This window comes from Peromyscus maniculatus, chromosome 8 (assembly GCF_049852395.1).
Source record: "Peromyscus maniculatus bairdii isolate BWxNUB_F1_BW_parent chromosome 8, HU_Pman_BW_mat_3.1, whole genome shotgun sequence".
Taxonomy (NCBI): Eukaryota; Metazoa; Chordata; class Mammalia; order Rodentia; family Cricetidae; genus Peromyscus; species Peromyscus maniculatus.
In genome coordinates this window covers 70,104,601-70,390,183 of record NC_134859.1, presented here as the reverse complement: position 1 = coordinate 70,390,183, position 285,583 = coordinate 70,104,601, and the positions used below count along the sequence as shown (strand labels likewise).

Here is a 285,583-nt window from a genome sequence, read left to right as displayed (position 1 = left end):
TTTTCTTAATAACAAGTGTTGGGGGTGTTCCAAGGCCTGGTGGGTAGCTCTAAATGTCCTTTATTAAATTGCTCCTCTACCGGATATATAGCAGCTTCATTTTTCTCAGCACTCAAGGGTCACTGTTCAACCCAGATAGGAGCATCAGATTTCCATGGAATGGGGTCAGCAGTGATTTGAACAGTGGCCCCTAGGGTAAATTTTGACACCCTAGGCCATGTCTGTCATTTTTAATTTCTGGAATAATGGGCTCAATTCTGCCCCAGGCTTGCTTACCCAAGCCCTTTTCAGGGTTTTATAAAACCCATCTACAACATTTGAGCTCAAGCGAGTTCCTTAGCAGAGACCAATAATATATCCATCTGTTGTAGCACATCTCTTCCCCACAAGGTGATAGGTATGGAGGGGCCTACATAAGGACAGAATGTGCCATGATTTTTTCCATTAAACTACCTTAATATTCCTGAGCTTCTGGCTACATTATTAGCTTGACCTAGTCCCACTAGAGAGGAAGGAGTAATAGCTGTCTCCCAAGTACTCGGCCAATCTTTTCCTGGAATGCAAGAAATGTCCATGCCAGTGTGCAACAAACCATTTATTCTCTTTCCCTGTACTTTAAGAGTTTTAGTTGGTCTGTGTGAGATGACTCAGCCCTAACAGGCCTGAGGGCCAGCCAGCCCAAACCAGTAATAAGATACATTCTGAGTGCCAACCTGGGTCTGCCCAAGGGCCTTAGCAACAGCAGCTGAGACATGATCTGGAGATGATCTGGACCAATGAGAGGCATCCATGTCACACCAGCAGATGCATATTCATCATTCCTTCCTCCAGGGTGGGATGTAAGGTATATAAGGCCAGCCTCTTCCTGAATATACTGAGCTTGTTGTTTCCACATCCTCCCAGAGTCTGTGTCATTGACTCTGTGCCTACTTGGCCCTTTCCCCCAAAGGGAACAACAAACAGCACAGGACCCTCCCACAGGTCTGGAATTCTTAATTTTCTGAATCCAAAAAGCCATATCACTAGATCCTAAACCAGTGGTTCCCCTTGCAGCTGCTGAGACTGCATTTCCTATAACCTGATATGGGAGCAGGAACCACATGCTGCCCTGTATGAATCTGAATTGTTTTTGTAGAAGGTTGTACAATAATCTTAATCTCTCCAGTAAAGTCAGGATCAATCATTGCTGGGAAAACCTTAATATCTTGTATAGCAGAGTTGCTATGTCCTATGATTAGCCCCAGTGTCCCTTCTTGGGGAGGTCCATAGACTCTGGTTAAGACATACTGTTGGGGGGGGGGTCAGTTGTTAGTATTGTGAAGGAGGTGGAACATAAATACATTCCTAAAGCTTATGTATCTCAGACCTCAATAAAAACTTATCCGTATTCAAACCTTTATGAGTTATTCTGTAACTTTACCCAACTTAGGCATGCATTCTCAGTGTATCTAGGTTATTTACTGAGAATCATGCTATCATTCAAAACATATCTAGACGTTTATATGTTATATTTTCCTATCCCAATAACTTGCATTTCATATATCATAAGTTACTTTTCAACTTTTCTAAACATTTCATATATCTACGTCTTCATATACTTATAAAAACTTTGCATCTTAAAACACCTATGTAATTAAATCATCAGGAGACATAGGTCATTGATTATTGAGAGCAGCCAACATAGAATAAATTCCTTCTGAAAAAGGAACAGTAAAAGGTTATTTTGAAATCTGTTTGGTGAGCTATCTTTCATTTGAAATTGGATAGTAAGGCAAATAATCTTTAGACCTGGTAAATGGAAATACAATCCAAATGATCCCAAAGTGTACTTTGGACAAAATTCTGGCAATAAGTAAGAGGCATGGTATAATTTTGTCTATAGTGAGAGGCTTAAACATTTTAAATACCATGGGGCTAAGTAAGGAATTGATAATATTAATATTTAGCATACTTAGCATGTATATAAATAAAGTTTTGTATACATTAGAGAATTTGGTCGTTTATAAGATGATCAAGCTTTAACTTGTATTCTAATAATTCTTTTTAATATCTTATAATTTAAGTAAAACTTATCCTTAATAGTTTGTAGTGCAAGTTGCCTAATAAATCAATATGTTGTATTTTTTAGCTATCTTTAATAGTTTATAATTAAAGCAAACTCATTCTTAATAATTTATCAGTTAGTTGTCATAACTTAGAACTTTAAGTTTTATCCTTGTTATGTTTAACTTTAGAAATAATGTTTGAATTGAAGTTATTTTAATATAGAAACAAAAGCTCTTAATCAGAAATATAGTACATAAGGAGAGTGACAGTTTAATAAATCCTTTATGGTGTATCACGATAAGAGAAGCACAGTAAAAGGCCTAAAATAATCATTTCATAAGTTAAAAGTGAGAAGGATTTATATTTAAGCTATATCAGCCTGTCTGTGGAAGGCCAGCCAGCTGTCAGGAATGGCAAGGTGAGAGGGAGGGGTGAAGACTCAGGCTGAACTAAAAGCTGAGCCACAGACAGCAGAGAAGTAACGAGATGGATTACAGGCAGGCAGTTAGGCTCAGAGTGAAAAAAAGAAAATGTTCAGAAAAAGAGGTAAGCATTTATTTTGGCAGGATTTTTGTCAAACAACAAAAACAAAAACAAAACAAAACAACCATATAGAATTCCAGGTCATGGGAAGAGCAGCCTCCTCCTAGGAGGAGGCTCTGAATGAGTTAACTGGAAGTTCTTGGACTTGGCCAAGAGTTTTGTAAATAACTAAGAACTTCGTAGTAACAGTCAACCCACAAAGAGAAGGGGAGAGAAAAAAGACAGTTTTTTAATGCAGCTATAGGAGGAGAGCTGAAGGAATAATTTATGAACGTTGGGGAATTGCCTTAAATTTTAAAAACTGGCTCTGGTTGGGCTGTGAAGGTTACATTGTTATTTAAATGAGGTTTGCTGGAGCAGCTTGGAGCTCTAGTTGAAGTTTTAAGGTGAAAGTTAACTCTTTAGTTTCCAGTGATAATGTTGTTTTACCTCTATGTCAGACCCTGAATGAAATAGCAGCAAGTTTCTTCTCCCTAGGAGGGAGAAAGTGGAGTCTCTGCCACCTATCCTTGTCTGCTTGTGAAACTGTCCCATAAGGTTGGTGTCTCTCAGGGGTCCCTTTAATCTTTCTTTATGTTTCTCTGGGAGCCATTTGGTATAAAGATAGTCTGTTGCTCCCTCATCTAAGACTGTAAACTGACTGGAGCTGACTGAAACGCCTCTCATCTCAAGCCTGTGTCTTGTAATTTCTACCAAAACCTGTTTCTCTTTAGACTCCTTCTGACTCATGGTGCTAGATATATTCTTATGGAAAGGGATACCAAGGAGAAAAGGGTATTCACTACTCCCTGCTCCACAGGAAGGTACTGAATTCCTGAGGTCTGCAGCATCCTCCAGTGAGGTCCAACTTGCAGCTGAAGGCTTCAGAGGTCACCTTTCCGACCTCTCAGGAAGCAAGTTTCTCTGTGGACAGCTTCCACCAAGTGACATCTCTTTCCCTGGCTGTACTTGGATGGTTTCTATTCTGATTCCATGGTTACCTAAGGGTGCCAGGTACCGAATTCTCCCCAGTTGCCTGCCCGGAGGAGATTTCTACCAGGGTCCAGAATGGAAGCTCCAAGGGGCTAAGGATTCTAATCTGAGGGAAATCAAACGAATCTAAGCACACTGAGTTCTTTAGTCCATTCATTTTATTCTTCTAAGTAAAATTCTATCTACACAGTTCCCTTTCTGTTCTCATACTTAGCTCCTCTCAGTTCCTCCTGCTCTTCTCTCATCTCTATCTAGTTCCTTCCGTCTTTGTCCTTATCTTTGTTCTTCTAAATGAATTCTCCGAGTGCTGTGGGGGAACCAATATATATACACAGGCAGTAATTCTTAGGCAAAGCAATGCAAGGTTTGAAGTTTGCAGGGTCTCAGAGAGAGGTGATAAGGATCCACACATAAAGCAATAATTGTCAGCTTCCAATTACAACCCAAACAGGGGAGTGGCCAAAGGGGAGTTCTCTGGTAGGGTCAACTACAGGCTAAGATCACTTAGGGAATTCCAAATAGCGATTTATGTGCTCAAACTACACTCTGGAAGTGGCTAGGGAGAATGTGAGGTGTCAAGAAGTCACTAGAAAAGCAAAACTGTCTTTAGTGCCACTTTCCCCCACTGGTCAAGGCTGCAGCTGCTTTCTGGTAGGCAGGGGGACCTATGCTCGGTTGCTAGGCAACCTGCATCTTAGCATGTAGGCTTTGGTTAGTGAAAGCACTTTTGATCTGTGTAATTGTCAAGGAAATCTTGGAATAGTACCTGGCTGAGATAAAAAGGGGGGGAGATTGTGGTGGTAATCTAATTGTATTGAAATATTATTTTGATTTGTACTGAAATATTAATTTGATTGTATGTTAATAAATAAAGTTGTCTGGGGGTCAGAGCTATTAGAGCCATAGCAAGAGTGTGGCGGTGGTGGCACACGCCTTTAATCCCATAGATATCTGTGTGTTCAGGGTCAGAGCTATTAGAGCCATAGCAAGAGTGTGGCGGTGGTGGCACACGCCTTTAATCCCATAAGATCTCTGTGTGTTCAGGGATACAGCCAGCATTGGAGACATATGCCTTTAAGACCTAGGGGGCTGTACATTCAGACAGTGACGAGGCAGTCATGTGTTTGGGTTTACAACCAATGAGAAGGCAGAACAACATACTTTAAAAATACGAACCGACAGGAAGTAGGTCTCTTTTCGCGAAGCTGGGACAGCAGGAGGAAGGGTGAGATTTTAGCTCTGAGCTCTGACCTCTCGGCTTTCTCTTTTACATTGTTTCTGTGTTTCTTATTTAATAAGACGGTTGGTTACATCTACATCTGGCGCCCAACGTGACAAGAATCCATTAAAAACTGCTTGGCTTGGCGGCAGGTCCGCTTTCCCGCAAGGGCGGCAGGCGGCAGGCGGCCCGCGGCGGCGGCGGAGGCGGCGGCGGCGGCGGCACACGGCGGCCGGCGGCGATCGGCTTCTTAGTCCGAGCTGCTGGCGTCCTAGTCCGGGTAGCAACTTCTAGCCCGGGCCTAGGTCTGTGAGCAGCTTGCCTAAAGCCGGTGCTACAAACAACTCAGACCTGCCCTGCCGAACAGGGCCCTGCCTGTAAAGCCAACGCACGTGGTCGGAGCTTAAGGAAGCCAGACCCAAGCCTTGACTCGGCACAAGAGGGAACACGTGGCTGCATTTAAGCTTTAGCCGGCTACGCTTTCTTGTGCGTTCTCTCTTTCCTCTCTCTCTCTCTCTCTCTCTCTCTCTCTCTCTCTCTCTCTCTCTCTGGATTTACACCTGGGACACTAGGTGGCTGCTTTGAAAATCCCCTCGGATTTCTACTGTTCTACGCAGATTTGGTAAGTCATAATATATCAGATATTTTAAAGGAAACTATCTAAAAGAGAATTTTTTTCCACATTAAAAAACAAATGGGTTTTATGTGTACATTGGAAGAAAATTGGTTTTTGTTCGAAATTTTAGGCAGTCTGGCAATGGAACAACTATATAATATTAGTATTGGTGGAATTATGCACCTCATCACTATAATAATCCACATTTTAATATTTAAAAAGATAGTCAATTTAAGTGCCAGGATAACAACGTTAGAAGAACTTGTTAAACCTGTAAAAATTCAGACAGAAGAAATTAACAGTGAAGTTGTTTCAAGTCGGGATCATAAGGTTGCAGAAAGAAAGCCTGTTTTCACACAGTCACCCTTAATTTATCCTGTAACAGTACAGCAGATGCCTGATCAAATGGCTACACAAAATACTTGGGCTCCAATTGAAATGTTGGATTTAAAAAGGTTTAAGGAGGCAATAGTATCTTATGGCATGCATTCCCCATATGTAAAGCAAATGTTAAACACTTGGTCAACATATAATAGGATAGTACCACAGGACTGGCGGGACCTCGCACAAGGTGTTCTGGAACCCAGCCAGAGACTTCAATTTCTGACTTGGTTTAAGGAGGAGGCTAAAAACATAGAAAAACAATGGAGGGATAAAGGAGTACAAGTTTGCCAGGATCAGCTTATGGGCGAAGGCCAATATGCTTCAGCACAAGCACAATGTTTATATGATGTCCAAACCCTAATTTTATGTCGAACGGCAGCCTTGAATGCATGGGACAAAGTTGAGGAACCAGGAAAAAAATCTGAGTCATTTACAAAGGTGAAGCAAGGCCCAAAAGAGTCTTTTACAGATTTTTTACAAAGACTGGCTTCAGCAGTAAAGAGAACGGTCTCGGATTCAGAAGCTGGTAAGGCAATAATTGAATCTTTGGCCTTTGAGAATGCGAATGCAGCATGCAAAAGAATAATCAGGCCATTAAGGGCAAGATCTGCACCTATGGAAGATTGGATTAGAGAAACAATTAATGTTGAAGCTGATGAGCATGATGATACATGGGTAGGAGAAGTAATTTCAAAAGGTTTGAGGAGTGTTAGATGTTTTGGATGTGGAAAGCAAGGACATTTGAAAAGGGACTGTAGACAGGTCATTTCCAGAAACAATGTTTCTTCAAGGAACAATGGCAACAGAATGCCCCTTCCTTCTGGAGTATGCAGAAGGTGTGGTAAGGGAAAACACTGGACCAACGAATGTAGATCAACAAAGGACAGACAGGGTAATCCTTTGCCTCAGTCTTCGGGAAACTCCCAGAGGGGCCTCAGGCAGGCCCCCAGTGCAAATCCAGTTCAAACCTTTCCGGCAGCCATAGAGGAAATGCCTGCTCTGGAGAGCGATTAAATAACCAAATGCCTATTGGAATAAATCATGCTGGTCAGAATGATGAAACAGAGAGAATAGAAAATTCAGGAGAAAACATAAAGAAAATTTTTTGGCAAACTTCTATTAATGAACAAAGACCAAAATTAACGATAAAAATAAATGGTGTTTTGTTGTCTGGTCTGGTAGACACAGGTGCGGACGTTACCATAATTGCACCAGAATTTTGGCATCCAACTTGGCCTCTTCAGGAGGTAAACGTTCAACTGTTAGGAATTGGGACATTATCTCAGGTGAAACAGAGTGCAAGATGGCTCGAATGTATAGGTCCAGAAGGACAGAGAGGAAAATTAAAACCATATGTGGCTAACATAACTATGAACCTGTGGGGTCGAGACTTGTTGCAACAATGGAATACTCAGATTAACATCCCTCCAATCTCAGAAACAAATCATAAACTAGCACATGTTACTGAGAGAAATATTAGAAGATATTGTTCTAATGAGTGGTCACCAGCCATCCATATTATACAAGAACAGGGCACAATAACTGATGATCTTCCAAAGACACCAACAGCTCTACCTTTAAAATGGTTAACAGACAAGCCTGTATGGGTCCAGCAATGGCCTTTAACAACAGAGAAACTCCAGGCTTTAGAAGAGCTGGTAGAAGAACAGTTAAATGCTCAGCATATTGAAGAATCAACCAGCCCTTGGAATTCTCCTGTATTTGTTATTAAAAAGAAATCTGGTAAATGGAGAATGGTAACAGACCTTAGGGCAATTAACAAAGTAATTCAGCCAATGGGTTCTCTACAATCTGGGATGCCTTTGCCTACTCTGTTACCAAAAGGATGGCCTCTCATAGTTATTGATTTAAAAGACTGTTTCTTTTCAATACCCTTACAAGAAAAAGACAGAGAAAGATTTGCTTTTACAGTGCCTACTTATAATAATTCTCAACCGGTTAAAAGATTTCAATGGAGGGTCCTCCCACAGGGAATGTTGAATAGCCCAACTCTGTGCCAATATTTTGTACAACAGCCATTGGAAGTGATACGTAAAAAATTTCCTAAATCTATAATTTATCATTATATGGACGATATTTTACTAGCTGACTCAAATGCAGATACTTTAGAAATAATGTTTGAAGAAGTAAAGAAAATTTTGCCTCGCTGGGGATTACAAATTGCTCCTGAAAAGATACAAAGAGGAGATTCTATTAATTATTTAGGATATAAAATAGAGCTACAAAAAATTAGACCCCAAAAGGTGCAAATTCGGAGAGATAGACTACAGACTCTTAATGACTTTCAAAGATTATTTGGAGATATTTCTCATCTACGAACTATTGTTGGAGTAAAAAATGATGAACTGACTAATTTGTTCAAAACCTTAGAAGGTGACAAGGACTTAAATAGTCCAAGAGAATTATCACCTGAAGCTGAGAAAGAATTAGCATTGGTAGAAAAGAAAGTGCATGAAGGACACGTGAATCGTATTGATCCAAAGCTGGATTGCATTTTGGTTATCTTACCTTCTAGGCGTTCTCCTACTGGAATATTAATGCAGAGGGAAGATATTATATTGGAATGGATATTTTTACCAAATAAACCAAATAAAAAATTAAAAACTTATGTGGAAAAAATCTCTGACTTGATTTACAAAGGAAAAATGAGACTTCGTCAATTAGCAGGCATAGACCCAGCAGAAATTGTCGTACCATTAACTAAGGAGGACATTGAAAAATTATGGACAGAAAGTGAACCTTGGCAAAGAGCTTGCAGTAATTTTTTGGGAGAAATTAACAGCAAATATCCCAAAAGCAATAGAATTGATCTTATAAAGAGAGCTGAATGGATCTTGCCTCGAATTGTACGGCAAAAACCCATATCTGGAGTTCGTACATTTTATACAGATGCCAACAAAGAAGGAAAGGCAGGTTACAAATCAGAAAATTTAAGTAAAGTGGTTCAAAGTCCGTATAATTCAGTGCAAAAATCAGAATTGTATGCTATTCTGTTGGTATTAATGGATTTTTCAGAACCTCTCAACATAGTAACTGACTCTCAGTATGCTGAAAGAGTGGTGTTACATATTGAGACTGCAGAATTTATCCCTGATGCTTCAGAATTAACTTCACTATTTATTCAATTACAAGATACAATCAGGAAAAGGAATCATCCTTTATATATAACTCACATTCGATCCCATACTGGTCTGCCCGGCCCTCTAGCACAAGGCAATGATGAAATTGATAAATTATTGATAGGAAATGTGCTGGAGGCCTCAGAATTTCATAAAAAACATCACGTTAATAGTAAAGGTTTAAAAAAGGATTTTTCCATAACCTGGCAACAAGCCAAAGAAATAGTAAAGAAATGTCCTACTTGTTCCTTCTACAATCAGACGCCATTACCAGCAGGATGTAACCCAAAGGGTACTCAGAGAAATGAAATCTGGCAGATGGACGTGTTTCACTTTGCAGAATTTGGAAAATTGAAATATGTACACCACACTATCGATACTTATTCAGGATTTCAATGGGCAACTGCTTTGAGTTCTGAAAAAGCTGATTCTGTAATCACTCATTTGCTAGAAGTTATGGCCATCATGGGTATACCTGCACAAATCAAAACTGACAATGCTCCATCATATGTCTCTGTTAAAATGAAACAGTTTTTTGCTTATTACAATATAAAGCATATTACAGGCATACCACATAATCCTACAGGTCAAGCAGTTATAGAAAGATCAAACAGAACTCTAAAGGATATGCTAAATAAACAGAAATGGGTAACAAAAACCCCCAGAAATAGACTGCATAATGCTCTTCTAACTTTGAATTTTCTGAATGCCAATGAGAAAGGAACAACAGCTGCAGAGAGACATTGGATAATAGAAAAAACTACAGAATTAAATCAGCCTATATACTTTAAGGATGTGCTGACCTCAGAATGGAAACCAGGGTATGTATTACATTGGGGACGTGGTTTTGCTTTTGTTTCTACAGGAGAAGATAAGCTGTGGGTACCATCAAAATTGATAAAGGTTCGATTTGAACAAGAGAGACCTCTTAATTAGAGGAGGTGATAGTTCATCAACCAGCATGAACATCCAATTTAAACTAACTTGTATCAATAAAACATGCCTTTTCATTTCATCAGATAATAACTTGCCAAAAAGGAACATCCCCAAAATTAGTCTTGGGGAAAGGTTTTTGTTTTTGTCTTTTAGGAGAATGAAGGTTAAGGAATCTGAAGAACACTGGACAAATGAGACAACTGAAGAAAAGGGACAAATCATCTATCCCAAGAAACAGAGTGAAACGGTGTATGGGTATATATTATCTAAAAAAATTTTATGTCTTCCTAAATGTTTGTTTCTGCTTTTCTCTAAAGATTTAACACTCTTGGTTTTCTAATAGTCCCAGTTCAATTAAAATTTAAAGCTGACTTTGGAGTTGGAGAATGGCTCTCTCCTTCTTTAAAATCAAGCATGTTGTTAAAAGGAAAATGCAAACTCCCTGTATCATGCCAGAATAAGAGCCATCTTCTGCTATGGTACAGGACAAAAGCAAAATTAATTAAGGGACTATTCTATTACTAATCTCAACTCTTTGATTCTATTCTGATTCTTTAAACTTTTCTCAAAGTATAAATTTTATATCAAAATTTACAAGATTAATATATATATATACATTTTAAACTTTGTTAAGATATGAATGGTCACATAGAGTACTAATTAATTCTAGAAAAAAGGCTAGCTGCATATATATGTTTTTGTGTTCGAGTCTCTTATCAGTTTTCTGCAGGAAATCACGGCCAGGCCTAATATCAACTGAAGTCTCCAGAAAGAAGATGGGGCCCCACAACAACAACAATTCCACGTGGACAATAATAATATCATTAAGCTGACAAACATCATCCACAGATCAGCTTTGAACTACAAGGTGCTCAGAGCAAATTTGAGATGACTAGCTGAGATGATCCAGTCTCAAAGACTACTTGAATAAGGACTTGAGATAAACCCTCAACTTTGGCATTATACACAGACTGGATAATGAAGGATATAGTTACCTCTCCTAGAATTTGACAATTAACCTAAAATTTTTCTTTCAGGATAAAGAAAACTTCGCCCATACCCAGCAGGAAGCAATTTTAAGAATACGACGCCCACATTCCCAAAGAGGTGGTGTGGGGCGGGTGGTTTTTTGGTCTTTTTAATGGGTTTTGGGTCTGGGATAATTTTCAGTATTTAGGGGGGTTGGTTACAAGTTATTGTCAAGGGTTAGGAAAAAGGCTAAGCAAAGGAGATTAGATTTAAGGTTCTTGTTTAAAAAAAAAAAAGAAAGAAAGAAAGAAAGAAAAGAAAAAGACAATTACTAGTTTTAAATACTTTACATTGGATTGAATTGTTTTATATTGTACACAAATTTGAAACTGATATTGTTAGAAAATGCTATATGTATATTTCTAATTGTATTTATTCCATCCATTTAACAATGTAATGCAAATTTCTGATCCTTGAATGTTATTATTATCAACTATTAGGATATAAAGAAATGAAAGCTAGTAGTTAGACATTATCATAGAACTTGTAGTCATATTGGATATGTTTTAAAAATTGAGCAGAGATGTTTTAGACAGGTCATCTTCAAACCCTTCAGAGATCTACAGAATATGGCATTTAAAATGTTTTAATAACTTAGAAAATTTTTCTTTTTTGAGACATGTCGGCTCCTGGCAGTACCAATCTACTTTAGAGAAAATATGGGCATTGAAGAAACTGCATATGGAGTCAACTTTCATTCTGGCAAAAGTTAGCCACTGGACAACAAAGTATCCTCGAATCAACAGGACAAAATGGACAGACAGATCACGAAACAAGGGACTACTGATTCTTGCCAAAACAAGTGTGGTTATGGCTTTATCAAAAGGCATCTTCTGAGGCCAGGACAATATGGCCCCATCCCTGAAGTGGCCTTCGCATCCGGAAAAGGTACGGTGCCCTTTTCTTCGAAGGCAGCTTAACAGGCAGAGGGCCGATGGATTCTGTTGTACAATGGAACAGCAGCTGAAAGCTCATGCCTCTCAAAAGTAGACTGGCATTTAATAGAGGGATGTGGAGAAGAAGGGGATGCTGAGATGAAGCCATATATACACAGCCAAGAAGAATGGACAGCTGAATTAAAAAACTGTCAACAATTTCCAGAATTTAAAATCCTGAATCATGACAGGACACTAGTAGAATTCAGGTGTTTCTGGTACGTGGACTGCTCTCACCCAATGTGAGGTTGAACTGTTGACCTTGTGTACATCCTACTTCACAAATGAGTCTGTCAGATACACTAAGCCTATAGGCTGAAGATGATGCCCCAACACTGCGGAGAAACCTCAGGTGACTGCCCAGGCAGCTGGCTGTTTCTGTCAACTCACAAAATTTTTTTGGAAGTTGCTTGCATGCACTTCCTGTTTTTATTTTTGTTAGCTACTATTATTCCCTTCTTGGGTCTCTGAGGGAGTTGAAGATTAGTTAGTTATGGTTGAAGATTAGTTAGTTATAGTTGAAAATTAATTAGGATAGAAAGTACATTAGATACATCTTGGAATTATCAAAATAGGATAGATAATGGAATTATTTTCTCTGATTCGTCAAATACCTGTTTAGGTATTTATTACTTGTATATATTGTATATAGTTATTGTACTTTTGTATATAGTTTTTCTTTTGTTAGTCATAACCTTTTGCTTTTTTTCTTTTTATTAAAATAGAAAAGGGGAAATGTGGTGGTAATCTAATTGTATTGAAATATTATTTTGATTTGTACTGAAATATTAATTTGATTGTATGTTAATAAATAAAGTTGTCTGGGGGTCAGAGCTATTAGAGCCATAGCAAGAGTGTGGCGGTGGTGGCACACGCCTTTAATCCCATAGATATCTGTGTGTTCAGGGTCAGAGCTATTAGAGCCATAGCAAGAGTGTGGCGGTGGTGGCACACGCCTTTAATCCCATAAGATCTCTGTGTGTTCAGGGATACAGCCAGCATTGGAGACATATGCCTTTAAGACCTAGGGGGCTGTACATTCAGACAGTGACGAGGCAGTCATGTGTTTGGGTTTACAACCAATGAGAAGGCAGAACAACATACTTTAAAAATACGAACCGACAGGAAGTAGGTCTCTTTTCGCGAAGCTGGGACAGCAGGAGGAAGGGTGAGATTTTAGCTCTGAGCTCTGACCTCTCGGCTTTCTCTTTTACATTGTTTCTGTGTTTCTTATTTAATAAGACGGTTGGTTACATCTACAGGAGATAAAAATCTTAATTTGCATAAGAATCTAAGCTTGGTACCTATCACCTGCCTGGCCTTGTAGAAAATCTTAAGCCTGTGGAAAATAACTACCTTAACTCAGTAACTAGCAAGTGGCTAAAACATCATCCCAGGAATGTGAGCAGTAAATCTCTTAAGCTAGGGTCTTGTGTAAATAACTCAGGGTGAAGGTAAGGAGTTGAGGATTTAATTGCTAGTGGTGGTTTTCTCTATCTGTGAGTGAGATGAGCTAATGTTTATTTCTCTGCATTTGTCTTTACCAAAAAAACAAACCAACCAAACCAAACCAACCAACCAACCAAACAAACAAACAAAAACCCATACCTTAGCTGAAATACTTTTGTCCTGAGAATGACTCTGGCCAAATTTATGTTAATGAAAAAATAAACACAGCTGGGGACAGTTGTCCAATTACCCCAAATGTATAGGTAAGGTTGTGCCCAAGATTGAGATGCAATCATGAGATTACATGTACACATAAAATGGAAATGCAAGGTAAATGCAGAGAATTATAGCTGTTATTGCCCAAGAAGTTTACAACAGGAAACAGCCAATTAATTCAAAAGGCAGTAATTCCATAGTGCCTTGAGTGATAGTATCCTCTAACAGAACCCTTAGTTCTGATAGGTTAAACTTCTGAACTCTAGTTGTCGTCACTGGCTGTGTACTTCCATGGTCTTTTGGTACCAGCAGCTCTAAATAGGGTGGTCTAGGAAAGATAACAGAGACTAAATGTTTCCAGATTAGATTCTACTCCCAAAAGGACCGGTTTTCCTTTTCATCACTGATCCTTTATAAACTGCAACAATGCTGAGGGAACCAGATAATTACACCTGGACATGGCTTGTAGGCCATCCAGCTCAGGCCAGGGGAGGAGCAGAAGCACTTCCCAGACACCTGTGTTGAGCCTGATGTATAAGGATAGCCCCAGATTCTTAGAGGTATTTCAATTGAGTTATAACTCCTAATGCAGACAGAAACTGGCGCTTCTCATCCATGCTTCTTAATGATTTAAAAATTATTTACAATTATGTATATTATAGTTGGTGTGGGTGTGGGATATAGGTGACCTGAGGTCAGGTGTCTGATGGGATCAGAGGTGTCAGATGCCCCTTCACCTGGAGTTTTAGGAAGTTGTGAGACACCTGTTACAGATGCTGAGAAATGACCTTTGATCTTCTGAAAGAGCAGAATGTGCTGTTAACCTCTGAACTAAGTCCCCAGTCACTCTTAACTCATGCTGAGCAGAAGCCACACCCCAGTGTAGCTGAAGTTTTCCTGTGCTTGCCAGGCACCAAGGTCACACAACCACTTATAAAATTCCTGTGTCCTGACTGGTCCTGTAACTCTCAGACCCAAGTGAACACACAGAGGCTTCTATTAATTAAAATTGCTTGGCCATTAGCTCAGGCCTACCATTGACTAACTCCTACACTTAAACTCAGCCCATTTCTGTTAATCTATAAATCACCACGTTTTTCATGGCTTTACCTATACGCCATTACGTGATGCTCCCTGGACGGTGGGCTGGCATCTCTATACTTCCTGTCTGGCTACTGACCAATCAGCCTTTTATTAAGCCAGTGTACAAAAGCATTATCCCACAGCACCCCAGAGGTCCTGATTGTGCTCCTGGAGGTGGAGATCCAGTCCTGCAGGATGTTGTGTTGTCTTAAATGGGGAGTTCCAGAGCCCTTCCTGCTCTTCCTGAAATCTGTTCCAGTAAATGCAGCTCCAGCAGGCCTGCTCTGTGGGACATGCTCAGGTGTTTTTGTTTTCTTGGACAGACTGATGGTCACAAAATGCACCCAGAAAATATTCTTATGTCCTCTGCCTTGTTTGGAGGTACAGTGATGGCATGGGAAGAGGGCTTATTGAGGAGCAACTTTTCCCCCAACCTGTCGGGATCCTGGTGGTTTGGTGTCCATGGGACGTTCTAGAGGCTGCAGGGATGGCTCTGCTAGTCAGAATAGTCAATAGGATGCACAAATGGGAAGAATTCTTCAGCAAGAGAATGCTAAGAATCGTTTATTTTGGACACAGACACTAGGAAGCAGTCACCACAACATGGATCTTCATTTTCGAAGGATGTAGTTCTAGGGCTGGGGAGTCAGCAAGCATGGGCTGGATTCGGAAGAAATCCTCTGGGACAGGTCATCAGTCACGCTTACAAGTACTGAATCCATTTTTCACAGGACTGTCAGCCGTCTACAATACAAATTTGATCATGATTTTCATCTGCTTAGAAACCTCCAGCTTTTCAGCCCTCACTGGGTGTCTGGCAGTTCATTGCTGTTTGATTGTGGCCTTGTTGTAGTGTTCTATCTCCCCCTGACCCCTGCCGCAACTGATACCACAGCTATCCAGGGCAATCATTTCCCCATTTCCTAAGGAGGGCAGTCATATCTCCCACCATCTGAACTGGCCTTCCTGTCTGGTGGGCTTTGTGTATCCTACCTTAAGCTTTCTCCTCATTGGTCTCCACTCTGACATGTCTCCGCCTCCCCCCAGGCAATGCGAATCACCATTGTTAGAACTTAGTAGAAGCTGGTGCAGAGCTCATGCTGACACAGGCCTGCTTCTCTGGTCCAGCTATGTTTTCCTTTAATCTCCATTCTACCACCTGCCTGCCCAATGTATGAAGTATTCAAATGAATGAATGCTCCCACTCACTTCTTTATCTCTCTCCCTCCCCGGAACACCTGCTCTCCTGAGAGAGTCAGACCTCTGAGGCTGGGGAGGGGAAGAAGAGTGAGATATCCCAGTTTATGACCATGTGGACCTCAGTCATGGTGACTTGTGTCACTTTAGTCTCAGTGGGACTGCTTTGCAGAGGAGAGGGCCACAGATCCTGTAACCCAGTGTCCTGCTGCCCTGTACTTCCAGTTCTTTCTCCTGGATACATCCAGACTCTTGTGTGCAGTCAGTGGACAAAGCCACATGGGACTGTCCCAGCAAAGTCTCCTGGAAACTCACTCACTCCCTTGGACATACCTTGAAAGGATGTGGTGGTTTGAATGATAATGGCCCCCACAGTCTTATATATTTGAATTTGGTCCCTAGCTGTTGGAGCATTTGGGGAAGGATCAGGAAGTGTGGCATTGTAAGAGGAGATCTATCACTGGGGACAGGCTAACTAGTTTCAAAGGCCCACACTATTCCCAAATAGGCTGTTCTCTGCTTCATGATCATGTGTCAAGATGGGGGCCTTCAGCTACTGCTCCAGTGTCTTGTCAGTCAGCCTGCTGCCAAGCTCCCTACTATGAATGTCATGGACTGACTGTCTGCAACTGCAAGCCCCCAATAAACTCTTTCTTCTATAAGTTGCCTTGATGAAGCTGTCACGACAATAGGAAAGTAAGACAGTGGACTATACTCACTTTAAAGACAGGCCTCGTGCAGACATGACCACACCCTTTCCTGCAGCACTTCATTTTATCAGGGCATGAGTCATCTCCTGAGCATCTCTCATTGCAAGTTCCAACATCATGTAGGGGTGCCTTGGGACAAGCTCCAGGTTTTTGTAATTCTGAAAAAAAAAATGTTGTTTATCGAGCCTGAAGCAGTCAGAAAGACTAGGTTGAGAATTGATGCTAGAGGTCTGGAAGCCTGGTCACCTGCAGGAAACTAGCTTATTCTGTATCCCCCTTTGCATCCGGGGCTCTTCCCTCAGCTTCACCAGCTCCAGTCTCTCTCTTAGGCCTGAATGTTCCCAGGCCATTGGGGGAGTGTGCTCCCTCCCAAAGCCTGTAAGTCTCATTAGAAAGAACCATCCACTGTCACAGTCTCTTCTTTAAATCAGATAAGACGTTATAAACCTCTAATAACAGCCAGACCTCTCTCATCCCACCATACCCCAGGTTCATCTCTAAGCAGCAGCTCCACTGAACCCCACATTCTAGGCACATCTCCAAACCAGATGAGCAGTCCTGATCTTTCCAGGCTTCTGTGAAAAGCAACACACACACTCTCTCTTAGGTAAGATAAGAAATGCAGGGATCACTGTTACAGACCAAAGGAAGTGATTTCAATCTAAGCAGTGGACACAGGGCTTTCCTGTGTTGTTTATGAGCCTCAGGTCCTAGTGTGCTATGATCCCTCTCTGTTTTCTGCTTGGATCCCCTTAATACACTTACCTCCGTGAGAAGACAGAGCACAGGCCTTGTCCATCTCCATGGCAATCAAAGTCACCAGAACCAAGACTGTGGCTGTCTTCATGTTGGCTCTGGCTGGGCTGAATGCACAAATCAATTTATATCCTCCATAATGCTAAACTCATGGGTGTCAGTGGAGATAGTTAATGGGAAGTCTATAATAACAAGCACATTCCAGAAGCTGCCTGCCAATAGCCTGGCTTCGTTTACTATGACATAGCTGGTTTCTCTCCAACTTTTCTTTGGCAGATGCAAATGATAACCAGAAAAAGTCAAAAACACATTTACTACTGTGTTCCTCCATACCGCACAGCTTAACCCTTTATGATTGGTGAGAAAAGGATGTAATTATTTCTGTGTAGCTCAGCAGCTCAGAGTGAGAGCTGATGCTGAGACAGTCACTGTGGAGTGTCTGGGCCATCTGGGGCTTCCTGGACATTCAGTTATGTAAGGATGTGGCCTGCTTCTGGGACAAATAGTGGCTCTGTCCTTTGTAGCTCTAAGGATGAGATTCCCTAAACAAGTGTGGAATCTGGACCCCTCTTCTCTGCAGAAGTAGACAATGAAATCTCTCCTGGAGGAGATGGATACTCAAAGATTTCAAAGTGGTCAGGTCTAGATGAAGGTAAAGAGACAAGCTCCACTATGATGGTCATTTTTGACCAAAACTTTCTGTAAGAAGATTGTATAGAGGAGCAGAGAAGGGGTAAGAGTCATAGGAGAAAGTGCAGTATTCTAGTCTTTGAGTAGAGGGCCTGCCTCTTTTGCTGTCCCAATTAGAGACTCTCAGAGAAAGAGCTGTAGTGGTAAAACACCAGCAGCTGTGGGAATGTCATCCTGTGACTGGCTTTAAAGTCATCTCATGTTTATAGAACTACCTCTGGGGGATTGAGGAGGGTTTGTTTAGTCACATACTTTGCTCCATGTGTTTCCAGTCCTTCCTTCAGATTGAGGAGACACGCCTTTGACCTGTAACTCTCCCCGCTCTGTTGTACGCATGCTGTGTCAGAAACATAGGCAAATTTATTTGTGTTTGTTTATAATGTCATCATTCATGGAATAATCACAAATTAACATGATACAGCAATGGATTTTTTTTTGTTGTTGTATTTTGCTTGTTTCTTTAGTTTGGTTTCTTGTTTTTGATTTTTCTTTATGTGACAGGATTTATCTCTCTAACACTGGCTGTCATGGAACTTGCTCTGCAGATCAGACTGGCCACATAGTCAGTGATACACCATTCTCAGTGCTGGGATTAAAGGCATGTGCCACCAGCACTTCGCTTAAGACACACCAGTTTTAATGGAAGCAAGTGGCCAGGCAGTTTTGCTTCACATGCTAACCCTGGCCAAGGCAAAGACAAGTTTTTTCCCAACCTTAAATAATGATATTAATTCTAATATCACTTATCAAACAATACACAGTAAACCTATCTCTTTATCTCTATACACATACATACTTACTTACCCGTGTTACAGAAATGGCTGTAAGAGTTAATAGGCCATAGCAGAGTTCAAGAGGTTTCAGAAGTCCTGAGGAGCAGAGAAACAGAGGACTGTAAGGAGAATCTAGATTGATAAGACAATGAACCAGGGTAGATGGGAGAAGTTGCAGAAACTATGGGGATTGTACATCAGGCCACTTCCGGTCACCTGCTTGAAAGCAAAGCGGTGGAGTTTAGTTTGGCTGCAGAAGCCATAGCAGGACCAGGCTTAGATGCAGGAACTGAAGGACAGATGGACGGCAGGTCCAGTTAGGTGAACATGAGGATAGACAGAGGAGGGACTACATAGAAGGAGACAGAGGCCATCAAGTTATTAGGCAAACCGTGTGAGGTGCAGAAGCAGAGATTTGATAGAGACATACAGGAGACTCCAAACTTGGGAGACAAAGTTGGATGGTCTAGGAAAGAAAACAGAGACTAAATATTTACCTAATAGCTTCTACTCCTCAAAGGAAGGGTTTTCCTTTTCAACACTGATCCTTTATAAACCGCAACAATGCTGAGGGAACCAAACAATCACACCTGGACATGGCTTGTAGGCCGTCCAGCTCAGGCCAGGGGAGGAGCAGAAGCACTTCCCAGCCACCCGTGCTGAGCCTGAAGGATGTGGATAGCTCCAGATTCCTGGAGGCATTTCAATTCAGTTCTAACTCCTCATGCAGACAGGAACTGGCACTTCTCATCCATGCTTCTTAATGATTTAAAAATTATTTTCAATTATGTGTATTGTATTGGTGTGAGGGTGGGATATAGGTGACCTGAGGTCAGATGTCTGAGGCTGTCAGAGGTGTCAAATACCCCTTGAGTAGGAGTTTTAGGAAGTTGTAAGCCACCTGTTACAGATGCTGAGAACTTCCTCAGGTTCCCTGGAAGAGCAGCATGTGCTGTTAATCACTGAACCAGGTCCCCAGCCTTTTAACTCATGTTAAACAGAACCCACACCCCAGAGGTCATGGTTGTGCTCCTGAAGGTAGAGATCCAGTCCTGAAGGATGTTGTATTGTCTTAAATGGGGAGTTCCTGAGCCTTTCCTGCTCTTCCTAAAATCTGTCCCAGTAAATGTAGCTCCAGCAGGCCTGCTCTGTGGGACATGCTCAGGTCATTTTGTTTGCTTGGCCAGATTTATGGTCACAGAGTGCACCCCAAAAAATTTTTATGTCCTCTGCCTTGTTTGGAGGCACAGTGATGGCATGTGAAGAGGAACAATTCAGAAACAAGTTGTCCTTCATCTGTGGGGATCCTGAGGTTTTGGTGTCCATGGAACTTTCTGGAGGCTACAGGGATGGCTCTGCTAATCTGAATAGTCAATAGGATGCACAAAGGAGAAGAACTCTTCAACAACAGAATTCTAAGGATCATTTATTTTGGTCACCGAGACAATAGGAAGCAATCACTACATTATAGATTTTCATCTTCTAAGGATGTAATTCCAGGCAAGCATGGGTTCTGGGGATTCAGAAGAAATCTTCTGGGGCTGGTCATCTGCCATACTTAAAAGTATCGAATCCATCTTCCTCTTGGCTCTCAACCATCTATTGTACAAATTTGATCATGATTTTCATCTCTTTAGAAAAGTCTAGCTGTTCAAGCCCTCACTGTACGTCTGGCAGCTCTTTGCTGTTTGGATCTTTGGCCTTGTTGTAATATTTCCTGACCCGCATCCCAGATACCACAGCTACCCAGGGCCATCATTTTACCCACTTCTAAGGGGTGCCATGGATATCTCCCACCATTTGAATATGCTTTCCTTGTCTGGTGGGCTTTGTGTTTTCCAGCTAAAGCTTTCTCCTCATTGACCTCCACTCTGACATCTCTCTGCCTTTCCCCATGCAAAACTAGTCACTATTATTAGAACTTAGTAGAAGCTGGTGCAGAGCTTATGGTGACACAGAGACTTGCTTCTCTGGTCTAGCTACATTTACCTTTTACTCTCCATTCTAACACTTGCCTGCCTGATGCATAAGGTGTTCAAATGAATGAATGCTCCCGCTCACTTCATTATTCAGGGAGAGTCAGACCTCTCAGGCTAGGGAGGGGAAGAAGAGTGAGATATCCCAGTTTATGACCATGTGGACCTCAGTCCTGGTGACTTGTGTCACTTTAGTCTCAGTGGGACTGCTTTGCAGAGGAGAGGGCCACAGACCATGTAACCCAGGGTTCTGCTGCCCTGTGCTTCCAGTTCTTTCTCTTGGACACATCCAGACTCTTGTGTGCAGTCAGTGGACAAAGCCACATGGGACTGTCCCAGCAAAGTCTCCTGGAAACTCACTCACTCCCTTGCACATACCTTGAAAGGATGTGGTGGTTTGAATGATAATGGCTTCCATGGTCTTATATATTTGAATATTTGGTCCCTGCTTTTGGAGTTTTGGGGGAAGGATTAGGAGGTATGGTTTGTTGGTGAGATGTATCATTGGGACAGGCTTGGAGATTTCACAGGTCCACACTGTTACCTGTTATTCTCTTTTGTGCTTCAAGATCATGTGTCAAGATGTAAGCCTTAGGCTACTGCTCCAGCCCCATGCCTGTCTGCCTGCTGCTATGATCCCTACCATGATGGTCATGGGCTTAGGGAAACTGTAAGTCCCTAATAAACTCTTTCTTCTGTAAGTTGCCTTGATGAAGCTGTCACAACAAAGGCAAGAAAGACACAGAACTATCGTCACTTTGAAGATGGCAGGTTGGCAGACATGACCACACGCATTGCTGCAGCACTTCATTTTACCAGGGCATAATTCATCTCCTGAGCATCTCTCATGACAAGTTCCACCAGTATTTGGGGGCACCTTGGGACAAGATCCAGGTTTTTGTAATCCTGAAATACACAATGTTGTTTATGGAGCCTGAAGCAGTCAGAAAGACAGGGCTGAAAATTGATGCTAGAGGTCTGAAAGCCTGGTCACCTGCAAGAAACTAGCTTATTCTATTACCAGCTTTGCACCAGGGTCTCCTCCCTCAGCCTCACCAGCTCCAGTCTGTCTCTTAGGCCTGAGAGTTACTTGGCTTTTGCGGGAGTGTGCTCCCTTCTCAAGCTTATACAGGCTCAGTATAAAGAAACTTCCACCGTCAAGGCCTCTTCTTTACATCTGAGAAGATACTATAAACCCTCCAATGACAGACCTCTCTAATCCCACAGTACCCCAGGTTCATCTCTGAGCATTAGCTCCATGATGGCCGTATGCAAGGCACATCTACAAACCAGATAACCTGCTCTGATCTATACCATAGCTTCTGTCAATGCAACTCTCTCTCTCTTAGGAAAGATAAGAAATGCAGGTGATCACTCTTATAGACTAAAGGAAGTGAATTCGATCCAAGCAGCGGGCACATGGCTTTCCCCTGTTGCAAGCCAGCCCCAGTCCCTCGTGTGCTATGATCCCTCTCTGCTTTCAGCTTGGATCCCCATAACACACTTACTTCCATGAGAAGACAGAGCACAGGCCTTGTCCATCTCCATGGCGATCAAAGCCGCCAGAACCAAGAGTATGCCTGCCTTCATGTTGGCTTGACCGGGTTGAATGCACAAATCAATTTATCAGCCTCTTTAATGGTGGAAACACGAGTGTGACAGGTGCCAGTCAATGGGGAAGTCTATAATAACAAGAGCTTTCCAAAAACTGCCTGCCAAAAGCCTGGCTCCCTTTTCTATTACATAACTGGTTTCTCTCCATTTTTTTTTTCTTGTAGATGCAAGTGATTACCAGAAAAAGTCAAGAATACATTATGGCACCGAGTTCCTCCTTACGGCACAGCTTAACCCTTTATGAATGGTGACCAAAGGATGTTATTATTTCTGTGTAGCTCAGCAGTTCAAAGTGAGAGCTGATGCTGAGACAGCCACTGTGGAGTGTCTGGGCCATCTGGGGCTTCCTGGACATCCAGTTGTGTAAGGATGTGGCCTGCTTCTGGGACAGTTGGTGGCTGTGTCGTTTGTAGTAAACAAGTGTGGCATCTAGACCCCTCTTCCCTGCAGAAGGAGGCAATGAAATCTCTCCTGGAAGGGAAGGAAACTCAAAGATTTCAAAGCAGCTAGGGCCATTTTAAAGTAAAGAGACAAGTTCCACTATGAAGGTTGATTGTCTTTGACCAGTGCTTTTCTGTAAGTCAGGTCTATAAAGAAAGCTGCACAGGTCAGCAGAGAAGGGATGGGAGCCCTAGGAGAACAAGCAGTGTGTCTAGTTCCTGACTAGATCAAGCCCTATTTGATGTCCCAATTGTAGACTCTCAGAGAAGGAACTGTAGTAGTAAAACACTAACAGCTGTGGGATGCCCCAGTGATCCTGTGGGTGACTTTGGAGTTATTTCACTTTGTACGGTTACTACTCAGGGACTGAAAGTGGTTTTTTTGGTCACATGCTCTGCTCCATGTGTTTCCAGTGCTTCCTTCAGATTGAGGAAGTCATGCCTGCGTGCCTGTAACTCTCTCCCCTCTGTTGTATGCATGCTGTGTCAGAAACATAGACAAATTCATTTGTGTTTGTGTATAATGTCATCATTTATGGATTAACCATAATTCACAAGACACAGCATTATTTTGGGTTTGTTTCCCCCTCTCTCCCCGCCTGCCCGACATGGTTTATTTTGTAGCCCTGGTTTTCCTAGAACTTGCTGTGTAGAACAGGCTGGCCTCAAACTCCGAGATCCTCCAGCTTCTGAATCTCAAACAATGGGATTGAAAGCATGTACCACCAGCACTTGGCTCGAAACACACCAGCATTGATGGAAACAACTGCCAAGCAGTTCTGCTCTCCTTGGTAATCCTGGCCAAGGCAAAATCATTTTTTTTTATTCCAAACTCAATCACTCATTTTAGCTATCAAATCACAAAATATACAAAACACAGTAAATCCATCTCTATCTATATACATGTGTTACCAAAAGATACAGGTAGTGGGCTGCATGAAAAGCCAAGACCATGTGGTCTTCAAAAAACACATTTATAAAAAAGAAGTAGATACAAAAACTTATTATCAAAGGATGGAAAACAAACTGCCAAGCAAATGGAAAACATAAAAAGCAGGCAACAGCTAGCCTTATATAAAATAAACTTCAAAACTAATTGGAAGAGATAAAAATATGAACTTCTGATCAGTACACATTAATTAAAAGGATAATTCATGAAGAAGATATAACATTTGTCACTTCTATGCACCAAACATTGGGGTCATAAAACCCACAGAAACAGACACAAGAGGCACCTAAGTCCCGCCAGAATAATGGCGGGGGCTTCAGTATTCCAATCTTATACTTACATAGGTCTTCTAGACTAAAAACAAAGAAAGTACATAGCTAAAATATACTATGAGTGAACTGGAGTTAACATTTATCTTCTACATATTTGCTGCCAACAGAGAGAGAATAACATTTTTCTTAATAGCACATGAAACTTTTTTCTCACATTGACTACATCCCAAGACAGAAATTAAGTCTCACAAATACAAAAAAATTTAAGATAAATCTTGTCTCTGATCAGACCGTAATGCAATATAACTAGAAATCAACAATAAGAGGAACTACAAGAGCCATAAAAATACTTGGAGACTAAACAATATATTTTGACCAAATAGTAAATAGTGGGCTATCCAAGACATCAGAGAAGAAATGAAAAAAATGCCTGGAGACAAATGGAGACAAAAACATATTCCATTAGAACCTCTGGCATGCAGCCAAGGTTGTCCTAAGAGAAAAGGTCAGAGTAGGAAGTGCCTATACTTAAAAATCTGGGAAACATCAAATAAAAACCCTAACAATACATCCCAAGACACTTGAAATCAATAAATATTCAGTCCAAACCACACTATACATCAAGAGATAATAAGGATTAATAGAGAAATAAATGAAGCAGAGATTAAAAGAACAATACACAGCACCAATTGAATAGAGTTGATTCTTTGAAGAGGTAAATAAAATTGATAAGACCTTAGCTAATCTGACAAAAAGAAAAAGGGAGAATGTTTTTTTTTTTTTTTTTTACTCTTTACTCTTTAATCTTTGGGGCCCCACCACCCAGGTCCCAAATAAATCACACACGGATATAAAGTACCCCTTAGGGATGTTTGGCTTAATCCTAGAATGTTCCATTCTCTTCTGCACCTGTGCGGTCACCACTGTCAGTGAGTGAATCTACATCTGTCAATTGTACCCATTTCCTACTACTGCTATGACAAGTCATGGTAATCTTGGTGCCTTGAAACTAAACACATTTAATTCTTTGAACTACTGGGGAATCAGAAATCCAAAATTAGTTTCACCAGCCTGGGGGAGAAAATATTGCCTTACCCTTTTCATCTTCTAGATCTACATTTTTTTAAGATTAAAAATATTCTTTGTTTGCCTGCATGTATGTATATGCACCCTATATAACTGCCTGCTCCCTGTGGAGGCCTGAAAAGAAGGAGGCACTCGATTCCCCCAAAAACAGGAGTCAGAGATGACTGTGAGCTGTCATGTGGGTGTTGGGAATGAAATCCAGGGCTTCTGCAAGAGCAGGAAACCCTCTTCACCTCGGGGCCATCTCGCCAACCTTTGTCCCATGGCCTCCATTGCCCTCTGCAGAGGCAGCAGCATGGCATCTGCTTCGGTTGTCACATGGCTGTCTAGTCCCCTTCTTCCACTTTCATTCTGCCTCCCTTAGCAGGGGGCATGGGTACATTGGGGACCTGACTGGGTATGTGCCCCTAGAATTCTTACTTAATCCTATCTGCAGAATCCCCTCTTCTGTGTGTTAATGATGATAGGTTCTAAGGTTTAGAATGTGACTATAGTAGGAAGGCATTGTTCAGTCCTGTACAGTGATATGTGCCTTTTCTCAGTTCTGAGGACCATCCATTCTCTCTCCTGTCTCATCTACTCAGAATGGAACTGTGTATCTCTCAACCTATACTATAACATTCTAGGCTGCCATGACTCTCCTGACCATCACTCCTTTAGGCCAGGATGGTTAGGAAGGTGGGATGAAGCAGAGGTCTCTGTGGGTGCTGAGGATGCTGTGAATGTGTTGCTCTGATTGATTGATAAATAAAATGCTTATTAGCCAGTAATCAGGCAGGAAGTATAGTGTAGGCGGGATAAGGAGAGAGGAGAATTCTGGGAGGTGGAAGGTTGAGTCCGGAGTCGCTGTCAGCCACTGCCATGATGAGAAGCAAGATGTAAGGTACCAATAAGCCACAAGCCATGTGGCAACTTATAGATGAATAGAAAATGGGTTAATTTTAGATATAAGAGCTAGATATCAAGAATCCTGAGCCATTAGCCCAAACAGTGTAAATTATGTAAGTGTCTGTGTGTTTACTTGGGTCTGAGTGGCTGCGGATCTGAGTGGGATTGGAGAAAACTCCAGCTACAAGTGGGCTGTGGGCAGGTTCTACACCTGTCCTTTCTAACAGGGTAGCCATCAGCACTTGTGGATGGTGTGACTGAGAGGCTGAATTCAATTTTATTTTAGTTGCATTTTATTGAAATTTAAGTAGGCACTCTGGCCAGTGCTAACATATTGGACACCTCAGCTCAAATCTAGAGAAAGGAAACCAGAATCCAACAGTTCTTAGTCCCCACCCTCTCAGTCCTGCTCTAGGTCCCTTTCTATAGAATAGTCTGGATGCTTGGAGTCTCTGAGAGTGGGACAAGGAAGGAATTGTAATTGCTGGCTCAAGGAGAGGGTCCAATTACACTTTTATGCAGAAGGCAATGCAGAAAAGACTTTCAAGGCTGTCTTCTTGTCTATGTTATTCAGAGGGTCATCTATATGGGGACCACAGAAGTGTGTCACTAGGAAAGATACCTGGTACAGGGTATTGACCTGGGTGTTGACATCAGTTACAGTGCCATTCTGCCACACACTAAGTGGCCTTTCGCAAGTTATTTCTCAGTCTTTAACCTCAGTTTCCACAAAATGAGAGTTAGACTGGATGGCCTAAGGGGTCCTTTTCCAGCTCCAACACACTACCAGTCTGTGAACCATTGATCAGAACTACTTTCATTCAATTCTACATTTCTCTCTGTCCTAGGTGAAGTAAGTGTGGCTGAGAATTATTAAGTAGTCATGGCTTGGGTCCACGATGTTTTACAGCCAAACCAGACACTTAGGCTCTATCATCCCCTTTGTTGTATGGTTTAGGTTGCTGACTCAGGAGCTAATGTGTACTTCAGAAATCCTTGTTTCCCACAAGGACACAAGCTGGGGTTCAGAGAGGGAGATAAACCTTCTGGGGTGCTGTATAAATTCCAATACAGTGGGCACTATTACCCCACTTTACAGTTCAGAACGATGAGCAATAGTAAGGTAAAGTGATCTTCTAATGTCACAGTGATAATAAGACAATGAAGTCCCCTTATGACTGAACCACATCCTCTTCCCTCTCTCTTGTGTTGTCCCACTCACAGTTTCCCTCTGGAATGTCAATCTAATGACCCTTGGGATCAACATTGTCCGTTTGGATCATGCTTTCACTAGGCTTCTATGTAAATCTACAAGCCTCAGAGAAGCCCTTCTCATTGTATCTCTGTTCCTTAATTTTTAAAAGTGTAGGCATTGGTCCCCACCTTTATATAGGTGTTAGCATTCTCATTACAGGCATTGAGAGGATGTGTTGAGTCCATACAGCTAAGAGGACAGGTTAAGGTCTTTGTATTTACTCATGCTCACTACTTTTACAAACTGTAGTTTATCCATAATAGCATCAGGCAGTTTCAACTCAAATGAAAATCAATTTAATATCACAAACTATATTTTACAGCAAGATTATTATGAAAATGCATGAAATCCATTTCATGATCATATCCACAATAACTGAGGAACTGTAATGGTGGACCATCCCCATAGGAGACACATATTCTTTAACTAAATATTAATAGTAGAAATAGTATCCAAAAAAATAACAAAGTCTATATAAAGACTTGATTGAGAAGGGAGAGAGGAATTCTGAATGGAAGCAGCAAAGCACTTCTCAATGAGGAGTGTCAGGGCTGAGGAGGCCTTCCCTGAAGTGGTTCCTCCTGTAGCTCAGTTCAACTCCAGGTCATTCACATACTCATTGAGCCAGGGCAGGCTTGCGTCAGCACAGACTTGCTTGCCTTTTCTGGTGAGGAATCTGTAGAAGAAGGAGAGGACAGATGAGAATCCCATGGTACCTTAGAGGACATTTAGCACTGTCCTTGGCCTGTGGTAGGCATCTCACTCTGTTGAGCATTGCTTCTATGGGCAACCATGGTAGATGGGATCCTTCCTACATAACCCTGACACTAGACTTCCTAGAACTCTGTTCCCTGGGTGTGTAGCTGTGATCCAGGGGTTCCCTACATTAGGAACCTTTGGGTTTTTTGATCAATATGATGATATCTCCCAATTTTTTCATTGCTCCTTGAAATGGCCTTTCTATGTAGAGTATACATCATTTTGACTGTTTCTGATTTCATGGCCTCTAGACATCTTTGTCTCCAAGAGCCACCACCCATTATAGTGACCATCCAGTCACTATCAGAACTCAAATGGTGACCTGATGGCCTCACTGTTCTTTGAAACAATTTCGAACCTTAAAAATGAATTGCTTCTCTGAGCCTTTTCACCTGAACCTGTGTGTGTTTGTGAAACTGAGAGGAAGGATGAAGTGTTCATCCCGCTAGCAAGGTCTGTGGATAGGAGGAAATCAGTATACCTTGTCGTGGACAGCTACAGACAGAGGATCCTTCACACCAGTCTTTCTAGGTTGTCTGGAATCTCTGGAACAATCATGGGATGTGACCACAGACAGAAGACACTGGCCACTGCAGACTCTTCCACACACTAAATACCATCCAGTCAGCAGCATTCAGGAGAGTTGGTTTAGCCTATCTAGAACAAAGAAATGAGAGAGAGAGAGAGAGAGAGAGAGAGAGAGAGAGAGAGAGAGAGAGAGAGAGAGAGAGACTGAAGGATTGATTTCAGGATTTTTATTGGAATAATAAGGGAGGCAGATAAAGAAACCAAGTTTGGGAGACTCAGAATAGAATGTTCTAGTACACAAATAAGGATTGATACCTAGTGATGATTATGTGCTCCAGACAGAGTGTGTAGCCCACCTAAGTATATGGGTGTTTTATAGCAAGTCCCTAGGAAATGTCTCATGTTCCTAGCCTCTGGGGACCTATGTAGGAGATTAATCCTGCCAAGGCCGTGGGTACAGTTAGACTCAAAGTAGGGCAAATTAGGGAAACTGGATGATGGACCCAGTCTTGCTCACCTTTAGCTCAATTACCCTGACTCACAAGGTCGGCTTGTCCCAGACCTCCCACTGCAGCATGCTCTTCTCAGTGACAGAAAACAAAGGAGTGAAGAGGGAGCCAGGCCTCTTCAGTGCTTCCTAGTGAAAAGCTGGGAGGGGCAGGGCAGCATCCTGTGGTCCTCCATGCTCATTTCACAAAGTACAAATTTGTCCCACCCTATTCTTCCTCTTCTCCCAAAGCCCAGACCACACTCCCTCATCTCTGCTGCTCTTTCTGCCCTCAGCCTGGTCAGCTAGCTTCCTGGGACTTGTTTTCTGTGTCCACTGACAGCACACAAGCTAGTCTGTCTCATGACCTCTCAGGGTTGATACAGCTTCATGGTCACACATCAAGGGCCCGTGTCTTGTCTCTTGGTCCACATGGATTCATTTTCCATGGCATTTCAATTCAGCCAGCTTGCTACTCATCTGCTGTTTGTCAGGGAAGAGATGGTGGAATAAAGCCTCCTCCTTCCCTCAAGGAGGTCTTAGCCTCTTGATGCAGGGACAGTGATGGAAACAACTGTCCCTTGGGTGGAATAAGGTGACACATGAGAGATAGTAACGGGGCATCTGGGAGTCTGAGGATGAAGGCTGTCCCTCATGTGTAGGTAGAAAAATCCAAGGAAGGTTTAAACTCACTGTGCCAAAGAGCAGCTTCTGCTACATCAGCCAGTGTGATCATCTCCATTTGACTGAGGAATACAGAACCATCTGCTCCTGAGCATGTGAGGATGGCAGATGTGGAGGAATGGTTGGTCTGTGAGGTCGAGTTTTACTGTAAGCATTGCATCCTCAGAGAAGGTGAAGATTATCTAGAAGGATAGAATTGGAGCAAGTCTCAGACTACATCACATTGACTTCATGTTATAGATAGAAATATTGGGGCATGCAGAGGACTCTCTTAAACCAGTAGTGTGGGGCAGAGCCTGTCAGCAGTCTGACTTCATGCTCGTTCTTCCTCCCAGTGGCTGTCAACAGTGGAAGCCATAGGAGAAAGTGCAGTGTCCTAGTCCCCAAGTGGAGGGCCTGACTCTTCTGCTGTCCCAATTATAGACTCTCAGAGAAAGAGCTGTAGTGGTAAAACACCAGCAGCTGTGGGAATGTCCCGTCATCCTGTGGCTGGCTTTGGAGTTATCTTTGTAGGGTTACATGTGGGGGATTGAGGGGGGTTTGTTTGGTCACACACTTTGCTCCATGTGTTTCCAGTCCTTCCTTCAGATTGAGGAGACATGTCTGTGAGCCTGAAACTCTCCCTCCCCCTCTGCTGTATACTAATTCATTTGTGTTTGTTTATAATGTCATCATATATGGAATAACCATAAATGGACAAGAAACAGCAGTGGTTTTTGTTGTGTTTTGCTTGTTTCTTTAGTTTGGTTTCTTGTTTTTGTTTTTCCTTATGTGACAGGATTTATCTCTCTAACACTGGCTGTCCTGGAACTTGCTCAGCAGATCAGGCTGGTCACATAATCAGTGATACACCTGCCTTTGCATTATCAGTGCTGGGATTAAGGACAGGTGCCACCACCACTTGGCTTAAGACACACCAGTTATAATGGAAGCAATAGGCAGGCAGTTCTGCTTTACATGGTAACCCTGGCCAAGGCAAAGACAAGGTTTTTTTCCACCCTTAAATAATGATATTAATTCTAATATCACTTGTCACACAACACACAGTAAACCCATCTATCTCTATACACATACATACTTATATACATGTGTTACAGAAATGACTGTCAGAGTTAATAGGCCACAGCAGAGTTCAAGAGGTTTCAGAAGTCTTGAGGAGCAGAGAAACAGAGGAATGTAAGGAGAATCTAGATTGATAAGATAATGAACCAGGGTAGATGGGAGAAGTTGCAGAAACTATGGGGACTGTAAGTCAGGCCACTTCCAGTCACCTGCTTGAAAGCAAAGCGGTGGAGTTTAGTTTGGCTGCAGAAGCCATAGCAGGACCAGGCTTAGATGCAGGAACTGAAGGACAGATGGACGGCAGGTCCAGTTAGGTGAACATGAGGATAGACAGAGGAGGGACTACATAGAAGGAGACAGAGGCCGTCAAGTTATTAGGCAAACCGTGTGAGGTGCAGAAGCAGAGATTTGATAGAGACATACAGGAGACTCCAAACTTGGGAGACAAAGTTGGATGGTCTAGGAAAGATAACAGAGACGAAATATTTACTGAATAGCTTCCACTCCCAAAAGGAAGGGTTTACTTTTCATCACTGATCCTTTATAAACCCCAACAATGCTCTGGGAACCAGACAATCATACCTGGCCGTGAATTAGAGGCTATCCAGCTCAGGCCAGGGGAGGAGCAGAAGCACCTCCCAGAAACCAGTGCTGAGCCTGAAGTATAAGGATAGCCCCAGATTCCTAGAGGTATTTCAATTGAGTTCTGACTCCTCATGCAGACAGGAACTGGTGCTTCTCATCCATGCTTCTCAATGATTTAAAAATTATTTTCAATTATGTGTATTGTATTGGTATGAAGGTGGGATATAGGTGACCCGAGGTCAGATGTCTGAGAGGGTCAGAGCTGTCAGATACCCCTTTAGCTGGAGTTTTAGGAAGCTGTGAGGCACCTGTTATAGATGCTGAGAACTGACCTGAGGTTCCCTGGAAGAACAGCATGTGCTATTAACCACTGAACCAGGTCCCCAGCCTCTTAACACATGCTCAGCAGAACCCACACCCCTGAGGTAAAGGTTGTGCTCCTGGAGGTAGACATCAAGTCCTGCAGGATGTTGTATTGCCTTAAATGAGGAGTTCCTGAGCCTTTCAGGCTCTTCCTGAAATCTGATCCAGTAAATGCAGCTCCAGCAGGCCTGCTCTGTGGGACATGCTCAGGTCATTTTGTTTCCTTGACCACACTTATGGTCACAGAATGCACCCAGAAAGTAGACTTTTGTTCTCTTGTTTGGAGGCACAGTGATGGCATGGGAAGAGGACCTATTCAGAAACAACTTGTCCTTGATCTGAGGGGATCCTGGGGGTTTGGTGTCCATGGGACTTTCTAGAGGCTACAGGGATATGTCTGCTAGTCAGAATAGTCAATAGGATGCTGTGGGAGCCCATTCTGGGGTTCCTCGTGGCTTTACCCAGCAGGTCCGAATAGAGGATGATCAGGACCACGGGCCTGAGTGCAGGTGTCTGAGATGGTCTGCACTTGGCTGTGCTGGGGGAGGAGGTCTTTTGCTCCACCCCTTGGCGTCTCTATAAAAACCTTGGACCAGAGACAGTCCGGGGCCGTTGGAATAGGTTCCAGGCCCTCTCGAGGCTATCCTTTATTTTCTATCTGTTTATCTCCACAAGATTCTCCGCTATAAATCCTTCTATCTAATATTTCCTGCTGCTCGCACTCAAGAAAACTCTGGGAAGCTGTGGGGGTGGTGGGTAAACGCCCCACAGAATGGCATCGTGAACAGGGACTAAAGAAAAAAAGGGACTAAAGAAAAAAAGGGACTAAAGAAAAAAAGGGACTAAAGAAAAAAAGGGACTAAAGAAAAAAGGGACTAAAGAAAAAGGGGAAAAAAAGGGACTAAAGAAAAAAAGGGACAAAAAAAAGGGGGAACTAAAGACAAATCAACAGGGACTTAAGACAAAGTAATAGGGACTAAAGATAAAGGAAAGTAATAGTTTTATTACAGAGTTTTTGGTGAAAGTGCTGAGTCAGCCCTGCCAGTGGAAAGGCATGCCGGTGTTATGGAATATATATATTTTTATATATATTTTTTGGTGAGGCAGGGGTTTTATCCTCAAGAGAAAAGGAAAGCAGACTGGAAGGATGTCCGATGCTGCAGCAAAATTCTCTTCTGTCAAAATTTTCTATCTTCTATCCCTTTCTCAATTTCTATCTGTGAAAAATAAGTATAAGGTATAGGGTAGTAATATAGTTTAGGAAAAACTTAGAAAAGTAAGATTGTGTAGGAAAAAATAAGTAAGGCAACTAGACAGAAAAACTCTTCAATTTTCTCACTTTGGGGGCTTTGAAAGCAAACTGGGGGAAAAATCTTTCTTTGGGCTTTACGGGAAGTAAAAAAGCTCTTCTTTGAGCTTATGGGGAAGAAAAAGTTTCCTATGGAAGCTTTTGACCTGGGGACAGCTGAAATGCTATGTCCAAGCGGCAGGAGAAAGTAATTTCTCCCTGAGGCAAAAATGGGGGTGTAAGAAGTCAAAGTTTAAAGTTGGGAAGTTTTGGGAAAAGTTGGTCTTTCTCCTGGGGGGGGGGATCTTTCTCTTAAACTCTAAAGCTTTTCTTGGAAAATTTGGGGGGAAATCTCTCTAAAAAGCCTTAATCTTTCTCTCAAGAAACTTAAAAACTAAAGCCTCTAACCTTCTCTCTCAGAAAGAGAGTAGAATCACCTGAAGATATTAGTATGGGGACCACCTGTGATTAGCTCTAAGGGAAAACAACAAACTTAAGACAACAAAACCTCTAAGTTCTCTTTCAAGCTTTAAAAATCCTCCCTGCAATGCAGGAGGCTGGAACAAGTTTCTAAAAAACGTCTTCTAAGCTCTGTCTCTTCAAGCTAGTAAAAGACAGTGGGTCAGAGTACCCTGAGGGAAACTTGGGAGAGAGCGGGTGAAAAGCTACAGAGAGCCTAAAGGGCAGGAAACTTTACCTGAGAAAAGCAAAAAGCCAAACTTCACAGTTACAGCCGAGCTGAGGCATCAAGGTTTTTGTCTGAATGAACATTTCAGAATGAAAAGGTGCTCCTAATCGCCCTAATGCAAAGATCCCCTAAAGCAATACAAACTGTTAACATTGTATCCTCGCTTCTGACCAAAAACCCAGGGGCGACTGGCCATCGTCTCTGAGTTGGAGTACATTTCGGGGATACTAGGGTTCCTGCGTTGTAAACTTCCTGGAGCACAGAGCTGAGGCAGGAAGGTGCAGGACCCAGGGGAAGATTGCTAATGAACAAAGCTAAAGCTGGTGGGAACGGCACAGTTATCTGCTTTCCTACAAGTCCTGGGTTGAAAGGTCCACAACTACAAAAAAGAAATCTGAGAAAAAGGTTTCCTATCAGAGAAAGGACCGTTCTGGGAAAACAAAGCTGAACTGGGTCTGAAGCAGTCGTGCTGCCAAGTCAGAACGCTGTCTGGGGAAAGAGCCCAGCCAGGGCAGAACAGAACTAACCAGGAGTAAAGCTTTCTTTTCTGTCAGAGAAAGTATCTCTTTGAGAAAAGCTTTGTTTCAGCTGACTCCGTAAGATGAGGGAGTGTAGCCCTGAGGGGTGATTGTCTCTGGCATAAGCTCTGTCCTTGAGCACCCAGACAAGCAAACACAACCCACTGGGGGACTGGGCCAGGTGAAGGCCTAATGAGGCAAAGCACCTGTCCTAATGGGAGTTTAGAGATGGCGAAAACCTCCCTTGTTAGATTTTCAGTCTGTACGCAAACCACACAGACCCCGAAAACAAACGGACAAAAAGCCCCTACCTTCAGTAGCAGGGAAAGCCGCTGCTGTAGTGTCGGAAACTGTTTCTGGGGTGGAGGGGATAAATTGAGACCAAACTGGGAACTGTCTGGGAGAAAGACTCTGAAGAAACAGACCAGGCAGATTCCTCCCCAGAAAATGCATGACCTGACAAAGCTGCTAGAGTTTGAGGCAGATTCGGGGGGAGAAAAAAAAGCCCCTTCTTCCAAAGGCAGCTAGCAGAGGTACAGAGCCGCAGACAGGTAGCTGAAGCTCTGCATCTGGGGGGGGCGAAGAACAAGCAAAATGAGAATAAGATCAGTGGGAGAAAATCTCTGAAGGAGCTATGGAAAAGCTCTGTTGCAAATGATCTTGTTTTTCACTGACTGGCTAAGGCAAGCACAAGCCCCGAGCAAAGTTGTTATCCGAAATGCCAGTCTTAATGGCGGCTAGCAAGGCAGGTGTGGTTCTGATTCGGGGGCCAGTGTCTGATGAAGTTGAAACACCTGTTAAAGCCAGCTGAGGAGAATAGAAACCTCCCAATGTGCCATAGCTGAAAATGTAAAATGCTTGTTCAAATCTCCCATTGCAAAAGCAAAAAACTTTGTTCAAACCTCCCGGGCAAGAATTTGTAAGCAAGTCTGGTAAAAGAGAACCAGTTGACTCTCAAACACGATAAGAAATATGGGAAATGATATAAGGGACTGATATGGAACTGATATTATGGACTGATATAAGAGAAATGCATTCTGGGAAAGGTAGTTTTTCCACTAAAGATGGTGACATTGCCCTGAAACACTTTTGTCAGCTCTAAAATTAAAATACAGCTTTTAAAAATAAGGAGGAAAATCGTCTAAGGGTTTAAGTGTCAGTTCCAATGAAAAATTGAAAGGATACGGAACTAGGTGCTTCACGGTTTGGGGCTCCGTTGGTAAAATGCCTTATTTACCCTAATAGCTGTGCAAAAAGTTTACGGTAGTTGGATGACAAAAAGCCACCTATAAGAGCAAACAAGTCACTTTAAAATCCTTAAAATACCACCTAATAGCTGTGCAGTTTTTGGCGAAGAGCTTTACAGCAGCTAAATATGGTAATTTCACCCTCAGTGTGAAGTGAAGTTTTTTGGTAGAGCAAACCAAAAGTGCTGCTGTAATAGAAATGTTTGTTTGAATTGAAGTTCTTAGGGGACTATTATGAATTTGGGTGAAGGGACAGCCTCTAGTTAAAAACTATCTACCGCTGACAGTGCATCTCTGCCGGTCCGGAAAGGCTGAGAGAACTGGCAACTTTGGGATGTGGCTTCGTCCTGAGAATGTTACAGTCCCCTAGCAACAAGTATCACAACTCTATAATGACAACACTCACTAAATCCCAGTGCTTTATAACAAAGCTAACTATAAACTGTAAACTTTAGAAATGATGTACGTACTTCCTGTCTAGTTAAGAGAATCTAATAGAGATGGTGATAATAATTAAGAGTAAGAAGTAGAAAGATGAAAATAAGATATGTGAGTTTGTAAAAATTCTGTCTTGTTAGATCTGTGTTAAGAAATCTTTAGGTGTTTGCTAAGTTAGATATATGCTAATGGTAGCCTATATAAGTTTGTAAAATAGATCTATAGAGTTCCTTTAAGAATATAAACTTGTAAGAAGGATCTAAGGTAGTCTTAAGACATGTAGTAATAAGCTTGTAAGATGCTAGTTGTAAATGTAAGTTTAAATAAGAAATAAGATGGAATGAATATAAGTATATAAGAATTAATAAGAAATATATTTGCTAAAGTAGTTCTATAGTTTCCTTAAAGTATAAATAAGTAGATGTTAATATGTGAGTTTGTAAAAATGTGTAATGTTGAGTGAGTTTATGCTTAAGCACATGTTATGTTAGTTTGTGAAAAAGTGTAAATGTTAATGTGAGTCTATTAATGTATATGGTGAAAACACCTGAGACACAGGAGATAGTGTCCTAGTAGACTGCAAAGTAGGCAGTCTGAATGGTTTCAAAAGCTCTAGAAGCCGCTAAGAAGCTAAGAATGGCGGACGCCAGAACCAGCACAAGGCATCCGCAGCTGAGATCCGTGGAATATCAACGCAGCACAGAAAAACCTGAGCTAACAGCAAAAACGGTGCGGTTTAAAATATTACTATAACTAAAAAGGTCTGTCTGTGAGAACAAAAGTTGCAGAGACGCTTGTTTGAACAAAAATTATTAACTGCAAAAAGTTTCGTTGAAAAACGTCTCTTCATATTTGGAAGTGAAAACCTGATACCAGAATTTTTCTTGTTTGAACTTTTTGAACTTAAAATGAGATAAAATTACAAAAAGATTTTGGTTATGGATTTCTCATATTTGGAAGGCTAGTACCAGAATTTATCATTTGAATTTTAAGACTTAAATGAAACAAACCATAGAGATTTCATTGCAATGGGACAGTTTTGAGTAATGACCTAGGAACGGTTTTCTGGAATTGGGTTAAAAATGGAACTGTTTAAACGAAGAAATGTATTTCTACTTAAAATCAAGATGCAATTTTGTGTATGCGTATATGCTTTATTTACTGGTGATTCATGAATTGTTTTGTGGAACTGTTTATGTAAGAATGAAATTACTTATGGAACTGGTTTTGTGTTACAAATGGAACTGTTTAAACAGAAAAGTTTGGGTTTTCTAACTAGGCTTGAGATTTTGCTTAAAATTATAAAGAAAAGGGAGAGTTAATATTCCTTAGTCTATTTAATTTAAATTGTTTGAATGGATTAATGTCATGTTTTGTTAGTAAGAAATGCAAATGGGGTATACTAAGAGACTACTTCTAAAGTGTGTAAAGAGTTTTATTAAGAAACTGCTTTTGGATGTTTTGCTAAGTTTTCAAAGTATTAATGGTTAGATCGAAAGTATTGCTTTTCAATATGGGTTTGTAGGAATTGTATAAGTTTGGGTTCCTCTAACTAGGTTTGAGTTTTTGTTTAAAAATTATAAAGAAAAGGAGGAGCTATGAGATTGAATTATGTTTGCAGAAACCTATTGATGTTAATGCACCCTGGCTTTGTGGAATTGAGGAAATGTTTAAGTTTGATGTGAATACATCGAAGTTTTTTCCTATGTTCTGTTAACAAGAAAATTCAAATGACTGAGTTAAAGTTGTAAGACGGAGAAAATTGTTAACTATATATAGCACCATATATGCTAATTCTAATGGTTCTGTTAAGAGTTTGCTTTGAGTTGGAAGATTGAGAGAATTGTGACTATGTATAGCAATATTTATGTTAACCTGTTAATGGTAATGATGAAGCTAAGGGATTCTTTAAGTTTGTAGTCGCCTTAAGAGTTTTGGTTTAGAAAGGGCTTGAGGCAGCTAAGACTGCTGTGGTCACCTTGGACCTAATTCAAAAGAGAAATGCCATTTTATATCATCCTCTACTCCCATACTGGGAGGTGTAACAGCTATGGAGATTGCTTTAAGCCATTAAGTTATTTTTTTATATATTAAGAAGGGGGGACCTGTGGGAGCCCATTCTGGGGTTCCTCGTGGCTTTACCCAGCAGGTCCGAATAGAGGATGATCAGGACCATGGGCCTTTGTGCAGGTGTCTGAGATGGCCTGCACTTGGTTGTGCTGGGGGAGGAGGTCTTTTGCTCCACCCCTTGGCGTCTCTATAAAAACCCTGGACCAGAGACAGTCCGGGCCCGTTGGAATAGGTTCCAGGCCCTCTCGAGGCTATCCTTTATTTTCTATCTGTTTATCTCAAGATTCTCCGCTATAAATCCTTCTATCTAATATTTCCTGCTGCTCGCACTCAAGAAAACTCTGGGAAGCTGTGGGGGTGGTGGGTAAACGCCCCACAGGATGCACAAATGGGAAGAACTCTTCAACAAGAGAATGCTAAGGATTGTTTATTTTGGACAGACACTAGGAAGCAGTCACCACATCATAGATTTTCATCTTCTAAGGATGCAGTTCTAGGGTTAGGGAGTAGGCAAGCATGGGCTTCGTGGGTTCAGAAGAAATCTTCTGGGGCTGGTCATCTGCCATACTTATAAGTATCGAATCCATCTTCCACTCGGCTGTCAACCATCTACAATACAAATTTGATCATGATTTTCATCTTTTTAGAAAAGTCTAGCCATTCAGCCCTCACTGTATGTCTGGCAGCTCTTTGCCATTTGGATATTTGGCCTTATTTTTGTATTTCCCGACCCACATCCCAGATACCACAGCTATCCAGGGAAATCATTTCCCCATCTCCTAAGGAGGGCGAGCATATCTCCCACCATCTGAATTTGCTTTCCTTGTCTGGTGGGCTTTGTGTTTTCCAGCTAAAGCTTTCTCCTCATTGACCTCCACTCTGACATCTCTCTGCCTTTCCCCATGCAAAACTAGTCACTATTATTAGAACTTAGCAGAAGCTGGTGCAGAGCTCATGCTGACACAGGCCTGCTTCTCTGGTCTAGTAATGTTTACCTTTTACTCTCCATTCTAACACTTGCCTGCCTGATGCATAAGGTGTTCAAATGAATGAATGCTCCCACTCACTTCATTATCTCTCTCCCTCCCCAGAACACCTGCTCTCCTGAGAGAGTCAGGCCTCTGAGGCTGGGGAGGGGAAGAAGAGTGAGATATCCCAGTTAATGACCATGTGGACCTCAGTCATGGTGACTTGTGTCACTTTAGTCTCAGTGGGACTGCTTTCCAGAGGAGAGGGCCACAGACCATGTAAACCAGTGTCCTGCTGCCCTATATTCCAGTTTTTTTCTCTTGGACACATCCAGACTCTTGTGTGCAGTCAGTGGACAAAGCCACATGAGACTGTCACAGAAAATTCCACTGGAAACTCACTCACTCCCTTGGACATACCTTGAAAGGATGTGGTGGTCTGAATGATAATGGCCTCCACAGTCTTATATATTTGAGTCTTTGGTCCCTAGTTTGGAGATTTTGGAGAAGGATCAGGAGGTATGTCTTGTTGGGTGAGATGTATCACTGGAACAGGCTTGGAGATGTCAAAGATTCACACTATTCCCTGTTAGTTCTCCTCTGATGCATGCTCATGTGTCAAGATGTAAACCTTAGGCTACTGCATCAGCTCCATGCCTGTCAGCTTGCTGCCATGCTCCTACCATGAAGGATCATGGACTCACTGTCTGAAACTGTAAGCTCCTAATAAACTCCTTCTATAAGTTGCCTTAATGAAGCTGTCACAACAATAGGAAAATACACTGGACTATACTCACTTTAAAGACAGGTGTCAAGCAGGCATGACCACATCCAAGGCTGCAGCACTTCATTTTACCAGGGCATGATTCATCTCCTGAGCATCTCTCATGACAACTTCCACCAGTATTTGGCTGCACCTTGGGACAAGCTCCCGGTTTTTGTAATTCTGGAAAAAAAAAATGGTGTTTGTGGTACCTGAAGCAGTCAGAAAGACATGGCTGAGAATTGATGCTAGAGAGCAGAAAGCCTGATCACCTGCAGGAAACTAGCCTATTCTATATCCACCTTTGCACCTGGGTCTCTTCCCTCAGCCTCACCAGCTCCAGTCTCTCGCTTAGGCCTGAGAGTTACTTGGCTATTGCGGGAGTGTGCTCCCTTCTCAAGCTTATACAGACTCAGTATAAAGAACCTTCCACCATCAAAGCCTCTTCTTTACATCTGAGAAGATACTATAAACCCTCTAATGACAGCCAGACCTACCTCATCCCACAGTACCCCAGGTTCACCTATGAGCAATAGCTCCAATGATGGCCACATTCAAGGCACATCTACAAACCAGATAACCTGCTCTGATCTATACCATAGCTTCTGTCAATGCATCTCTCTCTCTCTCTCTCTCTCTCTCTCTCTCTCTCTCTCTCTCTCTCTCTCTCGAAAAGAAATGCAGTGATCTCTCCTATAGACCAAAGGAAGTGAATTCAATCAAAGCAGTGGGCACATGGCTTTCCCCTGTTGCAACTGAGTCTCAGTCCCTAGTGTGCTATGATCCCTGTCTGCTTTCAGCTTGGATCCCCATAACATACTTACTTCCATGAGAAGACAGAGCACAGGCCTTGTCCATCTCCATGGCGATCAAAGCCACCAGAACCAAGAGTATGCCTGCCTTCATGTTGGCTCTGGCTGGGCTGAATGCACAAATCAATTTATAGCCTCTGTAATGCTGGAAACCTGGGCGTGACAGGTGTCATGCAATGGGGAAGTCTATAGTAACAGGAGCTTTCCAGAAACTGCCTGCCAATAGCCTGGCTCCTTTTTCTATTACATAACTGGTTTCTCTCCATTTTTTTCCTGGTAGATGCAAATGATTACCAGAAAAATTCAAGAATACATTATAGCACCATGTTCCTCCTTACTGCACAGCTTAATCCTTTGCGAATGGTGAGCAAAGTATGTAATTATTTCCATGTAGCTTAGCAGCTCAGAGTGAGAGCTGATGCTGAGACAGCCACTGTGGAGTGTCAGGGCCATCGGGTACTTCCTGGACATCCAGTTGTGTAAGGATGTGGCCTGCTTCTGGGACAAATGGTGGCTGTGTCCTTTGTAGCTCTAAGGATGAGATTCCCTATACAGGTGTGGAATCTGGACCCCTCTTCCCTGCAGAAGTAGGCAATGAAATCTCTCCTGGATGAGATGGATATTCAAAGATTTCAAAACGGCTAAGGCCATTTTAAAGTAAAGAGAGAATTTCCACTATGAAGGTTGATTTTTTTTTTTTTTGATCAATGCTTTTCTGTAAGTCAGGTCTATAAAGAAAGCCGCACAGGTCAGCAGAGAAGGGATGGGAGCCCTAGGAGAACATGCAGTGTCTCTAGTTCCTGACTAGATCAAGCCCTATTTGATGCCCCAATTGTAGACTCTCAGAGAAGGAGCTGTAGTGGTAAAACTCCAACAGCTGCAGAATGCCCCAGTCATCCCGTGTCTGACTTTGAAGTTATCTCACTTTGTACGGTTACTACTCAGGGATTGAAAGTGGTTTCTTTGGTCACATACTCTGCTCCATGTGTTTCCAGTGCTTCCTTGAGGTTGAGGAGACATGCCTGTGTGCCTGTAACTCTCTCCCCTCTGTTGTATGCATGCTGTGTCAGAAACATAGGCAACTTAATTTTTTTTTGTTTATAATGTCATAATTTTAGGAATAACCATAATTCACAAGATAGAGCATTATCTATCTATCTATCTATCTATCTATCTATCTATCTATCTATCTATCTATCTATCTATGTATTTTGCCTAGATATACTTTATCCTTGTATCCCTGGCTGTCCTACAACTTGTTCTGTAGTCCAGGTTAGCAACAAACTCAGATCCTCAGCCTCTGAATTCCAAACATTGGGATTGAAAGCTTGTGCCACCAGCACTTGACTTAGGACGCACCAGTGTTAATGGAAGCATCTGCTCAGGCAGTTCTGCTCTTTTTTTGGTAACCCTGACCAGGAAAACACAGGTTTTTTTTTTTTTTTTATTCCAACCTAATTACAATTATTAACTCCCAAATCACATAATATAAAACACACAGTAAATCCATCTCTCTATCTATACACACATACATACATATATGCATGTGTTACAGAAATGGTTGGAAACAGTAAATAGGCCACAGAAGAATTCAAGATGTTTCTTAAGTCCTGAGGAGCAGAGAAACAGGAATGTAAGTAGAGTCTACATTGATAAGATAATGAACCAGGGTGTGGGGAGAAGCTGGAGAAGCTGAGGTTACTGTAAGTCAGGCCACTTCAGGTCACCTGCTTGAAATCAAAGCTGCAGAGTTGAGTTTCGCTGCAGAAACACAGAGCAGGACCAGGCTGGGATGAAGGATGGAGGACAGATGATGGATGGCAGGTCCAGGTGGGGGAACAAGAAGATAAACCAATGACAGTAGAGTCAGCTATATCAACAGCAGAGAAGGAGCCATCCTGAAACCCGGGGACAGTCCTGAGTTCTCTGCCTCTTGATCCTTGACACACAAACCAAGAGCTCAGATAACAGGTTGGTGGGGATTTCACAGTGCTATATGCCCCCCCCCCTTTACGATTTGCAATGAGGAATTACACTCTTTCATTGGTCTAATGTGTCCTGTAAGTTCTTGGGCTTGGCTTTTCTGATATGGTGTACTTCTATGTGCCCCATAGTCTCAGTTAAATTGATAAATTTAGAGTGTCACCATTTCTACTCTTAAAAATAAATTATTTTTCCTCCTGTGTGGTGGGGGTGGTGACAGACAGGTGGCAACATTCATGTGCCCAACCAGGTGCACAGTCATTATTCATTTTCAAAATAGTCAAGAGCCACTTTTCCTAATAACGGAGTCTTTCAGGGCAGTGCAAAGTATTAAAAAACAATTGTTTTACACAGTATGGAAAATTTAGGATAGATTACAGTTTGACCTCAACCTCTTCTGTGGAGTGAGTTTCCAGGTAGCCCTCCAGAGTCCTCGATATTATTATTGTAGCCCTTGCTTATTACTTCTCATGACTGATGGTGGCTTGTTTAGCCTGTTCCTTGTCCCTAGTTGTCATAGCTGGGACCATGCTTGTTCAGAGGGGCTTGAGTGGGACAAGAGGGACAGAGCAGCACCATGACCTCAGAGGACATGTAAAGTAACCGACAGATCAGCAGGGCTAAGATCCAGTGTCCCACAGTGCTGAGAGGCTTCTCATCAGATGCTGGCAGAGTCCAGGCTTGTGTGGGAGGAGTTGGAGAAGAAAAGAAAGACAGGCAAGGGATCGTTCTCAATAGGGAAAAGAACCAGGAAGCAACCATGTTTATCTTGTTAGCCAAATGAAATTGTCTGCCACCCGAAGAAATGGAAATGGGGAGCTGAATTCAACTGAGGAAAGAATAAATTTAGATTTTTATGTATCAAAGTTGGTGAGTACAAAATGCATGAGCTTATCATGAAGTAAGTCAGTCTTGTGAAATTTACCAAGGATGTTTCTAGTAACTCTTATTTAGTGAATTGAATAAAGGAAAGAAAAGGTATCATTTTCAAAGCTTATGACTTAATTAAATTTTATCACAGATGGCTGTGAGAAGGCTGATCCACTTCAGGACAGATTCAAGAGAGCAATGCTAAGGTCTGAGTGAATGATTAGTTCTTGTTGCTTACATTGTCCTTGTTCCTGACATTTTGTGAGGGTTTGCAAATGTCTGAATGCACTCCTAACAGTGACAGCTGTCAATCTACAGAAGTGTATTGGACACATGGGGGTTGGAGCTGAGGGAACACTTACTTTTGGTTGGATATGTTTTAATTCCTTTTAAATTTTATATAATGTCCATTATTATTGGTTTTTTCTCAATCTATCTTTCAAGTTTTATGAAGAAGTAAAGACATTTTGAGACAAATACAAATTAAGGCAATCCATAACAACTACTCCAGCAGTGTAGAACTTTCCTAGTGGGATGCTTTCCAGGGAGGAAGAGAGATAGCCCTTCTTCATGGAAACACATCAAAATGTCCACTCCATCAGAACTACAAACAGATTAGACCTTGAAAAGAAACCAAACCAAGGTGTAGCAGGAATTTTAAAAAGTTCTTATTAATAAAATCAAAACTAAAGCCACCTAATAAGGGTGAATGTTGGAAGATCAGAGAAACAGAACAAGCCACAGCTACCTCACCTTGCCAATACCTCAGCTGATCCTGTTTCCTCAGACTGGAAGCCTCTGCGTCCTCATCCGAATGGGTCTCAGCTGAACTGCTACTCAAAAGCCTGAAAGCTTAACCAGCCAAATGCTTCTAGTTTCTGGTCCTCATGCTTTATATACCTTTCTGCTTCCTGCCATCACTCCCTGGGATTAAAGGCTCCCTTTCTGGGATTAAAGGCGTGAGTCACCATGTATGGCTGTATCCTTGAACACACAGAGATCCAGGTAGATCTCTGCCTCTGGAACGCTAGGATTAAAGGCGAGTGCTACCACTGCCTATCCTCTATGTTTAATATTGTGGCTGTTCTGTTCTCTGACCCCAGATAAGTTTAATAGGGTGCACAATATTTTGGGGAACACAATACCACCACAAGGACTTGGCAAGCCCTCAAAATTAACACATGAGGAATAGAAATTGCAATAAGCCAAGAAACACAGCAATATCACCTACCACATTTCCAGTAAACAGGGAACCCCTTTCTGTAAATAACAGTAAATGACTCCAACTTACCACAAAAGGTACAGAATAATGGGTTGCCTGAAAAACCTAGAACCGACTATATGTAGGCTCCAAGAAGCACATTCACAAAAATAAAGAAGATACCAAAAACTTATTATTAAAGGATGGAAAACAAACTGCCAGGCCAAGGAAAAACATAATAAGCATGCATAACTATCCTTATATCAAAGTAAACTTCAAACAAAACTATGATTAGAAGAGATAAAAAAGGGACAATAAATATTAATAAAAAAGAAATTCATCAAGAAGTTATAACATTTGTAACTTCTATGCACCAAATATTGGGGTCTTGGATTTCATAAAACACACAGTAAAAGACACAAAGAGGCACATAAGTCCTGACAGAATAACAGCGGGTGCTTCAGTATTTCAGTTTTATACTTACATAGGTCTTCTAAACTAAAAACAAAGAAACTTCAGAATTAAAATATACTATGAGTGAACTAGACTAATCATTTATCTTATATATTTGCCCCCAGTAGAGAGGGAATAGTATTTTTCTTAGCAGCACATGAAACCTTTTCTAATATTGACTACATCACAAGACAGAAATTACGTCTCACAAATACAAAAGAGTTGAGGTAAATCTTTTTTCTGGTCAGATCATATTGCAATACAACTAGAAATCAATAAAAAGAGGAACTCCAAAAGCCATAAAAATACTTAGAGACTAAATAATACATTTTGAACTAACAGTGGGTGATCTAAGACATCAGAAGAAATAAAAAAAACTTCCTAGAGACAACTGGAGATGAAAACATATTCTATAAGAACCTCTGGGATGGAGCCAACCTTGTCCTAAGAGGAAAGGTTATACACGCTAGTGGTGGGAGATTTCAATAGCGCATTCTCACCAATGGACAAGTCTGCCACACAAACTTAACAGAGAAACAGGGGAACTAACAAATGTTATGACTCAAATGGACTTAATATATATCTACAGAACATTCCACCCTCACACAAAAGAATATACCTTCTTCTCAGGACTGCATGGAACCTTCTCTAAAATCGACCACATACTCTGTCACACAGTAAATCTCAACAGATACAAAGAAATTGGAATAACCTCCTGTGTTTTATCAGACCACCATGGCTTAAAGTTAATTTTCAACAACAACAACAACAACAAAATATAGAAAGCCTACAGTCTCATGGAAACTGAATAATATTCAACTGAATCACCATTGGGTCAAGGAAGAAATAAAGGAAGACATTAAAGACTTCCTAGAATTCAATGAAAAGGAATGTACAATATACCCAAACTTTCAGGACACTATGAAAGCAATGCTAAGAGAAAAATTCATGTACTAATGCCCACATGAAGAAATTGGAGAAATCCCACACTATCGACTTAACAGCACACCTGAAAGCTCTAGAACCAAGAGAAGCAAACTCTCTCAGGAGGAATAGATGCCAGGAAATAACCAAATTGAGGGCTGAAATCAATAAAATAGAAACAAAGAGAACAATACAAAGAGTCAATAAAAAATGTTGGTTCTTGAGAAAACTTACAAAACAGACAAGCCCTTATTCAAACTAACCAAAAGGCAGAGAAACACACACACACACACACACACACACACACACACACACACACACACACAGAGAGAGAGAGAGAGAGAGAGAGAGAGAGAGAGAGAGAGAGAGAGAGAGAGAGCATCCAAATTAACAAAATCAGAAACAAAAAGGGAGAAATAACAACAGACAATGAAGGAATTTAGAGAATAATCACTACTTCACAAAATTGGAAAATCTAAAAGAAATGGACAATTTTCTGGATAGGTACCACATAACAAAGTTAAGTCAAGACCAGATAAACAATTTAAATAGATCAATAGCCCTGGAGGAAATAAAAACAGTCATTAAAATCTCCCAATCAAAAAAAAAAAAAATTCCAGGACCAAATAAATGGCTTCAGCATGGAATTCTCCCAGAATTTCAAAGAAGAGCTCATACTAATACTCTTTATGTTGTTCCACACAATAGAAATAGAAGGAACATAACGAAACTCTTTTCATGGGGCTTCAGTTACCATGATACCCGAACCACACAAAGATGCAACAAAGAAAGAGAATTACAGACCAGTCTCCCTCATGAACATCAATGCAAAAACACTCAATAAAATACTGGCAAATTGAATCCAAGAACAATTAAAAAACATATCCACCATGACCAAGTAGGGTTCATTCCAATGATGCAAAGATGGTTCAACATATGAAAATCTGTCACTGTAATACACCTTGTAAACAAACTGAAAGAAGAAAAATATACGATTATCTCATTTGATGCTGAAAAAGCCTTTGACAAAAATCCAACACCCATTCATAATAAAGATTTAGAAGAGATCCGAAATACAAGGAACATACCTAAATAAAATAAAGGCAATTTACAGCAAACCGACAGCCAACATCAAATTAAATGGAGAGAAATTCAAAGCGATTCCACTAAAATGAGTAACAAGACAAGGCTGTCCACTCTTCCATTATCTATTCAACATAGTACTTGAAGTTCTAGCTAGAGCAATAAAACAACAAAAAGAGATCAAGGGGATACAAATCATAAAGGAAGAAGTCAAACTTTCCCTATTTGCAGATGATATGATAGTATATGTAAGTGACCCCAAAATAATACCAGGGAACTCCTACCACTGATAAACACCTTCAGTAATGTGTTCGGGTTAATAAACAATTAACCCAAATAAATCAATGGCCCTCATATATACAAATGATAAATGGGATGAGAAAGAGAACACAGAAACACCGCCCTTTACTATAGCCACAAATAATATATAATACCTTGGGGTAACTCTAAGCAGGTGAACGACCAGTATGACAAGAACTTTATGTCTCTGAGAAAGAAATTGAGGAAGATATCACAAAAAGGAAAGATATCCCATGCTCCTGGATAGGTAGGATTAACATAGTAAAAATGGCAATTATACCAAAAGCAATCTACAGACTCAGTGTAATCCCCATCAAAATGTAAACACAGTTCTTCACAGATCTGGAAAAAACCGTACTTAACTTTATATGGAAAAAGCAAAAAACCCAGAATAACTAAAACAATCTTGTACAATAAAGCCACCTCTCTAGGCGTCACCACCTCTGACCTTAAGCTCTACTATAAAGTTATAGTAATAAAAAAACAGATTGGTATATTGGCATAAAAACCGACAAGTGGACCAATAGAATCAAGACACCTACGAACACCTGATTTTTGACAAAGAAGCCAAAACTGTACAATGGAAAAGGAAAGCATCTTTAACAAATAATAACTGGATGTCAACATGTAGAAGACTGCAAATAGATCCATATCTATCATCATGCATAAAACTCAAGTCTAAGTGGATCAAAGACCTCAACATAAATCCAGTTACACTGAACCTATAGAACAGAAAGTAGGAAGTATTCTTGAATACATTGGCACAGGAGACCACTTCCTAAATATAACACTAGTAGCACAGACACTGAGAGCAACATTTGCTAAATGGGACCTCCTGAAGCTGAGAAGCTTTTGCAAGGCAAAGGACACAGTCAATAAGGCAAAAGGACAGCCTACAGAATGGGAAAAGATCTTCATCAACCCCACATCTGACAGAGGGCTGATCTCCAAAATATATGAAGAATTCAAGAAACTAGACATCCAAATACTGAACAATCCAATCAAAAAAGGGGTTACAGAGCTAAAGAGAATTCTCAGAAGAAGAATCTCATATGGCTGGAAGACATTTAAGGAATTGCTCAACATCCTTAGTCATCTGGGAAAAGCTACTGAGATAACATCTTACACCTGTCAGAATGGCTATGATCAAAAACACTGATAACAATTGTTTTTGGAGAGGATGTGGAGCAATGTGAACACTCCTCCACTCTTGGTGGGAGTGCAAACTTGTACAGCCACTTTTGATATCAATATGGTGGTTTCTCAGAAAATTGGTAATCAATCTACTTCAAGACCCAGCAATACCACTCTTGGGCATATACAAAAGGAACGCTCAATTATACCACGAGGACACATGCTCAACTATGTTCATAGCAGCATTTTTTTGTAATAGCTAGAGCCTGGAAACAAACTAGATGCCCCTCAACCAAAGTATGAATAAATAAAATGTGGCACATATACACAATGGAATACTGTTCAGGAGAAAAAAAACAAAATGACATTATTAAATCTTCAGACAAACTGATGGAACTAGAAAATTTCATCCTGAGTGTGGTAAACCAGATATGTACTCACTCATAAGTGGATACTAGATGTAAAGCAAAGGATACTCAGATGACAATCCACAGCTCAAGAGAAGCTGGCTAACAAGGAGAACCCTAAGAGGGACACATGGATTGCAGTGGGAAGGGGAAATAAATGAGATCTCCATGAGTAAATTGGGGGTGAGGAGAGACAATGGAGGGTAGGGGATGGGAGATGAAATCATAAGGGAACCCGATGGTCAAGCCGGACCAGGGACTGAGTGGGAGAGCAATGAAAAAGAAACCATAATAGAGGGAGACATCAATGGGGACAGGGAGAAATTGGGAGCTAGAGAAGTTCCCAGGAATACACAAGAATTACCCCCCACCTTAGATACTAGCAATAGTGGAGAGGGTGTTTGAACTAGCCTACCCTGGTAATCAGATTAGTGAATACCCTGTTATCACACAGCCTCCATCCAGTAACTGATGGAAGCAGATGCAGAGATCTACAGCCTAGCACCACACTGAGCTCCAGGAGTCCAGTCAAAGAGAGTGAAGAGGGATTCTATGAGCAAGGGATATCAAGATTATGATGGAGAAACTTACAGAAACAACCAAACCAAACTAGTGGGAACTCATGAATTGTGGACCATTAGCTGTGGAGCTTCCGTGGGACTGGACTGGACTAGACACTCTGCATAGGCAAAATAGTGTGTAGCTTGATCTGCTTAAGGGGCCCCCTGACAGTGGGATCAGGATCCATCCCTGGTGCATGAGAGGGCTTTTTGGAGACCAGTGCCTGAGGTGGGACACTTTACACAGTTTTGGTGTAGGGGGAGGGGCTTGGGTCTGCCTCAGCTGAGTGTATCAGGCTCTGCTGACTCCATATGGGACAACTTGCCTTAGAGGAAGTGAAAATGGGTAGGGGATTGGGGGCAGAAGGCTGGGGGATGGGAGGAAGAAGGGGAGGGTGATCTGTGGTTGGTATATAAAATGAACAGAAAATTCTTAATATTAAAAAATATAAATTTCTTGCATCTTTAGTTTTCCAGATAATCTGGAAGTTAGCAATTGATAAATGATTTTTAAGCAAATATAAAGATTTTGTTAATTTATAATTTATTAATGTGTTGTTACTGTAATTGAAAATGTTGTGGATACTTTTAAATTCAGTCTTTGTAGAAAGAACTGTATTAAGCAAAATTATGTGAATAAATATTCCCCCAAAATACAAATATATATATATATATATATATATATATATATATTTGAAAAAAAAACTTTAAAGAAACAACAATAGGAGCAGAAGAAATCAAGTGCCCCTATTTGTAGATGTATTGAGTCTAGAAAACTCATGGAGCTGAAAAACACAGTAAAGTTGGAATATATGAATGTGTATGTATATATATGTATATATGTATGTATGTGTGTATACACACATACATACACATGAGAGAGAGAGAGAGAGAGAGAGAGAGAGAGAGAGAGAGAGAGAGAGAGAGAGAATGTATAGAGAGGATATGGAGAGAAAGGAACCATAATACATTGATAGTAGGATTGTAAATTAATACAGATTTGTAAAATCAATTTGAAATTTCTCAAAAATAAAAAGCAAACTAGATCTACTATGTGACTAAGCTATTTTGCCCCAAGCATATACCCAGAGAATTCCATACCATATCATGGGGAAACCTGCACACCCCGTGCTTATTGGAAAGAGAGTGTGGGAGGAAGGCCCTAAGGGAGGAGAGCTGTACACACTAGCAAGTGGACATTGTGTAGAAGCCACAGGTCCCTTCCCTTACTCTGCCTCCTCTCTTCAGGCTCTACTGCAGACCCAGAGACCTGGAGAAAGTCCATATATAAAACCAAGCAAGCACGTAAGATAGCTCATAGTAGACTGAAAAAGGAGGTCACTGGCCAAGAGGAGAAGGTGGAGACCAAAGTTTTACATGTTACAGCAGGTGGAGTCCCACGTTGCCCCATCTTTTGTTGTTCCTGGGCGAAGCGTTTCTTCATAGATCTGCCCCAGAAATTCTGGGATCCTACTCTGTGGAGCTGACTTCCTCTTTCCCTGTTTGCCCAGGGTGGGGCCATATGGGAACAAGAACTAATTATGAAGGAGGAGATCCTGATCCTGGTCCTAACCCTGCTCTCTCAGCAGTAATGCCAACACGAATAGGCCATGACTCTACTCTAGGCTTCATCTGCAAGTGAGAGGCTGGATTCATGTTCAGCTAAGAATTCAAGATTCCCATCATGCCACGGGAACCTTAAGAGATATTCCCTCTGAGGGTCAGGAACCTTCGGGGAAGAATCAGCCCTCATTGACACCTGTTGAATCAGGGCCTTGTCTCACTGCAGTCCAGCTCTTTGGAGTATGTCTACCTCACCTTGCAGTACTCTTTAGGGATGTTTGGCTTATTTTCTAGAATGCTCCATTCTCTTCTGCACCTGTGGGGTCACCACTGTGAGTGAGTGACTCTTCAGCTGTCAATTGTACCAGTTTCCTATTACTGCTATAACATGCCATGGTAATCTTGATGTCTTAAAACAAAACACATTTAATCCCTTAAACTTCAGGAATTAGAAGTCCAAAATTAGTTTCATTAGCCTGGGGGAAGAAACCATTTCATTACCCTTTCCAGCTTCTAGATCTACTTTTTTTTAATATTAAAAAATATTCTGTGTTTGCCTGCATATATGTCTAGGCACCATATAATCACCTGCTACCCGTGGAGGTCTAAAGAGAAGAAGGCATTGGATTGCCCAAAAAAAGAAGTCAGAGATGACTGTGAGCTGTCATGTGAGTGCTAGGAATAAAATCAGGTCTTCTGCAAGAGCAGCAAGCCCTCTTCACCTCGGGGCCATCTCTCCAACCTTTGTCCCATGGCCTCCATTGCCCTCTGCAGAGGCAGCAGCATGGCATCTGCTTCGGTTGTCACATGGCTGTCTAGTCCCCTTCTTCCACTTTCCTTCTGCCTCCCTTAGCAGGGGGCATGGGTACATTGGGGACCTGACTCGGTATGTGACCCAGGATTCTTACTTAATCCTATCTGCAGGATCCTATCTTCTGTGTGTGGTGATGACAGGTTCTAAGGCTTAGGATGTGATCACATTGGGAAGTCATTGTTCAGTCTTCTATGGTGATCTGTACCTTGTCTCAGTTCTGAGGACCACCCATTCTCTCTGCTGTCCTGTCCACTCAGAATGGAAGTTGTCTACCTCTGAATCTATTTATATAACCTTCTAGGCTGCCCGGATATTCCTGACAACCACTCAACTTTAAGCCAGGATTGGTGGAAAGGTACTGTGGAACAAGGCTTTCTGTAATGACTGGCAGTTCTGGGCAGGTTCTACACTAGTCCTTTCTAACATGGAATGGTGTGACTGAGAAGCTGAATTCAATTTTATTCTAGTTGTGTTTCATGGCAATGTAAGTAGGCACTATGGCCAGTGCCAACGATTTGGACAGCTCAAATCTAGACAAAGGAATCCAGAAGCTAACGATTCTAAGTCCCCATCCTCTCAGACCTGCTCTAGGTCCCTTGCTGTGGAGCAGCCTGGATGCTAAGAGTGGCTGAGGGTGGGACAAGGAAGAAAATGTGCTTGTTGGCTCAGAGAAGAGGATCCCGTTACACTTTTATGCAGTAGGCAATGATGAAATGTCTTTCAAGGCCATCTTCAACTTGTCTATGTTACTCAGAGGATAATCCCTAAGGGCACTACAGAAGTGTGTCACTAGAAAAGACACCCAGTACAGGGTACAGACCTGGGGGTTGACATCAGCTGCAATACCACTCTGCCACACACTGAGTGGCCTTTCTTAAGTTATTTCTCAGTCTTTAACCTCAGTTTCCACAAAATGGGAGTTAGACTGGATGGTCTAAGGGGTCTTTTCCCAGTTCCAACACACTGCCAGTCTATGAACTATTCATCAGAACTAATGTTCATTCAATTCTCTCTGTCCTAGGTGGAGTAAATGTGACTGAGAATTGTTAAGTAGTCATTGCTTGGGTCCACGATGTTTTATAGCCAAACCAGAAACTTAAACTTTGTCATCCCATTAGCTATGTGGTTTAGGTTCCTAACTCATGAGCTAATAGCAATTTCAAAAATCCTTGTTTCCCACAAGGACACAAGCTGGAGTTCAGAGAGGGAAATAAACCATCTGGGGTGCTTTATACATTCCAAAACAGTGGGCACTATTACCCCATTTACAGGTCAGAAAACTTGAGCTCTAGTAAGGTAAAGTGACTCTTCTAATGTCACAGTGATAGTAAAACAATGAAGTCCCCTTATCACTGAACCACATCCCTTCCCTCTGACTTGTGTTGTTGTCCCAGTCATGGTTTCCCTCTGGAATGTCAGTCTAATGACCCCTATGATCAACATTGGTCCTCTGGATCATGCTTTCCTGATGCTTCCCAAGCAAATCGACAAGCCTCAGAGAATCCTTCTCCCTGTGTCTGTTTCTTAATCTGTATAACTGTAGGCACTGGTCCCCACCCTCATACAGCTGTTCCCATTCTCATTAGAAGCAATGAGGAGATGTTTTGTGTCCATGTAGACAAGAGGACACATTAAGATCTCAGTATTTACTCATTCTCACTGCTTTTACAAACTGTATTTTATCCATAATAGCACCATGAAGTTTCAACCCAAATGAAGATCAATTTAAAATCACAAACTATATTTTAAAGTAAGATTTATTATGAAAGTATATGAAATCAACTACATTTATATATGTGGTCATATCCACAATAGCAGACAAACAGTAATGGTGGACCATCCCCATGGGAGACACATGTCCTTTAACTAAATATAAATAGTAGAAATAACACCAAATAAAATAACAAAGTCTATATAAATACTTGATTAAGAAGGGGGAGAGAAATTCTGAATGGAATGAGCAAGGCACTTCTCAATGAGGAGTGTCAGGGCTGAGGAGGCCTTCCCTGAAGTGGTTCCTCCTGCAGTTCAGTTCAGCTCCAAGTCATTCACATACTCATTGACCCAGGGCAGGCTGGGGTCAGCACAGACTTGCTTCCCTTTTCTGGTGAGGAATCTATAGAAGAAGAAGAGAACAGATGAGAATCCCATGGGACCTCAGAGGACATTTAACACTGTTATTGGCCTGTGGTAGGCATCTCATTCTACTTGAGCATTGCTTCTATGGGCAACCATGGTAGATAAGATCCTTCCTGGATAACCCTGACACTAGACTTCCTGGAACTCTGTCCCTGAGTGGGTAGCGGTGGGCCCAGTGGTTTCCCATATTAGGAAATGGTGGGTTTTATGATCAATATATATGATGATGTCTCTTAATTTTTCATGGCTCTGTGAAATGGTCTTTCTACGTAAGTATGGATCATTTTGCCATTTTCTGATTTCATGGCCTCTGGATATCTTCCTCTCCAAGAGCTACCACCCATTTCAGTGACCATCCAGTCACTATCAGAACTCAGAAGGTTACCTCATGACCTCACTGTTCTTTGACACAGTTTCAACACTTATAACTGGATCCCTTCTGTTAGCCTTTTCATCTGAACCTGGCCCTTTCTGAGTCTTGCCCTCCCCCCAGTGTGTACTTACACCACTGCTGGCTTGGAGCAAAGGCTGCTGGTCTCATAGTAATCCGTCACAAAGTTTCGAGGAAGCTTCCAAGCAGTGTAAGAAAAGCAGCAGGAAGTGGGAGGGTCAGAACCCACTGGAAGAAAAAGCCAGGATAAGGTCAAAGCTGCTATTCATTCTAGATCTTCCCTATGGACTGCTAGAACCCAAAACATGGTCCCTTGAATGCATGGTCCTCCACCCAGAATGAGACTTTTACTCTAGAAAGACAGTCTTCGAAGAAGGAAAAAAATCCTAGAAGACTGAAAGTGGATGGAGTCTCAGAACACCTCTCACTTCCTTCATGTTTCAGGTGGGGAAATCAAGGCAGAGAGACAGATAAGCTTAAACCACAGAGAAAGCCAGTTCAATATCTGTCTTCCAGCCCACCATTTCCTTCTATTGGTTGTTAATTCTTAAGGAAACAGGAGCTTCAGTATTAGTGACTGTCTGGTAGTCTCGACTGTTAACAGCAGAGTGGGGAATCTTCCAGCTCCCTTTTGTCCCCTGACCAAACCCCACTGTTGGTCTGGCCCCAGCTGGAAAACTGAACCCACTGGGTCTCCAAGGGAGCAGCCATGGCAGAGCCCACTTACTTGGTGCTGAGAGTGCTGGAGCCCAGAAGGCAGCCATGACCAGCAGGAGAGAGAGAGCAGACACACACAGCTTCATGGTGTTGCTGGGGGAGAGGATGGAACAGAGCTGAGACTGCAGAGACCAGAAGCTGCAGGAGCTGGCTGAGTGTTGTGCTGATCTGAGCTGGGAACTTCTCTTTATAGGGCCTCTGGGCCTGGGACAGAGGTGGGGTGCTGGGAGGAAAATGGAATATCCTGAGTAAAGTAAAGATGATGTCATGGTATCAGGAAGGAAACTGAAATTGGCCAAAAGTGAGGAGTTCCTCACAGACTGTCTTCCCCCAGCAGTGACATCACGGAAGAGAAAGGAGGGAGTTGGAGGGGAGAAGTGGGGTGCATGCTGGAGGGGGAAGTGGTACACCAAACATAATGACTGAGATGGGGTGTGTGTTTGTGAACCCCAGAGGAAGGATGCAGTGTACACACCTGCGAGCGCGGGCTGTGGATAGGAACTCATGGCACTTGGTGGTGGGCACCTCAGACAGTGGAGCCTTCATGTCAGTCTTTCCAGATTGTCTGGAGTCTCTGGAACAAACATGGGGTGAGAGCACAGACAGAAGACACTGACCACTCTTGATTCTTCCACACACAAAATACCAGGTAATCAGCAGCATTCAGAAGGGTTGGTTTAGGCTATGTGAAACAAGGAACAGATAGGAAGATAAGGAGACAGAGACAGAGAAAGACTGAAGAGAGAGAGAGAGAGAGAGAGAGAGAGAGAGAGAGAGAGAGAGAGAGAGAGAGAAAGAGAAAGAGAAAGAGAAAGGGGTCAGGATATTTTTTTGGAATGTTAAAAGAGGCAGAACAAGAAACCAAACAAGGGAGACCCAGACAAAGAATGTTCTAGTACACAAATAAGGTTTGATACCTAGTGATTAGTATGTGCTGCAGACAATGTGTAGCCCTCCTAAGGAGATGCATGTTTTCTAAGCAGTCCCTAGGAAATGCCTCATGTTTCTAGCCTGTGACCTGTGTAGGAGATGCAGCCTACCAAGGCCGTGGGTGCAGTCAGACTAAAGCAGGGCAAGTGAGGGAAACTGGATGATGGACCCAGTCTCGCTCACCTTTAGTTTAATTACTCTGATTTACCTGCTTGCCCCAGACCTCCCACTGCAGCATGCTCTTGTCAGAGAAAGAAAACAAAGGAGTGAAGAGGGAGCCAGGCCTCTTCAGCACTTCCAAGTTAAAAGTTGGGAGGGTTAGGGCAGCATCCTGCAATACTTTATGATCATTTCACAAAGTACAAGTTTATTTTTCCTCATTCTTCCTCTTCTCCCAAATCCCAGGCTGCACTCCCCGGTCTCTGCTGCTCTTTCTGCCCTCGGCCTGGTCACCCACGTCCCCAGGTCTTGTGTTCTGGGTTCACTGACAGCACCCAAGCTAGTCTTTCTCATGACCTCTCAGGGTGATGTAGCTTCATGGTCACACATCAAGGGCTTGTGTCTTGGTCTCTTGGTCCACATCCAGGGTATTTCAATTCAGCCAACTTTCTACTCATCTGCTGTTTCTCATGGCAGAGATGGTGGAATAAAGCCTCCTCCTTCCCTCAAGGAGATCTTAGCCTCTTGATGCAGGGACAGTGATGGAAACAACTGTCCCATGAAGTGGAATGAGGTGGCACATGAAAGATAGTAACATGGCATTAGGGAGTCTGAGGATGAAGGCTGTCCCTCATGTGTAGGTAGAAAAATCTGAGGAAGGTTGAAACCCACTGTGCTAAGAAGGAGCCTCTGCTACATCAGCCAGTGTGATCATCTCCATTTGACTGAGGAATGCAGAGCCACCTGCTCTGGGGCTAAGTGGGCAGGGATAGCAGATATGAATGAGTGATTGGTCTGTGAGGTAGAGTCTTAATGTGAGCAGAGTATGCTCAGAGAAGGTGAAGACTATTCTAGAAGGTTAGAATTAGAGAAGTCTCAGAATACATCACATTGCCTTCATGTTGCAGATAGAAAAATTAGGGCATGCAGAGGATTCTCTTAAACCAGTAGTTGGGGCAGAGCCTGTCAGCAGTCTGACTTCATGCTGGGCTTTTCTTCCAGCAGTTGTCAACTCTTGGAAAGTGGGATCTTGAGTATTATGACTGTCTATAGGGTTCCTGAGGACAGTAGACTCTTGTGAAAGATTAAAGATCCATGGAGGAAACAGAAGATATGTCCATGTGGATAGCCTGGCCTCTCCTGCAGACAGTGGGAGGGTTATAACTGTAAGGGTGACCACTGCGTGTTGGGGGTCAAGAGTGGGAGCCTGTTTGAAACTAGGGTGTTAGTAGAGGGCAAATGCCGAGATGGGAGAGGTGAGCTGGGACACAGAGCCATTTTCCAAAGACAATACACCTAGAAGAAACATTGCCAGTGTGGCATGTAAGTCACTTTGGGAAAATGGGAGCAGACATTGATTTGAGGTTGGAAGAGACAACTGGATGGATATGCAGAGTGCAGTTTCAGAATGGTGTCTGTAGCAGAGGGCACCAGCTGATAGAGCTCATCAGCAACCTCCAGACCCTGGCCACCAGTCCTTAGTCACCAGCACAGGCTGCTCCTCTGCTGTCAGGCTGTCTGGGGTGGAGGGCAGTGACTTCAGAAGGTGTTACATTCCTGAGGGAAGCTCCAGTGTCACCAGTATTTGGTGGATCCAGGAAACTTTCTGCATTTCTTAGGAACTCTCTCCCTTTGGTGCTTGTACATGTGAGTCTGCCCTCTTCCCATTCCCCTGAGACAAGACAACAATCCAGTAAAGCTTTACTGAGCACCTACTATGTGACAGGCACTGTATCAGTGTTGGAGATCCTGTGAATCTTTACTGAGCACCTACTGTGTGACAGGCGCTGTGTCATTGTTGGTGGTTCCTTTTCTAAATGGTTCTTGACAAGTGTTGAGAGGGACTTTCAAAAACGTGAGTCCTGAGGAGAGGGACAGCAAGAGTGCACAAGCCAGAGGGTGGGAGGAATGTGGTGCACGACGTCTTGGCTCTTGTACTCGTGAACTCACTGCAATTATAGCTGCCTCCACCAGATCGGCTTAAGGTTATGCCACCAAAGCAGTTAAAATGTCAGCAGGTAGGCACTCATGGACTTAGGGGTCTACCAGTGGGAAGGAGAGGAGTTGGTGGGAAGGAGGAGGAAGGACTTGGTAGGGGAGGGTTGAGGGGAAGATAAAGGAGGGGAGAGGGGAGGCAATAGATATGTCAGTTTGGGGAGGGGGACATTTTGAGGAATTGTTGCAGGGGTAGGGGGATTATGTATGGTTAGGAGCCATGTGTCCAATATGACATGTGTCAAATTGTCAAAGAATAAATAAAAGATAACAATGTGAAGTGTCAAATTTCTTTTTAAGGTTTATTTATTATGTATACAATGTTCTGCTTGCATGTATGCCTGCAAGCCAGAAGAGGGCACCAGATCTCATTACACATAGTTTTGAACCAACCTGTGGTTGGTGGAATTGAACTCAGGACCTCTGGAGGAGCAGGCAGGGCTCTTAACCTCTGGGCCTTCTCTCCAGCCCGAAGATGTACTTCTTAATAGAAAATTACATTAGGTTGGTTTTCTTTTACCAAAAGTATGAATGGTTGCTATAAAAATTTTAAAACTAATAGGATGACATGAATCTTAAAATTCTTAAGATTTAAGACTTAAGACTTAAAATTCCTAGGAGGAGGAGGGATGAGAGGGGGATCAGTGGTTGGTATGTAAAATGAATTTAAAAATTCTTAATAAAAATAAATAGATAAAATACTTAAAGTTCTCTATCATTATGTACCTAGTTGTTAGTACTTAATTATCTTTCTCACATCAGCATGTCTGCATATTGTAGTTAGTATTTACCAGAGTTTTTTTTTTTTGGTTTTTTTTTTCTTTTTTCTTTTTTTTCGAGACAGGGTTTCTCTGTGTAGCTTTGTGCCTTTCCTGGAACTCGCTTTGGAGACCAGGCTGGCCTCGAACTCACAGAGATCTGCCTGTCTCTGCCTCCCGAGTGCTGGGATTAAAGACATGAGCCACCACCGCCTGGCCAGTATTTACCAGAGTTATTAAAGACTTAGTTATTATTGAAATACATCATTGATGAATACATAGCATTCCATCGCCTGGAAATACCAACACTTGTATTTAATGTGTCTAGTACTTAGGTAGGTTCATCCATTCTATTTTTTTGAAGTGTTCTCTATATTGAGCTGAGAACTGAAGGGTGATTATCTAGTCAAAGAGTAGATGTTGGTTATCCAGGAAAAATGTGCTCTTCTAAGTGAGATGTATTTACTATTTCCTGTTTCACAGTAGGGCAAGTAAAGACAATGGTAATGTATATTTCAACAGAGTAAGAAGTATGAATTGTGAATGTTTTCACCACCAAGAAATTGCCTGATAGAGATGCAGATCCTGGTTTGAATATCATACTGTTATACACATTAAAATATTACATGGTGCCTGTCAACATATAAAGTCTATGTTTCAATATAAAATTATTTTTAATTTAAAAACTGGGGATTTACAAAAACATGTAAATGATAGGAATTGTGGTTAGCACTTAACACAGCACTTACCACGAGCCAGTACTATCCTAAGTACTAATCTGTTTAATTCTCCTAGTTGTCCTTTGAAGTGGGTGTCCTTTTTTGTTCCTGTTACACATGTAGGCACTGAGCACAGACAGGTAAGTAATCTACAGAAAAACACACAGCTGATACACCACAGATTTGGAAATGAAACCAAGGAAGTCTGGCTCTAAGAGAAGTAAGTCTGAAAAAGGAAACTCGCTTCATTACACATTTCTGTTAAATGCTTAAAGGCCACGTCCTGTCAGTATGCCACAGTCTCTCAGGTCACACGATTATGAGCTTTAGAATCCACCAACATCTCTGTCTCTGTCTCTGTAATCTCAGGAGTTTGGTATTTTAATAGCAGTCTTCAAGGAGATGGGGGGGCAGCACATGGACACTTGTGATGGGAAAGCAGAGGGGCTCCAGGGAAGGATGGGGGCAGCAGGAATGGGAGAGGAGCAAACTGATTTACATTTAAGGAATGAAGGTATTGGGGGCTGAACAGATGGCTCAGTGGTTAAGAGCACTGACTGCTCTACCAGAGGACCCAGGTTCAATTCTCAGCACCCACATGGCAGCTCACAACTGTCTGTAACTGTATGGGGTCTAGTTCCCTCTTCTGGTGTTCAGACAGACATGCAGACAAAACACCCACATATATAAAATAAATAAATCTTTTTAAGTAGTGAAATTATATGTGAACTAAAAAATAGAAATTTTCTTTATTGGCTTAAATATGGATGCCCATGACTGCCGTGGAATAGACTTGTGCCCTAGGTAGTTCACTCTGCCCTGGGCTTTGAAGAAAAAGGATACTCTGCTTTGCCAATTTGTCTTATCACAGACAGCCCTGGGCAGTTCCCAGGGGCATGGTCTTGGCAACAATTGAATGGACTTGAGGAATATCACAAGAAGAGCAAACAGTCTGGGGTTTAGCAAGAGCACTTTGGCAAAGCTGGGAGGAAATCCTGCTTCTAGTTTGCTGCTTGTGACCCTGCTGACTCAGTAACAGTAACTCAGAGGGCTGACCTCAGCAGTTCTCCTCCTCCTCCTCCTCCTCCTCCTCCTCCTCCTCCTCCTCCTCCTCCTCCTCCTCCTTCTCCTTCTTCCTCTTCCTCCTCCTCTACTTCCTCTCCCCTCCTCCTGCCTCTCCTCCTTGTGCTTCTTCCTTTTAAAGATAAATAATAACAAGGAGGGCTCAAGGGTATGTGTGTGCATGAATCTGCAGGGGAAGAGGAGATTCTTCTCTGCATCTGCCTCTATCAGTCACTGGACAAAGGCTCTGTGATAGTGGTTAGGGTATTCACTAGAACGGTCACCAGAGTAGACCAATCCAGGCACCCTCTAGACCACTGCCAGCAGTCAAAGGTGGGGTCATCCTTGTGGATTCCTGAGAGCCTTCCCTGCACCCTGCCTCTTCCTATTCCTATGCTGTCCTCATCTATCATGGTATCTTCCTCCCTGCCTTCCCACACTGTCGCTGTTCCAGCTTGACCCTCCCATTTCCCTATGTTCTGATCCCCCACTCCTCACCCTCTGCCACCCACCCACCCCACTCACAGTTTGGTCATGTAGATCTCATCCACTTTTCCTTCCGTGGGCCATTTATGACACTGAGAGCAACAATTAATAAATGGCACCTCCTGAAATTGAGAAGCTTTTGTAGAGGAAAAAGAACACAGTCAACAAGACAAAACAACACTCTACAGAATGGGAAAAGATCTTCACCAACCCCACATCTGACAGAGGGCTGATCTCCAAAATATATAAAGAGTTCAAGAAACTAGACATCAAAATACTGAATATTCCATTAAAAAATGGGCTGCAGGGCCAAACAGAATTCTCAAAAGAAGACTCTCAGAGGGCCGGAAGACATTTAAGGAATTGCTCAACATCCTTAGTCATCAGGGAAATGCAAATCAAAATGCCACTGAGATACCATCTTACACCTGTCAGAATGGCTAAGATCAACATTTTTTTTTTAAGCTTAAAAAACATTCCCTGTTTTCCTGCATGTGTGTCTGTGCACCATATAAGTACCTGCTACCTGTGGAGGCCTGAAGAGAAGAACGCATTGGATTCCCCAAAAACAGGAGTCAGAGATGACTGTGAGCTGTCATGTGGGTGCTGGGAATGAAATCCAGGGCTTCTGCAAGAGCAGCAAGCCCTCTTCACCTCGGGGCCATCTCTCCAACCTTTGTCCCATGGCCTCCATTGCCCTCTGCAGAGGCAGCAGCATGGCATCTGCTTCGGTTGTCACATGGCTCTCTAGTCCCCTTCTTCCACTTTCCTTCTGCATCCCTTAGTGGGGTGCGTGGGTACATTGGGGACCTGACTGGGTCTGTGCCCCAGGGTTCTTACTTAATCCTATCTGTAGAATCCCATCTTCCGTGGTTGGTAACAAAGACAGGTTCTAGGGCTTAGGATGTGGTCATATTGGGAAGTCATTGTTCAGTCTTCTATGGTGATCTGTACCTTGTCCCATTTCTGAGGACCACCCATTCTCTCTGCTGTCTCATCTACTCAGAATGGAAGTTGTGTATCTCTGAATCTATCTATAACCTTCTAGGCTGCCCTAACTTTCCTGACAACCACTCTTCTTTAGGTCAGTTTGCTGGGAATGTGCCATGCAATGGAGCTTTCTGTAATGACTGGTGGATTCTGGACAGGTTCTACACTAGTCCTTTCTAACATGGTAGCCACCAATGCTTGTGAATAGTGTGACTGAGAGGCAGAATTCAATTTTATTCTAGTTGAATGTCATTGAAATTCACGTAGGCACTCTGGCAAGTGCTAGCATTTTGGACAGCTCAAATCTAGAGATAGAAAACTAGAAGCCAACAGTTCTTAGTCCCCATATCTCAGACCTACTCTAGGTCCCTTGCTATGGAGTAGACTGGATGCCAGGAGTGGCTGACAGTGGCACAAGGGAGGAATTGTGCTTGTTGGCCCAGAGAAGAGGATCCGGTTACACTTTCATGCAGTAGGCAATGATGAAATGTCTTTCAAGGCCGTCTTCTCCTTGTCTATGATACTCAGGAAATATCTGTATGGGGACTACAGAAGTGTGTCACTAGGACTGGGGTGACATCAGCTGCAGTGTCGCTCTGCCTCACACTAAGTGGCCTTTGGCAAGTTATTTCTGTCTTTAACCTCAGTTTCCACAAAATGAGAGTTAGACTGGATGGCCTAAGGGGTCTTTCCCAGCTCAAACAAACTGCCAGTCTATGAACCATTGAGAAGAACTACTGTTCATTCAATTCTACATTTTTCTCTGTCCTAGGTGGAGTAAGTGTGACTGAGAATTTTTAAGTAGTCATGGCTTGGGTCCACTCTGTTTTACAGCCAAACCAGACTCTTAGGCTCTATAATCCCATTTGCTTTATGGTTTAGGTCGCTGACACATGAGCTAATATGAACTCCAGAAATCCTTGTTTCCCTGGGACACAAGCTGGTGTTCAAGAGGGAGATAAACCTTCTGGGGTTCTTTATACATTCCAATACAGTGGGCACTATTACCCCATTTACAGGTCAGATAACTTGAGCTCTAATAAGGTAAAGTGATCTTCTAAAGTCACAGTGATAATAAGACAATGAAGTCCCTTTATCACTGAACCACATCCCTTCCCTCTGTCTTGTGTTGTTGTCCTAGTCACGGTTTCCCTCTGGAATGTCAATCTAATGACCCTTAGGATCAACATTGTCCCTCTGGATCATGCTCTCCTGATGCTTCCCAAGCAAATCTACAAGCCTCAGAGAATCCTTCTCCCTGTGTCTGTTTCTTAATCTGAAAAACTGTAGGCCCTGATCCCCATCCTCATACAGTTGTTAGCATTCTCATTAGAAGCATTGCGAGGATGTCCTGAGTCCATGTAGACAAGAGGACATGTTAAGATCTCCATATTTACTCATGACCATTGCTTTTGCAAACTGTAGCTTATCCATAATAGCACAAGGCATTTTTAAACCAAATGAAGATCAATTTTAAATCACCAACTACATTTTAAAAAAGAGTTTATTATGAAAATGCATGAGATCAACTACATGATCAGATCCAGAATAGCTGACGAACCCTAATGGTGGACCATCCCCATGGGAGACACATGTCCTTTAATTAAATATAAATAGTAGAAATAACACCAAATAAAATAACAAAGTCTATATAAAGACTTGATTAAGAAGGGAGAGAGGAATTCTGAATGGAAGAAGCAAGGCACTTCTCAATGAGGAGTGTCAGACCCCAGGAGGCACTCCCTGAAGTGGTTCCTCCTGCAGCTCAGTTCAGCTCCAAGTCATTCACATACTCCTTGACCCAGGGCAGGCTGGGGTCAGCACAGACTTGCTTCCCTTTTCTGGTCAGTAACCTATAGAAGAAGGAGAGGTCAGGTGAGATCCCATGGTACCTTAGAGGACATTTAGCACTGTCCTTTGCCTGTGGTAGGCATCTCTCTCTGCTTGAGCATTGCTTTTATGGGCAACCATGGTCGTGGGGATCCTCCCTGCATTACCCTGACACTAGACTTCCTGGAACTCTGTTCCCTTGGTAAGTAGCTGTGATCCAGGGGTTCCCTATATTAGGAAATGGAGTTTCATGATCAATATGATGATGTCTCCCAAGTTTTCATTGCTCCTTGAAATGGTCTTTCTATGTAAGTAGAACATTTTGACTGTTTTTTATTTCATGCACTTTGTATACCTTTATCTCCAAGAGCCACCACCCATTTTAATGACCATTCAGTCACTATCAGAACTCAAAAAGTGACCTCATGACCTCAGAACTGGATCCCTTCCGTTAGCCTTTTCACCTGAACCTGACGCTTTCTGAGTCTTGCCCTCCCCCCAGTGTGTACTTACACCACTGCTGGCTTGGAGCAAAGGCTGCTGGTCTCATAGTAATCAGTCACAAAGTTTCGAGGAAGCTTCCAAGCAGTGTAAGAAAAGCAGCAGGAAGTGGGAGGGTCAGAGCCCACTGGAAGAAAAAGCCAGGATAAGGTCAAAGCTGCTATTCATTCTAGATCTTCCCTATGGACTACTAGAACCCTAAACAATGCCCTTGGATGCATGGTCCTCCAACTAGAATGAGACTTTTACTCTAGAAAGATAGTCCTTGAAGAAGGAAAAAATCTGCAAGATTGAAACTGGATTGAGTCAGAACACCTCTTCATTCCTTCATGTTTCAGGTAGGGAAATCAAGTCATAGAGACAGACAAGCTTTAACCACAGAGAAAGCCTCAGAATATCTGTCTTCCAGCCCACCATTTCCCTCTATTGGTTGTTAATTCTTTTTTTTTTTTTTTTTTTTTTTGGTTTTTCGAGACAGGGTTTCTCTGTGTAGCTTTGCGCCTTTCCTGGAGCTCACTTGGTAGCCCAGGCTGGCCTCGAACTCACAGAGATCCGCCTGGCTCTGCCTCCCGAGTGCTGGGATTAAAGGCGTGCGCCACCAACGCCCGGCTGGTTGTTAATTCTTAAGGAAACAGGAGCTTCACTATTAGTGACTGTCTGGTAGTCTCTACTGTTCACAGCAGAGTTGGGGTTCTTCCAGCTCCCTTTTGTCCCCTGATCAAACCCCACTGTTAGTCTGGCCCCTGCTAGAAAACTGAACCCACTGGGTCTCCAAGGGAACAGCCATGGCAGAGTCCACTTACTTGGTGCTGAGAGCCCTGGAGCCCAGAAGGCAGCCATGACCAGCAGGAGAGAGAGAGCAGACACACACAGCTTCATGGTGTTGCTGGGGGAGAGGATGGAACAGAGCTGAGACTGCAGAGACCTGAAGCTGCAGAAGCAGGCTGAGTGTTGTGCTGATCGATCTGAGCTGGGAACTTCTCTTTATAGGGCCTCTGGGACCTGGGACAGAGGTGGGGTGCTGGGAGGAAAACAGAATATCCTAAGTAAGATGATGTCATGGTATCAAGAAGGAAACTGAAGTTGGCAAAAGTGAGGAGTTCCTCACAGACTGTCTTCCCCCAGCAGTGACATCACGGAAGAGAAAGGAGGGAGTTGGAGGGGAGAAGTGGGGTGCATGCTGGAGGGGGAAGTGGTACACCAAACAAAATGACTGAGATGGGGTGTGTGTGTTTGTGAACCCCAGAGGACGGATGCAGTGTTCACACCTGCGAGCAAGGTCTGTGGATAGGAACTCACTGCACTTGGTGGTGGGCACCTCAGACAGTGGAGCCTCCATGTCAGTCTTTCCAGATTGTCTGGAGTCTCTGGAACAAACATGGGGTGTGAGCACAGACAGAAGACACTGGCTACTCCAGACTCTTCCACACACAAAAATAGCATCTGTTCAGTAGAATTCAGAAGGTTTGGTTTAGGCTATGTAGAACAAGGAAGGGATAGGGAGAGAGAGAGGGAGAGAGGGAGGAAGAGAGAGAGAGAGAGAGAGAGAGAGAGAGAGAGAGAGAGAGAGAGAGAGAGAGAAAGAGAGAGAGAGAGATTTTTATTGGAATGATAAGAGAGGCAGAAAATGAAACCAAGTTTGGGAGACCCAAAGAATGTTCTAGTACACAAATAAGGATTGATACCTAATGATGAGTATGTGCTGCAGACACAATGTGTAGCCCTCCTAAGCAGATGCATGTTTTCTAATCAGTCCCTAGGAAATGCCTCATGTTTCTAGCCTCTGGGGAGCTGTGTAGGAGATGCAGCCTACCAAGGCCGTGGGTGCAGTCAGACTCAAGGTAGTGCAAGGGAGGGAAACTGGATGATGGACCCAGTCTTGCTCACCTTTAGCTCAATTACCCTGACTCACAAGGTTGGCTTGTCCCAGACCTCCCAATGCAGCATGCTCTTCTCAGTGACAGAAAACAAAGGAGTGAAGAGGGAGCCAGGCCTCTTCAGTGCTTCCAAGTGAAAAGCTGGGAGGGGCAGGGCAGCATCCTGTGGTCCTCCATGTTCATTTATCAAAGTATAAATTTTTCCCACCCTATTCTTTCTCTTCTCCCAAAGCCCAGACCACACTCCCTCATCTCTGCTGCTCTTTCTGCCCTCAGCCTCGTCGCTCACCTCCCCAGGTCTTGTGTTTTGGGTTCACTGACAGCCCACAAGCTAGTCTGTCTCATGCCCTTTCAGGGTGATGTAGCTTCATGGTCACACATCAAGGGCTTATGTCTTGTCTCTTGGTCCACATGGACCTCATTTTCCATGGCATTTCAATTTGGCCGACTTCCTATTCATTTCCTCTTTGTCAGGGCAGAGACGGTGGAATAAAGCCTCCTCCTTCCCTGAAGAAGAAGCCCTCTTGATGCAGGGACAGTGATGGAAACAACTGTCCCATGAGGTGGAACAAGGTGGCACATGAGAGAGAGTAACGGGGCTTCAGAGTCTGAGGATGAAGGCTAGCCCTCAGGTGCAGGTAGAGAGTTCTGAGGAAGGTTGAAACTCACTGGGCTAAGGAGGAGCCTCTGCCTACATCAGCCAGAGTGATCATCTCCATTTGACTGAGGTAATCAGAGCCGCCTGCTCTGGGGCACAAGCACATGGCAGATGTGAATGAATGATTGGTCTGTGAGGTAGAGACTTAATGTGAGCAGAGCATCCTCAGAGAAGGTGAAGACTATTCTAGAAGATTAGAATTGGAGCGAGTCTCACACTACATCACATTGCCTTCATGTTACAGACAGAAAAACTGGGGTATGCAGAGGACTCTCTTAAACCAGTGGTGTGGGGCAGAGACTTCATACTGGTCCTTTCTTCCAGAAGTTGTCAACTCTTGGAAAGTGGGAACTTGAGTCTTATGACTGTCTACAGGGTGCCAGAGGGCAGTAGACTCTTGGGAGTGATTAAAGATTCCTGGAGGAAGCAGAAGATATGTCCATGTGGGTAGGCTGGCCTCTCCTGCAGGCAGTGTGAGCATTAAGACTGTAAGGGAGACTGATGAGGATTTCTGGTCCAGAGTGGGAGCCTGCTTGGAACTAGGGTGTTACTGAAACAGGAGAGCCAAGGTGAGCTGGGACACAGAGCCATTTTGCAACGACAATACACCAAGAAGCGATATTGTCAGTGTGGTATCTAAGTCACTTTGGGGAAATGGGAGCAGACGTTGGATTGTGAATGGAAGAGACAAGTGGACAGATATGCAGATTGCAGGTTCAGAATGGCGTCTGTAGCAGAGGGCACCAGCTGATGGAGCTCATCAGCAGTCTCCAGACCCTGGCTGCTAGGACTTAGTCACCAGCACAGGCTGCTCCTCTGCTGTCAGGCTGTCTGGGGTGGAGGGCAGTGACTTCAGAAGGTGTTACATTCCTGAGGGAAGCTCCAGTCTCACCAGTATTTGGTGGATCCAGGAAACTTTCTGCATTTCTTAGGAACTCTCTCCCTTTGGTGCTTGTACATGTGAGTCTGCCCTCTTCCCATTCCCCTGAGACAAGACAACAATCCAGTAAAGCTTTACTGAGCTCCTTCTGTGTGAGAGGTGCTGTGTCAGTGTTGGAGATCCTGTGGATCTTTACTGAGCACCTACTGTGTGACAGGAGCTGTGTCATTGTTGGAGGTTCCTATTTTAAATGGTGGCTGCAGAGTGTTGAGAGGGGCTCCCAGAAACGTGAGTCCTGAGGAGAGGGACAGCAAGAGTGCACCAGCCAGAGGGTGGGAGGAATGTGGTGCATAATGTCTTGGCTCTTGTGCTCGTGAACTCACTGCAATTATGGCTGCCTCCACCAGATCTGCTTAGGGTCAAACCACCAAAGCAGTCAGAACGTTGTCAGGTAGGCACTCATGGACTCAGTGGGTTACCAGAGGTAGGGAGAAGAGGTGTGGGAAGAGAGTAGAAAGGTTTGGGGAGGGTTGGGGAAGGGGGTGAAGGTAGGGGAGCGGGGTGGAGAGACATGACAGGGTTGGGGAAGGTGCATGTGAGGGATTATCACTGGGGTAGGGGGAATTAGTGGTGGATAGGATCCATGTATACATATGTCAAATTGTCAAAGAATATATAAAAGATAAAAATGTGAAGTATGATTTTTTTCAAAAAATTACATTAGGTTGTTTTTCTTTTACCAACAATATGTGTGTTTGCTGTAAAAGTTTTACAAACTATAGAAAGACTTGAATCTTAAAATTCTCAAGATTTAAAACTTAAGCCTGAAAAGTCTCTATCATTAGGTACCTAGCTGTTAGTACTTAATAGTACTTTCTCACATCAACATGTCTTCACATTGTTAGTTAATATTCACCAGAGTTGCTAAAGACTTAGTCTTTACTGAAATACAGCACTGATGAATACTTGGCATTCCACGGCCTGGAAGTACTAACATTTGTATTTAATGAGTCTAGTACTTAGGTAGGTTCATCCATTTGATTGCTTGAACTTTTCTCTAATATGAGCTGAGAACTGAAGGGTGATTATCTAGTCAGAGAGAAGGTGTTGGTTATCTAGGAAAAATGTGCTCTTCTAAGTGAGATGTATTTATTATGCCTGTTTCACAGCAGGACAGGTAAAGACAATGGTAATGAACTGTATGTTTCAACAGAGTAAGAAGAAAGGATTGTGAATGTTTTCACCACCATGAAATTGCCTGATAGAGATGCAGACCCTGATTTGGACATCATACAGTTATACAGATTAAAATATTACATGTGCCTGTCAACATGTAAAGTCTGCATTTCAATATAAAATTATTTTTGATTAAAAAACGGGAGATTAAAAAGAATTGAGGATTTACAAAAACATGTAAATGATAGGAACTGTGGTTAACACTTAACATAGCACTTACTATGAGTCAGTACTAGCCTAAGTACAAATCTGTTTAATTCTCCTAGTGGTCCTTTGAAGTGGGTGTCATTTTATGTTTCTGTTACACAAATAGGCACTGAGCACAGAGAGGTAAGTAATCTACAGAAAACACACAGCTGATACACCACAGATTTGGAAATGAAACCAAGGAAGTCTGGCTCTAAGATAAGTAAGTCTGAAAAGGAAACTTGCTTCATTACAAATTTCTGTTAAAAATTTAATGCCACGTCCTGTTAGTATGCCACAGTATCTAGGGTCACATGATTTTGACTAATATAATCCATCAACACTCTCTCTCTCTCTCTCTCTCTCTCTCTCTCTCTCTCTCTCTCTCTCTCTCTCTCTCTCTCTGTAATCTTAGAAGTTTGGTAATTTTAATAGTCTTCAAGGAGATGGGGGTGGTGCAGCACACAGACACATGTGATGTCAGAGCAGAGAGGCACCAGGGAAGGATGGGGGCAGCAGGAACGGGAGAGGAGCAAATTGATTTACATTTAAGAAATGAAGGTATTGGGGGCTGAACAGATGGCTCCGTGGTTAAGAGCACTGACTGCTCTACCAGAGGACCCAGGTTCAATTCTCAGCACCTACATGGCAGCTCACAACTGTCTGTAACTGTATGGGGTCTAGTTCCCTCTTCTGGTGTTCAGACAGACATGCAGACAAAACACCCATATATACATAAAATAAATAAATCTTTTTTAAGTGTGAAATTATATGTAGTTGTCTTTATTGACTTAAATAAGGATCCCCATGGCTACCATGGGATGGACTTGTGCCCTAGGTGTTTCACTCTGCCCTGGGCTTTGCAGAAAAAGGATACTCTGCCTTGTCAAGTTGGCCCTCATCACAGACAACCCTGGGCAGTTCCCAGGGGCATGGTCTTGGCGTTCAGGAATTCTGAAAACAGTTTGAAAGCCAGGTAGGCAGTCTTGGACCAAGTTACAGGGAAGTTCCCATATCACGGGAAACAACAACAAATGGATTTGAGGAATGTCACAAGAAGAGCAAACAGTCTGGGGTTTAGCAAGAGCACTTTGGCAAAGCTGGGAGGAAATCCTGCTTCTAGTTTGTTGATTGTGGCCCTGCTGTGTAACTCAGAGGGCTGACCTCAGCAGTGGGCATGTGAGCAATATGGAGCCTCAGCTTCTTTTTCTCCTCCTCCTCCTCTTCCTCTTCCTCCTCTTCTTCCTCCTCCTCCACTTCCTCTTCCTGCTCCTCGTTCTCCTCCTCTTCCTCCTCCTCTTCTTCCTCCTCCCCCTTCTGCCCCTCCTCTTTGTGTTTCTTCCTTTTAAAGAATAATAACAAGTAGGGCTCAAGGGTGTGTGTGTGTGTGTGTGTGTGTGTGTGTGAATCACCCGGGAGGAAGGAAACAGAATAAATAATGGGAATAAGAGAGAGATACAGGAACAGGTTGGGGAGAATGGAGGGAGACAGTACTGGGAGAGGACAACTAGAATTGGGGAAGGGCTTCTCAGAGAGGAGCTAGAAAACTAGTGCAATGGAAACTCCCAGGAATGTTCAAGGGTGACCCTAGCTAGGACTACAAGCAATAGAGGATATGGGGACTGAACTAGACATCTCCTGTAACAAGGCAAGTCTTCCAGTGGAGGGACTGGGACACCAATCCAGCTACAAAACCTTTGACTTACAATATGTCCTGCCTACAAGATGTGCTAGGTGGTTTTAAACATGTAAACGTGGCATTCAAATAGTGGGAGTGGCCAACCCCTGACTGGTCTAGCTTAAGAACCAGGTCATGAGATGGAGCCTATGCCTGACACTGCCTGGAGGGCCAAACCCAGAGGCTGGATAGGCCAGAGACCTAGGATAGAACCAAACATGACTGGGAAAAAGTCAATGAATTGATTGCTATACTCATAGACTGGTGCTAAGCCCAATAGCAATCAGAGAGGCTTCACACTTCAAATGATGGAGCTTCACCCTTCAACAAATGCAGATTCAGGGACTCACAGCCAAACATTAGGTGGAGCTCAGGGAATCCTACAAAGGAAGAGGAGGAAGGAGTATAGGAGTCAGATGAGATAGCACAAGCAAACACACAGAATCCACTAGCCTGGGCTAATAGGGATGCACAGAGACAGAACCAATATCCAAGGAGCCTGCATAGGACTGATCTATATTATTGTTGTGTAGGTTGGGCAGCTGATTGTTGTTTGGATGTGGGCTTCTAATAGTGTCCCCAACCCCCAGATCATGTAACCCAGTTTCCTAATGCCATTTACTTCCAGTTCTTTCTTTTGGACCCATCCAGTCTCTTGTGTGTAGTCAGCAGACAAAGCAACATGAGACTGTCCCCGCAAAGTTCCCTGGAAACTCCCTCCCTCCCTTGGACATACCTTGAAGGATGTGGGGGTTTGGATGATAAGGGACCTAATGGGCGTATACATTTGAATACTTGGTTCCTAGTTGTTGGGGCTTTTGTAGAATGATTAGGAGGTGTGGCCTTGTTGGAGGAGATGTAGAACTGGGCACAGGCTTGGAGTTTTCAAAGGACCACACTATTCCCAGTTAGCCTGTTCTCCCCTTCATGATTGTGTGTCAAGATGTAAGCCTTCAGCTGCTGCTCCAGCGTCATGCCTGCCTGCCTGCTGCCATGCTCCCCACCATGATGGTCATGGACTCACTGTCTGAAACTCTTTCTTCAATAGGTTGCCTTGGTCATTTTTAATCAATGCTTTTCTGTAAGTCAAGTCTTTAAAGAAGGCTGCATGAGAGAGCAGAGAAGGGATGGGAGCCACAGGAGAAAATGCAGTGTCCCTAGTCCCCAAGTAGAGTGCCTGACTGTTGCTGTCCCAGTTAGAGACTCTCAGAGAAGGAGCTGTAGTGGTAAAACACCAACAGCTGCAGGAATGCCCCAGTCATCCTGTGGCTGGCTTGGAAGTCATTTCCTTCTGTATGGTTACTTCTCAGGGATTGAGGGGGGAGGGTTGTTTGGTCACATGCTTTGCTCCATGTGTTTCCAGTCCTTCCTTCAGATTGAAGAGACACTCCTGTGAGCCTGTAACTCTCTCTCCCCCTCTGTTGTATGCACACAAATTTATAGTGTCACTATTTCTACTCTTAAAAGTAAATCAGTTTTCTCCTGTGTGGTATATGCCAGACAGGTGGCACCATTCATGTGCCTACTCAGGTTCACAGTCATTCTTCATTCTCAAAATAGAGTCATAACCCACTTTTATAAAAATGCAGTCTCCCAGGGCAGTACACAATCTGACAAACAATTGTTTTACACAGTATGGAGAATTTAGGATTGGTTACAGCCTGCTCCCAACACCTTCTAAAGAGTGAGTTTCCCGGGAGCCCTCCACAGTCCTTGATCTTATGATTATTATAGCCCTTGCTTATTACTTCTTATGACTGATGATGGCTTGTTTAGCCCTTTCCTTGTCCCTAGTTGTCATAGCTGGGACCATGCTTTTTCAGAGGGAATTGAGTGGGACAAGAGGGACAGAGCAGCACCATGACCTCAGAGGACATGTAAAGTAACCGACAGATCAGCAGGGCTGATCCAGTGTCCCAAAGTGCTGAGAGGCTTCTCATCAGATGCCGGCAGAGTCCAGGCTTGTGTGGGAGGAGTAGGAGAAGGAAAGAAAGACAGGCAAGAGATTGTTCTCAATAGGGAAAGGCACCAGGAAGCAGCCATGTTTATCTTGTCAGCCAGATGAAATTTTCTACCACCTGACAAAATGGAGATGGGGAGTTGGATTCAATTATGAAAAAAATAAAGTGAGATTTTTGTATATTAAAGTTGTTGAGTATAAAATGCAAGAGAATCTCCTGAAGTAAGACAGTCTTGTGAAATTTACCAAGAATGTTTCTAGTAACTCTTATTTAATGAGCTGAATAAAAGGAAGAAATAGTAAAATTTTAAAGCTTAGGTCTAAATTAAATTTTATCACAGAGGGCCCTAGGGAGAAGGCTGAACCACTTTTGAACAAATTTGAGAAAGCAAAACTAAGGCCCAGGTGAGTGGTCCCTTATTGTTTCTTACATTGTCCTGGTTCCTGACATTTTGTGAAGGTTTGCAAATGTCTGAATGCACTCCTAAGAGTGACAGCTGTCATTCTCTGGAAGGGATTCAGATGCATAGGAGATGGAGCTGGGGGAACACATTCTTTTGTTTGGATATACTTTAATTAATAAAAACTGACATATGGACCAATGGAATCAAACTGAAGATCCTCCCATTAACCCATATACCTATGAACACCTGATTTTTGACAAAGAATCCAAAACTGTACAATGGAAAAAAGAAAGCATCTTTAACAAATGGTGCTGGTATAACTGGATGTCAACATGTGGAACATCTATCTCCATGCACAAAACTCAAGTCCAAGTGAATCAAAGACCTCAACATACATCCAGTTACACTGACTCTGACAAAGAGAAAGTAGAAAGTAGTCTTGAATGCATTGGCACAGGAGACCACTTCCTAAATATAACACCAGTAGCATAGACACTGAGAGCAACAGTTAATAAATGGGACCTCCTGAAACTAAGAAGCTTTTGTAAGGTAAAAGACATGGTAAATAAGACAAAACAGCTTACAGAACAGGAAAAGATCTTCATCAACCCCACATCTGATAGAGGGTTGATTTCTAAAATAAATAAAAACCCAAGAAACTAGACATCCAGATACTGAACAATCCAATTAAAAAATGGGCTACAGAGCTAAACAGAGAATTCTCAACAGAAGAATCTCAAATGGCCGAAAGACATTTAAGGAATTGCTCAACATCCTTAGTCATCAGGGAAATGCAAATCAAAACAACACTAAGATATTATCTTTCACCTGTCAGAATGGCTATGATCAAAAACACTGATAACAGCTTTTTGTTGGAGAGGATGTCCAGCAAGGGGAACACTCCTCCACTGTTGGTGGGAGTGCAAACTTGTACATCCACTTTCAAAATTGGTATGGTGGTTTCTTAGAAAATTGGGAATCGATCTACCTCAAGACCCAGCAATACCACTCTTGAGCATATACACAAGGACTGCTTGATCATACCACAAGGACACATGCTCAAGTATGTTCATAGAGGCATTTTTCATAGTAGTCAGATCCTGGAAACACCTAGATGCCCCTCAACCAAAGAACGGATAAAGAAAATGTGGCATATATACACAATGGAATACTACTCAACAGTAAAATACAATGGCATCATGAAATTTGCAGGCAAACAGATGGAACTAGAAAATTTCATCCTGAGTGAGGTCACCCAGGCTCATGAGGACAAACATGGTATGTACTCACTCATAAGTGGATACTAGATGTAAAGTAAAGGATAACCAGATGGCAACCCAAAGCTCCAGAGAAGCTAGCTAACAAGGAGAGCCCTAAGAGGGATGCATGCATTGCAGTGGGAAGGGGAAATAGATGACATTTCCATGAGTAAATTGGGGGTGAGGAGAGGCAATGAAGGGTAGGGGATAGGGGATGAGAACATAAGCAAATGGGAGAGTCGAGCTGGAACAGGGACTGAGTGGGAGAGCAATGAAAAAGAAACCATGATAGAGGGAGACATCATGGGGATAGAGAGAAACTGGGAGCTAGGGAAGTTTACAGGAATTCACAAGGATGACTCTGTTGACAAATTTTTAAATGGTCTTAATAAATAAAAACCACAGAGACAGAAATTTGTGTTAAAGCCCCAGAGAAAGATTAGAGGAATAGGACAAACTATGAACTAAGCTCACCTCACCAACTCCACACCTTCCAAAGAGAGCTTCTTTCTGTATACTCATGTTTATATGCCATTTCTGTTCTGTTCTCTCATTGGCTCTCTTAGTCTAGCTACATCACTTCCTCTTCCTACACATCTCTGTCACTTTCTCTGTCTGTACAGACCTCCAGACCTCTGTGGTTGGTGCTGGGATTATAGGCATGTGTCACCATGCTTGGCTCTGTTCCCTGGTGTGGCCTTGAACACACAGAGATCCTGCCTGCTAAGTGATAGGATTAAGGGTGTATGCTACCACTGCCTGACTTCTTTGTTTATTTATAATGGCTGGCTTTTTCCCTCTGATATTCAGGAAAGCTTTATTCATTAAAACACAAATAAAATATCACCACATTTTAGCACAAATAAAATATCACCACATGACCCCACCTTCTACTACTAGCAAGGGTGGAGAGGGTACCTGAACTAGCCTTCCCTGGTAATCAGATTGGTGAATACCCTAAATATCATCATAGAGCCTTCATCCAGTAACTGATAGAAGCAGATGCAGAGATCCACAGCCAAGTACAAGGCCAAACTCCAGGAGTCTAGTCAAAGAGAGAGAGAGAAGAAGGATTCCATGATTAAGGGCATGAAGATCATGATGGGGAAATGTACAAAGACAACCAAACCAAACTAGTGGGAACTCATGAACTATGGACCAATAGCTGTGAAGCCTCCATGGTACTGGACTAGACACTCTGCATAGGCAAGACAGTTGTATAGCTTGATCTGTTGAAGAGGCCCCTGACAGTGGGATCAGGATCCATCCCTGGTGCCTAAGAGGGCTTTTTGGAGCACATTGCCCATGGTGGGACACCTTGCACAGCCTTGGTTCAGGGCGAGGGGCTTGGACCTGCTTCAACTGAATGTACCAGGCTCTGCTGACTCCATATGGGAGGCCTTGCCTTGGAGGAGGTAGGAATGGGGGGTGGGTTGGGAGCAGATGGCTGGGAGGGAGGGGAGAGGGATCTGTGGTTGGTATGTATAATGAACAGGAAGTTTCTTAATAATAAAAAAATAAATTAGAAAAAGAAAAATACTTCCAAGAGACAACAATAGGAAGGCTAAACATCAACTGTCCCTAGTTGCAGATGTACTGACTCTAGAAAACTCCAGGATCTGAAAAACACAGTAAAAGTCGGTGTGTGTGTGTGTGTGTGTGTGTGTGTGTGTGTGTGTGTGTGTGTGTGTGTGTATAGAAAGGATGTGAAGAAAAAGGAACCTTTATACATTGTTGGTAGGGTGTGGGAGCCCACAGTGACTCAGTTTCCCACAGTGACTCAGCTTGAGGCTAAAGTCTATTCTGACCCAAAAGACTTCAAATATTGCTTAATCTAGTCTCTTCAGAAGCTGAGAGAAAGCTCTGATAAGGCTCCTAGAAAAAGTACAGGGGCTGTGAGAAAGTATGGTTCGCTTGTGGGAAAGAACTAATTATTTAGCAAATGTCCCGTTCCAGGCAGGCTGCTAATGGTAGCCGGTGGCACGTGTTTGAGATGACGAAACTGCCTGCTCCTTGAATCAAGGACAGGCTAGACCTCCTGTGCTGTGCTTTGTTCCACTTTAGCCTTTCAGTTTTTACATAAGCTGGCTGTGAAATAAACCCAGGGCTTGCTTGGTATTGACCAGAAGCCCTCCCAGCACTGGTCTTCTGTTTCCATCTATTCTTCCGTCTCTGTTTTTCCTCAGCCTCACACCGACGAGGGTGCCCTAGTCGACTCCTTGGCTGGCTCCTACAGTAGGCTTGTAAATTCATGTAGATATTGTAAAAATCAATTTGAAATTTCTCAAAAATAAAAAGCAAACTGGAACAACTCTGTGACCAAGCTATTTTGCCCCAAGCATATACCCAGAGAATTCCATGCCATATCATAGGGATACCTGCACACTCCATGCTTATTGGAAAGAGAGTGTGGGAGGAAGGCCCTAAGGGAGGAGAGCTGTACCCACTAGCAAGTGGACATTGTGTAGAAGCCACAGGTCCCTTCCCTTGCTCTGCCTCCTCTCTTCAGGCTCCACTGCAGACCCAGAGACCTGGAGAAAGTCCATATGTAAAACCACACCAGCATTTTAAGAATCAGCTGCTGCCGCTGCCAAGCCCGCGCCCCCTCTTTTTTGCTGTCCCCAGCCCGGCCCGGCTGTGCCCCCTCTTCTTGCCCTCTCCCTCCTCCGCTGTCCCTGCGTGTTTTGTGTGGTCGCCAGGCACCAGGGCTGTGGTGACAAGCCTGCGGGCGGCCGGGCGGGCGTGGCAGGCGGCTGACAGCGTCCTGTGTGAGCTGTAGTTGTGGGTTTGTGTGCTTTGTAGCCTGTTATATGGAAAGCAGCAGACAATCGAAGATTCCAGGAGTGCTAACAGCTGTGAGTCACAGAACGGGAGCATAAAGTGGAAAGTTGCCTGAGGGTTTCTGTTTCTGTTTTACTTTTCATTAAGACTGGAATCAATCCTAATGTAAACTATCGGTAATTTAAGTTTCCTTTTGTCATTCAGTGTAAAACTGTCTAATTTGAAAAAAAAAATGTAGGTTATGAAAAATAAAAGGTTTAGGCACTGTTAAAAAAACAAACCACAAAACCAAACCAGCACGTAAGATATCTCATAGTAGACTGGAAAAGGAGGTCACTGGCCAAGAGGAGCAGGGAGAGACCAAACTTTTACACGATCCAGCAGGTGGAGTCCCACATTGCCCCATCCTTTATTGTTCCTGGGTGAAGCCTTTCCTCATAGATCTGCCCCAGAAATTCTGGGATCCCGCCTCTGTGGAACTGACTTCCTCCCTCCCCGTTTGCCCAGGGTGGGGCCATATGGGAACAAGAACTAATTATGAAGGAGGAGATCCTGATTCTGGTCCTAACCCTGCTCTCTCAGCAATAATGCCAACACAAATAGGCCATGACTCTACTCTAGGCCTCATCTGCAAGTGAGAGGATGGATTCATCTCCAGCTAAGAGTTCAAGATGCCCAACATGCCACGGAAACCTTAAGAGATATTCCCTCTGCGGGTCAGGAACCTTTGGGGAAGAATCACCCCTCATCGACACCTGTTGAAACAGAGCCTTGTCTCATTGCAGTCCAACTCTTTGGAGTATGTCTACCTCACCTTGTAATACTCTTTATGGATATTTGGCTTATTTTCTAGAATGTTCCATTCTCTTCTGCACCTGTGGGGTTGCCACTGTCAGTGAATGACTCTTCAGCTATCAATTGTACCAGTTTCCAATTACTGCTATCACACATCATGGTAATCTTGGTGTCATAAAACAAAACACATTTAATCCCTTAAACTTCAGGGGGCAGGGATCAGAAGTCCAAAATTAGTTTCATCAGCCTGGGGGAAGAAACCATTTTGTTACCCTTTCCAGCTTCTATATCTACATTGTTTTTAAGATTAAGAAACATGACTCAGGGGTCATCCCTTCTGTGGACCTCAGAAGTGTGTCACTAGGAAAGATACCAGTACAGGGTCCTGACCTGGGGGTTGACATCAGCTGCAATGCCGCTCTGTCACACACTGAGTGGCCTTTGGCAGGTTATTTCTCAGTCTTTAACCTCAGTTTCCACACAATGAGTTAGACTGGATGGCCTACCAACACGCTACCAGTCTATGAACAATTGATCAGAACTGCTGTTCATTCAATTCTACATTTCTCTCTGTCCTAGGTGAAGTAATTTGTGGCTGAGAATTATTTTGTTATATTTTCTATTTTCTATTTAATATTATATTTTACAGCCAAACCAGACACTTAAGCTTTGTCATACCATTTATTATGTGGTTTAGGTTGCTGACCCATGACCTAATATGAACTTCAGAAATCCTTGTTTCCCAGGGACACAAGCTGGGGTTCAGAGAAGGAGATAAACCATCTGGGGTGCTGTATACATTCCAATACAGTGGGCACTATTACCCTACTTTACAGGTCAGAAAACATGAGCTCTAGTAAGGTACGGTGATTTTCTAATGTCACAATGATAAGACAATGAAGTCCCCTTATCACTGAACCAAATCCCTTCCCTCTGTCTTGTGTTGTTGTCCCAGTCACAGTTTCCCTCTGGAATGTCAATCTAATGACCCCTATGATCAACATTGTTCCTCTGGATCCTTCTTTCCTGATGCTTCCCAAGCAAATCTACAAGCACCGGTCCCCACCCTCATACAGGTGTTCCCATTCTCATTAGAAGCATTGAGGAAATGTCTTGAGTTCATGTAGCCAAGAAGACACATGAAGGTCTCACTCAGTATTTACTCATTCTCACTGTTTCTGAAAACTGTAGTTTATCCATAATAGCATCAGGCAGATTCAACCCAAATGAAGATCAATTTAAAACATGAACTATATTTTTAAGTAAGATTTATTATGAAAGTATATGAAATCAACTGCATGGTCATATCCACAATAGCAGAGAAACAGTAATGGTGGACCATCCCCATAGGAGACACATGTCCTTTAACTAAATAGAAATAGAAATAACACCAAATAAAATAACACAGTGTATATAAAGACTTGATTAAGAAGGGGGAGAGGAATTCTGAATGGAAGCAGCAAGGCACTTCTCAATGAGGAGTGGCAGGACTCAGGAGGCTTTCCCTGAAGTGGTTCCTCCTGTAGCTCAGTTCAGCTCCAAGTCATTCACATACTCATTGACCCAGGGCAGGCTGGGGTCAGCACAGACTTGCTTGCCTTTTCTAGTGAGGAATCTGTAGAAAAAGGAGAGGACAGATGAGAATCCCATGGGACCTTAGAGGACATCTAGCACTGTCCTTTGCGGGTGGTAGGCACCTCACTCTGTTGAGCATTGCTTCTATGGGCACCCATGGTAGATGGGATCCTTCCTGCATTACCCTGACACTAGACTTCCTGGAACTCTGACCCCTGGGTGGGTAGCTGTGGCCCCTGGGGTTCCCTATGTTAGGAAACGGTGGGCTTTGTGATCAATATGATGATGTCTCCCAATTTTTCATAGCTCTTTTAAATGGTTTTTCTACGTAAGTATGCATCGTTTTGACTGTTTCTGATTTCATAGCCTGTAGCTACCTTCTTCTCCATTTTAATGACCATCCGGTCACTATCAGAACTCAAAAAGTTACCTCAAGACCTCACTGTTCTTTGACACAGCTTCAACACTTATAACTGGATCCCTTCTGTTAGCCTTTTCACCTGAATCTGGCCCTTTCTGACTCTTGCCCTCCCCCCATTGTATACTTACACCACTGCTGGCTTGGAGCAAAGGCTGCTGGTCTCATAGTAATCCGTCACAAAGTTTCGAGGAAGCTTCCGAGCAGTGTAAGAAAAGCAGCAGGAAGTGGGAGGGTCAGAACCCACTGGAAGAAAAAACCAGGATAAGGTCAAAGCTGCTATTCATTCAAGATCTTCCCCATGGACTGCTAGAACCCAAAACATGGCCCCTTGAATGCATGGTCCTCCACCCAGAATGAGACTTTTACTCTAAAAAGACAGTTCTTGAAAAGGAGAAAAAAATCTAGATTGAAACTGGATTTAGTCTCAAAACACTTCTCCATTCCTTCATGTTTCAGGTAGGGAAATCAAGTCATAGAGACAGACAAGCTTAAACCAGAGAGAAAGCCAATTCAATATCTGGCTTCCAGCCCACCATTTCCCTCTATTGGCGGGTAATTCTTAAGGAAACAGGAGCTTCACTATTAGTGACTGTCTGGTAGTCTCGACTGTTAACAGCAGAGTGGGGAATCTTCCAGCTCCCTTTTGTCCCCTGACCAAACCCCACTGTTAGTCTGGCCCCAGCTGGAAAACTGAAGCCACTGGATCTCCAAGGGAACAGCCATGGCAGAGTCCACTTACTTGGTGCTGAGAGCGCTGGAGCCCAGAAGGCAGCCACGACCAGGAGGAGAGAGAGAGCAGACACACACAGCTTCATGGTGTTGCTGGGGGAGAGGATGGAACAGAGCTGAGACTGCAGAGTCCAGAGGCTGCACGAGCTGGCTGAGTGTTGTGCTGATCTGAGTTGGGAACCCCTCTTTATAGGGCCTCTGGGGTATTGGACAGAGGTGGGGTGCTGGGAGGAAAATGGAATATCCTGAGTAAAGTAAAGATGATGTCATGGTATCAAGAAGGAAACTAAAATTGACTGAGGGTGAGGAGTTCCTCACAGACTGTCTTTCCCCAGCAGTGACATCACGGAAGAGAAAGGAGGGAGTTGGGGGGGAGAAGTGGGGTGCATGCTGGAGGGGGAAGTGGTACACCAAACATAATGACTGAGATGGGGTGTGTGTTTGTGAACCCCAGAGGACGGATGCAGTGTTCACACCTCCTAGCAAGGTCTGTGAATAGGAACTCACGGCACTTGGTGGTGGGCACCTCAGACAGTGGAACCTTCATGTCAGTCTTTCCAGATTGTCTGGAGTCTCTGGAACAAACATGGGGTGTGAACACAGACAGAAGACACTGGCTACTCCAGACTCTTCCACACATAAACATACCATCCGATCAGCAGAATTCAGAAGGTTTGGTTTAGGCTATGTAGAACAAGGAAGGGATAGAGAAAGAGAGACAGAGGGAGAGAGACTGACAGACAAAGGTGAGAGAGAGAGAGAGAGAGAGAGAGAGAGAGAGAGAGAGAGAGAGAGAGAGAGAGAGAGAGAGAGAGATTTTATTGGAATGATAAGAGAGGCAGAAAATGAAACCAAGTTTGGGAGACCCAGACATAGAATGTTCTAGTAAACAAATAAGGCTTGACACCTAGTGATGAGTATGTGCAGCAGGCAGAATGTGTAGCCCACATAATCAGCTGTGTGTTTTCTAGTAGTCGCTAGGAAATGCCTCATGTTCCAAGCCTCTGGGGCCCTGTGTAGAGTTGCAACCTACCAAGGCTGTGTGTGCATCTGCTGTTGGTCAGGACAGAGATGGTGGAATAAAGCCTCCTTCTTCCGTCAAGGAGATCTTAGCCTTTTGATGCAGGGACAGTGATGGAAACAACTGTCCCATGAGGTGGAATAGGGTGGCACATGAGAGACAGTAACGGAGCATCAGAGTCTGAGGATGAAAGCTGTCCCTCAGGTGTAAGTTGAGAGTTCTGAGGAAGGTTGCAGCTCACTGGGCTAAGGAGGAGCCTCTGCCTACATCAGCCAGTGTGATCATCCCCATTTGACTGAGGGAATGCAGAGCCACCTTCTCTGGGGCACAGGAAGATGGTACATATGAATGGATGTTTGGTCTGCGAGGTGGAGTCTTACTGTAAGCAAGTCATGCTTAGAGAAAGTGAAGGCTATTCTAGAAGGAAAGAATTGGAGTGAGTCTCAGACTATATCACTTTGTCTTCATGTTATAGACAGAAAAACCAGGATATGCAGAGGACACTTAAACCAGTGGTGTGTGGCAGAGCGAGTCAGCAGTCTGACATCATGGTGGTCCTTAACCCTTCATGAATGGTGAGCAAAGAATGTAATTATATCTGTGTAGTTCAGCAACTCAGAGTGAGAGTTGATGACAAGACAGCCACTGTGGAGTGTCAGGGCCATCGGGTACTTCCTGGACATCCAGTTGTGTGAGGATGTGGCCTGCTTCTGGGACAAATGGTGGCTCTGTCTTTGTACCTCTAAGGATGAGATTCCCTACACAGGTGTGGAATCTGGACCCCTCTTCCCTGCAGAATTAGGCAATGAAATCTCTCCTGGAAGAGATTTCAAAGTGGCGAGATTCAGTTGAAAGTAAAGAGACAAGCTCCACTATGACGGTTGGTCATCTTTGACTGTTGCTTGTCTGTACGTCGGGTCTTTAAAGAAGGCTGCCTGGGTGAGCAGAGAAGGGGTGGGAGCCATAGGACAAAGTGCAGTGTCCCTAGTCTCAGAGTAATGTGCCTGACTCTTCTGCTGTCCCAATTATAGACTCTCAGAAAAGAAGCTGTGGTGGTAAAATTCTAACAGCTCTGGGAACGCCCCAGTCATCTGGTGGCTGGCTTTGGAGTTAACTCATTTTTGCAGGGTTATTTCTGAGGGATAGAGAGGGGTTAGTTTGATTACGTGCCTTGCTCCATGTGTTTCTAGCCCTTCCTTCAAACTGAGGAAACATTCCTGGGTGTCTGTAACTTCCCCCTAGTATTGTACACATGCTACGTGAGAAAGACAGGCAGATATATTTGTGTTTATTTTGCCATCATTTATGGAATAACCGTAAATTAACATGATAAAGCAGTGGTTTTGTTGTGTTTTGCTTGTTTGTTTAGTTGGGTTTCCTGTTTTCATTTTTCCTTTTTGTAACAGTATTTATCTCTCTAATACTCGCTATCCTCGTACTTGCTCTCCAGATCAGGCTGACCACAAAATCAGTGATACAATGGCCTTTGCATTCTCAGTGCTGGGGTTAAAGCATGTACCACCACCACTTGGCTTTAGATACACCAGTTTTTTTTTTGTTTGTTTGTTTTTCTTTTCTTTTCTTTCTTTCTTTCTTTTTTTTTTTTTTTTTTTTTTTGGTTTTTCAAGGTAGGGTTTCTCTGTGTAGCTTTGTGCCTTTCCTGGACCTCACTTGGTAGCCCAGGCTGGCATTGAACTCACAGAGATCGGCCTGGCTCTGCCTCCCAAGTGCTGGGATTAAAGACCTGCGCCACCTCCGCCCGACTAGACACAAACGTTTTAATGGAAGCAACAGGCCAGGCAGTTCTGCTTTCCATGGTAACCCTGGCCAAGACAAACACAAGGTTTTTTCAAACCTTAACTGATGATATTAACTCTAATAGCACTTATCACACAACACACAGTAAACCCATCTCTCTATCTCTATACACATGCATACTTACTTACCTGTGTTACAGAAATGACTGTCAGAGTTAATAGACCACAGCAGAATTCAAGAGGTTTCAGAAGTCCTGAGGAGCAGAGAAACAGAGGAATGTAAGGAGAATCTAGATTGATAAGATAATGAACCAGGGTAGATAGGAGAAGTTGCAGAAACTACGGGGACTCTAAGTCAGGCCACTTCCAGTCATCTGCTTGAAAGCAAAGCTGTGGAGTTTAGTTTGACTGCAGAAGCCATAGCAGGACTAGACTTAGATGCAGGAACTGAAGGACAGATGGATGGCAGGTCCAGTTAGGTGAACATGAAGATAGACAGGTGATGAACTACATAGAAGGAGACAGAAGCCATCAAGTTTTAAGGTCAGCTCTGTGACATAGAGGACTAATACTGTGATATTGGCAGACACAGGACACTAAACTATAGTGATAAAGTTGTTTCTGGATTAAATTCTACTCCCAAAAGGATGTATTTACTTTTCATTACTGATCCTTTAAAAAAAAAAAACAACCATGCTGAGGGAACCAGACAATCTAACTTGGACATGGCTTGTAGGCCGTCCAGCTCAGGCCAGGGGAGGAGCAGAAGCACTTCCCAGACACCAGTGCTGAGCTTGAAGGATGTGGATATCTCCAGATTCCTAGAGGTATTTCAATTCAGTTCTAACTCCTCATGCAGACAGGAACTGGTGCTTCTAATCCATGCTCCTTAATTATTTAAAAATTATTTTCAATTATGTGTATTCTATTGGTGTGAGGGTGGAATATAGGTGACCTTAGGTCAGATGTCTGAGGGGGTCAGAGGTGTCAAATACCCCTTGAGCAGGAGTTTTAGGAAGTTGTGAGCCACCAGTTACAGATGCTGAGAACTGATCTCAGGTCCTCTGGAAGAGCAGCATGTGCTGTTAACCACTGGACCAGCTACCCGGCCTCTTAACACATGCTAAACAGAACCCACACCCCAGAGGTCATGGTTGTGCTCCTGGAGGTAGAGATCCAGTCCTGCAGGATGTTGTGTTGTCTTAAATGGGGAGTTCCGGAGCCCTTCCTACTCTTCCTGAAATCTGACCCAGTAATGCAGCTCCAGCAGGCCTGCTCAGGCTCATTGTTTGCTTGGCCAGACTGCTGGTCACAGAATGCACCCAGAAAATATACTTGGGTTCACTGCCTTGTTTGGATGTACCGTGATGGCATGGGATGAGGGAATTTTTTTTTAGGAACAACTTGTCCTTGATCTGCTGGAATACTGGTGGTTCAGTGTTATGGGTCTCTCTGGAGGTAAAAGGGGTGGCTCTGCTAATCAGAATAGTCAATAGGATGTGCAAAGAATTCTTCAGCAAGAGAATGCTAAGGATCATTTATTTTGGACACAGAGACACTAGGAAGCAGTCACCACATTATGCATCTTCATCTTCTAAGGATGTAATTCTAGGGCTAGAGAGTAGGCAAGCATGGGCCTTGTGGATTCAGAAGAAATCTTCAGGGACTAGTCATCAGTCATGCTTCTTAATATCGAATCCTTATTTCCAGGGCTGCCAGTCTTCTACAATACAAATTTGATCATGATTTTCATCTCTTTAGAAAGGTCTAGCTGTTCAGCCCTCACTCTATGTCTCGGAGATTATTGCTGTTTGGATCTCTGGCCTTGTAGTAGTATATCTCCACCCCACCCATACCCCAGAAATCAAAACTACCCAGGGCAATCATTTTCCCCTCTCCCAAGCAGGGCCAGCATATCTTTCACTTTCTGAACTTGCTTTCCTCGTCTGGTGGTCTTTGTGTATCCTAACTTAAGCTTTCTCCTCATTGGTCTCCACTCTGACATCTCTCAGCTTCTCCCAGGCAATGCTAGTCACCATCGTTAGAACTTAGCAGAAGCTGGTGCAGAGCTCCTGCTGACACAGGCCTGCTTCTCTGGTCTAGTTATGTTTACCTTTTATTCTCCATTCTAACACTTGCCTGCCTGATGCATAAGGTGTTCAAATGAATGAATGCTCCCACTCACTTCTTTATCTCTCTCCCTTCCCAAAACACCCGCTCTCCTGAAAGAGACAGACCTCTGAGTCTGGAGGAGTGGAGGAAGAGTTGGTTTGTCCGTTTATGACCATGTGGACCTCAGTAATTGTGATTTGTGTCATTTTAGTCACTGTGGGACTGCTTTGCAGAGGAGAGGGCCACAGATCCTGTAACCCAGTGTCCTGCTGCCCTGGACTTCCAGTTCTTTCTCTTGGACACATCAAGACTCTTGTGTGCAGTCAGTGGACAAAGCCACATGGGACTGTGCCAGCAAAGTCTCCTGGAAACTCACTCCATTGGACATACCTTGAAAGGATGTGGTGATGTGAATGATAATGGCCCCCATGGGCTTATATATTTGAATACTTGGTCCCTAGCTGTTGGAGCATTTGCAGAAAGAGCAGGAACTGTGGCCTTATTTGGTGTGATCTATCACAGGGGACAGGCTTGGAGTTTTAAAGTCCCACACTGTTCCCAGTTATCCTGTTCTCTGTTCATGATTATGTGTCAAGATGGAAGCCTTCAGTTACTCCTCCAGCGCCATGCCTGTCTGCCTCCTGACATGATCCCCATCATGATGGTCATGGACTCAATGTTTGCAACTGCAAGCCCCCAATAAACTCTTTCTTCTGTAGTTGCCTTGGTCAAGCTGTCACGACAAAGGAAAGTAAGACACAGGACTATACTCACTTTGAAGACAGGCCTCATGCAGACATGACCACAACCATTGCTGCAGCACTTCATTTTATCAGGGCATGAGTCATCTCCTGAGCATCTCTCATGGCAAGTTCCACCAGTACTTGGGGGCACCTTGGGACAAGCTCCAGGTTTTTGTAATTCTGAAAAAAAATGTTTTTTTTTGTTTTTTGTTTTTGTTTTTTTTTTTTTTTATGGATCATGAAGCAGAAAGACAAGGCTGAGAATTGATGGTAGAGGTCTGAAAGCCTGGTCATCTGCAGGAAACTAGCTTATTCTACATCCACCTTTGTATCCTGGGCTCTTCCCTCTGCTTCACCAGGTCCAGTTTCTCTCTTAGGCCTGAGTGTTCCCTGGCCATTGGGGAAGTGTGCTCCCTCCCCAAGCCTGTACAGTCTCGGTAGAAAGAACTTTGTACTGTCACAGCCTCTTCTTTACATCTGAGAAGACGCTATAAACCCTCCAATGACAACCAGACGTCTCTCATCCCATCATACCCCAGTTCATCTCTGAGCAATAGCTCCAGTGATCCCTACATTCAAGGCACATCTCCAAACCAGATGAGCTGCCCTGATCTATCCAGATTTCTGTGAAAAGCAGCTCTCTCTCTCTCTCTCTCTCTCTCTCTCTCTCTCTCTCTCTCTCTCTCTCTCTCTCTCTCTCTCTCTCGATAAGAAATGCAGGGATCACTATTACAGACCAAAGGAAGTGAATTCTGTCCAAGCAGTGTGCACATGGCTCTCCCCTGTTGCGAATGAGCCCCAGGCCCTAGTGTGCTATGATCCCTCTCTGCTTTCAGCTTGGATCCCTATAACACACTTACCTCCGTGAGAAGACAGAGCACAGGCCTTGCCCATCTCCATGGTGATCAAAGCCACCAGGACCAAGATTGTGGCTGTTTTCATGTTGGCTCTGGCTGGGCTGAATGCACAAATCAATTTATAGCCTCCATAATACTAGATGCATGGGTGTCAGTGGATACAGTCAATGGGAAGTCTATAATAACAAGAGCATTCCAGAAGCTGCCTGCCAATAGCCTGGCTCCATTTACTATGACATAACTGGTTTCTCTCCAATTATTTTTTGGTAGATGCAAATGATAAATAGAAAATGTCAAGACACATTACAGCACCTTGTTCCTCCTTACATCACAGCTTGACCCTTTATGAATGGTGAGCAAAGGATGTAATTATTTCTGTGTAGCTCAGCAGCTCAGAGTGGCAGCTGATGCTGAGACAGCCACTGTGGAGTGTCAGGCCATCAGGGGCTTCGTGGAAGTCCAGTTGTGTAAGGATGTGGCCTGCTCCTGGGACAAATGGTGGCTCTGTCCTTTGTAGCTCTAAGGATTCCCTAAACAGATGTGGAATCTGAACCCCTCTTACCTATAGAAATAGGCAATGAAGTCTGTCCTGGAAGAAATGGATACCCAACGATTTCAAAGTGGCGACATTCAGTTGAAAATAAAGAGACAAGCTCCACTATTAAGTTTGGTCATCTTTGACCAAGGCTTTCCTGTAAGACAGGTCTTTAGAAAGAAGGCTGCACAGGTGAATAGAGAAGGAACGGGAGCCATATAGAAGAACATGCAGTGTCCTAGTCCCTGAGTAGAGCACCAGACTCTTTTTCCAGTTCACTTTTTTACTAAGAAATTTTCTATTCATTTTACATACCAATCACAGATCGTCCTCTTCCCTCCTCCCACCCCTCCAGGCTCCCTCCTCACCCCACCCTCCATTCCCTCCTACAAGTATGTAAGGTCTCCCATGGAGAGTCAGCAGAGCCTGGTATCTTCAGTAGAGGCAGGTCTGATCCTCCTTCCCCTACCTCAAGGCTGTACAAGGTGTTCCACCATAGGCAGTGAGCTCCAAAAAGCCTGCTCATGCACCAGGGATGGATCCATATCCTACTGCCAGGGGTCCCCTTAAACAGATCAGGATACACGACTGTCTTTCTGATGCAGAGGGCCTAGCCCAGTCCCATGCAGGCTCCACTGGTATTGATCTAAATTTCATGAGGTCCAACTAGTTTGGTTTCGTTGTCTCTGCAGGTTTTCTCCATCATGATCTTGATCAGCTCCTTGCTCATAGAATCCCTCTTCTCTCTCTTTGACGGGACTCTTGGAGCTCAGCCTGGTGTTTGGCTGTGGATCTCTGCATCTGCTTGTATCAGTTACTGGAGAAAGACTCTATGATGACAGGGTATTTACTGATCTGATTACAATGGTAAGCCAGTTCAGGCACCCTCTCCACTATTGCTAGTAGTCTAAGCTGGGTTCATGCTTGTGGATTCCTGGGAACTTCCTAGCATCTGGTTTCTCATTATCCCCATGGTGTCTACCTCTATTTCGGTATCTCTTTCATTGTTCTCCCACTCCATCTCTGTTCCAGCTTAACCATCCTGTTCCCTTATGTTCTCATCTCCCACCCCCTACCCTCCATTGCAACCCCCTCCCCAGTTTGCTCATGGAGATCTCATCTATTTTACCTTCCCAGGGCAATACATAAATCCTTCTTTGGATTTTCCTTTTTAAGCTAGCTTTTCTGGAGCTGTGGGTTGTAGTCTGGTTATCCTTTGCTTTACATTTAGTATCCACTTACGAGTGAGTACATACCATGTTTGTCCTTCTGAGTCTTGAGTACCTCACTCAGATGATATTTTCTAGTTCCATCCATTTGTCTGCAAATTTCGTGATGTTATTGTTTTTCACTGTTGAGTAGTACTCCACTGTGTATATGTATCACATTTTCTTTATCCATTCTTTGGTTGAGGAGCATCTAGGTTGTTTCCAGGATCTAACTATTACAAATAATGCTGCTCTGAACATAGTTGAGCATGCGTCCTTGTGGTATGTTTGAGCATTCCTTGAGTATATGCCCAAGAGTGGTACTGCTGTGACTTAAGGTAGATGGATTCCCAATTTTCTGAGAAACTGCCATACTGATTTCAAAAGTGGTTGTACAAGTTTGCACTCCCACCAACAATAGAGGAGTGTTCCCCTTGCTGGACATCCTCTCTAACATAAACTGTCATCAGTGTTCTTGATTTTAGCCATTTGACAGGTTTAAGATGATATCTCAGAGTCATTTTGATTTACATTTCCCTGATGACTAAGGATGTTGAACAATTCCTTAAATGTCTTTTGATCATTTGTGATTCTTCTGTTGAGAATTCTCTGTTTAGCTCGGTAGCTCATTTTTTGATTTTATATTTTATATTTTTAAATATAACTGTAGATGAAAAATAATAATGGTGAGCATGGATTACAATGCATCAAACATGTAAGAATACATAAATTCATAGTAGACTCAAACAAAAATATTCATTAGCTGTCGTTGGAGTGCATAGTTCCAATTCACCATTATTTTAGTTTACATTTCTTTTTTTATTCTGTGTGTGTGTGTGTGTGTGTGTGTGTGTGAGAGAGAGAGAGAGAGAGAGAGAGAGAGAGAGAGAGAGAGAGAGAGAGAGAGAGAGAGAAGAGAGAGAGCACACCGTAGTGGATTGGAGTACCAGTGGAGGTCTGAGGACATCTGTGGTTTTCTTTTCCACCCTGCAGGTTTCAGGGGTCAAAGCATCCCTGCCAGGCCTGCAGAAGCACTTACACAACGTTCTCTGTGGAAATTAGACCCTGACCCTTAAGCGGCCTTTGATGTTTGTCTACCTCCCTTACGTCATCCGTGGTTGTAGAACACAGGTGTGTGGGGCTGACTTTCTTTCCGTACTTTCTGTGTATTTACTAAGTGCCTCTCTTCTGTAGGTTACATCTCCCGTGCGTGCTTTAGCTCTCCCAATGAACACTTGATGAGGAAATGGGACTGGCTTCATTTTTTCCCATTTCACTTCATTTTAGGAAGGTTGAACTTGGGCCTGTAGCTCATTTTTTTATTGGATTGTTTGGTATTTTGATGTCTAGTTTCTTGAATTCTTTATATAATTTGGAGATCAGCCCTCTGTCAGATGTGGGGTTGTTGAAGATCTTTTTCCCATTCTGTGGGCTGTCGTTTTGTCTTATTGACCGTGTCCTTTGCCTTACAGAAGCTTTTCAGTCTCAGGAGGTCCCATTTATTAATTGTTGCTCTCAGTGTCTGTGCTACTGGGGGTGTGACATTTAGGAAGTGGTCTCCTGTGAGTGCCTGCCTCTTGCTGTTCCAATTAGAGACTCTCGGAGAACAAGCTATAGTGGTAAAGCACCAGAAGCTGCGGGAATGCCCCAGTCCTCCTGTGGCTGACTTTGAAGTTATTTCACTGTGTACGGTTACTTCTCAGAGATTGATGGGGGTTTCTTTGGTTACATGCATTGCTCCATGTGTTTCCAGTCCTTCCTTCAGATTGAGGAGACATTCCTGGGTGCCTGTAACTTTCTCCCCTCTGAGGTATGCATGCTGTGTCAGAAATATAGGCAAATTCATTTGTGTTTGTTTATAATGTCACAATTTATGGAATAACCATAATTCACAAGACACAGCATTGTTTTGGGTTTGTTTCCTAGGTATGTTTTATCTTTGTAGCCCTGGTTATCCTAGAACTTGCTCTGTAGAACAGGCTTCAAACTCAGAGATCCTCCAGCCTCTGAATCACAAATGATGGGATTGAAAGCATGTGCCACCAGCACTTGGCTCAAGACACACCAGTTTTAATGGAAGCAACTGTCCAGGCAGTTCTGCTTTCCTTTGTAACCCTGGTCAAGGCAAACACAGGTTTTTTTTAATTCAACATTAATTACTAATATTCACTCTCAAATAACAGAATATACAAAACACAGTAAATCCATCTCTCTATCTATAAACACATACATACATATATACATGTGTTACAGAAATGGCTGTAAAGTGTTAATAGGCCACAGCAGATTTCAAGAGGTTTCTGAAGTCCTGAGGATCAGAGAAACAGAGGAATGTAAGTAGAATCTACATTGATAAGATAATAAACCAGAGTGTAGAGAGAAGCTGGAGAAACTGAGGTAACTATAAATCAGGCCACTTCAGGTCACCTGCTTGAAAGCAAAGCTGTAGAGTTGAGTTTCGCTGCAGAAGCACAGAGCAGGACCAGGCTGGGATGAAGGATGGAGGACAGATGATGGATGGCAGGTCCAGGTGGGGGAACGAGAAGATAAATCAATGACGGTAGAGTCAGCTATATCAACAGCAGAGAAGGAGCCATCCTGAAACCCGGGGACAGTCCTGAGTTCTCTGCCTCTTGATCCTTGACACACAAACCAAGAGCTCAGATAACAGGTTGGTGGGGATTTCACAGTGCTATATGTCCCCTCCCTTTTACGATTTGCAATGAGGAATTACACTCTTTCATTGGTCTAATGTGTCCTGTAAGTTCTTGGGCTTGGCATTCAAATATGGTATATTTCATGTGCCCCATAGAGTCAAAATTAAACTGATAAATTTATAGCGTGTCACCATTTATACTCTTAAAAGTAAATCATTTTTTTCACCTGTGTGGAGTGGGTGGTGCCAGACAGGTGGCACCATTCATGTGCCTATCCAGGTGCACAGTCATTCTTCATTCTCAAAATAGAGTCAAAAGCCACTTTTCCTGGAAATGGAATCTCTCAGGACAGTGCAAATTCTGAAAAACAATTGTTTTACACAGTATGGAAAATTTAGGATAGATTACAGTCTGATCTCAACCTCTTCTGTGGAGTGAGTTTCCAGGTAGCCCTCCAGAGTCCTCTATCTTATCATTATTATAGCCCATATTTATTACTTCTCATCACTGATGGTGGCTTGTTTAGCCCTTTCCTTGTCCCTAGTTGTCATAGCTGGGACCATGCTTGTTCAGAGGGGCTTGTGTGGTAGTAATCTAATTGTACTGAAATGTGATTTTCATTGTATGTTAATAAATAAAGTTGCCCGGGGGTCAGAGCTATTAGAGCCATAGCAAGAGTGTGGCGGTGGTGGCACACGCCTTTAATCCCATAGATCTCTGTGTGTTCAGGGATACAGCCAGCATTGGAGACATATGCATTTAAGACCTAGGGCGCTGTACATTCAGACAGTGAGGAGGCAGTCACATGTTTGGGTTTACAACCAATGAGAAGGCAGAACAAAATACTATAAAAAGACGAACAGACAGGATATAGTTCTCTTTCAGGAAGCTGGGACACCGCAGGAGGAAGGGTGAGATTTTAGCTCTGAGCTCTGACCTCTCAGCTTTCTCTTTTACATTGTTTCTGTGTTTCTTATTTAATAAGACTGTTGGTTACATCTACAGGCTTGAGTGGGACAAGAGGGACAGAGCAGCACCATGACCTCAGAGGACATGTAAAGTAACCGAGAGATCAGCAGGGCTGATCCAGTGTCCCAAAGTGCTGAGAGGCTTCTCATCAGATGCTGGTGGAATCCAGGCTTGTGTGGGAGGAGTAGGAGAAGGGAAGAAAGACAGGCAAGAGATCATTCTCAATAGGGAAAAGCACTAGGAAGCAGCCATGTTTATCTTGTCAGCCAGATGAAATTGTCTACCACCCGAAGAAATCGAGATGGGGAGCTATATTCAACTGTGGAAAGAATAAATTTAGAATTTTTTATATCAAAGTGGGTGAATACAAAATGCATGAGCATCTCCTGAAGTAAGACAGTCTTGTGAAATTTACCAAGGATGTTTCTAGTAACTCTTATTTAGTGAACTGAATAAAGGGAAGAAAAGGTAACATTTTCAAAGCTTATGTCTGAATTAAATTTTATCACCGAGGTCTGTGGGTGAAAGCTGATCCACTTCAGGACAAATTCGAGAAAGCAAAGCTAAGACCCAGGTGACTGGTCACTTCTTGTTGCTTACATTGTCCTAGTTGCTGACATTTTGTGAAGGTTTGCAAATGTCTGAATGCCCTCCTAAGAGTGACAGCTGTCATTCTTTGGAAGGGAGTCAGATGTGTGGGGGATGCAGCTAGGGGGAACACTTATTTTGGTTGAATATATTTTAATTCCTTTTAAATTTTATATAAGGTCCATTATTTAAATTTTATATAAGGTCCATTATTTCACAAGCTGTCTATCAAGATTTCTGAAAAAGTAAATACATTTTGAGACAAATATAAATTAAGGCAATCTGTAACAGCTACCCCAGCAGTATAGAATGTTTCTAGTAGGATACTTTCCAGGGAGGAAGAAAGATGGTCCTTCTTCATGAAAATACATCAAAATGTACACTTCATCAGAACTTCATCAAACAAATAGATTGAACCTTTCAAAGAAACAACATTGTCCAACACATGAACTCAGCAAACCCTCAATATTAACACAAGGAAATGAATAGAAACACTAATAAGCCAACAAAACAAAACAAAAGAATCACCTAACTCAGTTCTAGGAAACAGGAACCCCCTCTCTGTAAATAATAGTAAATGCTGTTAACTTACCACAAAAGATACAGGCTAATGGGATGCATGAAAAACCAAGAACTATGTGTGGTCTCCAAGAAACACATTCATAAAAAAGAAGATACCAGAAATGTATTATCAAAGGATAGAAAACAAACTACCAAGCAAATGGAAAACTTAAAAAGCAGGCATAGTTAGCCTTATATTAAATAAACTTCAAAACTAAAAGAGATTAAAAAGAAACAGTACACATTAATAAAAAGGATAATTCATCAAGAAGGTATAACATTTGTAATATCTATGCACCAAATGTTGGGTCTTGAATTTCATAAAACACACAATAACAGACACAAACAGGCACATAAATCCTGACAGAATAATGGTGCGGGCTTTAGCATTTCAGTTTTATACTTACATGGGTCTTCTAAACTAAAAACAAAGAAAGTTCAGAGCTAAAATATACTATGAGAGTGACTGGACACATTTATCTTGTATATATTTGCATCCCAAGAGAGGGAATAGGATTTTTCTTAGTAGCACATGAAACCTTTTCTAACATCGACTACATCACAAGACAGAAATTAAGTTTCAACAAATACAAAAAAAATTGAGATAAATCTTTGTTTCTGGTCAGACCATAATGCAATAAAACTAGAAATCAACAATAAGAGGAAGTACAGAAACCATAAAAATATTGGAGACTAAACAATACATTTTGAACAAACAGTGGGTGATCTAAGACATCAGTGAAAAAATAAAAAATCCCTACAAACAACTGGAGATGAAACATATTCTATTAGAACCTCTGGGATGCAGCCAAGGTCATTCTAATAGGAAAGGTTATAGTGCTGGGCGGTGGTGGCTCACGCCATCAATCCCAGCAATCGGGGGACAGAGTCAGGTGGATCTCTGTGAGTTTGAGGCTAGCCTGGTCTACAGAGCAAGATCAAGATCTAGGCACCAAAACTACACACGCGTGTGCACGCGCGAGCACACACACACACACACACACACACACACACACACACACACACACACACACACACACAAACTGTCTGGAAAACTCAATAAACAAACAAACAAATAAACAAACAAACAAATAAGTAAATATATAGATAAACAAATAAATAAATAAATAAATAGATGAAAAGTTATATTAGGAAGTGCCTGTACTTAAAAAGCTGAGAGGTAGCAAATAAATAACTGAACAATACATCCAAAACTCTTGAAATAAAAAAACAGTCAGTCCAAACCACACTAGAAGTCAAGAAATAATCAGGATTTAAGGAGAAATTAATGAAGCAGGCATTGAAAGAACAATATACAACACAAATTAAATAAAGATTTGGTTCTTTGAAAAGGTTAATAAGATTGATAAGCCCTTAGCTAAATTGACAAAAGAAAGAGGAAGGATGTAATGGGTCTTTTGATTATTCTTTTACTCTTTACTCTTTGGAGGCCCACCACCCAGCTCCCAAATAAATCACACACAGATATAACAAGCCTTTCTTATAAAGTACGGTATAGGGATGTTGGGTTACTTTCTAATATTCCATTCCCTTCTTCACCTGTAGGGGCCACCGTCAGTGAGTGACTCTTGAGCTGTCAATTGTACCACTTCCTGTTACTGGTATCACAAATCATGGCAATCTTGGTGTCTTGAAACTAAACACATTTAATTTGCTGAACTTCCGGGAAGTCAGAAGTCCAAAATTAGTTTCATCAGCCTGGGGGAGAAAAAGTTTCCTTACCCTTTCCAGCTTCTAGATCTACATTTTTTTGTAATATTAAAAAACAATCCATTTGCCTGCATGTATGTATATGCACCGTATATAATGTATATGCTACCTGTGGAGGCCTGAAGAGAAGAAGTCATTGGATCCCCCAAAAAAGAAGTCAGAGATGACTGTGAGCTGTCATGTGGATGCTGGGAATGAACCCACATCTTCTCCTTGTCTATGATACTCAGGGGGTCATCACTTTGGGGACCACAGAAGTGTGTCACTAGGAAAGATACCATCACAGGGTACTGACCTGGGGGTTGATATCAGCGGCAATGTCACTCTGTCACACACTGAGTGGCCTTTGGCAAGTTATTTCTCAGTCTTTAACCTCAGTTTGTACAAAATGAGAGTTAGACTGGAATACCTAAGGTGTCCTTTCCCAGCTCCAACACACTGCCAGTCTATGAACCATTGACCAGAACTACTACTGTTCATTCAATTCTACGTTTCTCTCTGTCCTAGGTGGAGTAAGTGTGACTGCTTAATTTGTCTGTATGTCAAATTACTCTGATTGGTCAATAAATAAAACACTGATTGGCCAGTGGCTAGGCAGGAAGTATAGGCAGGACTAACAGAGAGGAGAAAAGAAAGAACAGGAAGGTGGAAGGAGTCACTGCCAGCTGCCGCCATGACAAACAGCATGTGAAGATGCCAATAAGCCATAAGCCACACGGCAAAGTATAGATTTATAGAAATGGATTAATTTAAACTATAAGAACAGTTAGCAAGAAGCCTGCCACGGCCATACAGCTTGTAAGCAATATAAGTCTCTGTGTTTACTTGGTAGGGTCTGAGCAGCTGTGGGACTGGCAGGTGACAAAGATTTGTTCTGACTGTGGGCAAGGCAGGTAACTTCTAGCTACATGTGACTGAGAATTATTAAGTAGTCATGGATTAGGTCCACGATGTTTTACAGCCAAAACACACACTTGGATTCTGTCATCCCATTTACGCTGTGGTTTAGGTCACTGACTCATGAGCTAATATGAAATCCTTCAGAAATCCTTGTTTCCCTGAAATGCAAACTTGTGTTCAGAGAGGGAGATAAACCTTCTGGGGTGCTGCATACATTCCAATACAGTGGGCACTATTACCCCATTTTCAGGTCAGATAATTTGAGCTCTAGTAAGGTAAAGTGATCTTCTAATGTCACGGTGATAATAAGACAATGAAGTCTCCCCACTATGACTGAACCACATCCCTTCCCTCTGTCTTGTGTTGTTGTCTCAGTCACAGTTTCCCTCTGGAATGTCAATCTATTGACCCTTAGGATCAACATTGTCCCTCTGGATCATGCTTTCCTGATGTTTCCCAAGCCTCAGAGAACCCTTCTCCCTGTGTCTGTTTCTTAATCTGAAAAACTGTAGGCACCGGTCCCCACCCTCATACAGCTGTTCCCATTCTCATTAGAAGCAATGAGGAGATGTTTTGCGTCCATATAGACAAGAAGACACATTAAGATCTCAGTATTTACTCATTCTCACTGCTTTTACAAACTGTATTTTATCCATGATAGCACCAGGCAGTTTCAACACAAATGAAGATCAATTTAAAATCACAGACTATATTTTAAAGTAAGATTTATTATGAAAGTATATGAAATCAACTGCATGGTCATATCCACAATAGCAGAGAAACAGTAATGGTGGACCATCCCCATGGGAGACACATGTCCTTTAACTAAATATAAATAGTAGAAATAACACCAAATAAAATAACACAGTGTATATAAAGACTTGAAGGGGGAGAGGAATTCTGAATGGAAGGAGCAAGGCACTTCTCAATGAAGAGTGGCAGGGCTCAGGAGGCCTTCCCTGAAGTGGTTCCTTCTGCAGCTCAGTTCAGCTCCAAGTCATTCACATACTCATTGACCCAGGGCAGGCTGGGGTCAGCACAGACTTGCTTCCCTTTTCTGGTAATGAATCTATAGAAGAAGGAGAGGACAGATGAGAATCCCATGGTACCTTAGAGGACATCTAGCACTGTCCTTTGCCTGTGGTAGGCATCTGACTCTGTTGATCATTGCTTCTATGGGCAACCATGGTAGAGGGCATCCTCCCTTGAAAACCCTGACACTAGACTTCCTGGTACTCCATCCCCTGAGTGGGTAGCTGTGCCCCAGGGGTTCCCTATATTAGGAAATGGTGGGTTTTATGATCAATATGATGTCTTCCAATTTTTCAATGCTCCTTGAATTGGCCTCTCTATGTAGAGTATAGATCATTTTGACTGTTTCTGGTTTCATGATCTGGATATCTTCCTCTCCAAGACCCCCCCTCCAATTTTAATGACCATCCAGTCACTATCAGAACTCAAAAAGTGATCTCATGACCTCACTCTTCTTTGAAACAACTTTGACCTTTAGAAATGAATCCTTCTCTTAGCCTGTTGAAGTGAACCTGGCCCTTTCTGAGTCTTGCCCTCCCCCCAGTGTGTACTTACACCACTGCTGGCTTGGAGCAAAGGCTGCTGGTCTCATAGTAATCGGTCACAAAGTTTCGAGGAAGCTTCCAAGCAGTGTAAGAAAAGCAGCAGGAAGTAGGAGGGTCAGAGCCCACTGGAAGAAAAAGCCAGGATAGGGTCAAACCTGGTATACATTTGAGATGTATACATCTTCTCTATGGACTACTAGAACCCAAAACATGGTCCCTTGAATCCATGGTCCTCAACCCAGAATGACACTTTTACTCTAAAAGGATAGTCCACAAAGAAGAAAAAAATTCCAGAAGATTGAAACTGGATTGAGTCTCAGAATACCTCTCAATTCTTTCATGTTTCAGGTGGGGAAATCAAGTCATAGACACAGACAAGCTTAAACCACAGAGAAAGCCAATTCATTATCTGTCTTCCAGCCCACCATTTCCCTCTATTGGCTGTTAATTCTTAAGGAAACAGGAGCTTCAGTGTTAGTGAATGTCTGGTAGTCTCTACTGTTAACAGCAGAGTGGGGAATCTTCCAGCTCCCTTTTGTCCCCTGACCAAACCCCACTGTTAGTCTGGCCCCAGCTGGAAAACTGAACCCACTGGGTCTCCAAGGGAACAGCCATGGCAGAGTCCACTTACTTGGTGCTGAGAGCGCTGGAGCCCAGAAGGCAGCCATGACCAGCAGGAGAGAGAGAGCAGACACACACAGCTTCATGGTGTTGCTGGGGGAGAGGATGGAACAGAGCTGAGACTGCAGAGACCAGAAGCTGCAGAAGCTGGCTGAGTGTTGTGCCAATCTGAGCTGGGAACCCCTCTTTATAGGGACTCTGGGGCCTGAGAAAGATGTGGGGGTGCTGGTGAAAAACAGAATATCCTGAGTAAAGATGATGTCATGGTATCAGGGAGGAAACTGAAATTGGCTGAAGTGAGGAGTTCCTCACAGACTGTCTTTCCCCAGCAGTGACATCACGGAAGAGAAAGGAGGGAGTTGGGGGGGAGAAGTGGGGTGCATGCTGGAGGGGGAAGTGGTACACCAAACATAATGACTGAGATGGGGTGTTTGTGATTGTGAACCCCAGAGGAAGGATGCAGTGTTCACACCTGCTAGCAAGGTCTGTGGATAGGAACTCATGGCACTTGGTGGTGGGCACCTCAGACAGTGGAGCCTTCATGTCAGTCTTTCCAGATTGTCTGGAGTCTCTGGAACAAACATGGGGTGTGACCACAGACAGAAGACACTAACCACTCCAGACTCTTCCACACACAAAAATACCATCCAGTCAGCAGCATTCAGAAGAGTTGGTTTAGCCTATCTATAACAAGGAAGGGATAGAAGAGAGAGAGAGAGAGAGAGAGAGAGAGAGAGAGAGAGAGAGAGAGAGAGAGAGAGAGAGAGAGAGAGAGAGAGAGAATGAGCGTGAGAGAGGGGGTTCACGATATTTTATTGGAATGATAAGAGAGGCAGAAAATGAAACCAAGTTTGGGAAACCTAGACAAAGAATGTTCAAGTACACAAATAAGGATTGATACCTAGTGATGAGTATGTGCTGCAGACAGAATGTGTAGCTCTCCTAAGTATATGGGTGTTTTCCAGCACGTCCCTAGGAAATAGCTCATGTTCCTAGGCTCTGAGGAGCTGTGTAGGAGATGCAGCCTACCAAGACTGCAGTCAGACTCAAAGTAGGGCAAGTGAGGGAAACCTGATGATGGACCCAGTCTTGCTCAACTTTAGCTCAATTACCCTGACTCACAAGGTGGGCTTGATCCAGACCTCACACTGTAGCATCCTCTTCTCACTGACAGAAAACAAATGAGTGAAGAGGGAGTCAGGCCTCTTCAATGCTTCCATGTTAAAAGCGGGGAGGGGCAGGGCAGTATCCTGGGGTACTTTTGGTCATTTCACAAAGTACAAGTTTGTCCTTCTTCATTTTTCCTCTTCTCCTTAAGCCCAGACCACACTCCCTCATCTCTGCTGCTCTTTCTGCCCTCAGCCTCATCAAGGTGAAGACTATTCTGAAAGGATAGAATTAGAGTGAGTCTCACACTACATCACATTGCCTTCATGTTACAGACAGAAAAACTGGGGTATGCAGAGGACTCTCTTAAACCAGTGGTGTGGGGCAGAGCCAGTCAATAGTCTGGCTTCATGGGTCCTTTCTTCCAGTGGCTGTCAACTCTTATAAAGTGGCAACTTGAGTCTTATGACTGTCTACAGGGTACTAGAGGGCAGTAGACTCTTGGAAGAGATTAAAGATTCCTGGAGGAAACAGAAGATATGTCTACATGGATAGGCTGGCCTCTCCTGCAGGCCGTGTGAGGATTAAGACTGTTAGGGAGACCGCTGATGATTGGGGTTCAAGAGTGGGAGCATGCTTGGAACTATGGTATTACTGAAACAGAAGAGCCAAGGCGAGCTGGGACACAAAGCCATTTTGCAATGACAATACACTAAGAAGCGATATTGTCAGTGTGGTCTCTAGTTACTTTGGGGAAATGGGAGCAGAGGTTGGATTGTAGATGGAAGAAACAAGTGGACAGATATGCAGAGTGCAGGTTCAGAATGGCGTCTGTAGCAGAGGGCACCAGCTGAAGGAGCTCATCAGCAGTCTCCAGACCCTGGCCACCAGTCCTTAGTCACCAGCACAGGCTACTCCTCTGCTGTCAGGCTGTCTGGGGTGGAGGGCAGTGACTTCAGAAGGTGTTATCTTCCTGAGAGAAGCTCCTGTCTCACCAGTATTTGGTGGATCAGGAAACTTTCTGCATTTCTTAGGAAGTCTCTCCTTTTGATCTTGTACATGTGAGTCTGCCCTCATCCCATTCCCCTGAGACAAGACAACAATCCAGTAAAGCTTTACTGAGCACCTACTATGTGACAGGCACTGTATCAGTGTTGGAGATCCTGTGAATCTTTACTGAGCACCTACTATGTGACAGGCACTGTATCAGTGTTAGAGGTCCTGTAAGCTTTACTGAGCACCTACTATGTGACAGTTGCTGTATCAGTGTTGGAGATCCTGTAAAGGTTTACTGAGCACCTACTATGTGACAGGCAGTGTGTCAGTGTTGGAGGTTCCTATTTTAAATGGTGGCTGCAAAGTTTTGAGAGGGGCTCCCAAAAACGTGAGTCCCGAGGAGAGGGACAGCAAGAGTGCACCAGCCAGAGGGTGGGAGGAATGTGGTGCACGACGTCTTGGCTCTTTTGCTCGTGAACTCACTGCAATTATGGCTGCCTCCGCCAGATCGGCTTTGGGTCAAGCCACCAAAGCAGTCAGAATGTTGTCAGGTAGGCTCTCATGGACTCAGAAGGAGGGAGAGGAGGTGTGGGAAGCGAGTAGAAAGGTTTGGGGAGGGTTGGGGAAGGGGGTGAAGGTAGAGGAGAGGGGTGGAGAGGCATGACAGGGTTGGGGAAGGTGCATGTTGAGCGATTATCACTGGGGTAAGGGGAATTAGTGGTGGATAGGATCCATGTATACACATGTCAAAGCATCAAAGAATAAATAAAAGATAAAAATGTGAAGTATGTTTTTTTTCAAAAAATTACATTAGGTTGTTTTTCTTTTACCAAAAATATGCGTGGTTGTTGTAAAAATTTTTACAAACTATAGGAAGACTTGAATCTTAAAATTCTCAAGATTTAATACTTAAGACTGAAAATTCTCTATCATAGGTACCTAGCTGTTAGTACTTAATAGTACTTTCTCACATCAGCACGTCTTCACATTGTTAGTTATTCACCAGAGTTGCTAAAGACTTAGTCTTTACTGAAATACAGCACTGATGAATACTTGGCATTCCACGGCCTGGAAGTACTAACATTTGTATTTATTGAGTCTACTACTTAGGTAGGTTCATCCATTTGATTGCTTGAACTTTTCTCTAAACTGAGCTGAGAACTGAAGGGTGATTATCTAGTCAGAAAGTAGGTGTTGGTTATCCAGGAAAAATGTGCTCTTCTAAGTGAGATGTATTTATTATGCCTTTTTCACAGTAGGGCAGGTAAAGACAATGGTAATGAACTGTACGTTTCAAGAGAGTAAGAAGAAAGGATTGTGAATGTTTTCACCACCATGAAATTGCCTGATAGAGATGCAGACCCTGATTTGGACACCATACAGTTATAAAGATTAAAATATTACATGGTGCCTGTCAACATGTAAAGTCTGCATTTCAATATAAAATTATTTTTAATTAAAAAACTGGGGATTTACAAAAACATGTAAATGATAGGAATTGTGGTTAACACTTAACACCACACTTACCATGAGCCAGTACTAGCCTAAGTACTAATCTGTTTAATTCTCCTAGTGGTCCTTTGAAGTGGGTGTCATTTTTAGTTCCTGTTACATATGAAGGCACTGAGCACAGAGAGGTAAGTAATCTACAGAAAAACACACAGCTGATACACCACAGATTTGGAAATGAAACCAAGGAAGTCTGGCTCTAAGATAAGTAAGTCTGAAGAAGGAAACTTGCTTCATTACAAATTTCTGTTAAATGCTTAAAGGCCATGTCCTGTCAGTATGCTGCAGTCTCTCAGGTCACATGATTATGAGCTTTAGAATCTATCAACATCTCTGTCTCTGTAATCTCAGAAGTTTGGGATTTTAATAGCAGTCTTCAAGAAGATGGGGTGGGGCAGCACATGGACACATGTGATGTCAGAGCAGAGAGGCACCAGGGAAGGATGGGGGCAGCAGGAACGGGAGAGGAGCAAACTAATTTACATTTAAGGAATGAAGGTATTGGGGGCTGAACAGATGGCTCAGTGGTTAAGAGCACTGACTGCTCTACCAGAGGACCCAGGTTCAATTCTCAGCACCCACATGGCAGCTCACAACTGTCTGTTAACTGTATGGGGTCTAGTTCCCTCTTCTGGTGTTCAAACAGACATGCAGACAAAACACCCCCATATATAAATAAATAAATCTTTTTAAGTAGTAAAATTATATGTGAACTAAAAATAGAAATTTTCTTTATTGACATAAATATGGATTCCCATGCCTCCATGGGATGGACTTGTGCCCATGATGTTTCACTCTGCCCTGTGTTTTGCAGAAAAATGATACTCTGCCTTGCCAAGTTGCCACTTATCAAAGACAGCCCCTGGTAGTTCCCAGAAGCATGGTCTTGGCATTCAGGAAGTCTGAAGAACGGCTTGAAAGCCAGGTAGGCAGGCTTGGGCCAGGTCACAGGGAAGGTTCCATGCCAGTGGAAACAACAACTGAATGGACTTGAGGAATGTCACCGGAAGAGCAAACAGTCTGGGGTTTAGCAAGGGCACTTTGGCAAAGCTGGAAGGAAATCCTGCTTCTAGTTTGCTGCTTGTGACCCTGCTTCGTAACTCAGAAGGCTGACCTCAGCAGTGGGGATGTGAGCAATGTGGAGACTCTGCTGCTGCTGCTTTTTTTTTTCTTTTTAAGATAAATTATAACAAGGAGCGTTTAATGGGAGATGCATGAATCTCCCTGGGAAGGGAAAAAGAATAGATATCATGGGTGGATGGTGTTGGGGGCAGATGGAGAACATGGAGGATGAGCATGGGAAAAGGAGGGATCAGGTTGGGGTGGATGGAGGGAGAGAGTATTGGACAGGGCAACTGGATTTGGAGCAGGGGCATCTCAGAGAGGAGCTAGAGACCTAGTGCAATGGAAACTCCCAGGAATCTATGAGGATGACACTAGCTAAGACTCCTAGCGATGGAGGATATGGAGCTGAACTGGCCTCCTGTAACCAGGCAAGACTTCCAATGGACGGACTGGGACACCAACCCAGCCACAAAACCTTCGACTTACAATTTGTCCTACTTACAAGATGTGCTGGGGTAAAGGTGGCTCAGAAATTGTGGGAGTGGCCAACCCACGACTGGTCTAGCTTGAGACCCATGCCATGAGAAGGATCCCATGCCTGACATGGCCTGGAAGGCCAGAACCCAGAGCCTGGATAGTCCAGAGACCTAGGATAGAACCAAACATGACTAGGAAAAAAAAAGTCAGTGAATGATTGCATGATTGCTATACTCATAGATTGGTGCCAAGCCCAATAGTCACAGAGAGGCTTCCTCCAGCAACTGATGGGAGCAGATGCAGAGACCCACAGCCAAACTTTAGGCAGAGCTCAGGGAATCCAGCAAAAGAGATGGAGAAAGGAGTATAGGAGCCAGGGGGTTCAAGGGCACCACAAGAAAACCCACAGAATCAACTAACCTGAACTCATAGGGACTCACAGAGACTGAACTGACTGCCAGGGAGCCCGCATGGGGCTGACCTAGGACCTCTGCCTATATGTTACTGTTGTTTAGTTTGATCTTCTTGTGGGACTCCTAACCATGGATGCAGGGGCTGGCTCTGACTCTTTTGCCTGCTTTTGGGACCCCTTTCCTCATGCTGGACTGCCTTGTCCAGTCTTACTATAAGGGAGGTACTTAGTCTTATTGCAACTTGATAAGCCACGTTTGGTTGATATCCATGGGAGGCCTGTCCTTTTCTGAAAAGAAATGGAGAAGGAGTGGATGCAGAGAGGGCTGGGAGGAGAGGAGAGAAGGGAAACTGTGGTCAGGATGAATATATGAGAGAAGAATAAATAAAAATAAAAAAAGAAATTATTTGAGGTGCTTCCATTTCATTTTACTTTTTTGGTTTGTTTTTTAAAGATTTATTTTACTTTTAATTGTGTGTGTGTGTGTGTGTGTGTGTGTGTGTGTGTGTGTGTGTGTGTCTATGTGTGGGTATGTGTACCTGAGAGTGGGTGCTCATGAAAGCCAGCAGCATCTGATGCCCTGGAGTTGAAGTACAGGTGGTTGTGAGCTGCCCAACATGGGTGCTGGGAACTGAACTCAGGTCTTCTGCGAGAGCCCTTTCTTAACTTCTGAGTCATCTCTCCAGCACTCCTCCACACCCCAGTTTTAATTTCCAATGTAGACTAAGGTAGGTAACTAGTAGTTGTAGGAAGTTTGAAGTTGTGGGAGCAGAGAGAGGAGTCAAAGTGACTGTCACTTCCTGGTCTCTGGTTTGATAAGACAAGATGGGGACAGATGATACAGTATTCCAGGGTGAATGGAGTCCAGTATCAAGAAATACAACCTTATCTACTGTGGCTGAACACGCACACAGACCAGAGGAAATGGCAAGAACTCAGGCAGGAAGTGAAGGGCTCACTGCAAAAAGAAGAGATGGCATCATTGAGTCCTTCCTTGTCTTTCCTGGATGTGAGAAAGGGGCCCTGACTCTAGGATGCTGTTTCTGCCTTGATGCGTGATGGGGCCTTGTCTACTGCACCTACGGACAGCCAGAGGTGGACCTAACCAGGGAGTTATTACCAGTTAGCCCACCCATGGGGCCACTGCTGCCAAGCAAGAGCTGAGACTGATACCCAGGGAAGTGGGACCATGACAGGGAAACTAGAAGGAAACCAATTGGCAGAGCTGGATCATGGGAAGTGTGGGAAGTGAGAAAGGGGAACAGAATAGTTGGAGGCAATGACAAAGATGAATTTCCCCGCCAGAACTCCCTGGACTCATGTGTGAATACTCTACTGGACTGTGGTGGGGTCTTGAGAAGGCTGGAGTGAACTGGAAATCTAGGACACCAATTAAGCCCCTCCACACCAAGGGGTGTCCATTGTCTTGACTACTGGCTACTTTCTGTCCCAGCCATCTAATCAATCTTGGTGTTTCCCCTAAAGATGAAGATCTTGCCACTATGGTCTTTTTTTTTTTTTATCCTTCTCTTCCTATTAGTATTTCAACTCCATGATGAGTTTTAAAGCATAATACATCTTATCCAATCTGCAATTTATTCATTTTCCAAATATTTATTAAGCCTCACTACATGTCAGAAGTGGCTTTGTTGCAGATGCAGTAGAAATAATGCCCACGATGAAGTGTATTGCTGAGCAGTTCTATGTGTGACCCCAAGCAAGCCATTTTTCCTGGAAACATCAGTCTGCCACCTAGAGCATTTCTAAGACTCCTCTAACTCAACCTTTCCATGACTCATCCAATGTGTGTGTGTTAAGCACATACTACACATACAAGCATTTTCCAATCCAACTGAACGGCTATTTCCTGGCTTGGGGATTGATATAAAAACTCTTACAACTCTATAGACACTAAGGATTATATATTCCATCAATTGCCTTCATTTCAAAGAATGAAATTCTAAGAATTAGAGACTAGGTCAGGAGACCCACCATGTTACATTCGTCATGTGCTAGGATTTATTACCTAGACTCCACCAGGAAGACATGGTCTGAATTTGTTTAAAACCAACAGGGCATCATTCAAATTTTAAAAGGAAACTTTACATAGATGACTGAGGACCCATTGCTGGAAGTGCCATAATGCTGGAAGCAGAAAGTGTTCATTGCCGAAAAGTGACTGATTTGGCAGTTTTCATTTCCTCTTCTAGCTCCCTCCGCTCTTAGAATCCAGCTCTCAGAAACTGAATCATAGGTATGAAGGTGGCTTCCTAAGAAGTGAGGGAGTGATGGGGGAGGGGGCGGTGTGGATGACTGATGGTTGGGAGACAGAAACAGTAGATAGACAAAGAAACATGGTCTATTCAGAAGGTCCTGATGAGACTGGGCACATTCAAGGTGGTATGGGATGACTGTGTGTTGTTTTGAGAGACAGGGTCGCACATACCCAAGGCTAGCCTCAAACTAATTATGTAGCTGAGGATGATCTTGAACCTCTGATTCTCCTGCCTCCAGCTTGAGAATACTGGAATTACAGGCATGTCAAACCACTCCTGGTTTTCCTGGGATGTAGTTTCCAATGAAACAAGTGATTATGACACTTTTCTTTAGAACTGATAGCATGTGGGAAGGAAGTTGGATGCCCCGTCCCCGGTGAAACTGCCATTGCCCTTGATCTTGTCTTTGCTTTACGCCTCTTGCTACCAGCATTAGTAGTCATCAGGAGGGATGGAAACAGAGCCTGTGTGCTTTAAAGACTAAAAGAGCCAGAGGACTGACTAGGACACATGCTTCTAGAAGCACCAGTCCACAACCCAATGTGAATGGGGGAGATTTCACAAAGCCCCACCTGCTAGATGAAAAACTACAGGCAAGCTGTTGAGAGAGGGACAATCAGTTTTCTCCCGGGATGATCCTCCAATGGGTTATCCAAATCCAAGTGATCAGCCCCAAACACATGTACCTAAGAGCCATGCTAAATGAGCCCAGCAGGTAGGTGTTATATATATATATATATAACAGTAACAATTATAGAAGAAGAGTTCAGAGGGAGTTGGGGGCCATGGGAGAAGTTGGGGAGGGGGAGGAGTGGAAATGATGTACCACAGTGTGTGGGGACCAGTGGAGTGTCAGTCCGAAGGAGGTCGGAAGGAAACCCAGTTCAACAGTACTCAACAGCCTGTGTTGGTTCAAACTTCTAGAGTCTGACACTGGGCACTTTATTTTAGGCACATTTAAGTATAGTACAGTTTCGGGGTGAAAAGTTTCCTGGTGTAACAATCCCCTGTGCACAAGGAAGCATAATTACATTGAAACTCTTCTCAAAACACATGTCACTTCTTCCATGAAGATGGGTTCTAGAGAGAGGATACATGTGTTATCTTAAGGGCCCAGGGGAGAATCTGGTGTGGTCTTGGTCACAGGAATAGCACAGAGGTCATTTGGGCTATTAGCCACTTCCTGTCATGGTTGTGGGATCTTGGGGGAGCCCTTAGACATACAGATTATACAAAGGTCACCTGTCTATTAAGTATCTCCAGTGGTAGTTGTGGGGAAGTTGGGGGAGCCCCTGGCCATACAAATAATTGAAGTTCACCTACGCCATTCTACCTCTGGTCTTGCTTGTGGGACCTTGGTATGGCCTGGCCCTACAGATAGCACAGATCACCAAGTTATTAACCACCTCCATTCCCAGCCTTCTGGGTGGAAAACAGTTATACATCTCTCCCATTGAAGAGATAACCCTGTGTGTGTTTAACATTCCTGGTTTCCCAGAGCTTGCCTGTGAGCACAGGACATCTGTGCTCCCAACAACAGGACTAACGTTCTCAAAAAATTAAGTTAAAAAATGCTATATGGCAACAATAAGAAATGTTTAAGGACATAGGAGTGAAACACATTTTAAACCATGAAACTTAGCCTCTAGTCACTAGTAATTTATTTCCATTCCCTCTTAGATGAGAATTCTTTTTTAAACTTTATTAATTTTTATTGTATGCATATGAGCATTTTGCCTGCATGTATGTATATACACCATGTGACTGCAATATGCCCAAGAAAGTCAGAAGAGGGCATTGGATCCCCGGTAACTACAGTTACAGGTCGTTGTGAGCTGTCATGTGGGTGCTGGACACTGAACTCAGGTCCTTTGCAAGGGCATCCAGTGCTCTTAACTTCTGAGGCATCTCTCATGCCCCTGATATGAGAATACCTATTATGAAATCTTAGAATCAGGAAAGTTCAGTCTTAGGAAGCCTTTGATGTTACAAGCAGCACATCATATTTTTGTTCTGGAGGTGTTTCATTTCAGGGGACAGGTAGTGAAATGTACCTCATTTCAAAATGCCTTAGAGGGCTGGCAAGATTTCTTAGCAGGCGACATCATTGCCTCCTATGCTTGACTGAGTTCCCTGAAATGAGGAAAATGATGAGTGAATCCTGTCCTCTGACCTCCACACACATGCTTCGGCACATGGCACATGGTTTACACATAAACACACATGCAATATAGTGATAATAACGGCAATAGAATGAAAAATGAAAAACAAATGTAACTCTATGGACACTTGGGAAGGGCAGAGTTCCTAAGGTGTGTCCTTGTTTTACTTATGCCTGAAGTCCTCCACCATTTTCTTGTATCTAATCTATGAACTCCAATTCTTCTGGGGGAGATTTTGAAGCCTCCTTGGTTCAGCTCACCTCAATTTAGTTTCACCATCCTGCTCCCCCAAAATGGTCTGTCATTCCACTGAACCCACAAAGTCACACCTTCCCACTCCGTGTACATTCAGACCTTGTGTGATTTTTTAAATGTCTTGATGTTATAATATAATTATATAAATTCCCTGTTCCTTTTATTCCCCTACACACTCCACTTACCCCCTTGCTCTCTCTCTCTCTCTCAAATTCATGACCTCTTTTTCTTTAATTGTCCTTACATACGTGTGTGTGTGTGTGTGTGTGTGTGTGTTTAAATACAACCTGCTCAGTCTATATGTTACTTGTATGCATGTTTTCAGGGCTGACCAGTTAGTATTAGATAACCAGTTGATGTGCTCTCCCCTGAGGAAGACTCTTTCTCCCCCCTCTTAGCATTCCTTAGCTGCCTGTAGTTCTCTGTCTAGTGCTGAGGCCTCCTACGCTTTCCTCCTTCCAATGGCTTGTCTGTTGGTGTCGTCCCTGTTTAGGTCATGGTCAGGCAGACATGTTGGTGGGACTTCATTGTAGCTTCTCTGATATTTCTAGGAGACACAAATCACTGCAGACTTCTTGTTCCTCTGGCCCTTACAGTTTTTATGCCCCCTCTGCTGTAATAATCCCTGAGTACAGGAGCCATGTGACTCTACAGCTCTGCATTTTGATGAGGTGTGATTTTTCTATAATGGTCTTTGTTGAAAGGAGAAGTTTCTTTGCCTGTGTGCTTTTAAAACCTATCAAAGTTGCAGCCCTTCTATGAAGACCCCCTGCATCCCTCTGCAGAAGTTCGCACATTAGCACTTCCTGCTCAGTGCTGTGGTCCCTGTTCACCTACTTCCTCTGTCCAAGCTAGATTGTGGGATCTGAAGATAAAGGCCACTGGAAAAAAAATACAACTCAATAATTTGTCACAATAAAGTATCAGGACTGCAGCTGGATAAAAACTTTAGTATATCTACCAAAAACTTCTTCCAAGGGCTAGTGAGATAGTTCAGTGGTTAAAGTATGACCAGAATCCGGATCCCCAGTACCCACATAAATGTCTGTGAGCATGGTGGCCTGCTGCGGTGGATTAAACACATTAGTAATTAGCTCTGTGTCACCAATAATGCATTGGTATTGAATTAAGGAAAGAAATAAAAGCCCTTCGCCTTGGAGTCCTTTTAACCAAGAGTGAGTCCAGACTTGAATTCTCTACTTCATGCTCCCCATGTCTTCTATCCTCTGTCCGTCTGTTACAGGAGCCTGAATCTGTGCCTGGCTGAAGGTTGTCTTGTGAGTCTGCCCCCATGTCTGTATCTGTGTGTGACTGTGTCTGTCTGTCCAGGTGTGTCTGTCTAGGTCTGTGTGCCTCTGTTGTGTGTCTGTGTCATTTGTATGACTGTCCCTAACATGGGCTTTGCTCTGTGTTTATTGAATAGCACAGGAAGCATCACATGAGGAAGAAAAGAGATACATTTTAGAAATCCTTAACAGAGTGTTTTGAGGATTAAGTCACTGGCTCCAACTGATCCCAACTGACCTGAACAACAAGCAGCACTACAAACATCATTGTTTATCAACCAATATCCACCATTTTTTTTTTCCGAGACAGGGTTTCTCTGTGTAGTTTTGGTGCCTTTCCTGGAACTTACTCTGTAGCCCAGGCCAGCCTCAAACTCACAGAGATCCGCCTGCCTCTGCTTCCCAAGTGCTGGAATTAAAGGTGTGCGCCACTTTTGCCCAGCCTGATGGGTATTCATTTTAGAAAGTTGCTTTCAACCTCTGTATTTGCTGCTTTCAGCAAATGATATACATGCATTGTTCTGGATCGGGGACATGAAAGAGTACATAATTTAATATTAAAGCCCTGCATCCTCTTAGGTTGTAAATGTTGATTCCATGGGAAATCCAAGGCAAATAACATTGTTCTCTTAAAGGCAGGTTAAACAAGCAGGTTGAGTACACAGTAGGACAGCAGTCTGAAGTGTTAAGTGATCTCAAGGTACATTATTAACTCTGGGTGTGAGCTCCAGTAAAAGTTCTAGTCTCTGGGAATGTATGAGGTTTTTTTTTGTTTTGTTTTTTTGAGACAGGGTTTCCTCTGTGTAGCTTTGCACCTTTCCTGGAACTCACTTGGTAGCCCAGGCTAGCCTTGAACTCACAGAGATCCACCTGGCTCTGCCTCCCAAGTGCTGGGATTAAAGGCGTGCGCCACCACCGCCCAGCTTTTTTTTTTTTTTTTTTTTTTTTGGATGAGAGGCATTTTTATGATATTGTATCACCACAGCCAGCCTGATAATTCTAGTCCTGGAAGGCAGAGATGGGGATCCCCAGAGCAAGCTGATTAGCAAGACCGGCCATGTTAGTGAGCTCTGGATTTGATTAAGAGACCCTGCCTCAAGGAATAATATGGAAGACTGATGGTGTTATAATTCCTGACATTAATCTTGGGCTCCTACATGCACGTGCATACACATACACTCACACACAGGCAGACCACACACACACACACACACACACACACACACACACACGCTTTCAGGCATGGTGCCACATGCCTGCCATCCTAGCACTCTTGAGCCTGAGGCAGAAGGATCATAATTTTGACTACCTAGTGAGACCTTGCCTCCAAAAAACTGAAATTAAAAGCATTTAAAATTAAAACATTTGATAACAGCTTACTTTTAAACTGGTGATATTGAAAAATGCTTCAAACTCTAAAAACATGCTTTAAATGAGTTCATGAGTATATAACTAACCTGGAAGGTAATAATCTCACTAAATAAAATAAGAAAAATCTCAAAGTATAAGAAAATTAATCACCCACAGGCCCATCACACAAAGTATTAATTCTTTAAAGCTTTTATTTCTAATGATTTTTATTTCCATATTACTTATGTATAATGCATGGGTTTGACATGGAAATCTGTGTATGTTTCTAGATATTTGTAGAATTCTTCACTTTGTAAAAGTTGTACAATTTTTCTTGATATTTTTAGCACGGATGTTATGACTGTATTTATGTCATTTTATTCATTTTAAGAGCTCCATGAATAAGCAATCCAATGTACACACTATAATTTGATTTATAAATCTTTCATAGTGAAAGTTCAGTCTCCTTAGTTCAGAGTTATAATGACACCTGGCCATCTGTCTCTGTGTTTAAAGATGCCTTCATATTTGGGTTGTTTCCACACCTTTCCTAGAAAGGCTTTTTCTCAATTAATGGGCATAAATATTTTTAGGCTCCTCACATATTGACACCCACACCTGAAGTATCATTATGACCCACAACTACTGTTTAACCCAGTGGCCTAGTCACTCTGTGACTGATGATTGGACAAATATCTGAAATGTGACCTCATGGTCCCCATCGCTCTAGCTGGAGATGCTTTAACTCCATCCCTCACGGTGGGGGGGGGGCTGTTGTGCCACCATCTACAGCTATTCCATCCGTGTGGTTAGAGAAGCTGAGAAATGACAGAGTTTCCGTTCTATGGTAAGGAACAGGGCTGGAGTGCTCACTCACAAAGTGGTTTTTATGAGAAGGGATCAGCTAAGAATGGCCCTGGGTTGTCCTAAGCTCCTCCTGTTCATAAGAGAAACTATTTCCTCACAAGAAGTAAGAATAGTCACGAGTTGAGAGCTGAGGCCATATCTCAGTGATGCTATTCTTGGATATCCTGAGCCTCTGTGGTCACTGGGGACCCTGGGTTGTGCAATATTCAACATGACACCATTGCTGTGTTTAAAATTTTCCCTCCACATCCCCGGATTCCATTTCCCCATCTGCCAGGGCTAACTATAAAGAGAAGGGGTACATGGCTTCAGACACCAGAAGGACACAAGTGGCAGTGAGGACCAGTCTCTGCCGACGAGCCCACACTCCATCACCTGCTCTGCATCATGAAGGTCCCTGCGGCTGCCCTTGCTGTCCTCCTCTGCACCATGGCTCTCTGGAGTGAAGTCTTCTCAGCACCATGTGAGTCCGCGCCACTACAGCAGGTGTCCACGCCACTACAGCAGGTGTCCCCCACTCTCTGGTCTTGGGCAGACCACAGCAGTTTTTTTTTCTGTGGCTTCAGAGTCTACAAGAGAAAAATAAATTGACCTTTCTCTTTAAGATTTTTATGTTCCTCTCTGTGGGGTGGAGATGTCTAACCTTTTGTAGGTACCCGGGACTTAGAGTCACAGTGAGTGAGAGCAGTTGGCAGCATGCGCTTACCAGCCAGCCCTAGGATGCCTAAGGAGCTCTGTCTCGGGGATGCCTTAAGCCATGCCCCAGGTGTCCTTTTTGCTAAATTCTTGTATCAGAGAAAGCTGTGGAAGGGACATGGGGTAACCCACAGAGAGGGAGAAAGCCCACAGTGAAGAGAAAGAGAGAGAGAGAGAGAGAAAGAGAGAGAGAGAGAGAGAGAGAGAGAGAGAGAGAGAGAGAGAGAGAGAGAGAGCAGAGACAGAAGACACAGGGGATTTCTGGTTCCAAATGCTGTCGGGGCCCTAGCCTTCCTCACCCTGTCAAGAAGTTGTGTTGGCTGACTTTTCCTGCTCGATGATGACTTGAACTCATTCTGGCCTCCTCCACTGCAGATGGTGCTGATACCCCCGTCTCCTGCTGCTTCTCCTATGGCCGGCAGATTCCCCGCAAATTTGTCGCTGACTACTTTGAGACCAGCAGCCATTGCTCTGAGCCAGGTGTCATGTAAGTTCTGTTCTCCTGCCTTCTCTGATATGGTGGGGTGTGGAACAGGGTGAGGGAGGGTTTCTCAGCCACAGGGAGAAAAAAAAATACAAAGGCAAGCCCAGGATCCTCTAAAGGGGGCCAGTGAGGAAGGCTGTCCAGAGCGTCACTGTGAGGACAAGTGGGATGGAGAAGGACGTCAGACTCTCCCATTGGATGTTCCAGTTCTTGACCCTCATCTCTCTCCACAGTTTCCTAACCAAGAAAAACCGGCAGGTCTGCGCTGACCCCAATGAAACCTGGGTCCAAGAATACATCACTGAGCTGGAGCTGAATGCCTGAGAGACGTGGAGGCAGCGAGGAACCCAGAAACCTCCATGGGCCTTGTGGGGAGCCGGGACCTAAGCCTCAGGAACATCCCTGTCGCCTCCACAGCTCCATCTCCTGCAAGCTGTTTGCTGCCAAGTAGCCACACTCAGGGACTCTTAACTTGAATTTTAATTTAATTTAATACTATTTAATTTTGTAATTTATTTTATTGTCACACTTGTGTTTGTGACTCTTTGTTCTGGAAGGGCACTTCCCAACACCCGTTCCCCACCCCACCCCCCTTTGCTCGGACTGTGTTTTGTGACAGCAAAGTGGCTGTCACCAGCCTATTCTGTCTAGCTAGGCATGGTGACAAGGTCACAAACTGACAAATAAACAATGGATGCTTTGTCTATACCAGAGAAATAATAAATACGCTCCTTTAAAAGTGACTGGCATTGAGTTTTATTTTATTTTTTCTTTTTCTGGAGAATCAGAATTACTGGCGAAGGGGAATAACAGTAAATAATAAAAAGATGTGAGATAGAGGTTGGGGGTGTTGGCAAGGGTTGGGAAAGGTGAAGATGAGTGGGCTTCCGTGGAGGCATTCACTTTGTACTGGACGTATGTTCTGGAACACTGAAATGGTGACTATTTTGTGAGTCAACTCATAATGAACCTACTCTAGAAAAAGTCCATCTTTAAATAAATATCATCAAAGGGAGTATTAGTTATGCATACCATTAAATCAAGCTTTCTTAAGAACAGTTTTGAGGATTACTCAAAACTCCGTGTTTTTTTTATGCATTGTCCCTTCGATCTTGCCTTTTGTTTTTGTTTTGAGACAGAGTCTCACTCTGTAGCCCCCTCTGGCCTGAAACTCAGAGAACTGCATGCCTTTGCCTCCTGAGTGCTGAGATTAAAGGTACCACCAGGCCACACATCCCTCCCCCTAAAGCTTATATACCAAAGGATTGGTCCCCAGTACAGCAGTGTTCAGGGGTGATTGGTTCATGAGGGCTCTGACCTCCTGAACTGTATTGAAGTCAGACTTTACCAGGTTTAGGGAGTTGGATGCGACTTCTGTGACAGAAGCAAGACCTATTTCTTGGTTGCTTTTCTTCGCATTTCTGCCATGATGAGGCCTCACCATTTGGCTGACAATACCCTGGCCAACTTCAGAAACCACGAGCAGAAATAAACCTTTCTTCCTTTAAGCTGAGTTTCTTGGGTATTTTGCCACAGCGGTGGAGAGCAGATTAAAACACCCGTCAGATCAGTAGGACACCTTAGGCTGCACGATTAGTCATCTCCACCTGACAGAAAGGAAAAGCGGGGCTCAGAAAGCTTAAGCGACTTGGCCAAGATCAGAGCATAAATGATACAAGCGAGTTGCCAAACTCCACTTTCACTTACAGACTAGTCTCTTAACTATTGACCTGCAGCAACCGCCCAACCAAGCAACTAACTACCCCAGACCAAGCAGAGCCAGCGGTCCAATAGAGAACCATGACTGGGGCTGGCAAGATGGTCTGTGGGTAAAGGTACCTGCCACCAAGCCTTGTGACCTGAATTTAGCCCCAGGACCTATGTGGTAGAAGAGAACCAACATCTTCAAATTTTACCTCCACATGCACACAAAACAAACAACAAACAAACAAAAGTTTTTATTTTGTTTTTTTTGGTTTTGTTTTTGTTTTTTTGGTTTTTCGAGACAGAGTTTCTCTGTGTAGCTTTGCGCCTTTCCTGGAACTCACTTGGTAGCCCAGGAACTCACTTGGTGGCCTCGAACTCACAGAGATCCGCCTGCCTCTGCCTCACAAGTGCTGGGATTAAAGGCGTGCGCCACCACCGCCCGGCAAACAAAAGTATTTTTAAAAAAGGACAGGCTACCATAACTGTAGCCTCCTTGTCCCCAAGTTGGCAGGGTTGTAAATGACATTGTTGCTATCCTGAAGTTCCACCAGCAACAGAGGCAATTACATAAGCCTCTTACTTTACCTGCAAAGTATGGAGCTGTCAGTCAACCAGCCATTTCTGTTCTAATCAGGGAAGCTGACATGAACGCTTGAGCTTCTTTAAATATCTCATGGCTGTCCAGGGAGGCTCCAGTCCAGCTGCCCAAACTGTAGGAGACTTCAGTCTACCTGCAGAAACTGCCACAGCCGTCATGGCCACTGTGGAAACTCCTGCATAAGGGACATCATGTGGGTGTCTCTGTTTCAGTCCCCATCATTCCAGATACTCTAAGATCACTCAAAAATATATCAGTTTGCCTCTTGCAGCCCAACAGCTTCAGACATTGTCTATCGATGCTCTGGGTGCCTCTGTTCATCTTTAAGACATCTTTAGGACAGAGGGAAGAAGCACGTGTTCATGACAGTTAGAGTGGACAGGCCCGGGACAATTGTACAGACTGGGGCCAATAAGCAGAAGGTGTGTGGTTAGCAGGCAGGAGACTACCCATCTGCATGGCTGGTCAAACTGTAAACAGCCCTCCTCACACTTATTTTAGATCAGTCTTAGATACCCTAAAATGTCCTGCTGTTAAGGCCCAATAAAGTCTCATCCAAGTGGTTGTATTGGTGTCTTGCGGTCTTTGTCTATTATCACTGATAAAGTGGGCTCATCTGGCAACACAAAGCACAGAGAAATGTAGGGCTACCTGCTCTAGGCTCCCCCAGCACCTAGCGGGGAGTCAGAGGGCTTCAGTGCGTGTCTGGAAGCGGTACCTTTGAGCTGTGTCTTCAAACAACAGCGCAAGTTCAGAGAAGGTGAGAGACCACAGAGAACGGAGAAAGGCCGCAGAAAACCAAGAGGCCACAGAAAACCAAGAGGCCACAGAAAACCAAGAGGCCACAGAAAACCAAGAGGCCACAGAAAACCAAGAGGCCTCAGAAAACCAAGAGGCCACAGAAAACCAAGAGGCCTCAGAAAACCAAGAGGCCTCAGAAAACCAAGAGGCCTCAGAAAACCAAGAGGCCGCGGAAAGCAAGAGCTGTGGTGGCTGGGGGCTGCGAAAGAACAGCCACCAAAGGTGACTGACAAAGCCGTAAACACCAGTTCTAACCGGGTTGGGGGTGGTCAGGCTTGCTGACACTGAGGGGCTCCCCTTGACTCTCTGTGATTTCCATCTGAAGAGAACCAAAGAGTCCAAAGCAGATTGCTGAAACAATGATGGTTCTCCAAAGGTGGTGCCTCACAGCTGAGCATCACCTAGGAACTAGAAACAGAAACTCCAAGCCTTTCCCAACCTTTAGGCAGTGGGGCCATCAAGCTGTGTTTTCATGAGCCTCTGGGGCATGCTGTTGCACACTAGAGTTTAAAAACCACTTAATGGCCCTTTTCTATTCAGACCCTTCCATACTTCAGCCAGGACCATATTTCTATATGGTGGAGTGCTCTGCCTTTCTCAGGGTGCTTGTTAGCTGTTTTAAAGAGGAAGCCAATCCAACCTAAGTTGAAGAGGCCTGAGCTAATGAACCTTGACTGTCAGCTACAAAGCGAGCTGTGGCCCCTGGCAACCTGGATGCCGCTGCCTGTTGGAATCGCCTCTCCCTTAGATGGGTTTCCAGGAAGACAGCCAGAACCTGCCAGAGTTACATGAATCCTTTTTTGGTTTGTGCTTAGGGAAGAGTGTGTTACAAAACCAAACAAAACTTTAGATTCTTTTCAATTTCACTTCCTAACCAATTACTGGTGATGGTTTTGCTGTTTGCTTAGGTTAATCAAGGTACAGATATCTACATAACTTCATATCAATTAAAGTTGGAGAAATACAAGGAAGGGTGTCTTCCCAAAGGAAATACAGGCCTCTGTTTTGGAGATGGAGATAGAATAGATTGAGGTGTGGGCTACTGTTGATTTTCTTTGTTGGCATATGAAGAGCATTCACATTTTGTAGGTGATGTATATATTTCTTCTCTTTTGTTCTGTAGATTAGAAAAGTTCAGTCATTGGGGTCCTTTGCTCTTGGAGGTGTTGAGTTGTTTACTTCCTGTTGCCCAATGAAAGACTATTGTCCAAATCTGAGGCTAAAGGGACATTGCATCTCTTTATGGTGTCATGGTAACCACCAGAAAATGATGCTACACACCCACTCCAGAACGCACACAGAGGGGCAGAGCTGGCTGTCACCAGCACCACCCACTTCCACTGGCAGATGTGGAGGATGGGGGAAGTGAGTGAACTTCAAACAATGAATCACTGGTGGAGACTGCCCATATTAAGGAACACAGGGGAGTCCTTTAGTAGTGAGCGAACAGAAGGGACCTGCCTGTAGCTTCTAGTCCCCTTCTTTTTTGGGAACAGCATCTACAAAAAGAGATTGTGCAAGATTCATCAGATCGCCCGATCCTGGGTGGATGAATCATGCTTAAAATGAGCTACAATTTGCATCTTGCATTTTCAAGTGTTTTATCATCATGTAGACGTTTCTCATGACATCATACCATGTATAAAGGCTACCTCACAGACACTAGAATTTTTCTTAGCCATTTCTATATTGCTGATGATTTAAAGTATATCCAGTTTTAAATTGATGTAAATGTACTGGAAATTAAACATGTGTGTGCATATGATCAGGGTAGGATTTTTCTAGGTAGGAAATAAATTCTCAGGTGCAGACTTCCTTGGTCAAAGGCTAAGAACATGAACTCTCATATCTGACAGGCCTTAATGCCATTTGGTTAGTGTACTTTGTGTGGGAGACGGGGGTGGGGGTGGGGGTGGAGAATGGGGAGTGTTCCTGAGGAGTCTCTCTAGAAGGAGCAGCCAGCTGAAAGACTGGCTGTACTCTCGTTGCTTGCCAGCTCAGCACTTGGCTGGCACTGCTCTAACCAGGTCGGGGTGGAATCATATTGTATTCTCCAAGAGTTGTGACATCTTTGCTTATTCAAATCTGTGTGGTTAGTGTAGACAGAACTTTCTGCTCTCTAGGGGAAACTATGATTGCAGAACTCTAGTGAGAAGGAGCCCTCAAAGTGTGACTCTGAGATGACACTGACATTTCACCTCCTCATACTGTGGAAACCACTTCCCTGTAAACAGCCCAAGTTGGGTGAGCACCTAACCAGTGCTTGTAGAAATTCTGAGCCCCGTGGTTACCCAAGACCCCTTTTGCATGTATGTATAAGTCAACAGGACACAGCTGTGCTAAAACACTTCCTTTCCATCACCCCCTAGCTTCTACCTCCCTATAGCCCAGGGTTTCCCTATTAAGAGAGTAGGATGCAAGCTGGCCCCAAGAAGGACCATGGCGAGTGAGTGCCCAGGCTGCATCTTGTTCTGCCCACACTCTGAGGCCCTTGCTATTCTCCTCACTTGACTGCATCTCCGTTCCTGGGCCTCCTCAGGCAAGTCTACCTTTATCTGTGGTTCTTGTCTCTAGCTCAGGTCAGACCACATTGCCAAAATATTTAGACAAAAGTAACCATGGGAAACAAGTTCACAGGGGATTTTCAAAATGCCTTAGGCTGTACGTTTGGGAGGTTTTCTTTCTGAAATACTTTAGCTTTCTATTTTATATATCTCAGAAGAAAGGTTGAGGTCTTGTCCTATTTGGGACACTTGCTTCCCAGTGGCCATCTGCAGATCTGTCAGGAGTGATCTGCAAGGTCGGTCTCTTCTTAGACTGGAATTCCTCAATAGAGCTGGAACAAGAGACAGATTATTCACTTAGCGGCATTTCCTGCAGGGGGAGGTAGTAACCAACTGTAAAGCAGAGGAAGAACTAAGAGGGGCCAGAAGATTAAAGAGCAATCTCCAATTGCCTTCCGGTTCCCCCAGTCCTTACCCTTGAGCTGCGTTGTTCCCTCAACTTCCTTCTGATTTTATCATTGGGAAATAAATAAATAAATAAATAAATAAATAAATAAATAAATAAATAAATAAATAAATAAATAAAATAGAAGTGATTCATTTGTTTCAGTGAAAACAGTCTTGGGCTCAGCCTGTGTCTTCCCTCGGAGTTGGCCCAGACCCTCAAGCATCTGTGACGTTTTCTGTGACCACACACCATCCCCCAGCTGGCCCCTAACAAATCCATAGGTGACTGTTGTGAATGTAATAGGCAAGGTCAGGTAAAAATGGGTCTTCCTGTCCATCTCTGGAAGAGGAAGGAAATGTAAAGTCACTGGGAATGAGAGTAGGAGAGTCTGAAAAGGCCCACAGGGTGGCTGTGGATGGTCTTAGGGAATATTGACCTTTGAGGATGCAGAGAAAGGCCAGAAGGGGACTTCCAGCCTGGCCTGGGAGCAGCAGGGAGTCAGGGAGGAGCTGTCTCAGGCAGAGGAAGAAGAGGCCGGCTTATGAGACTGTCACCACATCAGTCATTATGGATAGGTCTAGGACAGGTTGAGGAGACAGTCCTGAGAAATTGGAATGACCCTAATCTTAGCTTCCCAAGCCAGAGGAGGTGAAGAGAAGGGTGGAACCAGAAACTTCCTTGCCTATTCCTCAATCTTCACAGCTTCTAAGTCAAACACTGATCGTTCTATACCAACTCTACCAGGCACTGGTGTCAATCAAGTACACACAGAACTGAATTCCTATGAGTCCTGGAAACAAAAAAATACCAGTTACATCTACAGACAGATTATAGAACAGAGATCCGAGGATGGGCTGGTTGCCAAGAAACTATACTCTGGATACTTAATGAATATTGATTTGTTTAGCCAAATTAATCAAAAATTTATGAGTGCATATTAATTGTACAAAACTATGGACTTCATTGGGACATTTTCATCTATGTGTGTAACATATTTTGAACATATGCATTCCCCTATCACCTTCTCTTCCCTGATAGTACCTCATCTACTTTCTTTCCATCTTTTTCCCTCCCACTGTGTTATACATATAAGAGAAAACATGAGACACTTCTCCTGAGGCTGGCTCTTTTCATTTTGCACAGTGATCTCCAGCTTCATTTTTCCTGCAAATGGCATGACCTTGTTCTTTATGGAAGGATAATATTCTAATATATATATACATATATATAACATTTTCTTTCTTTCTTATTTATTTATTTATTTATTTATTTATTTATTTATTTTTCTTTTTCCAAGACAAGGTTTCTCTGTGTAGCCCGGGCTGTCCTGGAACTCACTCTGTAGACCAGATTGGCCTTTAACTCAGCGATATGCCTTCCTCTGCCTCCTGAGTTGGGATTAAAGGTGTGTGCCACCACACCTGGCTAACATTTTCTTTATTCATTAGCTTGTTGATGGGCACATAAGCTGATTCCAAAACTTGGCTTTTGTGAATATGTCGTGGAAAACTAGGGTTTCAGGTACCTCTGCTGTATGCTGACTTAGATACCTTTGAGCATATACCGCAGGCAGTATAGCTGAATCATGTGACCGATCCTTTTGTTTTTGAAGAATCCCTATATTGATTTCTGTCTCTGCTATACTCTAAAATTCTGCCAACACTGTACAAGGGTTCCTCGGCCTCCACCTCCTCACCCGAATTTGTTGTTTTCCCCATTCTGGTGGGGCTGAGACAGAGTCTCAATGTCATGTTGTGTTGCAGTTCACTGACAGCTAAAGACTGAACATCTTTCCATAGGTTTATTTGCCACTGGTATTTGTTTTAAGAAGTGTCTGTCCAGTTTATTTGCCCATTTATTGACTGAATTACTTGAGGTTTTTTTTTTTTTTTTTTTTTTTTTTTTTTGTGTGTGTGTGTGTGTGTGTGTGTGTGTTAACTAGTCTTACTTCCTTATTTATCCTGGATATTAATCCTCTGCTATATGAAGAACCAGCAGAGATTTTTATCCCATTCTATACAGCCTAGTTATTGTTACTGTTAATTTTGTTGTTGTTGTTGTCTTGAGGCAAATGTTTTGTGAGATCCGAAGAATGGTCTGTGACGTCTGTGCTTTCCATTCTGAATGAGTTTATTAAGTATGTAACAAGCAAAGTGAAAGAATGCATGGCAAGTAGGCAGATAGAAACAACAGAGAGAAAAATACTCACTACATCCAGCCAGCTGTCTCCACAGCTGGAGTAATCCAATGGAGAAGGCACACAAAAGGTAGCATCATCAGCATTGTTGAGCAGAAACAACTCTGGAACCCTTCGAAGCAGTCTTCCTGAAGTTCCCAATCCAGAGTTCTGGGTCCGGGATGAGCCTCTGCCTTCTCTTTCCCTCAGTAGGTACTTTAATATTATGGGTTATACAATAGTCATGTTGGTTAGAAATAGTTTACTTTTTAGCTGCTCTCAATGACACAACATTTTTAATCTGGGACTGCTTTGTTGTTTTCTCCCCTCCCCACCCCCTGTTAGAGCAGGAGGTGGGGGCCAGCTCAGCCTCAGACAAAGGGTCTTGAAGGACACTTGACATACACACTCTTGGCTGTGACAGAGGAGGGGTCGACCCTCCTTCCAGGCCAGCTTCTCAATGAGCTTAAACAATATACAACAATTTGCCAATGTAAAGTACATTACAAAGGGGTTCGTGTAGTCTGGACCTGTGGTTCTCAACCTTCCTAACGCTGCAGCCCTTTAATACAGTTCCTCATGCTGTGGTGACCCCCAACCATAAAATTATTCTCGTTGCTACTTCATAACTGTAATTTTTCTACTGTAATGAGTCATAATGTAAATATCTGTGTTTTCTGATGGTCTTAGGTGACCTCTTTGAAAGGATCATTCAACCCCCCCAAGGGGTCAAGACCCACAGGTTGCAAAACACTGGTCTAGATGAAACTCAAACTTACTATATAGTTTAGATCAGCCTTGAACTCCCAATCTTCCTGTCTCCTCTCCCTAAGTGCACCACAGATCCCCACACCTGGTTTAGTCTGAGATCTTTGTAAAGCATTTTTGTGTGTTCTAGCCACTTGCTGAAGAGATTCCTGTAACTGTTTACACCACCCTCCTCTAGTCCCTCCACCAACAGAGTGGTTGACACCTACTCTGCACGGAGTTGAGTAATTGTTTGGCTTTTGCTGTAAGACCTTATTCCAAAGCCACCAACCAAAACATATTTACAGCTTGTCAGTTGCCATTTCCGAACTCAGATGTGTGAAATAATGACTTGTTTTTTGAATGTCTCACACCTAAAATGGATGATTCTATTGTCCTTGTCCTGCAAAGTCAGCATCACTGGTAGGAAAAAATGGCTGGGGGTTGGGGGAGGGCAGTGAATGGGAAAGGAGGAGTCGGTGACGAGAAATGGCCATAGTGCCTCTAGCTTCAGACTCCTGAAACAAACAAATTATTATTTTATGAGGCAATGATTATCCCACAAAATACTGCATACCTAGTCTAAGATGTTTCTGTGCTAGATAAAGTCAATCTTCAAAAAATTTTTAATTTTACATGTTTTGCCTACATGTATGTGTAGTGCCCTATGTTGGCACATGCTTGGTGCCTGTGTGTAGTGGGTAGCCTGTGGAGGTCAGAAAAATCAAACCCAGACCCTCAAAATCCAAGAGCCAGTGTTCTTAACCACCAAACACTCTCTCGAGCTCTGACAAATTCAATCTTGATCTTCACAAACTTTGTGTTTTTTTTTTTTTTTCTTTCAGGTCCACATTTGTTAAGAATCCTGCAACTTTGCTTGGCTTGTTGGTATATGCCTGTAATCCCAGTGCTTGAGATGCTGAGACAGGAGGATTTCATGTTGGACCATATAGCAAGATCTCTCAAAAAGGAGAAAAGGTTTTGTTCCATTTTTCAAATTCTAATAGTTCTGGGAAGGACTAAGTGCAGAGTTGATGGGAAGGGAAATGCTGTCTAAGAAGTTAGAACAACTTGTCCCTGGTCCACAATCATGTAGCTAGCTCACCAATAGCATAGCTAACATGTTATGCTTATGTTGCTTGATTGAAACTTCCAGGATCACATGAAATGTTCATTTAAAATACTGAATTTTAAACGGTATAATTTCTTAAGTTTGGATCTAGGATTTTTTTTTCAAGTTCCCTAAGTGATTTAAATGCAGGCCAAAGACCAAAAACTACTACTGTCTTAATCACTCGGGACTTAACTATTTTTTAAAAACAAGGTACCTATAGAAATTGGCATGTCTTACAATATTATTTTCGTAGACTCCATGTTCCACAAAAATCAGCGGTTTACATCAAAGAAAAGGCAATTGGCCAACATATGTGTTAGTCTGTGTCCCATTACTGTGACAAAATACACCAGATAATCAACTAAAAGGAAGAGAGTTTCATTTTGACTAATTGAGAGATTTCAGTTCATGGTTGTCGGTCCTACAGCTCTGGATCTGTGGCAGCATGGTACGTCATGATGGGAACACATATCAAAAAATATTGACTACTCACTTTTTACCTCAGGAAGCAAAAATAGCATTGCAGTCCCTTAGGGCATTTCTCCAATGGCCTATCTTCTTTCTCCTAGGTATCGCTTCCTAAAGGTTCCACACCTCCCCATAGCATAACAGGCTGGTGGCCAAGCCTTTCATACATGGGCATTTGGGGGAAACTCACTCCACCTGCAGCGTTACCCAACAAGACTGTTTTTGGTGCTGCCAACTTTTCTATTAAACCAATCGCCTAGATTAGGGCTCATCAATGCTGGTCCTCAGAAGAAATGCAGCCTATTGTCTGTTTTTAAATATAAACTTTTATTGAAACAGGGTCATGTCCATTCATTGTTCTTTTTTTTTTTTCTTCTTCACTAGCAAGATAGAAATGAATAGCTGCAGCAATTCCCCTCACAGAGTCTACAGGTAAAGACAGAGCATTGTGAAGGCCCAAGTCACCACTTGGAGGAGAGCTGCTATGAGAAGGGCATCACACAAAGCTAAAAATATTTTCAGGAAAAATTTGAGGATGCATGGCCTATATTATGTTTTGAAGTACAAGAAAATTAGACAGAACCAAGATCCCTCTGGTAAAATGCAAAAAGGGCCGAGTCAAGAATGTTTCACGAAGTACCCATGAGCAACAAGAATACTAAACTGACATCCTATAAGAATCAGGGGGATAGAGAAACAGCAGGAAACGATTCTACTAACATGTGAGTTCACATTGGTAAAACTTTTTAATGAGTAAATAGAAGAGGCTGCTCAGGAGGCTGGTGCAAGACTGTTGAGTGATTGATTTCCCAGGGAGACGGAAACCTAACATCTGTTTCCAAAACGGGATCTCACGGAAAGACCCAAGAATAACTCCTCATGCTGTATTAGTGACTTTTCTCATTGCTGGGATGAGATGTCTGATGAGAAGCAAGATGAGGGAGCAAGGACGTATCTTGGCTGAGGGTTTGAGGAGACACAGCCCATCACAGCAGGAAAGATATGGTGGCAGGAGCTGGAGGTGAGTGATCACGTGCCAGCTGCAGTCTGGAAGCCGAGACTGATCAGTGCTATTCAGGGTCCCAAACCACGGAATGGTGCCACCCACATGTAGGGTGGATCTTCCTGCCTCCACTAACCTAAAGCAGATAATTCCTCACAGAAATGCCCAGAGTCTTGTCTCTTGAGTGATTCTAGATCCTATCAAGCTGGCAATCAGTGTTAACCATCATGTAAATTCCTCCTGATAGGTAAAATGAGTTTGTTAGGGGCTCCTCACAGAGCAGTGGAAAACTCCAAATGGCAGTATTTTCCTGACGTCCCCAACTGTCCAACCTACCAAGCTCTTAGTTCAGATGCTGTGACTTTGCAGCAGGGTTGGTGCAAACCGAGCTTCAGAGGTTTTAGCTGGTGTTAAAGCTGCAGAGGTGACAGCAGGCTTAGACAGCACCAGGCCCAGGCAAAGCCAGACTCCAGTCACGTGTCTCAGCGTGCTCTGTGCTTGCCCTTACAGGGGACTTTGCTGCTCTCGGCAAACACTGTCTGACTGTGGGAGGCTTGTTCCGCTTCAGTCTGGCATGTAGGACAGTGGCATGGAAGCTTGATGAAGATGGAGCTTACTCTGGCTAATATCCAGGGGTTCATCTTACTACCAGGAAACTCGTGTCTAACTGTGGCCAACCAGTGAATTGGAAGCCTACGTGGAATGTGTCACTTCTGGACCAACACAGTTAAGTCAGTATGCCCTTCAAGCCTTTCCCCTCAGAGTCTACAGGTAAAGACAGAGCATCGTGAAGACCCAAGTCACCACTTGGAGGAGAGCTGCTGTGAGACAGGCATCACACTAAGGGTAGTTCTTGGTTCCACTGTAGCAGCATCGCCTGAGTGCTCATGAGAAAGGCAGAAGCTTGAGCCATGTCCCCATCCTGTAGATTCAGGGTCTCCTGGGAGAATTCTGGGACTCTATGGAAACAAACTCTAGGGAGAATTTTGATGCAGCTGAAGTTTGGAAACCAATTACCTATGCCACATAGATCATGTGTGAACAGGGAACTTGCACATATAACAAAATCCTGCTGACTCTTGAAGAGTAGAATGTGGAGTGCTTAACTTTCTCCAATCTTTGACTCCTCCTAAGCATCTCAGCATAGTCATCACTTTCTGGCCACACCCAGTCATAAAATTTCTTTCCAATTAACATTCCAATCTTATTTACCTTTACTACTACTACTATTACTACTACTGCTACTACTATCATCATCATCATCATCATCATCATCATCATCATCATCATCATTGTGTGTGGTACACATGTATGGTCATGCACATGCCAAGGTACATGTGTGGAGGTAAGAGGACAACTTTGTGGAGTTAGTTCTTCTACCTTTCTGTGGGTTCTGGGAATTGAATTCAGGTTGCCCTCTGGTTCAGATACCAATCTCCTTTAGAAACACCTCCCAGACACACCCCAAAATAATGTTTTAGCTAAGTAATACTTAGCCCAGTAACGTTGACAGCATAGAATTAACTGTCACAATGAACAATTGTGCTCTTTGTGAAGGTGCAGCTGGTGAACTACAGTCAGGGAGCAACCACATCGCCCGCCCTGCCTGTGACATTGTTCCACCAGCAGGGGGAAACGTGGGGACAGAAATTAATGCAAAGGAGACCCTAGAGGGTAACTAGGTCTCAGGAGGCTCCAAACCTGCTGGAGACATACACTGTGAGTGGAGATCTGTGCCTCCCGTTAGCCATGCAACAGAGCAAACAAAACCCACAGATCGAAGGCACCAAAACTCAGAAGAGACTGCCCTGACTCAGTCCAGCCCATATTTAGCTCGATGGTGGTTCTCAGTCTTAACTCACTTTAATATCACTGGGTAAGTTTTAAAGTTACTAAATCCAGGTACAAATTAAGTTTGTAACTTTGGGAGTAAGAGCCAACATTGGAGATGGGGAAAGGTCCTGGCTGACACTAATGTGAACTCAACTCTGGAATTACCTCTCTGCAGTTAAGCCAACCCTTAGGCAGGTATCTCCATCAGGAAATAGATGCTTGAATAAAAGGTATTCACTCCAAAGAGGGTAGCCAGGTAAAGTACAGAAAGACCCAGCAAAATTCAAGTTCTGAATAAAAACCAATTTCTGTATGTTCTAAATATACATGAGGAATACTCATTCTTAGAGATAAGTATTCTCAAAGATAAATATAATTCTGTATTTTCATTTGCCACCTAAGCCTCACCATGGAGATGGCCATGGAAAACATTCTCCTAGAAAACAGAGAAGTGGACAGCAGAGGATATACCCAAGCCTCTGGGGCAGCCAGCAGGGAGCCCCTGCTTCTGCAGGCAGGCTTGCTAGACTGGCACTAATACTAGCAAGCACTGAACACAGAACCCAGCACCTCACAAGCTCTCAACAAATGTCAGCTTTTGTGTACTTGTGACAATGAGCATACATGCACATGCAGAATACACTACTCTGGTATTCATTCCAGGGGAGCAATTTCCTAGACCAGTGGTTCTCAACCTTCCTAATGATGTGACCCTTTAATACAGTCCTCCATGTTGTGGTGGCCCCCAACCATAAAATTATTTCATTGCTGCTTCATAACTGTAATTTTGCTACTGTTAGGAATCGTAATGTGAATATCTGTGTTTTCCAGTGGTCTTAGGTGACCCCTGTTGAAAGGGTCGTTTGACCCCCACCAAAGAAGTCATGACCCACAGGTTGAGAACTGCTGCCCTAGACCATATCAACTATGACCTGCTTTAGAAAATGCTGGTGTCCTTTTCAATTCCCCAGGAAAGTGTCCTCTGGGAAACATCTGGTGTACTGTTGTGAGCTGCCCATCCCTGTGGCTTCTGCCTCTTCTTGTATTTCCACATCCTCTTGCAGTACCCCTGCCAATCTGTGATTCTGATTTGTGAGGAAAACAAAATCAAGAATCATCACAATGAAGAATCTTGCTGACATTTTATTAAAGTGCCTTCAGTGTGTTAAACGTGGCACCAAGTCAAGCTGTCCAATAGGCATGTGTTGCTTGATATGCGTGGTTCGATATCTCCCTCAGAAAACCAATCACACTCATTGATTCGCAGGGGGTATCTCAGAAGAGCTGAAGGGAATGGGAAAGGATGAAGAGGAAGTCATGAGATATCCACAAAGAACTCATTGCATAACACCATTTAAAAATGAAAACAGTGCAAAGGCGAAATGAGATACATACGCAAGATTAAAGTCAAGGATGGACCCAGAGTGTGGGTAAGCTACAGGGTGGGACCACAGAGGAGGTGACCTTCAGAACTGCAGAATTGAGTATCTCCTCCTCATTCGGCCCACAGATGTTACACCTCCTTGCTCCCTCCAGACCCTTTCAGAGTTCAATTCCAGGTCAGTGATGTATTCCTGGGCCCAGTACTGGTTGGGATCAGCACAGATCTGCCAGGCTCTCTTGATCTGGGAACTGCAGAGAAGGGTGGAACCTTAAGGCAATCCACAGGGGATCCCTAGTGACCCCTGCATCCCTCTTTTCTGGTACATCTCAGGGCCTGACTTCATGTTCCCCAAATTTCCCCAGTCTTGGGGCCCATGGATCTACTCTGTGTAGTACCCAGAGTCCCCCAAAGACCACCAAGAGACCAAACCCGAGGTAAAAGCAAAGAGTCTTTGTATTACGAGTTAACTTGGGACTTTCCAAATAGCCATGGGGCAGGGTCTTTAAAGCAAGGGTGCTTGGGGTCTACAGACTATATAGGAACAGACTCAGGATTGGGTTATGTGAGTGGCAATCATGTTATTAACTTTTAATTAGCTAGGGTTAGTTGGGGGTTACAGTTACCACTTTTGGGCAGGCCTGGACAAGTCCCAGGCTTTTTCCTTGAGCTGCCATGGAGGTTGGCTGGCCTAGCACGTACTGACTGTGGGGGCTGACTCAGTGGCCCAGGCTCTGTCCTTGACTCCTGCGTGTAGCTCTAAGTTGGTGAGGGGTCCCAGAGAGTAAATAATTGGCTGAACCTTGAGCTTTCAGAGTACATGCAGAAAGGGAGCTACTGCCAGGACTATGTCTTTTGTTCATGGCCCTCCCAGAAACGGCTTGTTCAATTCTCAGGAAACTGAAATTGAGGCCTGATCTCTAAGAGAAGACTGACAGCCTGTTATGGCGGCTGCTGGGTCCTTTCACTCTGAGTATCTACACGGTCTTTGGAAATCCAGCTTCCTTCTGGCACTCCCTGTCTTCACAGTGCCCAGGGACTATGCAGGCCCTAGATCAGGTCTGAGCACCCAGGAGCCTTCCTGATGAGTCACAGAGAACCAAGTACTAGGAGAGAGTCCCTCTGGGCGCCACCAGCCTCCTGGTCACATGACAGCCATTCACATCTCTGTGGGATCTTCCATGAGATCATCAAGAAGCAGCAGGTGGGCCAGTTAGGGATGTTCTCTGTGAGAGACAGAAGAGAAAAACCTAGGGAGCTGTGCAGAAGAAAAGCCCAGCTAGCCACTCTGTGCCCTTGCCCCGAGGAATAGGCAGAAGTGTGTGTAGACAGCACTCATGGTGAGGACAAAGGAAATTGGCATCTTTTCCCTGACATTTTGATTAGATTTGTGTATTTTCCTTTCTTTGGGTGTTTCTTGTTTTTAGTTTGAGATTCTACATCTCTCCACAGGGAATTTAGTTTTTTGATCAAAATTATTTCTGCTTCTCATTGAGAAATGCCACCTGTAGTTCACAGGAAAGTCGAGGATCTGCCACAAAGCTAGGAGCTAGTTGCACCCAATGTTCTACTTCTTATCAAAACCTGCTAGGCCTCCGTTTCCCATCCAGAAATGAGGACTCTCACTCCCTGTGCCTCCCACACAGAAGAGAATTGCTAAAACCTTTCTCAAAGGAGAATCCTCTGGGAAGTGATCTAGAAGTCCCTGGGGTTCCCTACTTAGAGGGTGTCAAGCACATACTGTGGCATCGTGGTCCCAGGCACAGCCAGACACAGACCTGGAGGATAGGGTGACAGATGGCAGAGGAAGAGAAAGAGAAGGGGTTCCAGTGAAGAGCATGCCTCCTGCGTCTAAGACACCATCTCTCTTTATAAACACCCCGGGGCTTTGGAAGCTGAAACACTGGGGAGACCAAGAGGGACTCTTAACCATGTTGCTGGCACCTACACTGCATGGACCAGGAGAGCCTTGGGTCACCACAAAGTTTCAGGCAGTTCTCAAGAATGGTTCAGCTGCTTACTCACCGGGGAAATGGTTTCCACAGTGAGAGGAGGCGTGATGTTGTGTTGCTGGGTAGCTGGCGACTTCTCGCCAGAGCAGATCTGCAGAGCAAGCTCTTCCCTCAGAGCTGAGCCTCCCGGCAGCCTCTCCAGTTATCCCGACCGTGGCGTGTGCCACAGAGGCTGATGCCATGAAGTCTTGACAAGCACGGCTCAAGCTGAGACCGTGCCTTGTGTGGAGATGGTGGAACTAGGGAAGCCACAGCTGCAGGAGGAGCAAGGTTGAGGGTGGCAATGGGTGTGGTGTGTCGTGTCTCTAATCCTAGCACTTGAGAGGCTGAAGTAGAAGGACCGCATGAGATCATGGCCAGCCTGTGCTACCTAGTGAGTTCCAGGCCAGTCTGGTATATGTATGTGTATATACATATACAGAGAGATCTTTCCCCAAAAAACATTTGTGTCCCATATCTAATGTAGATTCATAATTATAAGCCAGAGTCAAAACCCACAGCAGCTTATGATAAGCAACTGACTGCTTTCATGAATTAAACAATTACTTAAAGGCTGAGCTCATCGCTCTTTTTCTTGTTTTAAGACAGTCTTGCTCTGTATCCCAGGCTGGCCTCAAACTTGCTCAAACATGTGGTCCTCCTGTCTCTGCCTCTGGAATGTGGGGGTTATAGTCTGAGTTCATCATTTTGGTGTCTTTAGCTTGGACCCCTTACTGATTAACACTTTTTTTTCTTAGAAGCATCCAAGCTACATGACGTCACAATCCTTCACACCCAGGATGTGGTGGAAATGTTACTTATACTGCCAAGGTCATGATGCCATCCTCACCCTCTGTGGTCAGAGAAGTGTTTGCCCGGCACAGGTCAGAGTTTGGTTCTGTGGGAGGAAACATTCAATCTGTAGATCTCCTGTGAACCTACTGCCATCACCAGCATCCCACCTCCCCTCGCTGTGGCCACCATTTCCACACAGTCAGTCTTAACAAGTGAGCAAATGAACTATTCTTGCATGCCCTGAATCCGTGGTCCTCACCATACTCTAGAATGTGCAGTGCCAAGCATTTCCTCTGGTTGTTCCTAGCTCTCAACTCCCCCTAGTCCACAGCTGACTAGGGTACATGGCTGGAGCCCCAGGAGGGTGCGGTCAGCATTGAGCACCCTACCTTGGCTTTACCCACAATCCTCTGCTGGCTGGACTTCACATAGGTCTCCACAGCTGTTTCCACTGACAACCTCCTCACTGCAGCCCTCAGCTTAGTTCAGTGGTTCTCAACCTTCCTAATGCTGTGACCCTTAAACACAGTTCTTCATGCTGTGGTGATCCCCAGCCATAAAATTATCTTGTTGCTACTTCATAACTTTAATTTTGCTACTGTTAGGAATTGTAATGTAAATATCTGATATTTGACCCCCGTGGGGTCTCAACCCACAGATGGAGAACCACTGGCTTAGTTCCAGGGAGTCCTTGAAGCTCCCTTAAGCTTGGTCTTCATTTTAAAGTTGTTTCTCATGGTCTGGCCAGATATTTGAACCACATATATTCCTGTGGCTTCAGATTATCTAAGGAGAAAAAAAAAAAAAAAGAAGAACTTCACTTCAGGTGACCAACTGTTCGGGGCTGGTCTCCTAGGACTCTTATTTGTCTTGGTCTCTGGGTCTGAAAAGCAAGGTGAGGCTTGGGTCAATTTTTAATTGGGAAACTTGAGGCCTTGAGTTTATCAGAGTGGCACGCACCTGTAATTCTGAGACTTGGAAGGTGGAGGCAGGAGAAGAGGAAGTTCAGGGTTATCAAAACAGGGGTGTGTGTGTGTGTGTGTGTGTGTGTGTGTGTGTGTGTGTGTGGAGAGAGAGAGAGAGAGAGAGAGAGAGAGAGAGAGAGAGAGAGAGAGAGAGAGAGAGAGAGAGAGAATGTTATTGGCAAAATGAAGGCAGGTTGGGGAAACCAGGGTGGAAAGGAGAAATAACACAAAAGGAGAGTGTATGGAAATGCACACAGAAGCCCACTATCCCACAACCCAACTGAAAAACTAATTAGGGAAATAGTAGAATGTGTGTAAAATGAAAGAAGGGTGGGGGATTCTGGGGTGGCTTTTAAAGGACTAAGTGATGATAAGGCAAGGGGGTGGTAGTGCGTGAGTTAACCACAACTAAAAATGTATGAAAAAGCCTTTGGAAACCCACCAATTAGTATCCAATGGACTTAGCATCTTTTATTTGATGGTATCTTTTATTGTACTAGTCAGGGATCTTCAAGGAGCCACCCTGAGAAAGCTAATATAAAATTGGGGAGCTGTCTCATGTAATCATGAAGACTGATGAACCCCAACGTTTTGGAGTAAGTTGGCAAGCTGAGAATTAATAGTGTTGTCCTAGAGAATAGTTGTTCAGCCCGGAGAAACAAGAACAACCAACTCCCCTCAGAGACTGGGGAGTCACCCTATTTCTTCTAACCCAACCATCAACTGATGGACCGAGGCCCATCCAGTTAAGAATGGCAATCTGCTCTACTTGGCTTACTGATGTAGATCTCAATCTCATCGGAAAACGCCCTCACAGAAATGCTGACTCTTTCATTGGGGAATTTTCTGGCCTAGTCAAGTTGATGCTTAAATTCAATCACCATAAGTGTCACATCCCATCTCTCTGTAGCTCCTTAGATATATCTGTGTGTGGCCTGTTACTGGATTCTGCATCCTGTCCCATTAGTTTATCTTGTGCCAATAGCATATTGTGTTAATCGGTACAGGCCAGTTAAAATCTTGACGCCTAGAGAGCACAGCCTCCCGCTTCATGCTTCTGTGCCAGCATGTTGGATTTCCATAGCTTTGCTGTTCTAGGAACAGAATTTACCCATCCTTCCCTGTTTCACAATGAGACACCCTGGCTCTAGATAACCAGATCATTCCCCTGGGATACACTCCTCTAACTCCATGAACACCGGGCACATACATGGTACACATATATACACACAGGCAAAAACACTTATACATATAAAATGAAAATAAATCTTCTCCAAAAAAGAGCCTCACTAGGGCTCAGACCCAATGCTCTGTCGTGAGGGGAAAGTTCTGCTCTCACCCATAGAACATTTGAAGCCAGGAGAAACTGAGCCAATCTAAAACTGCACCAAAGCCCACATCCCACTGCAGGTCACATTGAACCATGTCACACTCCAGCAGCCTGAAAGGAGAGGCAATCCATTCTGGGTGTGTTACTAATTTCAGTCCCTGTTGGTGTTTGATTTTTAGAAAGCCCAGTATACAATAACAAATTATGATACATGTGAAGAAGCAAGAAAAATTTCTCCTTAAGAATTAAAAAAAAAAAAAAAACTAAGATATATACGGAAGTAGAGTATAAAGTAGTGTCATGTATATGAACTTGGACTCCAAGAGAGAGGGATGTAAAAATAAAGAAGAAAAAGGGAAACAAATGATTGATGAAAGACAGGAATCTCACACGATTTATAAAGTGACAGTGAGACCCAACGTATCGACAAAAAATGAAAGGGCAAATCTTCAGAGCATGAATACTAAGCAGTTAGAGAAAATTGCACTTTTAATTAAAATATCATTATCCTTGTTTTCTTTGGAACTTAGGTTTAAATTTCTGTTCTCATTTTATACTGTGATAAACTTTGAATGTTTTCCCTTTTATTTGTTATGATACCAGTTTATTGTGTGGTGAAATAGTAAAGGATATAAAAATTAAATATGAAAAAAGATTAATCCCAATGAAACATCAATGTAAATATAAATCTGTGTGCCATGTGTGTACCTGGTGACCACTGACCAGAAGACATCAAGATCCCCTGGACCTGGAATTACAGACGATTGTGAGCCCCCATGTCCACCCTGGCAATGGAAGATAAGTAAGTGTTCTTGACCACTAAACCATCTTTCCAATTTCTTGATGTCAAAAAAAATTAAGGAGTTATTAAGATAAAAGGGAATAAATATTGGACAGAATGCTGGACCTGCAGGAGGGTAATGAAGAGAAACAAAAACAATAAATATTTGGAAAAACAGAAAAAAAGTCTTAATTTCTTCCTTCTCCTTTTCCTCCTATTTCCCCATTGAGACACAGTTTCATGTGACCAGGCTGATTTAAAGTCCATGTACAGCCAAGGAAGACCTTGAACCTCTGATCTTCCATCCTCTATCTCCAGTGTGAAGGGATTACAGGTCTGCAACTCCATGCCAAGTTTTATACTGTCCTGGGAATTGAACGTGGGGCTTCCTATATTCTAGGCAGCATTTTGCCAACTCAACTGTATCCCAGCCCTTTTAATACTGTTAGATAATATACTTTATAATAATATCAATCATTTAAGCAAAAATAAATGTGTTGTGAGATAAATAGCATTTAAAGAAGGGGAACTTTAGACCATGAATGTGTAAACACAGCCTGGGAAAACAGTTGGAGAGTGTGTTCAGATGCTCACACCATCTATACAGTAGTGTAAAATTGTGAAGTAGGAAAAAGGGGGTACTAAAAGATATATGGTTAACCAAAAAAAAAAGGAGGAAAGAAGAATACAAACAGAAAAACTATTTTAAGACATAAATATTTATGGTTCTCAAAATAATGAAGATAAACATAAGAAATGAGACTAGAAAAAATATATCCTACATGATGTCAGTTACATACCCGTATAATTATCAGATCTAATAAAATCAGTGGAAAATTAGGCACCACAATGTTAATAGTCATAGCAGTGGTCTTCCTCCTCCTCCTCCTCCTCCCCCTCTTCCTTAGTAATTCTCTGAAAAGGCTGGATATGACTCACATAGAATGCTTGCCCAGGAAATGGCTCAGTGGCCTTAAGACCTGAGTTCAGATCCCCAGCACTAACTTTAAAAGCTGGACAAGGTGTGCATGCCTCTAACCTAGTTTTGGGGGATGGAAATCAGGGCAGAGATGGGGGCAGGAACGCAGATGAGGGCTGGAAACAGGCAGATCCTGGGAGCAAGCTGTCCCTAGCCAGCCAGCCTGGCTGAAAATGTGAGCTTGGCTCAGTGAAGGCAATAAGGCTGAAAGCAGTAGAAGACACCCAAGGTCTTACTTGGGCCTCTGCATGTGCACACATGGGTCACATCCCCACAATCACGTGTATGGAACACACACACACACACACACACACACACACACACACACACACACACACACACACACACGACAAATAATTTTAAAGTTACACACAAAAATGAAATGAAATTGTTCATAAAACATCAAAACAGGGGCGTTAAGACTTTTGTATTATAACCCCATCCAGAGAGAAAGCAAGCAGAGAGAAAACAATTTCTATTACTCCCTTTTGATAAACATTTTCTAAGTTCCTGATAGCTGCGTTTAAATTAATGAATGACAGTCAAAGCACTTATTTTGTACTGTTTAGTTCAGAATACCAATGCTTCTTACTTATGACTGAATTGCCAGTGACCTCAGAGTGCAATCAATACATACAGTGGCTTTGGGTTCCATGTATGAGAATTCGATCAGCACAGACTGAAGTTACTTTTGATTGCATCTTTATTTAACATGTACGAACTTTTTTCTTGTCATTGGCTCCTAAACAATATACCACCAATATAGTTGATCTACCATCTATATGGTATTAAGTGTGATAAATGATGTAGGCCTTATTCAAAGCACATGGGAGGGAAGCTGGATATAGTGGTTCACACAATAATTCTAGAACTTAGGAAGCTGAGCTGAGGGATTATGAGTTCAAGGCCAGCCTGAGCTACATTGTAAGACTGCTCAAAAAGCCAAAAAGTAAAAATTACAATTTTTTAAGTATCCATGGGGATATCACTGTGTCATTTTGTATAAGGAAGTTGTGTTTCCTCAGACTCAAGTGTCCATTAGGGTCCTAGGACAGGTCCCAAACATACTCTGATGTGCAACTGTATGTAAGAAATAAGTGAATTAATAAATGAGTGAAGAGTAGTCAAGGACAGGTGAATGAGATTAGGAAGAACATTTGGTCTCCACTTTTTATGTGTTCTTTCTGGGCACACATAGTCTTTAAAGGGCATAATACTCAGATAAGAACTCAAGTGCTACCAAGGTGGTGCCTCAGCCCCTGGTGTGGATGAAGCCTTTCTTAGCAGATGAGGCAATGCACCGTAAACACTGACAAACCCTGCGCATTCTGGGAAGGTAGACAGTTTGTGTTTTATCAAAGGCAATAACAGCAGGCGGGAGTCGGCTTTCCAACGGGCAGCGAGTGGGAAGCAGAGGAGCACAGTGGAGATGGATGCTATGACCTCCAGACCCTGTTGGTTTTAGGCAAGCTCCTGTACCTAGACCATTCCTTCTGAGAAACTCCTTTTGTGCCTTGGACAAAATCCAACATCCCCTTCATGATAAAAGTCCTGGAAACACTAGGCTTACAAGGAACCTTTCTCAACATAAGAAAAGTGACTTACAGCAAGCCCACAGCCAACATCAACTTAAACAGAGAGGAATTCAAAGCATTTCCACTAAAATCAGGAATAAGACAAGGATTCCACTTCTCCCTGCCTATTCAAAATAGTACTTGAAGTAAAAACCCTGCTACAAATCCTTCCACCTACAATGGTGACCTGCCTGCCTGACATGCTGGTACAATAGAGGCACAAATGTTGTGGGAGTAACCAACCACGATCTGAGTGGATTTAAGGACCACTCTCTGAGATGGAACCCATCCCCAACACTATTTGGGTGGCCAAGAATCTAAAGCTAAATAGGCTATGGACTTAGGGGAAAACCAAATACTATTGTTCTGCCATAGGAACATAGCAATAAAATGATAATGGCATTCTGCTGTACTTATAGATTAGTGTCTTGCTCAGTCATCATCAGAGAAGCTTCCTCCTGCAGTAGATGGAAACAGAGAGGTCCACAACTGGACAAAGTGCTGAGAATGAGAGACTTTGGAATACTTGGATGTCTCCCTATAATCCTTCCCTTCAGGGTTCAAGGAATCATACTGAAGAGGAGGTGGAAAGAGTGTAAGAGCCAGAGGAGATGGATGATACCAAGGGTACAGTGTCTTCCAGACACAACAGGACTGACACACGTATGAACTCACAGAGAGACAACATTTTATAAGTAGATCATGGTTACCCGCTCCAAACTCAACAGCATCTCACAAAAAGGAAAAAAGGCCCTGGGTACTTTGAAAGATCATCATCATCATTATAATTTATCAAGAGCTCTGTATTTTTTTCTGCTGGTACCAACTATGTACTAGGAACTCATGTTGATCCTCTATTAAATATTGTCTCTGCTCATCAGAAGAACTCAGTAAGGTGGATATTATTTGGTTCATCTCACAAGTATGAAGAACAAGACTAAGGAAAGATAATATATTTACCCAGGCTTACACAGTCGTGGGTATTCAAAGTGTGAACACAGTGGAGCAGAACATAGTGGTTCCCACTTCACCATTGCTGTGGACTCTGTGACCCCCCAATAACCTTGAGAGTCCATACATATAACACCATATCTTGGTTTGTTTTGTGGGTTAAGTGAATTGATGCTTAGCAACTCTTTAGAACACACAAAAAAATCTTGTCTTCATTTCTCCTTCATGTAGGAAGAATGCTTAGGTGGGAGCAAGTCTGTGTGCTATTCTTCAGGATTAGCAAGAAGAATCTCTTGTTGCCATATTAATATTTGTTATAGCTTGGGTATTATTAATATCTTAAATATTGCCATCAGAGACATCTCATTCAGCTTGATAACAATGGAAGAAGTTAGCAGTCAACCCCTATATCCTTCATTCTCAACAGGTAATTCTCAAGTTCTCAAGTTACTTATTTACAAAACATCCTGTATCTCAAATTCACCATCAGCTCTATCCCTGAGGTCTCTAGTGCAGCCAGTGTTACCTCTCATCTGCATCCAGCCAGAGCTTCCAAATACACGAGGCTCTTTCTCTGGAGATAATTCTGGTTTTAAACACTCCAGGGGCATGCCTTTGCTTTTAGGACAGAAACAAAGTCTTTACTCTGCTCTCTGATGTCTAGTGAGTGCAACCTTTGCCTTTCTTGCCTTCCGCTCTGCCCCATCCTCTCCAATTCTCCAACCAGCCCAAATTTAGTTCCCAAATTCACCAGCTGCTTCTTCTGATCCTCCCAGTGAGCTGTTTCCTGGTAAAGGGTAACGGTTTCTATCAGTTAAAATAGCGACTCTCATATGGACATATTAAAAAGTATCAATATTGCTTTTAAATTATTTACAAGGTAAACAGTAAGCTGGTATGATTAGTTGAGTGAGGAATCCAGGCACAGCCTTATCCATAGAAAATCCACAGGGATCCACTAAAAAGTACTATTACTAATAAATAGATTCAGCAAGGTTACAGGATTCTAGATTGATATGTAAAAATCAAATGTATTTCTATGTAATATCGATCAACACTCCAATGTGAAATTGAGTTTCATTCACAATAACATCAAAAAGAATAAAATACACATAAAAAAACTCAACAAAGGAAATGCAAGAAGGAGAACGAAGAGGGTGACGGAGACACGTGGCATGAAAGCAGAAGCGAGACCTCCTTGAGGGGTGGAAGGGAGCCAGCCAGAGGAGAAGCAGGGGACACAGGAGAGGACAGCAGGAGAGGAGAAACGACGCTGAACACATTCTAGTGATCTATATGTGTAAAGATGTGATAACGAACTCCACTCCTGAAATTAATTTTAAAATGATGTACAGGATTTGTATACTGAGAACTGAAAAAAACTTGAAAGAAATTAAGAAAAAGCTACGTAAATATAACAATATCCCATATTCATGGACTTGAAGACAATGTTATTAAAATAGCAGCGTTCCCCTAATCATGCTACAGAAACCATTCAATTACTATCAAAATCCCAGGGTTTTTTTTTTTTTTTTTTCAGAAATTGACAGACTCAGCATAAAATTTGTGGGGAGCCAAATAGACCCAAAACTTTCTCAGAGGCCCTGATGAAAAGGACAAAGGGAACTTAGTTCTGTGTCCTTGTCTAGGAACAGACTCAGCAAGACTGGCCTGACGCTGGAGCCAGTGCCTCAGAGGAGTCAAGATTATGGTTTCTGGGGACCAGACTCCCCCAGGCCCTGGCTGCAGTTGTCAGTCCTTAGGCAGCTGTGTCTGAGGTGCCCCTTGATGCCTTTGCCAATGTTGTCTGGCTTAGCTCTTTGCTGACCTTGGCTGGTTTTACCCCTGCAAATAGTATTTAAGATGCTGAACTTCCTAATAAAGCTGCTTGGCCTAAGTCATCAGCTTATGCAAGACCCAGCTATTGCTTTTGTCTTCTTTATTTCTCATTTTCTTTATTTCTCATCCCTGGTCCTCCCATTCAACACCTCACCCTTCAGGACCCTTATTCCTGCCGGTTCAGAACAAAATTCATACAGAAACACAGGGAACCAAGAATAAAAACAACAAAATATTATTTTTAAAAAAAAGAAGAAGAAGAACAAAGCCAGAGTACTCACCCTTCCTGATTTTGCAACTTACCACAAAGCTACAGTAATCAAGATTATGTGGTGGGGCCATACGGACCAAGATTTTGACCAATGCAATAGAATTAAGAGTCTAGAAACCCTTATATTTATAGCACATTTTTCCTCTCTATATAGCACATATATTTTAAACAAGTATGCAAGTCAAGCCATAGATGTGAAGGAGGAGAAGAGTCCCTTGAGCGAGTGTTGCTGGAACATTTGGATATTCATATGCAAAAAAAAATGATTAAATGGAGAATCCATATACATGTGTTTACTACTAATCAGGAAAGCTGAAATAAATTGACAGACTGATACTCACAGGCCTTTCTACCTCACTGTGAGTTTCTACAATGTACAGGTTCCTAAAATAATTCTAAGACAATGAAAGGGACGTGTCTTCGTAGAACAAGAAAAGCCAAAGAGAAATCCAAGGACACACGTTGATCTTCTTTTCGAAGGGTGGGGCTCACTTCAAAGTCTTCCACATTTTTTTCCAACTCTCCTTTTGGAGGGCTCTCCCCTACTCTGTCTCTAGCTTATTTCAACTCTGCAGCTCTTAGCTTAAAAGGTGGATCCTAGGAGAGGCATTCCCTGCCCCAGAAATCCACTTTAAGATTTTCTGTGATCCTCTTGCAAAGCACCCTGGGCTTTCCCTTCCGGCCACCCATCACAGTTTGTGATCTGAGTGGTTCACATAACCATTTCTGTACCATCTAACTGTCATGAGAATGCAGATCCCTTTCATCCACCACTAGATTCCAATTTTCTTGTTCTGGTCTCAAAAACTGTGAGCCAGTTTTAATCAACCATTCAATCCATTCACTAATCAATAAAGCAATAGAAAATGAATACTATCTCAATGTTTTATTCTGGATTATGATTTGGAAGAAAAAATGAGTTTTCTGTTTGGATTTCACTTTTAAATTTTGTCTTGTTTAAAGTTTAATATCCAAGCAGTAACTTGTATACTTTTCTTAAAGTCTTCGCATTTGATGTTTTATTTAATTGTTAGAGAAGAAGGGAATTAGATTTTTCTGGTGTTTTCTGGTGAGCAGTTCTTTTTCTGTAGGGTTTAGTTCTAGTTCTGTGTATCAGGAAATAAGCAGCCACTAAAGCTAATAATATTTTTTTAATTCTACATACAAATATCCATAGAAGCTTCATTTGCCAATAACCCCAAACCGAAAATAACGTAATGTCTTTCAGTGAGTTAATGTGTGCACTATGATATTTATAAACAGGGGCATATGAAAATCAACAGAAAAATTAGTGGTGGAAAGCAAGGAAGGATGAATCAGTGCAGCCAACTGGAAAGACAAGAGACCAGGCATCCCAGAACTTAACACTTACATAGAGGAAGACTCGGGGTAAGAGGTAAGAGCCGTGCCTAAGTCAGCAGTCTTGGTGAACAGAAGTGGTTCAGAAGACGTCACTGCCGCTGTAACTCTAGGAGGCAGCTCTGTGCCCATGAATGATCACTCCTGTTTGGACAGACAGCCCCAGTTACTATCACGCGGCTGTTGCACCACTGGGTGGGAGGACAGTCTTATCATGTGCTGTCCTGTCTGAGCTCACTGTTCCTGGAATCCAGGATGACTTTGGGTTTCAGGCGGTGCCTGCTTTCCAGGGGTCTAGCGCAGGATGTTGTAAAAGTGAACAATGAAATACTTCAGTCACGCTGATCTTGATGTCTTCAGTCTTGAGGCGGGTTGAGAAAGGCTAGTCAGTTTGGAGCCAAACAACCTTATATCACTGGTGTTTAGACAGGCATTCCCTAAATGACTAACACACCACCATTCAGAGTCAAGCAGGAATCTAATCCAACGTTCTAGGACAGTGGAGACAGATGCAAAGTGAGGGCAGAGATTCCAAGATTTATCGTTTTCATTACCCATCAGGTATCTGCAGGCCCAAGTGGAGACTCCAAGTCCTTCCCAGAAGAGCACCCCTGATTCCTAATAAACACTTAATAAAAATGTTTGCAATATAGAGTAGTACACTTAGTGATTATATTATTTCTAAGTGTCACATTGTCCTACCAGAGAGAGAGAATCAATTACCTTTTCATAAGTGTGGAAACTAATTAGGAAAGGTTTATGGCCTTTATAGACAAATGAACCTTTGATGTTATTCAGGGAGTTAACTTTGGGACCTCAGAATTGACATGCCATCTTTAACTCCCAGCTGTTTCATAGCCAAGCCACTGACAAGTTCCTTAACCCACATGACCATATGCTCCTCATCAAGCCTACTAGAGTTTGAGGGAGCATTAAACACCATGTAGGAAACAACTAACAAATGTAGAGGAAAGCAAAACTCTACCTCCTTCTTGGGGTCCCAGCTGGGCTGAGAATGAGATTGGTGTAAACAGACTGATGGGAAAAGTGAGAGTGTTTATTGAATGCATGTCCTGGGTGGGACAGGGCGTCATAAAAGGAAGACCTGAAGAGGCCGTTACAATCAGTAACTTACAGGCTGAACTAGGCAAAGAATAGAAGTCATGAATGATAAAGTAGAGGGCTTGGGATAGGTAGGTAATTTGGAATTAAATAGTGACCCCTAAGATGAAGAGTAAGATAACAAAGTTTACACAGAAGAGACCATTTTCCACATGGAAATGTACCTTACTCTCAAGAACCGAGACGAAGGTCAGAGTAACCTGCACCCATGGTTTCTCTTAAGTGTTTCTAATTCAAAATAGTCTATATGCCAGAGTAGCATATTTTCAAGTGGCATATCCTCAACTCCTTCACATCTTGCAAAGCTTATTGACTGCCCCCTACAAAAAAGGATTCTGTGTTTGGTTAAATACGAGTGAAGGATGAAGAAGCTTACACAGAGCAAAAGGTCAGATTCTGGCAGCTGTGAGTCAGTTCTGGTGTTGTTGCTGTTTTGGCTTAGTGTTTTGTTTGGTTGTTTGGTGTTTGGTTTAGACCCATTGTCATCTGAGAACAAGTCACCTCCAGCCATTTTGGGGAAACAGAGTAGCAGGTCTGAGTCCCCTGGGGAATGGCTTGGCCTGGCTCGCCTGCTTCCTCCTAGCTATAAAAAAGGACAGTAGCAACTGCTGCTGTGTCTCCTGGAGGATTCCAGAAGGTACCAGAAGGCTCCAGATAGCTGATATATTATTTTCTGTCAGATCTATAAAGTGTGGCTCAAGGCCACCCTTCTGTGAGCCACACTCCATCACCATCAGTGGGATGAAGACTGTTGGACAAGTCAGCAGGGGCCTGCCAAGAGTGCAGACATAGGGGGGGCAGGGATGCAGAAGACCACCGTTGTAGAGGAGGCTTCAGGCTTGGGCTTGGAGCCAGTCATGTAGAGGTAGACCTACCTGATAATAAAGTTGGCATCGGAAGGAGGGAGAAGGCCGAGGGGAGGCTGGAAGACGGTGGAGTGGATGAGCAACTGAGCCAGCAAATAAAAATTTTGAAAAACAGTATTTGAAGTTCCACACTTCAAAATGGGCAAACAACAAACAAACAACAGCACAGAACTAGCTCAGACACCCTTGTGGTTGTCTTTCAGTTTGCACTGTTGTTTGGGACCACTGACTGAAACATGTCAGAACATTTGCAAGACTCTGGTCTGGCTCATCTTCGAGCTCACTCCATCCCTCTTAAAAAAAAAAAAAAAAAGAAGGCAGAGATATCCAAGATGACTGGGGTCAGGAAGAGGGGTGCTGCACTGTCCTCAATTTCATATGCCTCACTAAATCACCCTTGAGTCCTTATCTCACAGTCTAGAGACCAGGAAACTTCTTCCACTTGGTTGGGATTGGAGCAGTCTTCATACCAGAGTCAACAGGATGAGCCATGATGTCTATAGCTCATAGGGCAGGGAGGGCCTGGACAGGGTCACACTGTTTGGAAGCCATCCTTCCTGAGATGGATGAATCCCCACTTTCCCCAATGCATTCTGTCCCAAAGCTTTTCTCAGACACTCTGTCTCCCAGTCCTGTGATGTTCGAGGGTCTGGGAGCCTTTGACTGTAACATTAGACTTTAATCTATGGACATCTTATCTGAACGTTGGAGAAAGCAGAGGGGGTGCTATGGGAAAGCCATGTTGGACCCAACCAGGTCACCGGATGCCAGCAATTCAGATTGAAGCAAAGAGAACTGGAGCCTGAAGCCAGAAGCAGCAAAGGTCTTATGAAGAGGGGACAAGTAACCCACACTGTGGCCATGAAATAAAACCCAGCATGTTAGGTGGTCATCACTGTTCTTTGTAGAAGTCCAAACCTGAGCCCTGGTTTCTTACTTCTCTGTATTTACTTCTTGGGGTTCCTGTCTGCTCCACCATTCCCAGTTTCACACTCTCTGTGTGCTTTTCAAGGTGTCTTTCAAACCTTGTCCTTCTCTGAAATCCCACCATCCGTCCCACCCACCTCAGCCTCCCAGGATACCTCCTTCCATATTTACTTGGTCCTGCTCTCCTGTCTGCAAGTGTTGTGTCTACACAGGTAAGGTTTCCACCCTCACAGAACTTCCCTCTTCCTGGGAAGGGAGGGGGTCAGCTCTCAAGTTTACAGATAATCAAGGTGATCACAGATGGCAGCTGGGACCTTGAAGAACCTTGACTAGCCAGGGCGTTCAAGCTCATAGGAATGAATGGACAGAGAGCCTGGGTAAGAATGTCACAGTTTTCCTGAAACCTAAAAAGTGAAGAAAGTCTTCCAAAAATGAAGCCAAGGAAAGAAAGCACCCCAGGCGGAGACTCCAGGAAAGGTCCTGTTATTGACATGATCTCAGGGTGCTCCTCAAATGACAAGGAGGCCAAGGAAGCTGGGAAGTTGGAGTGCTGTCAGTGAAGGGTTGTTGGCCAACTGGAGTGGGTCTGACTAAGGGCCCAGAAAGATCACTCTTGCTTCAGGATGGAGAACTGATTTTAGAGGAGTAAGAATAAAAGTAGGGAGACTAAGTTAAGTGGGGGACCATTCCAGCAGTCTAAGTGAAAGAAAAACGGGGGTAAAACAATGGCAATGAAAACAAAGAGGAGACAACTGGCTACAGATGTGTGTGTGTGTGTGTGTGTGTGTGTGTGTGTGTGTGTGTGTGTGTATTCCCAGACATGGTTTCTCTGTGTAGCCCTGGCTGTCCCAGAACTCTGTGTAGACCAGGCTGGCCTCAAACTTACAGAGATCCACCTGCCTCTGCCTCCCAAGTTGGGATTAAAGGTGTGTGCCACCACCGCCCAGTTCAGCTACATTCTTTATTGAAGGACCAACTAATTGATGGGTACAGAGGTGCCAGGGAATGGAGGATGCTGCTCACTTGACATTTGTCTCTCGCTGCCTGATATGACATCTTGTAAATCCCAACCCCAGATGAAGTTAAACCAGACCCAGGACTGTGTAATGTTCCTCTCTGTGCACCCAGCTCTCCAGGGATAAGGAGATTCTATAGCAAGGACCTTGTCCTTTGAATCCTGCCTGGCTGCCGAGGGGAACATATAGATCATAAAATTCAGTCTCCAAACTGAATTTAGAGTTGGTGAGGCTTTTACTCTATGCCCTTTAGAAAATCATAGTTATGTCTTTTTAACAGAAGCAGCTTATTTCTTTTAAACTGGAAGGGCGCTGCTGCCAAGGGGTCAGAGAATTCTAATGCCAGAGCAAGGATGGGTCGGGTGAATCAGGGACTCTGCTCTGTTCCTCTTTGGACTTCCGGAGGCGCAAATCCAGGAAGCATGTTGCAAATTTTGGGGCAACAGAAGGACAGGAAAGAAAAGATTGGTAGAAAGTTAACAGGGGTGAGACAAGAGCCAGATACATACATACATACATGCATACATACATACATACATACACACACACATATATATATACACACACACACATATATATACACACACATATATATGGCTCAATTCATTAAGGGGTGCGATTGGAAAACAGACTCACTAGTACAAAGCAAGGTAGACATGCTGCAGATCCACAGCTGACCCAGCTTCCATTTTCCTAAGGCGGATGGGGACCACTTTTCGCTTTCTGCCGCCTAACCCAGTCTCCTCACCCCAAGAGAGCGCTGGCTGTCATATCTCCTGGCTCCTCCCTTCTTCTTATCAGTGTACTTGGTTTGATTATCCCGCCTAACTTCATCCTGCCTTGCTATGAACTAATCAGCTTCTATATTAACCAATGAGAGCAATGCATATTTGCAATGTACAGAAGGATTATTCCACAGCAAAAATGAATGGATATTGCTACAGGAATTGGTGTTTCCTTTTGTCACAAGTTCTTGTATGGCTCAGAATAGCACTGCTAGTGATTCACCCTTATTTAAAACTTTGTCCATTATTTAAATTATTTATTTTTATTATTTAAATAATTTAAAAGTTCATTATTTGCCAGGCAGCGGCGGTGGTGCACACCTTTAATCCCAGCACTCAGGAAGCAGAGCCAGGAGGATCTCTGTGAGTTCAAGGCCAGCCTGGTCTACAGAGTGAGAGCCAGGATAGGTACCAAAACTACACAGAGAAACCCTGTCTTGAAAAACAAACAAACAGTTCATTATTTAACAAAATATTAAATTATTTAAATATTTTGTTCACCATGAATTTGTAGCAATGATTTTGATACTTTTAAAATGTTGCATTTAATTATCACTTTGCAATAAACTATTGCTTATCTGGATTTTGTTTTATTTTTGTTTTGTTTTTTGTTTTTCTTTTGGTGTCCAACACTACTGATTCACACCACACCTTGGTTCCGACCTTTGCAGAGTGAGAACTTAATAAATGTCACTATCACTAAAATAATTGCTGTATCAAGAACAAGATACGATATCAGGACAATGGCAGTCTTTAGAGAGAGGCAAACTTGGCTTTGCAAGCTGTCCTCAGGGACTGATAAGGGACTGATAATAGGATCTGGGGACATCAGGGAGTGCTGGGTACTTTCCAGGGGGTGTACAGACTTCTGAACACCTGTCAGGCGTGGACAAAGTGAGAGGCAGGGCAGCTTTTAGCTTGGGCAAAGCCTGCATGGAGAAGAAGGACCTGGAACCACGGCGAGGAAGGATGATGGAAAGAGAAAATGATACTGAGTTGGGTGTGTCTAGGTCCTGGGGAGCAGGGAACAGCCCTCTCAAAAGAGACCCAGCCCAGGCAGTAAATTTCCAGGACCCCAACCTTGGTGGAGTTCAACTGATCTTCTCTCACTCCCCAGCTTCATCACCCAAGGCCTCCTCCATGGTGCTTGTATCCATGACTACACATTGATTTGAAACAGGACCTGGTGGAAAATGAATGCATGGAGCCCCCTTTCAAATATTATTAAGAATTTCAAGACAGTGGTGAACCATGCTATGAAGCCGAGAGCAGCTGCACAGCTCACATGCACATAAGTGCAACTCAAATTCCAGTAGCTACATCACAGCTAGAACCGCAGCTTAGGATGCAGCAAGAGAGGAAAACTGAGTCTCCTATCCCAATTCCTCACCTCTTTTGGACCTTGGGGATTGCCCTGCCCTGAATTCTATCCTACACATCTTCCCTCTCTGCTCTTACCCATGCTCCTGGATTCTGTTCTCTTCTGAGCTCTGCTCTGACTTCCAACTGTCCAACAAGGAGGCCATGGGGCTCCAGGGCTCAGCATAGACTTAATATCAGAGTCTCAGAACTAACAGAAGCATCAGAACCCTGAGCAGGGACCAAGAATGGGAAATGGGAGCTCCTTGAGTTTTAATTTCATACCCCATAAAGCACCCTCAAAATGCACTAAGGGAAAAATAGTTTATGGGTTTATACTCTCAGAATGACAGGGGTGGGAAGCTCAAGGCAAGCTCTCCACAGAACTCTGGGGTCAGCTTCGTTTGTGCATCCGTAGGTTGACCAGAACACCATCGTTATCACCAAACCTTCACTGCCTGAGGCAATGCAGCTCTCCCTTTATGACAATCTGAAAAAAAATGCCCCCAAAGCATCCCCTACCATCCAGCTTGGGAAGTGGGTCCATGCCCACTTCCCAAAATGAATGCATGGAACCCCCTTTCTATTTCAAATACTATTAAGAATTTCAAGACAGTGGTGAACCATGCTATGAAGCCAAGAGCAGCTGCACAGCTCACATGCACATAAGTGCAGCTCAAATTCCAGTAGCTACATGGCAGCTAGAACCGCAGCTTTCCCAAAGAAGCAGGCATTGTGACTGGCTGGAGTGGGGATGGGGTTTTGGAAAATAATTACTGCATGGGCAGTTTTCCTCAGGAAAGGGAACCACATCTCTTCAGAGTAAAGAGGGTACCGGAAGAAACAAACACACGCCCACCACTTCACACAGCTCTTAAAGAGTTGTGATCGTGGCAAGTGTTAATTGCCTTTTAAACATTTATCCCAGAGAAATGGAGGCTTACACTTACACACACACACACACACACACACACACACACACACACACACACACACACACACACAGGTCATTGAACACAAAGGCTCCCCAGTTCTGAATGCAGAGACATCCTCCTTCCTCTCCATCTCCACCTGAACTAGAATAAAGCATCTTTGCTAACATTTCTGTGGTTCCCCCTCTTCCCCCTGTAGCAAGCCCTGACTTCATTTAAAGGAGGAAGTGACTTCTTGAATGAGAAACCATCATTTTGCCAACCTACAGATAAGACAAATCCATCTTCCACAGCCACCAAAGATTGATCAGTTCGCTGTGGCTAAACAATACATCACCTTGAAGTCTGGTGGCTTAAAGGTGATGAACATCTATTCTCCTCACAGTTCTGAGGATTAGGTGGCTAGCTTTCCTCATCTAGGTCAGCTCAGCCAGTGTGGGCCTTTGTCAGGAGACTCTACTTGCATTTGTTTGTTTGTTTGTTGTTTGGTTTGTTTTGGTTTTAGTTTTTTGAGGCAGAGTTGGTTTCTCTGTGTAGCCCTGGCTGTCCTGGAACTCCCTCTGTAGATCAGGCTGGCCCAGAACTCACAGATCTGCTTGCCTCTGCCTCCCAAGTGCTGGGATTAAAAGCTGGCACCACCACACCCTGCTTGGATTTGTTTTGCTTCTCTCTAAGGAAGGCTTGAGCCCAGACTTGCAGATAGCAAGAGAAACAAGAAGATGGCTTGCTTAGTTCCATGGTTCCCCTTACTACTAAAGAAAGCTTTCCTTAGGCAACGGTCAGGTCACTTAAGATCACAGCCAAGGAAGAAATGGTACCTGATGACTTCTAACCACTAGGGTTTGTGGTAAGGACAGATGGGAAGTGGTGTGGCCCAAGGATTCTCCTCACCAGCCACCCTAGCTTTATAGGTCCTGGCCAGGCCTGTTTCCATCTCTACATGGTCCAGGGCAAGAATCCAAAAGGAGGCTCCCAGGTTAAATGAAGCTAATGCACAATTTAAGAGCAAAAAGGATTGCTTAATATTGTGACTACTGCATGTACATTCCTGATCTGTGAGTTTTGCTGCATAGATCGGAACACAGGAAGAAAATAATTGAGCAGAGAGCGCCCCAAGGGAACAAGCCTCCAGTGTGCAAGGAGAGACTGCCCACCTGCCTTTTGGAAGGTGAGACTTTGGCAGCTTCCTTGACAATCTTCCCACCCCAGGTTTATAGCTCTTCTCTACAGCCCCACATGTAGCCACGCATCGCCACCACCCAGAAACTCTCCCACCACCCATCAGGCATTTCCACTGATAGTCAAGGTGCTAGCATTTCCTTGTTTATCCCAGGAGAGGATGAGTGGACATTGAGCCACGCTGTGACAGACCTGAGTGCTGGGTCCTTTGTGCTCCCTGACACATTTGTTACGCATGGGTCGGGGGAGGCTATGAGGAGTCCCCCCAAAAGCTCATGTGATGGAAGCTTGGTCTACAGCAAGTCATGCTATTAAAATTATTGGATCATGAGGGCACTAACCTCATCAGTCATTAAAGAATTCATAGATTAATGGGCAATTAGGAGGTAGGGCTTTACTGGAGGGAGTCACTGGGGTGTCTTTGAAGAGTATAGTTTGTCCTCAGGCCACTCCTCATAACCTCTCCACCTCCTGTACACCATGAGGTGAGCAGCATCCTCTGGGAAATGCTTCAGCTGCCATGATGGCCTGCTTCACCACAGACTCACAGCCATGGAACCAGCTGAGCATGGCTGAAGCCTATGAGACTGTGAGCCCAGGAATCCTCGCTCCTTTAAGTTGCTTTGCTCAGATACTTTGTTACAATATCTGGCAGTATGTTTGTGATAGGAGGAGTTCCCTAAGGCCTGGGGCCCAGCACAGGCAGGAACTGCAGTCTCAGGATGTCTACCCACTGCAGAATTTATAGCTGTTGGGACTGTCAAGAAAAACATTGCTTCTGCAGGCCCTGGACAGAACAGCACTTCACTCACACAAAGAGGGACAGGAGGATCAACTTCAGTAGTGAAGTTTGGTGACCCATGGCTAGTGGACCCATCTAAAAGAATAGAAGGCGACGCTCCATTCTTCCTCATCAGTAATAGACACAGTCATGGGGTTGGCCTGGTGTCGAATGACACAGGTATGTAGAAAGAACAAAGGACTAACCCTTCAGTCTGTGAGGGTTCTTCACCTGTTGGTAAGGAAGGGATTTTAAACCAAGACCCTTATGTGTCCTGCTGTACAGGGTTCCAAAGCCTGCATGCTTATGGCTCCTTTCCCATAGAGTGTGACAATGGCTCATGGCCCGAAGAGAGAGAGAGAGAGAGAGAGAGAGAGAGAGAGAGAGAGAGAGACAGACAGACAGACAGACAGACAGACAGACAGACACACACACACACACACAGAGAGAGAGAGAGAGAGAGAGAGAGAGAGAGAGAGAGAGAGAGAGAGAGAGAGAGTTGCTTGGCTTGGCTTGGGCAACATTCTGAGCTCAAAGGAACTTTTCTCACCAGCATTTTTGACTTCACAGCTGGAAGAATTATTTGGGCTAAAGTGTCACTATTTAATACAGGTAATGCCTAGTAGGAAGAGTTCTTGCTACGTCATCTCAAAGATCTGGCTTGACTCCCATCCTACTTTACCTTTCACTGGCATCTTTGGCGGCCTCTGTATAATTCCTGATTCCTCCAATGAGCTCAGGCACCTGAGGTAGCTCTACTGGAAACTCGAGGAACAGAAGCGTGTACAGGGAAGACCCAGTGCCAGCCCGTCCCTTTCCTTTGCAGGGAGCTGTACTTGTGACAGGCATTCTGGGGCTCGGTGACAAATCAGAGACACAGACACGTAGTGTTTGAACCAGTAAGAAAGGAATGCGAGATGAAATTGAAAATAATAATAGAAAGGGCTAATGAGGAGGCTCAGCAGTTAAGAGCACTTGTTGCTCTTGCAAGAGATCCAGGTTCAGTTCCCAGCTCCCACACAGTGACTCACAACCATCTGTAACTCCATTTCTAGGGGTTTTAAGGTCTTCTTCTGACCTCCACAGGCATCAGACACACACATGGTTCACATATATACACACAAGCAAAACACTCACACACATAAATAAATCTTTTTTAGAAGAAAAATTCTAGATTAACGGCAGGTCTGACGGTAGGCTACCCAAGGAGGGGACATTTTGATTCATATACTCTGACCCTTGCCCTGTACTCCCACGCAATGTTATAAGATCACTTTCTGTGCAGGATCACGTCATGGGATGTTGTAAGGGCTATGTTGACAGGATATTTGGTATTTCTGTAAAGGCAGAAGTTGTGGGGTGTGCTAGGCAACGTTATGAAACAAGTACAGTAAACAACTCGTACTGGGATGTCTAGAAGGCCTGCAGCATAGGTTCTAAGGTCCCAATGACAAGCCAAAGTACAATTCCACCACAATTGGGCTTACTCAGAAAGCAGGGGTGAGGGGTTACTGGCAGGAGTGTGGGTGACCCCAAAGCAGCCACACTGGGAAGTCTTCACTCAACATGGATGATGGCTTCCCCACTTCCTCGTAGATGGATCTCCCTTCCCTTAGTCTGAAGAATTGCATACAAATGGCTAAGATGGATACTTGGGCTAAATGGATACTTGGGCGAGGGTCCAATGACCCTCCCTGGCTGCTCCTTCTAGGAAGGAATGTTAACAGTCCACAGGCTCTATCATGATGAAGTCTTGAAAGTAGGCACAGCTGATCTCATAAGGATGGTGGTAGTTTGGCTGGGAGGGTAGTACCTTGCAACACAGAGTTGGTAACTTAGCTAATAATATAAGTTTCAGAATGGCAGCGTATAGTTTAGGGTGCAGTACATGCTCCAAAGAAAGGCTGGCAAATGGTATTATATCTCTGATTGTTAGCACACATAGGAAGCAAGAGTGACATGGAATTAGCCCTTCTCTTTCCAGTGGTTGATTTGCAGTTTTTTTTTTCCTCATGGCATTAGATCCTACTGGATTAGAGTTCTTGGGCTGGGTAGAGGGCAGTGGACAGGCAAGTCCAGTATTTGGGTCCCCTGAAACATGGTAGAACTAATGTATCCAACCTGACGAAGGCTTAGGGAAAGATGGGACATAATAAAGACGGTAACCTATCAAAGGGAAGCAGGGTAGGCTGCAATCATGAATACCTCCCATTGATACCACAGCCAATGCCTCAGTCATCCGTAGTCTTAGACTCAGGTGACCCTCCTAGAGATGCCTTGCCTCAGCCTGTGATTCCTAACTCTTCCTTCCTGTCCCAGGGCTTCTCTGATGCTGAGATATGAAGCCTTCAGAAACATGCCCAACATCCATGTGTGAACAAACCAGAAGTGTGGAGAACTTAAGGTGGGGGACCCATTATCCTTCTCCACGGAACAAGTCACCCAGAGGGCAGTGGTGCCGAGCAACACCTGCTTCATTATGCTCATGCTCATCCATTCAGTGGGAAAGAAGTTCCCACGGGGCACAGCGGGATGGACCTTGTCTCTGCTTGGTGATTATCGGGTCCCAACTTAAGGCACAAGTAGCAAGAAATGACTCAAATGACTGGCAACTGGAATTATCTAGGCCAGTGCTGCCCAGTAAAACTTTAAGGCAAATTACATGAGTAATTGTTGTAGGTTCTTTGTGTGTGTGTGTGTGTGTGTGTGTGTGTGTGTGTGTGTGTGTGTGTGTGTGTGAGAGAGAGAGAGAGAGAGAGAGAGAGAGAGAGAGAGAGAGAGAGAGAGAGAGAGAGGTCTCATGAGTCCTGGATTGGGCTGGAACTTGTTATATAGCTAGCCTTGAACTTTTGATCTTCCTAACTCTACCTCCTGAGTGCCGGCACTACAGGCATGGACTACCATGTCAGTTTTACCTGATGCTGAAGTGTCAGTCCTGCACATCCCACCAACTGAGCCACATACTCAGACTTCCTGCAGCTGTAGTTTAAAAAGTAAAAAGAAACAGATGAAATTCATTTTTAATGATATTGTATTTAATGTAGCGTATTCAATACATCGCCACTTCAGCATATGATCAGTGGGCCGAATTATTGAGATAGCTTACATTCTATGTGAGGTACTGAGTCTTTGACACCCAGTGTGTATGTAGGTCACACTTCCGGTGGAATCTGATCTGGGCCACGGCATTCAAGTGCTCAGCAGCCGCCTTAGGGCCCTCATCAAAACGTTGGACCTATACATCTAGAGTCTTCCCCACTCCCAGTTTTAGAAGATCGATTGAGATGACTTGAAGGCCACGTTCATTTAGAACTACCTTCTACCAAGCATGTGGCTTCTCCAAGCTAGGCAGCCTCCTCGCCTAGTAGGTGAATGCATCAAGATCGAGTATTCCAGTGACAGAGGCTGATGTTCCAGGGCTTTCTATGAATGAGCCTCAGAGGCCATGTGACATACTCTGATGATTAAACAGGTCATAAGTCTTCTCGATTTCAAGGGAAAAGACACAAGCTCTGTTGCTCAATACGAGGTGTGTCTAAGAATTGTGGTCATGCTTTACAATTTTTAAAGTATGTTATTTATCTATTTATTTATTTATTTATTTGTGTATTTATTTATTTAGTGTGTGTGTGTGTGTGTGTGTGTGTGTGTGTGTGTGTGTGTGTGTGTGTGTGTGTGTACAAGAATGCAGTGCCCATGGAGACCAGGGGCATCAGATTCCCTGGAGCTGGAGTCACAGGCAGTTATGAACCAGCCAACATGGATGCTGGGAATCAAACTAGGCACCCCTGCAGGGCAGTATGCTCTCTTACCCATGGAGCCATCCCTCTAGCCCCTGGAGCTATGTTTTTAAAGTACCACATGGGTAAAAAACAAACAAACAAACAAAAAGGTGCTAAATGTGTTTCTTTTCACTCTCCCAGGTGAAACTTCACAGTCCTCTTTTTAAAAACCCAGCTAGGCGTGGTGGCCCCTGAGGATAGTCCCAGCACTTGGATGGCTGGTATCAGGAGGATATCAGTTCAAGGCCATCCTGGCACAAATGCCCCAAACTGGTCCAGTCCTCCATCCCTGCTCCCTGAAATATTTCCCACATCAATGAAGTGCACCTAATAGTTATTGTGTTCTGCTTTCAGGGATACCCAGGGTACAGAGAGCCAGGGGAACCACAGAGAGCCATGCAGGAGAGGCAGCCATTAGAAGCTTCAGAAGTAAAATGTGTAGCACATTAGATAGTGTTAAATATATAGGGAAATTTGGTAGCTAGGCAGGGGAGCTGATAGTTAGATGGCTTGGTTAAGTAATGACTAACTAAAATAATGGTGAGACGAGCAGGTAAGTAGGCATGTCTGAGAGTATTTGAGAGAGAATCAAGCAATATAGCCAGGGAAAATGGAAAGTCACAGACTAGAGCAGCCTGCATGATCAGGACCCTCTGAAGGCAGGGAAGGGTGCCAAGTTGTGAAAACAGACCAAACAGGGATGGCTAGGGATGTTAAGCTTATCATAAAGACTGGGCTGCACAATGATGGGTGTTTTTTGTTTTTATTTTTGTTTTTTAAGTCCATTGCAGGAGTTCACACAGGATTCATTTGATCTTGACTCTAACAGGATCGCTGTGGCCGCAATGCTGATAAGAGAGAAAGAAGAAGAGGTGGAGACAAGTTGGAGGACTTTTGCAATAATTCTGGTGACAGACAAGGGTGGCTCATGCCAAGGGGAGGAAGAGGCAGTGCTGAGGAGTGTGACATTCTGATGCAATAAGAAATGCATATTTGGGGATTTTTTAGGATGTTAATCTACTATCTTCTCAGATTGTCTGAATAAGGCACTGTTTTAAAAATACTTTTTTTTAAATTTATGTGTGTGTATGTATTGAGGGGTGGGGTGCCACATGTATGCAGTACCCATGGAGGCCAGAAAAGGGAGTCAGATCCCCTGGAGCTAGAGTTATAGGCAGTTGTGAGCCACCGAATATGGGTTATGAGAACAAACTCCAGTCCTCAGCAAAAGCAGCAGGTACTCTTAGCAGCCGAGTCAAATCTTGAGCCCCATAAAGCACAGTTTTAAAGATTAGGTTCTAGTCTCTATTGATTGGAATCTGCAAGTGACAGGTAGTGATGTGCTCTGGCACCCCAGTTATAGAAGAAACAGCTTTTCTTTCAAGGAGAAATAAAATTTTAGATATGTTTTTGAGGGCCAAGTCAAAATTTGTTTATGAATCAGATGTGGAATATAGACAAAAGGAGAAACAGAATATAATCTACAGACAGTGTGAGAAGAACCACAAGGCCAGGTCTACAAATAAGGGAGTCCCTGTGGTGGCCTCCCTAGGCGTACTGGCTACTGGGAACGTGGGGTTGGTCAAGCCTTAAAGAGGGAAAAGAACTACTCAGGCTAAATGAACCTCTGAGAAGGGAATCCTCCTTAAAATATTTCCTCTGCCTGTACCCATTAGGATAGTTGAGGAACTCCAAACAGACCGTCAAGACATCTTCATACAAGCCGTGGGAGTGGGAGCCAGGGACACAAGCCTGAGTCTTCAGATGCTGACTCAGTGCAGAGGAGCGGTTATTGTTATTTGTTTGTTTTGGTTTTTTGTGTGTTTCTTTTCTTTTTCTTTTTTATTTTGTTTCTTGTTTGTTTTGAAAGAGATAGAAAGAAAACATAAAGTTGGATGGGTAGGGAGGTGGAGAGGGTCTGGGAGGAATTGGGGGAGGGGGATAACATGGTCAAAATATATTGTATAGATTTATTTTTAAAAATGTATGGAGAAAAAAAAAAGAAGTTTAACATCAATTTAAGCCTGGTTGTTAATGGGAAGATGAACATGTAGGAGAAGGACAGTGCACTCTCGTGTGGGCAGACACTTCTCCAGTGAATCAGGCTTGCGTGGCTTAGAGTGGTAGTGAGATGCCTATCTGTGGTAGCTTCTGAGGTTACCCATCAAAGCGTTGCTAAGGAATGCCTTCTCCACTGAGTGAGAACATTGGTCACTTCCTGGGGAAAATTGGGTAGGATTTCAGTAGATAAGGTAAAGCTGTGGGTCACAGGGTCCGTAAGACACGTTTTTATTTGAAGTATCTCTATATACAGGCAATATTGCCTTTGTATAGGCAGTCTTCATGACAACTTTCAGTGGTGCTGGAATTCTTGCCTCTCTGCTGGCAAAAGTCTCAACCAGACTCCACAGTGAGGTTCTCTTTTCCTTTTTTTTTTTTTTTTTTTTTTTGGTTTTTTTCTTGGAACTCACTTGGTAGCCCAGGCTGGCCTCGAACTCACAGAGATCCGCCTGCCTCTGCCTCCCGAGTGCTGGGATTAAAGGTGTGCACCACCACCGCCCGGTCTCTTTTCCTTTTCTATTTCTCCTTAAATTACCTTGTCTATCTTGTCTCAGTTTCCCCTGTGAGACTTTGAGCTTTCAATCTTAAGAGTTGATGACAAAGAACCATTTTCCTAGCTTCTACATTGCTGAACAGGAACGTAGAACCTGCCTATTAAGAGTTCAAAAGTCTCAACCAGGGAACTGGAGAGATGACTTGGCAGTTAAGAATGCTTGCTGCTCTTCCAAAGGATGAAAGCTAGGTTCTTGGCACTCACATGAGGTGGTTCATAATCACCTGTATCTCCAGCTCCAGGAGACACAATGACCTCTGTGGACATCATCATGTTCATACACACACACACACACACACACACACACACACACACACACACACACACACACATCTTTTTTTTAAGTCTCAGCCTGTGTGGTATAAAGTGGAAGGGAATACAGGAAGAACCTGGCCTTGCAGATTTGGATTGTCCTTCCATGGGAATCTGGAAGAGAGGGTATTAGCTGGATATCAAGCCATATAAACAATAAGTGATTATTATGCCTGATCCCAAAATTAGCACCGAGACCAGCAGGGCCTTAATTTGAGTATGTGAATCTCAGAGAACTGAGGACCTACTACCCCCATTATCCTGTGTTCATTATATACTGAGACAATTACAAGAAGGAATCCCATGGCGGGGTTGATCAAAGGGGAAAATTGTGTAAGACTGCAATCACCAAGTGTGCCTAAGAGAAAAACATCGACGTGAGTCCAAGCAAGGCACAGTGAGGCTGCCGTAACAAATGGGGCTCCCTTTGCATTTAAGAGGTTAAGGCGTCTTTTTCTCTTGCTTGAGAAGAATTTTTAAGTTTCTTTGAACAGTTTTCAAATATAAGTAGCTTTATCTTCAAGACATATTTGAGACTGTGGAGACTCAATGGATTGGATTCCTTGCTAGCCTTTCAGCTCCTCACAGCCTGTATCCAGCCTGGAAAAGCACCAGCCTCCATCAGAAGATATCGTACCCTTGACAGGGGAGTATCTAAGTAAAATCTGCTTGTCAACCTTTTCCTTGGATTGTTCCTGTCCTCTGTCCTAGGTTATGTAAAGGTGGTAATTTTGCTTAAGCTCTTGGGTTATTAAAGAGAAGGAAAACATAGGCCCATATGGCATTTTTGGACTGTGGAATTTTGGGTTTTTTCCTCAAAGGCACAAGTGAGTAGGATGGTTAATGACTGTCTATTGAGGTGCTATGAGTCATGACGTCTCTCAATAGTTGTTTAGCAAGATCTTCTTGCTCCCTTGAGTGGGCCCACAAGCCATTCATAGTGGAGTGGCCTGTTTCCTGTTTCTGTGTTTAATGATTATCGGTGAGAGGTCTCAGAACCCATGTGTGGCCCCAAAGCATGGTGCAGTTGTCACAGTTTGTAAGCATTCCAGCTACCATACAGTTTATTTGGATTTTTAAATTTATTATTATTATTATTATTATTATTATTATTATTATTATTATGCATGTGTGTGTGCATTCCATGGCACATTATGTGGAGGTCAGCGGACAGCTCTGTAAAATGGGTTTCCTCCTTCCAGCTTTACATGCGATCTGGGAGTCACACTCGGGTCATCAGGCTGGAGGGACAAGGGCCTCTGCCTGCTAAGCCACCTTTGCTGGCTCTGTGTGGGACTCTTAGGGGTCATGTTTTAGGGCAATCCCAAGGCCAGGACTGACACTAATGACACCTTTGACTTTGACGTATGTCTCCTGACACTAGTTACTCCACATGCTTCCTCGGGGTCCTGAGTAACAGTGTAGGGACACAGCAGCGGCCAGTATTGAAAAGAAAATCCACAGTTTAATTCCATGCGGGTCGAGAGGTAAGGGCAGGTGCCCCGGACTCCAGAAGAGGGTGTCCAGTCTCTTGAAACTGGAGTGCCAGGTGGTTGGAGGGAACCAGATTCAGGTCCACCACTGAGCCACCTCTCCAACTCCAGAAAATTAATATTTTTGTCTGCCGTATCAGGAGTCACCTGAGGCCCCTCAGTGTTTGCCTGCAGGGGCTTGAAGAGGAATTCACTTTGGACACTTTCAGAAGGTCCATCCTCCCTTGGGGGAGCGGGACAGCCTCCTCCCTTACCACAGTTGCCTGCTTAGTAGAGGAGGTAATGCCCTGGGATTCTTAGACCCTTGCAGTGCCCAGGCTAACAACGGCTGTGGCACCCATGGGTCCGTTAGAATCCTCTTGGCCTGGGGCTTCTCTGAGGGGGCAGGTTCTTATCTGCCTGGGGAAGTGTAGTATTCTCCAGGGCTAAAGCCGTCAGCTGGTGTGACTACAATTGCTTCCCCTGGGCATTCGCACTGCAAATAAAATTTTCTCTGTGGTTGAAAACTTCAAAAGCCAAATTAAAAAGTTGATTTGGGGTCCCATTGTCTGCCTGCAGAGCAACTGACAAAATAGATTTTTTTAAAAAAAAAAAAAAAAGATCCTTTCATTACACTTACTTCTGCAGTGTGCTTACACTTTCTGGTTTTTGTCCACACTCCTTTCCACTTCATTTTGGAACAATCCTTTTATTTTTAGGTCAAAGTTACTACCTAAAATCCTCATTTATCTAAAGCATTTCATTTTTTTAAGGTTTCTTTACCCAACATACATTTCTAAACCTACAGCTTTCCATCTCTCTCTTTCATGCTTGATAAGTCTACTTTTTTTCTTTTCTTTTTACAAAGTTTAGAAAATATTTCTTTCTTTCTTTCTTTCTTTCTTTCTTTCTTTCTTTCTTTCTTTCTTTCTTTCTTTCTTTTTTTTTTTTTTTTTTTTTGGTTTTTCGAGACAGGGTTTCTCTGTGTAGTTTTGCGCCTTTTCCTGGAACTCACTTGGTAGTCCAGGCTGGCCTCGAACTCACAGAGATTCGCCTGGCTCTGCCTCCCTAGTGCTGGGATTAAAGGCGTGTGCCACCACCGCCCGGCTTGAAAATATTTCTTTCTTAATAACTATATTTTTGTGAAAACCCATGAAGCCATATCTGTAACATAGGCAGAACATGTTAATCGCTTAAAGACAGTATGTTTTTCCTTCTAACAAATGTAAGTTAATGGGTTTGTCAGGGATTTTAATGCTACTGCCGCAGGCACTTAGGAACTGCCTTTGTCAAAAGGCATCAGCTTTATTTGGGCCAGAAGGCAGCCCGCAGCAGGACAAAGCCTTCCCTTTGTGTACCTGTCCCCCTTTCCCTCTGTGACCTACTTATCTCACAGGTGAGCACATTAACCAGGAAGACTGAAAGTACAAAGAGGAATTATTGTTCAAAGCCTCGGATTCCAGGAAGAATAAAACCCAACAGGCTCAGCTCCAGATGAGAGCAATCATCTGTGGAAGTGGGGCCACACCCTGGAGCACAAGCAATTACCCCCTGAAAGCCAGCTGTCCCTCCAAGCAATAAGGGATTATTTTAACCACACTGTAGGACCAGGACAGGGGAAAACCAACAAGATCACAGCTTGATGGGGACTGCCGAGTTACACAAATCTTTTTGTCTGTTGTTTTAATTCCTTCTCTATTTAAATCTAAAGTTCACAGCAGTCCCCAGATGAACCCAGGGACACTGACCCTCTGTATTAGTCCCCCACCCTTTCTGACTTTCACCATAACTCATCTCTTTAACTAGTGAATGAGAAACAGTAGCCAAGCTAAGCCTGCCGGGGCTGCCAAGGCCAGGACTTGTGTTCTAAAACTCCTGTCAGACTACAAGCTAAAAAGAGTTTGACCTAATTGAACACTTCTGTTTACAGACAATTTGGGGCCATGTGAATAATATATAAACACAGTACATAATGCAGATGGCATACATGATTAGCTGTACATAAAAATAGACCAAAGATTCCGTAGCTTTCATGGACGTTTATCACCTGTGAGGTCTGATTATTTCCTCCACGGCACTAAACAATCCTTAGTCTAAAGTCTGTGCCTCCACACGTACAACCCTTAATAACAAAAGCTAGAAAGAATGCGTCTCAATGGCATAGAGCTTAAGCTAATTATCGACAGGGTGGGGGTGGACAGCCAGTGGAAGCTAAAATGTGACACCTGTGTGGAACTTAATACTTTTTTCCTGTTCTAAATGCTGAACTACAGAGGGAGAGGTGACGCCTTTAAAGAGTAAAATTTACTGAATATTATTTTGAGCCACAGTCCCCCACTTTTCAACTTACTCCGAGACTGAACTATGTTCCTGTGCTAAAGGAAATCAACCTGGACTGGACAATCTAACAACCTGTCTCAGGGTCGTGAACGGACTAAAGCGCAGGTGAAGAATTTCTGCCCGGGCTTCCCTGGAGACCTTCTCCGAATTGCGTCTCTTTGCAGTTACACTCAACAGATGGGGTTTTAACCTTCTCAGGAAAGGAGGACTACGGAGTCTAAAACTGCCTGTTAGGGCACCGATAGGTTCTAGAAGCCCCAAAGCATCCTCTGGTGAGACTCTGGAATTAAAACGGGATCAGGATCTTCAGCAGAAGAACATTTTGGCTGTAAAGCACTGGTGAGGAGATTGCCCAGTTCCCTATGCCTGAAGTGACCAGGCTCACAGAAAACAGACACAATAGCAACAGCTGAGAGGACTTAATAGGAAGATTTCTGGATCCAAAAGAGAGGGGCTAGAGCACGTCACACACAGAAACAGCCTTTCCTGGTGTGTTTCCGACACAGCACACACTGTTTAACGAGGTTTGGGAGTCTGGGTGTCACACCATGGTCAGTTCACACCCACAGGGTCTCCAATGGCTCTCCCAGAGGCCAAACAGTGGTGCAAGTTACTGGTAGAACAGTCCATAGGGTGGTGTCCTTTGGAACCTCCCTGATTGTTCCATCTGACCAGGAGAGCCGTACGGATGGTTCCCAGGAGATTCCTGTCTGCAAGGCCGGTGTTACGCATCAAACACTGTGTGAGTCTCTGGCCAGAAACAGAGAGAAAGAAATGAGAGCGATGTGTAAGCCGAAAGGGTAGAGCAGAGGAGCTAAGTGGTTGACAAGGAAATTCACCACCACTGCTTCAGACGTGGTCCCTTTGCAGTCACCAGGAAAGATGTCAGTAGCAGTAGGTAGCAGGGTATGAACTGGACACACAGCTCCCTGCTGCTACCTGTACCAGCCTGGGGAGTTCTTTGGCTCTTTCGATTTTTGTTTGTTTTGGTTTGGTTTTTTTGAAACAGAGTTTATCGATGTAACATCCCTGACTGTCCTGGAACTCCCTCTGTAGACCAGGCTGGCCTCAAACTCAGAGACCCACCTGCCTTTGCCCACCCACCAGTCCTGGGATTAAAGGTGTGTGCCACCACCCAGCTGTCTGGAGAGTTCTTTTTGGAGACCTTAGCACAGGAAAAGCAGGATGCTTAACTGCATCTCATAAAAGAATTTCAGAGGCAGGCAATATGAAGCAGAGTTGGAGGTTTTGGGGGTTTTTTGTTTTTTGTTTTTTTTAAGATTTATTTACTATTATTAAACATGTATCTATATTATGTCTTGTGTGGGTGAGGTGCACGCATGTGCAAGCACCCACAGGGGCCAGAGGCATTAGTCAAGTCCTTCTGGAGCTGGAGTTATAGGCAGTTGTAAATTCCCCATTGTGGGTGCTGAGAACTGAACTCTGGTCCTCTGCAACAGCAGCTTATGCTCTTAACACTTACACCATCTCTCCGGCCCTAGGATTGGAGTTTGTTAAGAAGAGAATTTTTTAAGCATAAACTTAAATGTGAGTATGAACAGAGACACTTAGGAAATAGACAGTAAGTACACACTCAGGTGTAGCCTGGGCTTCCTAAGAGAGTCACCGTTAAGTTAGAGTTAAGTTGTTACAACAGCCACACATAATTTTGGCAGCCTCTGAAGTTACATCCCAAAGGGCTGCTAAGAGTTTTATTTTCTCTTTTTTGGTAAGTGAGATCACAGAGAGGCTCTTGGGGTACACTGGGTAGGATTACAGCTGGTACAGTAATGCCCTAGGTCATGAGGATCCGACAAGGAAGTTAAGATACATTTTCACTATAATGAAGTTTATAGTCTTATTTCTAAGATTCTCAGAAAAATTCCACATTCACATCTGGGAAGGGAATTAGGCCATACTTAAACGTCAAATATTATTGAACATAGTTCATTGCTATCTAATAAGTATATAAGTACCATAATCCATTGCTATAGTAACATTTTTATTTAAAATATCTCTGTATACAAGGAGTGTTGTCTCTATAGGCAACTTTTTTGTTGCTATTTATGCTGGAATTCTTGACTCTCAGCTTGTGCATGCTTCACATGTTCTGAGTGGAGCTTGCAAAAACCAGAAAGATCCCAAATGATCATGTTTTTCCATACTCACTTCCAGGCCAGCTCCTACCCTAATTCCACCACTTACTAGCTGTGGTCACCAGCAGGTCTCAATCTTCAAGAAGACTTCTGAGTAAAAAGTCCCACATCCCTTTCTTTTCCCTGGCTTTCTAGCCCACCGTAACCTTTGCACCCACTTCCTGTTGCATTCTTGGTCTTCTACTTCCTGTTGCAATTTCAGTCTTGTTCCCTCTTTTAGAACTAGCATGTTGAGTATTATATAGGCAGGAACAGCATTCTCAGTTCTAGCCTGGGACTTCCTGATCCTCCTAGCATATAAATACCAGGGCAGGCCAGTGCATCAGGGAGCAGTGGGCAGAAATCCTCAGAACAGCTGGGCCTGCCTTCCAGGAGGATGAGGAACTTGGCGACTGCCATTTCGTTCTTTATACTTGTGGCTGTCATTGGATCCCAGGCTGGGGTCATACATGGTGAGTCCATTGAGCCTTCTCACCCATTGGGCAAGTCTGTGGGAACTTCAGAACTGGAGAGGGGACAGAGAAGGAGACCATTGCCCTCCTGGAAATACTCTCCGTCCTTGACACGGTGATGGGCTTTACTTAGAAACAGCATCAGGTTACAGACCTGCCTTTGTCTGCAACCTTTAGACCCTGGAGGAAACTAGGCACAGAAGTTGGGTCTCATTTGGGGAAGCAATTATGTTTGATACATTTCGTTAGCTGACTGTGCTAACTCCAAAGAACTGGAGTAAAATTCTAAGTCTGAGGAAAGCAGACTTACAAAATAAAGCATCAGACACCACCTCCAATAACTCTATCCTTTTGGAGAAGTGGGATGGGCAGGTAATCAACTCTACCCCAAATCGTTTAACCATGCTATTCTTTTATTTGACAAATGCATATCCAGCATTTCTTGTGTGTTGGACAGCTACCGTTCTGTTTGTCTTACGGCTGTTAGCACCTTGATTCCTCCTGACAAGCCTGTGGGGTTAAACAATGGAAATTTGCCTTTTTCATAGGAGAAAACAGCAGACCATTGGTGATTTTATATATTTTTCTCTATTACTGTGACTGCTGTCATTTTATAAGTGAGAAAACTGAATCATAGAAGCCATAGCCTTAAGATGAAGGCTGGTAGGCGGTGGAACTGGAGTAGGAGCTATCCTAGAATGGGTTATAAAAAGGCGTGGTCAGTCATTTAGTATCTTTCCTGGGTTTTGCAAGCTCCACCTAGAACAGGTGAAACACGTTACAGTGTATCTTCATGGCCTCCTTTATGTAAGCCAAGCTGACTACACCATCTCTTGGTGTCCTGGCGTCATGATTCCTCCACCCCATGTGGATATCAAAATCCACAGATTTCCAATCCCATGCACATACTCATCTGTGCGTAAAAATCTCTAGACCTTCGTAAGACTTCAAACAATTTAAATGCCAGTGAATACTCATTATATTGTTGCTTAGGGGACGATGGCAAGAAGGAGTCTCGAGTGCTTCAGTTGTATTTCGGGACATTTTTCCACGGTTGACTCTGTTTCCACTCCACTCTGCTTCCACTCCAAATGCGGTAGACCAACAAAACGAAAGGAATAAGCTAAGAACACTGGAAAACGATTGTCGGATGAGTTGCTGCCAAAAGCATTCATTTATGTTTTGATATAAGAAGTGAATGCCAATTTTTTTAGTTAGATTTGTTTTATTTTCATGCATGTTTTTGTCTGAGTGTGGGCATGCACATATGTGGGCAGATACCTTCAGAGGCCAGGTGTTGGATCCCCTGGCTTTGGAGTTACAAGCAATATGAGCCCCCTGCCATGGGTGCTGAGAACTGAACTCTGGTCCTCTGCAAAAGCAGAGGCATCTCTCCAGCCACTAACTAACAACTTTTTTATGGGGGGGGGAGGGGCAATTTGAGACAGGGTTTTTCTGTGTAGCCTTGGGGGTCCTGGAACTGGCTCTGTAGACAGGCTGGCCTCGAATTCAGAGAGATCCGCCTGCCTCTGCCTCCGGATGCTGGGATTAAAGGTGTGCGCCACCACACCCAGCTGAAATATCAACTTTCAAAGCTACGTTTTCAGCCGGGCATTGGCTTTAATCCCAGCACTTGGGAGGCAGAGGCAGGCGGATCTCTGTGAGTTCAAGGCCAGCCTGGTCTACAAAGTGAGTTCCAGGAAAGGCGCAGAGCTACACAGAGAAACCCTGTCTCGGGGAGAAAAAAAAAAAAGCTACCTTTTCGGCTAGGATAATGTAACTTCAAGTTAGCAAAGAGAGGAGTGAAGGAGGGAGAAAGGAAAGAAGGAGGGAAGGAGGGAGAAGACGGGAAGGAGGGAGAGAGGAAAGGAGGGAGAAGAAGGCAGAAAGGAAGGAAGGGCTGGTTGAGGTGCATCTGCCTAAAAAGGCAGGTTTAGAATACTTGATCTGGAATCTCTGGCGCTACACGAGCTTTGCAATGCAGAAGTAGAGTTTTAATAAGTTAATATAACACAACCGTTTTACTTCTGGGTATTGACCAAAAAATTTCCGAGTAGATACATGGAAAAATTTTGATACACTCATGTTCATAGTGGAATTATTTGCACCACACAGAAAGAAGAGCCATTCTACATACCCATCAGCAGATGGGTGGATAAGTAAAGTGTGAGTGGCGTGCTTCTGCAGGGGAATATTACTCAGTGTTGAGAGGGAAGGGCATTCTGGTGTGTGCAACAAAATGGATGGACACTGAGGAATTGGTATGGTGAGTGGAATATGCCAGTCAGGAAGGGCAGGTGCCCTTAAAAAAGTTGATTCGTAAAGACAAAAGAGGCGCGGTGGTGCCCGCCTGTAATTCCAGCTGCTGGGAAGCTGAGGTGGGAGGGTTGAGTTAGAGGTCAGTCTGAGTGACACAGCAACACCTGGTCTTTAAAAAAGAAATTGCACAGAGTGAGTAGAGTCATGCTTGCTAAGCTGAGAGCGGGGGAAAAGGGAGGTGATATTTAATGGGTTCTGAATTTCAGTTTTGCAGGTTGGAGAAGTTACGAGTGGGTGGGGTGGTAGTTACACACTGGTTTGAGTTACTTGATACCACTAAACTGGACACTTAAAAATTATTTAAATGGTTGAAGAGAAACAGAGGAGGAGTGGGTTGTGGGGGAGAGGGTAGATGGGGAGGGTCTGGGGGAGAGGAGGGAGGGGAAACTTCAGTTGGGATATAAAAACAAGAAAATGCATAAACAAAAATATTTTAAAATTAAAAATATATATATTTACATGGGGCTGGCATGGTGGTTCAGTAGTAAAGAAAGCTTGGTGACCTGAGTTAGACCCCAGAATCTACATAAAGGTGAAAGAAGAGAACTAATCCACAAAACTAAAAGGTGTCTTCTGACCTCTACATGCACACTCACATCACACATGCGCGCGAACACACAAACACACACACACCTGGCTGTTTCTTATCCTAGATCTGATCTAGGAAGCGTACTGTAATCAAAGTAACATTCCTATAATATATGTGTATCTTTGTACTAATGGAACAAAATAAAAAGAAAAAAAAAAAACTTCCCCGCACTATAAAGGACATCATACCACCAAATGGGTTGCTAGAAAATTGGTTTCTAGAGTCCCATAGATTCCAGATGTGTAGACACATGTGACCTATCACACAACGCACTTTCAGTTAACTTACCTGTGTTATATTTGCAGCTGGTTTTTAGGATTTCAGAATCTATAGAATGTTTTTATTTCTCAAATATTTTTAAAGAATCATAGGGCAGGGGAAAATCTCATAGCAAATAGACACACTAGCCTGGGGCAGACCTTCAACCCAGATAGGTTAGCAGAGATCCAGCAACAGAGCCTGCCTGCCATCAGATGGGAGAAGGGAGTAGGACATGTTCGTGCACACAGTACTCTTAGCACTCAAAAGGCCGAGTCTGTATAATGGAGGGTTCAAGGCCACCCTGGGCAGAATGGCAAGATCATTCCTCATTCACCAAAACCTGAGGATGGGATATGTTGTGAATGGAGGGGCTAATATAACGCTACCAACCACGAATTTCTTTCCCCCACCTTGTCTGTTTCTTCCAGAAACAATACTAGGAGAGAGGAGTGAAATTGGTCGCTTTGAACCTCCAGTATTTCATCAAGGTAAATGGCCAGATATGACCTATTTTAAAGGACTGGGTGGATAGTGTACTATAGCTTCACCTTCCCTACTGACGGAACAGGATGGAAGGGCCCTGAGGATGGCAAGCATCTCTGGAAAGAGCCGCATAGCCATGGGGACTCACCCCAGTGACGCCCTCTCTCCATATGACCTGGGTGCCCTGAGTCCACCTGCTTAGAGCAGAAGCATGTCCTGAGTCCTGGGCCTTCTCACTCTCCACGAGACCTCCACAGGACTCTCAAGAGCAACAACTTGGCTCCTGAGTGGCCCTTTGTCTTCCTACAGGTGTTCATGGCTCTTCAGACTGCTGCTTCTCCTATGTCTCACGGATCCCGTGTTCAAGATTTGTGTCCTATTTTCCAACCAGTGGTGGATGCATCGAGCCAGGCATCATGTAAGTGTCAAACACATTGTGTGCGAGGGAGAGGGGGAGCCTCCGGGATCCTAGATGACCTAGTGGATAGGCTTCCAGAAAAGACCCGTCCTTGGATCTCACCAGGTAAGCAGAGGGATACTTCAGGGTGCAGAGAAGGACACTGCCTGAGTCACTCCATTAGGGAATCTCACAGGCCTAGAGAAGACCCTGGAGAGGAGGTGGTCTGAGTCATCTCCTGGAAAGAACAGATTGTTGAGTGGAGTCTTGGAGGGTCCAAAGGATGGGGTCCCCTTCCCTATTTAGTAGAGACCTCTGTTTGTAATCTCTCTTCCCCTTTTTCTCCAGCTTTGTCGGCAGGAAGAGGAACCAGGTCTGTGCCAACCCCAGTGATCCAAGAGTTCAGGAGTGCATAAAACGCCTGAGGCTAACCATAAGACCCGGGGACCAAGCCATTGTGTGAGAAGGAGGGCATGTATTGCCAGCCACTTTCTTCTGCCTTCCCCAGTGATCACCTAGGAGGCTCTAAGCATTTATTTTTATAGATATTTAAAGGATGTATCCTGCTGTTCTGGTTAAAATGGCTCATGTAGTCAACAGTATTTATAGTGACTCAGCTTGACATGGCTACAGCCATCTTGAGTTGTAACCATCATGATTGTCTTTGAGTAACTATTGAGTTTTTCCTGCATAGTTTCTCAGCAGATTATAAATGGATAAACTATTAGAGCATTCTTTGGGGGCTTTGGAATGTGTCTGGTTCTAATACTAACTTAAGCCAGGTACATCGAGCCGAGATGAAGTCAATTTTGCCCTAGCCCATACATATGGCCAACTTTGTGGGGACCCAGCTGTTCTTCCTACCACCCTAGAGCAGTAAGCACCACCAAAAAATAAAGTGCATCTGTGTAGTCATAGGTCTGTCAGTCTTTTTCTTCAGATTCACAGAACCACCGAGCTGTCTGAAATTGGACTATTGGGGAGAAATTATTGCACTCACTCACCTTGAATTTCCAGGGCAAGTCATGTAACTTTGAATATTTTCTTCAAAACCAAAGATAACATGGTGTAATTTTTAAATTCTAAGAACACAACTTATTCCAATATAGACTTCATATCAAAGAGGTATTTTACCCACTATGGAGGGAACCATTAAATTGGCTAAAATGTCTTTGGGTTTTGTCTCTGTTTGGTGGGGTTAAGGAATGACAGGGGCCTCTGAGAGGCTGAGGAACAAAGGCAACATCAGCCATGAACTCAAGCCTTCCCTTTACCTGCCCTGATATTCTTTGTATTGCTACAATATTATGCTCTTATGAAATACACATTTGGGGGTAAAAATGGCTGACTAGAGGCTACCTCTGAATAAGGAAGTCAAGTGGAAGATCAAAATAAGAAAAAAAAAATACACTTTATCCCAGAAAGAAAGCTAAGAGAAGCTTCAGAACCCTGGAAGGGAGTGAAAGGAACCCGGGGAGGGGGGGGGGGAGGCAGAAAATAACCCCTCCCCCATGCAGGGAAGTAACTGATGAATGCAGCCTACCCCACGTTGTTCCCCAGGAGGCGGAGGGGACAGCTTCCAGTCACAGGGCGAGCCTGCACCTCCCATGAGGCTCAAATCCAGTCATAGGTTTTGCTGTGGCAGTCATTCCTCATTTGGATGGGTCAGTGGTGGAGAGAAATACCTTTTGTTCACACAACAGTCAGGCACCATCCCGAGATAAAATCCATTATTCAAAACTGAGTTATGAGTTATTCAAAACTGGTAGAGGTTCCTGAGGCCAGGGAACCTCTACCAGTTGGGGAGCCATAACTTGGCTCGCCACAACCTCTAGGTGAGGGAAGTTGATGAGCTGTGGAGAGCTGGAGGGCTGGACACTGATGAGCTGAAGGTTCAAGTCACAGGAGGTTAGCTCAGGCTCAGATGTGCATAAGAGAGCTAGCCCCGCCCTCGACGACAGGGAACAGGTCCATCAACTGAGAATAAGCCTGGATTTGATAGTTCGAGCCTGAAGCCGGCAGATGGATCAAATCCCAGAGCCAGAGGTTGTTCACTGTCGTAGGGCCCAAGGCCTCTGAAGTTCCAAGAGTGTACAAGATACCTACGTACTGACAAAAAGCAGCGTGGGGAGGGAAATGATCTAGTTTAGCTTACAACCCAAGTCACAGGCCATCGCAGCAGGGAAGTCACTGCGGCAGGAGTTTGCACAGCCACAGTCAAGGACGGAGAGAAATAAACACACACGTGTTCCTTCCTCGCTTGCTTAGTTCTCAGCCAATTTGTTTCTACTCTTACACAGTCCAGGGCTCAGCACCTGAAACGGTGCCACCCACATTCAGGATAGGTCTTCCCACTTTAATTAGCAACCAAGACAATCCCCCATACACATGCCCGCAGGTCAACCCTATCTAGCTAATTCCTCCTTAAGATTCTCTTCCCCAGTGATTCTAAGCTATGGCACATTGCCAGTTAAAGTAACCAACCCGATACCCACAGTGGCATTCCCCCAGCAGGGTGAGTCATACTCAAGAGGCCTTGAAAATATGAAGAGAGGTCCTCTGCTCAAATCAACCTCGGTGCTGCGGTTTCTTCTCACATTCCCAACACACTGGGGAAACACCCTCCAGATAAAACATAAAGCACCCCAATCTGGCAAGTCTTAGGAGGATGAAAGAATCTACCCAGACCACAGAAGGAAACCTATGGGACCCACGGAACCTCTGCTCTGCAAAGAATGGGAACTGTAAAAGCAAAAGACTGTGCAGATGGCCGTCACACACCTGTCCAGGACAGACTTGATACCAGCACAAACCATAGGAAATACAAGAGTCTGCAGCTCAACTCGTCCTCTCCCATCTCTGTGCATAAAAGGAGAATCCCAAGCGAATACAAACAAACATCTGAATTAAATAAGGATAATTAAATAAATATCATGATACATGATATGAAAGTGGAATTCAATAAGGGTATAGAAACACTAAAGAAAAACCATTGTGAGCTACTGGAGATCCAAAATATAGTGAGTCAAAAAATTAAAAGTTCAGCAGGGCGGTGGTGGCGCACGCCTTTAATCCCAGCACTTGGGAGGCAGAGGCAGGCGGATCTCTGTGAGTTCAAGGCCAGCCTGGGCTACCAAGTGAGTTCCAGGAAAGGCGCAAAGCTACACAGAGAAACCCTGTCTCGAAAAACCAAAAAAAAAAAAAAAAAAAAAATTAAAAGTTCTACAGAAAGCCTCACCAGTAGAATCAGCCAATGGAAGGACAGCCTATCTGAGCCTGAAGGTAAGGTATAGGGACTGGAACATGACAAGGACAAAGATGAATTCATGGAAAGGTATGAGTTGGACTTTTGAGCTATTTGGGACACTGGGAGAAGGTAAAATCTAAGAATCACAGGAGTAAAAGAGGGTAAAGAACTCCTTTCCAAATGCATAGAAAACATCTCCAATGAAATCATAGCAAAAATTTCCCCCACACCAGGCCAAAAAAAAAAATCTGTTCAAACAGAGGAGGCATTTAGAACACCAAATACACAAGAGCTGAACTTCCTCTTATCATATATAATTAAACCACTAAATATTCATAACAAAAAAAAAAAGGCGTGTGGAAAGCAGCAAGAGATAAACACCAAGTCACACATCAAGACAAGCCCATCAGAGTAACAGTTTTCAGCAGAAGATTTAAAGAACAGAAGAGCTTGGTATGGTGTTCTTCAAGTTTTGGGAGACATCAACCTCCAGTCCAGACCGCTATCCCCTGCAAAGTGCTCAATCATAACTGAAGATGAATGGAAGAACTCCCATGATAGGAATGGGCTTACGAACCTCAAAGGGCCAAACCTAGGTCCCCTACAAAAGCAAAAAGCACTCTCAACCCATGAGCTTTCTTTCTAGGCTTCCCTCCCTATTTTATTTGACCACATCGGCATAATAAACTACAAATAAACAACAAACATTTACTAACTCGCGGAGTTTAAATAACTCACTCTGTAGACCAGGCTGGTCTACTCAAACTCACAGAGACAGACCTGCCTCTGGCTCCCAAGTGCTGGAATTAAAGGTGAGCACCACCACATCCAGCCTTAGATGTTTCTCCTGATAGACATTCTAAAGAGATTTTTCGTCTTGAGTTAAAGGATATTAAAAAATATCTAAGGGGGCTGAGGAGTAGGCTCAGTGGTTAAGAGCACTTGCTGCTACTTCAGAAAACCCAGGTTCAGTTTCCAGCAACCACGTGGTGGCTCACAAACATCTGTAACTCCAGTTCCAGGGGATCTAACTGTAACTCCAGTTCCAGGGGATCTTCTGACCTCCATGAGCACTGCAGGGATGTAGTACACACACATACCTGCAGGCAAAACACTCATAAATGTAAAACAAAATAAATCTCTAAAAAATAAAGAAAAATAATGAAAAGGGACCCGACATCAATTTTATATGTCTCTAGTAAGACATACAAGTTTGCATTTATAATCTATATGTCTCGGTCCATTGAAAATGAGCATAAGTAAGTATCCTCCAAGTTAACCCCTCATCAGAGGTCTGGAAGGACCCCTCCACTCCCACCCTGTGGTCAGTGCTGAAGAACTGAATGAATCTCCTGGGAGGAGAAATCCTCCTGGAAATATTTACTCTCTCCGACTGAATCGATTGGAACAGTTTGGAAAGCCCCGGGTCACCTTTGCCCTCTACTTCCCATTGTACTCCGAGCCTTGTTCCCTCTTCTGGCATTAGCATGTTGAGCATTGTGTAGTCAAAGAACAGCATTATGAGCTGTAACCTGGGACTTCCTGGTCCTCTCACTTTTATAAATAGCCAGGCAAGGCAGGGGACAGTGAGTAGTCTGAAGACCAGTTGGCTCTGCCCACCGGGAGGATGAAGTCTTCTCCTACTGCTTTCTCCTTCCTCTTTCTTGCAGCTGCTCTTGGGCTCCAGGCCCAGATCATACATGGTGAGTACCATGGGAACTGGAAGTCCGGGGAGAAGGGCAGCGTGGACTGCTGTGAATAATCTCTATGCCCCACAGAGCAGTGGTGTTTGCTTAGAAACTGCACCAAAGCACAGACCTTTCTTTGCAGCCTCCGGGTCAGTGGTTCTCAACCTGTGAGTAGCGACCCTTTCGTGGGAGTCACATGTCAGATATCCTTCTATCAGATGTTTACATTATCATTCATAACAGCAGCAAAATTACAGTTCTGAAGTAGCAACAAAAATAATTTTGTGGTTGAGGGTCACCACACCATGAGAAACTGTATTAAAGGCCTCAGCATTAGGAAGTTTGAGAACCACTGCTCCGGATCCTGGTACACTGATGATTTGCTTCCATTTGGAGAAACAGTATCTTCCTTTTTCATAGCTAGAATTATTTGATGGCTTAAGATCATCTTAGTAATGTTTTAGCTACCCCAAAATAACTATAATTAAATTGTAAATTTGTGAAAATAAGCAGAGTTCTGTGATGCTAGAACTGTTAGATGCCAGTGAGTATAAAACCATCCTTTTTTAAGGCCCTGGGACCAGCTAGGCAAATGGCACACCCAAGGTCACTGTCTCATTTGAAGCTATGATATTTTAGTTTATGGAGGTAACTAGGGCTCAACACAGAGAGGTCCTGTAAAATAAAAGATGTATTCCTTAACTTTTCCAAGGCAGAGGGGTACACCATACCCTACAGAGCCAAGGGGAATACTGGACTTGAGTCAGGAGGTATAATCAATAGAAGTAGAGAAACTCGTTTCACGTTCTTTATTAGGGATACTGGGAAAGAGGCAGGGTGCAGGTGAGACTTCCGAGCCTGAAGAAGTCTGGCAGACTTTGAACATATGGATGGTTTCTGATTGTCCAGGGTCTAACTTAGAGAGTTAGGGTAAGGGAAACACCAGCATGGCGTTTGAGGGTGATGAGTGGTTGGGCTCATCACCAGAGTTGGTTTGAACCCTCTGTTAAGAAGCAGTTAACCTCTCCCCGCTGTCAAGATCTTAAGTATATCAGAATACATAGGATGCAGGAAACAAATACACTTAGTAGAGTTGCCTAGCCATCCTATTTCTCACACAAGGATTTATTTAGCACTCCCTAGGTGCCAGGTAGCTACTGTTCTGTCTTACAGATGCTGGTTCATTTCTCCTCCAGCATTCCTGGGGGGGGGGTCGGACAAATAGAAATTCACCATTCTTGTAGGGGAAAAAAAAAGAAGTTAGAAGACAAGCAATTTTGCATAGTCCTGTATATTATTATGGCTTTATGGCTGTGCTCATTTTACAAATGAGAAAACTGAGACAGAGAAGCCTTCGATAACTTAAGATTATATAAGCAGTAAAGGATAAAATTAAGAGGTGGATTAGTAATGATGTGTTTAAGGTAATGCTATTTAAGATTTACTTTGGAAGCCCATCCACATCACATCAAGCATGTTTAAAAAAAAAAGTCGTCATCACCTTACTACCCATTATTCATATGTAACTATTGAAGACATGATATAAAGGGTTAGTTGCCTTTTCTTAACACAATGCAAATTCCCAATCCTTTATCAATAATCTTTGGGCTTAGATATATTTGGGGATGCAGGATTTTTCTAGGTTTTAAAAAGTGATATGTTGCTGGATACCACGTAACATCCCTGATGATTTCTGCAAAGCATCCCTTCATCAGACATTTATATAAACTTAGACTATTAGGAGCCTCATTTCACTTCAAGGGTCCTTGTGTCCCCAAAGGAGTTGAAGAAAAACATGCAGTTTCCAAATTCCTAAAGATTGCAGAAAAATGTACCAAGAACTGTGAGTGTACCACTGTATGTAGACACTTCATTAATGTCACTTCATTAATGTCACTGTATTACATTTACACTTCACTTTTAGTACTTTATCAGCAGGATGTTTTCAAACAATCTCAGAAAAATCTCATGTCACTAAAAGGCACGAATGGGCCCAGAGACAGACCTTAGAACCCAAGCGTGTGATGGGGGCCCAGCATCGGAGCCTGTTTGCCTTGGCAAGAATGGGGGTGGTGGCGGCAAGTGGAGATGCTGAGACAATGACGCTGCTCTCTGTACTCTGTTTCTTCCAGCGACAGAGACAAAAGAAGTCCTGGAGGCAAAGGAAGGACTTGAACTTGACATGCTTCCCCTGGGTAAATATTTCATTACAGCTTGTATTGAGAAGTACCAAATGGTTGCCCATCAGCCCTAGAGCATCATCCTCCTTGATGATAGAACAGAACAACATCATGAGGGTGGTTGAGGATGCTCTCCAGAAATCACTAGGGATGTTAAGGAATTTCCAGCAACATTTCTGGGAAGATTAGGATGGGCCATGAATATTCCCTCCAGTATTCCCTTCTCTATGCACCAAGTCTGCCCACTTGGAGCAGAAATTGCCTGTTAGATGCTCCTAACCCTACTGTGGTCCACCTTAGGCCCATTAGAGAGTGTGAAAGGAGATGACAATGAGGCATGGTGAGGAGAGAGCATCCCTTGAGTTCTGGTCCTGCTCTGGGACGCTTCCTCCCACACACAGCACTCTTAAGAGCAAAGACTTGGTCCTTGAATGGTCTTTTCTCTTCCTACAGGCTTTGGAGAGTCTCCAGACTGCTGCTTCTCCTATACCTCATGGATCAAGTGTTCAAGATTTGTATATTATTTTCCAACCAGTGGTAACTGTTTCAAGCCAGGCATCATGTAAGTGTCAAGTTCACTCACTGTGTACTGGGAGCAAGGAAGCCTCTGGGATATTAAAACACTTACTAGATATCCAGGAAAACCCCATCCTTGGGCACTGCCAAGTAGTGGAGAGTATATTTCAGAGTGTAGAGAAGGAGACTGCCTGAGTCACTCCATTAGGGAATCTCACAGGCCTAGAGAAGACCCTGGAGAGGAGGTGGTCTGAGTCATCTCCTGGAAAGAACAGATTGTTGAGTGTAAATGGGAGGGTCCAGAGGATGGGGTTCCCTTCCCTATTTACTAGAGACCTCTGTTTGTAATCTTTCTTCCCCTTTTTCTCCAGCTTTGTCACCAAGAAGAGGAACCAGGTCTGTGCCAACCCCAGTGATCAGAGAGTTCAGGAGTGCATAAAACGCCTGAGGCAAAACCTAAGACCTGGGAACCAAGCCATTGTGTGAGAAGGAGGGCATATATTGCCAACTACTTTCTTCTGCCTTCCCCAGTGACCGCCTAAGAGGTTGTCAGTGTTTTTTTTTTGTTGTTTGTTTGTTTGTTTGTTTTTATTAATATAAAAACATTTACTTTCCTGTTCCGGTTTAGAGCAACACATCTAGCTTTGTCACAGGGGGATCTTGTCTGTGCCAAGCCTAGTGATCTGAAAACTGAGAAGTGCATGAAAAGCCTGATGCTGACCTCAGTGATAACACATAACATTTAATTAAGATAAGGGGGCAAAGGCTGGAAAGATGGCTCAGTGGTTAAGAGCACTGACTGCTCTTCCAGAGGACCTGGGTTCAATTCCCACTCAGATGGCAGCTCAAACTATCTGTAATTCCAATTCCAGGGGAACTGATACCCTAGTCTGCTCTTTAATTAATAGCATTTACAGTATTTTTATGAATTCAGCTTGACATGACTAGCACCACCTTGAGCTGTAACCATGATTGCCTCAGAATGAATAACTCTTGGGTTTTCTTGCATAGTTTCCCAGAAGATTATAAATGGATAAACTGAGAGTGGTCTGTGGGGCTTGGGAATGTGCCTGGTTCTGATATGAGCTTAAGGCAAGCTGGATACATTCAACTAGGATGAAATAAATCCTGCCTTAGCCTATACATATGCCTGTCTTTGTGGGGACCCAGCTGATCTTCCTGCTGCCCCTAGATCAGTAAGCCCCCTAATGAAGATCGTCCATGCAGTCACAGGTCTGCCTGTCTCTTGTTCTTCAGTTTTGTAGGACCACGGGTTGAAATTGGGCTGTTGGGGAGGAAGTGTCTCAATCACTTTATTTGAATCTCCAGCAGGGAGAAAACAGGGGGAATCACACAACTTTGTTTTCTTCAAGACAAAAGACATTGTGGTATAATTTTAAAATTTCTAAGAACACAGCTTATTCTAAGGTAGACTTCATATAAAAGACATACATTACCCACTACTGAAGGAACCATTACATTGATCTAAGAATCTTAGGGGTTAGTCCTTGTTTGAAGGGGTCCTCAATTCCATTCCATTGATCAGTTTGTTTTTGCACCAGCATCATGCTGTTTTATTACCATGGCTCTGTAAATGATAATCCCTTCAGTGGTGTTTTTGTTTTTCAGGGTTGTTGGGTTATCTAAGTTTTTTGTGTTTCCATATGAATTTTAAGATTGTTATTTTCAAATTCTGTGAAGAACTGCATTGGAATTTGGATGGAGATGGCAGTCAATGTGTAGATTGTTTTTGGTGGGATGGCCTACCAAATCACAATATTAAGCCTACAGACCATGAGCATGGGTGGTCTTTCCATCTTCTGGGGTCATCATCAATTTCTTTCTTCAGGGTTTTAAAGTTTTTATTGTACAGCCCCTTTGCCTTATTAGTTAGGTTTGTCTCCAGTCAGCATGACATTGGCTACAGGCTTGTGTTTATTCCCTCATTACACTGAGATACGTTCCTTGTATTTCCAGTGTCTTTGGGGCTTTCATCATGAAGAGCTGTTGGATTTTGTCACAGACCTTTTCTGCATCTACTGAGATGATCGTGTGGCTTCTGTCTTTGAGTCCATTTATGCAGTGGATTACATTTATTGATTTCTGTTGGCTCAGCCATCCCTGCAAGTCTGAGATGAAGTGCTTTAGGATTTCAGAAAACAGCTTTTTCTTAGTCCCCATTTGCCTAAGCCACACTGTCATAGTTTGTGATCCATCAAAAGTCTCATATAGACTTTGGTTTCCCCATAACTTTTTCTACTAGCCAACAGAGAATCCTGGGTTTTGTTTTAATATTATTCTGTGTTTCCAGTCACACCATGGACTTCCTGGTAACTACTTCCCTCTTAGGGAAAGTTCTTTCAGGACCTCCTAACTTTCCATCTGATTCAGAGAGAATATGCTATGCCTGCCAAAAACAAAAGCCCACCATACTGGAAAGCCTCCTTATCACATGCCAGAGTTCATGGCCCCATGACAGGCAGCTCACAGCATCTCCCCCTTGGGCTCATTTTTCATTATGTTAGACTATCTCCTTGAACTTCCTCCTTCTGTACAGGATGACAAGGCAAACACTCTCCCTTGTGCCAGTGGGATCCAGGCCAGGAACGTTCAGCTCCCTGGGTGGCCATGCTAATACTCCCTTCTAGAGCTTCCAGCCTGGCACCAGGGTTACAAGCAAGTACAAAAAGCAAGGACTTGCTCTGTGACAGCGATGACGCACCAGCTTCCAGACAAGGCAGCTCACACACCTCAAGACCAACAGTACCACTAACTGCAGTGCCCAGCAGAGGGGTCAGCGTCCACACCAGCTGGGGCAGATCAGGCTGCTGCACTGGAACTGATCTCTATAGATTTCTATGCCTCCCCCAAGCCTTCCTGACAACTCTGTGCATGACTCCAAATCTTTGAAATAGCTTCTTTTTGCTTAAATCAACCAGAGTCAGTTTCTACTGCTTCGCAACAAAAACACCTACAGCTGATACGAAGAATAAGCTTTTGGAGGACTTTGAAATCCCAGCAGTTTTTGTTTACCTTTGAAGAATGACTTGGAAGAATATAAAAGTCTACATCCAGACTGCTTAGAATACTGCAGACACCTCTAGTTGTAGTCTAGCATCTAATACAAGGGCCAAATCCCAAAGCCAATTGATTTTTTTATATTCCTTTTAAAGTATAGTTTTAGACATTTTAGGAATTTGGAGGAATTGAGTCCTTATCCTTGAGGGTGTGTGTGTGTGTGTGTGTGTGTGTGTGTGTGTGTGTGTGTGTGTGTGTAAATTTGTTAAGTGAGCTTTAAAATAGTAACAATGAAGCTGGGTGTAGTGGCCCACACCTTTAATCAGGAGGTAGAGACAGGTGGATCTCTGAGTTTGAGGCCAGCCTGGTCTCTATCAAGAGCTCCAGGACAGCCAAGGCTACACAGAGGAGCCCTGTGGTGGTGATGGTGGTGGTGGCGGCGGCGGCGGGGGGGCAGGGGGCAGTAACAACAGCTAAATACACCTTAAATGCTCAGAACCTGTTAGTTACTTGGTCCTTGAAGTTGGGTGACAGTCAGATTGGCCCCACAATAGCTGTCTCTCTCTTGGGGACAATTCCTTGTTAACTCAGTCCACAAGGCAGGTGATTTAGTAGTCCAAATCTGGTGCTAGAATCCCGGAAATTTCCTGGAGAGCACTGATCCCTAGTCCACGACTAAAGCTTGGAAACACTGGTTCTGCCACCAGTGAAGGGATCATCAGCATCAGCAACAGAGCGAACCAACTGGCATGGCAGTAAGAGGGAAGCCAAGCCATGGAAAGGTGAAATAATCTGGAGGTCCAGAGCCTCCTACCTCCACCTTCTTATTGCTGGGATGACAGGCATGTGTCACCACATGTGTGTGTGCAATGCTAATGACCAAAGCCAGGGCTTTCATGGGGTCCCATTGGTCAATAATCAGCCTTATTTCCTGAGCAATTAGAGTCCTAATCAGAAAGTCCTCACCTATCCCTATGTCTTGAAGTGTGTCCCATGTTTCCTCCAGCAGACTCACGTCTATGTTAAAGTCTTTGAACCATTTGGAGTTGATTTTTGTGCATGGTGAGAGATGAGGACCTAGTTTCATTCTTCTATATGCAGTTATCAGTTTTCCAGGTACCATTTGTTGAAGACGCTGTCTTCTCTCCAATGTGAATTTAGGTATCTTTATATTTATATATAACTGGCATGTTATCTGTAGTTCTGTGGGCTTATATCTGGGTCTTCTATTCCGTTGACCTGCTTGTCTGTTTTTGTGCCAGTACTGAGCCATTTTTATTGCTATACTACAGAGTTGGATAGAGTAACAACCCCAGCACTGTGCTTTTTGCTAGCCAGGGTCTTTTGTGCTTCCATATCAGCCCTCCCTTGTGACTTTCAATATGCTTTCTTTGTTTTGTATCTTTGGTGTTTTGACTGTGATGTGATGTGGGGTTTTCTTTTCTCTGTTTGTCTCTTGTACCTGGCCAGGCTTCTCCCTAGTTGGTTACCAAGAATTTGGGGAATTTTCTTTTACAGTTTTACTGAAAATGTTTTCTATGCCTCTGACATGGAATTCTTCTTTTTCTCCAGGGCCCATAAGTCATAGATTTATTTTATCTATGGTATCCCAAAGACCTCACATGCTCCATTCACACACACACACACACACACACACACACACACACAAACTATCATGAACTTTGAGTGAGTCATCCATTCCTCTTCCTTAGCTCTCCTGGCCTCTCTATGATCTTGTCTGTTGGCAAAGCTTCCCGATGAGCTTTTTGAATTATTGAATTTTTTATCTCCTGCATTGTTTCCATTTGATTTTCCTTTTCTATCTCCCTTTCTAATTATATTTTTTATACCCTAAAATTACTTCCTTATTTCATTCATTCTGTAGGTACAGACTTCTTCCGACTAGAGTTTCCTGGCCTGGGTTCCTTTATCCCCTCAGGAGATAAAAACCTGATACCTGTGACTAAGAATGTGGACTTCCCACAAGCAGGGCTTTGAAGGGATGTGGTAGACCTACCCAGCTGTCTTTTTTCTATGTGCAGGAAGAGCACTGCCCTCCCCTATCACAGCCTGAACTGTAGGGAAGGGAAACTGTCTTCTCTGACTGGTAGATTCATGCTCAGGTTTCTTATCCTCATTTTCTGTTTTGTTGTGTTGCTGTCTTTCTTTTTGTTTGTTTGTTTTGAGACAAGATCTCACTATAGATCTCTGGCTGTTCCAGAACTTCTTGCTATATAGTCCAGGCTGGCCTCAAACTCACAGACACCCACCTGCCTGTCTCCTAAACGCTGGGATTAAAGGTGTGTGCCACCATGCTCAGCTACTTGTTCACAGCCCTGTTCTCAGGGCTTACCCTGCTTGGGTCCGCACTCTACAGTCTACATCTAGTTTTCAGTCGTGGAGGCTTCGTGCCCAGATTCCCAGAGCTGCGCCTTCACACCGTCATGGAGATGACCCGTGGTGATTCACAGGAAGGGTGGCTGACACCTTGGTCTGGAACAGGCTTTCTGCCATCAGGCAGGGTTAGCCGTGGACATACATCCGGCCACCTTGTGCATCAGCAGTGGCTGAGGTGTCAGCGAGAGGCTGTGAGGTGGCTGTAAGTGGGCTGTCCCTAGAAACAGCGGACCCCAAGAATCCCTTTGAGATAGAAATGTACTTAGGGTGCATCTAATGGCATCTTTTGTAGGCCATTAGACAAAGGAAGCACCAGGTTAGGTGAGAGAGTGTCTATGCTGGCAATTAGCCAGACGTACCCCCAGTGATTGTAAGTGCTGTGGCTACAGCAGTAGGTTCCTAGTGAGGTCATGGAGGAAAGCTCACTGGTGGTGTAAAGAAGTATTTGGTAGTGTAGCATGACAGAAGTAGCTTGCCTGGTAGTACAGGAGTCTTGGACCCTCTGCTTCACTAATTATAAATAATCCTCCATTTGTTCACACAAGGCTTCTATGTCTATTGCCTTACCCAAGAGTCTCTTCAGCCCTATTCCTTCTCTTAAAAACATGTATTTAGGGCAGGAGTTGTAGTTCAGTGGCAAATTCTCACCTGTAATGCATGAAGCCCTTGGCATTGATTCACACACACACACACACACACACACACACACACACACACACACACACACACTGGGGCAGGGAGGGAAGAGAAAGAGCAGGGTGTGGGAGGACAGCCTACTATATGCTAGATTCTGTGAGAATGATAAAGAATAGATTTTCCGTCACTAATTATTCCAGGTAAGGAGGAGAAACTAATGAACTCCCTAACTACAGTGGCCCCAAAGAACAGCATGACAAAGACCACTAGACTCAGGGTCTGCAGAGACAGAGCCTGTCCTGCATCCAAATCATTGTATAAACAGGAATAATTCACTGTTCCTATCGGAGACCCACCCCCACCCCCACCCTGCTTCATCCAATAAATGGCAAGTTTAATACACAGCACATAAACTACACTGTAACAGAAACCATACATCAGCTACAGGGTTTCTACCCCAGTAAGGACATAGACTTAGGTACTTCAAACATAGAGCTTTAGGCCATCACCATTCATTGAAACCAGATATCCATCCTTATTAGGCATTCTCTATGGTTCCAAACAAAGTCTCTCTATGACAAAGTCAGAAGCAGGAAAAGATCCTAAAGGTCCCCGTTCCCTAAGCTCAGGAAGAGTTACAACTAAGGACTAGCTGTAGAGAATCCAAGCCAACCTGGGGCTCCCATATTTCTTTAAAACTCATAGACTTCAAACTGCCTGACTTTGAACCCTGGTTTCACTTACCAACTATTAAAACAAAGGCTTTGCATCTGAGCCTCAGTCTTTCCAGGTGCCATTGTAAAGATTAAACGGGCTGATAATCATAAACCATTAGGAGCAGTGGCTAGCACATATCACAGCCATTACAGAAGGAATCCTCTCCTGAGTACCATGCATTTCTTCATTCTGTGGTGTGGCTGGGAACTAGAGGGCCTACTTTAGGATTTAAATGAGCATTTCCTGGGCCTGGCTGATGGGACCTCACTTGGGGGGGACTCCAGACCTCATTTCACTAGATCCCAGATGAGCAGATCAAGTCATCAAGCTCCACGTGGCCTTGCTTCCAGGCTTAGAGCAAGAATTGAGCACAGAATACACAGCAGCCTTGAGATCTCTGGCTAAGTCTGAGCCACTGTCCTCCATCCTACAGACATAGTAAACACCTAAAGACTAAAGGGATTGTTACAGAGGAGTTATTGCCACTGGAAATGGGGAGCAATTTCTTCTTTAAATCTTGGCTCTCTGAGCTTTCTTCAAGCCACCCTTAGCAAGTAGACAGGATGTAAAATTGCTAAGGTATCACCGCTTTCCTGCCTCTTATTTACAAAAATGTTTAGCCTCTGTGATCAGTTCTCAACATTCCCTCACCTTGAGAGCCTCAGAATCTCTAACAAACCAGCAATCCTCCTGTAGCTGCTCCTACAGGGTGAAAGTCTCTGCGCCACTGTCTCCTTCCTCCTCCTCATCATCATCACTGTCCATCCCGAGGCCAAAGCCGAGGGACATCATCTGCTCTGGCCCTGTAGTCCCACCTCCACCCACGCCGCTGCTGCAGCAGGCCAGCCCAAGCCCCTGACTAAGGAAACTTTGAGTTGTATCTTTTCTGCCCCCCACCCCTTTTTTTTCTCCAAGATAAGGTCTCTCTATGTAGCACTGGCTGGAACGCCCGCCATAGACCAGGCTGGCCCTGAACTCACAGAGATCTGCCTGCTTCTGCCTCCCAAGTCCTGGGATTAAAGACATTCACCACCATACCCTGGCTTAGCTTTACTCTCTTATCTAGTGCCTTCCTGACCTCCCCCCAGGCCTATAGAGAACCTCCAGGACTCTAGTGCATAGGCTAAGTCACACGATAGGGAACCTCCCCTGCCTACTCCCAGAAGCCTATAAGAGCAAGGAGTTCTCTTTGTCCCTGGTACTGAAGTCTCCCCCTACCCCCACCTCCCTTCAGGACTCCTTCACACTGCCTATGGCATGATCATGACGTTAACAATTTTCTTAAAAAGTTCTCGCCTGACAATGAAGCTCTCATCTGAAGGGTAATCCATTTCTGTACCTTTTGCAAGTTTTATCTACCAACCACCCTTCTCGGGTCCCAGTTTTACAGATGAGGTTTTGTGGGCTAAGGCAAGGGTCACAAGGGGACCACAATACGAAATATATAGCCAGGCTTCCTCAGACCCTTTCAGTGACCAAGGAATGGTCCCAACATATGTGAACCCTATCATAACAGAAAGCTGTAGCTGCCTCTACCACTAACTGCCCTGAGCCCACCAGGGACCAAGTGCATTTATTGGCAGCAAAGCCCCTAAGAGTCTGCACATTCCCTCTTCTACCCCTGCTTCCCATTGTTCATCTCCTGAGACACTTACCTGTGCCTCTAAACCTCACAGTCCATTCACAGCGAAATTGCCTGCATCTTCCACTTCTTCTCTGGATGCTGCCTTCGAACTGGTCCCTGGAACAACAAAAGGAACAAGGATGCTATGGAGATCACCAGGCTGGAGCCCAGGCCATAGGAGCAAAAGGCAAACTAGGTGCCTCATAAGCTGGTTGGCAGATGCATCATGTTAAATCGTGTCCTCTATGGGCACAGCTGGCCACAGCCATACAGCTGGGTGAGAGTGTACTTGCAGTACTCAGGAGACATTAGCTAGTTGCAGCTAAAATTGCTCCAGAAGCTGGAGAGATGTCTGAATAATTAACAATGTTTCCTGCTCTTCTAGAACACCCTAGCACCCATATTGGGAAGATCTCAATGTCCTGAATATAGCTCCTGAGGATCCAATACCCTCATCTGGCCTCTGCAGGCACCTGCACACACATGTGCACTTACACACACACACACACACACACACACACACACACACACACACACACACACACACACACAAATGGGGTGCCAGGGATCTGTGCCATGGGAGAGTACAAGCTCCTTTCAGCATTCTTGGACTGGAGATGGGGGATATTCTCCTCACTGGCCACTAGACCTTGTCCTTGTCTTAATCTTCACTCTCTCTAACCCACTTTCTACTCTTCCCAAAGGCCAATCACTGAGGGGAAACTGAGGTGCCCCTCAGTCCTCCCCCCACCTCAACAGAGGTGGTGGTAGGAAACATAGTGAAAATCAATGGCTCTTCATCCAGTGACTGATGAAGGCAGATGCAGAGATCCACGGCCAGGCACTAGGCTGAGCTCTGGGAATCCAATCGATGAGAGAGAGGAGGGATTCTGCAGGCTGGGGGATGTCAAGATTACGATGGGAAGACGTGTAGAGATGACTGGCCACACTAATGGAAGCCCATGAACTGTAGACTAGAGGCTATGGAGCCCCCATGGGACTGGACTAGGCCCTCTGGATTTGGAAGACGGTTGTTTGGCTTGAACTGTTTGGGGGGGGCACCGAGGCAGAGGGATCAGGATCCGTCCCTGGTGCATGGGCAGACTTTTGGGAGCCCAGTGCCTGTGGTGTGATGCCTTGCGCAGCTTTGGTGCAGTGGGAAGGGGCTTGGACCTGCCTAGGCTCAGTGTGCCAGGCTCTGCTGACTCCCCGTGGGAGACCTTGATTTGGGGGATGTGGAGATGTAGGGTGGCTTGGGAGGGAGGGCTTGGGGATGGGAGGAGGGAGGAGGTGGGATCTATGGGTGGTATGTAGAGTGAGTAGAAAATTTCTTAGTAAAGAAAAATGAAAAAAAAAGAAGAAAATCAAAGGCTCTGTTTTAGGTACAACCTATCCACCTCCTACTGTGGCCCTGACAACTCACTTACCCCTCTAAATGTCTGTGGCCTCAGTGGGTGGTCATACCACCACACCACTAAACAAGGAAGGGCATACAAGGTCGCTGACAGAACATCCTTGTCACACAGACCTCCGTTCACCTTCTGACGCAGACTTCAGTCCTACAGCCCTGAACCTGTGCACCAGCTCTGGACGGCACTCGTTCTCTTTCAGCCAGCACCACCTCCTCCTCCACCACCCGTTCCGAAGCGGTCAGAGTCCAGAGATCTGAGCAGTCAGAGTGAGGACGGCCTGCTGGGTGGGCATTTCCTTTCAGCTCTGCCCTGGCGCTGCACTACCCACCCCACCGAGAAGATGAAGGTCTCCTTCACCTGCCTCCTCCTCCTCCTCGCCATCCTCAGCACAGCATCTGCTTTCTACAACCGGCCGAGTGAGTCACGTGTCTCTGTAAGCCAGAGATGAGAAGGGAGAACAGGCCGATGGCAGAGGGGTGGTGCCAAAGGTGCTGTCAGGTCTCTGGTCGCATTAGTCTTGGGGCCCCTTCAAGCCCAGCAGCTGTCCTCCCTTGCTCCTTGTTAGTAGAGCTGGGCTTGGTCGGGACCAGAGATTCTAAAGGTGGCTGAGTCTAGGAAACCATGGCACGTCTCCTTAGGGGATCTTGCCATCAGAAGGAATCATTTGGGAGGGAAATAAGAAAGTACTAGGGAAATCATTGTAAATGCATATGATAAAGGGGGGTGGGGAAAGCCAGGTGGTGGCGCACGCCTTCAATCCCAGCACTCGGAGGAAGAGCCAGGCGGATCTCTGTGAGTTCGAGGCCAGCCTGGTCTAAAGAGCGAGATCCAGGACAGGCACCGAAAGTACACAGAGAAACCCTGTTTCTTAAAAAAAAAAAAAAAAAAAAAAAAAAAAAAAAAAAAAAAAAAGACAAAGCTAATCTTGGTTCTAAGTCTGAACCTAGATAGCCTTGCCTCTCTCGGTGCTGGCATACATTGCTGGAGCTATTGGACAATCAAACTGAGTCCCAAAGGAGTGATCAAGCACACTGTTTGAGGATCGATGACTCCCTTCTCTACCCCACCGTTTCCCCCCCACCCCCAAGACGAAATGAAGTCTGCAGAAAAAATGAAAGGGGTTAACAGTGGTGGAGCTGTGGAAAGAGAGGGAACTGGGACCTACAGAGAATAGTGTTTGGTCACTCCTACCCTTTGCCTCTGCCATCACTGGTGGGTCCCTGGTAACAAAGGAGGCACAAAAATACTAAGCCCTTCTACGCACATACTGCTTTAGGCCGCCATAGCCTTTCCTTTTGCTTTTAAGGTTGCCCTAAGCACAGACTCTGGCCTGGCTCCACCTGTGCAGACACACAGAGGAACAAAGGTCAAGTGCAGTGGTGTGCAGTGTGTCCATGAACTCTCAGGATGACCTCACCTTTGCAAACCTTGATTTGATAAGCAAAGCCATGAGGATCACTGACGGGAACTATGTGCGGTCATTTATGCAGGAATTACGTGTGTCTGGTGGTTGGGAAGAGGCCATGGTGGCCTTTGGGACAGTCAGTCATCTCAGAGCAGCGGGTCCAGGCTTGGAGGAAGAGACAATGGCCTGACAAAAACTCGAGTCAGTCAGATGGGGCTCCCGACTCTAGTCATCAGCCCCAGGCATGAGATAAGATGACAAAAAGATTTGTGTTCTGAATGTCTGGGTGCAAGGGATGGTGGTCTCCAGCTTGACTTCCTAGATAGTATCCTCAACTGGTGAGTAGTTAGACGTGGTTAAGAACAGCAGCCACTAGCCAAGGCCAGTACCCACCCAGCCTCACAGAGGAGGGAAACAGCCACTTCCAAGGCAAGTAGTCATCACCATTATTTTCCTCAAATATGTTAGTCATGGATTGAGCTTCTCTGTATTTCAGGCTCTTGAGTTGGACATCCTCTCAAACATTTTCATCATGATTCTAGGATAAAAGTATCTTTGTGCTGTCTTTGGCAGCACATATACATATATATATGCCAGGCGGTGGTTGCACACGACTTTAATCCTAGCACTTAGGAGAAAAAAAAATACACATATATCATTTTACACCATTTAAGGGATAAGAAAGCTAAAACCCAGAGAAATTAAGAAATTACCCATGATTAAAATCCTTTATTCCATGCTGGGTGGTGGTGGCGGCGGCGGCGCACATCCTTAATCCCAGCACTTGGGAGGCAGAGGCAGGCAGATCACTGAGCTCAAGGCCAGCCTGGTCTACAGAGTACGTTCCAGGACAGCCAGGACTGTTACACAGAAAAACCCTGTGTCAAAAAAACAAAAAAACAAAACAAAAAATCCTTTACTCAAGATTCCGATCCGAGCTGACCTGAGGCCTGGATCACATGCTCTCGACCTGCTCTCGCTCATCCTGCGTGCCCCACCTTCTCATGCTCTTCCAGACCTCAGGCTCTCTAACGCCTGCAGGATGGGGTCCAGAATCCACCATAGCTTGGCTGGAGTGTAACCTGTCCTTCCCCACCCCATTTTCATCTCTTCTCAGTCCCTCTTTCTTTCTTGTTTTCTAGCTACTCCAGCTGCTCAGCACTCACTAGACACACACCTTCAGGCCTTCCCCCATTGCTTTCTTCCAGATCCTACAAACCCTCTGTCTAGCTCCTATTCATCCTCTGGGAACCCACTTAGGCCCCCACCACCCACTTGGAGACTTCCCCTCAGCTCCAACACTGGGTTAGGTGCCCTCACTCTGCTCCCATGGCATCTCCTGCCCGTCTGTTCTCTAGTGGACCCCATGCAATTGTAGTTAACTTTTCACTTCCTTTACCCTATAACTGGTCTATAGTATCAAAGGGTAGAGTCAAGGAGAACAGTCATCCTGAGTAAGAGATGCAGGAGACACAGGTGGATGTGTTTGTGTCTTTCTACGATGCCGGAATTAGTTAAACAATGAGCTGCACCCATTTCGTTGGCTGCAATTTGCAGCCTCTTCGTGTTTTAACCCCATAGAGCCTGGCATGTAGCACCATCTCAGTTCCTATTTGCTTAATCTGGTCACCAGGAAACAGAAGTGAGCCAACTCCTCCCGGTTCCTTGGCAAATGTGAACGTCTGAGTTGCTCGCTGCACCTGATAACACTCAGTTCAGAGGCTAAAGGTGCCACATGCATGTCCCTGCACATATGTCCTTTTCAGTTTCCCCATTACCCATCACGCTATCATCAGTCCCTGCGACTGGACATTTTCTTCATCATAGGAGTGGGATATAACGGATGGAAGAGGGAGGTGAGCGCCGTGGCTTCCTTTTCTGCTCCTTGACTCAACTCACAATGTGACTCCTTCAGGAATGCCTGAGTCGATAAAACCTCTACCCAACTGCTGCCATAAGTACTATGAGAAAGTACTGCCAAAGAAACGGGTGGCGGGATACAAAGAGGCCCTCAGCTGCCACCTGCCAGGAATCATGTAAGCATTTCCCACATATATCTCCATGGAGATGGGAGGGGGAAATGGAGCAGGAATGGGATGCACAGGAAAGAAGTCTCCATCCTAGACTCCTTTGGATTGTGGCTAAGGGATTGGGCTTCAGCTCTCCATGGTCTGGGTTTAATCCTTGTTTTTTGTCACTTAAAATGATGTCACTCAATAAATTACTACCATTATAAAACCCAAGCCTGGGTGTCCAGTCTGAACCAGTAAGGTCCTGAAGAAGGGAAGGTCAGGTCTAAAGGCCACAGAGGCCTTGGGGGACCCATACAGAGAAGCACAGGAAGGCTCTAGAAAACATGAGCTATGCGAGTTGCAGGAACACCCCATCATGTACCACAGGCCATGACAGTCTAACTCTGTCTCCACAGCTTTGTCACCAAGAAGAACCTAGAAGTCTGTGCCAACCCTAATGAGGAATGGGTCAAAGAGTACATCAAGGATCCCAAAATACCTTTGATGCCTCACAAGAATTTAGCCTAGTCTGCGGTTACCAGAGGTCAGTCCCAGCTCCTCAGTCCTTGATGATTATGTTTCTATGGAAGCCTTGGTTTGGGGGATGGAGGAGAAAGCCTGTGAGAACATGGCCATGCAATGTCACAGCCAGGGGCAGAGGAGCAGACTGTTTTAACCAGTGGCCAAAATAAAGAACAGTTCTTTGAATTGTCTCTGTCCTGAAAAGAAATGTCAAAGTTAGGGGAAGTAGAAAGTAGATTCATATTCTCTCTCTCTCTCTCTCTCTCTCTCTCTCTCTCTCTCTCTCTCTCTCTCTCTCTCTCTCATAGGATTTTCTGTCATTCAAGTCCCTATGTAGCCCATATTGGCCTCAAACACAGTAATCCTCCTACCTTGGCCTCCTAAAGGCTGGGATCACAGGTATGTGCCCCCATATCTAGCTAAAACATATTCTTTTTATCCCTCTTTTCGTGTGTGTGTGTGTGTGTGTGTGTGTGTGTGTGTGTGTGTGTGTGTGTGTGTGTGTATGTAAGCCTAAGGATAAGGAATCATCCTCACCACTCTCCCACCTTACTCCCTGAGGCAAGGTTTCTCAATCAAACCCAGAGAGTCTGATATGCTAGTCTTGCTAGCCAGATTGCTCATGATCCCCTGTCTCCACCAACTGAGGCTGGAATTATAGGTGGGCCACCACACCCACTGGGCATTTGTGTGGGTTCTGGGGATCCAAACACCTGTCCACATGCTTGGGTGGCAAGCACTTTAACCACTGGGCCATATCCAGACCTTCTCCAACGTGTTCTTGGTGCGGAGAAAGCTACCTTTCTCATCCTTTACCTGCTTCTCCTTGCCTCACATCAATCCACCAGTTTTCCGTATGTTCCAGTTCCCAGACAGCCCATTTCTAACCTCTGTACCTTGACCCATTAAAAGCCTCATAGAACTCTTGAATTTTCTATCTATCTTATTCTTTTCCTGGCTCTGTTTTCTCCCATTGTTATTTGTTGTTTTTTGATCTTCAATTTATTTACTTAATGTGTGTGAGAGTTTTGCTTGCATGTATATGTGTGTCTGGTGGCCTGAGGAGGTCCAAAGAGAGCCTTGGGTCCCCTGAAACTGGAATTATATGGTTGTGAGCCACCATGTAGGTGCAGGGAACTGAGCCTGGGTCCTCTGCAAGAGTAGCAAGTGTCTTTTAACCACTCAACTATCTCTCCAGGCTCCATAATTCCTGTCTTTAAAAAGATATAACTTAGCCAGGCAGTGGTGGTGCACACCCTTAGTCCCAGCACTTGGGAGGCAGAGCCAGGTGGATCTCTGTGAGTTCGAGGCCAGCCTGGTCTACAGAGAAAAATCCAGGACAGGCACCAAAACTATGGAGAGATACCCTGTCTCAAAAAAAAAAAAAAAAAAAAAAAAAAAAGTGTGTGTGTGTGTGTGTGTGTGTGTGTGTGTGTGTGTGTGTGTGTACACTTTTATTTTAGCAGGCTGGGATGAGAATACCCACATTAGCAGTTTTTACCTTTGTAGAAGCCTTGCTGTCCCCTCCTTACTCAATCTTCCTGGGGTGGAATGCACATAGAGGCTGGCAGACTCAGAAGAGGTACAGATCCACCTTCCACCAATGTAGGACAGGAAAAGTGCATTAAGTCAGGTTGGGGATAAACACTTCATGCTTGCAATAAATGTCCTTGGTTGCTGATTAGATTATTAACATTTTTGCTAACTCAAGAGAGATTTAATCTCAAGTTTTTTCCGGGGGTTTCTTTACAATGCCTTAATAACTTTGTTAAGGTCAAAGACTAGGGAGTTCCATCACACAAGGACAGAGACTAGGGAGTTCCATCACACATGGACAGAGACTAGGGAGTTCCATCACACAAGGACAGAGGCTAGATTTCCCCTTCTCTTTCCTCTTCTGTCTTCAGCTCAACAGCAGCGACCTGACTCCAACAGAATTCAACATTCCTCCCAAAATGCTGTTGTGCAGGCAAACAAAACAAATCAGCTAAAGTTAAACGATTAAGAAACAAATAATGCGGTGAAGCAATGATTCTAAGAACTGACCAAGAAACTGAAATCTGCTAAAAAAAAAAAAAAAAAAAAAAAAAAAGAACCCTCATAACTGCTTCAAAGGGGTGGTGCTGGAAGACTCGACCATGCCTCCTAGGTCAAGCTCATCCACCTGACCCAGCTGGCCAATCAGACTCTCCCAGAAAGAATGGAAATTCAGAAGCTGGGAGCACTGAGCGGTTTCTGGAGACATCCTACAGGAAGAGTCTAACAGTGCTTCTCAACCTTCCTCATGCTGCAACCTTTACCCCAATTCCTCATATTATGGTGACCACCAATCATAAAATTATTTCATTGCTACTTCATAACTGTAATTTTGCTACTGTTATGAATCATAATGTAAATATCTGATATGCAGGCTATCTGATTTTTCAGACCCCCAGGTTGAGAACCACTGGCCTATGAGCTCTTGCCCTGCAGTTGCCAAGTTGTCCTGCCTCCTGACCTTGCTCCAAGCTGGGGATTCAGCTCCTGTTTTAGTTCCATGATATTCTCCCAGCATCTTATTATCTGTCCAAACAAAAAAATAAAAATAAAAATCCTATGAGGCCATGGTGCTATTTTGCATCTCTGGAATAACATTCATTGGTTTGGTTTGGTTTTGCATGTGTATTCAAATACATATAAGATTCTCTGTCTTAATCATTTTTGCATGTACAGTTCAGTATACTCACATGTTTGTGTAGCCATTACTTCTACTCATCTCAGAATTGTCTCATCATCTCACTCGGAAGCTCTGTACCCATTGATTACCGTCACTAGTCTTGCCTCCCCAGCCCTGGTAACCATCCTTCTACCTTGTGTCTTCATGAACTTCACTGTTCCAGGAAGTGGATTTACATAGTAGTTTTCCTTTTGTGACTGCCTTATGTCAAGCAATATCCCACCTTCAAAGTTTATCCATGTTGTAGCATTCATCAGAATGTCACTCTCTTTTAAAGCTGAAAATACTCTATGGTGTGTATCTTCTATGGTCTGTTTCTCCAGCCTGTCCATCAATGGACCTGCAGCCTCTGTTAATCCCAGAGGGTGAGAATAAGACCACTGCCACAGTGTTGAGCCAAATTTTCAACAAGCTTTAATTAAATATTGGCCAGGATGATGGACTCTGGCCAGGTCCATTCCTGGGTTCTCAAAACATGGCCACAAGTCAATTTTGCCAAGGCTTACAAAGGCACACTCATAAGGCCATTTATTTCCCACCAGGTCCAATCAGAGGCAAGCATGCATCCTGACATACCTCCTGCTTACATGTGATCAAGCACATCCAGTACAGTTGAATCAAACAAACTTGTGTAAAGGAGCGAAAACATGTGGCTTGTTATCTCCCATAAACAACAGTCTCCAGTATTTCAGGAAGTATCTATCCTTGGGCAAGGGACTTACAGGTTAGAGGAATTTTTACTTCATGGATCTCTTAGGCATAGTAATTAAAACTTAAAACATGACTTCTACTCTCACACATCACCTTTTTATTTTTTATTTATTTATTTGGTTTTTCAAGACAGGGTTTCTCTATGGAGCCCTGGCTGTCCTGGAACTCGCCCTGTAGACCAGGCTGGTTTCGAACTCATAGAAATCCACCTGCCTTTGCCTCCTGAGTTCTGGGATTAAAGGCATGTGCATCCACCACCTGGCTCACATCCCCCCCCCTTTTTTAAATACTACTCATAGTTCATCAGTGAATCTTAGTTTCTATCATTTGTAGCAAAAGCATCTTAGTGTGTATAATGGCCCATCAGTTACCACTACACCCAGGTGGGGACACAGAGACAGGTAAAGTGGGTGACTCTACCCTCAACCCTCATCCAAGGACCAGCACTGACTGCTTCTGCCCCTCCCTGAGATGTGAGCTCCTGCATCTTGTCCTAGGAACTTATCTATCTCTGCCCTACACTCTATCAGACCTCAAGGGTTATAACTACTTGTCATCCAGCCCCTGCCCCAGCTCACAACCTGAGAGTTACATAATCACCAACAAAATCAATATATAGTCAGGTCTGGCTGCTTATTTGCAGAGTTAGGCACGGGGTGAGGCCAGATCAACACAGGGGCCAATACAGTATGAGAGTATACACTCAAGGCAGGAAAAGTACCAGAGTCCTTAGCCAGTACCAGGGTCAAACTCAGGGAACTGAAGTTCAAAGTCCTGTAGAACATGGAGGAACTGAAAACAGGAAGTGCAGGGCCATGACTGGCAGATTGGTACTGAAATGGCCTGGTCTTTTTCCCCTGTTCATTGAAGGAATTCAAGTTAGCTACCAACCTGGAGACCTAATTGAGACTGTACATATAATCCCCACCCAGCATAGAATATAAAGCTTGCCAGAAACTCCCAGGCCAGAAGGACTTTGGTTGGTTATGTTTATTTTAAAGAGTTATTCCTTGTCTTTTCAACTCACGCACTTCCTCGTTCCTATAATAGGGTCATTTAAGCCCTATTCATTCTCAAGACCTCACTCATATAAACCTATTTGCAAGTATCTTATACAACTGCCAGCTTTGTGGAACACAGGAGGCCAGTTGTCCTGGGGTAGAATATAAAATCTATATTTGTTGATTTTTTTTTCTATTTTCATGTGACCCAAAGGATTGACCCCAAGTGAGTAAAGTTCACACATAAAAACAAGATCAATAAGTTGGGACAGAAAGAAAGTAGGAAAGTAACTGAGTAAAGGTCACACATAAAAATAGTTGGGCAGTGGTAGCACATGTCTTTAATCCCAGCACTCTGGGAGGCAGAGGCAGATGGATCTCTGTGAGTTCAAGACCAGCCTGGTCTACAGAGTGAGTTCCAGGACAGCCAAAGCTACACAGAGAAACCCTGTCTCAGGAGGCAAGGGGTGGGGACACACACACACACACACACACACACACACACACACACACACACAAACTCACAAAAACAAGAGTTGTAAGTTGGAACAGAAAGAAAGTAGGGAAGTAACTCTGGATAATATATAGAACATTTTCTGGTCAACTGTTCCCTCTCTGCCACCATGAAGATTTGGGATGGAGAACCAGGTACCCCAAGGATATCTTTACAAATGTTAGTGGCCTTCAGAGAGGCCATGTGAACACACATTTGCTTCTGAGGAGAGTCTGTATAACATACACATGACTAACTACTGCCAACAGACTGAGCTGGACTTCAGGGACATGGTTTTAAATCACTGTCCCCAATTCATCCAGGAGATGGTCTCTATTTCCCCTTCCCAGTGAGATCCATGAGTACCCCTTGGGCCCTCCTTGTTACCTAGCCTCTCTGGGTCTGTGGATGGTAGCATGGTTATCCTTTACAGTTAATATCTACACATTGGTGAGTGCATACCATGTTTATCTTTCTTGGTCTGGGTTACCTCACTCATGATTTTTTTCTAGTTCTATCCATTTGCCTTCAAATTTCCTGGTGTCCTGTTTTTAACAGCTGAGTAGTACTCCATTGTGCAAATGTGCCACATTTTCTTTATCCAGTCCTTGGCTGAGGGACATCTGGGTTGTTTCCAGGTTCTGATTGTTACAAATAAAGCTGCTATGAACATAGTTGAGCAAGTGTCCTTGTGGTATGCTTAAGCATCCTTTGGTTATATGCCCAAGAGTGGTATAGCTGGGTCTTGAGGTAAATTGACGCCCAGTTTTCTGAGAAACCGCCACACTGACTTCCAAAGTAGCTGTACAAGTTTGCACTCCCACCAGCAGTGGATGAGTGTCCCCCTTGCTCCACATCCTTTGTGCTTTGACCTTAGCCATTCTGACAGAATGTCAGAGTCATTTTGATTTGCAGGTCTCCCATAAGTATCAACAAAACATGGTATATCGAGTTGCAATAAGACTAAGTACCTCCCCATGTATTGAGGCTGGGCAAGGTGACCCAGGATGGGAAGTAGGGTCCCAAAAGCCAATAAAAGAGTCAGAGACATTTCCCTGATGGCTAAGGATGTTGAATATCTCCTTAAGTGTTTCTTGGCCACTTGAAATTCTTCTGTTGAGGATTCTCTGTTTAGATCTATACCCTGTGGTTGGAAGGTTTCTCGGATCCCCACAGACCTGCAGCCACTTATAAAATAATCACTCAGAGACTTAATATTATTTATAACTGCTTGGCCATTAGATTAGACTTATTACTGACTAGCTCCTACACAGGGAGGTACTTAGTCTTACTGCAACTCGATATGTCATGTTTTGTTGATACTTATAGGAGACCTGCCCTTTCCTAAACAGAAACAGGAAGAGTGGATTGGGAGGTGGGAACAGGGTGGGGTGGCAGAAGGGGATGGGAGGAGAGGAGGAAGGGAAAACTGTGGTTTGATGTAAAATAAATACATTTATAAAAAAAAATCACTGTCTTGTCAGGACAGTGGTGGCACATGTATTTAATCCCAGCACTTGGGAGGCAGAGGCAGGTGGATCTCTGAGTTCAAGGCTAGTCTGGTCTACAGGGGGAGTTCCAGGACAGCTAGGGCTACACAGAAAAACCCTGTCTCAAAAAATCAAAATAAAATAAAATAACAAAATATTTATTTCTAAATAATTTGTTTCTAGGGGCTGGAGAGGTAACTCGGTGGTTAAGAGCACCAAAGTTGTGGGTTCAATATCCAGAAGATGGCTCCAGTCTCAGAGGATCCAACACCTGCTTCTGACTTCTGTGGATACTAGGCATGCGTATGGTACACAGACAGAGATGAAGGCAAAACATCTATACACATAAAAACAGAATGGTAAATAAATACAAAGCAGTTAAAAATCACCAGCTCCAAACTCACATAGGCAAATCCAGATTCAAATCCCAGCTCTGCAACTTTCAGTGAGGCTTTAGAAATATACTAAGTCCTTCTAAGGCCTGGTTTCCTAATCTCTAAAATGGACCCATAATAACCTGCCTCTCAGTGTTGAAGGGAGTAAAAAGCCATGTGAAGAAGTACTTAGTAGGTGCTCAGCAAATAGGCCTTATTATTCCAGTGTGACTTCCTTTTAGGGCACAGACTCCAGGGCAGTGTGACAGTTACTGTTCATTGTCAACTTGACAGAATCTAAAATCCTCTGAACATGGGCCTCTGAGCATGCCGGTGGGGTTTGGTTTGGTCTGGTTGGCTGGTTTGGACTACTTTAATTGATGTGGGAAGACTCTGTTGTGGGTGGGTACCATTCCTTCGGCAGGGCTCTGGGCAGCAGTATGCACTTTTCCCTCTCTGCTCCCTGATGATGGATGTGATGTGAGCAGCTGCATCCGGCTCCTGCTTTCCTTGACTTCCCTGCCATGACTGACTGTACCTTTAACTGTGGGTGAAAACAAAGCCTTTCTTCCATAAATTGCTTTTGTCTGAGTATCTTATCAGTGTCCTAGTTAGGGTTGCCGTGAAGAGACACCATGACCATGGCAACTCTTAGAAGGAAAACATTTAATTGAGGTGGCTCATTTACAGTTTCAGTTCATTATCATCATGGCGGGGAGTGTGGTAGCATGTAGGCAGATGGGGTGCTGGAGGAATAGCTGAGAGTCCTACATCTTGCAGGCAACAGGAAGTCGACTGACACACTGGCGGTATCCTGAGCATAGGAAACCTCAAAGCCCACCCCCACAGTGACACACTTCCTCCAACAAGGCCACACCCACTCCAACAAAGCCACACCTCCTAATAGTGCTGCTTCCTATGAGATGATGGGGGCCAATTACATTCAAACTATCACACTCAGAAACAAGAGAAGAAACTAAGAAAATGAGGATGGAGTTTTCTCTTATTGCGAAAGGAACCTGACTGACCAAGGACACACTGTAAGTCACTGGTACATGTATTAGTTACTTTTCTGTTGCTGTGATAAAAACACCATGACTATTGCAACTTATAGAAAGAAGAATTTATTTGGGGGGGGGGCGCTATGGTTCCAGAAGATCCATGATAGCTTGGTGGAAGTGGCAGGGCAGCAGCTGAAAGCTCACATCTCAAACCACAAACAAGAAGTGGAGAGAAATAATGGTGAATGGTGTGTGGCTTTTGAAAGCTCAAAGCCCACCCCCAGTGACACACCTCCTCCTGTAAGGCCACATCTCCTAAGCTTCCCCCAAACAGCACCAAGAACTGGGGACCCAGTATTCAAATGCTGAGACTCACGGGAGACATCTCATTCAAACACCGCAGTACATCTGATACTGGAAGGTTGGACATTTTTAAAAATTCATTCTTTGAGAATTTCATACATATATATGGTTTGCTTGATCATATAAGTCCCCATCCTTCTCCAACTCTGAAAATATATTTTATTTTTTAAAGATTTATTTATTTATGTACTTGACGTATATGAGTGTTTTGTCTGCATGTACATCTCCACATCAGAAGAGAGCATCAGATCCCATAATAGACAGTTGTGAGCCAGCATGTGAGTGCTGGGGATTGAAACTCAGAACGTCTGGAAGAGCAGCCAGTGCACTTAACCACTGAACCATCTCTCCAGCTCCTGAAAGCATATTCGAAACAAATGAAATCTCAAATCTATGCAAACCTGAGCCTCATCTGAGTATGAAAGAGACTGCGTTCATCTGGCTAAAGGAAGGGACTCCTGAACTTGAGCCTGAGGCTTCCTGTCCCATGGTGTGGGCTGCCTGAGGCTTGGCCTCTACTCAACTATTTTCCAGTTCCCGCTGAAAGGCTTTGAAGAAGCAATGCACAAAAATACAAGGGAAAAATACTTTTAATTTTCCCCAGAGTACAGCACTTATGAGCAATGGCCATAAACTCCCTGAGCCTGGTTTTCTCATCTGAAAAAAAAATGGAGTTGAAGCATCATCGAGGTGCTGTGACCCTCACAGTGTCTGGAACAAGCATTACAAGCAAGTAGAAAACACTGCCATCCTCTTAAAAACCCAAACAAGATCCTATGTGTGAAACAAACACCATCAAGAAAGCACACTGGCAACCACACTTAAGAAACTCCCCTCCCAGGATGTGGGTATTGACTAGGGCAGAAACTTCTGAAGGCTTCCTGAGTCGACTTAGAGAAGAAACTGGTTAGCCCTGGGATCTGAGGGGAAGGAGAGAGAAGGTCAAGGAAAGAAACTGGAGACTGTGTAGCGACCAGCAAGGACACCTTGCTCCCTGGGACCCTCAGAGATCCCATCAGTTCTCTGGCCCCAGCATACTTGACAGGAGAGGTTTAGGGGAAGGAGGCAAGAGAGATAACTCTGACCTACAGCACCACATGACCTGAGATATGGCCAGCACCCAAAGCAGGGAATTAGAAACTGAGAACTATGATGTAAGTCCTTGAAGACTGACAGGCATGGTGTGGAAGACTTGGATTCTATAACTGGGAAAATGAAAAGAATTACAAACGGGTCTCAAAAGCCAGGGATGGGATTGGTGAACTTCGGAAGAGGGTGGTAACAAAGGCCTTCCTGAAGAGATGATCTTTAACCTAAGGGCTAAATGAGATGAGGGGAATATCTGTGAGAGAACTGAGGGAAGAAAGCTTTCCTGGCAGAGGGTAGAGCCAGTGCAAAGGCCCTGGGGCCGAAGTATTAACTTGGTACTTAGGAGTACAATGAGTAGGGTATGAAAAAGCAGCAGTGTGAGTACTGAAGATGGAGGAGGGAAGGTGGAGCTGTGTGAGTGAGAGGAAGGTGTGAGTAATTTATCTCCAGCACGCTGGAAAGCCACCGCTGTATCATCTGATGCACACGTCTACGGCAGCACTGACTGCCATGATGAGATGGACTGATGCAGACCCTGGAGACCAGTTAGGAGACTCCTGTAGCAATCCAGGCTACAGGGGATGGTGGCTTGGACCAAAGTGGGGCAGACGATGTAAAGAGATGTGAGGAAATCAGGGAAATGGTTGAGGGGCACAACTGGAAACACACACTGAGAAAGACAGGTTTAAGACTAGGTGGGATTGGTGTCCTTTAGAGAAATGAGGGAAAGGCCCTTTAGGGGGTGGCCTTAGGAACTTTGCCTAGACAGTGTTAATTTGGAAATGCTTGCAAGCATGCAGCTATGTTGAGTAGAGAGTGGAGAGTGGACTATGTGAGCCTGCAGGGCCAGGAAAGAGTCAAGCTGGAACAAGAGAGTTTGGGAGCAAAGGGTGGGGTCATTGAAGAAGAATGTGTCGTGAGTAACAGACCCTGGAGTACCTAAACATGTCGTGATGGAGAGCAGGGTCAGCACAAGAATGGAGTGGGTGAGTGGCCAGGGAGACGGGAATATCAGGAGAGTGTGGTGGTGTGGGAGCCAAGGGAGGTGTGGCATGAGGCACAGAACCTTGGAGTCTCATGGACACTATGGAAGAAGAGAGACATGGTCACTGGAAGTGACTTGGAACTCACCAGTGACCTTGATGAGATGGTTCAGCAGTGTTGACAGAAGCCCAATCAAAGGGGTGGGAAAGAGAATGGAGTTGTGGAAGCTGGGCCAGTGCTACAAACACTAAGATGTTCTTACGAAATGAAGCAAAACTTCAGCAAGAGCCAGAAGCAGACATGGGTTCAAAGGGGGATGTTTGATTGGTATGGGTTGTTGAGCTAGACTGTTGCTACACAGCCCAGGCTGCCCTTGGTGATCCTCCTGCCTCACTCACTGCTCCTTCTGAGTGCTGGGATGGCAGGCTCATGGCACCACACCAGGCTCAGGGAGGATTTTAAAGGTGTGAGAATGTAGAGCGTGCATGTACATTGATGGGTAAAGCACTCTGCCTCTCTAGGCTTCAGGGGCCTTGATGTAAAATGCAGCCTGAGACACTCTCAGTTGTGGGTTTATGGAGAGTCGTACCGGTTCACATGAGTGAAGTGCCTAGTCCCATGCCCCACTCCCAGCAGATTCCATACTCCCAGGCACCCTCCCCAGAGAAAGGCTGCTTCTTAGCAGGTACTCACTGGTAAGGGAAGACAGAGGCACAGGGTGGTTTATGTTCCCCACATTGTCTATAACAACAGAGAAGCTGGTGGAAAAGGAGTCATGTCATGAGCAGCATACACCCTGGTGCTCTGAACACACTCTCAGAACTTGACCCTTCCTGACAGGAAGTCTTTGCCTCTGGACCCTAAACATGGGGTTTCTCTTGTGCACCACGGAGCACAGAAATTTTGAGTTGATAATTTTCTCAGTTCTTCTAAGGATAATGTGTGACCTGTCCCCATTCTTAAATGCACAGGAGAGAAGTGAACTCATTGCATTCAGGGCACAGCTCAAGGCAGCTGAACCCAGCTGCCCAGTTCCCTTGGTAGAGACAAACTGCTTCTTTTCATTTGACTGCTCCTATCCAAGCCCTAGGTATTTGGCAGGCTCACTAAGCATCTATCATGAGATTCAAAGCTTGGGGGTGGGGCATGGGGATCATTGTTATGCTGCCATTTGGGCTGCAAGCCAGGGGTCAGGGTCTAGATGTGCCACCACACGATTTTGTCTTAGAGGACGGGAAGGATTTGGAGCTGATTTAGGACTAACTCAATCCTGGGGAAATTGGTGAGTTACTGCCACCCAGTGGTTAAAAGCCATGATGATTCGTTTCTTTTATTTATTTATTTATTTATTTATTTATTTATTTATTTATTTATTTATTTATTTATTTATTTATAGCTCTGCCACCTTTTACTAAAAGTATTTGTATATTTTGAGTATCAGTTATAGTAAGTTCACACTTTTATATTAAATTCTTGTCAATAAAATTCTAAACATTTTAAAAAACGGATTAATTTCTATCACTTCTTTAATATCATTATTAAATATGAAATAGTACAGATGAAAAATAGTAATTGTTTACTTAACATTCCTACTGTTGTCACAAAATCCTTAGGAATTCCAGGTTAATCTCAATCCCTATACCCTCCCCATTTGCTTCTATGTTTGAACTAAAATTTTGAATTTCAAGAGCCACACATAACGCTGTCAAAATACAATTGAAATCCAAACTCCTCTACTCAGTGATTTTCCTTATTTATCCTAACGTGAATAACACTGAGTGTGAAAATTTGTTGATACAATCAGAAGAGTAACACAGTCAGGCTTCATCCACTCGTTTCTTTTTAAAGGGCTCGCAAACTCATGTTACAGAACACCAGTGTGTCTGTACGTCCGGTTACCCAGGCATCTCCTCTTACCCGCGCCTTCCTTCCTCTCCCTGCGTTCGCTCCTTGTCGGGGAACTGAGGCTTTTGGTCTAAACTGAGGCTGTGGAGATTGAGCCTTGCTCTCATAGAGCTGATCTTTGAGTGAGCAGAGAGACCATACACTGACATATCAGCTTCCGTAAAACCTAATGAAGCTGAGTGGGAGTGATGGTGAAGATCGCAGGACAGTTTTGTACTATCTGATAAGACCCTCCAAGAAAGGTAACGCTAGTAGAGCCTCATTAAGGTTCTGACTCACCAGCCACCCTTGGATTAGGTTTCCCAGCCCAGAGACCCAAGCACCTAAAATGCCTAACTGACCATTACACAAGGAAAGGAAATAAATTCTGAGGAGCAGTTTTGAAAATATGACTGAGAAACTTGAAATACAGAAGCAGTTAGACTTTGGAGGGGCATTGAAAGTAGAAGTTAACAGCAGACATACAGCAATTCCTCTGTGTGTGTGTGTGTGTGTGTGTGTGTGTGTGTGTGTGTGTGTGTGTGTGTCTTTGTTTTTAGTGTACTGGCAGAAGTGAAAATGATCTAAGAAGACACTTCTGTGAATGCTAACCTACTTTTAGTAAAATTTTAAAGGGACTAACTTTAAATAACAGTAATTTAAAGCCTTGTTTCCTATTAATTTTGTCATGCTTTTGACATGAGGGATAACTAACACTAAATATCTTTTTTAAAGCCACATGGAGCCAGATGTGGTGGTGCACGCCTTTAATCCCAGCACTCAGGAGGCAGAGGCAGGCGGATCTCTGTGAGTTTGAGGCCAGCCTGGGCTACCAAGTGAGTCCCAGGAAAGGCGCAAAGCTACACAGAGAAACCCTGTCTCGAAAAACCAAAAAAAAAAAAAGTTATGGAAGGGGCCAGCCACTTTTTACAGACTGGATTTTAGGCCAACTCCATGGGATGGAACCCATACCTGACACTGTTAATGAGGCTAAGAACCTGAGACTAGATAGGTCATGGACTTATGGGAAAACTTATTACTACCCTTCTGTTAAATAAACAGAAAGAAAATGAGTCCTAGTGACATATTGCTATACCCATCCATTAGTGCATCATCAATTCTCATCAGAGAAGCTTCTTCTCACAGTAGATGGTAATTAGCATGGAGACCCACGTCTAGACAACATGCTCACAGAGAAAAGACTGGAGTCGGCACAGGACACACCACGACCAAGTTGTCAGCACAAAGGTTTATCTGCCCCAGAGGGACAGAGGACAGAGAATAAGAGACAAAGATGGGAGACAGAGGGTGAGAGAGAAGGGAAAAGGAACAAGGAAGAGGGGGAGGGATGTTTGCCCTGGAGGGACAAAGGACTCCCTCTGGATAACAGATGTGGCTCACAGGAAAAATGACAGTTTATAAAGGGAAAAGGGGAAACCCCGGGTTAGGATGAGTTGGCTTGTTTTGATTGGGCATGTTAATTAGCCAAAAGGAGGCTTTTGATTGCTGGCTTCAATACTTCAATAGCTGGACCTTGGTGGTCATCCTCAGGAGGAGGAAGTGGCCAAATAAGAGAACAGACCTTGGTGGCTAGCTTTAGGAATGTAAGGGGGAGAAGGTAAAAGGCAAAAGCCGTCAGTGTTGTGTTTGCCATGCTTGGACCTGCTAGAGCCCTTCAGACAAGAAGAGACTTCCGAGTGCTCAGCCTTCCACAGGATGTCTTTATCACACTCCTCCCCTCAAGGCTCAGGGACCTATGGGAAAGAGGGAGCAGAAGGACTGGGAGAGCCAGAGGTGGGGGACCGCTTCAGGGAAACAGCATTTTCCAGACACGACAGAGTAGGAATTCACAAGGACTGTGATGGCATTCACAAGATCAGATGAAAACCCCAACACAGGGAAGGGAAAGTGGCCACGAAGTCCCACCCCTAGCCAAGAAATTACTCACAATTGATAGCTGCTGGGAGAGGGAAAGTCAGTTTTCCTCCGAGGAGTGACACTGGGTATGTCAGCCACACTCCAGGGCAGGCCCCATGCTCGAGAGTATTTGTTCAATGGAAACCAGACTCTGTGGGAGATGAGGGAAGACCTGAGAGGGGCTGGGGGAGGGAAAAGAATAGGATCAAAATATATTGTATAAAACTCTCAAAGAATAAATAAAAACATTTTAAAAACAGAATAAAAAGACTTATTTTATGCATATGAGTACTTTGCTGTTAATCTCACTGGGCGAGAATAAGACCATTACCATAATTTTGAGTCAAATTTGAAGCAAGCTTTAATTAAATATTGGTCAGGATGATAGCCAGGTCCATTCCTGGGTTCCCAGAAAATGGTGATGAGTCACATTTTGCAGAGGCTTAAAAAGACAAAACCATGAGGCCACCGTATTTTCCATCAGGTCCAATCAGGGGCAAGCATATATCCTGACGTACTTGCCTATGTACCTCCCTCCTACATTCAATCAGGGGCAAGCATACATCTTTCTGCCTGCACACCTCCAGCCTATGTGTCATCAAACACATCCAGGGCAATTGAGTCAAAAAATTGTAGGGAACCGAAAACATGTGGTACTGTGGGATGGTCTATATGTCAAATTGCTCTGATTGGTCAATAAATAAAACACTGATTGGCCAGTGGCCAGGCAGGAAGTAGGTGGGACAAGAAGAGAGGAGAATTCTGGGAAGCGGAAGGCTGAGGCAGAGAGACACTGCCAGCTGCCGCCATGACCAGCAGCATGTGAAGACGCCGGTAAGCCACCAGCCACGTGGCAAGGTATAGATTTATGGAAATGGATTAATTTAAGCTATAAGAACAGTTAGCAAGAAGCCTGCCACGGCCATACAGTTTGTAAGCAATATAAGTCTCTATGTTTACTTGGTTGGGTCTGAGCGGCTGTGGGACTGGTGGGTGACAAAGGTTTGTCCTGACTGTGGGCAAGGCAGGAAAACTCTAGCTATAATGTGGTTTGTTGTTGTCCACAAACAACAGCCTCCAGCACTATAGGAAGTTACCTGTCCTTGGACAAGTGGGACTTACAGGTTAACTTTGGCCCTTACATTGCTTGCGTGTATGTCTGTGTACCATGGAGGCCAGGAAAGGGCATTCTGTGGAACTGGAGTTTCAGATGGTTGTGAGCTGTGTGTGAGCTGTGAGATGCCACGTGGGTGCTCTAAATCAACCCCAAGTCCTCTGGAAGAACAGTCAGTGCTAGAGCTACAAGGTGAAATCTTGTCTCAGTAAAATAATAATAATAAATAAGTAAGTAAAACGTGTCTGAAAGAGATACTTATATCCCTCGGTGCTAGTTTTTGTCAACTTGGCATAAACTAGAGGTACCTGGGAAGAAGGACCCTCAATTAAGAAATTGTCTCAGACAGATCGGTTTTATGGGCATGTCTGTAGTGCATTTTTTTTTTTTGATGGCATGTTGATGCAGGAGGGCCCATCTCACTGTGGTAGGCACCATCCCTAGACAGGTGGGCCTGGGTTATAAAAGGTTAACTGAGCAAGCCAGAGAGGAAACCAATTAGCAGCGGTCCTACATTGGTTTCTGCTTCAAGCTCCTGCCTCAGCTCCTGCCGGCTTCCCTACATGATGGACTATACCAAAAACTAAAATAAAACCTTTCCTCCCCAAGTTGCTTTTGCTCAGTGTGTTTATTTATGGCAACAAGGAAGCACACTAGAACACCCTCCCTTTGGCGATCAGATTACCGAAATAATGAACCTGAAGAACTGGAATATCCCCAGGCATCTGAGACAGTGGGGAGAGAAAGCTGAAGATTGGTGCCACTGAGGAGCAATTTTCCTCCCGGTTCTGACAACTTGTCAGGCCACTTTGCAAGCCAAACAGGAGCCAAGGATGGGTTCATGATGGGGCAGACCGCACCTTGAGCAGGACTGCTTAGTTACAATACCTGTTGTCCTCTACTCAAATCTAAACCACACATCAGTACCCCGAAGAAGGAGTTGGGTCAGGTGCTGGTGGTGCATGTCTTTAATCCCAGCACTCAAGGAGGCAGACCCAAGCAGGTCTCTGAGTTCAGTGTCAGCCTGGTCTACAGAGCAAGTTCCAGGACAGGCAGGGCTACACAGAGAAACCCTATCAAAAAAAAAAAAAAAGGACTTGGGAGGGGTTGTCACTAATCTCTTTCCACAGTGGCCACACTTGAATAAATCTCCTTTCTCTGCTTTTCACTATGACTTGCCTCTTGACAACTTGTTAGGGTGGCCAGAACCCAGGCTTTGACCTTAAAAATCTCTAGTAACATGAGGTCAACTGAAGCTGTTATTGAGGATGGATATGGTTCATTAAAACCCAATAGAAACTATGTGGTATTTCTGGACAGTAGACCAAAGGAAGGAGCCTGGGCCATAGAGGGGAACCACAGAAGGGAAAAAAGCCAACAGAGGGGAATCCCAAGGTCTTTGCACAAATTCAGTCCAAGTTTCTGGCTGGCCCTTGAACCATACAAATTTGATTAGACTAAAAGCATTTGGCAGCTAGAGAACTAAACTAAGATCTGAGCTGCTATCCATGAGAGTTTGCAGTTTGAACCCAAGCTCATGGCCTGGTGAAACAAAGACAGAAAACTCACCAGAGCAGTATGGTAGAAGCTAGAGTCAGAACAACGTACTATTCATAGTGTCCAAGACACAAACACAAACTGACTCAACAGGAAATGAGATCCAACCTCAAGCAATAGAAGCCAGCTCTGAGGTGAATCAGATAATGGCATCAGCAGAGAAGGACTTTAAAACAGATACTGTAAAAAACAAAAATCCAGCCAGTGAGATGGCTCACTGGATTGAGGCACTTGCCCCCAAGCCTAACAACCTGAGTTCGATCCCTAGAGCCCACAAAGGGAAAGGAGAGAATCAGCTACCTGCAAACTGTTCTCTGACCTCCATATGCTGTTACATACAAATAAATAAGTAAATAAATAAACATGAAAAGTCACCCACAGATCTTCCTGGGGGATTAAAAATATAAATCAGATGTTCATCCAAGAAACCAAATGCCATGTGACCCGCCATGCCAGATCAGGCTCTAGTCTCAGTGATCATGTGGAGTTAGTCACACACAGAAGTCAAAAAACACAGCCTAGGCAAGGGTGGAAGCCAGAGAGTGATATGCTGCTTTTGTACCCATCTCCCAGAAGACACTGATGCATAACACAGCAGCCATATATCACACTAACCTCGGTTTGAACCCCAGCCCCATCACTCAGACATAAACTCGGGACCCAGCAACTGCGAAACCTCAGTAGACAACAAGGATTTGCTTCACTGACGGCAGGTCGCATGGTCTAAACTGAACGTGGCCAAATGGCTAAACTCTGTTATTTGTGCCTAAAAGAGCTCATATGATAAACACTGCCCCCAAAACACCAACAAAGCTTGATTCTATTTACTCTAGAACAGGCTATTCACAGCAGCAGGTGTAAGTCACCAAAGCATAGAGTAACAAGGGGCTTTTGTACAGTTTGGAATTTTGCTGAATATTTTGAGGGAATAAGAAGAAGCTGGAATTCATTTAATAACAGTTTCAGTTACCTTTATCCAGAAAGTAGAAGGAACTAGTCAAGGCTGGGGAAAATGGTAGGTAAGAAAACAGTAATCAGATAGGCATGGTGGCATACGTCCTCCACCAGGAAGCTGAGGCAGGCAGATCACGAGTTCAAAGCCTGAGATACCTAGCAAGATCCTGTCTCAAAAAAGAAACAGAAAAATAGCAGTCATTCAAAAGAGATTGTTACAAGGTGCTTTGTTTATTCTTCTATCATTTTTAAATTTTAAAATTACACTAGCAGGGGCTGGGGCCGGTGTTACAGTGCACACGTGCAGGTCAGAGGACAACTTGCAAGAGTCAGTTCTCTCCTTCCACCATGTGGGTTTGGGAGCTTAGGTCACCAGGCTTAGTGGCACTGAGTGATCTCTTACCTTTAAGCAACATGGTTTAGGCTGCAATGTGATCCTAAAGAAACAATTTTCTCTCAACTTTGCAGCTTGCTGGTACTGAAGTCTACCTCAGTCTAGTCACTAACAGGATGGTTTTCCACTTCCTCAGTTCTGAGAGGATGGTCTGTGTCTCTCATCTTCCTGGAACAGTGGGCTAGCCAAGGCATATCTTTTTTGTGGTGATATTGGAGACACTCGAGATGCAATCTAACCTCTGTGTGTGCTTTTCTAGCCAAAGCTTGGTCTCACCTGCAAAAGTATCACTGACCAAACCAAGTGTCACAGCAGAGCCTTGAATCACAAATGAAATATTATATCATGGGGTGATATGGTAAAAGGTGTAAATGTATTAGCCAGTTGCTGAGAAGGGTGATAAACGGAGCACTAATCTATTTACCACAAAGTAAGAGCCTGGAAAAATCTGTTACATTCTCAGTTTCACTGCTTCCAATCTTAAAAATAGCCTCTAGATGACAGGACTGTGGAAAGAAGTTGGAATACATATAAACGAGGTTCAGGACCTCTCACCCCAGGGTATGCCATCCCAAACATTTTGGCACAAGGATTATTTTGATCTTATTATTTGGGGAAACAGTAGGCCTAGAAAAAACTCCAATGGAGAATAAAGTACACATCTCTACAAAAGAAACTATATATAAAGGTGTCTTACCTCTATATTAGAAAACCTAATCAATAGTGAACCAACTTAACACCGCATTTCAACTTACAGCTCTCAGGTCACACTCCATCACTGAGGGAAGTCAGGGCAGGACCTGGGGGCAGAAGATGATACAGAAGCCATGGAGGAATGCTGCGTACTGGCTTGTTCTTCATGGTTTGCTCAGCCTAATTTTTTCTTTTTTCTTTTTCTTTTTTAATATTTTATTTTTTTCTGTACATGCATCACATCTCAGTTAGTTTGTAGATAAGAAGCATAATAACAATATCTCAAATGGGTTGCTTTATTTTAAATAAGACAAAGTATGTCTGCCACAGAGTACATTACCACAGTTTTAGCCACATGTGGCTTTGATTTAATTAACTTCAATATGCATTGGTGACATAGTTGATAACATAGAAATAATTTCTGTGCACCCCTGCCACAAGGCTTTTAGGAGCTAAAAAGAATGATCTATTTGAAATATTTATGTTGTGTCTTTGGAGTAGTGAATCAATACTTGGCCAATTTCAATTATAGTCTTTGTTTGTTTGTTTAGTTTGGTTTGGTTTAGTTTGGGTTTTGTTTCTCAAGACAGAGTATCTCTGTATAGAAACTGTATAGCTGTCCTGGAACTCGCTCTGTAAACCAGGCTGGCCTTGAATTCACAGAGATCCACCTGCCTCTGCCTCCTGAGTGCTGGGATTAAAAGCTTGCACTCCCACCACATTCAACCATAGATTTTACTAACAGCATTTATCATTAGAGTTATTGTGATTGTCATCGTCAAGAGTCTGCACTGACTTCACCTAAAAGGAGGAGAAAGAGGAAGATAATGGTGGCGATTACAGACCAGCCAAGAACTGGTGATTCTCAGCTAATTAGGCTGGTAGACATGAGGTAGGCAATAAAACTAGACCTCTCTGTCACACCTTACCTGTCTACTTTTCCAAAAGTTAGATGGGACACTAGAAGTGAATAAATAAATCTTTTAAAAAGGTTTCTTATAAAAGAGAGAAGACCAGAACCTCTGCCTTGGAAAATGGTATATACACTTGATAGATGGACTGCAAATATCAAAGGAGAGAGTCAGAACTCAGGGCAAGGGGGAATGGAGAGATGGCTCAGTGATTGAGAGCAAGTACTGCTTTTCCAGAGGATGCAAGTTCAGTTCCTAGTGTCCATCTCAATGCCTCACAACCACCTATAACTCCTGAATGTATGTCTGTGTACCATGTGCATGTCAGCTGCCTGTGGAGGTCAGAGGAGGGTATCGGATCCCCTAGGACTGGAATTACGGGCAGTTGTAAGCTGTTACATGGATGCTGGAAATTGAATCCTGGGTCCTCAGGAAGAACAATCAGTGTTCTTGACCTCTGAGCCATCTCACCACCACCACCACCACCCATTCTTGTTTTAAAGAATTCAGGGCAATCCAGACCTCAGTTACTAAAAAAAAGAGTAACAAGAACTCAAAAGATCAAAGTCGAGTCCATGTTCTTTAACTGGAGTCAATGGTGAGAAAAGTGGTAATGGTAATAATGGTATTTACAAAATATCTTTTACATGCCAGGGTGGCGTTAGGTACTTGGAAGGAAGCTGTATAATGTGCATCCCAGGATGTGTACTGGAACATTGCCATCCCTGGCCAGCCACAGCCCACTTTAAAAAGGCTCACTGCCACTCATAGCTGTCTTCAAGTCAGCCTTGAAATGCTTCACCAGGAGCAACCAAACCTGCGTGTGGAAATCTGCAAGTCCCGCTGTGGGAGGCCAGGGCAAAAGGTGTGAGGAAGGACAAGATGACTTCTGTATCCCTTGCTTCATATCAAGTAAGACTGCAAAACTTTTACTGAGTTCCTCTTTAAATGACGTTTGCAAATCATCTGAGTACTGAGTAATGCAATGCCCTCCACCATCGAGGTGGATGTATTCTACACGTTGGTGGCATCATGTGCTTGGTATCTGACAAGGAAATCTTTACTTCAGACACAGTCAGTGCTGAAACTCAGCCAGGTCTTCTTCCTGGAGTGGCTGTGGTTCTGACTTTTCGTAGTAAGTTAAAATGCCGCCATCTCTTTCTTCCCAGTGAGTTCCATTAAAGTCGCAGAAGTGTGCCTGGCACACCGGGTTCGGGCCTGGGACTGACGTGCCTCATCTGAAGGTGATGAGTGAGATGAAAAAGATCCTCCAGTAATCCCAACCACTCTTAAAAGGGGGTTTGCCTTTGTTAAATGAAAGGTAAATGGAAGAAAGGAATCTTAATGCATGTGTTGAGTGGGGGGAAGAAACAAAGTTCCAGGGTGTGTGGTGTGGGCAAGAAGGTATGAGAAAGGAAGAGAGAAAGTAAAAGAGATGGACAAAAGACCAGACAGCAATACAAGAGAGTGACCAACAGAAAGAAATCCAGGTGATGGCCAGACCAGAAGACACCAAAGCCTGGGGGTGTCTGCCATTTCATTCTGGTTACTTAAGCCATCTAGTGTCCCTTCCTACCATTCAGTGAAGCCGGATCTGTGCCCACACACTGGCTGGTAGTGTTCTGAGGAAAAAAAAAAAAAGGGTAGGGTCATGAAGGGAAGTGCATCCTGCCCCACATTCACCCCTCAAGTGAAAAGGGGCTGCTCTGCGTCTGCCCAGCACGTAGTCTTAGTGGGAGTGTCTGTCTCCCAGACTTGCCAAACCTGACTCACCAGAAAGATTAGTTCCAGATGTGGCCTCCAGACACACACAGGCCAGATGGTGTCATATCCTAAGGGACAGAGAAAGACACTCAATCTTACTAGGGTTGGCTGAGTTAGAATGAAAAACTGAACCTGAGTTTTTGTCCGTTTCACCAACCTCTGCCTGAAGTAAGTCCATCTTTAGGGGGTAAGAAAAAAACCCGGGCAACATACAGAAGAAATAGTGATTAAAAGTAGATTGTAAAAGGGGTTGTGGGGATCTGGGGGCGGTAATCAATACTAGTGCTTTCTCCAGAAGACACAGGTTATTAAATAGAAATCTCAGTGCTGGGCATGGGATCAGGGAGGCCCCACAGGCCCTCAAAACAACCCAGACAATGCTCTTGTCTGGCCACTACTACTAGACGGCAAGATCCTATTGCCAAAGACACTATAAAGTTTGGTTGTGGTACATAGAGAAATAAATAAGGAACTAACCTGGAAACTTCCTCCCTACTGGCTAGCTTTCCGCTGTGGCAGAAAAGACATCAATAGTCTTACCCAGCACTGAACACTGAATGATGTGCGCATTGGTGCATTGGTGGCATGGTGCTATAGGGCAGCCATCAGCCTTCTGATTGGATCTTAGACTTACTCTAAGAAAGGAATTCATTCCGGATACTGTAAACCCACTCAAACTCCTACGTGTAGTGAAAGATCCACTGCATCTGGCCTGAGTTCCCAAGTGCTAGCACCAAAGCTCTGAAATAACCTTTTGTTTAAAGTCGGTGTTTGTTGTCTGAGTTGCCCTTCCTAGAGGAATTTCAGAACCTTTGCAGAACTTAGTCTTGAGACTAACCTGGCAAGCCAGGAAGTCTCATATGGCTGAGAACTGCTTAGGTACTGGTTCCTTCAAACGACTCCAGATGGAAGCTTTAATATGCAGAAACTGGTTTGCTAGACAGTGTCTTTGTGTTTTGCAAAGCCACGAGGCAGTCAGTTCATCAGAAGCTAATTCCTCTGCTGGTGCTGGAGAAGCCGAAAACATGCTAGAGTGACTCTCTTCCTTCCACTGACCCGTGTAACACAGAACACCTAGGGCAGGGCTGGAGAGATGGGTCTTTGGTTAAGGGCACTTGTTAATGAAGACGACCTAGGTCTGATTCCTAGGTCACCCACATGACAACTCACAACCATCTGTAACTCCAGTCCTGAGGGATTGTATGCCCTCTTCTAACCTCCTCAGATATTACCCATGCATGTGGTGCATGGACATTCATGTAAACAAAACACTCATATGCAAAAAATAAAAAACACATAAAATAAAAAATAAATTTTATTTTCTGTTTTCTAAATCCTATGGCTAGGGAGATCATAGACGGTAGTGGGAAACCTACTACAGTTGTTTTCCAGGATGCTCATGTTGTCAAACTGCCTTCTAAATATTTATATTTATATCCATAGAGTAGTACTATTCTCAACCTTGGTCAGAAAGGCTTCTCTTTGCAGTGGATGAGAGCTAAGGCTCATAATTGGTCAAACCACTGAGAATACATGACCGTGGAGTGCTCAGTCCTAAATGGAATATATATCTATATCTATATCTATATATCTATATATCTATATATCTATATCTATCTATCTATCTATATATATATATATATATATATATATATATATATATATATATATCCCGGCAAGGCTCCAAGAGCCTCGTGGAAGAGGAGGGAGGGGAGCAGGTAGAGCAGAAGGATGGGGAGGAGTGTTGTGAAATGCTGTCTTCTGTAAATAACACCGTCATGGAACTCATGAACTCACAGTGGCTGTGGTTATCTGCACAAAACAAAATAAAGATGGTGGTGTCTGTGTGTCTTCCTTGGGGTGCGGTTATGCTGTGAAGACACAGGAAGGCTGGGGAACCCAGCTCTGAGGGCTCTGCTAGGTCCACTGCTTAGAACACAGCATCTTTTCAGCGGGGTCAGCTGTGGGAAAGGACTCCTTGTCAGAGGATAGGCTCTGCCATTCTCTTCTCTGGTAGGAAATTGTATTTTGCTATTTTTATCTCTTCTGTTACTCAAGCACACTCGGGGTTCGTGAGGCAGGCAGAGAGTAGAGCTGAGTCTTGCTGTGTACCCTGACAGGAAGGACCAAAGAAGAAGCACACAACGTCTTTGCCAGAATTATTAAAGAAAGCAGATGTCCTCCAAACCAACAGGAGATCCTGGTGTGGGATGGGGGTCCAGGTGTTGCATATGTATCCCAGCTGACAGGAAAGCCCAGATAGGAAGGGCTGCAGGGACCACCCAGACTGATGAGCCATCTCCTTTCTCAAGAGGAACCACAGACTACCAGAAAGCCAGCAGACAGACTCACAGCCATGTTTACTGTGGGAACGGCAGTTCAACAAGAATCTGTGGACACAGACAGCCCTATGAGCACCCAAATATCTAAACATGGCCCAGAAAGGCCAACATGGGTGTCCCACCAGGCCCTCAAAATACTAGGGAAAATGTATATTCAATTAAGTTATGGGAGTAAACATTCATTTCCTGTCAGTGTAAGTATACACACTTAGATTCTTGCTATGACTATGTGCACTTCTACATCCTTTGGTTTTTTTTGTTGTTGTTGTTTTGTTTTGTTTTGTTTTGTTTGTTTGTTTGTTTCGAGACAGGGTTTCTCTGTGTAGTTTTTGTGCCTGTACTGGATCTCACTTTGTAGACCAGGCTGGCCTCAAACTCACAGAGATCCACCTGGCTCTGCTTCCCGAGTGCTGGGACTAAAAGCATGCACCACCACCGCCCGGCCTTTTGTATTTTTTTAAAGATTTATTTTATTTCATGGGTATGAGTGTTTTGCCTGCATGTCTGTCCATGTTCCATGTGTGTGCCTGACGTTCATGGAGGTCAGAAGGGGACATGGGATCCCCTAAAACTAGAGTTATGGATGGTTGTTAGCCACTATGTGGGTGCTGGAAATCGAACTCAGTTCCTTTGCAAGAGTAGCAAGTGTTCTTTAACTGCTGAGGCAGCTCTCCAGCCCCAACCCTTACGTTTCTTACAATGATTTGTAGATTTTTCTTTGAACCTCTGTGTGTATTTGTGCTTTCTCGCCTGGTTGTCATTACTGCTGTCATTACCCTCGGACCATGTGACTCGGGATGGAGGCCCACAAAGAAGGCAGGTGTCAGCTGAGGTGTTTCCCAAGGTGGCTTCCCCTGACCTGCTATTCTTCTCCCTGCTGCGGCTGCTGGGGCAGGACTAGCTGGGCGCCCACCTGCCTCTTGCGTCTCACTGCTCGACAGCTCCTGGAAGCCTCAGAGAAGGGGGGCTTTCCCCCTCCAGCAAAGCCCCAAATCCCTCCGGTTTGGCTGAGTCTTGTCTACAGACACCTCGCAATGGCAGAGACATTCTGTGAAAGTCCTCAGTCATCCAAGACCCTCTGCACCCCCTTTCTCTCTTCCAGCCTATTTTGTTTTTTGTTTTTGTTTTTCCTGCCACTTTCTGTCCCCATTTCCGACACAGCAGCTGTGTTACTGCCCAGCTCACAGGAGGGCAGTTGGAAACAGAAACTAACACTGGGCTGCTGACTCAGTAGCTGTGCTAACCAGGCCCAAGTCATCTTGCCTGTGGCATGGGGAAGAAAACACTACCTACTGCGAGAATTGAAAGGGAAATGCTCATGCATTATGTTGCCTGGTACAGGGAGGGTGGATGAGGTCTGGGGTGAGGGGCTGAGTCAGGGAGGGGCCTCTGTGTGTCACACCATCCCAGAGAGCCTCTGCTGAGAGCAGCTGGGTCTCTCTCTGGGTCTGGGACTGAGCTCCATGGGTATTCTCTATTTGGCACTACAGAGGCCACAGAGCACATGTGCCTTTATTTATTAAACCCCTACCGTGTGCCAGGCATCACATAAAAGGACCATTCCTCTTCCCAGACACCAAGGAAAAACCATCCCATTTTATGTATGAGGAACTGCCTAGCAGGAACATGGCATTTTCTTGAGTTTTTGAAGCTTCAGAGGCAGTGACCAAAGTCATACAACTCTGGGGACTGCTCTCTCCCTATACACCACCCTCCGTCAGAGAAGGTCATGATCCACCCTCCCTCCTTCCCTGACCCTTGCTCTTCGAGAAGAAGGCACGGAGCTAGGCTGTTTTATTAAGTGTGGTCCTAAGAGTCCACTTCCCTGGTTCAGCAAAGGGTGAGGTGAGGGCTGAGGTGAGGGCCTGGAATAGAGAGTCCCTGAGTGAGTCAGGCCACCTCAGGGAGCCTTTACTGAGCAGCCGGGTCTGTTCAGAGGACTCAGTGAGCTCTGAGGCCTGAGAAAAGCTATGTGTTGGAGCTCATATTTCATCGCTGGCCATAGCTTCATAAAATGATCAGACAGTCGAACCCTTGCCTCGCATGAAGGTCTTCCTTTGTTTGTTTGTTTGTTTGGGGGGGCTTGGCAGGGGGAGGGGGTGTTCTCATTATCTCTGTTTTTGGAGACAGATTATCAGTGTGTGATCCTCCCTCCCACCCAGCCTTCTAAGTGCTGGATTTACAGGTTTGTGCCAACAAGTTTCAGATGATATCAATTCTAAATGTACAAAATGGTATATAAGGGAAGGGGGTCTCCTTCCATGACCCACCTGCTCCCCTCCTTCACTGTCCTGTCAGGTTACTAGTTTTTTAATGATAGGTAATTCTCTCTCTCTCTCTCTCTCTCTCTCTATATATATATATATATATATATATATATATATATATATATATATGTGTGTGTGTGTGTGTATATATATATATATATGTATATGTGTGTGTGTGTGTGTGTGTGTGTGTGTGTGTACGCATGTTCATATATGTTGTGGGGGGGTACATGTATGCTCAAACGTGTGCAGAGGTTAAAAAAATCAACCTTAGGTGTTTTTTCTCAGATACTGTCCACCTTGTTTTTTGAGGCAAGGTCTTCTCATCAGCCTGGAGCTTGCCAATTAGGCTAGGCTTACTGATCAGTGAGCCCGAGGGACCCCCCCCCCCCCCCCCCCCGCACATGTACAAATACACGCCATCACACACAGCTGTTTGATTTGGGAGCTGAGCTCAAGTCCTTATACCTGCATTCCCACCAAGCTGCCTCCTCAGCTCTCCTCCTGGTTTTGCTTTGTTAGTTTTACCCCAGCACACCCACACATTGCAGTAAATTGTACCAGCCTTCTTCCCCTCTTCCCCTCTTGCTTCTTTCTTTCTTTTTTTTTTTTTTTTTTTGTTGTTGTTGTTGTTTTTTGTTTTTCGAGACAGGGTTTCTCTGTGTAGTTTTGGTGTCTTTCCTGGAACTCACTCTGTAGACCAGGCTGGCCTCGAACTCACAGAGATCCGCCTGCCTCTGCCTCCCAAGTGCTGGGATTAAAGGCGTGTACCATCACTGCCCGGCTCCCCTCTTGCTTCCTACACTTCCTGTTTTCTACAGATCATTCCACTTCTGTGTGTGGGATCTGCCTCCTTCCCATGGTGATGTCTGACAAACCACCATATGCAAGTGCTGGAATGATTTCATCAGTCCTTTGTGATGGACAATTAAGCTGTCTCCCCTCTTCATGAACACAAACCACAATATCCTGTAAAGAGTAAGTTGTAGATGTGTGAATACAAGTGAGAGGTAAGTCCCCGAAAGGAGGGTTCCTAGTGCTTATTAATACAATATGCTCTTTCCAAATGTTTAGCAGATTGTGCCAAATTCCACAGATGTTGTAGCAATGTAGAGCTCACCACCAATGAAGAGCAGTCAAGGGAATGTTTTTCCTGTGAAAAAAGATAGTTAGCTGGTTGAGATTAGCTGAGTAGGGTCAGGCAGGCTTGTGCTTATGCCAGAAACCCATCAGAGATCAAGTGAAGATGAGCCAGAGCCATTGACAGGCCGTTCCCCATGATCTAGCTGCCCATTTCACAGACGAGAGAAGAGAAGGTGACCTGTCTTACTGGGAGTTATGGCCCCAAATCCTGCAAATCCAAGGTCAATTCCTCTAAGAATCTAAGCACTGCCCCCTCAAACAGTGGTCTCAGATGAGTTGTTCTCGCCTCAGAAAGAGATTGCCTCTGCTACTGAAGCAGTCTGTCTCAGAGCAAGGCCATTATCTCATCAGAAAATTAACCACAACGAACCCTAGCTGCAAAGTATGAATGTTATTTTAGGATGCATGGTGATGCTGACCCATTTTGGACTCGGGACAAGGCTATCAAGCTCAGGCTGTGGTTAATCGTTAATCGCAATAGGCTCCAGCTGCAATTGTTCCAGGACACTGTAACACTGAAATGCTGCCTAACTGCTCTTGTAGAACCACCCCCTGCCATAACAGCAGCTGGGCACAGCAGTGGCGCGTGAGGGGGGGGTGCGCCGCAGAGGCAGATGGATCTCTGTGAGTGAGACTAGCCTGGTCTACATAGCAAGTTCCACGGCAGTCAGGACTACACAGTGAAGCTGTACTTTTACAATTTTTTTTTAATTAAAATAAAAATACCCCTTGGAGTCCCTCTGTGCCAATAGCTTCTCTATTGCTTTGTCCTATTGTACTGCACTGTCTAACAAACCCTACCCTTGCCTCCTTCTGTCTCGGTGAATCCATGCACAGCTACTTCACCACAGGCCTGTCAACATCGGCTCCTGTGTTGAGCTGGCTACAACTTGGAGAACCCAGCTCCTTCCTGTTATGAGCTGAAAGAGCTGGAGACTCAAAAGGCTCAGAGGTCAAATTGCTGAGTCCATTTGAATCCACAAGGGACCAAGCCCAGTCCCACATCTACATCCTTACCCAGCTGCCATTCCCAGCCCACCTTAGGCCCCCAGAGCTTTGCTCACCCAGTTCTCTGAGGTGGCTAGTCCTGAATGCTCTATGCCACCTACCCAAGGGTCAAAACCACTTCACAAATCCTCCCCAGTGTCACCAAGGGGTGGTGGACAGTGAGTGTGTGGCAAAAGTCAGCAGCACAGGAGCCACTCTGGGGATGCCTAGAACTATGGTGACTCAGTTTCTCCTTTTGCCCCTTGGACAGTGACTCCATATCCATTAACTCATCTCACCTCCACGGCAGTGCTTTAAGGCAGCTAAGGAAGAGATTCTTAAGTCCATTCTTCCCATTTTGTGGATGTGGAAAGTGAGGCATACCCTGTCCACTCTGTGCTGAATCCTTGCTTCATTCTGGGCTTCCCTATGATAAGCAACCTTCTGGCGATATGACATGTTCACCTCTTACTGTCCCATACCTAGAATGAAGCGGCTTTGTGATAAGATAAATAGATTATTGAATCTACTTTTAAAAAGCAACTGCTAGTTTTAAATATTTTACATTGGATTGGATTTTTGTATATTATATACAAATTATGTATATTTATACAAATTTGAGATTGATTTTGTTAGAAAATACTGTACATATATTTCTAATCTTGTTCAAGGTATTGTACCTATACAGCTCATTTAACAATGTAATGCAAATTGCTAGTTCTTGAAAGTTACTATGACCAACTAATTAGGATATAAAGAAATGCAAGTTAGTATTTAGTCACCTATTACAATTGAACTTGTATGTTTCCAAGGTCAAACAGAAATATATTTTAGATAAACAGGTCATCTTCGAGCACTTCGGAGATCTGCAGAATATGGCATTTAAGATGTTTTAACATGGATTCCTTTTTTTATGACTATGAGATATGTCTGCTCCCGGCAGCACCAATCTACTTCAGAGAAGATGATGGACATGGAAGAAATTCCATATGGAGTTTACTTTCTTTGCAAAACTTTATTTGCAAAAGTTAGCCACTGGGCAAGAAAGTGTCCTTGCCTCGGACTACTGATGCATGCTGTCCAAAATGGACAAGCAGGACACAAAAGAAAGGACTGCAAAACCTTGCCAAGACAAGGTAGGAAGGCTCTTCAGAAAATCCTGTTTCACAGATGATTTTGTCAGATATGCTAGGCCTGTAGGCGGAAGATGGATGACCCAACGTTGCAGAGAAATCTTGGGTGACTGTCCAGGCAGCCAGCGGTTTCTGTCGTTTCTCACATTTTTTTGGTAATATTATTTCCTTCTTGGGTCTCTGAGGGGTTTGAAGATTAGATAGTTATAGTTTTCCTTGTTAACAAATTCAGAAAAGAAACTCACTAAAGATGTGTAAAGTGTGTAAGTTTAAAAGACATCAAAAAATAGTTTTCAGTTGGTAATAATACAAGTTAGGATAGAAAGTGAATTAGGTACAACATTTTTGACTCACTAAAATAGGGTAAATAATGGAGTATTTTTTCTGAATCTGTCAAATGTTAATGGACTGGACATTGTTAATGTAATATTTGACTGTATACGTTGTATATACTTATTGTATATAGTTTTTCTTATATTAATTATAACATTCTTTTATTATTTTAGACAAAAAGGGGGAAGTGTGATGATACTGTGTACCCTAATAAACTTGCCTGAGGATCAGAGGACAGAGCCAGCCACTAGATTAAACATAGAGGTCTGGCAGTGGTGGCACACACCTTTAATCCCAGCACTTGAGATCTCATGCCTTTGCTTGGGAAGCACACACGTCTTTAATCCCAGGAACTAATATGGCAGGGCAGAGAAAAGTATATAAGGCGTGAGGAAACAGGAACTCTTTAGGTGAGGATTCCATAGAGGTAAGAACTAGTGGCTGGCTGCTCTGCTTCTCAGATCTTTCAGCTTTCACCCTGATATCTGGCTCTGGGTTTTTTTTTTTTTGTTTTTTTTTTATTAAAAGACCAGCTAAGATTAGAACAAGAGCTTTGTCTCTAGTGGTATACTTTTAGACACCCCCTCCAAGTACACAGATACGTGTGTATAGATTCCTTTCCCTGTGTCCTCATCTCTGTTTTAACTGTTGATGCATCCCTTATGAGGAGATCCTAGATCTTTCTCGCTGGAGGCCTAAGGGTGGTGTCACCCCTAGGTAAGCTGTCCTGAGCTATATTAAAAACAAACAAACAAACTGAGCAAGCCATGGAGAGAGCAGGCCAGTAAGCAGCACTCCTCCATGGGCTTGGTTTTGGTTCCTACCTTGAGTTCCTGCCCTAAGTTCCCTTCATGATGGATTACAATCTGCAAGACAAAATAATCTATCTCCTCTCCAAGTCACTTCAGTTGTGGTGTTTACCACAGTCACAGAAAGCAAACTTACTATATCTAAGCGCTTAGCTCGTCTTTTGGAACATGATGGGCACTCAATAAAGGTGGAGTTTCTGGCTAAGAAAGCAGATGAATAGATGGATGGGAGCGGATGGATACAGGGATGGTGAGTGAGTGGGGTATCGGTTAGTTTATTTGTTTAGTTTTTCTACACAGTATACATGTTTCAGTCTCACTGTTACCCTGGCACCCTTTCGTGGAATCACCCCTCCTCCCCAGGGTCCTACAAATCAGATGCCTCCTCCCAGCAAGCAAATGACAAAGCTGCTTCTTCCTCTCCTAGAACTGGGAATCCTCAGAGTGTATCCAGTTACGCAACAACACTCTGACACCTGCCCCTCTTCCAAGCTGCTTCTCCTCTGCTCCGACCTTTCTATAAACCACTCCACTCACCCTAGTACATCACCTTCTTGACTGGGCCAACCAACGTGGCTTTGCCCATTTATGAACAATGCATGTTAACAGACAGGAGCTGTGGAGATGACTGAGCAGATGGAAGGATGGACGGGTGGAGGCTGGGAGTGGGTGAGTGACTGAGCGGCACCATGGGTAAATGGAGGAACACAGAACTGCCTGTGGAAGGGGTGCATGAGCTGAGTGGTACAGTGAGTCTCCAGGCCCCAGAAAATGAAGGTGAAATAAAAACCTTCCAGCCTCACCCACAGGAGGAATACTATGTGCTGACTTTAGGGGAATGAGCATCCAGTTCTAAATCTCTCCAATGCACTAGAAATCACCCACTATTTTATTTTTCAAATGAGAAGGAAAGGGCCTCAGGGTGGTACCATTACACCTCTACTTCTCTACTGAAGAAACTAAGATTCACAAAAGCTTTGCCAAATCTCACATCTGGGTTTAGCACTCGACTGGGACTAAAATTTATGCCTCCTACATCCGGGTCCCTTGCTCGCTTCACATCCAAAATAGATGTTTAGGAAAAATGACTAAACTGTAGAATTTCCAAACTACAACTTGATGAAATTCCCCAAGGGGACTTCCCTAGCCACCCTGGCATTCCTAACACTACAGACCTAGCAAGCTTCTGAGGGTAGAAGACTCTCAAGACTTCAGTGCTGAGGGGTGGGTGGGCAGTGGGGGGAAGGGGAGGCAGCATGGAAAAAAAGCAGGAATCAGAGATGCCCATCTATGAGCCTGGAAGAAAGTCATAAGGAACAAGGGACTTTCCGGGGCCAGATCAAAAAAGGAACAGAACCTAGGAACTTTTTCTTTATAAGCCTGTCTGTCAAAATTGTCTAAAAGTGGTCTGTGTGCTCGACTGTGGGGGCGGGGCATCCGGGAAGGGAGAAGAGTCAGGGCCTACAGGCAGAGTATTCAGGGCTGGTTTCTTCCTAGGCTGAATAATCATTCAAGGGTCTAGCCTGAGCCCTGGAGCTGATTTAAAGGTCTGGCCTGAGACTTGGAGTTAATAAGGCATCACTTTCTTCTTTCCACTTCTCACCCTGTGCCTCCAACGTCTCAACTGACATGAACTCTTTCTTGGGAAGGAGAGAACAGTAAGGAAAGAGATGCTGGAGCCTGGAGGTTTGGGGACTGGTTTTTCTAAGTATCCACTGAGAGCCAGAAATAGGGCATTTCATGACTGCCTCCATTTGGTCATCCTGGGTGTCCTAGGACTGGGTGTTCTTAGCACAGTTTCCATAAGAAAAACCAAAGAGTAGAGGTAACAAAAGGTGCAGAGGCAGCAGGTGCTACCTGATTTCAAATTCAAGGCTGCCTTGCTCCAGCAGACTTCCTTCTGGAGGGGAGGGGCGGCAGAACTGAGGGGCTGTGCTCTCGCAATAAGCTTTCCTGAGCGTAAAGAATAAAGAATTTCACCAGGGGTATGAAACAAAAAAGGGAATTCTCGAAGCAATGCGCGGAAGGAAACAATGAAAATGCACTCCTCTCACGGAAGAGGAGGGCCGAAAGTTATCTGCCGATAAGCAATTTTGGAAGAACGAATGTTCCCCACCACCCTGGCCTGGTTGGTACCCGTGGCCCTTGTCAGGGCTCCTCTATGACCCGGGCACAGTTCTCATCAACAAACACACCACATGTGGTCTCCAGCTGCAGAAAGCAAGTGGCTGTTGAGAGCCACTGTCCTGTGTGGTGAAGGTGAGAAGAGCTGGCGGAGCTAGGCTGCAAGCCTCTAGTCTGAATGTGGTTGGAGCTGTTACGAGAGCAGGCATTAGAGACAGGGGTAAGGACCAACGCCTTCACCACTGGAGCACCTTGTCCAACAGGGCCCCCTGGAAGCAGAAGGTGTGAGCCAGCAACTTGCTGTCCCAGATGTAAGGAAGGAAAAAGGAATCCAATCAAGAAGCACACTCCAATTTGCATATGGCTTTGCTTCTGGCTTTCTTGGGAGCCCAGTTGCCTAGAAACTGGACTTCCCTTGCTTTGAACACTTTGATAGGAATGGCCAGAAGAGCCAAGTGCTGACCCACACAGTCATGGGGAAACACCACGTCTGACTAAAGCCCTGAAATTCGTGCGAAATGGGGTTTCATTTTCTTTGGCTGCCACTGGCTTCATAACATCAGTGTGACTGGGCTGAAAGCCAGCTCAGCTTGGGAAAAGAGTCAATGAGAGAAGGAAAATGAAATCAAGACCCGGCCAGGCCAGGGGGATGGGTAGCCCATGGCTGGAGGACTGTGTGCCTATCAGAGAGGCATCTGTAAACACACACTGAAGGTGTGAGGGTTGATGAGAGCTGGCACCAATGACTCAGAAGCCCACAAATACGTCTGTCCAGGTTTCTAAAAATTAAAAAAAAAAAAAAAAAAAAAGATCATAGCTTTCATCATATCTTAAATGCCTTGAGTAACCAACATGGATTCTGTGCAGTTTCTCAATTCACAGAGGAAGAGACTGAGAACCAAAGGAAACAGCAAGTTGCTTGAAGTCACTAATAAGCAATAGAGAGCGGACAGGGAGAACTGTCTGCTGCATGGCTTCACGAATATGTGCAGCCTTAGGAAACAAGGAGTAGATCTGCGGTATAAAGGGCAGGGAAGTGGAGGCATGGAGGGACGGTGGCCCAGGGGGTACACAAAGCTGCAGCCACCCAGGGTGAATATGTCTGCAGATCTAAAACATATCGTGGGGACTGCAGTTGGTCACACCATGTCTGGTGCTGGAAATTTGCTGAGAGATTTCAGATGCTCACACCACATAAATACAAAGCGGTGACTATATGAGGAAACAAGTGTGTTCATATGCCTGCTGTAAACATGTCACAATGTCAAAACTTCATGATACACCATAAATGTACATTGTTTTATTTTAAAAAATGGAAAATAAATAAGAGATCTGGATTTTCAGCTCTAGGGAGCCCAGGTACTTAGTGGATATGCCATAAGAAATGATTAAGACTAACTCACTGCTGATTTAGTATCTATCCTATCCAAACATTCGCTGAAAAGAAGGGGAAGGATACAGAAGACAACCGTGATAAGATACTGTGCTCAGGACTAGAGGGATGGCTCTGTGGTTAACAGCACTGGCTGCTCTTACAGAGGACCTGGATTTGATTCCCAGCACCTACACAGGACAGCTCACAACTGCCTGTAACTCCACTTCCAGGGGATCCAACACCCTCTTCCAGCCTCCAAGGGCACTGAACACACATGGCACACGTACTTGTCAGTATGTACGCTGTATGTGTACATACTTGTCAGCAGGCACACACACATGCACATAGAAGAAAATAAATTTGTAAAAAGATCCTATGCACACAGAATTAAGAGACAAGTCTGTAATCCCAGCACTGCAGAGAATGGAGAAGTTTAAGGTCAACCTGAATTACAGGGTGAGAAGTTCAACCTGAATCACAGTGTGAGCACTTTCTCAACACAAAAGAGACAAGGCAGAGAAGAGGTGGTTCACAATTGGGGAGCTTATATTTACATCTATGTTGTCTGTCTCCCTTCTCCCGCTTCATCTCAGAGCCTTAACAAGAGCTGCTGGATCTCTCTAGAAACAATGAAGGGTGGTAGAAAGTGGTCACTAATTCAGTGAGATCTATCATTGCAAGTTATGACCATAAGCTGCACACTTAACCTCCTTAAACTTGAACCAACCCCCTCAGAGGCTCAAATTCAGGATCCTCCTGCCTCAGCCCCCCAAGTGTTGGGACTACAAGGTGGATATGGTAGTACACATTTGTAAATCCTGGTGTTCAGGAGGCACAGGCAGGAGGATTACTGTAAGTTCAAGCCCAGCCTCATGCATATACAAAGTTTAGTCCAACCATGGTTGCATAGAAAGAAGTTGTTTGCCTCACAAAGAAAAATGGAAAGGAAAGAAAGAAAGAAAGAAAGAAAGAAAGAAAGAAAGAAAGAAAGAAAGAAAGGAAGGAAGGAAGGAAGGAAGGAAGGAAGGAAGGAAGGGAGAGAGAGAGAGAAAGAAAGGAAGGAAGGAAGGAAGGAAGGAAGGAAGGAAGGAAGGAAGAAAGAAAGAAAGAAAGAAAGAAAGAAAGAAAGAAAGAAAGAAAGAAAGAAAGAAAGAAAGAAAGAAAGAAAGAAAGAAAGGAAGGAAGGAAGGAAGGAAGAAAGGAAGAAAGGAAGAAAGAAAAGAAAAAGTGTTTTCAGTATGTGGTTACTCTTTTCAATATTCAGTTTGGTCACTGCTGATAAATATTTATTTATCTCTTATTCAGAAACCAATTTCAGCCCCCATCCCCTGGCTAATTTTTCCCTAATTCTGAATTGATGATGCACCAAATCCTTTGGAACGGAGTGAGGTCCTCCCTCTAACACCGTGGTTCAAGGAGTTCCCATTCTTTAATGACCAGTTAGACTTACAGATATAGGACCAAAGTGAGACACAGGACAGCTGGTTTCAGAACACCTAACATGAAGGTAACAGCCTCCACCTGTCTGTCATCAGGCCACATGGTATGTATGTCAAAGGACTGACAGGCAGAGAATTGCAGACTGTCCCAGAACTTGAGCTCAGATCCATTCCCACTGTGGCATGGCCTACTGGAATTACCATCCACTAGTTCACTTACTTGGACCTGCCATTCACTGCTTGTCCATTGTCCATCTGGACCTAGTCTCCCCTTTCACTTCTACAGCATCCATGTTCTTATATTTTGCTCCAGAGTCTAGCTGGGACTAGACTCTGAGGTTTGCTCTGAGCCGTGAAGCTTGGTTCTGCAGTAGGCACCTCCAGCAGATCTCAACAGTTTTTAACCTTTAATCCCACAGAGACTCTTTTGCAACCTATGAGATTCCCTATCAGTTCCCCTAGCTCCTAGATAGATAGATGATAGATACATAGGTGATAAAAATAGCTATGATATATAGATAATAGATGGACAGACAGGACACAGATTCTTTTATTCCTTCCTTAATTACTAATATTAACTCTCAGATCATGCAATAGATATCTCTATATCTACCTGGTTATCAAGGGAATCAGAATTACTTGGCAAATTGCTGTCAACAAATCCACTATCCTTTGTTAACTTACTGTTATCAATAAAGCCTGACATTGTAGAAAGGCACAAGTGTGTTCTATGTTTCTGATATAGTGTGGCCATGACAAATATCCTTCCATGGACAAAACAGAAAGACAAAAATCAAGCTCCAGCTAGAACTTGGGAAGTTGCCAGGTGAAGATCAGTAGGTCTCGACCTTAACTTAACTGACCCTCATTTGCCTTAAGGCAGCAGCTCCCTGCTCTCTGGGGAGGGCCTGCTTGGGAAGGAAGATCTGAGGATGCAGCAGAGGAAGGGATTTTTCATGCCCCACTGTGCTTGGCCAGAGGGAGCTCATAAGTCATCCTTGGACTGTGGGGCAGTAGAGGCAGTGATTTCACTTTTCTTTTCCATTTTGTGTATTTTCATTTATGACAGCAGCTAGTGTTTGGTGTCTGTTGTGGAAACTCCCCCAGTCCAGAGGAGGGGGGGCATTTCCTCTGCTGCCCTGCCTCCCTTTAAAAAGGTCTGCCTGAGCTGCAGAGCATCCCTGCAGAGGATCCTGAGACAACGGATGCCGTCTCCTGCAGCCTCTGCCCCAGGTACCATGAAGACCTCTGCAGCTGCTCTCACGGTCATCCTCACTGCTGCCACCCTCTGCGGTCCTGCATCTGCCTCCCCATGTGAGTTCTGACCACCTTCACCCCCTGTCTGGATGCCCACCCCATCCTTCCCCTCTTTTTAGTCACAGTATATGTACTGCTTCAACCCCGTGCACATTCCTATATTTCATTGACACAGAGATCCTGCCATCCCTGCTAAATTGCTAAGCCACATTATGGCAGGACCCCCTGATGAACGTTTCTGTGTCTCCAAAGTCTACACTATGAACTCTGCAGGTACTCCTTAAGTGTGAACCGGTGCTGGGCATACTGTAAGGCAGGGTAGCTCAAGCTGACTTTGAAAAATGACTGACCCGTATCTGTCACCAGCATAGTTTCTAAGAAATGTCTAATACTTTTTAAAGTGCCTGAGGTGTGATGGTCTCTCTTTTCATAGATAGAAAAGAAACAGGGCTTGAAAAAAAACAAAAACAAAAACAAAAAATGAAAAAACAAAAAAACAGAAAGAAAGAACTCAGTGCCGGTATGGGCCGGGCATCACGCAGATTCCTTGACTTGTGTCATTCTATTTGACACAACTAGTCTTCCCGTGGCTGTTCTTGACTTATGGTGGGAAACAGAGGCCCAAGCAGACGGATTCTTGTCTAAGGCGCACACTGCTAGAGTGTGGAAACTGGTACTCCAACCAGTCTTATCCGGCTAGGAAGACAAGCATCACCACAGCTAGGCTGTGGGATGACAAGTGTGCCGCTTAGTGGCGTCTTGAATGAGGTGACCACCGAGAGCTTCTCTGTTCCGGGGACCTTCACTACAGCCCAGGCTGGCCCCAGGATGCTAGAGGCACTTTCAGTCCCTATTTAGAATGCCAAGTTATAAAATCTTGGCTTTGGGTGCTTCCCTAGATCTTATTTTACACATCAAAGAAACTAAGCTTTGACTCCGCTGGGGAGCAGAGAAGGATCCCAGCAGGGGTTGTGGCACAGAGGGTAAAGCACAAGCTCCACTCCAGGACCACGTGGGGTTTGGACAGGTTCCTTTCAAGCATCTGTTCAAATCTTCACTGCGGCCACGGTGTCCTCTGAGCCTCCATTTCTGCCAAGATGGATGACAACACACACTGCTTTGGAGATAAATCGTGTGAAGGGCCCAGTACAGTGCCCAGCGCAACTGGCAATTCATAAAAAGCTCTCCTTCTTCTCGTCTTTCTCCCAGATGGCTCAGACACCACTCCCTGCTGCTTTTCCTACCTCTCCCTTGCGCTGCCTCGTGCCCACGTCAAGGAGTATTTCTACACCAGCAGCAAGTGCTCCAACTCTGCGGTCGTGTGAGTCTTAGCCCCCATGGGTTTCTCTGGGGTACAGAAGCCACCACCGCACCCCACCCCCGCCATGCCCTGACTGTAGCCCTGCCATGATCTTTCTCGGAGAGTGTACCCTATCACCCCCCACTCACCCCCTAAGCTCCTCAAAGAGCCGTGGCTCCTCATCTCCAGCTCAGAGTCCCCAGCTGTGACGTAAAAAGAACTAGACACAGTATCCTTAGAGCAGAGGTTCTCAGTCTGTGGGCCATGACCCTTTGGCAAACCTCTGTCTCCAAAAATATTTACATTATGATTAATAACAGTAGTAAAATTACAGTCATGAAGTAGCAACAAAAATAATTTTATGGTTGGGGGGGGGGGGGACCACAACACAGGGAACTGTATTAAAGGGTCGCAGCATTAGGAAGGTTGAGAACCACTGCCTTAGAGGATCCTGCCTACCTACCCTGACAGACACAGTTCCCAGAACACCAACTTTTGCTGGCGCAGCTCTTATTTGAGCACAGGTTGAAACGTCTGGGAGAAGATCCACTCCAGCATTCCTTTCCAATTAAGAACCCAAAGTTTCTATATTTCACACCCGATCCAGCTCAGCTAATCCTCTGAAGAACTAGGCAGGGTCAAGGACAGGATGAGCAAAGATCAGGATGGGTCAAGGTCAGGGCCCTAATTTCAACAAGTAAATAAAATCTAAAATCCTATCCATTTAAGAAGTTATAATGAGATTCAGCTTTAAGTATGCATATGGACAGATTTGGGGAAATATAATAATCCCCACCACACAGGGAGTACTTACTGGGGTGTCATGTCTATGTGAGCTGTCTCTAAATCACGCATAGCCCTGACTGGTATGCACAAGTATCTCCATGTAATGTAATTCAATAAAATGAAACTGATTTTCAGAGGCATTTACTGACTTGCTCAATGCTGCACAGTAAGAGAGGGATGGAGTCTGTCTGTCTCTGGGGCTCCCTCTTCCTGCCACAAAACAAAGTGATTAGTGACAGTAGCTTAAGAAATGTAAGATGCTAATGATTTGCAGAATGAAAATGGAGGGCTATAGACATGGCTCAGCGGTTAAGAGCACTCGCTGCTCTTGCAGAGGATCCAGGTTCAATTCCCAGCACTCACATGATGGCTCACAATTATCTGCAACTTCAGTTCAGGGGATCCAGTGCCCTCTCTTCTAATCTCCTCAGGCACCAGGCACACATATGGTGCACATACATTTATGCAGATGAAATATACACATAAAATAAATCAAAAAGTAGAAGAAGAAAATGAAATAATAAAAGATTGAAGGGTGTTAATCCAAACAAAACAAAACAAAAAAAACAACCCACTTTTTTTGTTTTGGTTTGGTTTGGTTTTTTTGAGACAGGGTTTCTCCATGTAGCTTTGGTACCTGTCCTGGATCTCCCTCTGTAGACCAGGCTGGCCTCAAACTCACAGAGATCAGCCTGGCTCTGCCTCCCAAGTGCTGGGATTAAAGGCGTGCACGCCACTGTCACCCAGCTCCAAAAAAAAAAAATTTAAGATTTATTTATTTATTATGTATACAGTGTTCTGCCTGCAGGCCAGAAGAGGGAACCAGATCTCATTATAGATGGTTTGTCCTGGGAATTGAACTCAGCACCGCTGGAAGAGCAGCCAGTCCTCTTAACTGCTGAGCTATCTCTCCAGCCTCAATCCAAAGATTTTTGTGACCCTGGCAAAAATGAACTTGGGTCCTGGTGAATTACTGAAAGCATAATATTAATACTTCATTACTAAATTTAGCATTACTAAATTTAGCTCTAAACATTAGTATTTTTTAAAAACCATTCCTTAAGCACATATTATGAGCAGGCAGAGATGAATAAAATTGCCATCCTCGGCTATGGAGATTTTATTTAGTAAGGGTGATACGTGGGACAGAGATGACGAAAGCACCCTATAAATCATTACTGGAAGGGAGGAGGGGGTGTGTCTTCAAGGGTGAGGGAGGCGATTCAGAGGTGATGACTGTAAAAGATGCTATGAGTGGAGAGATTAGGAGAAGTGTGGGGGGGGGGATGGGGTGTATCCCAGAACATGTTCACAGGCTTCTGCTTTGGTTTGTATGGACGGACATGGGCAGGAGAGCAAAGAGAACTCAGAGTTCTGAGTCTCAGAAAACTGAAGAAAAACAGAGCTGGCAAGAGAAAAATGGCCAGGAACAGGGAAAGCCTAGGAAAAAGGGATCTAGATAAGAGGCTGTTGAAGTCACCCACACGTGAGGTATTGTAGCTGAGTGGTACCCAGAGGCAAGAAGAAATAAGAGTTGGGAGCTTTGGAGGATGAATCAGCCAGGGTAAGAGATTTATGGTCAGCAGCAAGAGATAAGGACGATGCTGAGGTTTTGATGCACAGATGGAGAGGTGTACAGGTGTACAGGTCTGTTACAGGCTTTTTCTGTTGGGCCACCAACCAGATCCCAAATCAAGACACAGAGACTTTTTATTAGTTATGACAGCTCAGCCTTATCTTATCTTGTCCCACTAGCTCTTATAACTTAACCTATTTTTCTTCATCTACATTTTGCCTCGGGCTTTTTAACCTTTCTTTCCTTCTGTATACACCTTACTTTCAATGCTTCTCCTGTCTGTCGTCTGTCTGTCTGGCAGCTGCCTGGCTTCTGACCCTGGGTGTATCCCTCTCTTTCTCCCTTGTTCTCATCCTCTCCTTCTTCACCCTCAAGCCTAGATTTCTCCTCCTACTTATTCTCTCTGTCCGCCAGCCCCACCCATCCTTTCTCTGCCTGGCTATTGGCCATTCAGCTCTTTATGAGACCAATCAGGTGCCTTAGGCAGGCAAGGTGAAACAAATGCAGCACATCTTTACATAATTAAACACATGCAGCATAAACAAATTCAACACATCTTCACATTGAGTAATATTCCACAGCATAAACAAATGTAACACATCTTTACCTAGTTAAAGTAACATTCCACAACTCAGGTCTAGAGGGGAAACTGTAAAGAGGGAAGAACCAAGCAAAGTTCTAGGAGACAGTCTGTGGAGATGCTGGGTGGAGTGCAAACCAAGGGCTGAGGCGAGAGTCCAGGAACTGCTAATAAAAAGAGGCAAGGCCACCTTGTCTTGGCCACCCCTGGCTACAGAGCTGGTCTGCCACGTTAGAATCTTAGTTATGGCCTTTGGTCAACTGGGGCCCCTCAGCCTCTCTGAGGTAGTTTCAAAAGAGGGTAATTAAGGCACTTCTTTCTCTAGGTCACAGAGAGAATAATAGTCCTTAGACCATTCCCTGGCACAAAATGGGTATAAAGAAGCATCAACCTGTTATTGTCATTATCTAAATTGTGTGTGTGTGGGGGGGGGGTGTTAGGAATGAATGCAATTCATTCATCCGCTTATTCATCCAGTAAGTATTCACCAAGCATCAACTATATGCCAGGTCTGGGGCCGGAGCTGGAAAGACAAGAACTTAAAAGGGGCAGTGTCTTTGAGGACACCTACTCTGAAGGGACAGGTGGAAAGGGAAGTCAGCTGAGCAAAGGGCCCCGAAAATGGAGGAAGTAGGGAGGGAAGACTGAGCCAAGATGACTTGTTCTTTGGTATCACACACTATATAAAGGAGGAGGAAAGGGAAGCCCGATCAGTCCTGACTGCAGGGGTTGTTATCCTGGTCTTTTGACCCCTAGCTACAGGCTGGGAGTGCTGAGAAGAGCAATTAGCCAGTCTTTGGGTTCCCTCCTAATTTCCTCAACTCAGGTTCTGATTTAAATCCAACCAATACTCCACTTCTTTGATTTCCACACTCAGCATAAGGCCTGGAGCAAGGGAAGGGGCCAAGAAAAGGCCAGTGCTTGCCCTGATCAATGCTGAGTTCCGGATTTGTGTGTGTGTGTGTGTGTGTGTGTGTGTGTGTGTGTGTGTGTGTATTTGTAGGGAATTAACATGAATGAAACTCTGCCTGTAGCTTAGTGCCTTTAATTCCAACAGAAAAAGAAATGTCTTCTAAAAGGAAGAAAACAGTCCTGAGCTACAAAAAAGCCCTCCCCAACTCCCATAACCATTTCCCTGTATGCTTTTCAGTTTCCTGACACCAAAAGCCACCCCACTGTCTACTTCTTTTTCTCTCCTACAGCTTTGTCACCCGAAGGAACCGTCAAGTGTGTGCCAACCCAAAGAAGAAGTGGGTTCAGGAATACATCAACTATTTGGAGATGAAGTAGAAGAGAGAGCTTCTTGCGCCTACTCCTGCATAACTTACCCGTCACTGCTTGCTCTAGTGCTAACCTGCTTGCCGCTGAGCAACCCCCTGCTCCCACTCATTCCTAGGGGTGCAGAGATGCTACCGTACCATAGAGATTCTAACTGCGTCCTCTCCTAGAGCCTGGGAGGTCTACTGAGGCCCCGCCCCATGACAACAGGAAGGCTCGTGACTCTGAGCTTCAGGCTCCTCAGCTTGGTTTTGGGAGCAGAAAAGAAGTCTGAGTATCTCTCAGAAAAAGAAGGAACATGGAAACCCCATATATAAATGCTCACATGCCAGGCCCTCACAGACTCTGCACAGCAAACCCAAGGAATCAGCGTTTCATTAAAATTTCTGATGCAAGGACAAAACTGGCTTCTGATTTGATTTTCTTCCTAAGGAACCCTCTTCCCTACAAGTATGAGGCATGCGGAGATCTAGGCACACACCTCATATCAACATCAAATTGAGGAGGTATGGCCTGTGCCGTTGGCAGGGTTGGGAGCAAACAGCCTCTGAAACTCGAGCATAGATAGGCAAAGCTGGTGAAGTAACCAGGGACTTACCTACTAGGGCTGGAATCTGAGTATCATCATGTACAACCTATACGTCTCCAAGGGTTTATCTGGATCCCTGCCACAACACCTCCCTGCTTCCTCAGGCTTGACTGACTGACCCATACCTTATCTCCAGTGGGTTCCTCTAACACTATTTTTGTCCCTAGAATAGGACTTAAGGACAATTTCAGAGGCCTGAGTTATTTTAGATAAGGTTTTTGTTAACTATACCAACGGTACCAGCATCTTTCTCATCGATGTGTCGCTTCAGGTGAACACATAGAGGTAGCAGATGTAGTCATGGTTGCAGATAACATCAGCTGAGCACTATGTGCCAAGCATTGGCTCAGCCCCTCACGGTCATCCACCCTCTTTAACTTTATAACCTTAGGGTGGGCACTAATATAGATCTGTTTATAGTACAAAACTGTTTTCATTTTTAAATTATGTGTGTGAGACAGACAGACAGATACACAGACACATCACACACACACACACACACACACACACACACACACACACACACAGAGAGAGGATTGGGGGAACAGACACATGTACCATGGTGTACATGTGAGTGGCTTCTATCATCTTTTTCATCTTCTTGTGGGGTCCAGGGGTAACCAGGTAACCAGGCTTGTGCAGCAAACAACTTTACTCACTGAGCCATCTCACAAGCTCAAAATTCAGTAAAACTCATGGTAAGATGGAATTTGCCCAAAGCACCATAAGCAAAAGGCAAACAAGTTTTAAAAGTTTCTAAACCCACTAGATCTAATACAAATGCGTATATGTTTTCCCCATACTCAATTTACAAATTTTTTAAACACAAAAATTTATAAACAAATTTTTAAAATTCTCCCCTTTCCTCTGGTATATACTTTTTTTTTCCTGAGCCATTCGAAGCTGTATATACGATACCACTATACCTCTGAGGGTTTCAGTATTATCTACTAATAACAAGAACATTTTAGATAACCACAAAGTGCAAAACACAGGAAACTATTATTTTCTAAAACACAACCATCAAATATAAATGACCACATCCTCCCACCGTCTCAATAATGCCCTCTACAGCTATTTTTTTTAAAATTAAGAATCTAATTCAGGCCAGGCAGTGGTGACACACACTTTTAATCCCAGCACTAGGGAGGCAGAGGCAGGCAGGTCTCTGAGTTCGAGGACAGCCTGGTCTACAGATGGAGTTCTGAGACAGCCAGGGCTACACAGAGAAACTCTGTGTGTGTAGGGTTGGGGTGGGGGGATCTAATTCAGTACACACACTGTATTTAGTGGAATAACCTTTTAGTATTTAAAAAAACAAACAAACAAACAAAAAACCCCAAGATCGCCGGGCGTGGTGGCGCACGCCTTTAATCCCAGCACTCGGGAGGCAGAGCCAGGCGGATCTCTGTGAGTTCGAGGCCAGCCTGGGCTACCAAGTGAGCTCCAGGAGAGGCGCAAAGCTACACAGAGAAACCCTGTCTCGAAAAAAACCAAAAAAAAAAAAACCCCAAGATCTCACTGTGTAGCCCTTACTGCCTGGAACTGGTATGTAAATCAGGGTGGCCTGAACCACCTGCCTCTGCCTTTTGAGTGCTGGGATTAAAGGCATGCACTACAATGCCTGGCCTTTTTAGTATTCTTTAACACACTTTTTTGGCTTTTGTGGGACAGGGGGAGAGGGAGGGAAGGTTTCCTATGTAGCCCTAAATTGCCTGGAACTCCCTATGTAGACTAGGGTGGCCTGGGATTTATGATAATCCCCTCCATCTCCAGTGCTGTGCTTAAACAGCTGACCCACCATGCCCAACTATTTGTTTATTGAGTTGGGATCTCAGTACATAGGCCTTGAACTTCCAGGTTGGGATTACAAGTGTGTGCTACATCACCTGACTGAACAACTTTTTTTTTGGGTCCTGAAGTTGTTTAGATGTTTAGATTATATTTTTGTATTTTGTCATTTAAATTTGCTTATTTCCTTATAATTAGATGAAGTAATTTTGGTAGGAATTCCATTTGAGTAATGCTATCTTCATCTGTGTAGCACATAAAAGCATATCATGTCAGTTTACTTACATTAAGTCTGATGACTCATTGATCCATATTTTTAATTTTTTTAGATTTGTTTATTCCATTTTATGTGTATGAATGTTTCGAAAGCATGCATGTATGTTCACCACATGTGTGCCTGCTGGATCCCTTGTAACTGGGGGAATAGATGGTTGTCAGCCACCATGAGTGTGCTGGGAATTAAACTTCGGGTCTTCTGCAAGAGCATCAAGTGCTAACCACTTAATCTTGGTCATCAAGACTGAATGAGTCTGACCTGGTGGTAGTGCCACATGCCTTTAATCCCAACACTTTGAAGGCAGAGGAAGAAATATCTCTGTGAGTTTGGGGCCAGCCTGGTCTACAAAGCGAGTTCCAGGAAAGCCAGAGCTGTTACACAGAGAAACCCTGAATGAGTCTGGAATCAACTAAGCCACTGGCCATACCTGGAAGGGATTCCCCCTTTTCTTTTTTTAAACATAAATTTAAAAATTATATTTATTGTGTGTGTGAGAGTGTTTACCTGCCTGCCTGTGCACCATGTGTATTCTTACAGACCATTGTGAGTTGCCATGTAGGTGCTGGAAACCAAACCTAGGTCATCACTAACGATCTTAACTGATGAGCTACCTCTCCAGCCCCCTGATCAGTTTATAAGTAGTAGGAAGATCTACCTTTAATGTGGCAGCAGCACCTTCACATGGGTCAGGCCCTGGACTGAATGAAGAGAGTGTGGTGAGCACAGTGTTCTCACTGTGACTGACAGGCTCCTGTGACTTCCCTGCCATAATGGATTGCAACCTGAACTATGAAATACAATAAACCCTTTCATCTTTGTTCTCTTTGTCAGAACATTTCAATCACAGCAACAGAAAAGAAAATAAGACACACAGTAGGCTTCCTGTTGCATATTGACCTACTACATGCCAGTACTGTTAGACACTGGGGTGGACTAAGAAAGGCATTACATCAGAGTCAGGTAGGCAAGGGAGCTTGGGGAGGAAAGCCTTCAGAAATGACGTAGCATTGCTATGGATTTGAAGGGTCTGAGTCAGGTAGGAAGGGAGGGAAAAGGTTACAAGGTAGATGGAACTACACAAACAATCAGAAGAGATCTGAACAGCAGCTCCTTACTGTCAATGTTGCAGCTTGGATGGGAGCCAAGGAATACCACAAAGTCACTGTAGGCATAGCAGCTTACAGTTCTGCTCCAGGGAAAGGTTTCTCCAATGTCACGACTCTGTCTGTGCAGGAGAGGGTTGGCCCAGCAGAACTGTTACAGCTCTGCTCAGACCCCCTGGAGTGTAACAACTCTGCTCTGCTAGGAGAACATTTCCCTAGCAAGTGTCACGGTTCTGTTTCCGCTCTGCTCTACTCTGCTCTGGCTCCAGCGGACATTGTTACTTGTCATCTGTGGGATTTACTGGGAGTGGGGAATCCAGGAGAGTGGCTGCCTCTGCCCGGGGTGGGAAAAGGCAGCAGCCAACTGAACAGGCGCAGAACTTATATAGGGGCTTCTTAGAGGTGGAGTTTTTCCAGGGTGAAAATTTTCAGGGTGACAATTGGTCAGATTTCAATCCCTGAGTTTGGACAAGCTCAGGGATTGGCTGGATTTCGTGCTTTGGGGTTGGTCAGTTTTTGTACTCAGGGATGGATGGGTTGGTTTTTGTGCAAAGTTGGTCAGGAGCAGAGTGTGTTTCTTTGGCTCTGGTTTCAGGGCCAAAGTGTTTCTTTGGCTCTGGTCAGGGTGTGTTTCTTTGGCTGGCCCTTTTACCGTACAGTTACCACACAACCTCCTACCAGCAGGGGGGTAGGATGTGCGTTTAAAAGAGCTTTCTCTATCCCTGTCATTTTCCTGATGACCCATCCTGTGAACAACTCCTGCCCCTAACATGGGCTGACTTGAGCTTGGTGGTTCACAGACACTTTGTGGCCCCACCAAAGCCACGGGAGTCGAGCAGACACGTGTGGCTTTGCCACTTTTCTGCCGAGGGAAATGAAATTTAGGGAGCAGCTCAGCCAGCGGGCCACCAGAAGCCCGGCAGTGGGGCTCAACAATGGAAATGGGTCCTGTTTCCATAGCAACCTGGTTGCCTAGCGCTTGGAAGCTTCCATCTCCAGAAGTCCCAGCGCCTCCCTGGTTTCTCTTTCGCCAGAGGAAGAAGGGCCTTGTCTAGCCGTGCCCCCTTGGCTTCACATCCTTGAGTTTTTGGCTGTCCTAGCTCACCCCTGGCCTACACCAAAGACGATGGCCCACGAAAAACGGGACCATTTCTCTCAAATCCCCAAGCCAATGTTCAACTACCCATGGCTGGAATATCGAAACAGGAACAAAAGTGAGGAAGGGATGGGCAGGCCTGGAGCCAGGGGCGGGGCCTGAGAAAGCAAAGCTAGCTACCCAGACCCAACCCCAGACACGGCACTGGGTTTAGCAAATCCATGGGAAAGGCCAGGGCAAGCCTTTGAACAGCCCTGCATCGTCTCTATTTCTTCAGTAGGATTTACTGGGTCATCTCGAGTCGGGACACCTGTGCGTCCCCAGCTTCTCCCATGCCTGTGCCTTGCTCTCCGCACCAACTCTCACACATCCAGCTCTCTGCATAATGTCTCCCTGAAGTCCCCTGCTCTTACCCCTGACTTTTCTGATGAACTTTTTAAAAAAATTTTTCGGGACATGGTTTCTCTGTGTAGCCCTGGCTGTCCTGGAACTTGATCTGTAGACCAGGCTGGCCTCAAATTCAGAGATCCGCCTGCCTCTGCCTCCTGAGTGCTTCGATTAAAGGTGTGCGCGACCACCACCTGGCTAACTCTTGTTTATATGCAAGCCTTGGTCTGGATCATCTTCTCTAGGAGATAAATATCTCATCCTCAGCCCCTCGGCCATACTTCCCGTGTGTATTTCCACATTAGTTTCCCTTTGTAAATCACTGCAGACCAGAATTTCTACCTCAAATGCTAGACCAGTGGTTCTCAAAATGTCCCAGAAAGATCAGATCAAAGCCTAGAAAATCAGATACTAGGGGAATGAGTCCCAGAAATCTGGGTTTTAACATGCTTTCCAGATGAGTTTATTGCACATTCACATTTGAGAAAATGAACGAGACCAACAGTTGTCACCTTTAACTGATTTTTGGATCTCCAGGAGAGCTTCCCCAAAATACCTAGGCTGTATCACCACAAATCTGACTCAAATTAGTCTGATACAGGGCCTAGGCATGTCCAGCTAGCATTCCAATAATTCTGATATGCAACCAGGGTTGACAACACTCCGCTAGTCCTGTGTTCCTTAAATGTCAATGACATGGAAGGCACCTGGGGATCTGGTTGGAATGAAGTTCCTGACCGTTTCTGAGAGGCTCTTGGGCACAGAAACAGGAAGACTACAGAGCACTGAGCGAAAGTGCCACCCTGGGTCCTGGGGAAATACCTAGTGCTAGTATTTACTAACTGAAGAACAAATGAATGCCTTTTAAAACTACTGTCTTACCTGTACCACACGTCTATCCTTACTCCTCCTGCCAGAATACAGAAGAGCCATGGCCCCCATTCACCTGCCTTTGTCCTGTTACAAGGTAAGTGACTTTTGCTACCTTAGGAGCTGGGTCAGAGCAGGAAGGGCACCAAGCTCCCTCCCAAGTCAAGCTGGCTCACAGAACTACTGACATTCACCTGTGGGTCTGCCATTCATGCTGTGTGATCTTGGACAAGCTACGTTCCTTCTCTGAGTGAGCCTTCAGAGTCTCCTCATTACAGGTCAACAGTGCCTGCCCCCTTGTGTAGAGTTTCTAATGAGACGAAGTCTGTAAGGCCTGGGCTATGCAGAGTGCTTGCTAAAAGGAATCATTTTGCTAATGCAGCAATCCTTACCTGAGGTTGCCAGATAAAACACAGACTGCCCAATTAAATTTCAAATTCCCATAAACAATGCATGGGACTTTTTAAAAATATATAAATGTCCTAAATATTTTATTCATTACCTGAAATCCAAATTTAAGCTGACAGCCTTTTGAAGTTTTTTTTTTTAAATTTGTGCTTTGCTAAACATAGAAACACTATTTCTACAAGTCTACATTCCATGATTTGAAGTCATGATAATCACAGGAAAACCCTTAAGTTCCTATCAGTCACTACACTGGGAGCTCCTGGCTGAAATCCATTGTTCCCTATTGCCCAGAGAGATCTGTTGTAAAGATAGAAAAGTTTGAAAGATGGCTGGATCTTGGCCAGATCCTCCGAAAACCACTAGTCTACACGACCCCTTCTGGTACAGTCAGAACTGTACCACGCAGTTAAAGGCTTGGGATCTAACATGCATAAGGTGCTACATGTGGTCTCAGCAACACACACAGCAGAGTAGCCACACAGTTAAGAGAGTACTTGAGAACTGGAGAGATGGCTCAGAGGTTAAGAGCACTGGTTGCTCTTCCAGAGGTTCTGAGTTCAATTCCCAGCAACCACGTGGTGGCTTACACCCATCTGTAATGAGATCTGGTGCCCTCTTCTGGAGTGCAGGGATACATGCAGGCAGAATACTATATACATAATAAATAAATCTTTGGAAAGAAAAGAGTACTTGAAGGAAGCCTGTTTTCTCAAGTAGCCTACGAAATTCATGGAGGTGGAGAACTATGTAACATACAATAGGTGCTCATGTCTGAATAAGCGGTAGCCTCTTTCCCCGAGTTTTATATCTCCCTGAGTACTGACCTCCTCCCTGCCCACGTAACCTTTCAAAGGCTTTGAGATTCTCAGGTAACCAAATTGTGAACTCAGATCAATTACAAATCTCTTCGAGATCTAGAGTGTGTCTGAGCTTCATGACTATGTTGAGAGAGGAACAGAACAAGTAATTAGACTCATTTTACAGAGAAGGCTGAGGCCTTGGTAGAATGAAGTAACTTCCCTAAGCCATATAATGGGGGACATGGTAGCTGTGGCCGCAGCCTAGATGAGAGGCTTAAAGTGCTATCTCTCATGTTTCCTTTTCCTCCCTCCAATAGCCCTTCTCTGGCCCTAGAACTCCAGTCACGGCCTAGGAAAGCCCTCTGAAGGCTCTGCCACTTTCTCTCCCCACCAGATGCCAAAGGAAGCGTTCCCCCCAAATCCAGAGCGCTGGAGGGTGCATTCAAGCAGGCCAAACTCAACTCCTTGCTTCCATGATAAGAACCCTGATATCTTCATACACTGGCGTACCCTGTTTGATCAACGCAAGGAACGGGAGTCAAAGAATTTGTTTTGGAAAAGGAGAAAGCTCCCAAGGTGTGCTTTGCCCATCTCCACATTCTTCACACCCTACAACTCCTCCAGGAAAAGAGAGGAAGAATCAGGATGGGTTGGGCCAAGAGTGGGACAAGTCAGGTGCTAGAGAGAACCCTGGGGTTCTAGAAGGACAGCTCCATCAAATGGGTATCACTGAGTCCTCTTTGACATCAGTCCTTTCTCTGGCCTCTTCTCTGAGACTCTGTGGCACAGCTGCGGTTGGGACCTGAAGAGGGGGAGGAAGAAAGGGACCATGGCTGTCTGTGCAATTTCTCATACAGGTACTTCAAAGACAGTGCCCAAATAAAAAACCTTCGTGTCTCTATCACCAAGTTGACTTTACAGCCTAAGGTGGTGACAGGACCGTTAGATCCCACCAAGGACCACCTGAAGTGGCAAAGACTAAAGGTCAGGACAGTGGTGGGACGAGGACTGTGGACACTCCTTTCCTGTGGATCCCTTTACCTACCCGTCAGCCCTGAGTCGTCCTCTGCCAAATGGGGGGGAGAGAGAATGGGAATACAGTTGCCTGGACACCTTTCAATTTGGAGTTCTGCTTTTCTCTTCTCTTCAACTGGCCCACCTCGGATGAGCAGGAGCTCACAAACAGCCTGAAATCTCCAAGGGAGGATGAGCAGCGCTATGCAGCCTACGTGAGAAGCGGCAAGGGGGTGGGAGGGCAGCGTCCAGGGGTGGTAACTGAGATGGAAAGGGAAAAAAGCAGCTAGAGGTGGATGGTGGGGGGTGGGCAGGGGACACCCCAGGTATAAATTCCAGTGGTGTCCAGAAGACAATAACTCTTGAGCTGGTGTCCAAGTTCTTTTTTTTCTTCCCTCCATCCCTCTTCCTGCAGGCTTTAGGGACCCTGGGCATCAATAACAAGTTTGTCTTAGAAGCGCTGTGGCAGGTGGTGAGTCTGAGGGCTGCATGGAATTCAGGGAAAGAGGAAAGAGGGTCTGAGGTCTGTAGGGGGTGGGAGCATGGGCACAAGATAAGGCTTCCTGGAGTACCAGGAAAGGTCAGGTCCACCGTTGTGTGGTGAAGTCCCCTCTTGTGCCTGTGGCCTCTTTAGACTGCAGCTTGAGGAGAGTGGGAATCTGAAGATCCTCCTTGTTTATGAAAACACTTTGGACTAAAAAGCCAGAAAAGAACTGGAGTTGCAGCCAGGCTTAGTAGCTCATGCCTGTAATCCTAGCACTCAGGGGGTGGAGGCGGGAAGACTGTATGTTCCATGAGAGCTTGAGCTACATGAGTTCAAGCCTGGGCTGCATAGCAAGACTCTGTCTTGAAACACTAAGGACTGAGGAGGTAGCTCAGTAGTAAAGCCTTGGCTAGCATATACCAGGCCCTGGAGTTCTATCACCACACATGGAAACATACACCACCCTGGGACTGAGTTCATCCTGACTTAAAACATTACTCCTGGCTTATATATGTTAAGCTAAGCATCCCTGATTTCATTACTGATGGTGGCCAGTTGTGTTGTTGTTATTTGTTGGAGACAGAGTTTTACTATGTTGCCCAGGATTGGAACTCATGGGCAATCCTCCTGCCTCCGGACCCAAGTGTTGGAATTACAGCTATGAGTCACCACACCCAGCCTGAGCCCTAATTATTCTTTACAGTCACACCTACAATCTTACGGAACTCTCAGAAAAGTGAATAGTGTCTCACAAATAGAAGCTCTGAGAATCCAGGTGCTTGCCCAAGCCAAGTGACTACGAGATACCACACAGAGATGAGCACGGAAGCTGACTCACTGGCTTGGTGCTGCTCCCATTGCACCATCCTGCCTGGGTGCTCTGTGTGAGCAGGAACAAGCCACTGGTTCTCTGCTTTCTGCTTTGTAGAAGTCACACTGACACAATCCTTAAAGCTTTAATAATCTATCACTTTGGGGTATGTTCTCACTATTTCCTTCTTAAATCAGGCTCGAACTGGTTCAGCAAAAGTGAAGGATGAGGCCTATAGAGCCCTGGCCATCCTAGGTATGTTCTTAGCTTTGTAGGGAGTTGGGGAGGTATAAAAGTGCAGCCACTTTCTTCTATGGGCATGGGTGGAAGGGAAGTGAGTATGACCCCACTCCAACCTAGCATTCTGCGCGGTCTGGGAACTCCCTTACTAGGTACCATTGGGCAGAGAGAAGGTAGGATGCAAAGGGAAAACAGCTTTGAGAGAGGGACAGGGAGGGCTCTACAAGTTGCATTCATGCTTAGCCAGCTCTCTGATACAGTGGGAGGATGGGTAACACCCTTGGAAACCAGTACTTGGACCGCCTGTCTTAAGAGTAAAGTGGCATTAAATGGGTCCTTACAAAGAGGAACACTCCTCGAGGCCCTGCCCTGACCTGAGCACCCTCCCTATCCAGGTTGCTTGGACAAGGCTGTGATCCACACTTTCATCAAACAGCTGACAGGACAAAACGAGAGTAAAAAAATAGAGGCCCTGGTGGGGCTACGAGTCGCTCTGAACTCCTGGGCTGCTGTGCCTGATAGCAAGGTGACTGGGAAGAGAGTCCGTAACTGGGGCAGAGAAGGTCAAGGTAACTGGTGATCTGGGCTGGGACTTGAGTCCAGAGGAAGGCAGCCTAACTCTTGGGTTTAATAGAAGACACTGTGCTTGTGGAGCTCCCTCTAAGGTTGAACAAAAGTACAGGCTGACATAGACTCCCAGCTAGACAAGCTCTGCAAAGCTGAGCAGATTAAATGCGGTTCTGTAAGAATCCAGCATGCCTGTGCTCTTCAAGTGGGAGCCCTCGTCACCATCACGTTTAAAGCAGCCCATCGATGCAAGCTTTCTGTCAAGGAGGAACGGAAACCAAGGGAGTCCACTGATACGGCTCTCACTTATTCCCCCCTTACAACCCTCATCCTCTCATTCCAACAGCGCTTCATGTGAAAAAGAATCCATTACTCATCCATTTATTCAGCAGATACATACTAAACAGTTACCATGTGCCAGGCACTGTTGGTCCCTTGGGATTATCAAAGAAAAAAAAAAAGGCAAAAAGGCAAAGCACCCTGCCTTTGTGATGGTACTCACAAAATAATTTAATTATAAAAGTAGAGAATATGTTAGAGGTCACAGGTGTGGTGGGAGAAAGGAAGGAGAACCAAGACTGCCAAGTAGGGATGAGGATGGGCTGTGGCAGACATGGTAGACAGAGAAGGTCCAATATGAACAGTGCGTCTGAGCAAGACACGAAGATGCTTTACAGATACCTGAGAGAAGGTATCCCAGGCAGAAAGACTAGTCAGCACAAAGGCAGGAACAGCGTTGGCATGATCAAGGATCATCAAGAAAAGCCAGTGTTGTTGAGTGGAATCAGAATAGGAAAAGCAACAGGAAATGAAGGTCTACTCAAAGCAGTTAGCAGACCAGACCATATGTGGCTTTGTGGACCTTTTAAGTACATGGGTTCTTACTCTATATAAGGGACTATTAGAGGTATTAACCAAAATGTAATTTGCATTTCAATAAGTTCACTCCTAATGGGCAGATCTCTGTGAGTTCGAGGTCAGCCTGGTCTACAGAGTGAGTTCCAGGACAGCCAGGGCTACACAGAGAAATGCTATCTCGAAAAAGAAAGAAAAAAAGAAAAAAAAGTTCACTCTAAAGAGATATGACTTAGGAGAGAGCAGGCAACGGCAAAAAGTAAGGGAAAGAGTGCAAACCCCATGTGACGGACTGAGGCTTAGTTCAGAGAAAAATAGTCCGAAGCAATATTCTAGAAACCATGAAGCCTGAGCCAGGGATGGCAGCATGTGCCCAAAATCCCAGCTCTTGTAAGACTGAGGCAAGAAGATCCTGAATTTGGGCTCACCTATAAAATGAGGTCCTATCTCATAAAAGAAAACATGAAATTAATGGGGGATGCCAGCTGGAGACACAGCGCCCCCTGCTGCTCAGTTCAATACTGTTTCCCTTTCAGAGGCCTGAAATTGGAAACGAGGAAAAGCTGGTGCCTGTGCTGCAGAAGCTGATAGACAAGTCATGGAATGAAGTGTCCTTGGAGGCAGCCCTGTGCTTGGGTTTCCTGAGGCCCGGCAACAGCATGGTCCGAGAGTTCTTGCTGCTGTGTCTGGGCCAAGGGTCCATGCCTCAGAGGATGAAGGTATGAGAGGCAGGGAGCCAGGAAGTGCTGGGAAAACAGTGGTCAGTGTTGTCTTGGGTGGAGTATGGGCCTACCATCACATCCCCCCAAAAAAACCATGCTTCAGCTGGGTTCTCTGTGTGTCTATGAATATGTAAATACATGACTATGGGGACACATGGGCAAATAAGTGTGCACACTTGTACATGTAATCGGTATTAGTGTTCATCTATGTGTGCACACATCCACTTGTACCCTCACTCAAAAGGCCAAGGGGCAGAAAGAAGCACCCTCTCCCGGTTCTCCAGTGACTTCTAGGCCCAGCCCCGAAGTCTGCTTGGCTATCAACACACCGCTGGGTACACCATACCCTGCTGCCATCCCATCCTTCACAGGCACTCAGGATGCTGGTCAAGATGATGAATGTTCACTCAGCTGCGGTCACCAGGGCCATTCTGCAACAACTACACTCTGACGTCCTTGACGTAAGCTCTAGGCTACCTGCCTTAGCACTAGAAGAGGACAGTTGGAGGATGGGAAAAATATGTATCATCTTTCACACCTCCCTGTCCCTTTCTTAGGACCGCTTTGAAGCTACCCAGATGCTCAAGACCATTGGGCTGGAAAAGATCCAGGCACAGGGGCTGGAGGAACTCACATTTGACCTGCTCAAGAGGAAGATACACAACGAACCTTTCCTAGTGAGACCATAGCTCTCGGGCCCAAATCTGTCTCCTTTTATTCTCTGGAGATGGTGGTTCCTAACAAACCCCACACCCTAGTATCACACTGGTTTCCCCCTATTCCTCTCATGTAGTCCATGTTTTTAATCTACCTTGTCTGGTCAAGCAGTTCCTCAGTACAAAAATGCTCCCTGTATTCATTTCTTCTCCTCTCTTCCTATGGCAATGCCCTTACTCCTTCCAGACTATTGCAAGCCCAGTGTGGTAGAACACGCCCTTACTCCTTCCAGACCATTGCAAGCCCAGTGTGGTAGAACACGCCCATAATCCTAGCACTTGGATGGCAGAAGCAGGATGATCAGGAGTTCAAAGCCAGTCCCAGCTACATGACAAGTCTGAGGACCCTGTGGGCAAACATGAGATGTGATAAGCAAGGATGGTCCACATAGCACCTCCTAGGGGGAGCTTCCCCAAATCACCAGACCAGGCAAAGTCTTGCCTTTCCCACACCCCCACTGCATTTACTTGATAGAACTGCAGCATTTCCATTGTTCTAAGATGGAGATCGTCTCTCCTCTTCACAAAACTTCTCAGTGGTTTCCAGCGCCCTCACTTACTTTGTGTCCCGTCTCAAGCCCTTCTTACCTCTTCAGTTTTTTCCCTCCGGTGCTAAGGACCAAACCCAGGCCCCTGTGTATGGTAGACAAGTGCTCTGCCACTGAGCTATGTCTCCAGGCCTTGATTCTTTGAAGACTCGTTGTCTCTGGCCTCAAACTCACAGTCCTCCTCCCTCTGCCTCCCAAGTGCTGAGGTTACAGGTGTGCACCACCCTGCTCAGAGCCTCTCCAGCTTTACTTCTCAGAGCCACATACCAGCTGTGCTTAGGGTGGCTATATCCCGATTTGCCCTTGTATACCAGCATAATTACTGAGTGCATTCTGAAAAGTCCTGCCCCCTTCCACTCCATCCTTCTGCTCCTCCTTCAATGACAAGCTGAGGCACCACTTCCTCCAGGAAGACATCCCAGAACCCAAAACTGAATAATGTGCACCTTTCAGAGTACTGTAATTGCCTGTTGGCTTGTCCTTTGCCTACGCAGTTGCTCAAGGCAGATGCCTTTTGTAACAAAAACTGAGTGTTGAATTAATGGCGGTGTATGAAGTACCGCACTGCAGGTACGGCCTGCATCCTCTCTTTCTGTTGTCCCACTCTGCAGGCAATGAGGCAGGCTGTGTCGGAAACAGCAGAAGTTCTCAAGATGAAGCCTTTAATAATGAAACTGATGGAGGCGTGAGTTGGACTAGATAGGGCCAGAAGGCAACAGAAGGGTTGGCTGAAAACCTTATCTGTACTTCGGGGCAGGCCACTCTGACTCTAGGCTTTTATCTGTTTGTTTTTTAAAGCTAGTAATGTCACTCAGGGTTACTCTAAAACTGTACCATAACCCCAAGGGAAGTTTCGAAAGGCCAACAGTTGTGGTGACGATCAACCCCTGATCATCATTTTAGTGATTCATGGCGAACTACAGTATCTGTGTCCCCCCCCCCCCCCCCCCCCCCCCCCCCCCCCCCCCCCCCCCCCCCGCCACCAGCTTCTGATTTGAGAAACAAGAGAGGGAAAGGAAATTAGCAGCACTCATCACGCCCAACTCACTCTGGGCTTGAGATGTTATCAGCCTCCCTCTTGCTCTCCCTTTCCTATAACTGAACAACATACCCCCTTCTACACAGGCAACTGATGAGCCCAGATGCCAGTGACCGCCAGGAAGCAATCATCTCTTTGGTAAGCAGGCTATTTTTTCTGACTTAAAACTTGATGTGTATTGATGATGGTGGGGAAGAAAATGACTCATCAGTTACTGAGGATAAGAAAGAACTGTGGGTTGGGAAGGTTATTTACTTTAGAATTCTAGTTCTATTGAAGGTTCAAGCCTTGAAGGATGCTAACAGGTATTACAGAAAAGGTCTGGACTTGCTGATAATGGAAACTAGATCCCCAAAGCCAAGGAAAGGGAAACCATATCTCTCTGTAGGTCATAGAGTCATCTCAAACGAGTAAAATGGGAAAGAATGGGCATCTCCCCTTTCTGGGGTTGGCTACTTAGGCAGGTTTACTCATTCTCTGCCCAGGGTGCCCTGGGGATCCGTAATCAGCAGGTGTTCCACTTGCTGCTGGACATGCTAGATGCAGAAGAGACCCAGGCTGTGAAGAAGAGTGTAAGTCATTCCTGTCACATACCCCTCCCATTCATCTTCCTATTTGTGCAGACAACAGTGGGGAATTGGGGCAAAAGTCCTCAGACACTGTTCCTTGGCTTAATTCCTTGGGGCCACAGTAACCATGTCTTAGAATTTCCACTCAGGTGCTACCTCCTTTCCCAGCCCCAGCCCAAAGTGAGCCAACTCCAGGGTCTTTGTTTCCATGCAGATACAAGAAACACTACTTGTTTGGGCCTCAAGCCACCCCTGGATCCAAAATAAGCTGCAGAACAAGGTTTTCTTTGTGTATGACATACCGAAAGCCTCAAAGGTAGAGCCTACAAGGTTCCGCTGGAAGGAGCCTGAGAGCCTAGATGACTTATGTATCAAAGACTTTCGACATGCTAAGCTGAGCCCCTTGTTCATCGCAAAGACCTGCAACAAGCTAGGCAAAAAGGAAGAGGCGCCTGCTTTTTCATTCTATTTCTCCAAACCAAGAAAGCAAAGGCCAGAAGCCACAGGGCCTTGGGAGCCAAAAATCAGGGAACAACTCCGGAACATGGTGAGGCCTCAAAATAAATTTGTTTTTTGGGCCTAATTCCTATTCTCTCCTTCAGGATGGTTTCCTGATAACTCTTTTGTTTTCTCTTCCATGAATAAATACTTGTTACTTTACCTAGTTTCTGAAGCACTATTGCCGAGGCTGCACTGGAACAGATGCCTTCCCGTGGTTGAGTGTTCTTTCTATGCAGTCGTATTTCCTTTCATCGGAGCAAGAAGGGAAGGGCAGAGCCAAAAGTTCTTTCTCTGTGGTTACGCTTTCCTCTTGTTCTAGCTTCCTTCTCTTGCTATGCCCAAATACCATGACCAGAAACAACTCTGGGGAGGGAAGGATTTGTTTGGCTTATACTTCCAGGTCACAGTCCATCAGTGAGGGAAGTCAGAGCAGGAATTTAAAGGCAGGAGCTTGAAGGCATGAACTATGCAGGAACACTACCTGCAGGCTTATGCTTAGCTAGCTTTCTTACATGTCCATGGGATGATACCACCCACAGTGAAATGGGCCCTCCTATATCAATTTGGAATCCAAATAATCCCCCAACAGCCATCCCCACAGTCCAATCAGATCTAGGTAATAATGTCTTAATTGAAGTTTTCTTTTCCTAGGAGACTAAGATTGTATCAAGTTGATATTAAAAAAAAAAAAAAAAAAAAAAAAGAGCCGGGCGGTGTTGGTGCATGCCTTTAATCACAGCGCTCTGAAGGCAGAGCCACTCGGATCTCTGTGAGTTCGAGGCTAGCCTGGTCTACAGAGTGAGATCCAGGACAGGCACCAAAACTACATAGAGAAATCCTGTCTCAAAAAAAAAAAAAAAAAGTAGGACACTTCCCTAAATCAAGTCCCTTGTTAGTGCCCAGAATCTGGCAACAAAACTAGAGAGTTGGACCTTTGCCAAAAGAAAGTAAGGAGAAGATGCTGGGAAGTTTGCTTCTCAGATCATTTTCTTACTAACTTTGCCCCAACCTCACTCATCTCCCTAAAATAGTGAGAATTTTAACTTTTATTTATCCATTCATTCGTGAGTACCTATATGTGTATGTATATGAATTATGAATCCACACACCATAGCTTAACTTGGGAAAGTCAGTTCTCCCCATACACCATATGGATCCCAGGCATCCAAGTTGTCAGGCTGAACCTTAAAAAAAAAAAAAACCTCGAAAAGAGTATTTTTTGAGACAGCATCCAGCTATATATCCCAGACTAGTGCTGATTGATACTCAGCTTTAGTCAAACTTTCTGCTGCCTACCTACCTAACCATCATTCACTTAAAAGACCCCATTACTCTGTAAACTTGCCTTCATTTTTCTCTTATTTCTATTGACATTTGGATTGCTCTTTGTCAACCAAACCTACTCCACCAATCTCAACAAGCTACAACCATACTAAAAGGTTGCCAGGTATGGTGGTGGATATCCATAATCCCAGCATTTGGGAGGTTAGCAGAGTAGTAGGTTCGAGGTCAGTCTGTTCTACATAGTTGTTTTAAGATTTAACCAAAGCCAGGTCCTCTGCAAGAGCAACAAGGCTTTTAACCACTGAACCGTATCTATAGGCCTATAGATACTGAGTTTAATGCCAGCCTGAGCTATCTACAGCAATAAAGAAAACAAGTGGTGAAAGACAGGGAGGGAGAAAAAAGGAAGAAGTTGAAGGTAGTGTAGCTGGCTGCAGTGTGGGATCTTTAGAGGAACAATGATGTTTTGTTGTTTTCCCGAGACAGGGTTTCTCTGTGTAGCCTTGGCTGTCCTGAAACTCATTCTGTAGACCAGGCTGGTCTCAGACTCACAGAGACCTGACTGTCTCTACCTCCCGAGTGCTGGGATTAAAGGTGTGTGCCACCACTGCCTGGCAGAGAAACACTGATTTTTTTTTTTTTTTAAATGCAGTACGGTGGTGACAATACAAAGAATAAATGATCCACATCTGAGAGCTTTCGCAAGTGGTTATATCAAGACAAGGTTTCAGATAAGCAAAGAGATGACAATGTTTGAAGAAGTGGAGCTTGTAGATAGCCTTTATTTGCTATTAGGAAGCATGCAGAGATCCCATTTCAAAGATTTGTTACAGGGGTGTGTGTGACATTTTGATGTCCTAGAATCAGTTCTAATAGACTGTGATGGTTGAGTAGGCATCTTGGGACTCTGAGAGGAGCTAATGGGAAGGCTCTGACACACTGGTGACTGACCCAGATGGTAGGTGCTATGTGAAATCATTTATGCTCCAGTGCTATCAATTCTGCTGAGGATGGGTGAAATCAGGATCAAGATGTTACCATGCAGAGACCGCTTATCTGGTTGAGTGATATAAGACAACTCCTAAGACACCATAAATACAGGAAAAAGGGGTTGGGGACCTGGGCAGGGTTTTACACTAGTTGAAAGCTTAAACAATATAGTTAATAACACGTTTGTGTCTGGAGGCTGTTGAAACCCAGGGAAATAAAAATTACATTGCTCGTTCATCCAAAACTACAAGAATGGCCAAGGAAAAAACATCTTTACTGTCTTTGAACATTGTGCTACACTGTTGGGGGGGGGGCCTCTCTATAATTAATTATCCTATTTTACTTTGCATTCAGAATTCAATTCTCTACCAAAACTTTTACTAAGGCAGTAATTCCCAAAAGGGGCAACTGTGCCCCCAGGGCATCTGGCAATGTCTGCACACATTTAGCTGTCAGGATTTGGTGTGCAGAAGGGCTATTATTAGCTTCCAATGAGCAGATAGATATCAGGGATGCATCAGGATATATGCCTATAAACCCAGCACTTTTGAGGCTAAGGAAAGGGAAGAGTTCAGACTATCTTGAGTTACATAGAAAGATCCTGTCTAAAAAACAAGGGGGTGGTGAGAATATATAATCCAGAGTATTACTTTATTTTTTACTTTTTTGTGTGTAAATGAATACCAGTGTTTGATGATATCTGTGGAGCCCAGAAGAGGGCATCAAATCCCTTGAAGCTGGAGTTAAGAGGTGGTTGTAAACCACCTAAGGTTGGGTACTGGGAACTGAACTTGAGTTCTCTGGAAAAGCAGCAAGTGATCTTCATGGCTGAACTAACATCTTTCTAGCCTCAATACTATCATCTTCAGAAAGGATTTTACACTATATGTAGCCCAGACTGGCTCTGAACTTAGGATCCTCCTGCCTCAGTCTCCCAAGTGCTAGGATTAGATGCACCACCACACATATCAGGTTTTCACATCTTGAAATTCACTTTTTCCAGTATTATATTAACTCAGACTTAGACAAAAATTATGTTCTTTCTCTATGTAGGTACTAGTTCACAATGTATGTAAGTGGGAGTGAGTATTGGTATAGGCTATGAAGCTAGAAAGGAAAGCACAAGAGGTGAAAAAAGACCCCATTAGCCACACAGGTTATTCCCTAGTTTCAGGATCCTCTTTTACTCACCTTTTTTTTTTTTTTCTGTTTTTTTTTTTTTGTTTGTTTGAGAGAGTTTCTCTGTGTAGCTTTGGAGCCTTTTCCTGGAACTCACAGAGCTCTACCTGGCTCGGCCTCCTGAGTGCTGGGGTTAAAGTGTGCCACCACTGCCCGGCTCTCTACTCATCTTTTAAATGTGTGTCTGGGTTGTCCTAAACTCCTCTTCCTACATACTGTTTTCCCCAAACTAGTTACCTTGGGTGCTTTTAAAAATGGCCAGGCTTCATTAAGTTATGTTTGTAGTAAAGCCTAGATATCTTTATTTTCAAAAATTTCTAGTTTTTGTACAACAGCTAGCATGGAAAACAACTGCTCTAGGCAGCTTTAATTGTATCTATTCTCTCAACTCCCGCTTACTGGTTGGATAATAAATTGCAATTATGTATAATGAAGATGTTACAAAAGGTGATGTGCAAATGAGTAAGAAGGGGCATTATTTTAGATAAAATGGCCAGGAAAAACAAGGAAGAAAATGGTAGACTATAATCTAATGCAGTATTAAAAAAGGATCAGGCCATATAGTACCTGAAAACACTACACAAAGATGTGCAAAGATATTGAAGCAGAAGCCTATTTGGTATGACCAAGAATTATAGGGCCAAGGTTGAGATGTGTTAAGAATCAGAATCTCTTAGGTTCAGTATTGCCACCCCTCAAAAGAGGGATGATCACTATGGTTGAACAATAAGCATGAGTGGACATTACAGTATGAGGTTGGTGAGAAAGACAAATTCTGTTGGATCTTGTAATTTAGGGAGAGGAATTTAAGTTATAGTCTAAATATACCGCAATATATAGCAATATAGAATATAAAGCAATTCAAAGAGGGGCTGGAGAGAGATGGCTCAGCAGTAGAGTGCTCACTGTTCTTGTACAAGACCTGGGTGTGGTTCCCAGCATCCACATAGCAGCTCACAAAAATCAAGTTCCAGGGGATCCAAAGCCCTCTTCGGATTTCCACAGGCTCCTCTGCACATGTGGTGCAGACATATACACATAAAATTAAATAAACATTAAAAAAAATAAAGTCACCAAAAGTTTTAAAAAATACTGACATATAGTATTATAACTTACATCTTTAAATCATTTAGCTGTGTAGGGAGACTTGTGAACACACTATTACAACTGTCATAAAGAGACAAATGTAGCTGGTTATCAGAACTGTCCAGAGTATATCTAGTTGTAGTGTATATATTTGAAGGTAGAATCAAAATGGCCTGCGTATGTACAGGATGTAAGTTAGAAATCAAGAAATTCTAAGTTTTGATCTGATCTGACCTGGGTGTACTGGTAAAGACATTAGGTTAGGAAGAGTAAGAAGAAGGTGATTTGGAAGATCAAATATTCTATTCAGTACTTGCTAAGTTTTAAGACTTAAATTCCTCAGGTGATTCTGACTCTAAGTCATCCCAGAGAACCACTTCTAAACAAAGCAGGAGCTCAATAACTATTAGTTGGAAATAACAAGTTATATTTAAATTTATTTCGGTAATAGTGGTTTTTTAATTCTGTAGGGTTAGTTTGCTGTAACTGAGTCCAAAGTATAATAAACAATGTACTCAATGTCCACAAAAAAACAAGCAGCTTTTATTGTAGTATTACAAAACACTTTCCATTTTGGCAATATTTTACAACGCACTTAGCTTTAAGGGTTAGGAAAGAGAAGGTGGGAAACTAAAAGGGAGAATTTCAATGGATGTTTCTAAAAGGAAAACTGCCCCAGCCCTCCCACCCAAATAGAAACCCAAATGTCAATTTCACTACCCAAGAGGCCATGAGGAAAGCAGCAGGCAAACTCTTGACAATTCCACTACGGATCATGTCAGAGACAGAGGAATTTTCAAAACAGTCATCAGTACGGTCGGTTGCGCTGATCATTTCTGTAGTCGTTTCTAGGGATGAAAAATAAAGACCCAAACTAAATTCTAGGTTTTTTACCAATGGAACATCAGATATTTCTTTAGAGTGCTGGTGACCTGTACCAGCTAGATACTTTTTATAAAAGCTGGAACTACACCTTATTTCTGTATCCCAAGAAAGTATTCCTTTTTTGAGACAAGGTCTCTATATAGCCTCAGCTGCCCTGGAACTACTACGTAGACCAGGCTGGCCTCAAACTCAAAAAAGTATTCTTAATAAATCTAATTCATCACTTTAAGACTTAACAAAGTTTCTTAAAGAAGTTCGCTATCCATCAACTCTAGTAATTTTCCGCCTAGACAAAGGACTAACAAAACCACTGTAAATACTTCTAAATATCTACTATGCCAATTATCCTAGTATCTACTATGCCACAGATCCGTGGCACAATGGAATAAGCAAACTTTTAAAATTCACATTTTATGTATGAGTTCTGTCACTTACTATGTGCGTGATCTCAGAAAAGTTACTAAATGTCTAACTGTTAGGAGACTGACACAGGGACCAGAACTAAAGTTGTATAAAGACACTCTACAGTATTTGCCACACAACAAGTTTATGAGAACTAGGCTATTAGTAATATCTAACAATTATACAGTGCTTTCTATGGGCGAACAACTGTTATAATCTCATAAAACTACAAATTAGATATTATTTGCTCCATTGTACAGATGAGGCTACTGATGCTCTAAAGGGTTATATAACTTGTCTAAGGTCACATTAAGATGGGGAGCAGAAGCCAGGCAACTTGACACTACAATATGTAAGTACTATACTAACTAATTCTCATTAGCTTATACTATCTACAGCAAATAGAGGAACTTGTATAAGGAACAAGTGCAGGGGTTGAAAATCCTCCATGATACTCTTAATTTAAATATCAAGTTATCTCTTCATCCCAATTTTCTTTAGCCATGAGAAAACAAAGATTTATTAATTTACAAAATAAAACCAAAATTTTAAATTATTAAACAAGGAACTAAACATTTTCCTGAAAGATATCAATGGGATTAAAGGGGAAAAAAAAAAACCAAAACCCAGAAAATAGCTTGAACCCTAAAACCTAGAAACATTGAGGCAAAGAGATCACAAGTACATTTGAGTACTCACCTTCCTCCCATTTTGCCTCCATAGCCACCTCGGTCTCCACCATAGCCCCCACCTCGGTCTCCTCCATAGCCACCACCACTTCGGTCTCCACCGTAGCCTCCACTTCGGTCTCCACCGTAGCCTCCACTGCTGCCACCACCACCACCACTTCGGTCTCCTCCATAGCCCCCCCGGCTTCGGTCTCCTCCATAGCCTCCTCGGTCTCCTCCATAGCCTCCTCGGTCTCCTCCATAGCCTCCTCGATCGCCTCCATAGCCTCCTCGGTCACCTCCATAGCCACCTCGATCTCCTCCATAGCCACCCCCTCGGTCTCCACCATAACCACCTCGGTCTCCTCCATAGCCACCTCCTCTATCTCCACCGTAGCCGCCACCTCTATCTCCACCGTAGCCACCTCCTCTATCCCCACCATAGCCCCCCCCACTTCTGTCTCCACCATAGCCCCCCCCACTTCTGTCTCCACCATAACCTCCCCCACTTCTGTCTCCACCATAGCCACCTCGGTCTCCACCTCTGCCCCCACGACCTCTGTATCCCCTTTCTCCACCGTAGCCTCTCCCCCGGAAATCTGCAAGGTAAAATTACAAACCGATAAGGCCAATATTAATGCAAAGCCTCCCCAATGCTAGTTAGAAGACAAGCACCTCATACATGCTGTTGAAGGACTACCTAAAGAAAAAGCTGGCCTACCTCCCCCTGAGGGACGCGAGTCCTCCGGCCTAGGCTCATTGCACTGATTGCAGGAATTCCTTCGAGCAAAATTCATATTTCCACATGACCTAAAGAAGGGAAATAAATGTTCCCAAGTCTCCAGTAAACCCAGAATCATTCCTTATACCCTCTAACTATATCTCTACACCCACCAAAGTAAATGGCATACTTACGGATTAGGGCAAACCCAGTCCCCATTCTTGGGGTCTCCACCTCGCCCCTGAAAACCTCCACGGCCTCTATAGCCTCCACGGCCTGGAGGGGGATAAATTAGAAGTGAAAAATCAGCAGCAGACATTAACAATAGACAGGAAGAACATCAGATGAAAGAAATAAAAGAATAAAGTGCCCATTAATACCTAGACAGACCCCTTCAAAATGGGGTCTAATTCTTGGAGGTTTCACTAAGAAATGCAGGAAATGATAAGAATGGCCCTGGTAAACATCACAGTATAAACACCACAGTAAAAACCCTTCAAAGTCTACTTTTCATAATAGTCAACATAGTTTGAGAATTTCAGTTATAAAAATTAAAATCTATGTAGTAAATTCCAAAGGAGAGGAAATGGACCCAATTTTTAAACAAATTAAGAAGCTGTACCGGGGAGCTTAAAAATTGGGTCAGCTCTGGCAGTGAGACTCAGCAGGCAAAGGACTTGTTCTAAGCCTGAAAAACTGAGTTTGTGCAACCACAGAATGCATGTGCCCACACAAGTAAGTGCTTTTAAAAAGTGAGATCAACTACCTAAGTAGGTTCAATTAAACAATTGTTCCAGAGCTCCTTTACCACAGCTGTAGAGCGTTGCAAAGGCATTTCTACAACCTTTCCTACCACTTTCTTAACTACTGGAACATCCTCATTTTAAGATAAAAGGCAGACTTGGAGAGATACCCCAGTGGTTAAAAGCACTAGATGCTCTTGCAGAAGACCAAGGTTTGACTGCCCAGCATCCATATGATGGCTCACAAGCATCTGTAACTCCAGTTCTAGGGGATCCAACGGCCCCTTCTGGCATCCTTGGGCACTAGGCATGCACATGGTGCATATACATACATGCATGCAAGCAAGCCATTCATGCAAAAGCCAAAAGCCAGGCGTGTGTGGTGGTGGTACACACCTTTAATCCCAATTGGGGGTGCAAGGTGGCAGAGTGTCAGAGGCAGGTGGATTCTGAGTTGAGGCCAGCCTGGTCTACAGAGTAAGTTCCAGGATAGCCAAGCTACACAGAGAAACCTTGTCTTGAAAAAAACCAAAATTAAAAAAAAAAAAATTTTTTTTTTATTTTTTTATTTATGGGGCTGGAGAGATGGCTCAGTGGTTTAGAGCACTGGCTGCTCTTCCAGAAGTCCTGAGTTCAAATCCCAGCAACCACATGATGGCACACAACCACTTATAATGCCCTCTTCTGACATGCAGACAGAGCACTCATATACATAAAATATATAAATAATTTTTTTAAATATAAAAAAGGGAAGCAAGTAATTCCATGCAAGCAAGGACAGAACAGACACAAATTCAATGTATAGCATTTGGGCCTTTTTATTTATTTACACGATGCTGAGAATCAATGTAAATATCCTACCTCGTCGTCCACCTCCACTTCCACCACCTCTCATGAATTCAGGCCTTCTGGTAGCAAACGACACTTTAATGATGTTTCCATGGAATTCTTTTCCTAAGAAGAAAAACAATTCTGAGGCTGAGCAAGGTGGTACACACCTATAATCTCAACAGTCAACAGGCTGAAGCAAGAGGATCACTGAGATTTTGAGGTCCCAGCTTCAGCTAGACAATTAAGACTCCTTTTCCAAAAGGAAAAGGAGGGAAAGAAAGAAGGGAAAAGGAGAGCATTTTAAATAAATGCTACAATGCCACATCATACCTCTACGTCCTGACAAAATAATAAGACTGTCTTGGCTTAGTTTCAGAAGAATAATAAAACACACCCCCACAGAAACTCAAATATACTACTGTTCTGTGTTCCACAATAGTGCTACATATAACCCATAATCTACATAAGAACAGATCTCCCCATAAGCTGAAAGACAAAGAAAAACATCTAATATTTTTAATAGTAAATGCAGGCAAAAGTTTGTTTTCCAGTGTTGAAGACTGAACCCAAGGCCTAATGCAAATACTCTACATAGCACTGAGCTATATTCCTAATTCCTGTTTAATATTTTATATAAGGATCTAATTTGTAGAATTGTCAACTGTGTCACCATTTATTTCTTAAAGGGAATTGGTGTATGTACATGTGCATACACATGTAGTTAACTATATATATCCACACATATGCATGAATATGGGCTTCGTAGTGTGTTTATAATTTAAAATAAAACTAGTAGACAAGATTGAGGTTCAGATTTGAATGTAAAATTGTCCACAACAGGATCATGTTTGAGCACTTGGTCCTCAGTTTGTGGCACTGTTTGGGAAGTTTGTAGCATGTTTTGAACAAAGCTGGCAGATGTCAACTAAGCCAATTTTCTATACCTGTATCCGGGTTAGAATTAATGTGCGAGGTAAGGGAACACTCTGAACTATTCATCTTATTTCTACAAGCATATAAAAGCACACACTTGTATTCTTGATCACTATTAAACTGGAAAATAACCATGATCTCACAGAATATGTTTTGACTTTCAGATTAGGAAGAAAACATTTCTGAAGTATATGAATGGAGCTAGAGAAATATTCAGCAGTTAGGAACACTGGCTACTCCTCTAGGACCCTGGTTTGATTTCCAGCACCCACATGGCAGCTCACAACTATCTATACCTCCATTTCCAGGGGATGTGATATAATTCTTTGGGCTTCCAAAGAATTGCACCAGCTGAACAAATGTCTGCATGCACAGCTATCCATGCAGGCAAAACACCAAACACATATGTAATTTTACATACAGGAATGAAGCATACCATCAAACCAATCAATGGCCGCCTTAGCTGATGGAGGGTCATCAAATGATACTGTTGCTTCCCCTTTTGGCTTTCCCGTGTCTTTGTCTGTGTAAAGATTTATCATTGGTTTTCCAGTCTTTTTGTTAGTCTAAGAAAAAAAAAATGACCAAATTGATGTTGTATTTCAGGAATAAGTGATCATGTATCATTCAGGTAGATTTTTTTTCAAAGATTATTTTTAATTATTTGTATATATGTATGTATGTATTATGTATGTGGTGTGCATATGAGTTCAAGTCCCTTCAGAAACCAGAACTGTCCGATTCCCTGTTGCTGAAATTTCAGGAGGGGTAAACAGCCCAAAAGGGTGCTGAAAACTGAACTCAGGTCCTCTGGAAGAACAGTACACGGTCTTCACAGCTGAGCCATCTCTCAAGCCAGGTAAAGATTTTTAAAAAGGCATCCACACATCTATACTACAAAGTATTATATACTTAATATAAAAATGGAGTTATCTGTAGGTGTGGTTAATGAAAACTTTCCATGCTACAGTTATGTGAAAAACAAACTATAAAAATTTTGTAAGGGGCTGGTCATGGTGGTACATGCCTTCAATCCCAGTACTTTGGAGACAGAGGCAAGGTTGATCTTAAGAGTTTAAGGCCAGCTTGGTCTACCTAGTGAGTTCCACAACAGCCAGAACTTTACAACAACAATAACAACAACAAAAAAAAATCTTTTAAGGGCTAGCACAGGTGAGGGTCTGGATCCCACTTCCACAAAACAAAACAAAACAAAACAAAAACTAACAAACAAAAAAAACAAAACCCAACTACTCCCAAACCCTAAAAAATAGTATGCTGTTTATGTGCAATTTATTTATGTGCAATTTATTTAAACCCATAAAAATCAAATGTGGGAGCCACGCACGCCTTTAATCCCAGCACTTGGGAGGCAGAGCCAGGCGGATCTCTGTGAGTTTGAGGCCAGCCTGGGCTACCAAGTGAGTTCCAGGAAAGGTGCAAAGCTACACAGAGAAACCCTGTCTCGAAAAACCAAAAAAAAAATAAAAATAAATAAATAAATAAATAAATAAATAAATAAATAAATAAAAACAAAATCAAATGTGGATGTTTCATAAAAGAATGCATATTTTGTAAAAACAGGAAGAATCTTTCAATATTATTATTAAGGAATACATTGGGCTTTGGCTGGGATGAGGGTAGAAAACAGAATTCTACTTTATTAAAAATGTGTGGCCAGCCATGGTGTCTTGCACCTCTAATCCCAGTACTCAGAAGGCTAAGGCAGATAGAATGTGAGTCTGAGGCTAGTCTGGGCACAATGGGAAACCCTACCTCAAACAACAAAGAAAAGCTCTGAACTTGTGTGAGTGTGTTTCATGTTTAAATTTAAAAACAAAAAAACCAAGCAAACAAACAAACAAAAAATCAGTAATTCCTCAACAAGAAAAAAAAATGAGTAATTTCACCAACAACCAAAACAAGGAATAATGAATGCAAACAAGTACTTAACCCTGCTCTAAAGGCTGCTTTTCAGTTCAAGATGAGAGGTACATGCATGAAACTAAGAACAATTAAGTGAACAACAACAAACCAAATGCAAGATGATGGATTAATGCAGTACAGACATTAAGCATAAAAAGAAGTTGTTATTAATAACTTTAGTTTGCATATATTTCAGAATCCAGGAATGAAGATTAAGCACAGGTAGAAAGATAAACATGAACAAGAAATAAAATGTACTTAGTGTGCTCTTTAGGTTTTTTTTTGTTTGTTTGTTTTTTGTAAACTTGACTCTAGCTAAAGTCATCTGGGAAAAGGAACTGCAATTGAGAAAATGCTTCCATCAGAATGGTTGATGACTGATGTGGGAAGGCTCAGCCCACTGAAGGAGTTGCCACCTATGAGCAGGTGGTCCTGGGTGGTGTAAGAAAGCAGGCTGAGCAAACCAACCATGGGGAGCAAGCAAGTAAGTCGTGTTCCTCTTCCATGGTTTCTACTTCAGTTCCTGCCCTGACTTCTTTCAATGATGGACTGTGATAAGCCAAATAAAATAAACCCTCTCCTCCCCAAGTTTCTTTTGGTCACAATAGTCTATCACAGTAATAGAAACCTAAATAAGACACTTAGCAAAGGCCTATAGACATGAGGTAGCACATGCATTACAGGATTTAGATAATGCTTACTACAGTATACACAATGTAATGCATGTATCTTAATTAAAATATTAATAATTATGAAATCTTCAGTGTGACACTTTTTACTTACCTTGATAATTCCTATTTGCTTAAAGAATTCTCCTACTTGATCTGTAGACACACCCTCCCCAAGTCCTTGCACAAAGATTGTGTTGTTATCTGAATTATCAGACTCTGAATCTAAGGGGAAAAAATTACGATCAATTTCATGTACATATTCCTTGGTTTTACTACTCCTGTTCAGTAATCAAAACCATTTATTGACTAGTATTGTATTGCTTCTAAGCCCCAAATAGAAGGACCAATATGAAATCTTATATAAACATGCAAAGTATTTATAGTAGTTGTATGGAAGATAAATTCTTACAACAAAACTTCAGATAAAATGCAGGTTACACTTTGAAATACATATAGACCAATGAAGGGAGATGTTAAAAATATCGCTCTTCAGATCCAGTACTACAGCTCATGAAGAGATGAAGAAATTAGCATACCTTTCTCTGAAGAACTTTCAATCATATATAGTCATATGACTGACTAATCAATGCTTTTAAAAGGCTTTCTAGTACAAAATTCCCCCAAATTGGACACTTGACTCTCAAGTCAGCTAGCCAAGCAGAATTGCTGGTTTCCCATTCACTGCAAAAAGCCTTGTATGTATCAGAAGGTAAGAGCACCTGGTACACACACCTTACCTTACACGCACACTTTTGGATTAGTACAACAAAGTAAGAAAGTTGTATAAAAATTCAGTCCATCAAGGGATAATTCAGAAATTGCCATCCATATAGAATACTTTGGCATCTTAATAAAAACAAAAGTTCTGATTTCAATATATATTAAATATTTTTTACTCAAATAGATTTTAACCTCTAAACCATAACTTTCAAAAGGCTCCAAAAGCAAATCTACAGCCTTGAATTCATCTAAAATGAAAAGCCACATAAAATTAGTGCCTTCCACCCAGAGAAAGACAATTCTCTTATGCATAAACTCAAATTTCTTATACCTACTAAAATTACTGATCTAATGTAAGAACTTTTTTATCTTATTACTATTATTATTTTTTGTTTTTTTGAGACAGGGTTTCTGTGTAGCCCTGGTTGTTCTGGAACTTGCTCTATAGCCCAGGCTGATTACAAACTCAGAGATCCGCCTGCCTCTGCCTCCAAATGCTGGTATTAAGGCGAGCATCACCAATGCCCAGCTGAAAGAGTTTTTTCAACATATCTTCTTTTTTAACCTCTATGTTGCTACGATAGCAAATTTCTCTTAAGTTGGACTGCATTAATACTAATAACAGCAAAAATTTGAATGTTTCTTCAAATAAGAAAAAGCACAATAGAGGAAAGCACAAACCCAGCAATTTCTCTAGCAAGCTTTCTAATCAGACCTCCTGAATTTTTATTTTTTGGTATTTTTTTTTTTAAGAAATCAAATTGCCCTGATATGGCAGCACCATTAAATTAAATTAAATCTCCCTTTAGTATTTACTCCTCCAAACACATATTCCTCTTTCAGAAGTGAAAAACTGACATTATGTAACTGCAAAACTAAACTATCAAGAATCTTACCAGCATCTGGCCTGGGTCCATAATCCCTGTGACCTAAGAGAGAAGAAAAGAAAAGGCTGTCTAAGGCAACTCATTTGAAATTAAAAGAAAGATGGTAATAACCAAGTATGTAAAGTCAATACTTTCAAATCCTTCAAAGTCAACCATCACAGGTTTATAAAATAACTACATAAATTTTATTATTAAAAGTTTAAGAAATCGAGATGAATGTCAACATTTCCTTAATCTTGTCCAAGACGGCACCCGGCCACTTCTGTCATTATTCTAGTATCACTTTTGTCAAGAACTGATTGTAAAGGCTGATTTGAAACCCCTAATAATTTAAAAACACCATGTCAGCTACCTTTATAAATGAAAAAACCTACTGTCAAAACCCAGTGAAATCCTCATTCATTGGTCAGACTCTTTCATGCAAATGCACTGTGCAGCAGAAAACCCATTGGACTATTTGAGATCAGTTTTGGCTTTTAATATTTACTTTGGAATAAACGTGTATACAGAGTATTTTGTAATGCACACTACACACCAGCCTCAACAGAGTAAGAAAGGGCTTAGACTGCATCTGCGGGATATTGGTGGCTTTTAGATTTATATAGCATTTCCACTGAAACATTTTGGGATACTCAGCACTTACCACCAAAATTTTTGAAGCCACCGCGGTCACCACCACTGCAGAGGAAAAATTGAAGAAATGATTTCTTCCTTAAGTCTCTAATGTGCTGAGCCCTGGGCTCAATCTACACTTAACTGTCACAAGTAGAGTGCCTAGGAAAATAGTAGCACCACTAACTTTCCAGTAAATTCCATTTCAGAGTTCAATGATTCAATCTAAGTGTTTTCTTAAGGATTTATTTCTACAAGTTGCCTTTTCACAGTTACTATAATATACTTTTTATGTTTAAAAAAAAAAAAAAAAAACAAAAAACTTCCAAACCTCGAGCCAAAAGGTTATTACTCAAACCATAACTTAAAAAGCTGGAGGCACAGCATGATGAATGTGAAATTAGAGCAAGTATTCTTTCCCAAGGGGTATTTTTGAAATACGGGGGGAAAAGCTAAAAGACCAGAGGAATAAAAAGCAAGTTAGGCTTTGATAGCATAACAGGAAATGTAAAAACCTGAGTATAGATTCTGCTGTGATATTAAATTATAGTTGTATGAGATGAAGTTCTTTAAAGTGATACATAAATTTAAACAAAAATGAGCCTGAATGAAAGCAGTCTTAGTATTTGAAATTTTAAAGAAAATTAATAAATTAATTTATAAAATGAAGACTAAAAACTCAAAACTGCTCTTCTCCATTATCCATTATAATATAAGATCTTTCCATATCACAGCTGAGGTTCAAGTTGCCAAATGCTCTAAGCATCAAAGCAACAAGAATATGTTAAACAATGCAAATGCTCCAACATTGCAGCTGCCCACAGAATGACTTTATTTGGCAAAGTCAGGGTGTCAGTTAAGTCAATGGTCCTTGTACACACAGCTTTATGTAACAAATCTAAGCAGCTCATACTAATTAAGAAAGTAAAACAAAACAAACAAACAAAAAGAAATTCTACTTATCCCATAAAAGTCTGTTTCTCTTGACTGAAATACATAGTATTTCTAAAACTTAGGTGCTGATAAAGAAATCACACAAAAATTTCAGGAATCTGATTTGCTGTTCATCTTCTCATGATGCCTGAAGAGATCTGCTTACAAACTTCTGCTCTAGTAATTACCCAACTCCAGATGGCTTTTCTGAATCATCCAATGAAAACTACTGGCTAAACGAGAAAGCTTTCTCTTTCATATTTTATTATCCTGACATAAAGATATTTTGCCTTGTAATCAACTTAGGTACAGACACGTGTTTTAATTTGCTTTTAAATTGTGTAAATCCCAGAAAACCTTTATAGCAGGAGAATAAAGCTAGTTCAAGGCTATGGAGACAATATTAAACTGAAGTCCTTCAGACACAGCTTTGTATTTAAAATTACTATTTCAACACAGTACCTAAGTCTTCCCTGTACTTTAAATGACAGGTATATCATTGCCACCTCTGTAAGAAAGAGAAGCTAGTCATTTTCATTTTGAGACAGGGTCTTAATGATGGTCCTGAATTTGCTATGTAGATAAAGATGACCTTGAATTCTTCATACTTCTGCTTCCTCCTCAAGTGCAATTGACATGGGGGACCCAATACAGCTCAGGTTAAGCTGTGGAGAAAAAAGTCCCCCTTCTTTTGAAGTACTGGGGATTGACCTTAGGGCCTCATGCTTGCTTAAGTAGGTGGTCTACTGTTAAGCTATACTCCAAGCCCTTTGAAAATTATATTAGAAGCCAAGGTTCCCTTAAAGATGAACCTCAGAATCCCAATGACAGACAAGAAGAATTACTGAAAATATCAAGCCCACTTTTCTTAAAAATTGTATGATGTTTAATTTCTTTGTTTTCTTGTCTATGGTGTATACATGTATGGGCATGTGCTGCTGTGCCTGCCTGTGGAGGCCAGCCGTCTATAAGGAGTCTTCTACCATTCTTCACTTTATATTCTGAGATAGGATTTTTTCACTGAACCTGAAGCTCATGGATCAGCTACACTGGCTGGCAACTCAGTCCTAGGATCTTCAAGGCCTCTCTTCCCAGCTCTGAGATCACAGGTGTGTGCCAGTATGCCCATTTTAGGAGGTTAAGGTGTTTAAGATGAAGGCAAGAAACTAGAAGCTATGTGTTAGTAAGATACATCCTAAATGCTTTGTTGTCAACAAAACTGCTGATCTGACCCACAATGAAAGGAAAATATGCAATTTTATATATAAGGCAGACTCATTTCCATGCTGGCCAACAATACAACTTTGAAGAATTTTAGTGGTGGTGGCTGTTTTTGAGACAGGGTCTCTCTACATAGCCCTGGCTGTCCTAGAATTCACTCTATAGACCAGGCTGGCCTCAAAGTCAGAGATCTACCTGCCTCTGACTCCTAAGTGATGAGATTAAAGGTGTGTGTCATTATGTGGCCTGGCTGAACAACAATAAAAGATGACTCAGTGGTTAAGAGCTACTTTCAGAAGACCCAAGTTCGGTTTCCCAGCACACTTGTTCAGCGGCTGCATATAACGGCCTATAACTGTAGCTCCCGAGGATCTAATACCCTCTTCTGTCTAGGCACCCTATATGGCAAATATTTACACAGATAAATACAAATAGAAAAATTTTTTAAAGGTACATCCTCTAAAAGGATATATAAAAACATTGAGTTTCTTTCTTTACAAAACTTGGTTCTACATCCTTACTATTCAAAGGGAAGCACAGCATAAAAATAGTTTAAGAGTGTCTCAGAAAAACTCAGGCTCTCAGGCTCCATACAATGATAATTTACATTTCATTAAGAGCTCCAGGTAGTTCACATGTATATTTAAATCTGAGAAGTACTGATCTAAATGTTTACATTCAAATGACATTCAACCATTTTCTCTTATTATTTTAAATTTTATACTAATTATATTAAATTTTATAGTAATTATAGTACATTCCCTTTATTAAGAAATTTATTGTATTAACTCCAGAAATAGGCTTCAGGGAATATTCATTAGTACTAAGGAAGATATTCCTGTGACAAATGTTTCTTTCAAACTTGCTGTTAAGTTACAAAGTTCTTTCTTCCACATATTAAGGTCTCATTAGGAAATTAAGACAGAAAAGTATTTCAACAGCTGAGTCAAGATGCTGCAAATTTGTTTTCAATCCCAGCAATAGAAGCAAACACGTGCACATAAAGAATTTCCCAAGATCATTTTAAGGTAAAGCAGTGGAAATACTTAAGAGACATATGCATCTTCAATTTAATTGTCTGAGCATCCTTACATAAGGAAACTTAAAGACATGGGTCTTCCAAATTCAAAACCACCATGAAAAGAGTACTCTAGAGTAGACTGTGGAGGTTTCAATGTGACAGCATCATATATTTAGAAAAGACAGATTCAACAGAAAAAAAAACCTGGGGACTGGAAAGATGTTCAGTGGTTGAGAGCACAAGCTGCTCTTCCAGAGGATCCATATTCAATTCCCAGCACCCACATGGCTCACAGCTGTCTGGAACTCCAGTCCTAGTGGATTCAACACCCTCTTCTGGCCTTCATGGGCAATGCATGCACGCAGTGTACAGACATAAATGCAGGAAGAATACCCATGCATTTAAAATAAAAAGTTAAAAAAAATTTTTTTGAAGAAAAATTTTGTGCGCCCCCCCACACACACCACCCCCAAGACAAGGTTTCTCTGTGTAACATCCCTGGCTGTCCTGGAACTTGCTCTGTAGACCAGGCCGAGCTAGAACTCAGAAATCTGACTACCTCTGCCTCCCGAGTGCTGGGATTAAAGGCATTTGCCACCAAGACCGCTTAAGTTTTTGTTTTAGGGGCTTGTGTTTGTTTGAAGACAGAGTTCCTATCTTATAGAACTCTGGTTATCCTAGTACAAGGGAGCCCAAGCTGGCCTCAGACTCATGACAATGCTCCCAAGTACTGAGACTAATAACAAACACAAGCCATCACATTAAGCTCTCAATTTATAATTAAAAAACAAAAACAAAAAAAAACCAACAACTACCTGTTCCTAAAATTCCTAGGAAGTCACAGAATGAGGCAGGAATACTACTACACCACCATCTTTTCAATCCTAGGAAATGAACCCAGAACAATGTTGCTAAGTTATCCAGTCTAAAGCTCAAGCTCTGTTTCTTCTGCGTTTACCTCCCAAGTAGTTGGGCTTAGACATGAACTAGGCCGCAGGAATCTTTTATCTTAGAAAACTCACTTAGAAAAAAGGGACAGTTAAAAAGCAATAAAAGAAGTAAAAACCTTGCACTGTGCCTGAGTTTTCATACTAATAAATCCAGAATACATATTTTGGGACTAGGAGGAAAAGACCAACAATATCATAAGTGAATGATTCAATCAATTTGAAAATCATTCTTAATAGTCTGTTTGACTTCCCTCTATGTCATAGACGTGTGTGTGGCAAAAGGCTTTCAGAATCAAGATTTATCAATTAACTTCAAGAAGACAACAATCTTCTCTTTGTAGAGCTGCAATGCCCAATATATAGTTAATATCTGCATGAGTGTTTAAAATGTAGGTAGACTAAACTGCAATGAGCTCTAAATGTCAAAAATAAAATTAATTTCTAGTTCTAGAATCATAGCTTATCTATGATGGAATATTTTAGATGTACTGGGTTAAATAAAGTATATTATTAAAACTGATTTCACTGATATTATTTCTATGTTTCGTTTCTTTTGCAGTCCTGGAAACTGAACCCAAGAGACCCAGCTCTGGGCTTTCTGTTTTCTTTTCAATGAAGCTTCTAGAAAATTTAAAACTACATGCAAAGTTCAAATTTATGACCCACATTGTTTCCTATGGAGTAAGTACTGTTCTAGACCACAGCTTGACCATATATACTCGCCATCACACCCAAGTGCTGGGAAGAGAGACAACTTTTACTTATTTATTTGGTTGGTTGGTTGGTTGGTTGGTTTTTCCAGACAAGGTTTCTCTGTGTGGCCCTGGCTATCCTAGAACTCACTCTGTTGACCAAGCTGTCCTCGAACTCATAGAGATCCACCTGCCTCTGCCTGGGATTAAAGGTGTATGCAACCTCAGCAGGCTAGAATCCAACATTCTTAACCATGCTTGGCAAGCACTTTATCACTGAGCTATACATACCTATAACTCAATACACATACATATTTTGTTTGAGACAGGTTCCCAGCTGTCCCAGAACTCAAGAGATCCATCTACCTTTGCCTCCCAGGTGCTGGGATTAAAGGCATGTGCCATCATACCTAGATGGACATATACATTTTTTAAGGGAGCTAACTAAAATTCTCTTGCAAAAGGGAGAAAATACTCAAAATTTCAGAACAATTTTGAAATTTACCCATAAGAGCCTGAAACACTTAGCTTCACCACATACAAAGAAAAAAAGGTATTATGCTAGATAGTAATCAATGCTAAAAATAATAAATATTTTTAAAAACCGGTCCTGAGACACTTTTATTTTAGCTTCCAGCCTACTAAGTTATCAATGTCAGAGGACAATAAGAAATTTAGTACTCTTTGCAACAATTGCTTTTCAATGAAGAGACCTTTCCCTGTAGTCCCTATAAACTTCACATCTCTCTCTTCAAATTAAGTCAATGGTTTCTTTTTTGTTTTGAAGTCTTCCTCTAGCCAACCAATCACAGAATAAGAACATCCCATTCTTTACCACATATTCAGACCTCACCTCCAAACTATGATCCTTTAAAGATGATAAATCTAATTAATGCCAGGTAATCTTCAAATCGTTGTATTCCTCTACCCTTGTACACCCCCACAGATAAAAATTTCAACCTACTAAGATAATTAGAAACACAAATAGTGGTGCTGAAGACTAATTAAAATTCCTGGATATTTTGGTATTTTAGCACAAAACCAAGTGCTCAAGAGAGAACATTTGTAACTGGACGTTTATATTCAAATTCACAATGCTGCACCCTAAGGAATAAACTAAAGGGCACATCAAGATGTGGTAGCACATAAAAATTATAGGAACTTTCATTTTTTGTTTTTTTGAGAGACAGTAGTTGTGGAACTCTATGTAGACAAAGCTGGCCTTGAATTCACAGAGTGCTAGGATTAAAGACGTGCACCACCATACCCAGCCCAGAATTCTAATTTCAGTATTCTTAAATAAAGTTTTATTAGAACAAGCCTGGTTTGTTTAAATTCATTTATGCCTACTTTGGTGCTCTAAGGGCAAGTCTGAAGAGGTGCAAAGCCTAAAACATTTACCATCTTACCTTTAACAACAATAACAACAGAAAACAAACAACCCCTACCCACCCCCCCAAAAAAAACCCAAAACTTTGCCATCTCAATCCAAAGAGTAATAGCCACCCAGATTTCTAAACAGGCTTTATGTGAACAACTACTTTACTGGGGGAAGAGGAAGTAGTCACTACTAAAAAATTCTATCACTTTAACAAGATCAGCATCATTCTAACCTAAAATACACCAGGTTTCTACACAAACTCTTTGTATACAGTTTCTATGTATAGAGAGATTTAAAAATAAAAACTTAGCTCATCAATTAGTATCTGAGCTACAAATTATACTCAAATATATTGCCAAGGAAGTTTTGTTGCTTTAAAAAAAAAAAGGGTGGGGGGACGACTCAGGCTGTTTAAGGAAGGTCCTTTTCCCTCAGCAGGAAAGAATTTTTCAACATCCTTTCTCAACCCTGTGGTTCTAAGCTGGGCGCTCACTCACAAACTAAAATGTTATTTATCAACTCCCTACCCATTCCCTTCCTCCTAAAAAGTGGGATTCCATTGTTCAATTATATAGTCACAGTTTTAATAGAAAATCTATTAGATTGTAACTTCCTTATGCAGAAAATTAAACTTATGACACATGAAACATTTATAGCATTCCAGATAGCCAGATATCTAAAACAATTCCATTGGAAAATTAAGTATCTAGCAGTTGTTATCTCAGGGATTCGGTTTTAGGTTGGAAATAGGCTACCAGGTAAAAAGTAAGTACCATTTCACTTTACAATGTTAATTTATATACAATTAATAAATGATGGTGACAGACTGCTCTTTTGATAATGAAGACATATAAAATATCATTTATCTTGGTAAAGTGAATGACTACCAATGACAAAAACTAATGTCAATTTTTTAAAAAGCCTTTAATGTCTCTTAGAACAATTTTCAAAATCATCAGACTTTGGAATTCCCATAATATTAAAGAATATATTAAAAACAGACATAAAAGCAAATTTGTGGTTCATTTGAACGAAGAGTATATATAAGTTGTTTTTTCATGTCACCTTAAGGGATTGTCCCTAAGGACAGGAATGAACTGCTACTGACATATCATTAAATATCAGGCCACTGACAATTTCAATTCCCAGTAAACAAATTATTTTAAAGCCTGTGTATTTCACAAATTTACAATTTACAAATTTCATCATTGGTTTTTCATTCCATTTTCAAGACCAATGTACTAACTTTACTGATACATTTAAAAATTATGCTAAAATCAGCTTTTATAACCTATGTTGTAAACATGAAATCAACATTAATAATTTAAAAATGGCAATGAGAAAAGCTAAATTGAAGGATTCATACACTACAGCTACAATCAGAAAAATTACAGAACATTGTGATATACTAATTATTTCAATAATTATGTTTAAGGAGAGACATACATTAAAGCTTTTTTTTTGGATTTTTTTGAGACAGAGTTTCTCTGTGTAGCTTTGCACCTTTCCTGGAACTCACTCTGTAGTCCAGGCTGGCCTCGAACTCACAGAGATCGGCCTGGCTCTGCCTCCCAAGCGCTGGGATTAAAGGCGTGCGCCACCACAGCCGGCTCATTAAAGCTTTCTTACATGTCTATCTATCTTTATACTCTACTACTGCCTAATATTTTCCCTGCCCAAGGGAACTCTTTGTCTTTCATACAGATTAACTTACCTTTTCACTGTTAAGACACTTTGGTTTTAAAGGAGGTTTGAATCTAGCTCCAGCAGGAAAACCAATCAAGTAATTTAATCGAATCATAACCATGGTAAGGAGCTTTAACAGTATTTAAATTAACATATACCATATAAAATACTATCAATATAGCCTCTTCTGAAGTGATTTATGACATATAAAGATTTCAAAATTGAGTTAATTTGTTCTTTTTTCTACAACATAATCTCTGAAAGCCTCTTCAACTAAAGTTAAGTGCCAGAATAAAATAAGGAAACCATTAAGAGAAAGAGAGAAAATGAAGGCATCTGTATCTAAATACTTACCTTGATCCTGTCATAGGACCTCTTCCATCCTTGTCATATCCCCCACGCCCTCTACCTCCTCCCTGTGACCCGCCATATCCTCTATTATCTTCTCCATACCTACTCACATCACGACGGTCATCTATAAAAAGGAAAATATAACACACAAAAATACTGTCACTTCATTTCTTTATGTTGTTGCAACAAACATCTCCCTACATTAGGCTGACCTTGAATTCTTGAACTTCAATAATCTGTCTAACTCCCATAGAGGATGACACATGCCACCACACCAAGCAACTACTGCTATTCTAATTAAGTGTTGCCTTAAGCCACATAGTGTGTCCTTCAGAGAAGAACACAAATACACCAAATGCAAGCCATCATACAACATTCTGGAAATGTGCTTGAGAATTATATCTACATCAGATTACATTTTACTACAAAATCTGAAAGCAAATGGAATAATTTAAGCGAAACTAGAAACTTCAGATTCAAGAATTTTAATAACTTAAAGACAGAACTCTAATTCTATTTTTTCACCTCAAACACATTAAATGTAAGTCAAGAGCCAGGCAGTGGTGGTGCACACCTTTAATCCCAGCACTCGGGAGGCAGAGTCAGGCGGATCTCTGTGAGTTCGAGGCCAGCCTGGTCTACAAAGCGAGATCCAGGACAGGCTCCAAAGCTACACAGAGAAACCCTGTCTCGAAAAACAAAAAACAAAACAATGTAAATCAAGTATAGGTCAGGCATAACCACAGCCACTATATACTTTCAAACTGAGCAGACAAGACAGTCAGGAAATGACTATCTGCTTTTACTCATTCACTCTATTATCAATATGGCTGGTGCTATACCTCAGTGATGAAATGTTTACCTAACATATACAAAAGCCCTCGGATTCAATTCCTAGCACCACCAAAATAATTTTTCCCCTAGCAAAAATGTTTAATGACCACTTACTTGGAGCCAAGTCCTATCTAAACAATAAAGGCATTACAAGGGGGAAAAAGATTTTTGTCCTTAAGTCACCGAGTTTCATGGTGTGGTCTGAGTCCTATGTATCAGTAATGTATATAAAGTGCTATGGAACAAAATAAATTAATGACTGTTCCTTCTTACATGAGATTAGAGAAGGCTAGCATAGGACAACTTTCCAATCAAGTATACCATCACCAAAAGAACTGACAACTGGGGCTGGAGAGATGGCTCTGGGGTTAAGAACACTCTCTGTTCTTCCAGAGGCCCTGAATTCAATTCCCAGCAACCACATGGTGGCTCACAGCCATCTATAATAAAATCTGATGCCCTCTTTTGGCATACAGGTGTACGTGCAGATAGAGCATCATATACATAAAATAAATAAATCTTTAAAAATTATTAAAATGGGTGGTAGTGGTGCACACCTTTAATCCCAGCACTCGGGAGGCAGAGTCAGGCAGATCTCTGTGAGTTTGAGGCCAGCCTAGTATATACAGAGTGAGTTCCAGGGCAGCCAAGGTAGTTACACAGAGAAACCCTTCTAGGAAAAAAAAAAGAACTGACAACAATAGCATTGTCAAATGCTAAGAGTTTAAGACAGCAAAGGAAATGTAATCAGTAAACAAAAGTCACACAACCTTCTAACAATCTCCAGAAAGCTTTAAAAAAAAAAAAGTAATAGTTTTGATGATCATGAAAAATCTATGTCCAGTCATCCCAAATTTTTATCAACAAGTAAAATCCTAGGAGTAAAACCAAACTCAATGAACAATTTTCTGAAGGAATAAAGAAAAGTAAGAGGCCATTAAAATCTTACCTTGTGTGTGGTGGCTATAGTTTTCCCTTTGTGAATGGTAAGACTGCTGGTTTTGATTATAGGAATCATGTTGCTGATAATTTGACTGCTCATCATATGAGCCTTGATGCTGATCATAGCCTGACTGCTGGTCATAAGAATCTTGCTGACCATAGTCAGACTGGCCATACGAAGGTGCTCTTCCACCTTGGCTAAACAGAGATCAAGAACATAAGACGTTACAGAATTGTGTTTACTGTAGCAAGTGAAAGAACACTAATATAAAAGGCCTGGTCAGCTAGACCTCAGCTGTGTCTAGTGCTATGCTCTCAGTAATATCTGGTTCTTCAATCTATGAAAATTCATCAATGGAACACCCTCCAAAGACAATTTCACTATCACTAAAAAGATGCCAAAGGGGAGAAGAGAGGTTGTTGCACTACACTGGGTAAAAACAACAACAAAAACAAGCATTTTTAAATATTGTTAACAAAATAACTAGTTTTTACTTTCTTTAGTTAAAAGAAAAAAGTAAAATACTACCAAAATACAGTGGTATGTATGATTCTTTAGCAAACAAGGTCATTAAGTGATTGAGTTCTCTTTTTAGTTATACTGAAAGGCTCAATGTTACTTCCTTTCTACATCATGTCTTCTGTATTTGTAGCCAGTTCTTTGGGTACTGAGGAGACAGGAGCATCATGCCCTTAAGGCTAACCTAGGTTAAGTAAACACGGGTCTCAATAAGGGAGGTAAGGGGGTGGGTGTCTCAATTCTTAACAGTCACACCTAATTCTGCACAATACCACAACAATCTATTCCAATTCCCAACACAAAGCACCACAAAGCTATAGTTTGAACACTAACTCTACTTTAAACAATGCTCTTTGCTTTACATTTATTTCATGCTTTCAAGCACACAGCCTTTATAAAAGCATTTCCCTTATGGTTAAACTTATCAATAAGGGTTAAAGTATTTTCCTAATGCAGCATGACTTTCAGGTATTATTCCTTACATATGTACTTTTGTAACTTTAAAACCAATGATTTCACCTCTTTCCCCAGTGCCATTTAAATTTCATCAAAAGTATGTCTGTCACTGCTGCCAGAAACAACTGGAGACCTCAGGCTCTGGTTCTTTTAACCTTCTTCACCCCTATAAAATAGGAATAACTACTAGTGTTGGTTCATAGTGGTGTCTGAGGACCAATTACATTAGGGAATGTGGAATCAGTCCACCAAACAGAGCACGATAAAAACTCCACTATGAAATAATACTTGTAGTTATTTATTTCTATTTTATAGCGGCCTACATAGTTTTAGGCCATTCACTATTGTAATAGTGAAACACTATTCCAAACGAAAAAGGGGAGCGAGGGCTAGAGAGATAACTCAGTGTTTGAGAGCACTTGTTTTTGCAGAGGACCCAGAGTCAATTCCTAACACCCACATGGTGGCTCACAACCATTTGCAACTCCACTTCTAGGAGATGCCCTCTTCTGGCCTCTGGCCTCTGTGGGCACCAAGCACATACACGGTACCCAGACACACATAATACTCATAAATCAAAATAAATGTATCTAAAATATATTTTTATTATAGTAATCTTTTATTTTTATATTAATATAAGTACATCATTTCCTCCAAAGTTCTCCATGTACCCCCTTACACTTTTTCAAATATATAACTTTTATTCCATGACTTATGTAAAGGGAGAGTACCCATTTCATCATTTTAAATAGAAATGTACTTTATTTCTACCTGCCTCATCAAGAACGGTTAGACACTGATAAGGGAGTACACAGGACCCTAATGTTTCAAGAATAGCACCCATTTAGAATCAATAGGTAAAAAGGACTGCTGCAGATATCTGAGTGTGCAGAGGGCAGTCTCCACTGGAAAGGATAAAATCACTTAGTCTGAGCACAGAATAGGACAGGCACATGATGAATGTAATGCATAGGCCACTGTTGCCCTGTTATATAGAATCAAGCAGTGAGGTTGTGAGGTGCATGAGTGAGGACATCAGTGTGCAGACTCAGCTTAAACTGAGGCCTTGGGGAAAACAAAAGCTGTGTGAAGACATGAACACCAGACACTGAATGGGACTTGTTTACCCATCTGGAGTCATAGATCCTTGTATATTAGACTATCCTGAAAACTATATATTTTTAAAAGGTAATGCATGCAAGTGGCACAAAAAGGATTTGGACACCCATCTCAGTGGTAGAGTACGTATGCAGCATATGCAAAGATCTGGGTTCTATTACCAGCACTACAAAATAACTAAATGGAAATACAAAGCAGGCCTGCCCAACACAATTTTAATAATTTACTGTTTCCTTACCCTCCTGATGATTCCGTGTTTTGTTGTCCCTGGTTATTATATGATTGTTGGCCATATGAGCTCTGCTTTTGATTCTCATAACTACCATAGGACTGTGAATAACCTAAAAATTAGATAAGAATACTATTTAGTGAAGGCTCTGATTCTTGACTCTCTAAAATAGCAATTTAACAAACCAGTCCAACCTGATTGATTTTGTCCATAACTGGAGTAACCACCATAGTTTTGTCCATACGAAGAATCAGTCGTTTGCCCATAGCCAGAATAGCTCTGAAATTCAGGTAAACACTCAAACTTTATTACTTACTAGACAAAATAACTATGTATAAACTTTATTACTTATTAAATAAAATAACTATTTATAAGGAAAACTGATTTTTCAACCTACTTGTGATGTTTGTCCATAGCTTTGACTGCCTTGATTTCCATAGGAAGAATAACTGTAAAAGAAAATTGTAATGCTTGAAAGACATATGCTTAAAGAAATTGAAAAGCTTAAATGAAAACTCTGCCTTCAACAAAACTTAAGTGTTTGTCCTGCTTACATCTGAACTGTTTTCTGGCTACTGGTTATAAAAAGTTATTTTTTCAGTTGTTCATAGTGAGTGACTCAAAAGACTATTTATATTTAAACAACAATTCTGCCTGTCTCTTAGAATTCAAATTGATGACCTACAACTAAAGACATAAATGAAGTCATTCCCAGACCTCTTGAACTTCAATATCAAGGTGATGCTGTAAAAATTTCTCACAAATGGTATTTCATCAGAGCTACAAAACTAAGAAAATTATGCTTTAGGATAAATAACAAAACAGAGAAAGGCAATGAACAGCATTATTCCATGAACAGGTTTTTATTTAATATCAGATACATAGATTACTAATACTTAAAAAGCCTCTACAGTTGTTTGTAGCTAAAAAATATTTATACAAATAACCATTCTGATGACCACATGGTGGCCCAGGCCTTTAATCCTAGCACTAACAAGACAGAAGCAGGCAGACCTCTGTGAGTTTGAGACTAGCCTGGTCTACATAGCAAGTTTCAAGCTTGTCAAAGCTACACAGTAATACCCTGTCTCCAAACAAAAATAACCAATCACTCCTAAGAATATGCTATTTCCAAAAACTGCTTGGTAAGACCCATAGTAATTATCTAAAAGAGAAAAAAGGTAACTTTTTTGTTTGGTTTTTGAGACAGGGTTTCTCTGGCTGTCCTTACTCTATAGACCAGGCTGGCCTCCAACTCAGAGATCCCCCTGAGTGCTGGGATTAAATGCATGTGCTACCATGCCTGGTTTAAAAATGAAACTTTTAATACTTTTAAAGCTGTATCTGAACAGATTAATTTCTTCATACTATTTGTTTGAACTGAATGTCTTTAACTTCCCAGAAAAGGCACAATATGGAACAAAAGTCTAGGTTAAATGCTTCAGTAATTAGAGGTATATGTATATCCAAAGTACCAACAGAGAATGAAATTATATTGTATCAAAACTGCCATGTGGTTTGATAAATATGCATTGTGTTATTGAATAAATGTACCTTCCTAAGACTTAACATTATTAACATAAATTATATCATGTAAGTACTAGCAAGTCAAAAACTAACTCTTTGAATATATGGCTCTTTAACACCCAAAGAAAAGTATCTTCAAAACGTTTTTTTTTTTTTTTTTTTTTTGGTTTTTCGAGACAGGGTTTCTCTTGTGTAGCTTTGTGCCTTTCCTGGAACTCACTTGGTAGCCCAGGCTGGCCTCGAACTCACGGAGATCCGCCTGCCTCTGCCTCCCGAGTGCTGGGATTAAAGGCGTGAGCCACCACCGCCCGGCAAAACGTTTTATTTTAGAGCAATCAAATACTAATTTTTTTTTTCAGAATCCCATAACTTTTAAAAATACAAGCAATAAAGAAACATTTGCCAGGTACCTACTAAGAGGTTGGCATGATCTTACAGGAATAAAATCATATCAATTTTGTTTCTGATATGCTTCTTAATATCTCACATTGAGCTTCTAACAATAGTTGTAGTGTTAGGTTGAAAGCTATCACTTCTGGTAAGCAAGAACAGCCCACCATCATATAGATATACGTGATGCATATTAGGACTTTTAAGAACTGCTAAACACTGTACCATAGTGATTCAAGAAAATCTACTCTAGCTCTGGTTCTTCCTTAATGTGCAGTGCTGTTTTCTGGCTCAAGCTCTGCTGGAACTGGAGGCTGCTAACTGGCCTCGAGGACAACAGTTGTCCTTGTTGTTCAAATAAATGGTTTAATCAAAAAAAAAAGAAAGAAAGAAAGAAGGAGGGAGGGAGGAAGAGAGGGAGAGGAGGGAGGGAGGGAGAAAATATGCTCTAGGGGCTGGAGAGAGGGCTCAATGGTTAAGAGCATTTGCTACTCTTCAGATGACCTGAGTTTGATTGCCATCATTCACATATTGGCTCACCACCAACACCCTCTTCTAGCCTCCATGGACACTGCATGTACATGATATACAAGACATTCATGCAGACAGAATACCCATATAAATAAATAATTTTAAAAATCACATTAGCATATTATATATCATCCAAAAGTAAAATGCTTTTTCTAAGAACTTGTTTAATGTGAGTTTTAAGAAATTCCATAGGCAGAGGGATGGCTCAGGTTAGGAGCATTGCCTGCTCTTCCAGTGGATCTGAGTTCAACTCCCAGCACCAACATTACTAAGATCACAAAAGTCTGTAACTACAATTCCAGGGGATCTGACCCTCTTACCTCAAGAGGCACCGGTACTCATGTGCACATATCCACATGCAGACATACACACAATCAAAAAATAATAAAAATTTTAAAATTCTTAAATTCTCTTCATTTCTAAAGAAAAAAATCTTTACAATACCTAGGGGGTTTTTGTCTTTATCTTCAAGGCATGTATTTATTAAACAGACTACTTTAAAGGGGAAGAATTAACAAGCTTTAATTATTTATTTATACCCCACCCCCAATTCTTTTAAGAGATAGGGTCTTTTTATGTAGCCCAGGCTGGCCTCAAATTTCTGACGGTCCTCCTACCTCAAGCTCCTGAGTGCTGGGATTATAAGCCTGAAGTACCACATCTAGCCTTATTATCTTAAGACATCCAGACAGCAAATTTTAGAGAGAAAATTGTATTATTTTTCTCAGTTTCAGCCTTTCATTATATTATGAAAACATATGTATACTTTACCTTTGCTGCTCACCCCCAGACTGACTGTAACTTCCAGAATCTAAAACACATAAAAAGAATTTTAAATCATATTTAAAATTATGCTCTCCCCTAAAACTAACTTTAGTTTATACAAATGAAAATATAGCTAGAAACTATCAAAAATTACATTAAGAAAAACTAGAAGCCAGGCATGGTGGTACACACCTTTAATTCCAGCACTCAGAAGGCAGAGGCAGGCAAATTTCTATGAGTTCAAGGCCAGTCTAGTTTACATAGTGAGTTCTAAGCCAGCCAGAGCTACAGTGAGGCCCCGTCTCAAAAAAAAAAAAAAAAAAAAAAATTGAAAAAAATAAAAAAGAAAAACAAAAGAAAACCTAGAAATTAAATCTGTGTATGGGGAGACATACACAGTATTTTTTTTTAAACAATATTTTTTTTTAAGTAACAACATTGTTAAACCACTATTCTACATACAAGTATATATGTACTGGTGGTCACAAGAAAGGGAACAAATACGCAACCAGTGAAAATCCATCATTTAAAAACAAAACAAAAAACTCAACCAGGTGTGGTTGCTCATGCCTGTAAACCCAGCACTTGGCAAACTAAGGCAAAAAGGATTGCCAGAAGCAAGACCAGCCTAGGATAGGTACATAAACTTCCAGACCAGGCTGGATAGACTAGTGAGACCCTACTCCAAAGGAAAAAACAAAAACCCAACCTTCAGAAGTTCAAGCTACATTTATGTATCTTTACATTAATAAAAGCAAACCCAAAAAAAGTACATGTTTAAACTAATCAGGGCCAAAAAAGGAAGAAACATGCACTCTGACATGATTAATCTACAGAATCACCCTCACTATCATTACCACACACCATTCTTCTGTATTGGACTACTGTGGCTGTCAGCATCAGTAAGAGTCTCCTAAGACTTGCTAAGAAAAGCTGCTGATTTTACCAAACTTTCAAGCAATTAGCCAATTGGTGACATATCAAACCAGCAATGATACCTACCTTCTAGCCTGCATTTTACCAACAAAAACTACCTTAGAAAAACATCTAAATAAACATGTCAAGTAAAGGGGGCAGAAAAGGGTAGACTATAAACTTTTTTCTGTAGTTCAAAGAGTAAGTTATACCAAAAATTGTTGAGAAGGCTCTCTACCCTTTAGGTTTATCTTCAATGTCAAACGAATAGCCTTAATTTGTGATGAATAAGATACATGTTATGTAAAATATTATAACTACAAAATAGGAGTGTCGAATTGATCACATGACCAACCTTACCTAATCTTAAACTCTTTCATGAACAATTCAAATAAAATCAATAGTTTCCTTTTTAGTCAATTTATATCAAGTTATCATATAAAACTACATCACTACAGGTTTAAACAGGTAACATTAAATTCATCACCATTCTATTGCAAATATCTAAAATATGACGTTTCTTTAAAAATCCCTAAGATTACTAAATGAAATCTGATAAATTATTTCTATGAAGGACACAGGCTACATAAAATGGGGGAGGAGAGGGAACTACCTTACATGCCACAGCTATTTCCATAACTGGTAAGAGCTGCAGCTTGCAACCAAAGGAAAATAGGAAAAGAACAGAATCTACCTGGACCATAAAGACAACAGATGTACCTATCAAAAAGCAAAAGAAAGCCACCCAAATCTGAGTAAAAAAAGATTGGGGTGTGTGTGTGTTAAAATTTAAACACTTGGAAGATACATGCATTCCTCTATGGACAGCCTAATACCTCAATGTTTCCTTTTGGTTCAGACAAAACTATTTAAGTATATAGCATTTAAATCTTCTGACCTTCTCTCAAAATCTAGTAGTTACGTCCTTAACTTTAGCCTAAGTAATTAGTCTTCTGAAACTACAAATCTGACTTCAGCTGAATTAAAACTTGAGGATACACAAATAAGCAATCACCAGAAAATATCTACTTCATTAATAAAAAATACAGGTGTTATTTTTTTTAAAAAATCAGTTTATAAATGCCATTTAGGGCAACAAGTAAGTCCTTGCTAAGATTACCTGACACTTAAGCCTGTGTCTGGACTTATTCATTATTTAGAAGTGCTTCTAAATTACCAAAGTGTACCAGTGTACTGGCTATTTTATGTCAACTTGACACCAGCTAGAATCATCTGAAAGGAGGGAACTTCAATTGAGAAAATGCCTCCCTAAGATCCAGCTATAAGGCATTTTCTTAATTGGTGACTGACAGGGGAGGACTCAGCCCATTTGTGGGTGGTGGTCTTGGATTCTATAAAGCAAGCAAGTTGAGCAAGCCATGGGAAACAAACCAGTAAGCTGCACCTCTCCATGGCCTCTCCATCAGTTCCTGCCTCCAGGAGCTGCCTGCCCTGTTTGCGTACCTGTCCTGACTTCCTTTGATGACAGTAGCCAAATAAACCGTCCCCAAGTTGCTTTGGCCATCATCACAGCCATAGTAACCCTATGACAAATTCATACCAGGACAGTGGGGTATTGCTGTGACAGACCTCACCATGTCTTTTTGGGATTGTGGAAGGACTTTGGAACTTTGAACTAGAAAAGCCACTGAGTGTTAAGAGCTCGGTGAGCTCTTCAGGAGCCTGGAAGATAATTATATTGAGGGCAATTCAGACAATGGAGACCTGACTTGGGAAGCTGCTGGGGGAAACAAAGACTCTGCCAGGTCTTTTGTGTGAACAATCTGTCAGCTAGGGCTGAACCACTAAATTAAAACCTTTCCTTTACTGGGACAATTGATGCTGGTCACCTAAGAAATTTGTAATGATTAAAAGACCAACTAGAAAGGTTCCCAAGAGTTAATGCACAAAAGCTATGTTCTAGGTGGCCTAGAAGCTGGTAGCTCCCAGATGGTACTGGTTTTGAAGGCATGAAGGAGTCATAGAGAATAACTGAGGCTTGGCACTGAGAGGCCAGTGGTGAAAGTGCAGCCTTAGTAGCAGTTGGATCGCCAGGAATGAAGGGGTCATGAAGAAAAGCTGAGGCTTGGCACAATAAAGAGCCCAGGACAGGCTACTGGTGAAAGTGCAGCCTAACTGCAGTGAAATGCCACTACCATGGGATGACCACCAAGAACAGCAGCAGCAGTGGAGCAGTCAGCTGGAGCCTAGACAACAAGCTGTATGTGCTAAGAGAGCAGAGCCAGAGAAGTAACCCAAGCCCTTTGGAAGAGTCCAGAAGATTGTGAGTGGATCCCAGATATTGAATACTGAGTTATTTACAGTTGGAGTTTGGTTTTGCCGTGTTCAGACTATAACTGTGCCTTGGTTCCTCCCTCTTGAAAAAAGTATTGTTTTATTTTACAGAAGCCCACAGTAAAGAGACTGAATTTTTGAAGAGATTTTAGGTTTTAAAAGACTTTAGACTTTTAAAGATACTGAATTTTAAGTGTTTGGATTTGTAAAGAATTGTAGGCCTTTTAAAGTTTATAAAATGTTTTATAGTGTGATGGTGATGTTAATGTGTGATCTTGGGGATGAACAAGAAAGAAAGGCTGTGGCTAGACTGTAATGTTTGTGTCAAACTGACAAGTAGTCATTTGTCCTGGATAATTTTATGTCAACTTGACACGGTCATCTCAAAGGAAGGAACCTCAATTGAGAAAGATTGGGGTTCTCCCAAAGATCCTGCTGCAGGACACTTTTTAAATTATCCGTTGATGGGGGTAGAGGGGGAAGGGCCCAGTCCATTGTAGATGGTGCCATCCCTGGGCTGGTGGTCCTGGGTTCTTTAAGAAAGCAGTCTGAGCCGGGCGGTGGTGGCTCACGCCTTTAATCCCAGCACTCGGGAGGCAGAGCCAGGCGGATCTCTGTGAGTTCGAGGCCAGCCTGGTCTACAGAGCGAGATCCAGGAAAGGCACAAAGCTACACAGAGAAACCCTGTCTCAAAAAGCCAAAAAAAAAAAAAAAAAAAAAAAAAAAAGAAAGAAAGAAAGAAAGAAAGCAGTCTGAGCAAGCCAATACACAGCATTCCTCCTTGGCCTCTGCATCAGCTCCTGCCTCCAGGTTCATCTTGTTTGAGTTTCTGTCCTGACTTCTGTGATGAACAGACATGAAGTGTAAGCCAAACAAACCCTTTCTTCTCAAGTTGCTTTAGTCATGGTGTTTCACCACAGCAACAATAACTCCGAGGCAACCAGGTATGTCCAACTTATGGCCCAAGTGTTGGAATTATAGGCAGGAGCCACAAATCCTGGCTCATGAATTTCCTTTAAACATCATATACACTAGCTTCAAGCACATGACATTTCAGCTGATGTTTGCCTGGCTACTCTTTCCATCTTACCTCCAATGTATTTAACGTGTATTATTTCTGAACAGCATTTACCTAAGTAATTTTTTTAGCACTATGGACACCTGTGTGCTTTAGGTGGGCTGTTTTTTCCTGCTAATTTTTACTTGTGCCTGACAAATTAGAATTTTCCATTATAGTTTTTTTTCTTTTTAACTCCTTTACTACTTTCATTGTCTTTAGCCACATTCTTACTATTGCTTTATTTACATTTGATTTCCATGGCCTTATAACTAAATTTTTGCATATTTTCCTGACAAAATTCAAAATTATCAACCTCCACTAAACTAGACTTTACTATCTTAATGTCAATCAAAGTCTTCACCTTTATTTTCTTTGCAATTTTTATTCCTTTTCCTTTCTACACATTAATTCTTTTAGCAAAGGTCAGTATGACTATGTGTCAGTTTATTTGGTAGGAAACTCAAGGTTATTGGTTATTTTTCCTTCTAAACATTATTCTCTTAAAACTTTTTTAAAAGATTTATTTATGTGTATATGTGTGAAAGAGTATGCACACATGCATGCAAGACAGAAAAGGGGGTAAGATGCTTTAGAGCTGGAGATACCAGGTAATTGCGGGCTTGTCGGTAATTGTGTGCATGCTGGTAACCAACCCTGGTTCTCTGTGCCAAGAGCAGTAGCCACAGCTCCAGGGCCACTCTTAAAATTTTTTTAATGGGTTATTAAATTATAATCTGTAATTTTATAGATTACTTGAAATTATTTTTAGGCATTATATTTGAAACTAATGCTTGATTAAAAATTACAACTCATTGGGCTTGTCCGCCTTTAATCCCAATATTCAGGAGCTGGTAGATCTCTGAGCTCCTGACCATCTAGAGCTAATGAGGCCCTGTCTCAAAATCAAAACAAAAAACAATTCAACTTTTCTAAAAAAAAATTTTTAAGTCAAGAATTTCCTATGTTGCTCACTCCGGTTTAAAACTGGAGCTCTTCCCAGCTCAGCTTCCTGAGTGCTAATGAGAGGTATGTACCACCATACCCACCAACCTTCATTTTCATCTCATCTCTATCCTTCTGAGTTTTGGAACAGACAACATTTATAATTCTGCTAGATTTGCAATTTCATTTTTTCCACTTTTGAAAATTATATTTAGGGGAGGGGAAGGGTGAGATGCCTCAGTAGGTAAAAATGCCTGACATAGGCTTGACAACCTGACTCTAATATCTTGTACCTACATGGTGAAAGCAAAGAACTCCTTTGTCCTGACTTTCACAGGTACACACCCACATATTAATGTAATTTTTTAAAATTTTATTTTATTCCTTTTTCAAGTCTATATAGCCTTTCCACATAATATGTTGGCCTTAAAGTTGAGTCCTTCTTTTAGGTTTTTAATCTTCAACCTAAAAACATTTGCTCTAATCCAGTTTGTCATTTGACTCATTTGACACCTGCCCCCCCTAGTGCTCAGTTTTCACCATGAACTCACCTTTGAAAGGTTTGGATTTCCTCAGATTCTTTGTGATCTATGCTGTGAGAATTCCTCCAGTTTTTCATTGTTTTTATTATTTTTTTAAACCAGGAACCCAAAGATGTTAATCAGCCCAGATTTTTATTTTTATGTTAAATCATTTTATGGTTTCCTAAAGGCTAAATGAGTACCTAAAAGGAAGTAAGAGGTTCCAGGTTACAAGATTCTAAGATTATGCTGTGTCTAAGCTTCCTTGTTATGGCTTACACTACGATTATTTCCTTTGTTCATTTCTTCACTGAAGGACACAGTCCTTCAAATCTATAATCTGTAAATCCAAGATTTATAAGGGTTTACGCTTTCATTATCTGGCTAACAGTTCAAGGTTTCCTCACCTATCCTTAGATAATAAAACCACTCTACACAAGACCTACACTCTCAGTGGGATAACTGCCAAAATAGCTCTATGCATAGCATACTGGCCTCACTTCATTTTTACCATGGGTCTTGGCCTTCCCAAATTTTTGCCTATTTTTTTTTTTGAGGTGTGTAGAGGATAAGGTATCTTGATCTGTCCTAATTGCCAAAATGAGAAATAGCTTAACTTTATTTTATATATAACTAATATTTTACTTATGATTTTAACTCACATGCTCTGATAATTTACTTTTGCAGACTGACAATAACTTTGACTTATTGACAAAATGCTATGTATCCCTCTCTTTCCCCTGATGCAGGGGATCAAATCCTTAAGTTTTGTGTGTCTAAGCATTAATTCCAGCCCAAATGCTTATATTTTAATAGGTTTGTAAGTCTGACCCGGCAAGTATATGGATTAGTTGAGTAAATTAAATTTCTAAGTGTAGTCTGAAATGTTTAAAGAATATAACTTATTAATGATACTAGTTGCTTGGGGGGGGGGTGTTATTCTGTTAAGTTTATTAGTTTATTAATTTAAACATGCATTAAAAAACAAGTCAAAAGCATTACTTTTATACAAAAGTCAATATTTTATACAAATATCACAAAACATGTTAAGTTGAATATAACACTAAAAAGAATTTAAAAGATTTTAACTTAAGCCTCTAAACTTAAATTTTCCATCAAAACTACCCTGTCGTATAAAAATGTCATTGTCTTATATGAATAATTACATTAACAACCAACACAGTTTGGGCAAGGTGCAGCAAGCCTGTAATTCCACTCAGAAGGCTGTTTAAGGATGATGAATTCAAGGTCAGCGTGGAGATACACTGGAAGACCCTCTCCAAACAATCCTGACTTTTTACTGATCATTGACTGCACTGGATTTTGGTAAATACATACATGAGGGTAGCACTTTAATGTTTTTTACAGTCATAGTTAGCCTACACATACCCTTCTTAAGGAAGCATTTGTACATATTTTTCTGGAACTTTATCAGATATCATGACAAATTATGTACCTGGTAGAAGACATACCAATGTCTACTTTGGAATAGTCCCTTGCTTGAAAAAGAATTAAAACAGAATTTGAAGAGCTAACTTCAAGGCAGCTTAGCCTTTTCCATCACTGCTCCCAGAGCTTTTGAGCTCCTTAGTATCAATGCTAATCTAAGGAAAGATTATCATTGCCCTGCCCAGTCTTTCTTGCTCATTTGCAATCTTCTCCAATTGCTGCTGCTCTGGTCACACTCACTCACACATGCACCGGGTGGACTAGGGAAACCCCCCCCCCTTTTTTTTAATATATATATTTTATTGGCTGGAGAGACAGCCGTGGGTGCTGGGAACTGAACTCTTATATTTTTGGTTGTGAGCCTGGCCTTTAACGGCTGAGCCATCTCTCCAGCCCGGGAAACCCTTTTAAAAGGTGTTTCAATTAATAGAAATGTAAAACTGGCAGAGGTAGTGGTTCATGCCTTTAATTCCAGCACATGGGAGGCAGGGGCAGGTGGATCAGTGAGTTCGAGGCCAGCCTGATCTACATATCGAGTTCCAGTCCAGCCAAGGATACATGAGACCCTGTCTCTAATAGATAAGTAAATGTAAAATTACCAAAAGGCGTATTTCATCCCAGCCATATGGCTTTAGGCAATGCTTCTCTCGGAAGTAAAGTACAAACTCATGCTGGCTTCTAAGATCAAGTGGATACCTGGGTCTGTCTTTGCCACCTGTAAACGTAGCCCAACAATAAAGGACCCTGTGTGATCGACTGGAACTGTTAGAATCAAGAGGACTTTTTAATTCTGGTTTAACAGGATCCAAACTGGCTGTCCGGGAGGGGTAAATGCCTCTCTTCCACACATCAGTGGCCTCTATAAATATCACTCAGAGGAAGACGCCGTCTTTCCTCTGGTCTCTGTTTCAAGGGAAATGCCACGAAGACCTCATAGTGCTCATCAGTAACTGTCAAGGCTCACTTTTAAGCTCAGGAGATTAACAAGTAGAAGAGGGAGTACAAAGGTGAAAACCGAGTACACAAACACCCCCCAACCCCAATCAATCCCGGTGGTTACAGCAGAGGGAATGACCTGTGACGTGCGATTTCGTGTAAGGCACTGTGCTTTGAAAAGGGCTCCCAGAGCCCAAGACCCCCACCTGATGAATGGGTGAGTCAGGAAGGCCCAGCTCCACTTCTCGGATGGGGAAGCTGAGGAACGAGGCGGCGAGACGACCGGCCAGGGGCCTGGCTGAGAGATCTGAAGCGGAGCGGAGGACCACAAGCCCCAGTCCTCAGGCTGATGCTCAGATCTCCGCTTCCCCCGCCCCTACGATGGTGTAGACGGGCCTCCGCCCCCCTCCCCAACTCACACACACACACACACACACACACACACCCCGCTCCCCGGGGAGCTGCACAGTCTCCCCGGGTTCCAAGGGCAGGGTCAAAAAAAAAAAAAAAAGACATGAGCTCCAGAGCGCTCCCGCCGCCGGGATGTGCAGCCAGAGAGCGTTGGGAGCGTGCGTGTGCCTCCGGTCCAACATGGCGGCGCCGCGGCCGCCCCCCCCCCCTCCCCGAGCCTCCCTCGGGCCCGGAGGCTTTCCCTCGCCGCCCTCCGGTGGGCGGGAAGACGGCCCGAACCCGGCGGACCCCTTCTCGCCGCTGCCGCTGCTCGCTGGAGGAGTCACCTACCCGACATGACTAACAGCCGCGGCGCGGAGCCCCCACGGCCCGCGGAGAACAAGGCAAACGAAAGGCCAGGCGGCGCGGCTGCCGGAGCTGGTCTGAGGGCGGCGCGGCGGGCCGAGGCCGACTGCGGGACCGCGGCAGCCAATCAGCGCCCGCCGGGCGATACCACCGCGCCGGAGCCGGAGGGGTGGCTCGGCGCCAACTCCAGTCCGCCAACCCCGGAGTCCCTCCCGGGTCTCCCCTCCGAGACCGTACCATTATTGAGAGGGAACTGAGAAAGGAAAATACCATTGCCCTCGTGGGGCTGGGGGCGACGGGGGGCGGGAGGAAGCCGGGCCCGCTCCCTCCGCCCCATTGACAA

The 285,583-nt window shown here is 43.3% G+C and overlaps 11 protein-coding genes and 1 long non-coding RNA gene across 18 annotated transcripts; 5 read left to right on the top strand and 7 right to left on the bottom strand.

The window, feature by feature from the left end:
- Positions 1–38,292: 38,292 nt before the first annotated feature.
- On the bottom strand, positions 38,293–40,578 carry LOC121831391 (uncharacterized). Its single transcript, XR_013041813.1, has 3 exons — positions 40,447–40,578; positions 39,657–39,805; positions 38,293–38,500 (listed from the first exon to the last, which is right to left on the bottom strand). It is a non-coding gene; the product is annotated as an uncharacterized LOC121831391 (long non-coding RNA).
- Positions 40,579–53,531: 12,953 nt separating this feature from the next.
- Positions 53,532–55,166, bottom strand: LOC102908787 (C-C motif chemokine 4-like). Its single transcript, XM_006983149.4, has 3 exons — positions 54,984–55,166; positions 54,370–54,484; positions 53,532–53,842 (listed from the first exon to the last, which is right to left on the bottom strand). The coding sequence occupies exons 1-3, from the start codon at positions 55,057–55,059 to the stop codon at positions 53,755–53,757; spliced, it is 279 nt and encodes a 92-aa protein (XP_006983211.2). The 5' UTR covers positions 55,060–55,166; the 3' UTR covers positions 53,532–53,754.
- Positions 55,167–63,570: 8,404 nt separating this feature from the next.
- Positions 63,571–65,354, bottom strand: LOC102908158 (C-C motif chemokine 4-like). The gene is made up of 3 exons (XM_076577765.1): positions 65,207–65,354; positions 64,416–64,530; positions 63,571–63,925 (listed from the first exon to the last, which is right to left on the bottom strand). Exons 1-3 carry the CDS (start codon positions 65,280–65,282, stop codon positions 63,838–63,840), a joined length of 279 nt encoding a protein of 92 aa, XP_076433880.1. The 5' UTR covers positions 65,283–65,354; the 3' UTR covers positions 63,571–63,837.
- A 14,014-nt stretch (positions 65,355–79,368) lies between these two features.
- LOC102907812 (C-C motif chemokine 4-like) lies at positions 79,369–81,016 on the bottom strand. The gene is made up of 3 exons (XM_076577764.1): positions 80,853–81,016; positions 80,242–80,356; positions 79,369–79,732 (listed from the first exon to the last, which is right to left on the bottom strand). The coding sequence occupies exons 1-3, from the start codon at positions 80,926–80,928 to the stop codon at positions 79,645–79,647; spliced, it is 279 nt and encodes a 92-aa protein (XP_076433879.1). The 5' UTR covers positions 80,929–81,016; the 3' UTR covers positions 79,369–79,644.
- A 1,719-nt stretch (positions 81,017–82,735) lies between these two features.
- Positions 82,736–87,417, bottom strand: LOC102914404 (WAP four-disulfide core domain protein 18-like). The gene is made up of 3 exons (XM_076543995.1): positions 87,336–87,417; positions 86,507–86,655; positions 82,736–82,798 (listed from the first exon to the last, which is right to left on the bottom strand). Exons 1-3 carry the CDS (start codon positions 87,415–87,417, stop codon positions 82,736–82,738), a joined length of 294 nt encoding a protein of 97 aa, XP_076400110.1.
- A 9,781-nt stretch (positions 87,418–97,198) lies between these two features.
- Positions 97,199–98,876, bottom strand: LOC102908108 (C-C motif chemokine 4-like). The gene is made up of 3 exons (XM_006995294.4): positions 98,690–98,876; positions 98,069–98,183; positions 97,199–97,550 (listed from the first exon to the last, which is right to left on the bottom strand). The coding sequence occupies exons 1-3, from the start codon at positions 98,763–98,765 to the stop codon at positions 97,463–97,465; spliced, it is 279 nt and encodes a 92-aa protein (XP_006995356.2). The 5' UTR covers positions 98,766–98,876; the 3' UTR covers positions 97,199–97,462.
- Positions 98,877–112,534: 13,658 nt separating this feature from the next.
- On the top strand, positions 112,535–114,364 carry LOC102908418 (C-C motif chemokine 3). Its single transcript, XM_006995295.4, has 3 exons — positions 112,535–112,904; positions 113,513–113,624; positions 113,855–114,364. Exons 1-3 carry the CDS (start codon positions 112,829–112,831, stop codon positions 113,943–113,945), a joined length of 279 nt encoding a protein of 92 aa, XP_006995357.1. The 5' UTR covers positions 112,535–112,828; the 3' UTR covers positions 113,946–114,364.
- A 48,784-nt stretch (positions 114,365–163,148) lies between these two features.
- On the top strand, positions 163,149–185,229 carry LOC102914706 (C-C motif chemokine 6-like). Of its 5 annotated transcripts, XR_013041812.1 has the most exons (5): positions 172,091–172,330; positions 174,448–174,510; positions 174,949–175,057; positions 175,383–175,556; positions 184,930–185,229. XR_013041812.1 is itself a non-coding variant. In XM_076543039.1 (4 exons), exons 1-4 carry the CDS (start codon positions 163,256–163,258, stop codon positions 175,495–175,497), a joined length of 360 nt encoding a protein of 119 aa, XP_076399154.1. In that variant the 5' UTR covers positions 163,149–163,255; the 3' UTR covers positions 175,498–176,154. The 5 variants fall into 5 exon arrangements, 4 of the variants coding, with proteins under 4 accessions (XP_076399154.1, XP_006995358.2, XP_006995379.2 ...); XM_076543039.1 differs by lacking the exons at positions 172,091–172,330; positions 174,448–174,510; positions 174,949–175,057; positions 184,930–185,229 and adding exons at positions 163,149–163,331; positions 166,929–166,988; positions 167,293–167,401 and having other exon boundaries at positions 175,383–176,154; XM_006995296.4 differs by lacking the exons at positions 172,091–172,330; positions 174,448–174,510; positions 174,949–175,057; positions 175,383–175,556; positions 184,930–185,229 and adding exons at positions 163,174–163,331; positions 166,929–166,988; positions 167,293–167,401; positions 167,729–168,295.
- On the top strand, positions 183,630–196,116 carry Ccl16 (C-C motif chemokine ligand 16). Its single transcript, XM_076543994.1, has 5 exons — positions 183,630–183,680; positions 185,015–185,231; positions 188,136–188,256; positions 188,649–188,776; positions 195,349–196,116. Exons 1-4 carry the CDS (start codon positions 183,630–183,632, stop codon positions 188,758–188,760), a joined length of 501 nt encoding a protein of 166 aa, XP_076400109.1. The 3' UTR covers positions 188,761–188,776; positions 195,349–196,116.
- Positions 196,117–210,237: 14,121 nt separating this feature from the next.
- Ccl5 (C-C motif chemokine ligand 5) lies at positions 210,238–231,296 on the top strand. Of its 2 annotated transcripts, XM_076543038.1 has the most exons (4): positions 210,238–210,351; positions 225,274–225,430; positions 226,583–226,694; positions 230,818–231,296. In XM_076543038.1, exons 2-4 carry the CDS (start codon positions 225,322–225,324, stop codon positions 230,903–230,905), a joined length of 309 nt encoding a protein of 102 aa, XP_076399153.1. In that variant the 5' UTR covers positions 210,238–210,351; positions 225,274–225,321; the 3' UTR covers positions 230,906–231,296. The 2 variants fall into 2 exon arrangements, with proteins under 2 accessions (XP_076399153.1, XP_006995361.1); XM_006995299.4 differs by lacking the exon at positions 210,238–210,351 and having other exon boundaries at positions 225,190–225,430.
- A 4,337-nt stretch (positions 231,297–235,633) lies between these two features.
- Heatr9 (HEAT repeat containing 9) lies at positions 235,634–246,439 on the top strand. The gene is made up of 15 exons (XM_006995318.4): positions 235,634–235,867; positions 237,054–237,103; positions 238,609–238,790; positions 239,072–239,198; positions 239,387–239,443; positions 239,644–239,700; positions 240,721–240,778; positions 241,159–241,289; positions 242,722–242,904; positions 243,279–243,368; positions 243,465–243,584; positions 244,783–244,856; positions 245,297–245,348; positions 245,696–245,782; positions 245,994–246,439. Exons 1-15 carry the CDS (start codon positions 235,780–235,782, stop codon positions 246,360–246,362), a joined length of 1,725 nt encoding a protein of 574 aa, XP_006995380.2. The 5' UTR covers positions 235,634–235,779; the 3' UTR covers positions 246,363–246,439.
- Positions 246,440–251,340: 4,901 nt separating this feature from the next.
- Taf15 (TATA-box binding protein associated factor 15) lies at positions 251,341–285,379 on the bottom strand. 2 transcript variants are annotated; one of them, XM_006995300.4, is made up of 16 exons: positions 285,226–285,379; positions 276,373–276,412; positions 273,551–273,602; positions 273,348–273,432; positions 273,163–273,265; positions 270,837–271,027; positions 269,057–269,177; positions 260,850–260,884; positions 260,216–260,248; positions 258,712–258,821; positions 256,439–256,568; positions 255,100–255,192; positions 253,690–253,771; positions 253,496–253,584; positions 252,806–253,373; positions 251,341–251,667 (listed from the first exon to the last, which is right to left on the bottom strand). In XM_006995300.4, the coding sequence occupies exons 1-16, from the start codon at positions 285,230–285,232 to the stop codon at positions 251,628–251,630; spliced, it is 1,779 nt and encodes a 592-aa protein (XP_006995362.2). In that variant the 5' UTR covers positions 285,233–285,379; the 3' UTR covers positions 251,341–251,627. The 2 variants fall into 2 exon arrangements, with proteins under 2 accessions (XP_006995362.2, XP_076399149.1); XM_076543034.1 differs by having other exon boundaries at positions 269,156–269,177.
- Positions 285,380–285,583: the final 204 nt, after the last annotated feature.

What these genes read in the sequence shown, in the direction of transcription:
- LOC102908787 (XM_006983149.4), bottom strand. Translation starts at nt 55,059, where the DNA reads ATGAAGCTGTGTGTGTCTGCTCTCTCTCTCCTGCTGGTCATGGCTGCC. An exon ending in TCCAGCACTCTCAGCACCAA is followed by an intron (nt 54,485 to 54,983) that starts GTAAGTGGGCTC and finishes TTTTTCTTCCAG; the next exon opens with TGGGTTCTGACCCTCCCACT. An exon ending in TGCTCCAAGCCAGCAGTGGT is followed by an intron (nt 53,843 to 54,369) that starts GTAAGTACACAC and finishes CTTCTTCTATAG; the next exon opens with ATTCCTCACCAGAAAAGGGA.
- LOC102908158 (XM_076577765.1), bottom strand. Translation starts at nt 65,282, where the DNA reads ATGAAGCTGTGTGTGTCTGCTCTCTCTCTCCTGCTGGTCATGGCTGCC. An exon ending in TCCAGGGCTCTCAGCACCAA is followed by an intron (nt 64,531 to 65,206) that starts GTAAGTGGACTC and finishes TTTTTCTTCCAG; the next exon opens with TGGGCTCTGACCCTCCCACT. An exon ending in TGCTCCAAGCCAGCAGTGGT is followed by an intron (nt 63,926 to 64,415) that starts GTAAGTACACAC and finishes CTTCTTCTATAG; the next exon opens with GTTACTGACCAGAAAAGGGA.
- LOC102907812 (XM_076577764.1), bottom strand. Translation starts at nt 80,928, where the DNA reads ATGAAGCTGTGTGTGTCTGCTCTCTCTCTCCTCCTGGTCGTGGCTGCC. An exon ending in TCCAGCGCTCTCAGCACCAA is followed by an intron (nt 80,357 to 80,852) that starts GTAAGTGGACTC and finishes TTTTTCTTCCAG; the next exon opens with TGGGTTCTGACCCTCCCACT. An exon ending in TGCTCCAAGCCAGCAGTGGT is followed by an intron (nt 79,733 to 80,241) that starts GTAAGTATACAA and finishes CTTTTTCTACAG; the next exon opens with ATTCCTCACTAGAAAAGGCA.
- LOC102914404 (XM_076543995.1), bottom strand. Translation starts at nt 87,417, where the DNA reads ATGAAAACAGCCACAATCTTGGTCCTGGTGGCTTTGATCACCATGGAG. An exon ending in TGCTCTGTCTTCTCACGGAG is followed by an intron (nt 86,656 to 87,335) that starts GTAAGTGTGTTA and finishes ATTTTTTTTCAG; the next exon opens with AATTACAAAAACCTGGAGCT. An exon ending in GCATGAGGCCTGTCTTCAAA is followed by an intron (nt 82,799 to 86,506) that starts GTGAGTATAGTC and finishes CTGCTCACCCAG; the next exon opens with GCAGCCTTCTTTAAAGACCC.
- LOC102908108 (XM_006995294.4), bottom strand. Translation starts at nt 98,765, where the DNA reads ATGAAGCTGTGTGTGTCTGCTCTCTCTCTCCTGCTGGTCATGGCTGCC. An exon ending in TCCAGCGCTCTCAGCACCAA is followed by an intron (nt 98,184 to 98,689) that starts GTAAGTGGACTC and finishes TTTTTCTTCCAG; the next exon opens with TGGGCTCTGACCCTCCTACT. An exon ending in TGCTCCAAGCCAGCAGTGGT is followed by an intron (nt 97,551 to 98,068) that starts GTAAGTACACAC and finishes CTTCTTCTATAG; the next exon opens with ATTCATTACCAGAAAAGGGA.
- LOC102908418 (XM_006995295.4), top strand. Translation starts at nt 112,829, where the DNA reads ATGAAGGTCCCTGCGGCTGCCCTTGCTGTCCTCCTCTGCACCATGGCT. An exon ending in TGAAGTCTTCTCAGCACCAT is followed by an intron (nt 112,905 to 113,512) that starts GTGAGTCCGCGC and finishes CCTCCACTGCAG; the next exon opens with ATGGTGCTGATACCCCCGTC. An exon ending in TGCTCTGAGCCAGGTGTCAT is followed by an intron (nt 113,625 to 113,854) that starts GTAAGTTCTGTT and finishes CTCTCTCCACAG; the next exon opens with TTTCCTAACCAAGAAAAACC.
- LOC102914706 (XM_006995317.4), top strand. Translation starts at nt 172,255, where the DNA reads ATGAAGTCTTCTCCTACTGCTTTCTCCTTCCTCTTTCTTGCAGCTGCT. An exon ending in ACTTGACATGCTTCCCCTGG is followed by an intron (nt 174,511 to 174,948) that starts GTAAATATTTCA and finishes CTCTTCCTACAG; the next exon opens with GCTTTGGAGAGTCTCCAGAC. An exon ending in TGTTTCAAGCCAGGCATCAT is followed by an intron (nt 175,058 to 175,382) that starts GTAAGTGTCAAG and finishes CTTTTTCTCCAG; the next exon opens with CTTTGTCACCAAGAAGAGGA.
- Ccl16 (XM_076543994.1), top strand. Translation starts at nt 183,630, where the DNA reads ATGTTAAATCGTGTCCTCTATGGGCACAGCTGGCCACAGCCATACAGC. An exon ending in GGCCACAGCCATACAGCTGG is followed by an intron (nt 183,681 to 185,014) that starts GTGAGAGTGTAC and finishes GTTCTCTTTCAG; the next exon opens with CCAGCACCACCTCCTCCTCC. An exon ending in TGCTTTCTACAACCGGCCGA is followed by an intron (nt 185,232 to 188,135) that starts GTGAGTCACGTG and finishes TGACTCCTTCAG; the next exon opens with GAATGCCTGAGTCGATAAAA.
- Ccl5 (XM_076543038.1), top strand. Translation starts at nt 225,322, where the DNA reads ATGCCGTCTCCTGCAGCCTCTGCCCCAGGTACCATGAAGACCTCTGCA. An exon ending in TCCTGCATCTGCCTCCCCAT is followed by an intron (nt 225,431 to 226,582) that starts GTGAGTTCTGAC and finishes TCTTTCTCCCAG; the next exon opens with ATGGCTCAGACACCACTCCC. An exon ending in TGCTCCAACTCTGCGGTCGT is followed by an intron (nt 226,695 to 230,817) that starts GTGAGTCTTAGC and finishes TCTCTCCTACAG; the next exon opens with CTTTGTCACCCGAAGGAACC.
- Heatr9 (XM_006995318.4), top strand. Translation starts at nt 235,780, where the DNA reads ATGGCCCACGAAAAACGGGACCATTTCTCTCAAATCCCCAAGCCAATG. An exon ending in TGCCTTTGTCCTGTTACAAG is followed by an intron (nt 237,104 to 238,608) that starts GTAAGTGACTTT and finishes TCTCCCCACCAG; the next exon opens with ATGCCAAAGGAAGCGTTCCC. An exon ending in TAGAAGCGCTGTGGCAGGTG is followed by an intron (nt 239,701 to 240,720) that starts GTGAGTCTGAGG and finishes TTCTTAAATCAG; the next exon opens with GCTCGAACTGGTTCAGCAAA.
- Taf15 (XM_006995300.4), bottom strand. An exon ending in TTATGGACAAAATCAATCAG is followed by an intron (nt 273,266 to 273,347) that starts GTTGGACTGGTT and finishes TCTAATTTTTAG; the next exon opens with GTTATTCACAGTCCTATGGT. An exon ending in GGTCCTATGACAGGATCAAG is followed by an intron (nt 260,885 to 269,056) that starts GTAAGTATTTAG and finishes TTTCCTCTGCAG; the next exon opens with TGGTGGTGACCGCGGTGGCT.